This window comes from Acinonyx jubatus, chromosome C1 (genome assembly GCF_027475565.1).
Source record: "Acinonyx jubatus isolate Ajub_Pintada_27869175 chromosome C1, VMU_Ajub_asm_v1.0, whole genome shotgun sequence".
NCBI lineage: Eukaryota > Metazoa > Chordata > Mammalia > Carnivora > Felidae > Acinonyx > Acinonyx jubatus.
This window is the reverse complement of record NC_069381.1, coordinates 121793966-122038030: the sequence shown is the minus strand read 5'-3', so window position 1 is coordinate 122038030 and position 244065 is coordinate 121793966. Positions and strand designations below refer to the sequence as shown.

The following is a 244065-nucleotide window of genomic DNA, read 5'->3' as shown; positions in this document are numbered from 1 at the left end:
CAGAGGCGCAGGGCAGCCTGCGACTGACTCCTGGGCTGGGAAAGCGTGATGCAGGAGAGGACCTGGGAGGACGTACTAATAACCCGTGACTTTGAGAAAAGCTGGATGAAGATCCCCGGCCTTTGGGAGGAAAGGAGAGCAAAGATATTCCCTTCTTCACCCGATTTGCTTTCTGGTGGGAACTCGCGACAGTCGTCCCCGGGAGGCCAACCTGTCCTAGGCTAGGCTTGATGTCACTGCACCCTCCTCCAGCTGGGCGAGCTGGCAGACGGAAGGAGGGCCGCCCGGGGCGAACGGCGCCTGTCCAGGCAGGGTCCTCACCACACCCCGCCCGCTCTGCGGCCGCTGAAGCCAAGCCTGGTCTTGAACCAGGGGCCTCTAGGAGGAAGAAAAGGCGCAGCTGCGCCGGCCCCCTCACGGAGCCTGCAGGTGTGCAACTTCGTCTTACTCAGGGGAGCACGCGCCCCTCTAGCCAGCCGCCCCCTGCACTGGGCTCCCAATGCGGGCCTCCCAGCAACCCCAGCTGGGTGGACCAGCCCCGGAGGGCGCGGAGGGCTAGTGGGGCACGCGGTCCTACGACCCCACCTCGCAGGTCCCGCAGTCAGCGCCCGGCCAGTCCCCTCGGCACCTGCTGCGCCCTCCTCACGCTTCTTCAATCTCCAAGCCTCCCAACCTTGGAAAACTACACTCTGCCTCTCCTTCTGGCGTCCCTGTCCTGGGGACGTGCGGAGGCGGGAGAGGAGGGCGATAGGAAGGGGGTGGGGACCTGAAAAGACGGTCCCAGCCTTCCTCGCCCGCCACCCCCACCCCAACTCGGCAGCCGTCACGTGGTGCCTGGAGTGGGAGGTGGGGAGAAGAGACGAGAGTTTTTTGGGTGCTCCGGCTCGCCAGTAGTTCCTCCAGTCTCAGCCGCCAACTCCGGAGGCGCCGCGCTCTGCCCGGGAGCGCCCGCGGGAGGAGCAGCGACCCGCAGCCGGGAGTCCCGGCACGGGCGATGCTGGCGCCGCCGGCGGCACCTGCGGCTCCTCGTGGCGGCGGCGGTGGCCTCGGCGGCAGGAGCGCGGGCCCCAGCAGCCTCGTCAGCCACAGCCGTTGCGGCCCGGGCCGCCTCCGCCGCGGTCGCCGCCTCTGCTGCGCCTGCCCTCTCCCGGTTCCGCGGCTCCGGGAGGATGTGGGTCCTCGGCATCGCGGCAACTTTTTGCGGATTGTTCTTGCTTCAAGGTAGGGAGACGAAGAAACCACCGGCCCCGCTAGGCGAGCACACCCCATCTACCCGTCTGCCCCTTCGCCCCTCTGGCACCCACCTCCGGGCCCGGGCTGCGCAGGGGTTGCCCAGCGGGAGTTTGGCGGCGGTGACGGGTGCTGGTGCCCGGAGTCGCGATGTGGGAAAGTCTCCAGGAGGAGAGGCGGGAGCGATGGGTTTGTGGGACCCGAGCTGCAGATGCCCGGGCTGCGGGAGAAGAAGCTGATCTGGGGAGGACGGAGGGTCCGAGATGTGCTGGGGCCTTGCCGACGGAGAGGGGGTGATAAAAAGCCCCTGACCCCACCAAGTTAACAGGCGTCTCCAGCAACCCGTGGGAGTGGCGCCGCCGACAGGTGACGGGAGCGCTGGGCAGCCTGTGGCCCGGGCGCGCCGGGGCTAGGTTGCAGCGCCCGGAGCGCCGCCGTTGTGGAGCTGGGAAGAAGCCCGGGGGTCCGGGAGCAGGGGGTGTTAGGTCTAGACAGGAGCTCATTGATGCAGGCAGAGCAGCCAGGCTGGAACGCTGCGAGATGCGAAAACGTTTCGGTCCTCTGAATTATGCAAACGGCTCTCGAGCGAGCGCTGCAGAGCGGGGACCCCCACCGGACCCTAGCCAAACGGTTGCCCTGAAAGCCAAGAAGAAAAGGTTGTGGTGTCGCGGCTCGGGCGGGCGCGCGCGCGCTCACACACACACGCCCCTTGCACACGCTGCGCCTCCCCGCCCAGCGCTGCTGCGGGGACTGTCCCGAAGAAAGGCCGGGGACTCGGGGCGCAGCAGCACTTGGCGTCTGGCACTTCCTCCTGGGTTCCTGGGTGGTCGCGTAGGGAGCCTCGGAGCCACAGCACAGGAACGCTGACGACAAAAACTAAAACTAAAAAGGCGTCTGCAAATGCAACCGCGAATGGTGCCAAAACAGTAATTAAGCAATTTGTAACCAATTAACAATTAGGCAAATCCTTAGCTGTACACTGGAGCTGAAGCATGTCTCTGGAGCTACTTCGCTCTCGAGTTGTGTACCCGGCCTCTCAACTTCCGTGGCGGAAGGGCCAGGTGTGGTGTCGGACGGGCTCTCTTGTTTCTGGAGCATTGGTCTGGGGGTCGCCGGCAGAATTCATTTGTCCTGCAGGACCCTCGGTGTCCGCGCCGCCGGCTGCGGGCTTCAGCCGCATACGCCTTTCTTGGAGACCCAGGGGTGCCGAGCCCAAGGACCCCCAGAGGTCGGGATCCGTGGCTGGCTGGGGCAGAGGAGGGCCGCGGTTTCTGGGGTGGTCTCTGTGAGGGCTGGATCTAAATCCGACTGCTTCTGTCCCCACAGGCTTTGCGCTGCAAATCCAGTGTTACCAATGTGAAGAATTCCAGCTGAACAACGACTGCTCCTCCCCTGAGTTTATAGTGAATTGCACGGTGAATGTTCAAGACATGTGTCAGAAAGAAGTGATGGAGCAAAGTGCGGGTAAGAACCAAGCAGCGCTCACCGGCCTCCAGCCTGGGGTAGGGGTAGGAGTGGGAGGTGGGGGGCCGGGGGGCATTAAATTACAAGAAAGGGGACTGACTTTGATTTAATGCACACACACACTTGTTACCACAGATTTACTTTTACAATGCTGGCAAAAGGAAGAGTTCCAAGTTAATCTCATTAGAGTTAATTACCAGGGCTTCTCCCCAAGGGACTCTGGAGGGGAAGTGCATTTAAATTAGTGGCTCTCCTCTTTTTATTTACTCCTCTCATCTCTCTCTACTAAAAGCTGATCAGGAGGCTGGAAAATATATGGATAACCAGCTCGGCTTGGGCAACTAGACAGTAGCCTGTGAGCAGTGTCAGCCTGAAATATGAAGCTAGTTGAAGTTCCCAGAGGTCAGAGCTTGAAAAATGTGTTTTGTCATAGAGCCACGCCATATTTCTTAGAAGAACACTACAGGATCTTTATTTAATTTTAGAGCTACTGCATCAAATTCCAGGCACCAATTGCCAAAATGTTCAAAGGAATGTAGTTTCCAGCCCCACAAGCTTAGCTGCTAGCTGGCTGATGAAAGGTGCTGGGCTTTATGTGGAGAAGGAGGGCATCCTGTGAGAGCAAACCTCACTTACTTCAGCTGACCAGAGTTTTCTCCCTGATGTGGAACTCCCCAGCCACTCCCAATAGCCTTACCAGAAATCAAAGTCCCCTACAAGTGCACCTGGAACTTTGGGGAAAGGAATGGAACTCTACTTTGAATTCCAAGATCAAACCCATAATGCTAGACCTTGCCATTTTCAGGATATTAACAAGAGGGGAAATCGCATCATGGGGTATACGGAGTGAACCGAAGTTCTGTTCCTCTTTTGTTGGCTGAACTGCATAGCCCCCCAGAGCTTTTGGTTGAAGGGATTAAATCTGTCAAGTGATTTTCTTAACCTACTAGCAAATGAATGCAAAGGCTACAATTTTAAAGGCAGCACCTTGGAAAAGTAGTTTCTTCTCAGAGAAGGGCCTGGAAATACCTTGCTACTAACCGCACAGATATTTGATGAGCAGATAGCTAGCTCATCAATGTGTGGCGAGAGGGTATGTGTGCGCAGTTTTAAAAGCTGTTCTTTTTAGGTCATTAGGTGTGAATTCTTTCCACGGAAAGCGCTCTCTTGGGGAGTCTGATACATAATTGCTCTCAAGAATAATTTGTCCCAAGAAAAGCAGCATGCATTGTTCTGTCATTTGTCATGGGATTCGGGCTATTACAAAAGCAAAATAAAATTTAGTGACGATTCTGTAGCTAAGATTGATAACTATGATTTTGGTAAGTTGTTTCTTTTCTCCTTGTGTTTCATTCTTGAGGATTTTACCTGTAAAATCTGCCCTTTTTCCAGAGGTACTGCTGCAATTTTAGTTGGAATCACTCTGAACGCTTTACCGTTTTTTTTTGTTTGTTTGTTTTTGGGTTTTGTTTTGTTTTTTTTTTTTTGTTTTTGTTTTTTGCCAAATATTTGCAGCTTTCTTTCAAATGGTAATTTAGAGCCAGAAAAAAATAGGGATAAACTGTGGACACATTAGGAACTTCCTCTGGATCCTCTGGGCCAATGCTTACCTGGGTATCCTGTTTTATGAGCTGGGATATGGTTGAGACAAGGAAAGAAAAAGATACAACCCAAACTATAGCCAGAAGAGATGTCCTTTTTCAGAGAGATGTTTCTTCCTCTCTAGAAGTATATGTAAGATAAATACCACACACTCCATTTTCATAGTGGTGTTCTTCATCTTGCTTTATTCTGTCCTCTAAACAACATTATAAAAAAAAGGCAGAGGGGGCATTATAATGCCTGTCTTAACCTAGGGGAACCTTTAGCACAGAGAGTCTCCAGGGCTGAAATTGCTATTAGTTGGATCAAGTGGATACCTTCTCTCCAAACTAGGTTTCTCCAGCCATAGACCATAAGCCAAAGGGTACACAGAGAGTGAAATAATAAAGCAATACCAGTTGAGAAGTCTAGAAAACAGACACAGTTTGGACTCCAAAGAAAAGCCTGTTATAAGGGGGAAGAACACACATTCTAAGCCTGAATTCAGTAAAGTTAGCCAAATGCATGCTCCTGTGTCAAAAGAGCAATGTTTGGGGATCTGCTCCTTCCAAAGTACTTGGATTTTTGTCTCCATGTACTTGTTAGACCAATGAATAGACATGACGCTTAACCCTCCTGATGCTGACGGGGATGGAGAGCCAAGCTAAGACTTGGATTGTTAAGTCACCACATGGAATGCAAGCATCACAGTCCTGGGAACATGGGCTACATGGGAACATGGGAACACAGCAGCTACTTGCCTGGGTCTTACACAGAGTGTCTCATGAAATCCAGTAGTCCTCTTTTGCAGTCCTGGTTTCCCTAACCCCTAACGCACCAGTGATTAATTCTGCAGTTTCAGTCTTTCCACTCTGGAGAAAGAAGGTCATACCTGTTACGTAATAGTATTAGGTACTGAAGTTAGATTTATTATTATTTTCATTGGATCAATAACCTGTTCTGAAAATCTTAGTGTATGAAAACTGAAAAGGCCCATTGACTCAGAATTCAGGGTGCACGTCAGATTTTTCCTGGAAGTTTTGTTGAAATCCATATGTCTCCTGTCACTCTTGAAGTGGCCAGTTCAGTTAGTCTGTGATATACCCAGCCGTGGGTCTTTGCTAAGCTCCCCAAGTGACTGTGGGATCCCCTAAGTCTGAAAAAACCTGTTTGTGTTGTAGAGGAGGGAAACAACAGCCAGAAAAGTTCCGCTTCTGCTCTATGTCCACCAGCAGACTTTCCCCAAGATGCACCTGCTTTCCTGAGCCAGCACCTTCTAGCAAAATATAACACCAGGTTTGCCTGAGAAGATAATGCAAGCAAAGTGCTAAATATTTAAATGGTTTTCATGTCCACCATATTCACCTTACGGGCTTTGTGAACTGGTTGACTGGACAGGCCATGAAATTGATATTAAATGAATATGAGAACCAACCAGTAGGATTTTTAAAGTTTGAGTGCTGTATGGATTGGCATTTTTTCACAGGTCGAGGAAAAGCACAGTTTTAACAGACGAAGAGATTTTAATGAACCAAGCAAGTTTGACATTAAGCAGTGATGAAAGGCATTCTCTTTCCAAAAAATACCAGCGATGCAATATGCCTAGGTCTTTAGTTAGTCCTTTCTGGATTAAGTCTGCAAACTCAGCTTTTATGAATTTGGAGGCAGGTACATTTAATTTTCAATTGGGAAGTACATTTAAAATTAACCTTTACCTATTCCCCAGAGTGGCATTCCTATTAGGTGCAGAGATTTTCCACTGCTTTTTGTCCCCTTGGTCATTTCTGGAGTTATAAGACACCAGGCTGTGGGGAAGGAGAGCCTTCATTCATTGTCCTTACTAATTGATATTTAAATGTTTGCATAACGAATGACTTGTTCTAGCAAGCTCTGCTCTTAATGAGTTAGCTTCTACTTACCAGCACCCTTGATAATGACATTTCTTTTGCTCTTGCTTATCACTGCGTTCCGAAAAATATTTCAAATATTGATTCTCATTTCAAAATAGAAGCTCCCCCCATATGAATTTTTAAACCAGGATATAAAGAATGTGAATTTGCATTTGTTTGACAGTGCAATCTTGTAATTAGAGTTTTTCCTCTTGACTAGATACAGTGAAAGGGGCATAATTTAATTTTTATAGACTAGCCAATTTCTGCCCTAAGTAAAATATAGCTCTGTCAGTGAGCAAAATGTTACAGGTTCTCCTAAACCTTATTTAAAAGTTAAATGCAGTATATTGAGAGAAAGTTCATGGTCTGAATCAGTAACCTAATCGATCTCTTCACCCATCTTTTGCAACATGCATTAATCTATTTGTCTGTTTTGCAATACAAGAGTTACTGATTTATATGCCATGTTGCATCTACGTTATGGCTGTATAAGTAATGGCTGTTTTTCTTTTGGATTAGTTAGTCACTCATTAAGTTGGGCAGGGATGGTTGCATGTCTTGGATAGATTAATTTTATGCCTTATTTTCTTACGAGCTAAATAAGGGATAGCAAGTGAGGACCTGATGTCCCTAAAACAAGGAGTCACCCACTACAGTTTCCATTGTAGAAATGAAAAGCTAACTGTGGCCTTTGTGTTCTTATATCTATGCACTCCTTATTTCACCACAATTAAAAAAAAAAATAGGCTTTAGTTTGTCCTTGGGGTAGACTTGTCAGGAAGAAGTCTGCTAATCAATATTATATCATAATTCCTTTGCACATGGATTCATTTATTTAAGGTGCACATATGCATGTTTGTGCACCCAGATGCACACACAATGGCATATCCATGAATGTGTGTATATTTTTACAGTTTTGCCTGTATTCATTTGCATATACCTATATAATTCTTATCAGAAAAATAAAAAGTCATCCTTCTCTGCAGTCAGATCATAAATTACTTAATCTGTATTACACTGTATGCACGAAGACATTTTCTAACTTTTTTCCCAGAACGATTTTGTTAAGAGCATCCGTAGTATCTGTTAATCTTCCAGTGCCCTCTTGTCTGCCCCATATCATTTCTTCTCCTCCGTCGTCTTCACTGTCCTCTCCTGCATCCCACCTGTAGTGGTTACTTTGTCACCTTCAAATCCATTTTGAATCAATCACTTGTGCTATGGAGTATGCTCTGAGAATGAAGTGAAAAACAGAAGTCAAAAACAAATTCCCTATTTTAACTTTGCTAAGGAGAGTCCAACAGGTTGCAACACTTTAAGAAAGATTCAGATGCCAAGAAGGATCTTCTCAAACATTAACACAGCTATGCTGAAAAGGTTTCCATGTCCAACTTGATCAGGTTATGAATGACACAGGAAAAGATTCTGTGCATTGCATGTCAATATCACTACCTCCTTTCTGGCAGGCCACTAAAAGAACCTTTTTCTTCGAGGCGAGACATTCTGCTGGTCACTTTGGTCACTTAGCTCTCAAGAAGCATCCATCTTTTTCAGGTGGCAGGCATAGCTGGCTGTTAAGGAAGTATTTGGAAAGTAAATATCAAGTGTCATTAGTCCCTTGGACTCTCCAGTATGTGAAGCATTTGTTTATGTTAACTTTCCAGCTGAAGAGGCAGCCAATGCGGACCTCCCAACTCCAGAGCTAAAATGTTTGAAGATTGATCCAGCTCTCCCATAACACTAATTCCTCCCACTACAATTTCATGAAAGCTTCCATCATTGATGGTTTTCCTAATGAATTTAAACAGAGAGGCTTCAAAGCTGGGTTTTTTTCCCAAGTGAAAAATGAAACGGAGTATGAAAACAAAACACACCGTTTCCTTTGAACTTGGAAAAGGAAATCTGCTTCCCTTGTATATTCCTGAAACAGAAAGATCTAAATCTACAGCCTGCTTCCTCTATCTCCCTCTTCCCCTTCCGCCCCTGCTTTCTTCTTCTTGCCTGTCTCCTGAGTCTTTTTCTCTCCTCTTCCTCCTCTGTCCCTCTCTCCCTCCCTTCCTTTCTTTTTTCTTTCAAATTTCTAAAATGATTGAATGTCTTAGGTTCTAAGTCCCAAACATGGCATAGTATTAATCACACTATTTACAGATTCAATACCCAGCCCCTGGGGTTTTTACTAGTTGGGTGGGAAGGCCACTTAGCTCCTTTGGAAGAGAAAACACCCATGTTCCAGGCTCCCCAAGAAGATGTAACTTAATGTCCCAGGGGCTGAGCTTCCTCCCCTGTAAAATATAGGAACAGGCCAGCTGTTTTCTTGTGAGATACAAGACACTGAGGATTGCTGTCATTATAACCATCTTTAGAAATTGATCCTGAAAGTAGAAACCTGACAGAGTTGCTTCATCTCCTATCTCTACCTGTCTCTGAAGATGACCCAGAGGTCTTAGCCTAGGTTACTTGGCATATTATTTCTTCCTTTTGCAGACTGAGAGCGCCCTTGAATGTAACCTTTGATCCCTTACAATAAGATCCTTGTAATTAGCCTGAAGGTTCACAGTGAGATAACATCCTAACTAATAGCGGGTGAATCTGAGATGCAGAGAGGTTGAGCAATTTGCTCAGGGCCACACATCCAGTGGGACTAAAACTCAAGTCCTTTGCCTTCCTTAGGATTTTTGCAATCATCATAATGCTATTTTGGGGCATTCTTTAATAACAAGTTTGGTGCTATAATTTAGGTTCCATAAAATTCACCCTTTTAAAGTGGTTTTTAGTATATTCACAGAATTGTAAATATAATCTAATTCCAGATAGATATTTCATTCCAGAACATTTTCATCACCCCCAAAAAGAAACCCTGTACCCATTAGCAGTCACTAATCTGGGAACTGCTAATCTGCTTTCTGTCTCTATGGATTTGCCTCTACTGGACATTTCATATAAATGGAATGATGCAGTATGTGGCCTTTTGTGCCTGGTTTCTTTTGCTTATAGTAATACTTTTTAAATTCATCCATTTCGCCTCTCAGTTTGAGATCTCTTTCCTTCTGCTTGTACAAAGAACTGAAGAGAAAGCTCAAGTTGGGAAAATGCCTAAATTATGGAGGGGATAAGATGGGGTGGTTTGTGAACTTGAAACTCCATGGGATGATTAGCCAATTTACTGAGCTGGACTAAAAACCTGTGCCAAGAGCAAATCATTCCAGTGAACTGTAGGGCAAAGGAGTTCATGTTCATCAAGCACCTATGTGCCAAGTGCTGGGCTTTCCACCCATTGTCTATCAAAGAGTCAATCTGCTTCTTCATGAGGGGATCTTGAATTGGCTTGTGTTAACACAAGAATTCTGAGGCACTTGGATGCACTATTCCTAATGCCTGAAGCTCTTATCAGGATCCCAGCTGCCCATCCCTGATCAGCATCACTGATAGGCCAGGGTTTTCAGGAATCACGCACTTTGTAGGCTAGAAGAGATCTTAAATTTATAATTTTACAGATGAAAAGAAAGGAGTTGTTTTTTTTTTTTTTTTTTTTTTTCCTGAGGCCTTAAACATCTTGAGCAGTCCATTTCTCTTTCTTCCCTTGAGAAGGCTTGAGGGTAGAGCGGGTTGAGACGTATTCTGGGAAGGCATTTTTATTAAGGCAATGGGATTCTGGCATGATTAGGTCATCCACAATGAATACTCAGGGAACTTGTGCAAGTCTGGCTTTTTTCTCCCAAACCAAATCATTGATTATAGCTTTTATGTAGGCAGTACCATTTACTCCATTTTCCCCCTCTGTTATTCCCTCCTTAAAAACTAGGCTGGATTCTTCCTTGCCTTACTTTTTCATTGTGGTAGAAGTGATTGTATTTTGGGGAGAGGAGACTTTCTGGTAGTGGATAATACGTTTCCTTCCCTGCGCATTCTACAAAAGGTCTTGTCTATAACTTAGGAGTTTCACCCAAATCTGTGATGAATCAGCCTACAAATAAAAAGAATTATGATATATGTCATTACTTCTTTCTGTCCATGGTGAACTTCGGGTTGTGGGTACATTGTGATTCAGGAGCTGTTTTCATGGGCCAGAGCTTCGGGGCATGTTCTCTTATTAATACGTTGCTTCCAATCTTCTGATTGCCTGCAACAGTACAAAGCAAAGCAGGAGATGAACTGAATTAAGTGCTTTTTAGATAAGGTGAAACCATAGAGAGCTGCTAATAAATTGCTTTTTTAAAGGAATGCATTTAAATAGAAAAAAGCGTGATGGTTCAGGATGTCGATTTCGAGTTTTATGACTTCGCAAACCACGAAGAGGGATCCAGATGCACAAGTGATGAAGTGTTGTATTATTTTAAGGAAGTTGTGATACTTGGTCCAGTGCATTTCATTTCTCACTGGACATGGACAATAGCTTTTTATGTTTTTCTATTTCTTGGACTTGTTGGCGGGAGCAGAGGAATGACTGGAGACAGTGCCAGAGGCGGGTGGCGCCAGGCGTGCGGCACTCGGCTGCTGTACCCGTGCATGCTGTGCTCGGCATGAATACGAATGTGCATAGCAGTTTACAATGCCCTCCGCTGAGGCTTCTTCAAAGAGCGTCTGCGGAAGCAGGTATATTAAGTGACACTGGGCCGTGTGTTTTATGCACTGTTTTATTGCTTATGCAAAATCTACCAAACCACTTGGGTCTCCTGTAACTTCAGAGAATCTGTTCGGAAATAACAAGAGGCTGGGCAGGTTGGCTAGTTTTCCACCCAGTGAAGACATCCAAACTAGGAGTGCAAAGAGATCTGGGCTTCAAAGCCAATCCCGATTCTTAGGAGAATTTCCCTGCCTTCAGAGGGAGAGGCAGCTGGTGGGAGGAGCTGCCCCTACTGAGGGAAGAGCTAGCTAACTTTGTTTGAAAGGTCAAACAACTTTCTACTCAGCCTGGCACTGGCTCTTGGGAGGGAAAGAAGAATAAAGTAAGGTGGAAGCAGGCATTTTACCTAAGAGTGGGTTAAGATCTAGAGAGACTAAACCAACCCCTGTTAAAACTGGCTCTATGTGGAAAAGCCAGCCAGGGCCCCTGCTTACCTGAGCCCTTGGACAAGCATCTTAGACTTGACCTTCCTGGTGTAGGTGGAGACAGGATGTTCTGACAATTTTATCTTTGTTCCGCATTCTCCAGCCAGCAGTGTGCCTGGCAACAGAGCCTTTCAGTGTTTTTAGAGTACTTTTCCTAATCCAATTGAACCTCAGTTTCATGCACTAGAGCCCATTCATGGTTTTCATTTCTGGATACAGGGCTCCTGAAAGGATGCTGTGCTCATCCTCTCTCTCCCTCGCATACTCCCCACCGCCCCCCTCCTTCTGTCTCTCTTACACCCACACACCTAGACTCTCTCACTCATATGAAGACACACAATATATACCTGCTGAATGAGTGTACTTGAAGAAATCAAGTTTCAAGCAAAAACAGATAGATTGATTGGTATTTACAAAATAATAGACCAGAAATGAGGGAGTTTAAATTTCTAGCATAAGAAGAAAAATACAACAAAGTTAAGCTTAATATACCATTTGCTTTTCAGTTAAACCAGAAAAAACCAACTGATGCCTGTTAGTCACGGTTATCATTTAAGGAACAACTCCAAAGTAGAATAAACCCAGTTTTTCTAGTTTGTCAGCTCACTTTTGAGGCTAATCTGGCTGTGCTCTGCATAGGAGTGTTTTCTGGAAAGAAACACATATACCTCCCTCCTAAACATCCAGCTAGTTTGGTAATCAAGCCAGGTAGGGACAGGACACCACTTAGCCAATCTGGTCAGCTGGCGGTTTACGTTATTAGGAACTCTGTTGCACAGTGGAGATCCACCTTGATCGTGAACTTCCTAAGGGAGAAAGTAACCCACCCCACACATAGTCATATACTCGTTCTCCCCTGGCAGACCTCTGCCCCCGCCCATAGATCCCTCCCATACACCAATGCAAATTTGAAATACAAATGGGTATGCTCCTCAAGAGAGAAACCATCCAGACTTTGAGCTGGGGGACATACTTCTAAACCCGTGAGTGTGGACAGACTAAACCATAGAGGGAAACACGGGATGTGAAAAAAAGACCATGTTTTTGCTCTCCTACTGTCTGCCTTATACTTACACTGTGTTTCACTGAACTCTAAGAGCCAACTAATTGTTTGTGTTCTTGCTCTGTTTATTAACTATCATTAATATCATTGTCCTGAGCCCCGGGTGCCATTCTCAAGGAAGCGGCTGCAATAGCTCCCAGGCATCAGAAAGCACAGTGTTGTATGTAAGGGATGAATCATGGGGATCTACCCCCAAAACTAAGAGCACACTGTATGTTAGCCAAGTTGACAGTAAATTATATTTAAATAAATAAAGCACTGTGCTTTCCCCTCTTTAGTCTATGGGGCACAGTTTCAAAAGAATAAACCAGCCATTGCTGCAGGCAGATTTCTCTTACCTGCATCCCAGACGTCACTTTCTGGATTGCTGAAGAATGCTTTTGGTGGCAAGTAACAGGGACTTAAGCCATAAAGACATTTATTGTTTACCTAACCAGTAGTCTGGATGTAGGTGGTCCTGGAGTTGTTCCCATAGCTCAGTGATGCCATCAAAGACACGGTTCTCTTCATTTGCCCTCTCACTTCCTAAGCGTCTTGGGTTTTTGCTGTCAGACTTGTTACCTCTTGGTCACAAGGTGACTTCTCTGTTTAAGTTAAAGAGAAAGAATAGCATCGGGAGCTTTTGTCTTCAGCTTTACTCTCCCCAAGTTCCCCAAGAGAATTCTGCTTACTTTTTATTGGTCAGAACATGGTCTCATGGTCATTATTGCTATAAGGAAGATGGTAGAGGGTGGCTATTGGGTGGCCAGCTATAGTGTCTGCCAAATCACCTTTTGAGAAATCCATGCACAAAATCAGAAAAATCGGGCACAATGCCTCCAGGATCCCCTAGAGAAAGAACAGGGATAATTCCATTTCCTGAACATCACCTTCTCTTTTGCCTAAAGTGAACACTGAAATGCATTGTCATCCTAAATGATTATCACATTTTGGAAAGGGAAAGAAACACACACACTAGCAAGTGATGTCCTGAAGTTTAATTCAAGATGTCTGTGATGTTCCAGAATATTTGGGTTTACTGAATGCTGAGATATAAGAGTGTAACTACATTTTAGTGCAAGGATTTTTTTCTTTTTTCTTAGCAAGCACAAGTAGGAGAGAGGGGCAGAGAGAGAGAGCGAGAGAGAGAGAGAGAGAGAGAGAGGGAGAGAATTTTAAGCTCTTATGCAGGTTCCATGCTCAGTGAGCAGCCTGAAGTGGAGTTCAATCCCATGACCCTGGGATCATGACCTGAGACAAAATCAAGAGTTGGATACTCAACTGACTGAGCCACCCAGGTGCCCCAAACAAGGATATTTTCTATAGAAGAGAATGCCATGTTCTGGCAACAGGTGAAAGGGAAGTTAGGGTTAAAGAATAAGGTGTTCCTGGCCCACCCCATCTGGACCCATCATGCCACCAGCAACCCTGTTTTTCCTACCTTTGAGTGAATTTTTGTGCAAGAATCTGATGATTAAAGTTTGAGCCCTTAGCATTTCAGAACAACAATCAGAGGGACTTCAAGGTTAAAAATCCAAGAGCCCAGTTTCATAAATTATTGAAGGGCGCTGTTAATACTGAGATAATAAGTCATAAATATCTTCCCCCAAGCCTCCATGGCAAACAGGGAAACAAAGACACCAGCTGAGGAAAAGCAAGTGACTGTACAGAACCTTCCTGGTTCAGGAAGTTACAAATGAGCAGAGAAGTCCAACCCTAAAGTGAAGCTAAAGTAAAACTAACAATTGGCCTCATACATTATGGGTTGGTTACTTGCTTGTTATAATTAAGTTGGCATCAAGTGGTTAACAGCCTTGAAAATTAAACTCAACCAAAAAAACTTTTGAAAAGGATAATCAAAGGTTTCTGAATAATGAAGTTAACACATCCCTGTTATAAGGAAAAAGAATGTTCCTGTGGCATCTTGTTTCATGTCTATTTTCTGGTGTTGGTGGTGCTTGTTTTAACAGACATGTTTATTTTTACCCTCGGGGTCACTGCAGCTCCTTAACATTACTGTCAATTTCCAGTCCTAGCAGTATGGTTAAGATGGACTTGGCATCAGTTTGGAGGTGCAGTGTGGAACTTGGCACTTCCCTTGTTTTTGAATTTTGAGTTTTTTGGGGGTTTTTGAGGGTTTTTTGTTTTTTGGGTCTTTTGTTTTTGTTTTTGTTTTTTTGCCTTTTAAGATGGGTTGTTCGTATTCTTATTTGGTTCCTGTGGCCATCTGTAGCTCCAATGGAGGGGCTGCTTTGGCTTTTAAAATATTCACATTCATGGCAAAGGAAAAGTAATTAAGAGCCAGAACACAAAACTGTCCAGAGAAGAACTCCCTTCTGGGTTTTCCCCCTTCTTTATGCCTGATAAATGGTGTCCATCATGGCAGTAACAAGGCACAAATATAGATAAGCCTCTTCTTCCTGAGATGTTCCCATTAGAATGCAGACACTGTCAAAACTCCTCACATGGTGTTCTTTAAGAGAAAAAAAAATACTTGGGAACAGATCGAAGATCTTTTTTCTCACAGTTTCTTTCAAAGCTCAGTGAAAATGCATATAGTTCATTCCAATTACCCGTTTCCAAGCATTTTTCTTTGAGGAGCTCTTCCTAGTTCTGCATAGAATATTTATTGTGATGTAATCATAACTCTGGTGCAGTAAATGTTGGTTATTCTTTGGGTAGAGGAAGATTAGTCTCACTCCCAGACGGGCATTCACACAAGTAGCAGTTTACCATAGAAGTTGACTTTAAAACTAAATTGTACAACGTGGGGTGAAAGTAATGGACTTTTAAAGGCTCTGTTGAGAAATTTCCATCTTTATACCAGCAAAGAAGGCAGACACAAAGGAAACTGTTGGAAAAGATAAATGCACTGTGGTCCGTAAAAAGGAAGGAACACATGCTTTATGCCTCTATTTAATTGACTGTTGGGGCAGAGACTAAAGTGAGAAAACCAGGAAAATAGCTCATTTTAAAAACCTCTTTAGAGCCAGTGTGTCCTAACAGGACTGTAGTCCCATACTCTATGGGATGGGTCAAATCCCCACGTATATCTGTGTGTGTGTGGGTGGGTGGGTGTGGGTTGGGGGTATGATGGTCTTGATCCTCTTTTTGCCCCAGTGCAGCTCAACTCACCCAGCAAAAAACAATGTTAAGTCATTACTGTTTATGATTTTCAAAGTCCAGAGTCTATTTGGAATAGAAGATTAGTTGGAAAATGCTTCCCAACTTCAGAGAGAATCATGGCTACAGACTTAGGTCCTAGGATACCACGTAGACTGGGGCACATGGAACCTGGCAGGGTCTAGAGAGTGCCTACTGGTTATCAGCCTTTCTTCTTACCCGGGTTCTGAGCATACTGAGAAATAAAACAGGGAACAGGGAAGACGAGGGCAAAAATATCACCATAGTAACTGAGAAAGACTAAGTTGAAGGGAATAGCTTTGGGGTGAATGTCAAATGGGCTTCCAAATGAGCTGGTCTACCCAGTCCGTAAAGGCCAAAGAGGGGAAGTTTCTTGTCCTGAGGAGCATGGCAGAACACCTATTTGCTATAAGCCATTCACTCCCAAGAAGGAAAAGAAAGCAGATGAACAATGTGTGTCTGCTTTATTCTTCCCAAATTAACCAATCAGGTCACTCCTTTGAGGATGAGGGACTAGAGGTTGAGAGAGGCCCAGAGTACCCTTAGTTCCCTTTGTGTGGAAAGAAACAGATGGGCAAAAAAACATTCCCCCAGTAATCTTCCTTGAAGTCCACCCTTCCCCCGGCCCCAAAAAATAGTAACTTCAGGATTCTCCAAGATCTTTGAGGCAAGAGTGGAGTAGTTAAGTGGCACAGATGTTTGGGGCTGCATGGGTCACGTGTTGGTCATCAGCATGGGCAGTGACTGGGGATGTTTCACTGTAGCTTGTGTTTGGGTCGTACATAGAAAAGTGATACAGACTTGACCCTCACTCACAGTCATGTCTTTTATTTTAAAAATTTTATTTGAAATAATATGCCACAGAAAAGCTGCGAAATAGTACAGACTTTATATTTACTCTTCACCTAGTTTCCGCTAATGTTGATTAACTTGCATACCTACAGTATAATGACCAAAACCAAGAAATTAATATTGGTCCAACACTATTAACCCATGGTTTGTTTTTGGATTTCACCAGGTTTTCCTTTTTCTGTTCCAGGATCCTATCTGGGATCACACATTGCATTTCATTGTCATTCCTCCTTGGTCTCGGCTAGTCTCCCAACAATTCCTCATTCTTTCTTTGTCTTTTGTGATGCTGGCACTTTTGAAGAGGACCCGTCAGCTTTTTGTATACTGTCCCTCAATTTGGGTTGGTCTGATATTTTCTGATGGTTAGATTGTGGAAGACTACTTGGAAGTGATGTGCTATCATTTTTCAGTGCATTATATCAAGAGGTGCATGATGTCAGCATGTCTTATGACTAGTGATGTTAACTTTGATCGCTTAATTAAGATGGTGTCTGCTGGGCTTCCCCACAAATGACTGTTTTTCTCTTTGTAATTAATAGATAACTTGAAGGAAATTCTTTGAAACTATATGGATATCTTGTTTCTCCTCAAACTTTGCTCACTAATATCAGCACCTGTTGGTATATCTCTCCCTTACTGTGGAAGTTATTCCTGTGGTGTTCTAAAATTTCTATTCTTCTGCAAAATTTCTTCTGACTTTATTATTTGGAATCTTTCTGTAATATATAGCTGTCCCTGCTCCTCCAAATGTTTATTTAATCATTTATTTATTTGTATAAAGGTGAACTGGTGGGTATTTACTTCATGCTATGGGTTCTAATCCAGTACCATTGTTAATTTTGTTGCTCAGATTGCCCTAGATATCCCCTGGGAGACTGACTTCTGTGTCCTTTCAGCATGCCCCATCTTTGAAGACTTCCTTATTTTTTGGCACCACAAGATAAGATACTCCAGACTCATCTTAATTTTCCCTCTCTCAGCCTTGTTTATCACTTCTCCATGGTAGTTGTGTATTTTAAATGAAAAACAAGGGGTGCCTGGGTGTCTCAGTCAGTTGAGCATCCAACTCTTGATATGGGCTCAGGTCATGATCCCAGGGTCGTGGGATCAAGCCCTACACTGGACTCTGGTAAGCGTGGAGTCTGCTTAAGATTCTCTCCTTCTCTCTCTACCCCTTCCACCTGCTCACATGCACGCTCTCTCTCTCTCTAAAATAAAAATAAATTTTAAAAAACCACCTCAAGTCAAGGACGTTGACTTTTTAAAAAAAAATTTTAATGTTTTACATATTTTTGAGAGACAGAGCATGAGCAGCGGAGAGGCAGAGAGAGAGGGAGACGCAGAATCCAAAGTAGGCTCCAGGCTCTGAGCTGTCAGCACAGAGTCCCACATGGGGCTAGAACTCATGAACCACGAGATCATGACCTGAGCCAAAGCTGAAGTTAGACACTTAACTGACTGAGCCACCCAGGTACCCTGGAAGTTGACTTTTCTTAGGTATGTATTATGGACTGACACAGTCATAGGTGCTTTGCAGTCATTGTCACCTTAATCATCACATGTTAGTCTGTTGGGTCAGTACACCTTTCTCCCTTTTCAAAAGTGCAAACAGGCTTAGAGAAGTTTAGTGTGTTATCTCAGTGGTAAGTCTAGTCTAAGCCTGTTGGACTTCAGAGTCAATGTTTTTTTCCACCATGCAAAGAATTATTCAGAAGCAAAATGAAACATGAACATTTTACTTATTCACTTCAGCTTGCCCCACCTTGGTCTGTAAATGAGAAGATTAAGATTTCTTCAAGACCCAGAACTTAATGGAAGAAATTAATGGTAGACCCTGATCTTGCACTTAGGCTAATATTTCTTTACATCTAACACTGTAATTCTTCTAAGGTGATTTTTATTGGTAAAAAATTAAGTTTAGCAATTTCTAACAATTTCAGTTTATTATTGAAACTTCCTTTCCTTGCTTTATGAGGACATACAATTTCCCACTGGGTTTGCCAGCAACGATGAGTTGCCACTCATCTTCGAGCTTAAGTGATCATTTTGGATAGGTCAAGAAATAATACATTACAAAAAAAAAAAACAAAAACCTGAACAGGAGCCCCTTGTAAGTAAGGTGACTTCCTAGTAAGTAGTGCTGCTTCTTGAACTCCCAAGTTATCTCTTTGGCAATATAAGTTCATTTGAAAATGGTGTTTTCTGAAAGAAAAATCATTATTTTTTTCTTTCAATATATGATGATTTTAAGAAGACTTAGAAAATCATTAAATTCCTGAAAGTACATCTAGAAAAGTATAATTAAACTCATAGGGGAAACAGGTTACCGCATCAATATTTATAATGTGCTTTAAGAGGCACTCTTGGCTTCTTCAAAGCAGAAAATATGGGAGAACAATGGAGCACAGGCAGTATTTTGGATCTACCATGGCTTAAACAACGACATCACATGAACTAACTAGGCTTCTTACACAAATAAGGTGGTTTCTGGTTATCTCGCAGCCACTGTAGAAAAAAACCCCAGGACCTTGTGACAGAGCATGTCAGAAAATGTTGACTGCTAGGGACAGTTGCACAGATACACTGTGGAAAGTGGGGTCTGCCCAGGGTGGGGTCTGCTCCATTTTGGCTTACATACAACAGAACCACAAGACCTCTAAATGTGAGTTTTAATCAATCTGCATCCTGCCACACTGGAAACAGTGTTCTTGTAGTGGTTCTAACTGTGCCCTTTTTTTCCCCCTCATTTTTGCCTTCAAGCTGTGCCTATGTCTTCTGTAAGGATGTTTGTGTATGCTGTGAAGAATGTACTTTCTACAGAGACAGTTCAATTAAAAAACATAGTAAAATATGGATATAAAATTCTCCAAATAGTTTAAAGCCAGCAAAGGCCTTTGGTCGAATCTTGAACCCAGAGATCCTTTCTGACATTCTTCAAAAAGCAAATGTTCCGGGGATGCCTGGGTGGTTCAGTCAGTTAAGTGTCTGACTTAAGCTTAGGTCATGATCTCACAGTTCATGGGTTCAAGATCCACATCAGGCTCTGTGCTGACAGTGTGGAGCCTTCTCAGTATTCTCTCTTTCCCTCTCTCTCTGCCCCTCCCCTGCTTGAGTTCTCTCTCAAATAAATAAACTTAAAAAAAAAAAAAAAGGTAAATGTTCCAAACTGTGGGTTGTATTTCTTATAGAACTAGAGAGGAAAGACCAGGTGAAAGGGATAGGTGTTATTAGGTAAAGGTGATTGGATTTTGATAGAACACAGGTAAGCAAACTCTGACCCTTGGACCAAATCTAGCCCAATACTTGTGTTATGAACTGAACTGTCCTCCCAGCCCCCACCAAATTCATATATTACAGTCCTGATCCTCAGTGTGGTTGCAGTTGGAGATGGGGCCTTTGAGAATAATTAGGGTTAGATGAGGTCCAAGGGTATGGCTTCCAATGGGATTGACCTCTTTATAGGGGAGGGAGAGAGATGCACAGGAAGGTCCCTATTAGGACACAGCTGACTCTAAGCCAGGGAAGCGTTCTTACCAGAAGCTTAATTTTTGCCAGCACCTTGGTCTTAGCCTTCTAGCCTCCAGAACTCCAGCAAAATTTCTGTTGTTTAAGCCACACAACCTGGGATATTTTATTGTGACAGCCCAAGTGGACTACTGTGGCCGATTTCTATAAAGGAAACTTAATTGGAACACAGCCATCCCCATATGTTGTGCATTATCTTTGGCAGCCTCCATGATAAAATATCAGAATCAAGTAGTTGTGATGGAGACTATTTAGCCTCAAAAGCCAAAATGTTTACTATCTAGCCTGTCACAGAAGAAGTGTGCCAACCCCTGGGTAGAAACTTACCATGTACAGTGTTGCTTTTAAACAGAAAAAGCCACCCCAGTGGGACATGAATGGGCCAAAGGGAAGAAAGAAAAACCCCTACTGACAGGTACTCAAACTAGCCCTGGCCTGATCACCTCCAGGAGTGTTTTGGTCTTCTTAGCTGGTCATTTCACACCCAAGCTAAGTGGGAGCAGGCAGAGGAGCCTGTCCTCAAATGAGGCTGATAGGACAGACCTATTGTGACAGGGAGGTAGCAATGGACCAAATGGGGTCCAGGAGAAGAGTGGAAAGCAGTGAAGAAAAACTGGCTCGTCTCTCCTTCTCCATGGCCGTGGATCATCAGAGTTGTCACAGCCTTCACCGTGCAGTGCAGAGCAGGGGCTGGCCTGTAACGCCGAATGAAATCTTTGCAGGTAGTGAAAGCCTTCTCCCTGGATAAATTGTTTTGTGCATTTAGAACCTACATGTGCCCGCTCCCTCCCCAAAATGGCAGTTGGGAAGTTTCGGCCACCTGTGTCTGAATCATCCGGGGTTGGTTCTAGGAATCTGTATTTAAAGAATGCCCAGGTAACTCTTCTGCACAATGATGTCTGAGAAACACTGCTTGGGCAGTTTTTACCAGCTGGGGTTCTAGAACTTTCCAGGTCCCATCTGGAGAGCGGGTGCATGTTATAACAGGCCCCTTAGTGAAGTGCACAGGAAAGAACCTCGAGGAAGGAGAGTTTGGGCCAAACGTATCGCCACACCAGTGATTTAGCACATTAAAGATTTTTGCACTGTGTGCCACCAGCCAGGTCAGCCTAGAGACTTCCAGGTCAGAATGCCAGCCTCGGAGCCATGGTGTAACTCTCCCTGATGTTGTATTCCTAAGCCCTGACCACTTCTGGGCTGATGTCAACCAGAGTTGTTCCAGGTGCCTTTTATTCTGCCTGCTCCATCTGTGGTGACCCAGCTGTGTTAGGGGCAGGCAGAAAGAGCTGGACTCAAGCAAAGAGAAAACACCATCTTTCTTCTTCTCCCTGTATAATCAATAATTCAACCCTGTAAAGCCTGCCCGATGCCTGATGGAGCGCCTGCTGCAAAGAAGACGACAGGGGCCATCCAGCATCCACACTAATTTCTAACGCTTCTTTCTTTCGTTCTTTCTCCCTGCTGCCCCGTCTCCTGGTCTGCCTTTGGTTTTTCTTGATCTGAATGCAAACTGAGCATGTTGGCTAAAATGTGACCCAAATATAGTCCAAGAGGAATGGAGACAGAATGGAAAAAGGAGCCAGTGATTTTCAATGATGGAGCAGATCAGTAATTACTGAAGTCGCTATCCCCTCTGAGGGATGTACCATGGTGTGCATAAATTCAGTAAGTAGCCACTTCTGTGAATTAAGGGTTCAAATTAGAAAACACACCATGGACAGATAATAACAATAAAAATAGCAACAGCAAACGCTTATATAGCACCTACTTTGTGCCAGGAACTTTTTCCAAGTTCCTTAACTTGGAAAGATCGTTTCTAGTGTCTGTAAAACAGGGAGGACACGTGGTGGTACTGAAATGTGTTCATACCATCTATTTGGATGCATTTCCTCCCACTTTACATTTAATTCCAGTGTGTAGAGCACATATGATCTAATCCCTTTTCCCCTGTTTCCATGTTTTATGATTTCAGCCTAACTCTTGCAAGCTTGATTTCCTTCAAAGTCTAATTTCACTAGTCCCAGGAAATAGGTACCATTGCTACAGTGGAATGAATTTCCCTGGAAGTAACCTCAGTATTTTATTTTACCTTTCCTTCATTCCTCTCCATGGCTATCATTATCCTAAATAAGGCAGATTAATACGACTGACTTACTCCAGGAGAACAATTTGTGGTATTTTGAAAGCCAGTATAACCACCCATCTAAATCCAAGAGTTCCCCTCCCAGGAGGCCATCACCCCTCGAAAGACTTAAAGAGGATTAACGTGTTAAGTTCTGGGGCTCTTGTTCAATTTGGTGATAGTGGGTGGTATGTTCCATAAGTACACTTCTGGTCCGCAGATGGGAGCTGTGAGAAATGACTTGGCACAGGCAGGACACATCCCTGTGTCCCTGCAGGGTGGGATGGCTGGGAGCAGGCCCAAGCTGGGATTAGCCCGGCCGTGGGTGATGGACAGCACTTCCTCACCCTGCCGAGCCTGCCAGCTCTGGGTCTGAAAGCCCATTACCAAGGCATTGCCTTTCACACAGGCCTGTTTCAAGCAAGGCCTGTGGGTTTGTGCTAGCTTTCTGTAACCTCTGTTATCCAGGCCCCACCAGCCTAAGAATAAAATTTGGGGTTGCTACTAGTCAGAAAAGTATCCACTATCATGGGGCCTCTGGGCCCCCTTTAAATGATCCTTTTTCCTTCTGTGTTCTCCCCTTTTCCCCTTCATTCCCTTATTCATTCATTCAGTATTTTTTGAGCCATTTAGGTATCAAGCAGTGCTCTAATTACTAGAGCTACATTCTATTAAAAACAATTTGATAGTAAAAACATGTAGAACATTAGAAGTGATTAAAAGAAAGGTCATATGGGGAAGGAGCATCCCTCAGCTATTTGGGGAAGTGTCCAGAAGGTGACTCACTGCTGCTTTTATTTATTTTTTAATGTTTATTTATTTTTGAGAGAGAGTATAAGTGGGGGAGAGGCAGAGAGAGAGGGAGACACAGAATCTGAATCAGGCTCCCGGTTCCACGCTATCAGCACAGAGCCCGATGCGGAGCTCAAACCCACGAACCGTGAGATCGTGACCTGAACAGAAGTCAGACGTTTAACCGACTGAGCCACCCAGGTGCCCTCACTGCTGCTTTTAGACACTGCCATCTCCTGCAGTGGGTGGCTGCTGTGGGCTGTAGGGCATTCACAAAGGTGCAGGTGAACCAAACCCATGACCATCTATACCTACCACTTCTTGCCCACGGTGCTGCTGAAGCCACACAGAACCGTGGCCGTATTGATGGCACCTGCCTGAGGTTCTAGGGAAGCCCCAAGGCCATGGGGGCTGTATTGTGGTGCAGTGGTATGGACCCTTGTCTGCCCTCCTGGAGCCATGTGCTGCTGTGTACTTCAAGCTCAGGTCAGTCAAGCGGCTTACTCCGTGTATAATTTCCATGTCTATTAATTTGTCATTACTGATACAGTCTACAAACATATTCCCTCTGTACAGCATTAAAATATCACAAATGAAGCACAAGTGCTTCCTGACTGTGGCCCATTTCTAAAAGGATAACCACTTCTCAGTGTATAGCCTTATGGCCCCTTGTCTCTGACATAAACGCACACACATAGCACACACTGCAAGAGCACACGTTGTGTTACTTTTTTTTTTACATAAATCGTACATGTATATCATTTGGAAATTCATTTTTCTACTTACTGAAAACCACATCAGTATATGGAGTGATTCAGTCAGTATAATGAGCCAGATAAGTACAGAATTCTGCACATGACCTTCAACTGGTGTTTAACATCCCACAGTATAAGTGCATCCTTTTCCTCCTAAGGGTGTGCACGTGCGAAAGTGTGTTTTGTTTCGAAGGGTAAATGCTGAGAAACGCCACTGTTCGATTTGTACATTTCAAATTAGTGTAGATCCTTCCAAATTGCTGTTCTACTCCTCCAGCAGCCACGAGAGTGCACTTTCTGGTTTCCCTGCAGCCTCTAACTCTCTGGGGCCGAGACCCGAGGTCCTGGGGACTGGGTTCAAGGGAAAATGAAAAGACAGACACGAGTGAGTACCTCTGCCCAGTGACCCCGAGACTTAGGTTTGGGGCCAAGTTTTCATGGCTCTCTTCTTAAGGGTGTGTTTATTCCCAGAAGCCCTCTGGTGGACACAGACAGGAAGGGATTTGTGCCAGACACAAAGAGAAGGCATCTAATAAAATGATTCTTTGGGGCGTAATTTATTTCAGGAGGTTAAAAAATATATGTGCTTCATTTGCGTTGTTCTGATTATAAATGATTAAAACTAGCTGTACAGGGTTTTTTTTCTAACCCTATCCCATGGCCACCCAGTACCCTTCCCCAGAGCAACCAATATTAGTATATGTGCTGCAAAAGTGAGCACCAGAGACAACCACTATTGGCTTTTTCTTGTGTATTCTTCCAATAATATGAGTATGTATGCAAATTGTATATATGTGTATGTACTATTTACCATTTGTGCCCATGATAATTTTCAATATTTACTCTGGTGTCATGTTTTATTTTTCATTAAAAAAAATATCATGGAGCTTATTCCTCCTCCTCTTACAGCCGTGTAGCATTCCATCGTGTGGATGAGCTTCCGGCATTTATCAGGACTCTAGTGATGGATAGTGTGATTGTCCTTTTTTTTTCTTTTTTTGCTGTTGCAAATCCTCTGATATTAATAACCCCATATATAGTCATTTTGCATGTGTGTGAATTTGTATATGTAACTTAAACTCATAAAACTGGAATTGCTTGGTCAAATTTCATAATATTGATAGATACCATAATATTGCATTCATGGAATTTATACCTATTTACTCTCTCAACTGACAGTGTGGAAAAGGGCCTATTTCCCAAGACTCATGGCTATATGGTGATCAACTTCTCATCCTTGCCTGAGTGATAAATAATAATGGTACAGTAAAACCTCGTATTGCAAGTAACTTGTTCTGCGAGTGTTCTGCAAGACGAGCAAACATTTTTAGCAAATTTTAACTTGATAAATGAGCGATGCCTAGCAATACAAGTGGTACATGATGCCAAATGTCACATGACCACAACGAGACAATGGTTTTTTTTCTGTCTCTCTAGCACACGTGTGTGCGCTCTCTCTCTCTGTGTCTCTTGTGCGTGCTCTCTCTCTCTGTCTCTCTCTGTGTCTCTTGCTGTGGGAATGTGGGTGATTGTTTCCCATTCTCAGATGCTCAGCCTCAGGCCGCGGTGTTTGGCAGAAATCAGTGATTTTTCAGAAAGTTGGAAGGTGCCCACAACTGGCACTGGTGTATTTTTTGTCACTTCAAAGCACCTGTGGACAGTCCTTGCTTTTCCATACAAGGGTAAGCTTAGGAATGCTTTGTTTCATTCTAGGTAAAGCTGCCTGCACATATAGTCCCTTTTCTCTGCCCCATTATTGCCAGTAGCATCAAATACAGTGTATGACAACAGCTTTTTAATACTGTACTGTAGTCAGCATCCGTGCAAGTGTACACAGTGGCCCCCATGCAGAAAAAGGTTGAAAGGAAAAGCGGTAAGAGGAGATGATTACAGTGGAAGTTAAGAAAGAAATCATCGAGAAGGATGAATGAGGTATGCAAGTGGCCAAAATTGCAAGATTTTATGAGAAGTCGATGTCTGCATCTCCTATACAGAGGAGGAGGAAAAAGTGGAGGAATCCCTCTCAAATGAGATTAGGGAGATGTGGAAAACAGTGCAAAATGTTGTAGAAAAGCAACACCCAAATAAGGCTGTAGCAGTGCAAGCAATGAATTTCTTTAACGACAATCCTCAAAAGGAGGCAAAAGCAAGTGTCACTGAATAGGTTCTTTGTTGCATGAAAAGAAAAAGATTCCATTGAGCCAATAGATAGCAGTGATTCCGTTGGTGATAGTGAAAATTGTCCTACACAATAACCCTCCTCTCTTGTCTCCCTCACACCAGCCACAAAGATTTTCAACGATCAGTGCAGGTTAATTTGTTTATTTTTCTGTGTATTTTGCATTTTCTTTATTATTTTGTATTCTATTACAGTATTGTAATCATTTTTATATGAATATTTTGGGGTTGTGGAATGCATCATCTGAATTTCCATTATTCTTATGCAGGAATTCGCTTTGATATACAAGTGCTTTGGATTACAAGCATGTTCCCGGAATGAATTATGCTCGCAAACCAAGGTTTTACTGTATCTCAATGTAGCTTTAATTTGTGTTTCTTTTTATGGAGTGAGAGTAAATCTCTTTTTATTGTTTCAAAGTTCACTTTATTTTCTTTTCTGTAAACTTTTGATTTGCTTTTCCCATTGTTCTAATGGGTTCTTTTTTATTCCTTACTGATTTCTAGGACTTTTTACATATTAAGTAATTTTGCTCTTTGTGATTTGAGTTGCAATTATTTTCCCAATATTTCACTTTTTAGTGATTTTACTAGACGGAATTATTTTTTAAGCAAGACTTTTATTTTCCCTGTTCTGTATCGATAGCACTCTTTTGGATATAAGCACTCTATTTATAGACTGAAATAAAATAATAATGACAAGGAAACAACTTATATACTTTTCAAGAGAAAAATGTAGTGTCTTATGGACTCTCCTAGAACGTGAAATATCACTGAATCATGCTCTTTTTAAAATGATATGTTAAATCAAGTGCCCATAAGAACAAATTTTCCTGCAGTTTACCTCTGGTATCAGTTTATCTCCTGTACCTTTGTTATACATTTATTAATGAAAGAAATTTGTTATTTTACTTCGGGGAATTGCTCACTGATGCTATTTTCTTTTCTTCTTTTTTTCTTTTTTTTTAGTAATTTGCTTTTTACTTTTTGTATTTTTTTTAAAGTTTTTATTTAAATGCTAGTTAATTACCATGCAGTGTAAGATTAGTTTCAGGTGTATAATATAGGGATTCAGCACTTTGATAGAACACCGGATGCCCATCACAGCAAGTGCACTTCTTAATCCCCATCACCTGTTTTACTCCTCCCACCCACCCATCTCCGCTCTGGTAACCATCAGTTTGTTCTCTATCATTAAAAGTCTGGCTCTTGGTTTGCTTCCCTTTCTTTTTTTCCTCCCTGTGCTCAGTTGTTTTGTTTCTCAAATTCCACATGAGTGAAATTATATGGTATTTGTCTTTCTCTAACTGACTTATTTGGTTCAGTATAATACTCTTTAGCTCCAAACACATCATTGCAAGTGACAATGGCTAATGGCTATTATGGCTAATGGCTATTAGCTTTATGGCTAATATTCCATCACACACACACACACACACACACACACACACACACACACACCACAACTTCTTTATCCATTCATCAGTTGATGGATACTTGCACTGTTTCCATAATTTGGCTATTATAGGTAATACTGCTATAAACAAAGGGGTACGTGTATCCATTTGAACTACTATTTTTTATACTTAAGGTAAATATCTAGTAGTGCAATCGCTGGATCATAGGGTAGTTCTATTTTTAAACTTTTGAGGAACCTCCATACTGTTTTCCAGAGTGGCTACACCAGTTTGCTTTCCCACCAACAATGCAAGAGGGTTCCCCTTTCTCCACAGCCTCATCAGCACCTGTTGTTTTTTGTGTTGTTAGTTTTAGCTATTCTGACAGGTGTGAGGTGATGGTAGCTCATTGTAGTTTTGATTTGCATTTCCCTGATGATGGGTGATGTTAAACATCTTTTCATGTGTCTGTTGGCCATCTGGATATCTTCTTTGGAAAAATGTGTATTCATGTCTTCTGCCCATTTCTTAACTGGATTATTTGGCTTGGGGTGTTTTAAGTTCATTATGTATTTTGGATACTAACCCTTTATTAGATATGTCATTTACAAATATCTTCTCCCATATCGAAGGTTGCTTTTTAGTTTTGTTGATTATTTCCTTTCTGTGCAGAAGCTTTTGATTTTGATGAAGCCCCAATAGTTTATTTTTGCTTTTGTTTCCCTTGGCTCTAGAGACATGTCTAGAAAGAAGTTGCTGTGGCCATAGAAGTTACTGCCTGTGTTGTCCTCTAGGATTTTTATGATTTCAGGCCTCACATTTAGGTCTTTAATCAATTTTGAATTTATTTTTGTGTACCATGTAAGAAAGTGGTCCAGTTGCATTATTTTGCATGTAGCTGTCCAGTTTTCCATGCACCATTTGTTAGATTGTCTCTTTCCCATTGAATATTCTTTCCCACTTTGTCAAAGATTAATTGATCATATAGTTATGGATTCATTCCTGGGTTTTCTATTCTGTTCCATTGATCTATTTGTCTATTTTTTGTGCCAGTACCATACTTATAGCTTGATCACTACAGCTTTGTACTACAACTTGGAAGTCTAGAATTGTGATGTCTCCAGCTTTTCTTTTCTTTTTCAAGGTTGCTTTGGCTATTCAGGGGCCTTTTGTGGTTCCATACCAATTTTAACGATTGCTTGTTCTATCTCTGAATTTTTAAAATTTTTGCAGAGTTTAATTCATTAATCTTTTCTTTAATGGTTTCTGAATGTGCATCATAGAATAGCCTTGACTACTCTTAAATGACAAATCTCACAGGTCCCAAAGTGGTTTTTAGTACTTTTATGATTTTTTCCAACATTTACATCTTAGAGCCACTTGGAATTTATCCTGATAAGCTGTGAGTGATGGCACTGGTAAATACTTTTAGGCTGTGGTCTGACCCTCCACACTTAGCAACCTACCTATTTCCTTTCAGCCTGATTACTATTCTTTATGCCTACCCCTTGCCTCTGCAGAATTTTTCCCGTGGTTTTCTTAACCACTTCCATCATCACACGTCACCCTGACTTCCTCACATCTAAACTCAGGGACATTTACTTAAAGCTCCATAGCTGCCTTTGTGATGTCTAGTCACATACTCCTTGTAGGGAAATTCTCAGCATTCCCCAAGACCACTTCCTGTTTGTCCCCAGCCCTCTTCCCCATCCCATCCTCCCTGCTGTAGAGCCTAGAATGGAACTGGAAGCCTCCTCTTTCTCTGAGACTCTGAGGTTTGTTTTTCTCTTCTTTGCATATTATAAACCAGCACCACTTCTATCCCAGCCTCACCACACAGCTCCGTCCCCAGGTTCTCAAAGGCAGTTTTAGCCGGACATTTCTACTGCTTTGATTTTAAAAAGATGAGTAAAGTGCCTATTTTCTCAAAGTTCTTTTTAATCTTGAACTTGCCCATTCCTACTAGTATAACACCTCCTACTCCTTCCTCTACCTCTGCCAACAGTTGAGTATTAGAGCATCATTTCTTTGTTCTTCTTGAATAACTCCAAAGCCAGGGTCTTAATACCCCAATGTCAGCTGCTTGCCCGTCAGTTACTTTTGATGTCTGTTAGCTCCAAATTTCCTTTCATCTGATTAGACATCTTTTTAATCACCTCTGATTTCATCCACAGTATCTCTAGCTGTAGTCTCCAGGACTTAGACTCCACTGTGGAAGGCTCACAGTGGTCTATGAACAGGGCAGCTGCTCTGAACCTCGTGGATCATGGGCAGATCATTCCAGACTCTCTTTACTCCTGGACCTCCTCATGGTGCCCTGGCTTGGAGTGGCCACCCATTCAACTAACATGTCTTTCTTGCATCAGACCCATTTTCTGTTTTCCCTCTCTCTGTGAGGTAAATACACCTTTGAGCGGGGGGGGGGGGGGGGGGGTGGGGGGGGGGGTGGGTGGGTGGAGCTTACAACTTTTCCCTTCCTAGAGTCTTTTTTGTGGTATCTATTCATGAACTACCTTCTTAAGGGCTTTCACCTGGCCATAAATCTGCGCCCCCCCCCCCCACTACACACACACACACACACACACACACACACACACACACACACTTGCCTTACAAAGATAAATGGCTTCTAACTAAAGATGTGAGGGTATCAGCAAAAGTACAGATTGTGGTTCTGTTGGTACATCTCTTTGTAACTTCAGGCATTATTTTTCCAGGGTTTTGAAAAAATATATTTTTTATTAAGGTATAATTTATATTTAACATTATTAGTTTCAGGTGGACAACATAATGATTCAATATTTGTATATCATGAAATGATCACAATAGTAAGTCTAGTTAACATGTATCACCATATATAGTTGTAGGCTTTTGTCTTGCGATGAGGATGTTTTGGGGGGGGGGGCAGGGGTGGAGACAGCATGAGTGGGGAGAGAGGTGGAGGGAGGGAGGGTGAGAGGCAGAGGGAGAGAGAGAGAGTGAATGAATGAATATCTTAAGCAGGCTCTATGCTCAGTGCAGAGTCCAATACGGGGCTCGATCCCATGACCCTGGGATCATGACCTGAGCCTAAATTAAGAATCAGATGCTCAACCAACTGAGCCACCCAGGTGCCCCATCTTGTGATGAGAACTTTTAAGATACATTCTCTTGGCAACTACCAAACAGACAATACAGTATTATTAACTAGTCACCATGCTGTACATTACATCCCTGTGACTTATTTTATAACTAGAAGTCTATACTTTTTGACTCCCTTCACCCATCTCACCCACCTACCACATCCCATTTCTAGCCACCAGTAATTTATACTCTGTATCTATGACTTTGGTTTTCTTTTGTTTTTAGATTCCACATATAAGTAAGATCATATGGTATTTGCCTTTCTCTGTCATTTTTCATTTAGCATAACATCCTAAAGGCCCATTCATGTTGTCACAAATGGCAAGACTTTGTTCTTTTTTATGGATGAATAATATTCCATTGTAGATATGTGACATTTTATCTACTCATTTGTTGGACATTTAAGTTGTTTTCATTTATTAACTATTGTAAATAATCCTTCAATTAACATAGGGATGCATATATCTATTCAAAATAGTATTTGTGTTCTCTTCAGATAAATACAAGTAGAACTGCCTAATCATATAGTATGTCTTTTTTTTAATGTTTTTGAGGACATTCCATACTATTTCTATAGTGGCTGCACATGTTTACATTCCCACCAACACCGCACAAGAGTTTCCTTTCCCAAAATTTTCACACTTGTGATTAGTAATAACCAACCTAACAGGTATGAGATTGTATTTCATTATACTTTTGATTTGCATTTCCCTGATGATCAGTGATTTTGAACATCTTTTTATGTACCTATTGGCTACCTATAGGTCTTTGGGAAAATGTCCATTCAGAACCTTTGCATATTTTTTAGTTAGAATGTTTTTTGTACTGTTGAGTTATATATGTGTTCTTCATATATTTTGGATAGTAATCCCTTATCAGATATGATTTATAAATTTTTTTCTTCATTCAGTAGGTTGCCTTTTCATTTTGCTGATGGTTTCCTTTGTTCTGAAGTTTTTCAATTTGTTTATTTTTGGTTTTGTAGCCTTTGCTTTTGATGTCAAATATAAAAAAATCCTCATGAAGACCAATGTCAGGGAGCTTACCTCCCGTGATTTCTTCTAGTTGTATGGTTTTGGGTCTTACGTTCAAGCCTTTAATTCTTTTTGAGTTAATGTTTGTCTTTGGTGTTAGATACTTATCCAGTTACACCAGCATCATTTATTAAAGAGATTGTTTTTTCCCCATTGTATATTTTTGACTCTTATTTGGCCTGTAATTGTTCATAGTTGTCTCTTAGGATCCTTGGGGTTTCAGTTATAATGTCTCCTCTTTCACTTCTGATTTAATTTACTTGAATCCTCTTTTTTCTGGGTGTATCTAGCTAAAGGTATGTCAATTTTATCTTTTCAAAGAACCAACTCCTAGCTTATTTATTCTTTTCTATTGTTTTTCTGTTCTCTATTTCATTTATTTCTGCTTTAATCTTTATTATTTCCTTTCTTCTGCTAACTTTGAACTCAGTTCTATTTCTAGTTCCTTGAGGTGTAAGGTAAGGTTGAGACTTTCCTTATTTCTTGAAGTAGGCATTTATCACTATGAATTTCCCTTTTAGAATTGCTTTAGTTGTTTTCCAGAAGTTTTGGTGTGATGTTTCCATTTTCATTTGTGTAAAGGTATTTTTTAATTTGTCTTGATTTCTTTGTTGACCCACTGATGGTTCAGTAACTTGTTTAGCTTCTTCTAATTGATTTCTAATTTCATACCACTGTGGTCTGAAAAAAATGCTTGATATGTTTTCAATCTTAAATTTCTTAAGACTTGTTTTTGTGTCCAAACATATGATCTATCTTGAAGAATGTTCCATGTGCAGTTGAGAAGAATGTATATTCTGTTGCTTCCCCACACACACATTATTACAATATTACTGATGATATTCTCTGTGTTGTACTTCTTTTATTTCTGTGACTTATAACTGGAAGTTTGTGAGTCTTAATCCTTTTCATCTGCTTCACTCATCTCCTACCCACTTCCCCTCTAGCAGCCACAAGTTTGTTTTAAGGGTGTTTTGTTGCAAGTGATTGTTGCCTAGGCTAGGGGAGGACAGGAAAATGGTGCCCACCAGCATATTTGTTCCTGAGAAATCTCCTAAAGATCCCTGCCCCTAGAGCACAAGTTTTCTAGGATTAGTCAAGAAATCTCCTTTACATACACGCCAGGTGCTTTTCAACTACTGTTTCTGTGCTGTGTCTCAGGCCAGTTTATCTGGCCATCTCTTTCTGGGTGGGGACTTTCTTTCCTATTTCCGTCTGGTTCTCCCAGAATTTAGCCCTACTGATTTTCAAAGCCAGACATTGTGGGGACTTGTCTTCCTAGTGCAAATCCTCAGGGCTGGGGCTACCCATTGTGGGATCTGATCCCCTCACTCCTCTGTGCTTGTGATGTCTCTCTGATTTGTGGTTATTTGCTCCAGGGTTTTGCTTTTCAACTGCATCTCTCTCCCTCCTACCCTTATCCCATGTGCCCTTTTCTCTGTGAGGAGTTGTGGAAGATCTGTTCTGCTAGCCTGCAAGTAATTTTCAGTTAGTTATATAGATGTAGTTATTGCTTTGGTATAGCTGTGGAATGAGGTGAGCTCAGGAACCTCCTACTAGTAGTGCCATCCTTTCCATCTCCCTTGTTGCTTTCTGATGGATGTAAGTAACACTGAACCAGATGGAATGTTCTGTATATGTTAAGGCCTAGGTTTCCTTGTTGATTTTCTGTCTGGATGATTAATGTGAATGGGATATTAAAGTCCCCAAGTATTGTACTATTTCTCCTTTAGGTCTATTAATATTTGCTTTACATATTTAGGTGCTTCTATGGTGGGTGCACACTTCTTTACAAATGTTCTGTCCTTTTGCTGGATTGACCCCTTGATGTAATGCCCTTCTTTGTCTCTTATTACAGTCTTTGTTTTAAAGCTTATTTTGTATATGCGGATCTGCAATTAGTTGTTATAGGCGGTATATAGATGGGTCTTATTTTGTTGGTGTCGTTTAATGAAGCCACTTACATCTTTTGACTGAAGAATTTAGTATTTGTATCTAAAAATTGTTTTCTGGCAGTTTGGCAGTTTCTTCGTTCCTTCTGTGGCTCTCTTCGTTATTTGATGACTTTCTTTGGTGGTATGCTTACAGTTCGTATCTCTTGTATATCTACTTATAGTTTTTGCTAGGTTGTTACTGAAAAGCTTACATATGACAATTTATATCTGCAACAGTCTACTGTAAGTTGATGAGCTTGAAAGTGTTCTAAAGCTCTACATTTTTACTTTATCTCCTCCATTTTGTTTTTTCATTTCACGTTTACATCTTTTTTTAGCCTATGTATCCTTTAATTACTAATAATTACTAATTACTAACAACTACTACTAACTACTAACTAGTAGTTATTTTTTACTACTTTTGTCTTTTAACCTTCATACTAGCTTTATAGGTAATTAATCCACTACCTTTCCTATATATTTATCAGATTTATATCTTTCATATGTTGTCACAAATTAGCACCCTTTCTATTCAGCCTAAAGAAGTCCCTTCAACATTTCTTGTAAGGCTGGTTGAGTGGTGATTAACTCATTTACCTTTTACTTGTCTTGGACACTCTTTCACTTCCAAGTGATCATTTTGCCATGTACTCTTGGAAGTGTTTTTTTTTTTTTTTTTTCCCTTTTAGCACTTTAAATATATCATGTTTCTCGCTTCAGGCCTGGAAAGTTTCTGCTGAAAAGTCTGCTGATAGTGTAGTTGGAGGTTCCCTTGTACATAAGAAGTTGTTTTTCTCTTGGTGCTTCTAAGTCTCTCCTTGTGTTTTACTTTGACATTTTAATTATAGTGTGTCTCTTTGGGTTCACCTTATTTGTAACTCTCTGGGCTTCTTGGATGTCTCTTTCTTCCCCAGATTAGAGAAGTTTTCAGCCATTATTTTTTCAAGTAAGTTTTCTGTCCTTGTCTTGTCCTTCTGGGTTTCCTATAAATGAGAATGTTAGCCACTTGATGTGGTCTCTTAGGTCCCTTAAACTACCTCCACTTTTTACTTTTCTCTTTGCTGCTCTAATGGGGTGAGTTCCTCTGCCCTGTCTTTGGGTTTACTGATCCATTCTTCTGTTTCTGCTAGTCTGCTGTTGAAACCCTCTGGTGTTATTTTCAGTTCAGTTATGTGTTCTTCAGTTCTGTGACTTCTCCTTGATACTGAGATTTTTTCTCTTTGTTGAAGCTCTGTGTTCATCCCTTCTTCACCCAGTTTGGTGAACCTCTTGAGGAACATTACTTTGAACTCTCTCAGGTAAATTACTTACCTCTGTTTCTGTAAGGCTCTTTTTGAAGTTTTATCTTGGTCTTTTATTTGGAGCATATTCTTCATTTTGCTGGACTCTTCTTCATGTTTCTACAAGCAGCCTATGTTTACTTTAATAGTTCCCAGCAGCTGAGGATGTGCCAAGCCCACTCAGTGTCCTCAAAGGGAAGATCTCAGCACCTAGATTCAGGCTGATTGGAAGCCAGACCTTTATCCACCACCTTTAAGAAATAGAAATAGAAATATCTGTGTATACATATTAGTCCTGTGGGACCACAAGCATAAGCTCTCCTGGCCAACAGAACAGATGATCTTGAGGTATCCCCTGGGAGGCAGTCACAAAAATCAGGGCTGTCTTTGTGCATTCATTACCTAATTAACCTTCGTCATCATCACTCCTGAGCCCTATAGAGTTAGGCTTAAAAATAAATACCCAGCCATGTCACTAAGTAAAAATGCAAACTGTAAATCAGCATCTAGGATGTGACACCAGTAACAAATCTGTGTGTGTATGCACATACACACTTTATTTTTCCATGGGTATGTATATATATATGTATAGAAACAGGCCCAGAAGGAGGTCTTCCAAACTGGCAAGAGTGGTTACCTTTGAGGAGCAACTATCTGGTCAGGGGGCATTTTCACCTGATCTCCCTGGGCTTTTTTTTGTTGTTGTTTACAGTGAAAAATATATTATTTCTTTTTAAATTTTACAATTCACTTAAAGGAAGAAAGTTTATTGAAGTTGAACTAGCAAATGACAGTAAAATTTCCTAAAATGGGCAATGGATAGAAAATGTAGAAACTTAGGGAAATCCATAAATGGGCAAAGCCCCATAGCAGGTTTCTTGGAAATCATACAGCACCTCTCTCTCACACACACCCTCTGTGTGGACTTTATCTTACCTGATAACTCTTACCAAAGCAGCTACTGTCCAGGATTTTCTATCAGTGTTAGAAAATCCATCCTTTCAAATGTGCAGTTCTAGAACAAAAATGACTTAAAATTGTATGTTCCAAAGTATTTAACCTCCCACTTGGAAGTTTGAAGTAGCTCAGTTTTTTGCCATTTCTCCATAACCCAAAGCAACATTCATAAGGCAGATGAAGGAGGCACAAACCAAAGCCTTGCCTGCAAACACACATCCTCGCAGGGAGTCAGAGAATAAGGACCCCGGCTACTGGTCAAATATGCTGGAGCCCTCAGGTGCGCGGGGAAGTTCAGAAGCTAAAGCCATTCACTTCCAAGTCCAGTTTTGTAAGACATATTATTTATCTCCCCCTCCCCATCCCACCCTCCCCCCCTAAAAAACATTTTTTGTGGTTTCTTGGCTGGCTACTTTGGTATATATACTAGTAAGGATATGGATGGAATGGAGCCAGAATTCTAGGTTCAAATCCCAACTTCTCCATTTTCTAGTAGTGTGACCTCGGGCAAATTTGTAAACTTCTCTTGCCCTTATGCTTCCCATCTGTGAAATGGGGATCTCCCTTGTACGCTTGCTGTAGTGATAAATCAACTAGGACACCATAGCCCTCTGTAGAGTGTCTGGAATACAGGAAAGCCTTTAAATGAAATTAGTGTTATTTGAATTAAGGTTCCAGCTTTAATAACTTAAATGATTAGTCAAGATAACCTAACTGGTGACTGTGCTGCAATTCCTATGTGCTCCTTTATGTGCCTACACAGTACCTTGCTAAATGGTGGCTGTGGATGCTAACTAGGCAGGTGGCCATATATTCTGAGGGCAAAGCTGATTTCCTGTAACCAGTATCTTCCTGGTAAACTGTCAACATCAGGCCACCCCGTCACTCTAGTGGACCTTGAAACCTCCGAAAAATAAGGGCCCCTTCAGGAGGGATCTCATGGGAATTAGTTCAGGGAACTCTAGGATTTAACACATAGGTGACAGCCTTCTCTGTATCACTTATAATAAACATCTCATTCTCATGGCACGAGATAATTACAACAACAACAAAAGGCAAATATAAGTTGTGTGTGAATTTTTTTAAGTGCACTTTGATTTTAATAGCTCTTTGCTGATACCAATATCTAATAGCTTTTGGAACAATTTGTCAAAAGTTACTGGAGCTGTATGGTGAAGAAGCCATCGTCACTTATATTTTGGCGAAGGGGGGGGGGGTCGGTGTGCTCAGTGAAACAACCGAAAGTACCTTGCTGGTCCCACCAAGTAGCTGGGCTGTGGGAGGAAGGAGGAGGAGCTGAACCTTGGCCAACCCCAGTTAACCCCACTTCTTGGGTTGTGTTGCAGGGATCATGTACCGCAAGTCGTGTGCCTCCTCAGCAGCCTGCCTCATCGCCTCCGCTGGGTACCAATCCTTCTGCTCCCCTGGGAAACTGAACTCAGTGTGCATCAGCTGCTGCAACACCCCACTTTGCAACGGGCCCCGGCCCAAGAAACGGAGCAGTTCTGCCTTGGCCCTGCGGCCGGGGCTCCCCACCACCATCCTGCTCCTGAAACTCGCCCTCCTCTTGGCTCACTGCTGAAGTTGGAGATGCTCATCCCTCCTGCATTGTCCTTCAGGCCCTTGCTCCCCCTGCTCCCCAAGCTTCTCCTGGGTGTCCTTTTTTTGTGGGTTGGGAGGGAGCGTATTCTCTTTCTTTCAGTTCCTTTGCAAATCAAAGAGCTCGGTGTCAAACAGTTTTTGTAAGCTCTGAATAAATCCAGTCTGACTTTTCAGTGTGTACTTGAAGGGAAGAGGGGAGTCCAAGTCTGTCCCCTATTACCAGAGGCAAGGTCGGGCTGGCAGAGTCAGTCCCTAGAAGACACTTACGGAGGCATCCATTTTTTCCAAGGCCCCTCGCTTCCACTCCTGTCCCTCATAGGGGCATGGTTTATTTTGTCACTGCGTGTGTCAGATCATGTTGCTTTCATTGGGGGCGCCGGTTAGTCCTCAAGGCTTCCATAGTTGACATTCACACTTCATGTTCCTGAAAACCATTCCCTGCGGCGGAGTTGGGTGGTTTCATCTGCACGTTGGGTTCTGCTGCCTCAAGACTCAATTGCTGGGGCTTGGAGTCTGGCTCGCCCCCGTTCTGGAAAGTGCTCAAGTAAACCTTGTTAGTTCTTGCAGAGGAACTGCACCGGGAAGCGGTGAAGATGAGGGGGCGATGCGCGGAGCGAGTGCTGTCCGCAGCAGAGGTGACGCGGGCACGCAGGTGTTTGCTGTGGTTGGCGTGCGGCAGCGTCAGGCGGCAGCGGAGCACCTGCCCGAACACCCTGCGGAACTGCTGCGAGGACACATTGTACAGGAGCGGGTTGATGACCGAGCTCAGGTAGAAGAAGGTGTCTGAGAAGGGGAGGAGGATCATGTACGCCCGGAAGTAGGACTTTGTCCAGTCGTGCTTGGGTTTGGCTGCGGCCATAATCCTCCGCACCTGGTTAGGCATCCAGCAGACAGCCAAGGTCACAACAATCAGCCCTGAGCAGGCAAAAGGAGAGACCGACACAAACAGCATGAGAACAACAATCAAAGCCACAAAATATTTAGCTCCCCAGCTCTGTGCTTACTGGCCAGGAAATGCTACCAATTTTTCAGTGTTGTGCTCGACTGCTGCTTTTGCCACTAGCAAAAAAGAATCGAACAGTGTGTTTCAAGGCTGGGGGAGTTGACTGTGTTAAAGACCATTAAATGCTTTCGACTATTTATGCATACCTTTTGATGGCTGTTCATTTAAAAAAAAAGTTTTCATTGTTGTGTATCCAGAAAGCATTTTATATAGTCCAGTAAAATCTGTCATTTTGTTTTAAGGAAATAGATGTATACCCTATGTCATATCAGGTGAAACAATATTTGCATTTCAAAGCATGTCTACATAAAGACAACCCAGTGATATTTTCAAGACAAATGGAAAGGGTGTCCCTTGTAACAAAGAAGCGTATTTAGTGACACTGATTTTACATTCAATTTCAAGGGACACAAAACCGGGAATAGCCTGTCACTGAGAATGGTTTTTGAACATGTCTACTCCGTGCAGTGTGCACACATGTAATTCTCATGCTCCTATCTGCAACAGCACTCTGTTTTTAGAAATTTTTAGTTATATCGTCTATTCACCCTCATGGGGGAAAAAGACAATTACCCACAGACAACAGATCTAAAACCCCCTTAAAGTTTAGCCAGTAGTGTGCTCATTGCCTGTGGCACTGAACTACGGTAAATGATCACGCCCAAAGGGACACCACTTGGTGACCCCATGAGATCAAAAGTTGACTGAATGGGCATGCTTGCATGTCCACAAGTTTGCTTTCCAACTTACACCATCTCTATTTCTATGACCTCTGACAGAGCAAAGGAGCATTTATGTACAGTGACAGACAAAACATCCAAGAAAAGGAAGATCAGGAATCTGCACAACATTTGCTCTTTGCTCTGAAGCCAACACACCAGAAAATAAGTTCCTCTGTGGAAAGCCGGGATCTTAAAGCTGTATTTTGGATTGTCAGAAATACTTCCTCCGTTTCCTAAATTTGATTACTATAATAAGGAAAATTCATTCATGTTTTGAACTTTTGTATTTTCTAGGAAACCACAAGGAAGCGATGGATGGCAATAATCCCTTTCTGCCTCTGATCCATAGTAAATATTTCATTGATAAATGCTCCAGGAAAACCAGCCATGTCTATGCAACCAGGGTTCGCCCTCCCACACACTCACCTGAGCATGCCCTACCTGATAGCTGAGCAGCCCTAGGTATGTTCTCTGCCCCAGCAATAACCCAGTTCCCTGAACAAATCCTCCAGAAATCCCAGCTGTCAGCAAAGAAGGTTCTGGAAACTCTGCTCCCCTGATCATTTCTAAGCGTTTCTCTTGTCAACCCTCAGCCCAAGCTGGAAACACAAACTTACTTGCTTATCTCTTTCCTTTGTGTTTGCTTCCCTGAGAACATAAGTCTAAAAATACAATGAGCAAAGTAACGTATTGATCTGATGAAAAAGCAAAAAAAAAAAAAAAAAATCACCTTAAGTCAAGAGTATATTCTGAATCAGCTAGTTACAGCTGCTGGAAGGGAACAAAAATCACTATTTTTCTGTGTTTAAATACTTGCACAAGAAAGCGGGCGCTTTTTTCCTCCGACTGCTTTGAGAAGCAAGGATGCTTCCAGACGTGTACTTTTCGAAGTGGGTTCATAAGTTACTTCTCCTTGTTTTTAGCAGAAGCAGTTCTGACTGAAAGGTTCATCTCATTAACTGAAGCAGCTGGGAAGCTTCCCCTACCTAGGGAAGCTATATGTCTTCACAAAGGTTTAAGTTCTTTTCTCTGCCACTGCATTTCAGATCAGTACAACCATCTTAATCTGAAGACGTATTTCCCAGAATATGGAAATAGAGCATAGGATTTTAGGTGTGTCTTATGATCCCCTGTGGGAGGCCATACTTCAGGCAGCAAAAATCTAGCAAGGGGACAAGAACCCACTTGTACTTACTCTGGTTGAACACAGCATCACTTTTCAAGCCCAGGGAAGAAAGGCAATGAGGAAAGGGGCCAGGGCTGTGGGGCAAGTTACACAGTCGTTATTTTTGTGTCCGTTCTTTGTCCCTCTCCTATGTGCATGACCCTTATGCTGGTTACCTTCACCCCCTACACCCGGCATCAGTTGTCCTTGACTGATCTTCCTGTCTAAAGAAGCAGAGTGCAGTAAAAAGCAAGACCAGATATCTTGGGTGTGAGGAAAAGCAGAAGACCAGATGAAGAGTTGTGGCTTGATTTGTCGTTTTAGCCAGGATAAAATTTTTGCTCTGAAATCGAAATGAGCTCGTCCATAAGTGGGAGGTAACTTATTCTAAACAAGTTGCTGAAAATAGGGAACCAGACCCAAGATTCTCCAGTGATGAGGAAAGGGGAAATCTCTGCTTTCTGGGTGTAGAGTAGCAAGGTAGGATAGCAAATATGAACTTGGAGAACAAGAGAGGAGAAATTGAGTTAGAAATCCACAGAGGTTAACAATTAAGCATCAGAAAGGTCTTGACACATAACCAGGAATGTATTGAGTGTTCCCTCTGCCAGGTTCTGTGCTAAGCATTCTGTGTTTATTTCCTATGTGTTTCTTACTTCTGATAATAACCTGGTGAGATCAAAGCTGTCATTATCTTCATTGTACAGGGGAAGAAGTTGTGTCTCAGGTTAGTTGCCCACATCCTAGAGCTAGGACACAGACTAGGCTCCAAAAGCCATTATACATCTGTGTTTTTTTTTTGAACGACACAGTATTGTTTCTCCTTTTTTCCATTTGAAAAATACAGAAAATGCAGGCAAGTAAATATGAGCCATTATTCCACCCTGTAAAATGGATGTAAAACAGCACTGACCACTAGAAATACAATGTAAGCTACTGTGGTGGCTTACAACTTAAAATTTTGAGTAGTCACATTCAGAAAGTAGAAAAACAGGGTAAATCTATTTTAATATGTTTCTTAACCCTCCCACCACAACTAGAGGTGGGAAAAAGGGCTGGTGTCTTTTCTCCTTGCTTTGAAAGATAATTTTGTTATAGGAAAATAGAGGATTAGGCATACAGGCACCCACCACAGGTACTTGTGACATGTGCCTTCATGGGCCATGTAATAGAAGTTAGCCTCTGGTTGGAAGCAAGGGGGAACAAACCAGCCCCCTTGTAAAATTTGTCATTTTATAAGGTAATGGCTCACTTTTACATTTGAAAAAAAAAAGTGCATTGAGATGACATTGAGACTGTCGTGTCCCAGGTAATTTTTTATTAAGTTGTGTGCAACTAGTTCAGCTCTAGTCCCAGCTACTCTGAGACAAAGCTTTAAAATCTTACATGCATGCCTTAATAGAGTATATGAAGATTTGACTAAATTTATGTTTGGCTGCATTCGATTTGGACTTACATTTGGAAAAATCTAGAATGCTTTGGTCTGTATGGTATGTGCAGCCCACAGTTAAAAACAACTTTACTAAGAACTTGAATGAAGATCAGTGAACTGAACCCAGTCATGTTAAGTCGGCAAACTGTTTTAACTATATTATTGATAGATCTGTATTATATTGAAGACAGCCTTGCCCTCTGTGGTAAGAAATACCTTCATAGCTTATCTGTTTTTCCACATAAAGTACTTCCATTTGTCCTCCGTGATCACTACGCTAAAATGACAGGTGCCATTAGACGATGACACAGATTTATTCTCGGCAAAGTAATGTTGTTTAAAAAACAGAAGTAATAGAGATGGCCAACAATATGTCATACTAGCATTTGAGTCAGGCTGCATGGTTTCATCTGCGGAAAACGTGAAGCTATGCCACCTGGGATGTGGCAACATTCTTAACATCTGACTCTGGGCTCTGTTTTCTTCCTTCTAAACCTTTCCAGTGCAGGAAGCTGTTCCTGTGATCCTGAGTTCACCTTAGAGTCATCGGAGAATGGGAGAGCAGGTCTCCCAAGGAAACTAGGCCCAGAACCCCTCTGTCTTACAAATGATGGAATTGAGGCTGATTCACCCAAGATCTCCAAAGGCAGAGTGGCATGACTCTCTCTACCTCTTGTCTTATGGCTCAGAACATGGGATTTGACTTTTGATTGACAAACAAGCCTATCATTCCATTTTCTTTATGTTTATTTAATTATTTTGGAGAGAGGGAGAGAGAGAGATTCCCAAGCAGGCTCCACGCTGTCAGCATAGAGCCCAGTGCAGGCCTCACTCCCACAAACCGTGAGATCATGACCTGAGCCCAAATCAAGAATTACACACTCAACCAGCTGAGACACGGGGCACCCCCATCATTTTACCTAAATGTAGTTTTCTTCACTCCAGTTTTAGGCCCAAATGCTGGCCATCCCCCATCTGGAATGCAATGCAAGGCAGGCCAACCTCAGATCGTAGCTAAAGTCAGCACGACACCTGCTCTGTACATTGTCTGGACTCAGTTTTAGGACCAGGTTCCTCAAAAAACAGGCACACAACAAAGCCCTGGAGCACATATTTTCCCCATCTTAAAGGAAGGTGAAATGTAGCTTCCCCCAAAGGGAGCTGAAGCATGTTTGGAAAACAAGGTATGACTCCAGGTTACGACCTTGCGATCAAGCTGATAAGGACTCCATGTATCCATCAGACTGTCCATCTTACGTGAGTACCTGCTAGAAAAGAATACTTAGCCTGTACTAAGCCAAAAAGCTCAGGAAATTCCATCTTTATCCAGCCAAGGTAGTTTGTGTGATTTGAGTCACAAAGATTTGCTTTTCCACTTGGTGTTAGGGCCCATTTTACTGAACTATTGAAGCCTTGGGATACAGAGGGGGTTGTAGAGAATGATTTAGGTGTTCTGTGTTTAGCATAGCTTCTCCATCTCTTCTTGCCCCAGTAGTCCACTTCTCTCTAACTGTGACCACAGTGAGCAGGAGTTAGTGATCTCCCCTGCCCCCCCCCCCCAATTTAAGTTCTCTGGACTTTACTCAGCAACCATCTCCTGATTAGCTGGGGCCTATTACAGACCCTTTCTTAAGCACTAGTGATTAAAGGCTGGGGAGGAAGAGGCAGCCACAGCCAGGTGACTGCTTGCCAAGAGTCATGAGAGCTATCTGGGTACAGTTTTATGGAAGCAAAGAGCTGGTTGACCCTCCCATGGGGGGTGAACGCTCAGAAAATTAAAGGAGAGTCAGAGGTAGCCTGCAAAGGGGCACCCAGGCAAAGACACAGCATGAGCAAGGGATGGAAGACTGTAATAGCAGCTGACTCTGCCAGCTTCCAGAGCCAGAACAACATGAAGGGTGGGTAGAGACTGTGGGAAATGAGGCCCATTAGAGAACATTCCATCAGGTTTTGTGAACAATAAATCAACTAGCATATAGTAGGATGAGGAACAGCTGCCTGTGAAGAGACATTTAAATAGCAATTGTCAGTGGAAAGTAAGCATATGGTTAGTTGAATGAAGAGCTAGGGAAAGACAAATACATCCAATAAAAGGTTTTAGCACTTACTCAATTTATATCTTTGTGTTTGCCAATCTGCTTCTGCTAGCCAGTTTGAGACATTGATCTGACTTTGTCCCATCCAAGGAGCCCCAATCAGCACCAACCTTGGTTTAGTCTCTAATCTCTGAGACAGTGGCTCTCAAAACAGGGTTCCTGGAATAGCAGCCTTAGCACCTCTTTGGAACTTGTTAGAAATACACATTTTAGGCCCCAACCCAGATCTACTAAATAAGAGACTCTGAGAGTGGAGCCTAGCAGTCTGGAATTAACAAGCCCACCTGTTGATTCTGATGTTTACTCCAATTTGAGAACTTATCTAAGGCAACCCCAAGTTGAGGTGGAGCCTGGGTTGTCAGGCCTTTGTGGTTCTATCACTATCACATTGGCCACCTTTTGAAGCATCCCATTTTCCTGAGTGCAGACTGAACTCATAATAACCGAGACCCCCTTCCCTCATTCCTGAGCACTGCCCTTGCCTTGGTCCTACCTTTCTTCTTTTTCTTCTTTCTACCCTCCATCTTTTCCTAAGGTCACCATAAACCAGGCCATATACAGCCCTTGTCCACCCACACTGCCCACCCACACCTTCTCTCCTTCTCCATTACTTTCTAGGATAGCTTTGAGAAGGTGATTCCATCAGGAGCAGGCAAGTTCCTAACAGCTAACAGGTGGCTTCCTGGATGGGTGGTCATCATGCACTGCTAGGGCTTGCCAAAGGAAATCTGAGAGGCTTTAGAAGCAATGCTGATAGGATGTGAGGGACCTGGGTGTTGGCCAAGCATTGGACACACCCCCACTGGGAGCCCACTCCACGTCGCATGCCCTCTGACCCTGCCAGGGCTTGCCTGGATACTTGCAGTCACTTTTCCAGTGACTAGTCAGCTTAGTGATTATTGTTTAAACCCATCTGCCTCTTGCACCCTTTCCTATTGAAAAATTTTGTTTAGAAGAGGACTAAAAAGCTGTTAGAATTTGTTTTCAGAGAAGGGCACAGGCCACAACTTTAAAATGATGTAAAGGCCACAGATGGCCGCTCCTGTCCATGAAAACAGATGGTTTGATGTCCGTCTTTGCCCCAGCTACTTGATGGAGCCTATGAAAGGACTCTGTCCCCATTGTGGCTCCAGCCACCATGTGGAGGCCAGAGATCCAGATTCCAAAATGGCCTTCAATTTGCTAAACATTACATCCATCTCATTCTGCTCTACAAGCTTCAGGACAAGGAAAAACCTATATAAATCACTACAATCGCAAATATATATTTCTAAAACAAGCCCTGCTGTCTGGGAGCTGTAGGACAGCCACATGCACTCAAAGTAAACAGCATTTAGGGTCAGCGTTGTGGTTTAGTGCCTCTATTCATTTATGAATGCATGCTAAATGATCAACTGGAATCCACTGAATAAATATTTTTCTATGTGGATCTCAATTGTATGCAGCTGTGTGGCTTTCTATGTTAAAGAATCTATTCTGAATCTACTGATGGTTAAGTCCCCATGGGTGGTGTAGCTACAAATGCCAAAAGCTGTTCCTCAGCAAGACAGATGAAGGCAAATGCTTCTTGCCTCGTAACACACAGCACAGGAGTGGGTGGTGGGAACCAGGGCCATGATGCCCTCTAAGCCTGTGGGATGGCCAAGCCGCCCTTCAATGGATGAACTCATTCCCACTCACATACCTGGGCCATGTCACTTATAAACACTCATCAATTTTTATGGCTGAAAGCCTGCCATTTTTAATGGAATTTAGTTTCCTGCAAATGGTAGAAAAAGCCTCAGAATGCTAGCACTCAAGAAACTTAAGAGCTGAGTGTACTGGTGAACCAGCAGAATCCCCAGCAAAGTGGATGAGGAGCCTAAATTCACACAGCCTCGGAGTCCAAAACAGGGCCTCTCAGTCTGATGGTGTCTGCACTGGCCACGACCTCCCCTCAGAACCCACAAAAACCACACAGCCCTTGGGTAAAGCCGCACTCAGCGAAGAGTTCAGCAGAGGCAACACGGGCATTCTGGGAGTGTGGAGACCAGCCAAAGTGCCTGCAGATCTCCCCCTGCGTCTCTCGTTCCCTGCTCATGCCCCCTCGGTACAGCACAACAGACGGAGACCCTGGGAGAACTGGTGTTGAGTGCCTATGACTGAGGCAGGCCAAGCCCAGGTGAGGCAAGCAGCCCCTTAGTGTGTCTTTCCTAGACTCCAAGACTCTGCACATGCCTGGGCCCAGACCACATCTTCCCCACCCTCTGCTCTTTCTTCTCCTGTGTCCCTTCCTCCCTCCCCCCCTTTTCCCCCCACTCCCTATGCTTTGCCCAGCTCTTATTCTACAAGTTTCTGCTTAGTGTCACTGCCTGCAGGAAGCCTTCCTGTCTCCATAAGACTCTGTCAAGCTTCTACTACAGGTTCACCAGCATCTTTTACTCCTGTCTCTGTCATCATAACAATACAGCATAAACGAGACCATCGACTCCATGGGGGCAGGATGCCCCATCTTCACTGTTGTATCCTCAGCACACAACAGAAAACTGCTACATACTGATTGTTCCATCAACATTTGTGGGGGGCAAGCAGAGTGTTGGAGGTTCCAGGTGTTGGAGTGTATTCTGATGTACACACAATCAATCTGAAGCTACCTTCCCTGACCAGAGGGGTCAGTACTAATCCTCCTAACACAGAGCCTGGTGCCTTCATGCTTCCAATCCCCCATCCCCGGGTGAAGAGAAGTAGACAGTAGGAATTTCGTGAAGGGATCACTTTCTCATTTAAGCAAGACAAGAACCTCCAAGCCCAAGAAAGAGGGGTTGAAGAATTTTGAGTCTGACCAAGGCCTTCAGGGGTCAACAGTTTTAGTGTCCCACCCCACTGTGCTAACTAGCCAATCCCTGGATGATCTACACTAAAAATGTGTTTCTTGCCCAATCTCTTTCCAAGATGGCCTGAGGGTCAGCCCGTTAAACAGGTTATAGAAAAGCCACATTTACCAAGAGAGGAGCTAGAGGACATTCATTTGTCCCAAAATAATGTGATAAATCATGGCCCCCATGAAGATGCTACAAGTCTTTGTCAGAGAAGCTGCAGGCCAAGACTCAAAGCCTAAGGGTTGAGGTGTGCAGTCAAAGTGATAACTTGGAGATGAAGAGAAAGCACCTAGAAGAGCATTTGGTCAATGTGGTGAGACTTTCTATGTTACATGCTGTGTGGCCCCAGGGGAATGCAGTCCTGCAGTTATAACCCTCAATTTCCACTGGGACACAACTTGGTCACAGAGGCAGAGGATCTGGGGAGAGAACACAAGGAAGGTCAAACTACCTCCCCTCCTGCTCTATGCAGGAACTAATGTTCCAATAGTGTATTTCCTGGCACCTCTGCCTTTGCTTCCATCCAACCTGGGCAACTCCACCCACCAAGGAATGCCCATCTTTCCTCTCTAAAGCTCAGGCTTCTTATCTACAAAATGGATCTAAGAACAACTGCTGGGATGATGAAATGTGGCAATAAAGTGCTAAATGCAGTGCTTGCTGCCAGACAAGGGCTTTTTGTAGTTATGACCATGAGCACCTCCATCATCATCTCCACCTCTACCAACCATCCTCACCTATGCCACCACTATCTCCATCATCTCCTCTACAGTCATCATCTCCACCTCCACCCCATCACCCTCTCTGCCACCACTTCCACCATCATCACTGGCTCCATCACCTCCTCTACTGCCATCACTTCCAGATAGCTCCCAGAGATCAGAGATCCAGGGGAAGGCTGCCTAGATCCACCAGATCTCAGACACCTTCTGATCCTTAACTTATAGATAGAGCCTGGAATGATTCCATGACTTTAGCAGGGTTGTCCTGCTCATCAGTAGCAGAGAGATAACCAGGACTTACGTCTCCTCATTTCCTGGTCAAAGTTCTTTCCAGTACTTAGGTTTAAAGCTTCTGTCACTCTGCTCTGTAACTCTGAACCACTTATCCCTTCCTCAATACCTACATATGGGTATTTGTGGTTTCAAGAAGAGAGTCAATGAGTAGAGGCCATAATAAAGGAAACAACTAACAGAAGGCAAGTTTAAAGAGAGAGGACAAATTTCAAATCCCCAAAAGACAGGAGCCCTGAGCCCTTCCCCAAGTCCCTGTCTCTGCCCAATTCCTCTCCAGGAGGAATGACAAGTGGCAGGGAGGCCAAATGACTGCCTGTTCATGTGGTCACTTCAGCTAAGAATCTTTGCTTCTTTCCTCCATCCTCTACTCCACCCTCCAGCACACATCCCCACCCACACCCAATGCCCCATGGCCCTGTCACCTCAGGCTAAGCTCTAGTACAGTGGCGGGAGTGAGGGCTGGGATTTGGAGTCAGACTGACCTGGGTTTAAGTTTCAGCCTTGCTATTTACCAGCCGTGTGATCATAGACTTACATCTCTGTGATATGGGTAAAATAACAGTATCTACTTCATGGAGTTAGTGTAAGAAAAGCTCAAGGACATGCATACACGTGAAGGACTTAGCACAGCAGCACTGCATGAACCACAGCTCCTACTACTCATTACATAATCCCATCAGCTGCCCCAGGGTGAAGGCAAGACCAGCTGAAATTAATACAGTGCATATATATTTCAGACACTCTTCTGAGCACTTGACTTAAACTTGCTCAGTTAAACCTTACACTAAGCCCCACTGGATGGCCACTACTTGACTTTTGTTGCTATTATACAGATAAGGTAAGTGATGGTGTGGATAGGTTAAATTTCTTGCCCAGACTCACACAGCTGGCCAGGACAGGCCAGAAGTTAGACCCAGGCAGCCGGGTCCAGAGTTGGTGTTCTTCATCACCCGGCCCCAGCAGGCTGCCCTCAGCTGCAGGACCCCTCAGGGGGATCAGAGATCAAATGCTTTCCGAGTCCCAAACTCAAATTAAGGTATTTCAATTCAAATGGCCACAAGGTTAAAAATAAATAAGTAAAAATAAACACACCTTCCCAACACATCTCTCTGATAAGGCATGCTATCAGTTTGAAAGGGCCTTTTTTACATTTAGCATTTTCTGATTATGAAGAGAAGAGCTTGGTGGATTTCAAAGAAACAAACTAGCTTTGAACAGGAGTGTGGCAGGCTAGACTAGAGAAGGTCTGCTTTGGACTGGATTTATGTTATGGAAAGCAAGCACCTCTACCCCACCCCACTCCTATCCACACCAAGAGTTCTCGAGAAGGATACTTTCCTATGAAGACTCATTTAAATTCAGAGTTAAAGACTACTCTCACCCATCACAGGCTGCCTCTTCCCCTCCTCATAAATACAATCTAAAATTCTGTTTCAAAGTAAATTAGAAAATAAGTTCAGCTCCCCATTATCTGCTCATATCTTGTAAGTTAGTAAAGAAATTCTGGGAACAATCTATAGCAAAATGCCAGGACAGGAGGCAAAAAAAAAAAAAAAAAAAGGAATCAGCTGATGGGAGAGATACCAAAAGAGGTTCAGGAAGGAGCCGGGCTTATACTGTGGCTTATTTAGAGCTGAGGGTTCTCAACTGAAAATCAGTAAAGCTCTCGGGGAAGTTGAGGAGATGGTATCAGGCTTCTAAGATAGAGTTTTGTATCAAGAATGATCAGATAAGGATGCCTTCCTGTTAATGATTTGAAAATGAAATTACTGTTGCATGACAGGATAAGAATAAATCCCTCCTGGTAGTTTTTTTCTTTTCATAGGGGCAAAAAAAAACTTTGAGGAAATAGCCTTGTAGACTTGGGAAAACGAAGCGTGAGCTCTCCTATCCGAGCGTAGCAGTAACTGTCTAAGATGCACATTATTATACACACTAAATCCAATCCAGCCCAACAGTAACATCCTGCTTTCATGTTTAAAGCTCGTCCTTATCTGTTATCTCACTTGTCTCTTCCACCTGGCCACCAAATGGCAGAGCACCTCTAGATACTCTCCCCAGATCTCCTCCATCTAGAAGGTGGGCACTTCCTCTATGCCTCTACCCTGAAATACCATCTCTATGGATAATGTGATCCCAAGTCAATGTTGCCAGCCTTGGTAGACATCCACAGCCTACTCAACATCAAGGCTTGGATAGCTCATCTGCACCTATAATGAGACATGTTCATCCAACCTGCCCTCCCTCCACTACTCCCAACCTTAATAAACTCTTCCACCACTCACTGAGTTTTTCTAGCTGGAAACCTGAAAGTCTCCCTATTGTATTTCCTCCTCCTTATTCCCATACTCAGTCCCCAAGCCTATCAGTTATACCTCCATCATGTATTCCCTTCTCACCATCCCATTCCTAATGCGGGCTTCCATTTTCTCATGCCTGGACCAGCTCAATATCACTCCTGACCAAACCACTCTCCACACGAGCCAGGATCATCTTGTTAAATTAAAAAGTTCACATCACTCCCCTGCTGAAAACTTTGCAATGGCATATTATTGACCTTAGAATAAAGTCCCAAGTCTTTAACAAGTCCTATAGGATCTTACCTGGCTTATTCCTTCAGGCTCTCCTTACACAAGCGTCTCTGCTTGCTCTGTCTCCTTCCAACACCTGACACTTTCTCATTTCCTAGAGCCAGACAACCCCTTCTGACTCAGAGCCCTTACCCAGCCAGCCTCCCTTCCCTCATTTTGCTAATTCACATTCATTTTTTAGTCACTGCTAAAAGACTGCTTCTTCCAACAAGCTGAGACTTCCAGTTTAGACCCATGTTTTAAGCCCCCATTGCCCCATACTTCTTGATCACACTCTACATTCTGATGTATTTAACTTGGAACATGTGCCTTTTGTGTCTGTCTTCTCAGCCATGTGAGCTCCATGGGGTTAGAGCTGGCTCTGTCCTATTCTAGGTCTGCAGTGACTGGAACAGCACGTGGCACATAGGCGTGCACAATACCTGAGGGAAGACCTGCCAGAGCTTGCTGCTCCTAACCATGTAGTGAGGTAGATGGGTGGGGGCTGCCATCCCTATTTTTAACTGATAAAAATGGTGACATACATGACACTTAATCAGTTTGATACTGGTTACAAAGAAAAAGAGTAAAAGACCGGAAGCTTAAAACCTGGCATCTTCCAACCAAAGATACTCACAAATTTAAGTACATTACTCCAGCATTGTATATCCATGTCTGTAACCCTCTCTTCCAGAGATGCAGTCCCACACCCATTCCCACAGCTTAGCCCAGGAGAGGGAGGCAAGTGCAGGACCTTTCCCAGGACAGACTGAAGATCTGAATCCAACCATTGTCTGCAAGGGCCTGCATTAACTGAGCTACACAGTCAAATTTCAGAAACTTGGGCTTTTAGATCCCCCCAAAACCTCAGAGATGACAAAGCAGTTTCCTTTCCTGTAAAATACGCATGTATCTTAGATTATCTGAGGCCCTTTCCACCTTTGAGACTATAGTTTAACTTCCCTGTATGCCAGGAGTCTCATCTAAAAAAAATTATGGGTGATCTGAATCACATTTCACAGGGATGTTGTATGAATTAGACAGGATTCTTATACTTTTTAGGATTTCCAGGGATATAAATTCTAAGGATTATAATCATTTCATTATGTAAAGTCCTCAGTGATAGCCAAATGGCTTCACTCCTGCCACTCAGGCTGTGGTCCATGGCATCCCCTGAAGGCTTACTACAAATGCAGAATCTCAGGCCCCAGCACCGACCTGCTGATCAAAATCTGTGTGGCCTGTGCTAAGTGTACAAGCTTCTCAGCATCACTTAGCATCCCGATCTTTCCCCACTTTCCTGCTGCCTGTCCTCTGAGCCTTTTTACCACTCCCCTGCTTAGCCCCATACCTTTCCTAATTTCCAAGACATACCAGGTCTTTGCCCACAACAGACTCCAGGAATTTCCTACTTGACCAAGTATTCCCTCCTCTGGGAAAGGCTCCCTGTCCATTCAAAGAGAAGGAACCTCTCCGACCTTGTCCTTGTTTGCATGATAATACACCTTTTTTTAAGTTTATTTATTTATTTTGTAAAAGAGTGTTTGCACACAAGCAGGGGGAGGAGCAGAGAGGGAGGGGAGAGAGAATCCCAAGCAGGCTCCGTGCTCTCAGCTGGGTCGATCTCACAAAACAAGAGATCATGACCTGAGCCAAAATCAAGAGTTGGACATTTAACAGACTAAAACACTCAAGCACCCTATAACCACACTATTTTAATGATGAATTTCCATGCCTGGCCTACTGTAATCACTGGAGAGCAAAGGCCATACATATTCCAGACACTGACTCATGGCTAGCATAGCACAATAAGCCCTCAACACATGTTTCTTAAAAGTATGAAAATCTTTAATCCCATTAAAATGTATGCTAAGGTCCTATCCTGAATTTTTGACTAAACTGTAACCCTACTGCACTGATTTCACACACACCCAACACACACACACCATTTTATTCCTTAGGGAGTGGTACTTAGAAAAATGATTTTGGACTTATAGAAGAAAAATCAGACGCCACTTCTCCCAACCTGAGAAGATGCACTTAAAAGGCACTGGGACAGCTCCATTATTCACCAGGAAGACCACCCAACTGGTCTTGGGTGGATGAAGAACAGGAATCTTCCTCTCTCTTGCCAAAGCCCTGCTTGGGGCCATGTTAGAATCTGCAAATCTCTCAGGCTTTAAGTAGCAACAAGTCTCTGGGCATATTGTGAGTCTGGCAGAGGCTGAAGAAAGACTCAGGAGACCAAACAGCCCCTCAAGCACACCAGCCCAACCCATGAAAGGCAGGCTGGAATGCAGAGGGTGGCAGAGGCTTCTGGGCCTCAGCTCTCGAACTCCTCTGAGAACAAGTGCTTCCTAGGGCAAGGATCTACTTGAGTGTGCACTGGCAGGTCCAGACGGGTGTGGTGAGGAGAGCACATGCTGCAAGACACATCTAAGGTGTGTGTGTGTGGGGGGGGGGAACAAAGCACAAGGGGGATACTGGGAAGTGTGAGGCACTGGCATGGCCTGGAGCAAAGTCCCGATGTGTGTGGCAGGGGTGGGTACACACTGTGGGACACATCTAAGGTGAGGGAAAAATCAAAGCACCAGGGGGAGACTAGGTGGTGTGGGGCACCGGCGTGACCTGGTGCATGCTGGGACTGAGCGTGGTCAGAAGCCCCCAGTGTAAATCCACAGCCCCCTTAGGATGTGTCTTTTCAGGCCAGAGCCAGCACGGCCAGGCACCCTTCTTCACCTGATCACAGACTGGTCACACTTGGCTTTGCAGCAACCTTACAGATATGTCCAACCCCACCATACTATAGATGAGGAAAGGGAGGTCCACAGCAGGCAAGAGACTCATCTCAGGTCACAGGGCTGTCCAGCTGCTAGGAAAGGAGCAGGACCTCAGCCCGACCCCTTTCTCCTTTCCTACAGCCCAGACTCTGCCTTTCACTCTGACATTTAGGACTTTCACAGCCTGAGGCACTGAAGCCCCAGTTTAGAAGATAGCACTGTGCATTGACGGTGGTTTTAGGATTAGAACCCTTGGCTGATAACTGGGCTCCTTCACTGATGAGTGGTATGATCCTGGGGAGCAAGTAACTTAAACTTCTTGCTATCGTTTCTTTTTATTGCAAATATATATGTATATATGTATTACATATACATATGTGTGTATACATATATATATATAACATACACATATGTATATATGCATATATATGCAAATATATTCACATACATATATATCCAATGGAAATGAGATTATATGTCAATATTTTGCATATTGTTACTCAATAAATGTTATTTCCCTTCTAGGTTTCCTAGAATCCTGGGTTGGAGGGAAAGACAAAGTAATACCATTGCCACCATATTCCCTGGAACAAGGTATTCTGCATACCATTGCACTTGGATTGCATTGACTTTATGGTGAGCTGCCCAACCATTCAACTCAAGTCTCATGTTGTCTACCTGAAGATAGATCTGGTCCCACAGATTAAGGATTCAGTCCTATAAGACTGCCCCCTGCCCCTACTTCAAGATGCCAGTCCCAAGCCCAGGTTGTCACCTGTGCTTCTGACCAACTAGATTCAAGGTTCCAATGTCTCCCACCTCGGGTTACATTAATTAGCCAGGGCAGCTAACCAAACTCAGAAACATTTTACATTAGATACTAGCTTATTATAAAAAGACGTAACTCACAAACAGCCAGATGGAAGAGAAGCAGAGGACAAGGTAGAGGGAAAGGACATGGAACTTCCATGCCCTCTCCGGGGCACCACTCTCCTTTTGTTTCCATGTGTTCACCAACCAAGAAATTCTTTGAATCCCATCCTTTCCAGGTTTTATGGAGGCATGATTGATTGGATCCATCACTGATGGTAATAATTTAATCTGCAGCAGCCCCTCTCTCTTCACAGAGGTGAGAGTAGGACTGCAAGTTCCAATCCTCTAATCACAAAGTTGGTTCTGCTGGCAACCAGCCCCATCAGGAGATGCTTTCCAAAAGTCACCTCATAAACATGACAGAAGATACCTTGATTGCTCTCCTCACTTGACAAATTCCAAAGACCACGTATATTTCTTATAAATCACACTATCACAGGTGGTAAAGTACACATCAGTTTTTCTGTTTGCCTAGAATTAATCTTCCCTCCTCCCAAAAGAGAACCTTGATAGTCCTTTGGGGAACAAATGTCCATCCATGACTCAATCTCTGAAATTCATGTTGGGAGCTGACTCTGTTCTCCAACCCCAAAGGTAGAGAGATAACAAAGGAATGGACTATCAGAGTTACAGTAGCTGGTTCAGTGATGAACAGGGATCCAGATCAGGCCAATCAGAGCCAGTCTTAGGGCATTTGCTGAAACCACTAGGAAAAAAATACTCTGCCAGAATTGCTAACACAGAAAAATACAAGCTTATAAGCATGTGCATGACTACCCTAAGATGGGACAGTCTTCCCTGAAATGGATGACAACGCAAAGGAAAGCAAAGTGAAGATTTGCAAGAGAGAGGGGGATGGGTTTCTAACATTATTTGAGTCTGGATTCTACACATATTTTGCTTAAGCCGATTTAAAATGGTTTTCTCTTGTTTCCAACCATAACAATCTCAATTACATAAATGTCTTTAATTTAGTGAAGTACAGAGGAGATTCTTCAACCTCCTAAGGTAACATCACTCAGTCTCTCAAGTATAACCTGAACCCTTTCTCCTATAAACAAACATTTTCTTTGGCCTATGTGAAGTAAAAGAGAAAGTGAGAGGCAGCAGTGGCTGCTCTCCACCACTCATACCACTGGGACTTGATCTACTTGAAGCTTGATTTCTCTCTTTTCTCTTTATTGATTAAGGCAACCCAATCCTTGCCTTTCATAGGAAATCTATACTTATTTACTTGTTTCCTGTTGCGAAAAACCTTCTCTTGAATATCCCTTTTTCCTCCCTCAGGCAAAATATTTTTGGATGTAGGACTTAAAGTTGGAAGGTGTATCAGAGGACATTCCAGTAAAGTCCTATTTGACCCATGAGAAAACAGAAGGTGAATGGCAAGCCTCACACCATCGATGGCTGAGCCTCTGACTTCCAGGTCTGTGCCCTCCCTCCACCCTCCTACCGAGTATTTCAACAGATATCAATTCCTTGCAGTGACCTTGCACATGGGCTGATTTAAATATTGAGACATCAAAATGCCCTTGAAGAAAGAACTGCAACTTTGCGATCTAGTCCCAGCTCTCTAACCAACCAGCTGTGTGACCTTGGGAATGTCATTTAACCACTTAAGATTTGTTTCTTCATTAATAAAATCAGAGATTGGACTAAGAGGATCATAAAATGTCACAAGTTTAATGACCCTAAAGCACATTGTGGGCAGAGAGAAAGCTAAGTGCTGAATCAGCATCACATGGCAATAAAAATTCCCTCCAATACTGGAATCTGAAGGTAAGCATGTTCAGGAGGATACAGGAAAAGAGGGAACTGAGAGCCCTGAAAAGCCATGTACTACAAACATAACTTTTTTCTTCTTCTTTTTTATTTTTTTTCCACCTCACATGAGCCATTGGTGCCTTCCTATTTGCCTTTTAAAATCTTGTTAAAACTCAAACCCACTGTGTGTTGCTTGCTGGAGTTCCCCTGCTTTTCCTAAGATGATCCTGGCTTCCAATACTGGTCACACCTAGTTATTATTAGCTCCCCTGTTTTCCTCTCAAAATTGTCCCCAAATCAGGAGACTCAGAATGTGTAAAGTCTTCCTATAAAACAACAAGAAAAAAACAGATGATCTGGTAGGAAAAGAAAAAGGGCAAAAAACTTGAACAGACACTTCACAAAAAGAACCAAATGGCCAATAAACAAATACAAAGATGCTCCACATTATTAATCATCAGATAAACACAAATTAAAACCACAGTGTGATATTTCTATACACTGAACTAAATGGCTAAAATGAAAATACAAAGAAATATAAAACATGTGTAGGCAAGGCTATGGATAAATCATAACATTCATAAGCTGCTTATGGGACTAAAACTTCTAACTACTATGGAAAGCTATGTGACAGTCTCTCCTAAGGCTGCATGTATGCCTTCCCTATGACCCAGCAACTCTGCTCCTATGTATACGGCAACAGAAATGCATAAAATACCAACACCTGAAGACATGTATAAGAATGTTCATAGCAACTTGTCTATGACAGTCCCAAACTGGAAACTGAAGCAGCTCATCAATGGTATTCACACAGTGGGACACTATACATCAGCAACAGCATTGAGGATCAACAGAATACAAACATACCCTACAACATGGATGAAATTTACAACCATAATGTTGAGTGAAAACACAGAAGATTACATATTCTATGATTTTGTATATACCAAGTACAAAATCAGGAAAAGCTAATGTATGGTAGGAGAAGTTAGGATAATGGTTACCTTTGTGGGGGTAAGTGAAAGGGGACAAGGAGAAATTTTAGTGCAATGGTAATGCTCTATTTCTTAATCTGTTTATGTCAATGTATTCAAGCTGTAAGCTTCTAAGATGTGTACCTTTTGGTATGCATTCTATACTTCAATTAAAAACTCAAATATTTTTTTAGAAAGAATTCCAGCATGAACAATAAATGTCACAGACACTGTTATAGATTCAGTTGTGCCCTGCCCCCCACAAGTTCCTATGTTGAAGTCCTAGCCCCAGATACCTCAGAATGGGACTGTATTTAGAGATAGTCTTTAAAGATGTATTTAAGTTAAAATGGTACAATTACAGTGGGATTAGGATCCTATATGACCAGGTATCCTTAAAGGAACACAGAGGGATGACCATGTGAGGACACGGTGAGATGGTGGCCATCTGAAAGCTAAGGAGAAAAACTTCACGAAACCAAACCTGGTGACCTCTTGATCTTGGACCTCTACCATCCCAAATAGTGAGAAAAATAAATTTCTGTTGTTTAAACCACCCCAGTCTGCAGTATTTTGTTATGGCCATGCACACTGACTGAGACAGTCACCCTGGTTATTTGTGACCTCCTCTTACACACAGTATTGAGATATTACCTAGGCACTTCCCTGGGAGGTAAAAGAGGTTTGGGCAGCATGGGTGGAGGTGAAGTGGAAGGGATGGATGGGAGACTGCTCCTCTACACCAGCATCAGCTTCAGGCTGCCCCAGGCTTTTCCATCATTCCAGAGCCATCTCTGGCTGAAGAACAAGGCAGCAAGTCTCCTAAGGTAATCTTGCTGGCTTCCCATCTCAGAGCATTCACACAACTGTCAGAGCTCTGGGATTTTTGCTTGAATGGTCACAGAAAATTTTACAGCTATAAGAGACAACAGGTGCTCTCATCAAGCCTTCTGGAGGAGAATGAGTGAGGAAATGAGCAAAGAAAGGTCCAGAGAAGTTAGGAGGCTGGCCCAAAGTCACACAGCTAGTTTATGGTAGAGCAGGGGCTAAATCTGCTGCCACACTCTGATTTCCAGACCAGGGCTTGTGCACTGAATCATTTTTGCCTTCCTCTCTTTGGAGGATGGGATGAGGAGATGTAGGGAAGGAATAGTTTAGCTTCCTTCATAAGCTTTGTTTCTGTCTTTTAAAGCTGCACCTACACAAGCTTATCATCTCCATGTTTTCCCTCATTCTCCCTTCTCCCACCATCCTCTTTATTCTTCCCTCGGTCCCACTGCAGGATTTCCTCCAAGTGTCTGAGAATATAGTGTCCAGGGTGCTGGGTTCTTCCACCTGTGTGCCTTCAGGCACATCACTGAAACTCTGTACAGATGGTTCCTCATCTACCCAGTGGGCACCAGCTGCTCTCTGGGTGGCAGGGCAAGCCTCTCCGAAAACTCTCCCCAGACAGAAGTCCACTCCTCTCCCCAACCAAGGATGAGGGGGGTAAGTAAACATGAGCAGAGGTGGGTGGAGGAGTGGTCCTTTCAATGCATATTCCCTTCGTCTCCAGCCTGAGCTCTGTGATGGGGCCTCTCCGACACTGGACTCCATGGAAGGTACTAGAAACAGACAAGTAGCCTTCTTATTTAGGATGAGGGAACCAAAAGGCCATGATGGATTGACTTGTCCCAGCTCAGGGACTTTACAAATCCAACCATCAAAATAACCTTGGAAGCTGGGCATCATTCAATCCACTTAACAGACAACATAGACTTGTCCAAAAACACCAGCTAGATAGACTGGGGCCAGATTTTAATTCTGCCCCCACCATACTCACCCAATCTACTGTGTCCCCGCTGTCCCGTTTGCACCAAAAAATGGCAAATTGGCAAGTATTAGAATAGATGAGCCATGTGGCCAGGACTACAGGTGGTAAGATATCTCGCAGGCACTGCCTGTCCCACAAACATCTGGCAGTAGTGATGACAAAACAGCCTCCTTTGGATGAATCAACTGGAAACAAAGCAGTACTTATCACCATTAAGAACGTGCTGCTGACCTTATACACCCATCCTGCTCAGACCTTGGGCAATGGCCACTCCAGACACCAGCACAGGGAGCTGTAAGCTCTAAGTCACAGACATCTGCAGCAAGCCAATGACACTCTTCTTCCCCTATTAATGTGCTATTTGAGAGACACTTTGGTAATGAGCTAAGGGAATTCACTGGAGCTCAGGGACCAGCTTTCAGCTGGCCAGCTCTGGACATCAGGCAGGAACTTGGAAATCTTCCAGTGGCAGCTTGGAGAGGGGCTCTGGGGGCTGGGACTGAGGCCAGGTAACAGCTGTGGCCAAAGGAAAACCACTGAAGCAGAAGAGCTGCATAGTAGGCCTTTCCAGATTTCTCTGGAGAATGGACATATCAAAAATGCAAAGGCTGTGGTTTGATGAGTTCAATAGGACCCACTAGTGACAGAGAAATAAAGAGGAAAATATGGGGTGATGTCAAGTGTCTGGGCATAAGCAAAGTAAAGCAAACGTGGCTCCTAGAGACACAGGAGGGTGGCAGGGAAGGCTTCCTGAAGCAGGAATCCTCCCAGACCTTTCCTGTGTGTCACAGAGCAAGTGATCCTGTCCGGGGGCAGGGAAGGAGGGGCTCTGAGCTACACAGGTCCCCCAGGAAGTGAGGTATGGGCACTACAGGGCAGTGTCTGCAATGAGCCTGGGGACAGCATGGCCTCTGAGCTTCACAGTCCCAGGAAACTGCAATAGAGAGAAAAGGACTTGGGGAAGGTGGCAGGAGATGCTTGAGTGTGTTGTTAGAGGCCCCCTCCTCTCCCCAGAATGTCCTTTACATGCCTGTGTCATCAACTAAACAGTGCTGAGATGCCCTGGCACAGAGCATCAGGAGCCATCCTGAGAAAACCACCCATGCAAAGGTGATGGCCTTAGGCTGACATCTTGGCACCAAGTGCATAGGGAGAGGGGGGCCTCCTGTATCAGGGGGATCGGTGTTGAAGGGGATGGGTATTCCACAGGACACCAGACTATTTCCTCTCAGCATCTGGGAAACTCTTTGTTGAGGAATGTCTGGCTAGGCTACAGGCCCCTGGGCACCAAGTACTCAAGCATTTCTAAGGACCCAGAACAAGTGACTTAGGAGACCCAGTCCCCAGGCTCAGGCCCCCGATATCCTCTCCAAGCTAACAGCTGTACTTAAATGATAGAGTCTAAAATGAGCAGAACTCGTCCCTGCCCTAAAAGGATGTATGGCCTCAGGTAGACAGCAGGATGCGGTCAACTGATGAGAAGGGCAAAGCTCCATCAAACCTGAACAAGGGCTGAGGTGAGAGGGCATGTTCCCATCATGCATCCATCCAAGATACATCAGGGCCAGACACTGCTTGCCTGCCTCTCCCTCAGGGACTCTGCTCCTGGAGAGGTTAGGAAGGGCCCAGGGCAGCTTGTGAACAGCCAGGGGAAGCACCAGAGGGCAAGAAGGCCAAGGGAATTGTGTGATGGCAAGGGAGTCATAGAGGGGAGAGGAATTTCCCCTCCCCGCCCCTCCAGCCACAAAGACAGATATAGGACAAATATGGGTTCTCAGAAGTTCCTCTTGCTTGGACAAGGGATAGGAGACTAAAGGCTGCTATGGTCTGCAGCCAGACAGGGTCAACACAGAGGTGAATGAACATCCAGTTTATCCAAAGTGACAGATTTCTGGGGCCCACATGGAGCTCTTCTCCCTCTGGCTTGTGTGCACTGTCTGGCCTGCTTCCTTGACCTCTTTGCACCTCATCTGTAAAATGGGGCTACTATTGCCTGCCACTAGAGTTGGGCTCTTGGAAACTGGAAGCAAGGAAGTTAGTTCCCCCTTCCTGCTGGGACCCTGTGTTGGTGCCATGGCCTGGAGGCCTGCTTCACTTCATTTTGGCCAAGAGCATAAGAAGCCTGCTATAGGAACATTATTCACACATGTCAGACCTTCCACTGGCTTTGTTGGCCATCCTGCCCGAGGCCTGAGTTGCTGCCAACACTGCTGGCCCTGAGGACACATGTGTCCCAATCCGGCTGCAAAGACACCTTGAGCCTTGCACACTGTGCCTGGCAGTGATCTCATGCCAGGCCAAGTTGACCTCAAGTCCAGAAGAAAACAAGCTAGGCTGCAGGACCCACATCAGGAACCAGGTACCCTGGAAAAGCACAGGAGGGGACACCACCTCAGAGCAGAGGCAGAGGAGGCAAATGTTTGTCTGCAGGCCTGTGGGCTGGGAGCCCAAGACCCAGGCAGGACCTTAGAGATTACGGCCACCACCTACAGGGGGCTCTCCGGCTCGCAGGCAGTTGCAGCGCCCCAAGCTACGCCTTTGGCTACAGACTCCCGCAGATTCCCAGGGAGCATCACTGGTACTCCTGGCACATTTCCACCCCAAACCAAAGAAACACACAGGGCAGGGTGCCCCAACCCCCCACATAGTGCCCCTGGCCTCCTTCTCACCTTCTAAAGGCTGCAGTTCCATGAGAACTGCAGTGGTCATGGGCAGACACCCCGACGTTTAGGGAAACTGACCATTGCAAGCATTGCCACGCTGGCTATGGGTTGCACTCAAGATAAAGGTAGAAGAGGACGGGAGTGCAGTAGGGTGGGAGGTGAACAGAAAAACCAGTCTGTGCTCCCACATCCCACAAACCACTCAGCATGCTTCTCAGGTAGGGCCAGGCCTCTGTGCCATTACTCAGGGATGGTTCATGCACCCCCGGAGCACCATGGCCCAGGCCAGCCCCCATCGTCTGGCAGCCTCGATTCCCCTGGGTTCCTTGGCACCCACACAAGCAGTCACTATGTACTTAGCACTTCTTTACTCTTTGTCCCCATTTAGTCATAATAGAAGCTGTGTTCTCAATCTATTGTCACATTTGTGATCCAGAAAGGCCTCATTTCCTGCAATAATCTTAAGTGACAATTCAAGGCTAAATGTACTTTAATGTTTTGTAATGCTGCTAAAGCAACATCTCGAAATTATAATACAGCCCCTAAAATTACTAGTCGGAATGCAAGAGGGAATGAACAACTCGCAAACAAAATGAAAATCTAGCAAATTGATCTGAGGCTGAAATGATAAGGTTCAGTAAGTTTTAGCGACGTAAGTGGGAGAATGCTGGGGTGACCTCTGCCAGGTGGCCAGATGGCCTGGACAGTGGAGCAGACATTTAACTTCGGGAATGAATGCCTTCTTATTCTATCTTCCCTATTAATCAGGGAGGAGACATCCAGGATCTCCTCACCTGACTTTTCACAGGTGGGAAAATGAGGGGCACGTTTGGTGGGGAAGCAACCCCCTAGACCAAGGAGGAGAGTTTTAGGGAAGAACTACAGTAGGGCAGTAAAGGGAGGGCAGGTAGCACTGAGCCAGAGAGAGCCTACTTCCACTGTCCAGAGATGGTTCTCCGCTGATTCTGTGCATTCTTGTCAATGCTTACTCTATACCTGATTTATTTCCAGCATTATTCCTAAGTAACAGATGAGGACCCTGAGGCTCAGAGAAGTTAAAAGATTTGGGCAAGTCCACAGAGACAGCTGTGTGGCCTGTGTTTGAACTCTGATCAAAGTTCGAAGCTTATGCTTTTATTTTACAGTAAAGCAAATCGGACTCTTTAAGAAGTATTTAAGTACAAAAAAGACTTTCATTAAAAATATTAATAGTAATAACCCAGAGAATAAATAAAAACATAAACTGGGGAAAATATTTCCTGTACATATGGCAAACAAATGTCTATATAATATAAAAATATAAAATATATTTATATATATATTATATATATATAAAGAGCTCTTAGAAATCAATAGGGAAAGACTAATAGTCTAAAGGAAAATAGACAAAGGATGTGAATAGGCAGTAGTAATAGCAATAAACACATCAAAAAATAATTAACTTTACCAATATATGAAAGAAATGTAAATCAAAACGGCAATGAAGAATCATTTTCACCTTTCACCTAGGTGTTAAAGATTGGTACTATACAGTGTTAGTGAGGTTCAGGTGGAAGGAGGGAGGGGGCATTCCCATTCACCGTTTAAAGAGAAAACCTGCTTAGTCCCCTTGGAAGCAACAAAATCCAAATTCAAAGGCACATACTAGTTTCCCCAGGAACTCCATCTCTGAGACTCTAAGCCATAAAAATATTCAAATGTGCAACTATTTTAATGTTTATTTATTTTTGAAGGAAAGAGACAGAGTGTGCATGAGCAGGGGAGGGGCAGAGAGAAAGGGAGACACAGAATCCAAAGTGGGCTCCAGGCTCTGAGCTGTCAGCACAGAGTCCAACGGGGAGCTCTAATTCATGAGCCATGAGATCATGAGCTGAAGTTGGATGCTTAACTAACTGAACCCACCCAGGTGCCCCTCAGATGCACAAATATTTTAGTACAAGGAAGTTCACTGCCAGAAACATGACCACCCAAATATCCAATAACAGGGGATATTTAATAATCATGGTACATCTACACATACCTGTTGAACCAATACTGGATGCACTGAAATAGACCAAGACCGCATTACACCATTAAGTAGAAAAAAGCAATCCATAACACATGCCTAGTTTGTGCTCTTGGAAGAAATAAGAGACATGGGTCTAGATGCTAGATGTGCATCTGTGCATTTGTGCTTGTATAGGGAAACCTCTGGAAGAGGCATCCACCGTGGACACCACTGAGCAGTAGAATCAGATGAGGAAAAGGGAGTTTCAATTTCCACTTTATATAGTTTGATGCATTTTGATTCTTTAACTTTATTAAGACAAACAGGACATTCTCTAAGAAGGTGGTAAAAGAAGCCCTAGGTTTACGCATAGTACGACTGGAACACTGTAGAGAATCACTAAAACAAGCCCTGCCTCTGCCTTTAAGGAGCGCATAATGGATCAGAAGTGGACTTGCATTCAGAGGCAAACAACTCTACAACAGGAGACCCCACAAAACCAGAAGAATAAAGATTCATGGCAAGAGAGAACCATTTCCCTCTGCAGAAGGTAAGGGAGAACGTGAAAAGCTGAAGAGAGTTTCTTAGAGAGGTGATTCGCACAATGGGCCTTGAGACAGAAGTAGCATTTTACCAGTTGAAAAGGATGAGAAAGGTATCCAGGAAGGGAGGACATGAGCAAGGCACTGAGAGAATATCAAGTGACATTTTGCTAAGCAAAGCCATTCTATGCTCATTCTCTGGTCTAGGCCTAAGCTAAAAACATCGGAGTATAGCCCCAATAAGGGCAGGGCTGCCGCCAGGCAGAGGTGAGGTACAGACAGGTGGACTGAGCACAGAGGAGGCTACCCCTTGCCAAAGGAATCCACAGAGGCTCACCTTGGCCCAGCACTACCCTCTATGTCGCATGCTTAAAGCCTGCTGTGAACAATTCAAATTGGAGAGTGGGGCTTCTCTGGCCTTCCCTTTGCATCACCTCCAGAATCTCCTCCCTACACTCCTTTCTTGGGCCCCTTGCCTTCCCATACACTCAAATCCCTGCCACTGAACAACTCAACGGCTTTACCTTGTGTGGTTGCAGATGCCCTCTTGGGCATGAATGCCAGGGTGTCCAACAAACCTAGGCCTAATTCTGGTTCTTCTTCTTTCTAGAGTTAGGCAAGGAACAACCTCTTCTTGCTCATTTTCTCATCCACAAAACTGGGTAACACTACCCAGTTGCTTGGAGAGCAATAAATTATCAAGAGTGGACCTCTCACCCAGAATCCAGCATTTATCAAGCTGTCAACAAATAGCCCTCATCTGAGGGAAGAAGCAGGGCAGATATGGACTCACAAAACCTTCCAGGGTTCGACAGAAACATCACAGGGAAGGTCTTCTGCATTCACATCTATCTCACCATGATTACTTAATCTGTGTTGAAGGAACACCTGCTTATAACATTTGGATCAAAACTTAGAAATGCGGTGAGGCAAGAAAGGTGCCTATAGCAAAAAACTTAAGGAGGTGCTCACTCTCAAGGCAGTTCAAGTGCAAGGTCAGCACCTGGGAATGAGTGTCTCCTTAAATTTTCTTGCCAAGGTGCCTACCTTGCCTTACCCTAGTCCTGAGCCAGGTCACAACAGTGGCTTCTAAATGAATTTCTTGAGTTAAATAGTGAAACTTCTTTAGGTAGAAGCAAGCAACTGATGGCCCTGGATGGACAGACATCCTTATTTAGGAGTAAGAGGAGAGGTGGGTGAGTGTAGTTATAATTTGTAGTTTAGGAAGCCTGGGGCAAGAGTTTGTATTTACAAGGTCCTTGTCTCCCCTGTTCATTGGCCCTACCCCACTCTTTGCAATGCTCTAGTCAGCTGATATTAACATCCCAGGCTCCACTCTCTCCAATAAAGCACATGCTGCTGTCAGGACCTATCCTGATGCCTGGCTCATCTCAGTGGGGTGGAACTGAGTTTTTAGATGAGAAGGCAATGTGCAAGGATGCCTTCTAGAAAGGCCTGCAAGTTGAAAGTAACACCAAGAAGGGGGCAGGGCTCCAGGTGAGCCTGAAGGAAAGAAAGTCACCTGCCCTGTTGGAGATCAAGTATTCTGGGGAAGCACCCTGCAGAGCTTCATTCTGTTTTTCAAACGTCTGCAATGGAGGTCCCTGGGTTGTGAGTTTATGGTTGAGTTTCCACAGTTCCTGATGACAGATCATGAAAAATAGGTTTTTTTCTCAAGCTCTTTCCAGGTCCCTGCAGATATGATTAAATCCATGGTATCTGAAAACTTGAGAATTCACCTCTCAAGTTTTTAAGCAGCCAAGCAACAAGACTGGGGTGAAGAGAGGGGCAGATAGAACCAGGAAGGGAAGAGATGCATGGGTCCAGGGAGAGGTCCCAAGATCAAAAGCAAACTTTAATTCTGAGGAGGAAAGAATGCCAAAGGTTTTTGAAAATTATGATAAGTAGTATTGATTCTTACTGTATGAAAGTATCTAGCCTTAGTGTCCTGGAGCTCCTATTGCTTAAGATGATTTAAGAAAGTTATCAGAGCACTGTAATTCTGGATGGGTGGAGAGAAATGTGAGGAGAATTGACATCAAGAGAGGCTTCTGGGCAAAGAAAAATTCACACTGAACTCATTAGCTTTGGCTCTAGGCTTTTAATTCTGCAGCACGAGTATCATAAATTGCTACCCAAGTCATTCTGTATAGATCTCAGTTTCATAGACTGAGGGCTACTCATCCACCAATGCATTCATTTACTCCTTTACTTTCTCACACCTTTGCTAGGTGTCTAAAAAGAGGCAGGCACTGTGTGAAACACTGGAGATAGAAGCATAAAAGATTTTTGCCCTTGAGAACATCATGATCTGGTAAAAAAGAGGGATGACTCAACAATTTCCATAGACCCTGATGAGGGTCATGCTTCATTATCTAGAGGAGGAAGACAAGCATTAGGGTAGGGATAAGAATGATGATAATCTAACATATATTCAGTGTTTATCATATGCCACACAGTGCGCTAAATAATGGTGATAGAGCAATAAACAGGGTATAGTCTCTGCTTTTGAAGAATTTACAGTTCAGCAGAGGAGACAAACTCATGAGTAAGCAAATTCAGCCTAGTATCCTAAGGGCTGTGCTCTATCACCTCAGATGATGAGCAATTCCCACTCCCTACATCCAGTCTCAGAGGGATCAATGAAATCTTCCAGAAGAAGCAAGAGTTTGAGCTGAGACCTGAAGGGTGCCTGAATTTTACCTAAGCAAAATCAAAATAGGGAGGGTTTTCTGGGTGGATGTAACAGCACTTAGCATATCTTGTACAACAGAGAACTGAAAGTTTTACAGACACATTGTTACTGTTGCACAAGAGTCTATTTGGAGTGTGACAAAGCTGGAGCAGGTAGCAACAAGACAAGAAAGAAAAATGACTGAAGAGGAAGAAATAAAATTCTCATTATTCACAGACAACATGATCATATACAGAAAATCCAAAAGCTTCTACAGAGGAACTGTTCATATTAGTAAGTGAATCTCATGAAGTCCCTAGATACAAAGTTGATTTGTAAATGGTACAATAGTATTTTAAAAAATTGGAAATTTTTAAAATACAGAAATACAATTTTCAAATACTAGCAAGACCTGTACACTGAAAACCTTTAAATATTAATGAAAGCATTTAAGAAGGCCTAAATAAAGAGGTGTATACCATGCTCATGGATTAGGAAACTCAATGTTATAAAGATATAAATTCCTTCCAAATCAATTTTAGATCAGTCAAAATCCCAGCAGTTATTTTGTAGACATTTACAAGCTGATTCTAAAATTTATATAGAAATGCAAACAGCTAAGAATAGCCAAGGTAATCTTGAAGATGAGGAACAAAGATAAAGGACTTATACTACCAGATATCATGAAATGCTATAAAGTGTTAATACTTAAAAACTGTGTGGTATTAGCACAAGAATAGAGAAACTGGCCAACAAGACACAAAAGATCCAGAAGTACACTTACACATACACAGTCACCTGATTTATGACAAAGTAACATTTCAGAGCAGTAGATAAAGAATACACTTTTCAATACATGAGTCTTGATCTACTGGATCTTCAAACAGCAAAGATAAATCTTGTGACTTAGCTGAAACCATACACAAAATCAATTCCAGAACGATTGCTGATCTAAGGGTGAAAGATGTTTTGGAAGGAAGCACAGAAGCACCTCAAGTCCTGGAGTGAGCAAACATTTCCTTGCACTAACCGAATGAAACAGGACCTGATTAAAACCACAGGGTCAGAGAATTAAAAAAAATACCTCTCATGTCAGCAAAGCATAAACCAAGCAAGACTTGTTTGGTGTCAAAGGAGTAGGAATAAGGAAGGAAAGAGATGCATGGGTCTAGTGGAAGTTCCTGAGACGGAAAGAAAACTTTATTTCATTTCTAGTAAGGAATGAAAGCTGAACAAAGTGAAAAGGATGTCTGAGTTTGGTGTCTTAAAGCAAAAAAAAAAGGATCTGACCTGAGCTCCTATAGTTTAACATGGTGATTTAGGGAGGTCAATGCAGGACGCTGCAACATTGGGTGGATGGAAAAAGACACCAGAGCAATCATGAGCAGGAAGAGCTTCTGGGCAAAGGAAAATGCATACTGAACTCATGTAGCTGCTTTCCTTTAGGCTGACAATTCTGTAATATAAGTAAGTATGCAGATGAAAAGCCCAGTTTTGGTCATAAGGGCATTCAATTGCTTCAGCATGATAGAAGCTAATGCCTCCAATAAACACTTCACTAATTGCCCCTGAGGAAGGAAAATAGAAGATGTTTACTACATGTAGATGCTCACAGAAGGAAATTGCTTTTTTAAAAAATTGAGTCAAATTCAGTAATTGATACTGTATAATTTGGGTCCCACATACCAAGGTCATAGGGTGTCAAGGGTGTTCAGAGGATAGAGTGACACTATCAGATCAAGTTTCTTAGAGGAGGGGTGCTTTGAGCCATGTCTTAGAAGAAGCTCCTGTTTTGCAAATCAGTACACTAGGCCTTCGAGCAGACTTCAGAGCAATTTCCTAGAAGAAAATTGGTCATAACCACCAAATGAGATGAATGGACAAACAGAGATATGCAAATCCTGACCCAAGCAGAGATATGCAAATGACTTCATCTCTCCCCAGTGTTCTGAGGGTTACTAATTTCTCACCTAAACTTGCACTTGCTGTTGCTTGAAATAAAAACTACATCAAGTGACAGACTGCTTCTAGAAGACAGCAGAGGGGAAAGAGTGCTTTGCCTGAGTTACTCTCAACTTGCCAAACTGGCCATCCGTCTTCACCACCTGGCATTGTGGGAAATCTTTGACAGCCAAGTAAAAGAGCCCTAATAAATCTAGAAGCTAGCCCTTCTGCAGCCCTTTAGGTTGGAGAAAAGAAAAATCACAGATGCAGCTACCACTGGAGCAAGCTGGAAGTGACAGATTTTCCTGCATCATGTTCTCCCATAAGGAATTGAGAAGAGACACTTTTCCCTGACTTGGAACATAGGAAGTTGGGTCCTTCAAAATCTTGCAGACTGTGCTATGGTGAAGGAAATAGTATGGCAGAGACTAACTGGCCCACAAGGAGCTTCATCTCTCAGCCTCCCTGGAGATCAGGCAGGGCCATGTGATCTAGCCAATGAAATGAAAATACAAGTAATTGAACCCCCTCAGTCCTGGCCCCAGAAGGTTCCCACACTTAGTATTCTATGCTCTTTCCCCTTCTGTCATCCTGATTCAGTTGAGCTCAAGGACTTTGGGAGCCATGTATTGACGACAGCAGGCTCCCCAGCAAGAAAGATCATCACTTGGGAAGCCTATTAACAATCAGGAACATCCACTTTGGGTTTTACGTAAGGGAAAAATAAACCTCAATCCATGATACATTTTGGATTTGTTTGTTACAGCAGATAATGTTTTCTTAATTGATATAGAATGTTCCTGGATTATGACTATGTCTAGAACATTTGGGTGATTTTACAGCTTTGGTATTGAAGCCAAGGCCATTCTGGACCATCAGCACTGAACAAAAGAAAAGAACAAACCACAGGAGCACATAAGCATTTAGAGTCTCTGGACCTGACAGAGGATCTGGGAATCAAAAGGTGAAGTACTCCCGTTCATGCAACAGTCCAGTGCATGAGGGAGGCAGGTAACCAGATCAGATTGTTAGCATGAATGCATTCAGAGTTAGAGTAGATTACACGTGGATTTACAAGTGGATAGTCTTGCAAAATAAAGAAAGGCTTTCCACACAAGCAGTGGTTGAAATTAGTCTTGAAGAATGAACAAGCAGGGACCAGGTAGAGGTGTGAGTGGAGCAGGGGAAGGGATGGAGCTGTAGAAGAAGGAAATAGCCCTTGCGCTAAATTACAAAGGTCAGTCTGGCTAGAGTGTAGCCAGAAGTGACTCTGGAGAGGGGCTCAGCAACAAGGACACCAAAGAAGTGTCTCTGAGACCATGCTCAAAAGTGTGACCCTCCTCCTGTCAGGGTGGTGGGAAGGAAGGACTGGGACCCAGCAGAGTTGTTCCGAGTGTGTCCCTGGCAGAGAAAGAACAGAGGGTCCATTAGCAGAGAGTAGAAACAGGGCCCTAGCTAGGAGGGGGCTGCAGAGACTGACCAGGGATGAGAGGGGCAAGTAAACTTACTACTGTGAGTACAGAGCCATGGGGCATTCAATGCCCCAGAAACTCCCCCTGCTGGTGGGAGGCTACAAGGGGCAGGCTGGGACTGTGTGACAAACCATCTAGAAGAGTGATTAAGAACACCGATTGAGAAGTTAAACTGGACCCACGAATCCAGTTGCACCCCTTGGTCCCTAACTATATGACTTTGTATAAGTGATTTGACCTCTATAAGCTCGTTTCCATTCTACAACGACCAGGTGACTGCCATTGTTCTCAAAGCTTTCCATGGGCGGACATCCATGAAGCCCACAGCACAGTGCTCAGCACACAGTAAGTGCTCAGAGACGATCAGCTCTTAGTATCCTGACCAGAGAAAGTGTCTGGCCTGACTAAAGTAAGGGAGGGATGCAGCTAACAACGAGGGGGAAAAAATGAACGAATCGTTTCCCTAGAACCCCCATTCGTATACTCTGGGCAGAGTATAGCACATCTGACCTCTAAGGGTCCCATGACCCACATACCTCACATTCATGATCTGCTGTCCTATGCCCTCCCACAGATGAATTTCAAATAAGGCGACCCAGGCACCTTTGTACCATGTGACATGCTAGAAAATGTCCTCTCTCTGCTCCCTAAATAACAGCAACCCCTACCCTTACTCATTTATTTGTCTATCTACCTATTTATTTATTATGAAGGCCCATTTGGCCCCTTGATGCTGACGGGCCTCCTGAAATGCCGCTGAGATCAATCACCAAAACACACGTCTGCACTGAGGCCCTCAGTAATGAGCTACCCCATGCTGGGAAATTGCCATCTCAAGCGCCCATCGATTCCACCTGCTCCCCTCCCTCCTGACCTGCCCCAGCCTCACAGCTGGGGGAACTAATGGCTGCTTAAAGGCCAGCTGACCCCAGATGCTCCCCCGCCCCAGCAGGGGCCCAGGGGCAGCCGGTGGCTCACAAATGAATAAATGCTCTGTCTGCAGTCACACTGCTGCCTGCGTGCATGGCGGGCTTTCTGGTTGGAGGGGTTCTGAGGAGCGATGGTCATTTGTACCTGCTTAGCGGTAGCCTGTGTGCTTGACTGGCAGCCAGAGACAGGACCGCTGGGCAGGCTGGCGTTTGAACTGTAAACAGCCCTTTGACAGATGACAGGGTCTTCTAGAGCTGCCTCAAAAAGGTAACAGTAGGACTGAGACCTACAGGGGAGAGATCCCGACAGCAAGGAGCTGACAAAATTGGGCCTGGAAACGACAGAAGCTGGGGGACGTGTGTTCAGAAGACTAGCACAGGGGCTCTCTTTGTGACAGCTCGGACTTGTGTGGCTCATGCAGCGCATTTGTACAACAATTTAACAGTTCTAACTGGGGCCCCCAACAAGCCCCAACTCTGCTGCCCACTCTCAGAAAATGATGTCAAGGAGGTGTTTCGCTGTTGTCCTTATTATTATTATTAAGTGTAATCACAAATGCTGAAAAATGAAACTGGACAGATGCATCGATGTCAGTAAATGACTTGTACTTTTTCTTTTTACATGATGGGCATTATTTTTCTATTTAAATTGCTGATCTTCCTGTGGGGGTGAAGGGGAAGATTTAATTGCATGGAACTGTATATCATATTTCTCCTCTCTGGAGGTTTCATTATAGGCCTGAAACCAGAGAATTGCTCTGCCACCTCTTGCCTTCTCTTCCAGCTATTTCTGGGTTTTAATAATTATTCATTAATTGCACACTATGATAAGATCCTCACTGTTTTGAAACATTCTCCCTCTGGCCTCCATACTATTAAAGACCCCTGATTGCCTGCCAAGAGCGTAAAATTAAAAATCAAAGCACTACCTCTGAAAGGTTTAATACATGCCATATTGAAAGAGTTTTTGCAGCTTACAGCCATTTTCTTGCATCAGCAGCTCGAGGGAAAGTGCAACTCCATGTTGAAATTGTTCTCCTTTGAAACATAAGTCAACAGGACCAGCATTGGGGGAATTTTTCTCACAGCTGTTATCTCCTTTGGATGAGCGGCTTGTTTCCTGAGATAAAATTTGCCTCTTGCTGATGTCAGACCTCAAGGATAACTTTAGACTGCAGGAGAGAACCTCCCTCAAGGTTCTCTTAATTATAGACAAGCATCATTTTAAAAGGGCAGATTCCACTCAGACTGGCCCCTGAGGCCATTAGAAATAGAATCGCAGACATTTTCCTGCAAAGCCTAAAGCCATCCTGCATACTCCTCTTCCCCTGACTCGGTGTTTCTTACTCCTTCAGGGCTGAGCAAGAGATGGACTTTCTGGTCAACCCAATAAATTTTACACAGGTGTTCATTCAACATAGGATGAATGAATGAAGAATGAATGGATGAATATGGAAAGTTACCAAAGGACAGAAAAAGGATAAGCTAGAATTTTAAACAAAAGAAAACAACATCTTGCAAACTTTGCAATTACTGTCACCTACTGAAATCTACAGCCCAGAGCAAGCTAATACTTGAGATACTAAGTAAGACCCAAATCACTTTTGCATGCATATCCTCTGCTTCCTTTTCATACTCATCATGGAAGCTCTCATCCACATTGCCCTCAGCCTTTCAACAGTTTTCTCAGATAAGGAGTTAGTAGAGAAAATTATACAGGCAGATCAGAGCAAGGTCCTGCTGAATTGTTTGCCCCTCATGGTGGCAAATCATTGCCTTGGGAAGGGAGTGGAAGCATCCTATGTCCTTGGGCCCCACCCTTGTATTCACTCTCCATGGATATTCTGGGATTCCAGAAGGAAAGATAGGGCTCCAGGATCTCAGGAGTGACTTAATGGTTCAACCAGATTATTTTGGCTAACCAGAGAGGACAGGATGAGAGAACAGTGTGGATTAGGAGAACAGAAATTGGGCATCCACTAAATACCTTTTTTTTAATACTTTTTATTAAATTTGAACTGTTCCAACCTTCCATTGCCTCCTCTACTGATAGAAAACACTCAAACATCTAGCACCTGAAACTCCTTTGATCAAACACCAAACTCTCTACTGGTCAACACAAATCCTCCACTCCGATAAGAATTTATTAAACTCTGAGCAAGCTTGGCCTTGATTGGGGAATTTGCTCATAGGTCTTCTCCTACTATGAATAGCCCACTCTTTGTATTACTCAATTTATCCTAAGCAACAGAACCAAAAAGGATGTGTATGTATATGGACAGAGATTTATTTCAAGGAACTGGCTCATGTGCTTGTGGAGTGCTGGTGAATCCAAAATCTGATGATGGAGGATAGTAGGCCAGAGACTCAGGGAAGAGCTGCAGTTCATGTCCAAAAGCAATCCACTACAGCAACAGGAAGAGTGGATTTGAAGATGAGGTCTGAAGGCCCTCTGGTGCATAATTCTCTCTTGCTCAAGGAAGGTCAGCTTTATGCTATCTTCTGGCCTTTAACTGATGGGATAAGACTCACCCACACTGGGGAGAGAAATCTGGTTTACTCAAAATCCCTTTTTAAATATAAATCTCATACAAAAAGCACGCTCATGGGACCGGAGTAGAAATTTTTTCAAGAAGACATACAATGGCCAACATGAAAAGATGCTCAATATCACCAATCATAAGAGAAATGCAAATCAAAACCACAATGAGGTACCTCCTTTCACCTGTCAGAAAGGCTAGAATCAAAAAGAAAGAGCAAGAGTTGGCAAGGATGTGTAGAAAAAGGAACCCTCATGCGTTGTTGGTGGGAATGTAAATGGGTACAGACGCTGTGGAAAAAAATATGGAGGTTCCTCAAAAAATTAAAAATACAAATACCATATGATCCAATAATTCCACCACTGGAATTCCTCCCCCAAAAAGAAAATAGTCATTTGAAAAGATATGCTTACTGTGGTGTTATTTACAATAGCCAAGATATGGAAGCAACCCAAATGTCCATGGATAGATGGATAAAGAAGATGTAGTGTCAGATATGGATACACACAGATACAGATACACACACACACACACACACACACACACACACACGGGAATATTACTCATCCATAAAACAGAATGAGAGCTTTGCCATTTGCAACAACATGGATGGACCTAGACAGTATGGTGCTAAGTGAAAGAAGTCATAAAGAGAAAGACAAATACCATATGATTTCACTTACATGTGGAATCTAAAAAACAAAATCAATGAACAAAAAGCAGAATCAGACCTACAAATAACTGAGAATGGATGGTTGCAGGCAATGGGGCACGATAGAATGGGTGAAGGGGAGTGGGAGATACAGGCTTGGAATGAATAAGCAAAGGGAATAAAGAGTACAGCATAGTAAGTGTTAGTCAATATAATTTCAATAGCATTGTATGGTGATAGACAGTGGCTACACTTGTGGTGAGCACAGCATAACATATAGACTTCCTGAATCACTATGTTGTATGCCTGAAACTAACGTACATTGGTTACCAACTATACGCAAAAAAATCAAATTAAAAAGAAAAAAGACACCCTCAAAGAAACACCCAGAATAATATTTAAATAAATACCTGGACAACCAAGTTGACATATAAAATTAACCATCACATTCTTGATCTGTGAATTTGCTTATAGCTCTTTTACACTATGTATCTTCCCTTCTTTGTTCAACCACTCCAAATTTTGCCCTTCCTTCCAAGTGGGGCTCAAGTCTTCTCTAAGAGGCTTTCCTGCTCCAAGTCAGGGTAGAACTCAGCTGTCAATGGTCTGTTTCTTCAAGAAAGGGCTGTGTATCCAGCTCTTAGGAGTTCTAGGCATTCCTCACAGCGAACACCATGACAGCTGGGCTCAAAAGTAGACGCCAGCCAATAGTCCACTGTGATTTTTATCATCATGTAATGATTTTGGAATGGTAGGCACACCCTGCTGGCTCACAAAGGATGTCAAACACTTGGAAATGTGGGAGATCAAATGGATATAGACACTTTGGGACTCAATTTAGATTCTACATAGTGAAACTAAAAAGGCTCTATTTTAATTGTCTTTTGCTGCATTATCATTTTAGTGGCTTAAAATGAAAACCATTTTAACATATCCCACAATTCTGTGAATGGACTCAGCTTGGCTGGGTGGTTCTTCTGTTTCACATCATGGTAGTTGGGGTTGCATGCATGGGGCGGGGAGGCTGGAATGGGCTAGAATATTCCAGAGAGTGATGTCCCTGGGGGACATCCTGGGGGGACGCCTGGAAGGCTGAGCTCAGCGAAGGCCCTAGAACTGGGAGAATGTTCTCTATTTCCATGTAGTCCCAGGGCCTCCCTCTCTCCACAAGGCCTATATATACAACCCCTCTGTGTGGTCTCTCCAGCAGGGTGGCCAGATGTTTTATATGGCTTCTCAGAGATCCCCCTAAAAGACACAAGTGGAGGCTACCCGGCTTTCTTAAGGCCAAGTCCAAGACTGATATGGCATCATTTCTTCTACATTCATAGTTGGCTAAAGCATGTCACCGGCCCAGCCCAGGTGCGTGATGGAGAGACTTCTCCAAGGGCAGAGAAACAGTAATGGGAAATACCTGTGATTTCTACTGGTGACAGAGTGGCAGGGACTGCTACTCTGACTGTGATTTGTTACCTAGATTCCTAAGTTAGGGAGCACAGGCAGGTGCTACATCTCCATTAGGAGATGATGAAATTTAAAAAAATGTTATTTTTCTATCCTATCCAATTACATGAACCACCTAAATTCTGTCCCATGAGCCCTTATGGCTCTGAGGAGCCCAGATTAAGAACCCCTAAGTTAAGAGCTGAGGGTGCATATAGTCAGGCATTAGAATACTGACATAACAGAGCACCGAGGGACCTCAGATCATCTGATCTGGCTGGTATGCAGTCAAATTTCACGTACCTTCTGAGGTCAGATGCCTGGGTGACAGGGAGAGCTTGTGACTGAGGCTAAAAGACACAGGAGGCACCTGGCCCCTCCGGAGGCACACGTGTTCACTATGCTGCCCCAGTGACCAATGTGAGGCCCTTCTTTTGGCTCCTGCATTATACAGCAACAAAGGCCCAGGGAGCAGAAGGTACTTGTCCAAGGTCACAGGGCAAGAATCTAGAGGACCTGAGCCTTGGATTTCCTTGGCCATGAGTGTGGAAGAAAGTCCCCAGCTCTCAATTCTGCCAGCTGCCTTTCTCACTTTGACATTGTTCAAGGCATCCCTTGTGCACTATCTCCATTAACAGCAACCCTTGTAAGAGAAAGAAGCACTTACCACTAAAGACAACAGACAGAAAGCACTGCTGCCACCTTCCCCCACAGGAGCTCCCCAGACCATCACTAAACTTATCACCTCTTCCCTCAGGACCTTGAACAGCATCTTCAGTTCAAACCCTCAATGCCTTCTCCTACAGAAAACCTTGCAAACCCCAAGGGGACCACCCCCCCCAACAGCCCTTGTTCTTACCTTCCTACCCTGGCCACAACCTCCCTGTGATGCTATTACCCAGGGTTTTGTCTCCACCAAATGATGAAGTCTGTCTCACTTCCTCATCAGCACTGAGCTCTCCCACCTTACCTACCTCATGCCCCTGCCATGCTACACTAACCTGGTGCTTCCCGCCTCCTTCTTACTAGAACTGACCGATGGCTCCCTCCCAAGCAAATAAAACTTTATAAAAAAGGCAATGCCTAAGGATGAGGAACATATTGCAAAGGATGAAATTTCATCCTTGCTAGGCAGGTATCATGAAATACAAATGCCTTCCTACTTACCCATGCATACAATTTGTTTACCATACATGATTTTTTTAAATTTTTTTAATGTTTATTTTTGACAGAGAGAGAGAGAGAGAGACAGAGCATGAGCAGGGGAGGGGCAGAAAGAGAGGGAGACACAGAATCGGAAGCAGGCTCCAGGCTCTGAGCTGTCAGCACAGAGCCTGATGCAGCGCTGGAACTCACAGACTGTGAGATCATGACCTGAGCCAAAGTTGGATGCTCAACTGACTGAGCCACCCAGGCACCCCTATCATACATGATTTTTTTAAGTTACCTTTATTAAGGGCTTACTTCTGGTTAGGCATTGAATTAAGCACTTCCCAGGTATTAGTTCAGTTAGCTGTCTCCATGAGTCTAAGATCAATATGATTTTCAAGCTCATTTTATAAGGGAGGAAATGGAGGCACGGAGGGGTTCAAGGACTCTCCTATGTCCACATAGCTATTCACCCCATCTGTGGGACTAGAGTGCTTATTCTCCTGTGTCATGTTACAATTTTCATCTTGCCGTTTCTTGGCCAGGTTGTAGGGGAAGCAGCTGATAGGGGAAGTGGCAGTTGTGGATGAGACCCTCCTTTGGGCTTGTCCCTCCTTACATAATCCCCACCCCACCCAGGCTCCTAGCTCCTCAGGGGTGAGGCTTTGCATTCCCTGGCAGGGGAGGCCACTGCTAGGCCAGCCTACTAGAGTTCAGATGACAAGCCCACTAAATGAAAGTGACAGCCAATCCCATGAATATGTTTATAAAAAGACAACTCAGCATCTCAATTTAACTCCAAGAAAATTCAATTTCACTTGGGGAGCACTCTCCCTTTGGCCTCTGCTACACTGCCCTGATGTCTCTCTTGTTTAAATGTGGGCAGCTGGAACCTTCCACTGCTCTGCAGGCTGAATACCCCTCGGAGATTCATAATGGGAAGCAAGGCACTGCTGGATTCATTAAATCGCACTACCTAATAGCACCAGTCCTTACCCAGAAATACTTGGGAGAAGACACATTTTTGAAACCACATGTAACAGAGGGGAAGACTGGCCTATGGGTTTCCTGCAGCCCTCGGTCTTCCTTTGTATGCTTACATCTTCCTCAGTCAGTTTGAAGCAAAGGACCAGAGAGAAATTGAGAGTTTACTGGACCTTTCTTGAGGGCAGAGATGCTCCAGGGACTTCCAATGACATGTTAATTTCCTTTGTGCCAAAACAACTGAGCCACTGACCAGACCAATGAGCACATCCATGTCCCTGGAATGTACTCATTCCTGCATCTCAGTCTTTGATCACAACATTCCTCCTTGCCTGCAAGGTACCCCCTGCCTCCTCTTACCCCACCCCTAACCTGCCTCTTCTTCATTTACCCCTTCCTGGTGCTGCCTCCTCCCTGAAGCCATGTCTCCCCAACCCTATCCATCAAGAATCCTCAGGACTTCTGGAATATTCACAAACAGGATAGTGGTGAAGGGCACAAGGCCTGGTTTCAGGATGCCTGGGATCACATCCCAGTGCCACCATTTATTCGTTATGTCACCTTGAGAAATTTTTTTCCTAATTACTCATTTTCCCACACAATTTGTCCAAAAGTAAAATGGGGCAAACAGTACCTATAAATCATGCTTTTAACATTAAGTAAATAACATGTAAAGTGCTTAGTATGATACCCAATACATGGTAAACACTCAGTAAATGTTATATAATTTCATCTCTTGCCCTCTATAATCTACACAGCCAGGTATCATCAGTTTCAGCTACATGAAGCTGTTCCCCACTTTGCAAACACCATGCATTTTTACAGGTCCTGTCTTAATTCTCTTTGTCTAAAATTCTCTACTGCCCCTTCTCTGCCCAACAAACTTCTAGTCATCCTGTGAAGTCCAATTCAAATGCCCCTTCCTCTGACATGCCTTCTTCGAGCATGCAAACAGACTTGGTCCCTTCTTTATGTGTTCACAAAATTTATACATAACCTTATATGTAAGTGCTTAGCCTTCTGCTTTATGGTTAGTTGTTTAAAAGTCTGTATGTGCCATCAAACTGCAGATCTCAAGAGATGAGTTACATTCATCTTTACGTCTTTAGCACCAAGCTCGGAGGTATATGCTGGGTTTAATTGGATCCTTCTGTGTATAGGTTGTGTTCTCTCCCCAGGACTGTTGGCTCAGCTTCTTATGATGCCAAAGCCAGTGCCTTTTATGTCTTTAGAGCTCAGAACTCAAAGGTTTTTGTTGGTGATAATGAATGCCCTCAACAACCTTAGCATCTGATAGGTTGTTCTGAGAGCTACTGTAGTTCAAATGAAGAACGCTTCCTTTTTTCTTTTTTCTTTTTTTTTCTTAATTCAAAGTCATTATGGCAAGGGCTAATGGTCCATCTATCATGTGCCCAGGTATGGACTGCCTGCCGCGGAAGGAGAGAAGGAACGAGCACCACAGACAGTGAGGCCAGTTGCCTGGTCAAGTGATGTACACAACTCACAGCTAGAGGACAGTGCCTTGACCTGATGGTTCTCAGGTGTGGTAGGTTATTTCACACATACACGGAACAGCCTGAGACTCAGAGTAAAAGCAAGATCACACATGCTATGAAGTTCACATAGTAGGCAGAGGAAAGATGCAAACCCGGGATGTCTTGCTTAGGAAAGAGGCTCTGGAAGGCGCCAAGTCCTAGGCTGGCTTCAGAAGTAGATTCTTTCAAACCTACACACACCACAAATACACACACTGGCACACATGCACACTTACAAGTGTGCACCCATCTCTCTAGGTCTCTCTCCCTTCTCACACCCATGCTCTTCCAACACTATAATGCATCACTTAAAAATCAGGCCTAAACACCAGTGTCTTTCTGGTCGTGGGAATGAATCAGTGGCCTTTACTGCTTGGAAGTCTATGTGAACAAAAAGAGTTTGTTGAAAACAATGTCAACCTTTCCAGCTTTTGATGAATAGCTTCCAACTTCAGTGGATTTCAAGAACCCATTACACACATACATATACATGCACACCCTTTGTAATTACCTTTTGATTGGAGACTCTAGGCTAAGCAGAAGTTCTAAGTGTAGACAGGTATGGAATGGCCCCCTGTATGGGGAGACTCAGCAGTGAGACAGAAACAGACAGCATTCCCAGACAGATGTGCCCAGTATCTAAAAAGGACTCTTTTTTACCCATACTTCAAGCAGGGATAGACCTATGGTGTTATTAACAGTAAGCTTAGGGGCACCTGAGTGGCTCAGGGGCTTAGGTATCCCACTCTTGATTTCAGCTCAGCTCAGATCATGATCTCATGGTTCATGAGATTGAGCCCCACATCGGGTTCTGTACTGATAGTGTAGAGCTGGCTTAGGATTTGCTCTCCTTCTCTCTGCCCTACCCCCCCCCCCCCAAATAAATAAACTTAAAAAAAAAAGAGTAAGGCTAAATGTCACCTCCTTGGAGAGATTGCCACCAGAGCATGGTCAGCTTGGCAAGTAGAGTTGGAGCTAGATTCCAATCTAACCCCATACCCTTGACTAGGCCCCCTTGTAGGACCCAACAGTCCAGAACCCACTAGAAGTCCAGAGGAGGATGAGCAACTCACCAGTGCCCCCACTACTGCACCTTGCCCTCATGTTATCCCATTATAGAGCATAGTCTCTAGGTTTTATTACCTAGAAATAATGAGCTCATTTATATCTGAGTACAGACCACAGTTAGAAGGGATCTCTGGGACCACCTAATATAGCTCACTTGCTTCAGATGTGGACACTTGAGACCTCCACGGGGTGGAGTGATTTGCCCACAACCCTACAGTTTGGTTTGTGATGCTGTTGCCGGAATCCAAGCAGTGCAGAAATGGAGCTGCCATCCCTACAAAGAAACGTTCTCTCCCCGGCCACAGACAGCACCTCTAGCCTTGTCCACTGCTTTACAGCAGTCTTGCAAAGGCAGACCAAGGGAGAGAAGAGAATGCAAAAACCACCCAGCCATCCCTTTTCCTGAAAAACAAACAAACAAAAAAACATGCCAACACAAATGACTCACCATGTTTTCTCATGATGGGTCAGCAGAAAATTATTGCCATATGGGAAAAGCAGACTTTTTCCTCGACTTCTTAAACAAGTTTTATTTCTAAGGTCCCATGGGAGAAAAAACCCATAAGCTCCTTTGGAAGCCTGTTAAAAACAGTCTTCTGAAGACTGTCATATCTAACCCAGTGGGAGCCTCTTCCTCTGCTCTCATTACAACTTAGATCCTTAAGAGTTCTTGGTGGAGACAGGGAACTTACTGTCCTCCAGTAAGCCCTCTCACACAGTCGTGTAAATGGCATAGGCATCACCCCTCAGCTTTCCTGCCTTCTTATTAATGGACATTGAGGTTTTTCATTTTGTGACCACTTCATTTTCTACCTCCCTGTCCCTTGCTCTCTCCATGTGCCCCACCTTGGCCAACCATGTTCTAGTGCTTTAAGGACTAGGACTTTGCAAGATGTCTGGGTTCCCACACAAGCAAGGTGTCACTTTTTGAAATCAGAGGGTCCTAAACTTTCTAGCCTGTAGGGACCTCCAAGACAGTGGCTCAGCATCACCTATGGAGCCTGCTTACCCTTCCCTACCCCCTAGCAAGGGCAACCTGAGCCTTCCTAGAGCTTCCAGACTCCCTGGTGAAGTCTGATACTCACTCTAGTTTTCTATGCAGCTCACACCTCACATTACAGAGTATAGGCCTGATCGTTCCACAGTTTCACATCTATGGGTGGCAAATCTGAACTCTAGAGCCTCAGAACTCAGTTATCCTGGCCCGTCCATGTGCCTTCCACCTTACCAGTGTCCTCATCCCTGATTCACATTAGAATTAGGGGTCGTTAAAAACCACCACCACCAGTTGCTTTAAAATAAGATACCCACCCAAGACCAACCAAATAAGCAACTTCGGGGATGGATCCTGGGCACCAGCTCTGTATATTAAAACAAAGCAAACAAACAAAAAAAAGCAGAAAAAAAATGCTTGATGATTCTTAAATTTAGCTCGAGTTGAGAACCACTGGGCTTCACCAGGCCACCCTCAAGCAGAGTAATTGAATGAATACATGCAAATAAATGTCTCAAGTAATAGAAGCCTTAAACAGATCTGTATCCATCAGCCAGTACCCCCTAGATATTCACTAAAGGTAAGGTCAAATTCAGCAAGGAAAGTGAATTCCCAGCCCCAGAAGGGGCTGCCACCAACTCATCTTGCCACCTTTGAGCTGGAGGCCACGTCGCAGCCAAGGAGGCCACCCAGCCCTTGCAGAGAATGTCCTCCACTGTCTGCTGTCCCAGCTTACTGCTGCTCACTCTCAGGAACTAACTGCTACTGGTGAGTTAGCTGAGCTCGGCTGGGCTGGGCTGGGCTGGCTCAGCACCCTCACCAGAGAACAACAAAGTCAGAAGAGCCAGAGCTATTCGCTGCACTCTCTTCTGGACTCTGAGGTGGAGGACACATCTGCCTAGTTGGCCCATAGTATTTGAATCCTTGTATTCCACCCCTGTAACCTGATGGAGAAAGGTCCACGATTGTTTTCCTGTTCGCTTTTTGACTTCAGTCTCCTTATAGCTACCAGACACTTTTCAACCAATTTGTGTATGTGGTCAGTGAACACGTGTCCAGTGTGGAAAACTACACACCAAGTGCCTATCCCTTTAGAGCTTTTAGTAAGGTCCACACAGTCTGCCTCGTAAAACCCCCAGAGCATCAGCCCACTAGGTAGTGTTTCCAAGAAATCTTCTGGATCTGTTGCTTCCTCCTCTGCCTGACAAAGTGCTAGGGATCTGAGTTCACTAAGCAAATGTTTGGTTTCCTTCTGGGGTGCAACAAACGCCTTTACTCTCTTCATTTGCAGAGACTGCCAGTAATGGCATGCTCTCCGTGTCCCCTGCCCCCCCCCCCCCAACAACAGAGCAGCTGACATTCCTGCAGGGCACATATCCCATCTGATGCAGTCTGACCCGAACCCAAGCCAGCCTTCCACTCAAGTGTCTAAAACAAGGTTCCAGTCCATGGTTTTGCCTTTACTGTCTCTTTGCATTTAGGCCAGCATTAGATAAGGCCAAGAATACAGAGTTCCTTGGGCTCCATCCCAAGTCCCTGTGCTACTCCCACAGTGATCAAAGCCCAGTCTCATCTCTCTTTCAAGTCTGAACAGAGTTCTTTATGACCTTGAAAGAAGGGCAAGGACCCCAGGCCCCAACACTGGAGACCAGCACTAGAGGAAATGCATTCCACCAAATGCAAGACTGAAGCACACCAAGTACACCAACCACCCAGAGACATCTTAATAAGCCACAGCAACATAAAGCTGGCTTTGCACAACAAACATGTTCCAACCAGGAGAACAGCAATGCTTCTCAGCCTGGGCTATGCACAGGATTCAACTGGGGAGCTTTTAAAGCATACTGATGCCTGACTTTCATTCCCATAAACCTGATTTAATTGGTCTAGGGTTCAGCCTGGTCATTAGGATTTTTTAAAAAGCTTCTCCAGTGATTATAATGTTCCAAGCCAAGGTTAAGGAGCATTGTGGCAAAGGGAGACTGAAAACACAGAGGTAGAGACCACAAGGGAGGCAAAAAGAAGAGACATGGGGGGAGGAGGAGAGATTCGGACTGAGATTAAATGAAATGAAGGCGAACAGAGAAAGTCTGGAAGAGAAACCCAGGGCAGGAAGGAAAAAGGACAGGGGAAAGGGGGCCAGGCCAATAGATAGAGATAACACAGGTGTTGGGGAAGGCGGGAGGAAGAAAGAGAAAACAAACAGGCCCAGGATAGACCCAGATGGCAAGAAGGCACACTAATGGTATTTGAGAGCTTACTGGGTGTCACGCCCATTTAGCCAGGGGCCTCACCAGAGAGGGGGACAAGAGAGGGCAAAAAGAAAGGACAAGGGGACAAAGGCAACAAAGGGAAGAGAGGAAGGGAGGGAATTTTTCACAGTGAGAATGAAGAAGATTGAGCAAACACGTGTAACCTGTCCCCCCAAAGCCCAATCAACAGCACTAGGCAATCAATTTCAATAAAATCCCAGGGGACACAACAACCCCAGGGTTTTCATTAAGCACAACCTGGTCTTTTTCCTTCCCATATGCAGTTAGTTGCCAGCCTCCTAAAGATGTTCGTCCTTGCACTGTGTTGGGAACAGGCCCGCTGGGAGGGAAGCAGGGCTCCCAGGACCTGGGAGGAATTGCTTCTTCATGGGGGGTGGACGATTTGGCTGCTTTGCAAAGCCTCAAGTTCACGGAGGCCCCTGAAAATGAACTATCAACAGCAGCTCCATTTTTTTTTCCTTTTCTGAAAACAATCAAAAAGAAGAGGCTGCCAAGGGAGCCCAAAAGCACAGTTATAATTAAAGTTTCCTTAGCATTTTCATTAGAAACCTGTTTTAGCGGTTCGTACCTCGGCTGTAAAACCCGAGCTGCTGCTCTGTTTCTGAGGCTCAGGGTCTCAGTAGGAGCAGAAATGTGCTTTGATCCCAACAAAAAAATTGCACATTGTGCTAAGTGGGCCATCATGAGGGGTAAATTCTACTGATACTAGACTCGGTCCCCACTCTCCTCACACACAAATAAAGAATATTTCCTAAAAATGAAAGGAGCCACCATTTGTGTCCAGTGACCTGGAGATTCACAGGAGTCTCAGGAGTCATTTTCTGCAGGAGTGCGGTTCCTCCAGGGGAATGACTTTCACCTACGGCCAGCTGCTGATCCAGGACAGAGACCCACAGGCTGCAGCTCTGAAGAAACAGAGAGGGAACTCATCTCCCCCTTGACAAAAAACTAATTTAGGTCCTTAGGAACCTTAGCTTGGGTGAGTATGAAATATTTCCCAGTGATATGACAGTAAATAGCAGAAAGTATTCCCTGATGGCTAAGCCAGTACGAGTCCTCCATGCTAAGTGCACAAGCTCCATGCTACAGGTGTTACAGCCCATCTGGCCAGTCCTGACTCTGGACCAAAAAGAAAGTCAACTCACCATTGACCCACCACAACGACCACCACTTATACAGCCTCCACTGTGGGCCATGCCCTACTCCCAGCACGCCGAGTACTTTACAAATAGTAATTTGTTGAGTCCCAAGATCAACCCTATAAGGTAAGTATGATTGTGAGGTTCACTTTACAGATGAGGAAATCAGAGCACAGAGTGGTGAAAGTAATCCTTAAAAGAGTTTGCAGTGGTGAACTGCGGATAAAACCCAGCCAGACATGGACTCTTGCCTTTGTAGCCTATCTTTAAAAGTTTCCCTCCCTCTCTGCCTTCTTCTGCCCCTCCCCTACTTCCTTTGTGTGTATGTGTGTGTGCACATGTGTGTGTGTGTGTGCGCAAAATATTTTGAACCCAGAACCCAAAGTGTTTGGTCTGGTTTGGATGGGAGGCAGGGAAGAAATTCAAATTAAGTTTCAATTCACTACTACTAAATATTTACTGAGCATTTAATATGTACCAATTCCTATGTCTAGACAGATAGGAGAGAAATACTAGACGGGACCAAGCCAAGTCAGGTCTGTTCTGCTCTAGCATCTCTTAACTCCCCATCATAAATATGTGACTATATTTGGGAGGCAAGACACATAGGTGCAGGCATACTTAGATACGCATACAAGCAGCAGCAACACAAAAGATCATTTTAGCTAAGAGAGACCTGGGAGATCATCAAATTCAACCATTTCTATTTTACAAGTCATGTCCAACAGCCCTAATGGACTGAAGTGACTTCCCAGGGTCACGTGATCCACTGCCCCTGGCTAGGGTCAGTTTGAAGGCAGCATGTGGTGAGTATGAAGTAATTCCCAGTGATACGACAGTAAATAGCAGAAGGTCATTTCCTGATGGCTAAACTAGTATGAGTCCCCCATTCTAGTTGCCCCCAGAATCTGATCACTTGCCACAATCTCCACCCACTGCTTCCACCCTAGCCTAAGCCCTAGGTTCCCACTTGGATTACAACAATGGTTTTGTTTTGTTTTTTTAATGTTTATTTATTGTTGAGAGAGAGACAGAGTGCATAAAGGGGAGGGGCAGAGAGAGAGGGAGACACAGAATCTGAAATAGGCTCAGGCTCCGAAGCTGTCAGCACAGAGCCCGATGCAGGGCTCGAACTCATGAACCACGAGATCATTGACCTAAGCTCAAGTCAGACACTTAGCTAACTGAGCCACCCAGGTACCCCACCCCACTGGCTTTCTAATCATCTTCCTTGCTTCTTCTCTTCCCCTTTCTCTTTGCTATTCTCAACACAGCATCCAGAGTGACCCTGTTAAAACTTTAGGTCAGATCATTCCTCAGCTTACACCCTCTAATGGCTCAACATCCAACCCCAAGAAAAACACCAAGTCTTCACCACTTTCCTCCAGGATCTGGTCCCCTCACTGCTACTTTTCCTCCACCTCATTTGCTACCACCCCTCTTCCCTGACTCTACTCCACCACACTCGTCACTCAGCATCCCAGATATGCTCCCATCACAGGGCTTTTGTAGCTTCCTGCCCTCTATGTAGAATGCTCTTTCCCTAGATACCTACATGGTTCACTCACTCCCTCACCTCTTTTGGGTCTTTGCTCGATGTCACTTTCTCACTGCATCCTTGCTAACTATCCTATTTCAAAGTATATGCCCATATTTTGGTCCTCTCTTGAGCACTAATCACCTTTTAGCACTACTCTTTGTAGTGTTTTAAAATTTTATCAACCCCTCCATTAAACTATTAACTATAATGACTGGAATTTATTTGTCTATTTTACTCTCAATCTCTAGAGTACCCGTTGGCATTTAGTGAACCCTCGACAAACACTTATTGCACAATGAATCCCTGTTCAGCAAGTAAATGTATCAGTACAGTTCGGGTTCTCATTCATTGCTGGGTGAGAATACAAACCCAGTGCCACCACACTGAAAGACAGTTTGGCTGAAAACCAATCACACATTGGCATACACTGACTATACCACCCAGCAGTCCCACACCTAGTTATTTACCCATGAACTAAAAAGCTGTATCCACACAAAAGCTTGTATGTGAGTGTTTATAGCAGTTTTCTTCATAATTGCCTCAAACTGCAAATAACCAAGAGGTCTTTCAACAGGTGAGCACCAGTTAGTTTTTCCTGTACCATGCTTATCCATCATGAATGTGTGGATATGCGGATACAAACACTGGTATCTACATAACAGATGTGGTTTTCATGCTACATTTCTATTATAAATGTTCAAATTGGCACTTGTTTTGTGTGTGTGTGTTTACACCAGTCTCTCCAGGTGATGGGTATGAGTCCATCCCTAAGAGATGAAACCACTTTCACTACACTGACAGGGAGGGTGAGGGGCAATGTTTGGACTTGGGTGATGCCATCAAATCAATTTTCACTTTGCTACCATCTCTGCACTCCCGGAGAGCTCCTAACTCAGTGTCTGCCCTTGCGGTCCCAATGCAACTCCAGTCACAAGGTTTTGAATCCAAGATTGGCAGACATCAGTGGGCCCTACATCCCCTAGGTCCTGCTCCACTCCTCATTCTGGCCATGTAGGAACAGGTACTAAATGTTTGTCTAAGGTCATACAGCTAACCAGTGACAGTCTGGACTAGAACCCCAAGGCTGGTCCTCTGAGGGCCTGACAATCAATCATCCCTGTTAATATGCATGGGTGTGGGTCTATGAAGGTATGTGTATCTTAAGCCTCAGTAATTCTGTTTTCCCCCTTTGCTTAAACCTTTCCCTTTCATTTGTATTCCTTAGATTTCTCTTCCTGAAATGGTAAGCAATAGATAAACTTGCTAGCTTGCAAATGCAAGCAACAAAAACCAAAGATCCGTGTGTGCTTTGTTGAAGCACTGCCTTTCTGCATTTTGCATGTGGCCCACTATTCCTTGACACTTCAAGCTTTTGCTTGAACTCAGTACCATGTCAAAGGATAAATGAGAAACTCAGTTTGTAGCTTAGCTGTACCATATGAAAAAAAAATGGGAAGAGCTTAATTTTTACAAAGGCACATTTCTGCTTCAGATGAATTTTAACATGAGCTGGCACACACATAGGAATTACTGAGAAATGGCATCAGCCCTCTGCCTCACATAACAAAGTGCAAGGCCTTCCCCACCATCTTTTTTCTCTTAATAAAACAAAGACCCAGACCCATCACTACGATAGAGCTGCCCCTTTTTCTGCAGAAGTAGGGAGGAAAGGAAGAACTCCTTCAAGATGAATATAACTTTAATCTTTAGGAGTCTGACACTGAAAGCAACGGGGCACCTATTGTTTGGGAAATATTGATGCCTTTATCTGAAAAACAGTAAAATCAATTCAGTTTTTAGTAAAGGTCTTCAAGAAAAAAAAAAGAGAGAAGAAAGGGAGAAAGAAAGAAAGAAAGAAAGAAAGAAAGAAAGAGAAAGAAAGAAAGAAAGAAAGAAAGAAAGAAAGAAAGAAAGAAAGAGAAGGAAAGACCCCACTAGCTCCATCTGGGAAGAGAGGCCACTTCTCAAGTTTACTTCCACATGTACAATCCAAACATTCTTTGATGTGATGGAGTATGCAGGAGATCTCTGCTCTGGATAAGGCATCCAGGCTGGAACTCAAAAGGGAGCATGGTGCCTATTAGTTCCAATAAAATTAGCTTAAAGGATATGAAAATTTTATCAGATAAGCAAAATTAATTGAAATTACATCTCTGCCTAGAAGATACGCACACAGAAAAAAAGATCAGATACTACGTGACAATTAAAATCTCATTATGTATCTTGTCCCCAGTGATCCATGGGAGATTTGAGAGCTACAAGAGAAAGGCTGAGCCTCTTGGCTCTGCAGCTGATGTGGGGGGAAACCTGGTTGCCAGGTAACCTGTTAGTAACCAAGGAGGCAGAAGGGCTGGGGGAAAACACTTGCCAGAAAGGCATCTCTTAGCTTTTTGTTGCACACAAGGCCCCTATTTCCCTACTTGGACCTAACTAACACAACACAGTCACTGGAAAGGTCAAAAGCTGTCAATCCATTTTTCTTTGGCTTATGCAACCCATAGTGACAAATCTGATCAATTTTTCAAAAAAAAAAAAAAATTATCAACTTGACCCATCAGTTGCTTTGGCATTGCACAAACTGGTCTTAGAGGGGTTCTAAAGTGAGGCTGGAGCAAGAACAGCCAGATTTGCCCTTGGATCTCTTCTGCTTGGTTCCTCTATCTTCCTACCTGTGGCTGACTGTATTTTCCCAAGGCCACTGCAACAGTATCTCCCATCCCATGTGCTCTTCTGCAATGTGTTCCCATCAGGAGGTAGAGTCCAATCCTACTCTCCTTCAGCATGGGTACACATTAGGAGCACTTCTATGGATGGTATGTGATAGAAGTGACATGGTGGGACCTCCATGGCCATATATAAAACATGATGGACCATCTGCCTTGTTCAGTGGAACATTCACTGGCTTCAAGCCCTGAACCTCAATATATGAAGACTTAAGTCTGAGTCCCCAGAGGCCACCATGCTGTGAAGAAGCCAAGTGACAGGTAGTCACCTTACTGGTTCCAGCAGCCAGGTCTCACACAAGTGTGTGCAGCAGCCTCCTGATAATTCCAGCCCCACACCATCTAGTCAGTCCCCAGCCTTTGTGTTTTCTTAGCTGAGGTCTCAGACATCAAGGAGCAAAGACCAGACATTCCCGCTGTGCCCTGTCCTGACCCACAGAAACCATGATTTAAGCCAGTAAATTTTGAGGTAGTTTGTTTTACAACAACGGTAACCAAAATAAGACCCTTAACCACTACGATAATGTGATGTAATGAGAAATACGCATTCGGTCTTCTTCCAGTGCCTGGCACAGAGCTTCTAAAACCCTTAGAATTTCCTGAGTGACAAGGATGAGAAGTGTTTTGTTATTCATAATAAGCTCCTTTCCACCATGACTGAGTTTATGCTCTTGGAGGATAGGGCTGGTTGCCTGAGAAAACAACCAGGCGACCAGAGGGTTGAAACTTTCAGCCTTCTCCCCACCTCCAACCTGGGGGAAGGTTAGAAGGCCTGGCAATTCAGATAATCACCAATGGCCAGTGATTTCATCAATGATCCCTATGTAATGGGACCTCCATAAAAACCTCCAGCAATGGGGATCATAGAGTTTCTGGGTTGGTAAACACATCCACATGCCAGGAGGGTGATGCACTCCAACCCCACAGGGACAAGCTCATTTCCTCTGGATCTTCCACACCTTGCCCTATGACCACTTCACCTGGCTGTTCATTTGTATCTTTTATAATATCCTTTAAAATAAACTGGTAAATCTAAGTCAAGTGTTTCCCTGAATTCTGTGAACTGTTATAGCAAATTATCAAACCTGAGGAGGGGGTCATGAGAAACCCTGTATTTGTCCCTTACTTGAGACTGGCATCTGTAGTTGGGGGCAGTCTTTTGGGGCTGACGCTTGAATCTGTGGGGTTTGTGTTAACTCCGGTCAGTGTCAGAAGTGAATTGAATTATAGGACACCCAGTTGATGTCCACAGAGAGAACTCGACAATCATGTGGTGTGGAAAACCCACATATTTGGTGTCAGAAATGTTCAGAGTAGAGAAATAAGTCATCCTTTCCTCCCACCAGAGGATACAGAGTTGGTAGCACTTGCTGTGTAGGGAGGAAGCCACAGTGGGAGACTCCCTTACAACAGGAATTCGGACAGGAGCCACCAGTCCCCCAAAGGTCAGTAATCCTAAGACTGCTAGCCACTCTGTGCCTTTAATGAACTCCACCATTGTCCCCCATCACAGTCACCACTGCCTCTCCCCTCCTGCCCTACCTCCCATCTCCTCAGCCACCAGATCCACTCTCCTAGACTAAATCTTCAAGACTTCAATCAGATGCACACACACCATACTTGATGAGCTGTAGCAATTAAAGCCCTGGGTAAGAGACCTGGGCATCACTAGCATGAAATTCCTCGGCCTTAAGAAAGCTGCTTTTCATTTATTAGTTTTATCCCAAATCTTTATGTTCATAATAACCTTCCCTCTATTTTCCATCACCAGAAAGTGCATAGCCAGGGGAAAATAACTTATTTTAAGATTTATTCAAGACAAACCAAAACCAGAAAGGAAACTTTTTTTTTTTAACCAAGTATTTTACCAGAGCTCAAGGCCAAATGACACAAAAAATTTTTACTTGCATGAAGTACCTTAACCTAACACTGGCCCCAGCTAGGAGAGAACGATTTTCTAATAGTATCCTAGTTCTTGGTCTATTATGCAGAGAATTAACTAAAAATAACGGAAGTAATAGCCAGAGAGCCACGGATCTCCTAACGTGCTACAGAATCTTGGTTTCTATGCTTTTGTCTATCTGGAAACACTATTGAAAAAAAGAAAAGAAAAAAGAAAACAAGACCACACGACTTCACTGAAACACTTCACAGCTTCCAGTATCAGCAGGCAGAGTGCTGGCAAAATACCGCAGTAATCAACCTGGATCAGAATCGCTTTAGACCACCCTAATCCGTCCTGAACTGAAGCTTTTAAATGCAGTCCCCGCTGGAGGACTTGAAAAACCTTCTTCGCTGTGGGAACACATCTTCAATCTTTTAACGCTGCCAGCCAGAAAACCAGATTCAATGTACAAACTTGCTCTTAACACAATTTGAGAGAGTCCCAGATTTTTAAAACGTCACTCTCCACTGCAGCCAGTTAATTATGTCAGAAATCGTTCCCGTCCCCCAATAGCAGTAACTTGGAAGTCTAAAGGACCAAACTCAACCTGGTTTCCTGGAAGAAAACAAACAAACAAACAAACAACCAAAACAAACAAAAAACAAATACTGCTCAAAATCATTTTAAGCCTGGTAGAAGGAGGAAATCAAGAATCCCATACAAGGAGCACAGACCTGCAATTTCAACCAGTATCATATTAATTCCAAGACCCGGATTCTGTGCTCCATGCAATCAAGGCCTGAATTAATTCCCCTAGAATATTTCTAATTAAAAGCTCTGAGGCTCTCATTCTGTGGTGTAAGTGTGGAATGTGATGCTTTGTCAGGGCCAATTCCAGCAGCTTTGTTATGGAAACAACTTGACTGATGTCTATCCAAGAAAGCAGTAGTTGAAGTTGCTTAATTGTTTGATGCCACACAGGATTTCCAAGGAACCCCTAAAGGTGCCTCAACTGGGTGAATCCTCAGGAGTGCCACCAAACACAGCAGACAGATGGTACCTCACGTTCCTTCTAAGGAGAGGACAGGACAAGGGAAACTCTTCTGTAAGCCAGCATGCTCTTCTAACTCAGATGCCCGAGTTCACCTCCACACGGGAGGCATCTGCAATGGGGATCACTGAAGAAGGCAGGCAGCTGGGTCTGCGTACAGGCGCGGTCCGGTTGGAACCCCCAACAGGCTGCTCTCCTCTATGAACGCGGACTCTAAATGTTGCAAGTGGACGGCTTGGCTGGTTGGCGTGGCTTCCTCCCCCAACCCCTTTCTGTTTAAAATATTGGTGAAGACAGCACGCATGGTTTACTCTCTTTGAGGAACACCAAATGCTGCACATTAGTGTCATTAACGCATGCATTAGCTGAAGCTGAAGCCCAGTTGCCCTCCCAGCGGAGGCTCCAGCTTTCCGCTGGCGGCAGCGGCAGTGAATCAAAGAGCTCTAACGGGCGTGTTAATGAAGCCTCGCCCTGAAATTCATTGCTCTGAGAAGGGCATTCAAAAACCTGTATAGGAGCCCTACCGCTGGGGCTTCCTTTCTTCCTCTCTCCCCGCCCCCACGCACCGCCCCACCCCAAAATCCAAGCAACTAAGGCCCAACCCAGGGGCCCCCGCCTTGTGGGGCGCAGGAGCGCAGAGAGGCAGCGGCGCGCTCATGCCCAGCAAAGCTTTTCCAGCTCCGAAGCGCCAGGAGGTAGGTCGTTAGAAAGCATGCTGCTGGCCTGGCCTCTGAGACCCAGCGAACAGCAACCCCCCCCCCCGCCCCGCTCAGCGCCCCAAGTCCCGGCTTTCTGCTCCAGCCCTGGTCGCGCGCCCCCAAGGGCCCCGAGACTGCGCGCAAGAGCAAGTGCCATCAACGGGGGTGAGGCGTGGTGCCACACGGTGCAGCCTACAGCCTAGGCTGGGTCCTCAAGACACAGACAGCTGATCCACGCAAAGAAAAGCCACTTTGGGCCAAGTTTGTTAATGTGCATCTGGCAACTCGCTGAAATCACCCTGAAGCCCGGAGGGAAATCTAGCTTTGCGCTTTGATTAACGTGGAGGGCGGATTCTGCCTCAGCCAGATAGGGGCTGTCTGCAGGAGGGCCAGGGACCCCCTGCAAGCCAGCAGAGATCCCCCGCTGAGCGTCCAGGGCAGCCAGAAAGTTCCTGGAGGGGAAAGTGATGGGTGTTAGAACATTGCCCCAAATCAGCGCAACATCCCTCACAGGTGAGAAGGTTTATTACGCACCTAGAAGTTCCTGGTATATTAAAGAGTGCCAAGAGACCAAAGCGATACAAAAATATTAGTTTACTAGTTTAATTTTGTGTTTAGCCGGCTGAGCCGCGGGGGGGGGGGGGGGGGGAGGGAGGGGGAAGCTATGAATGGCGTTCTTGACCCACCACCCCACCCTAATGGGATAAGGTGGTACAGAGCAACCTGGCTGTGTCACTGGCCATCCCTTCCCCCATGTCCAGGTTTGTTTGACCAGGCTTTTGAGATCTGTGGAAATCAGTCTGCAGGAATTCTCTCTCCAATTGTTACAAGTCCATAAATATGATTTTGCAGATTATCCAAATGAATGCTTCTAGATTAAGAGGATTATTCAAATTTGGGAGAGCAAGGACTGTGTGGTAATCCTGTAATAGGCATCCCATTTCCGACCAAATTGTCTCTGAAAGCCTTATTTGCATGGAGCAGGTCTGCTTTTGGAAACAGGGTTTTCTTTCTTAGAAGCTTGTAGAAGTGAGTAAATCTCCCAATCCTTTTATCTTCACTTTTGAAATGAAACCATGTGTTCCTTCACAAAGAGCCAGAGACTTGGCCAGGCCTCCCCACCAAGACAGAAAGCAGACCTGGCTTTCTGAGAATAGGGCAGAGAATCCCAGGCCCAAACCTCCCCAACCCAAGCTAAGTCCCTGGGCTTTTCCTAGAATGGAGTAAAACCCTAAGTACCAAAGTGTCTTCTATACCACACCTGTTGCTTAAGTATCTTCCTCTTCCAACAGTGACTTCCTAGCAGTGGCTGTTCTTGACTGGTTTGTCTATTAGCGAAATGCTAGTCTGTTTGCTTTAGCGTGTAATGCTCGGGCCTTTGGGGGAATGCCTTTCATCTAACATTTAAACAATAAATGGTCTGACTGTAGCTCTCTGGTCCCACGGCCTCCGCTGTTATTAGCCACTACTCCCCCCTTCCCTTCTGCAAGAGGTCATGTGCCCTTGGGCCTTGGCTTGGTGGGCACTGTCCCCCCACGTTCAAGTACAGCTTTTCTTTTAAAAGTCACTAAAATCCTTCCCCCTCTCCAAAAGGACATCTCAGCTAACCTGTGGCAATTTTAAAACTTCTCACCAGTTTTCCCTGAAAATGTTCTCTCCTCCCTGAAAATAGGTGGTGTAGGTCTTCTCCTGAGGACCTGCTTGTAGCTGTTAGAATGCAACAGAATGGACCTCTGAGATTGGGTCAGAAAGGACCACATGGGTTCCACCGGCTTCTGGAATACCTGCTCCGAGCCCTGGCCAGCTGTGAAAGAAGCCGGAGGAAGCCTGGAGCACAAAGAGCCCAGGGCAGCGCTCTGGCTAACAGCCTCCGCCGAGGTTTCCCTGACCAAAAGCACAAATGTTACACCTTCGAGTGAAGACACCTCCAGCTGATTCCAGCCTCCAGGGGGGCAGATCACCTCCAGCCATCAAGATTTCCAGCCTTAGACAAGAAGGGGCAAGGTCATCCCTGACTCTTAACACATGTAATTCATCAGCATAATAGAATGGGCCTGTGCTCATTAGGCACTTAGTTACCATAGTGTTTGTTTTTCAGCAATAACAACTGAAATGTCCCCCAAGCCCTCTTCCTATAAATTCAGTCCCTCTGAATTCACAGGGGACCAGAGAAAATTAACCTTAATTGACAGGTTGACTAGTGTTCTTACAATAGTCTCTTTCTTTCAAGGCAGATTAAATGTGCCTGTCTTTGGGGGACTGGCAACACTTCCCTTACGAGGATGTGTGTCTGCTGGGGGAAGGGAGATCTGTAGAAAGAAATAATTGCAAGGGAAAAGTCCAATAGCTTTGGAATTCTTTGACTCACGGTAAGAAACACATTTTACATTATTACCCAGCAAACAAAAACACAGCATACTCGCAAATAGTATGTACTACTTGTGAATTCTGATCCTCTGTTCTCCTTTTTCCAATGTTTGTTGTAAACCACTAAATCAGTTTCCTAACCCACTAGTTGGTGGCAGCCCACAGTTGGAAGAGCACTGCTTTGAATAGTGATGGTCCAAGACAGGCATGGGAACCTGGCAGAGCTAAGCAGAGTTCCCTCGAGGCACTGTCTGCCAGCCTATAGCACTCCGTCTGCTAGGAATCCCAACCAGGGCCCCAGGCCTCAGAGATGCTCAGGCAACTTGACCTTACCCACCGCAGATAAATGCCTGGCTCTGTGAAGATCTGAGGGCAGGACTTGACCAGACCCATGGTCTACATTGCTCTCCCCCGGCTCTATCCTAAGCTGGAAAACAGAGCCAGCACCCACTCATCTGGTTTCCAGGAACAGCTCTGAGACTAGCCTGGTACATTACTGCAATAAAGCCTGCCTGAGAAGGCAAGTTGCCAAATACTGAAGAATTATATTGTGCAGTTTCTTCCTCACAGAGTCATGAAGTGAAACACCATGGCTCACTAGCATCTTTAAGAATGAAGTCTCTGTCACACAGGCAGCGACTTGGTTTTATTCTCCATCTATAAGCACAGCCTCCTCCTCCCTCCTCCTCTATAAGCACATTCCCTCCCCCAAACAGTACATGGCCCTCCGGAGGTGACCACAGGGAGGCAAACATCCTCTTCACTCATCACCTACAGCTTTGACTCACACCCAGTAGTGGCCACCTGCCATGGCGTTCAACAGGCCTGGAGGACAGCTGGCTGGCCCTGGCCCCAGCACACCTGTCACTTAATCACCTGCTTACATGGCTGCCAGGTGACCCCAGCAGCAGCAGGCAAAGCCAATCCATAGTTTTCCCCTAACCACCAGGCCTCCTGCCCAAGCTGCTTTAAACCCATTTGTTTTTATCAACACCAGCCATAAATAACACCACAGTCAGTTAAGAACTCAGTGAAACTGTAGTTCACACACATTCTTATTTGGATAAGTAGTTTAAAAAAGAAAGCAAGAAAGAACCACTCCTACAGGAAGATGGGCCCAGGGAGCATCATACTTCATTAGCCACTTAATAAAAGCTTCTCAATGGAGATAATTCCTTCCCTGAAGAGGGCGGCTGTAAAAACCAGTTTGGTTTCTTTAAGTATGTTTCCTCCCTCCAATTAGTTTTAGAGACCATCTGTTTTGCCCCTAAACCCCAGGGCTTCACTCCCCTGTGATCCACACTGCATTTTCCCATGGATATTGGGAGTCAAGCCCTGCGAGCTGTGAGGTCAGGGTCAGCCTGAAACATCTAGTTTCTTGATTCTAGTTTCTTGATTGTTGGCATGGAGAGCAATAAAGATGTGGGGGAAGGGGCATGAGAAAAGATCATGAGGTCACCATCCAGGGGACCTATTTTTGTCCCCAAGTACTGTTTTAAAATATTTTTAAGGCCTTACAAAGCCATTGCATGGCTTCTGGAACTCCTGGACCTATTAAGTGTTTTTCTAGATTTAGAAAAGATCATTCCTCCCCTTAAAAAAAAAAAAAGAAGAAGAAGAAGAAGAAAAGAAAGTCACTACTTTCCAATAACCCTAGAAAGACCCCCAACTGAGTATTGTGTCAAATGAAACAAATACATAATAGAAGATTTAAAGGTTTCCCACCAACTAGCCTCTCTTGCTCTGGTCTCTTGGTCTCCTGTGAAATCAAAATGATTTAACGAAATGAAACCCACAGGGAGAATGTCACTGTAAAACTAAGATACTCAGTCTTCGTAAAACCTGCTCTTCCTCAGAGGTTCTCCCAACCACTGTCACCCTTTTTGTTTCTTTAAACCAAACACAGAATATTTTTTCATCTTTATATCACTTCAAAGAAGCCAGTTTTACAGTTAATGCCTGATCAGAAGGAATACTTACAAAGCAGAATTTGGATGGCACACGCTGTATTTGGTTCTAATACCTGACTTGGGGGATGGCCAGATCTCTCCATGACTCAGGTGTACCCAATGAAATATGCAGAAATATTTGTGTCATAGCCCATTAGTGGGGTTAAGTATACAAGTAAACACACCTTCACTTTCAAAAGATGACGTTTCTGACCCACGATCAGAAACATGGATTGGTTAAGTGGACAGACTACTTCCTAGCCGTTTACACTTTGTGGCTCAAGGGCCCATGACCATGACGGTCAACTGAAAGGAAACCTGTTCTATGATGGGAAAACTTCTCAGGACTGGAAGTAAAGCCAATGCCAAACTCATTGGTTCAGTCCCTTTTTCTAACTGAGGCAATAAAAACAAAGAGATTGATGAAGCACTTGTCACTGGGTTACTCATCGGATTCTTAAAACAATCCTGAAAGGTTTCCACTCCCATTTCACCAATGAGCCAACTATCAGGGACTTTACCTGTGTAAGCAGGACTCCAAGCCCAGGCTTTGCCCCTAAAGCCCCCATTTTTAATCATTTTGTAACACAAATTTTCTAGCAGCCTTTTGTAACACAATTTCCAAAATCTCTGAATGAACAATAGATAGGTTAGAAAAAAAATTAACCTAAAAGGAACTAAGAAAAGATGTCAGTAGCAGACTAAAACGGGAGGCATTTTACAACCAATTATCCCAATAATGCATAATCCTTAGGTCCTGTCACAGGGAACTCAGCCTCTTCATTCCTCTCTTGGAACTCAGAATGTTAACATTTAAGAACAATTAAGAGATACAATGTGCTTCGTGCTGAACAAGACTTTATTTCAGGATAAATCAGAAGATACAAATTACATATTCTCTCAACAGCTTCTAAAAAACGTTTGCTCAGAAATCCAACAGTGGCAACTCAATTTTTTGTCAACTCAGTCTAGCAGCCTACGTTCTAATTAAAATGTCTGCCAAAGACCAGGAACTAAGAACAAAGTATGTGAAGCAAACTCTGATAGAACGGAAAGAAGAAATCTGCAAATTCCAAATTCTAGTTGGTAATCTTCAACACCCCTCTCTCAACAGAACTAAAGAGAAAATCACCATGGAAACAGAACTCAGCCCCACCATCCTTATCAACAGAATCAAGTCAAAATTTATAGAATAGTCTACCCAACTAAAGCAGAATCCACTTTCGCCCCAAGTTCCTACAAAACATATACCAAAAATAACCCAAATCCTGGGCCAAATAAAACAAACCTCAACAAATTTAAAAGAACTGAAATTCTATAGTTTCTCTGGCTGTAATGAAATCAAACTAGAAATCAGAAACATAAAGGTAACAGAAAATTCTCCATACACTTGTACACTAAAGAACATACTTCTAAAAATCTGTGGACCAAAAAGGAAGTCTCAGGAGGAATAAAAAAATTCAATGATTTGAACTGAATGAAAACGTCCCCATTTGTGAGACACAGCCAAAATAGGGCTGAGAGAAATTTTATAGCGCTCACAGCATACATTAGAGGAAAAGCCTCAAATTAATAATCTAAGCTTCTACATCAAGGATCCAAAAAAGAGCAAAATAAACCCAAAGTAAGCAGAAGGAAGGAAATAAAAGTAAGGACAGAAATCCATGAAACTGACAGCAGAAACACAATAGGGAAAATAAATTAAACAAAGAGCTAGTCCTGTGAAAATATCAACAACATTAAAGAACCTCTACCAAGACTAACAAAGAAAAAAAAAAGACACGAATTAGCAACATAAGGAATGAGACAGGATATATTACTACAGACATTAAAGAAATATTAAGAGAATACTACAACGTCTACAAAATACATTTTACACCTTCCATGAAACAGACCAAATTCTTCACTAAACCCTACCACAACTCACACAAGATAAAATTATTGGAACAAACGTGTAACTACGAAAGAAACTGAATTTTTAATTTTAAAAAATCACCCCAAAAATTCTACCAAATGTTGAAGGAATTAACGGCAGTTTTCCACCATCTCTTCTAGAGAAAAGAGGGAGGAACACTTCCCAGTTCATTTTGTCAAAAATCAAAGACAAAGCAAGCGCAAAACCTAAAGACCGAGGGGTGCCTGGGTGACTCATTGGTTCGGCATGCAACTCTTGATTTCGACTCGACTCAGGTCATGATCTCACAGTTCGCGGCTTCGAGCCCCACGTCAGCTCCATTCTGACACCATGCCGCCTGCTTGGGAGTCTCTCTCTGCCCCTCCCCCGCTCACACTCTGTCTCTTTCTGTCTCAAAAGTAAATTAACATTCTTAAATTAAAAACTAGTCAAAAAAATACTTCAATAGAAATCTAACAAACCATGCCTGAGACTTGTATGCAGCAAACTATACAACATGCAGACAAAAGAAATCAAAGAAGGTCTAAACAGAGAGACGTATGGTGTTCATGGATTGGAAGACTGAACACAGTACAGATGTCAATTCCCCTCAAACTGACATGCAGATTTAATGCAATTCTTTCCACAATCTCCACAAATGCTTGTGTTGATAGAGACAAGATTATTCCAATATTTATATGGAGAAGCAAAGGAACTAACATACTAAAAACAATTTTGACCAAGAATGTAGTAGGAGGAATCCATCTACCCAATTTCAAAACTTGGAGAGCTACGGTAATCAAGACTGTGTAGTATTGGCAGAGGCATTAGTCACCTAGATCAATGGAACGAAATTGAGGGGAAAAAAAGAGACCCATACAAATATGCCAGACTGATTTTTGGCAAAGGTACAAAAACAATTCAGTGGACAAAGACGAACTTCTCAGAAAATGGTGCTGGGGCAGTTGGACATAATAGGCCAAAAGAAAAAAAAATTACCGTCCTAAACCTTACACTTTATATAAAATTGGATCATAGGGTGCACACCTGGCTGGATCAGTTGATAGAACATGCAGCTAATTCTTGATTTCAGGGCTGCGAGTTCAAGCCCCATGTTAGGTGTGGAGCCTACTTAGAAAATAAAAATAAAATAAAAAATAAAATCGGATCATAGACTTAAATGTAAACTATAAAACTACAAAACTTGTAGAAAAAAAATTCAAGATCTAGAGCTATAGTCTCGACACCCAAAGCACAATGCATAAAAGGAAAAAAAAATGATGTATTGCACTTCATTAAAAGTTTTAAAAATTTTCTCTGTGAAAGACCATGTTACCCAACTGAAAAAGCAAGTTACAGACTGGGAGAAAATTTCAAATTATATATCCAACAAAGGACTAGAATGTAGAATATATAAAGAAATCTTAAAACTCAGCAGTTAAAAAAAAAAACCATCAAAGCAGAAGAAAGTGTGAAGACATGAAGAGGACATACAGATGGTCAATAAGCCATGAAAGAGGTTCAAGATCATTGGCCAGTGGAGAAATGCAAATTACGACCATACTGAAATATCGATGCATCACTATCAGTCTGTCTAAAACAAAATATGGTGACAATGTCAAATGCCAGTGAGGAGGCAGGAAATTCCGTCATTAGGTCTTGCTGGTTATAATGTAAAATAGTAGAGCCACTGTGGAAAACACGTTTACAGTTTTCAAAATTAAACCTACAACTACAATACAACACAGCAATTGTACTCTTGGCCATTTATCTCAGAGAAATAAAAACCTGTGTTCACACAAAAACCTGTATGTAAAGGTTTATAGCACCTTTATTTGAAATAGCCAAAAATTGGGGCACCTGGGTGGCTCAGTTGGTCAAGCGTCTGACTTCACCCAGGTCATGATCTCCCAGTTGGTGAGTTCAAGCCCCACTTTGGGCTCTGTGCTGACAGCTCAGAACCTGAAGCCTGCTTCAGATTCTTATCCCTCTCTCTCTCTGCCACTTCCCCAGTCATGCTCTGTCTCTCTCTCAAAAACAAACAAACATTAAAAAAATTTTTTTAAATAGTCAAAAATTGGGAACTCACATGTATTTCAATGAGTAAATGGTTAACCAAACTGTGATACATCCGTATCATGAAATACTGTTCAGGAATAAAAACGAACATACTATTGATATACACAGTAACCTGGATAAATCTCCAGAGAATTATGCTGAGTGAAAAAGGCAATCCCATAAGGTCACATACTATAGGATTCCATTTACACAACACTCTTGAAATGACCACATTACATAAATGGAGAACAGATTAGTGGTTGCCAGAGATTAAAGACCACAAGAAACAGTGGGCATGGCTATAGAACAGAAACATGGAAATTCTTGAGGTGACAGAAACACTCCGCCTTAACTGTATCAATATCAATATCCTAGTTGTGTTATTTTATTACAGTTCTGCAAGATGTTGCCATTGAAAGAAACTAGGTAAAAGATACAAGGAATGTCTCTGTATTACCTCTTATTATTGCATGTCAATGTACATTTACCTTAAAAGAAAAGTCTAACCAAAACCACACAGGAAGAAAACACAGAGGAGCGTTTAAATGATTGCAGGGCTGAATATAAATTTTAAATATAAAATCAATAGATACCTTTATAAAAAAAAAGATACAGATAGGATCATAAAATCTTTAAAAATTGTTGTAACTCAAAAAACTACCCTACATCATTCAATAGAATACTATGTTGCCATACCAAGAATAAGGAAGCTGTTTCTGTAATGATAGAAAATGAACTTCAAATCTCTAAGGAAAAGAGAAAGCTGTAATAGGGTACAGATATTACCTTAGCACCTGTATAAAAAGGAAAAAGGAATACAGAAATTTGTAAATGTGTACTATATAGAAGGAACTCAACGTACACATGAAATTGGTAACAAGCGATTTGAGAAGGGGAACTGACACAAAGGCAAGACTGGAGACACTTCAGTGAATACTCATAGTACCCTGTGAATATACTATTCTTCAAAAAATCATTCTTAAATAACAGTATCAGAAAAATAGAGTTATATCCTCTATGCTAGTTTTAAATACAAAGAGCAAAATGTTACTAACCAATCTTATAAAAGATAGCTATATATGAAGGATGTTACACTATGTTAAATACATTAATGTATCAATATCTTGTTAACTGTCACCAAAAATGTGCCAAGAGCATATAGATGATTTTCAGAAGTTGGAATACAAATGATTACTAAATATGGAAAACAATATCCTTATCCGGAATCAAAGATAATGTGGTTCAAAGAGAAGTCATTTTACCTATCAAATTGGCAAGAGACTTTTAACTTTTTTTTTAATTTTTCCTTTTACATCTATTTATTTTTGATAGAGAGAGACAGAGCACAGTGGGGGAGGGTCAGAGAGAGGGAGACACAGAATCCGAAGCAGGCTCCAGGCTCCGAGCTGTCAGCACAGAGCGCGACGTGGGGCTCGAACTCACAAACTGCGAGATCATGACCTGAGCCGAAGTCAGACGTTTAACAGACTGAGCCACCCAGGCGCCCCAAGACTTTTAACCTTTTTTTTTTTTTAACATTTATTTATTTAGTTTTGAGAGACAGAGCAGGAGTTGGGGAGGAGCAGAGAGAAAGAGACAGAATCTGAAGAGGGCTCTAGCTTCTGAGCTGTCAGCACAGAGCCCGATGCGGGGCTCGAAGTCACAAACTGTGAGATCATGAGCTGAGCCTAAGTCTGGCGCTCAACTGACTGAGCCATCCAGGCACCCCGGCAAGAGACTTTTAAAGTAATATTCAGGGGCACCTGGGTGGCTCAGTCAGTTAAGTGTCCAACTCCGGTTCAGGTCATGATATCACCGTTTGTGAGTTTGAACCCCATCGGGCTCTGTGCTGACAGCTCAGAGCCTGGAGCCTGCTTCACATTCTGTATCTCCCTCTCCCTCACTCCCTCCCCCCCAACCTTGCTCATTCAGGCATTCATTCTCTCTCTCTCTCTCAAAAATAAATAACCACTTAAAATAAAATAATATTCAGTGTTGGTAAAAATGAATGAACACAGCTCCATACTGCTGTAGGAATGAAGCTAGAACAATGTGTCATCAGACATCAGAAATACTCCAAATGACCAAAGAGAAAGACCTGTGGAAATGCAGTGTGGCACACCCTTATCCTAGAATGTTATATAGCCATCCATGATGGCTTTGAAAAACGGCATTAGCTTACAACGTTCATGATGTAATAAAAACATCAGCATGTAAAACTGAACATATAAAATTATGTCAATTAAAATTTTATTGCTTTCTAGCTTCCAATTTCTTGATTGCAGAAAGGCAATAAATACTTAAAATAATTAAAACCCAGTGAAAAATTGACTTTTGCTGGGGCTCCAAAGATGTCGAATGGAGGTTCGGGAGCCTTTTCTTACCACTTGGTTTCTCTCTCAGCCTTTGAAAGCTCCCTTGCTAAAGCTGGTTCTTTTCTTCCCTCTTCTATCATTGCTAGCTGACATTCACATTCAATTAGTTTCGAAGAATCCCCTTAATGCAGCTCAGATGCTTGGATATGGAATCCTCTCTAAGCCCATTGAGCTTGTCCATCAATCCATCAGATGGGAGGGACCCAGGGGGATGGCTCTTGAAGTTCAAAGGAAGAGCAAAAACCAATTTATCATCCACGCATTGCTCCCACTTTGGTTCCATGTCTCCCTGAATGGAAAGTGGCAAATGGTTCTGATTACCTTTCTGTCACTGCCTGCTGGGGGGCAGGGGAGGGGGGCACATCTACCAACCTTACAGGAAGGTTGGCATTCTGTCCTTGTACAAATGTTCTGCTTGAAAATGCCTGGCCCGCTCTCCTCCCCTCTCTCTCCACATCACTCTGAAACCTCCCTAGTTGCATTTCTTATTTGGGAATCCAAGGTGTCGCTCAACAAAGTAAGACACAACCAGTGAACTGCGTGATCGCAACAGCTTCCCTTGTCAACAACTGCCACAAAGGAGGGGAAGTAAGGAAGGCAGGAGGAAGAAATGAAGGCTTTTGAGTATCTTCCAAAATCTTTGAAAATAATCTTAGCCACATTTCCCAACATAATCTACTTCTGTGCTTTCCCTCGACTGGATTCCCAAACTGGAAGCCTCAGGCCTGCCTCTGAGCATTTCTGAGGGAGGGTAAGAGTTGGTGCAGCAGCCCTACATATGAGCAATATGGGACCCATGACTAGACATCACAGCTGCTGGCCATTGGGAGAGCCATTTTACTTCTCTACTGGACACCATTTGGGGCCTGACCAGCATTCTTTATTCTGGTAACAAACCCACATCTTCCATTTAGGGAAATACCTCATCCTGAGAATACCTCCAATGGGAATGTGACACAGTCCTAGTCAATGGCACTATCTCATTTCCTTGGCCAAAACGACTCAGGGTTGGGTCGATGATCCAAAGCAGACAATTCATGCTCAATTCAGTGATTTCTTCCATAGGACTATGGGGAAGAGGACTATTTAGGGCTAGATGTCTAGCTGGCAGAGTGGAAGCCTGTTGCTGCTGGCGGTCATTTGGGAAAAGGGACTATGCCCAAGAGAGCCCAACAACCTCCCATAGATACCTGGGATCACCTGCCTTCAGCCACACATAAACACCTGTAGATTTTGGTTTCAAGATTCAACAAATTCACGTGTCCTTTTCAAAATGCTTACAATGCATTTCCCATCTCTTCCAACCCCAAGAGTTCCACTAAAAGCTCTCAGGAAAAACAACTAACTTATACACAACATAGAGAGTGGTGGATCTGGGAAGTCAGGCCTAGGGGTCAGAAGGAAAGTAAGAGCACATCAAGCAGCTGGTGGAGACCCTCTCTGACACTCCTAGCCCTTCAGGGGCCAGTCCTAGCGTCCTTTGGAGAAGGGGCTTCTAATCATCAGGGAGTTAAGAGAGATGTGGCAATGGGTAGCCAGCATGTCTTGGGGAAGCTGGAAGGGGGGCAGAAGGGCCACTAGGAGCTTGCCTGGGTTGACAGACCTGAGAAGGTCACAAAAGTAGCCTGTAGCTGCCACCATAGAAAGCAGGTCAGGAGAGGAAGATACCCCAGGGCAGCCGCAAAGGCTGGAGGTAAGAAGCACACATGAGCACCCCACAAGGATTTGTGGACCAAGTTCTGGCCAGGAAGAGCCCAGGGATGTACAGCCTATTCAATCACTTCACTGGGAGGGCCTCACCTCACTCACCATTTATGACTGTAAGGTACCTGCCCAGCACCCCTCACTTGTCTTTTCGGCTTATCCAGCCCTGAGTCATAGGAGCCTGGCCCATTCCTCACGACTCCACTGGAAGCCTTCATCCCTACTATGGGTTTATAAGCTATTCCAGGACTCCTGGAACTTCTCATCCAGTTTCTGCTAGCAGTTAGCACTTGTGCCACGATTTAGCACTTAATTACACTGTCTCACATCAAATGCTCTGCTTTTTATGGGGTTAGTTTAATTCAAGAAGACTGCAAGTTGTGTCAAGTCCAGGCCTCTGCCCCCACTGCCCAGAACCCCCATCCCCAGACCCTGCACTGAGTAGATCTCACCAACCCCTACCACCCACTGATTAAGACCCCACCCCCTGTTTCCCAGCTGGTGTTTACAATCACTCCCAAGGACAAGGGTAATGAAATTCCAATTAAGACATCCAACTGTTTGATTTTAACTGCCCATTCGACCTACCTGCTTCTCTTTACACAGTAGTTTTCCTTCCCAGTAAAAGATCTTCAGTCTAGGACCCTGAGGGGGATTTTTCTAACCCCTGGCTTTCTATATTCACAAATAGCAGAGGAGGGCTTGGATTTTAGAATTTAAAACAGGTTTTGCCTGATCATAACCAAAAGGACCACATCTCTACTGCTGAGGGATATTAACTTAACCGTCTGAAATCAAATACCAAATCAAGATGTGACTCTTCTATGAGCAGACACTCCAAAGGCACCTCTCCTGTTCCAGTCCTAGCTTATATTCAAGTGGTCTGAGATGTCAGTTTAGAAGACAGCTCAGATTTGGCCATAAGGAAGACCTTTGTTTTATGATTTCTTAAATCAGAAAATAAACCAGGGACCTGGTGAATGGAAGGAAGATGGTTGTGGGAATATTAAGTATTATCCTTGGGCAAAACTCATTCATTCACCCAGCAAAAAGTTTTGATCTTCCACTGAAGAAGCACACAGTATCCGCAGAGTCGAAGACCTCCCCATCGCCCCTGCAGTATATATTCACCCTAATTATTCTTAGACCCTGGGAAGTCAACAGACCCGGCCTTCAAGAAAGTTCAAGTCCATTGAAAGAATTAAGCAATTTAGTGGAAAGGTCAAACCTGGACTAAGAGGTAGCCAGGATTCTAAAGAGGCCTATCCCCCTAGGCTGCACTGCCTCTGGAAAATTCGGGATTTAAACCCACGGTGATCCGTTAGCCCTGGGGAGAAAGTTTCCAAAGTAGTGTGAGGAGGCGCCACACTCCTGTGTGTGGAGAGGAGTGGAACGGGAGACAATGAGCCTGGATAACTCTTTCAGGTATGTTTATTTTCATTTTTATCTATTTATTTATTAGGGGGCAGAGAGAAAGGGAGTGAGAGACAATCCCAAGCAAGCTTGGAGCTGTCGGTGCAGAACCTGATGGAGGGCTGAATCCCACAAACTGTCAGACCATGGCCTGAGCCAAAAATCAGGGGCTAGATGCTTAACAGACCGAGCCATCCAGTCGCCCCCTGGACAACTCTTTCTGTGGAGAAAAGGAGAGGTCCAACTCGAGCGGAAATGGGAACAGTAGAGGAGGGAGAGTGTCCTGCCCTTTTTTCTAAGATAGCAGAAACCTAAATATACTTAAAAATGGATGAAAAAGAGTAAGTAGTAAGAAAGAAACGGCAAGTTCTAGAGATAAAGGATGGTTGATAGAGTGATAGAGCACGGACCCCAGAAAGGTGGGAGGAGAGAATATTCTAACTAAATATGGACCAGAGGCAGAGACATTGGAGGGAATTCAAGAATAAAACAACAGTGATGAAAACAAATAAAAGAAGCAAAGCACTGCTGCTGGCAGAGGGGAGGATGTCACCAGGGGCAGAGATCAAGCCCAGAGGAAGTATTAAGTCTGAACAGCAGAGGTGGGCAGCGGGAGGTGTAGGGACATTTAAGATTGGCGAGAAGCAGGTGCTCGTGGAAGTACCCAGAGGCAGGCTTCCTGGAAGAGACAGAAGCCCAACAGGGGGCCAAAGTGATAGAAGGGACATGGAGTAGGACAGTCAGAGCCTGCAGGAGGTGGAAATCAGAGGATGTCCCAGCCACGCTGAGGAGAAGCCCAGAGAAGGGAGGAGAACATACACATGGATCAGAGACACGGAGGAAGGAAGAAGAGGATGAGTGGGGAGAGCACTAGGTCAGTGAGCCTTCTGAGGAATCTCTGGGATGCCCTCGCAGCCGACTGGAGACACCAGTCCAATACCCACACCCCCCCGTCCTGATTGGAGGCGTGAGTTGGGGCTAACAGCTAGTCCTGAGGGAGAGAGGATGCCCCGGTGTGGACAGTGCTCTGAAGCCAAGAGGCACTGGAAGACCCAACCCTCACAGGCTAACCAGCCTCCTCTCTCTGTCACAGCTCCTGTCGCAAGCAGGGTACAGCCTCCAGGAAGGTGTGACCCCACGGCCAGCTGCTTCCTTTCCAAAACCAGCAGCAGCCAGTTATGGAATTGATTGATATCAATCAAGCCCATCAGCAGCTGGGGTGGGAACAGAGCTCAGTTACACCTGACCCAGCATCTATGCTGACTTGGCAAATCATGCTCAAATCATGTGGATAGATTCCAGGCAGAGAGAACTACCAGCACAAACTTGTTCAGTCTTTCTGAAGTATTAAAGCAGTAGTCAGGCCTATGAAAATCAACCAGCTCTCTTCTCATTCTTTTCAAGGACTTTACCTCTTGCTTATTACAGCACAGAGTCAACAGATCAAAATAGCAAAAACAAAAACTTAAGCACCTGGGTGGCTCACTTGGTTAAGCATCTGACTTCAGCTGAGGTCATGATGTCAAGATTTGTGAGTCCGAGCCCCTTATGAGGGTCTCTGCTGTCAGCACAAAGCCCGTTTCGTATCCTCTGCTCCCCCTCCCTCTACCCCTCCCACCTCACAAACTCTCTCGCAAAAATAAACATTAAAAAAAAAACCTTAATAGCAAAAAAACTGCCATTTACTAACAGTAAAGAAAAAATGCCAGGTACTGTGCTAAATCTATTAAATGACCTATAGCAACAACTCTTTGAGGTTAACTCATTGTACAGATGGTACAACTGAGGCACACAGAGTTTCACTGATTTCATTTTCACAATCAGTAACCAGGATTCAAGCCGGAATTGGCCGGACTCCACCAAGACTTCCCTTGCCTCATTCGTGGCACAGAGCTCTCCACGGCAGACATGCTTTTGCCAGTACTTCCCCAGAAAACCTGCCCAGCAAGGTGGCTGGGTCTTGGGAGGCCCCTTGGTGGTGGGTGGATGGCTTCATCAGCGTTAGGGAGCTTTACGCCCAGATGTGCTGTGCCTGTCTAGCAGGGCACACTCACAAATGCCTCTCTGGAAACCTGGAACGTGGGATCATGACCCGTTTCTAGCCCAGGCCTGCTGTGAGGCTGCGAAGAACGGGCAGGCCTTGCAAACCAAGAAGCCTGGAAAACAGGGGCTTCCCACTTTGACCAGCTGAGCAGCTCAAAGACATTGTTAAAACCTAGACTCGTTTTAACACTGCACTCTGCAATTCTCATTAGAAACATCTATGTCCTCTGGCACGGATACTCACAGGTAAAAGACAGCAGCAGTGGCTCCAAGCATCTCATCCTTCCCCCGAATAACTCCTGAGACCATGCGGGAAAAAAGAACCATCCTCTCCGAACGCCAAGGAAACCTCTTTCCAAATCCCCCCATCCCCACCCTGTATCCATGTGTTTCAACAACCCAAATGGCCTCATTGCCCAATCTTGAATCAAGCATTTGTGAGGGGAACTAAAATACCGTGACTGTCCTAGTGATCATCAATCCTGGATGCATATTTTAATCACCTGGGAGGTTTTCTACTTACCAATTAAATCAGAGTTTCGAGGAGGTGGGGCCCAAGTATCAGCATTGCTTCAACAACCCCTCGGGTGTTTTTAATAGGTAGCCAATATGGGAAACCACTGTTTGGGCTAATCAAGTTTCACCACCTGCTGCTGGGCCAGAGGCCTGATAAAATTCTAGGTTCTGCAGGCAGCAAAGAGGTGGAGGGACATGGGTGCTGAGCAGGCCATTGACTGTGGCCGTCACAGCCAGTCCCACTGGTGGCACTCAGAAGACACGGCACACAGGACAGGAAAGCATTCAGTGAAAGAAAGAGGGTTGGAGGGAAAGATGAGGGAGGGGAAAACCACAAATATGACCAGGGAATGTCCACCGGGGAGGGCAGCACAGTGTGTGTGGGCCCAGCGGTTATCCTGAGCTTCTTCAGGATCTCACACTTCACAGAGCATCCCACTCCTCCCTGCTCACCCTCAGCAGGGCATGGAGTTTCTTCTCCTGCATCCATGGTACCCGAGAAACACTGCACAAATGCTGATGGGCCATGGGGACAGAGGGGCCAGCAGGAGCCATGGGACAGCAGCCCTAGGTGAGCACTTCTAGAAGAAAAGGCCACTGAAAAGAAATACTCCAGGTTGAGATTCTGTGGCCTATTGTTGCTTCTGATCTCCTAGGAAATTCATTCAACCACCTGTGCTCATAAAGAATCTAAATGGGATAAATGCCTCTGTTGGCTCATACAGAGAATCCTTGGGAAGAGTGAGACTTGAGAGATGTTCTCTGGGTATCCTTTGGCCTCTCTCTTCTGTCTCTCCTATTGACAAATATCAGGGGTATCACCCTCTGCTAAATACTGGAATCACCTGAGAGGCCTTGAAAAAAAGAATACCATTGACCCAGCCAATCCCCACACCATTCCATCAGAATCTCTAGGAGACAGTCATAAGCATCAATAGTTTTTAAAGCTCCCCAGGTAATTACAGTGTGAAGCCAAAGTTCAAAACCGCTATCCTATGTTCAACATCCAAGTGAACCAATGAGTATCTTCATTACAAAGAAGTGGGGGGGTGGGGCACGAAGGTGGCTCAGTCAGTTAAGCGTCCACCTTCAGCTCAGGTCATAATCTCACGGACTGTGAGTTTGAGCCCCGCGTAGGGCTCTGTGCCGACAGCTCAGAGCCTGGAGCCTGCTTTGGATTGTGTCTCCCTCTCTCTCTCTCTGCCCCTCCCCCGCTCACACTTTGTCTCTCTTTCTCTAAGAAATAAACATTTTTTAAAAAAGTGTTATATGAGAATCCTCATCACTGACTTAATGGAGTTGTTTGAGAGTATACCCCCGGAGTGTTAAGATTCTAAGATTAGATGGAGAGTGGTGTCACCTGAACCTGTTTTGGGACTACAGAAGAGGATGCCTTTTTTCAAGATGAAGGGGCAAGCTACCACCTTGACACCATAAAGAAGAGATGAGGTGGAAAGGGGCAGTCTGTAGCCTGCCTACCCAAAACAGGGCACTAACTCAGGCCTCACATCCATAAATAGAGAAGGATAAGGAGAAAGATTTTGAATAAAGGATGAAAGAAGGGAGGAAAATGCCATCAGCAATGACCCAGAAATTTACAATAATTGAGTCCATTAGTAGTATCCGTTTATTATTTGTAATGCCACTCTGCATGTTTCCAGGGAGGGATGGCGGCCTGTCAAGGCAATTGAGATCACTCAGGCAGTGGGGGAACTGAAGGATGTTCAGCCGGTGGCACAGGAAGCGGGGCCCTTGGTGTCCATGAATTTAATCTGTAAACTAACTAACTCTGCTATTTTCCCTCCAGCACAGATAATAACCGTTTTTTCTGAAGGGAACTCCCACCTCAGTCACTTGAGATCAGCCAGGAGGATAAATATGTTCCTGACAGGTTGGGTTTCTCATCTTCCTATGACAATGGATTCTTTCTATCAAAGTAAAAGAGCTCTTTAGGAACTGTGGGAGGATGAACTGTGGTCATAGTTCTGACACTTTTTTGCACTTTAGAATTGCCAAAGAGCATTTATAAATCCTGATGTGGGTGCCAGGTTGCATCCTACAGCAATTACAATGGTATCTCTAGATACTACTATATACCCTGCCTACCCATGCATTGGCATGTTTGTTGAAGCCCCGTAGGTGATTCCAAAGCTCAGCCAAGTTTGATAACCAGGAAGCTAGAGGTGTGATCCCCAGACCCACAGCTGATCCTCCAGGAGCTCCTAAAACTTCCAGTGCTGGTGGCCCACTCCTAGGGCTAATGCCTAACTGGCCTGGTGTAAGACCTGCATGTTGGGATTTTTGAAAGTCCCCCAAAGATTAATGTGCAGCCAGTATTAAGAAGCACTAAGCTGGAGGGTGATGGCTGATCACAGCCCGACCATGGTCACCCTTACCATAATCGTGATGAGGATCAGAATCTGCCAGGGAATCGGGAAGAAGGTCCAGACCCTGTCCCTCACTGGTAAGCCTGCTTTATTAGCTCTCCAAGTCATTTTCATATCCATCCTTGCATGGCAGGGGAGGCATGATCCAGCAGGATCTCTTTTGTGAGTCATGTGCACCTGCCCTGCACCTTTATAAGCTGGATGCTAATTTTAAGTGCTCAAAGTAAGCTCCCGTTTGAAAGGATATTCTGGCAGATAGATCTTCAGTAAGATGAAGAATCCATTTGTAAATATCATCACCCCCTCTCCACATTTGGTCTGTTTTCAAACTATTTGTTCTGAACTAGTGAAACTTGATTGCCTTTGTACTTGAATTGCTCTGGTCCAAACTCTTCTTTTAAAATGAACTCTGTTGGGGCGCCTGGGTGGCTCAGTCGGTTAAGCGGCCGACTTCGGCTCAGGTCATGATCTTGCGGTCCATGAGTTCGAGCCCCGCGTCGGGCTCTGTGCTGACAGCTCAGAGCCTGGAGCCTGTTTCAGACTCTGTGTCTCCCTCTCTCTGACCCTCCCCCGTTCATGCTCTGTCTCTCTCTGTCTCAAAAATAAATAAACGTTAAATAAATTTAAAAAATAAAATAAAATGAACTCTGTCGTATCCAGATGGCCAACAGGCACATGAAAAGATGGTCAACGTCACTCCTCATCAGGGAAATACAAATCAAAACCACACTGAGATGCCACCTCACACCGGTCAGAATGGCTAAAATGATCAGATCAGGAGACTATAGATGCTGGAGAGGATGTGGAGAAACGGGAACCCTCTTGCACTGGTGGTGGGAATGCAAACTGGTGCAGCCGCTCTGGAAAACAGTGTGGAGGTTCTTCAAAAAATTAAAAATAGATCTACCCTAGGACCCAGCAATAACACTGCTAAGAATTTATCCAAAGGATACACAAGTGCTGATGCATAGGGGCACTTGTACCCCAATGTTTATAGCAGCACTCTCAACAATAGCCAAATTATGGAAAGAGCCTAAATGTCCATCAACTGACAAATGGATAAAGAAGATGTGGTTCATATATACAATGGAATACTACTTGGCAATGAGAAAGAATGAAATCTGGCTATTTGTGGCAACGTGGATCGAACTGGAGAGTGTTATGCTAAGTGAAATAAGTCAGGCAGAGAAAGACAGATACCATACGTTTTCACTCATATGTGGATCCTGAGAAACTCAACAGAAGACCCGGGGGAAGGGGAAGGGGGGAAAAATGTTACAGAGAGGGAAGGTGGCAAACCATAAGAGACTCTTAAATACTGAGAACAAACTGAGGGTTGATGGGGGGGGGAGGGTGGGGGAGAGGGGATAGAGGGTAATGGGCGTTGAGGAGAGCACCTGTTGGGATGAGCACTGGGTGTTGTATGGAAACCAGTTTGACAATAAATTATATATATATATACATATACACACACACACACACACACACACACACACACACACATATATATATATAAATAAAAATTAAGAGTTTGGAAAAAACGAACTTATTTGAAAAATAAAACGTGAAATTCAAATATAAAAATTAATTAATTAAAAAAATAAAATGAGCTCTGTCTTAACCTCATCTCTGGAATCAAAGCAAACATTGCACTTAATGTAGCAGGACCCATTTGATAACAGTGGGATCAGGGGACAGGACCACGCTCTGTGTGCCAGCAAACTCAGCACACTCAGCTGTGCTGGACCTCTGTGGATAGTGCTGCTGCTTTAAGGAGGGGGGGAGGGTTCACCTGTGTTAAGTGCACATTTGTGTAATGAGGAGAAAGGTCTGAACAGCCTACTGGTTTGGGTTTAAGTCTTTGCTGTAACAACTCACTGAGCTTTCAACTCTATATTTCTGTTTTGCTACATGAGCTTGTTATGAGGTTAGAGATGTGGGAAGAGATGGATGGATAAATTCACTGTACACATACTGAGTGCCTACCACGTGCTACCTTTTGGTGCTGTGTAAACAGGAGACTGCCCCTGCCATCAAGCAGCTGTGCTAGTGGTAGAGACAGAAAAAAGCTGCTGTAGTAGAAGCAGCCTCGTTTCCAGGAAGCTCAGAGAAGGAGCATTTAACCTAACATGAGGGCGTCCCAGAAGGCTTTTTAGTTTTTTTGTTGTTGTTCTCATTTTAAATGTTTATTTATTTTGAGAGAGAGAGTGTGTGTGTGAGTGGGGGAGGGGCAGGGAGAGAGGGAGAGAGAGAGAATCCCAGGCAGGCTATGTGCTGCCAGCACAAAGCCCAACATGGGACTTGAACCCACAAACCGTGAGATCATGACCTGAGCTGAAACTAAGACTCAGATGCTTAACTGACTGAGCCACCCAGGTGCACCCCCCAGAAAGCTTTTTTAACTGATGACACTTAAACAGGATATTAAAGCACAGAGAGAGTTGAGTTGGCCATATACTCCAGACCGAGGCCTGAGTCTGTGCACATGCAGAGAGCCTTGAAAAAGCCTGGGGAGGTGGATCACAATGGCCTGGGTATGGTGCCTCTGATGGACCCACAGGAGGTAGGGCTAGGGAATTAGGTAGGGCCAATCATGAAAGGTCTCATATAACAAGCCAAAAAAGGCTTGTATAACACACTAAAGAATTTTTCCAAAGGCAATGGAAAGTCATTGAAGGATTTTTGAACAGGGAACCAAACATAATCCAATTTGAGTTTTAAGAAAAACACTTTAGTGGCAGTGTGGAGGATGGATTTGAGGGAGAAGAGATGCAATGCAAGGCTCTTAACTGTGGCTACACATTGGAATCATCTGGGCCCCACCTTTGAAGATTCTAACGTAATTGGTTTGGGGTGTGACTCGGGCGTGAGGATTGTTAAAAGTTCTCCAAGTGATTTCTTTGTGGCTGGGGTAAAAAAACACAGGTATTTGCTGGAAGGTCCAGGTAGCAGCAAAGGCAGTAATCTAAGTAATGGAGTGAAGGTATCTCATGCATGAGATAGGAGTTGAAGGGGGCAGAGAACAAGACCATTACGGCTGGCTGGCAAGTCAAGGAGAGGAGTCCAGCATAACCCCCAAGCCTGGGGTTTGTGACAAGGCGTACGATTCACCTAGAGTGGGACTCAGAAGGAAGAGAAGGTTTAGGAGAGAAGAGGAGGAGCCAGGTTTATTTTTTTTAATGTGGGGCACATACACACATATGACCAGTGAGTGTCATGTGTGAGTGATATGCCTAAGAGAGGATGTTTAGGGTTGGAGGAGAATAAAGCTGAGGCTAGAATCCTGCGAAATGGTAACTGGTCAAGACCGGTCACAGAAACAAGAACCAGGAAATGAGGCTGAGAAGGGCAGAAAAGAACTCAGGATCTTGCATTTTAAACAACAACAATAACGATAAACACACAAAAACCAAAGAATAAATTTAACCAAGGAGGAGGTGAAAGATTTGTATACTGAAAACTACAACACCTGGGGCAACTGGGTGACTCAGTCGGTTAAGCATCTGACTCTTAGTTTTGGCTCAGGTCATGATTTCATGGTTCGCGTGTTTGAGCCCCACGTCGGGCTCTATGCTGGCAGCACAGAGGCTGCTTGGGATTCTCTCTCTCTCCCTCTCTCTCTGCCCCTCCCTTGCTACCTTGCTAGTGCATGCTCTCTCTCTCTCTCTCTCTTTCTCAAAAATAAATAAACTTCAAAAAAAACCCCAGAACTACAACACATTAATTGAAAGAATCAAAGAGGACACAACTAAATGGAAAGATATTCCATGTTCATGGATTAAAAGAATCAGTATTGTTAAAATGTCCATACTGCCTAAAGCAATCTGCACATTCTATGCAGTCCCTATCAGAACTCCAGTGGCATTTTACACAGAAATAGAAGAAATGTAAAATTTGTATGGAACCATAAAAGACCCCAAATAGCCAAAGCAGTCTTAAAAAGAAGCTGGAGGCATCATGCTCCCTGATTTCCAACTATACAACAAAGCTATTGTAATCAAAACAGTATGGTATTAATATACAAACAGATATATAGCTCAATGGAACAGAATAGAGAGCCCAGAAATAAATTCATGTCCATATGGTCAAGCAATTTATGACAAAGGAGGCAAGAGTGTACAAAAGAAGCAAGAAGCACAGTGTCTTCAATAAATGATGCTGGGCACCCCAGAAATATAAATACTTAGAGTATTATGAAAAATTATATGCCAACAAAGTGGGCAATCTGGAAGAAATAGACAAATTCCCAGAAATATACAAACTACCAAAACTGAGACAGGAAGAAACAGAAAATTTGAACACACCCATAAACAGCAAAGAAATTGAATCAGTAATTAAGTATCTCCCAACAAAGTCCAGAGCCAGATAGGTTTCCAGGAGAATTCTACCAGACATTTAAAGAAGAGTTAATACCTATTCTTCTCCAAATGTTCCTTAAATTAGAAATGGAAGAAAAACTTCCAAACTCATGCTATGAAGCCAGCATTACCTTGATTCCAAAACCCAACAAAGACCTCACTAAACAGGAGGATCACAGGCCAATATACCTGATGAAACTTGATGCAAAAACTCTCAACAAGATACTAGCAAATCAAATTCAACAGTACATTAAAAGAACTATTCACCATGATCAAGTGGGATTTACTCCTCTGCTGCAGGGCTGGTTCAATATTTGCAAATCAATCAACACAATACACCTCATTAATAAAAGAAAGGATAATAACCATCTTATCCTCTCAATAGAGGCAGAAAAAACTTTTGACAAAATATGGCATCCATTCTTGATAAAAACCCTCACAAAACCGGTATAGGTGGAACACACCTCAACATCATAAAAGCCGTATATGAAAGACTCTCAGCTAATGTCATCCTCAGTGGGGAAAAACTGAGAGCCTTTCCCTTACAGTCAGGAACAAAACAAGATATCCACTCTCACTGTTACTATTTAACATAGGACTGGAAGTCTTCAGCCCCTTCAATCAGACAGCAAAAATAAATAAAAAGCATCCAAATCAACAAGGAAGAAGTCAAACTTTCACTATTTACAGACAACATGATACTTTATATAGAAACCCAAAAGACCCCTCCAAAAAATTGCTAGAACTAATACATGATTTCAGCAAAGCTGCAGGATATAAAATCAATGTATGGAAATATGCTGCATTTCTAGACACCAATAATGAAGCAGCAGAAAAAGAAATCAAGGAATTGATCCCATTTACAATTGCACCCAAAACAATAAGATACCTAGGAATAAACCTAACCAAAGATATAAAAGATCTGTACTCTGAAAGCTATAGAATAGTTATGAAGGAAATTAAAGAGGACACAAAGAAATGGGGAAAAAATTCTGTTCTCATGGACTGGAAGAACAAACACTGTTAAAATGTCTATACTATCCAAAGCAGTCTACACATTTAATGCAATCCCTATCAAAATACCACCAGTATTTTTTACAGAGCTAGAACAAACAATCCTAAATTTTATATGGAATCATAAAATACTCCAAAAAGCCAAAGCAATTCTGAAAGGAAAAACAAAAAACAAAAAAATCCAAAAAAACAAAGCTGGAGGCATCACAATTCCGGACTTCAAGCTATATTACAAAGCTGTGGTTATCAAGACAGTATGCTACTGGCACAAAAACAGACACATATCATCAACAGGACAGAACAGAAAACTCAGAAATGGACCCACAACTATATGGTCAACTAAACTTTGACAAAGCAGGAAAGAATATCCAATGGAAAACAGTTTCTTCAACAAATGGTGTTGGGAAAACTAGACAGCAGCAAACAGAAGAAGGAGACTGGACCACTTTTTTTTACCCATACACAAAAATAAATCCAAACTGGAGGAAAGACCTAAATGTGAGACAGGAAACCATCAAAATCCTAGAGAAGAACACAGGCAGCAAGCTCTTTGATCTCAGCCAGAGAAACTTCTTACGAGACATGTCTCTGGAGGCAAGGGAAACAAAACCAAAAATGAACTATTGGGATTTCGTCAAGATAAAAAGCTTCTGCACAGTGAAGGAAACAATAAAACTAAAAGGCAACCAATGGAATGGGAGAAGATATTTATAAATGACATACTTGATAAAGGGCTAGTATCCAAAATCTGTAAATAACTTATCAAACTCAACACCCAAAGAACAAACAACCCAGTTGAGAAATGGGCAGAAGACATGAACAGGCATTTTTCCGAAGAAGACTTCCAGATGGCCAACAGACACATGAATAGATGCTCAACATCACTCATCATCAGGGAAATACAAATCAAAACCACCATGAGATACCACTTCACACCTGTTAGAATGTCTAAAATTAACAACACAAGAAACAACAGATGTTGGCAAGGATGCAGAGAAAGGGGAACCCTCTTGCATTGTTGGTGAGAATGCAGACTGATACAGCCACTCTGGAAAACAGTATGGAAGCTCCTCAAAAAGTTAAACATAGAACTACCCTCTATGGTCCAGCAATTGCACTCCTAGGTATTTACCCAAAGGATACAAAAATATATATCCAAAGTGGTATATTAACCTTGATGTTTATAGCAACATTATCAACAATAGTCAAAGTATGGAAAGAGCCCAAGTGTCCATTGACTGATAAATGGATAAAGATGTGAGATATATATGTGTGTGTGTGTGTGTGTGTGTGTGTGTGTGTACACACACAAGGGAATATTACTCAGCCATTCAAAAGAATGAAATCTTGCCATTTGCAAAAACATGGATATAGCTAGAGTGTATGATGCTACACTAAATACGTCAGAGAAAGACAAATATCATACTATTTTATTAATATGTGGAATATAGGAAACAAAACAGATGAACATATGGGAAGGGGGGAAAAAAGGAGAGGGAAGTAAACCATAAGACACTCTTAATAAAAGAGTACCAACTGAGGGTCAATGGAGGGAGGGAGGTAGGAGATGGGCTAAATGGGTGAAAGGTATTAAGGAGGGCACTTATTATCATGAGTACTAGGTGTTGTATATACATGATTAATCACTAAAAGCTACTCCTGAAACCAATATTAAATTATATGTTAACTAACTAGAATTTAAATAAAAATTTGGAGAAAAAAAGAAAAGCAGAGCAAAGAGAAAACATTTTTAATCCTACTTTTTTTTCCTATGCATATATGTATATACTAAATATAATACAAAGTTGCAAAATACTGTAAGAAAAAAAAATGGTGCTTCAAAAAGTGGACAGCAAGATGCAAAAGAATGGAATTGGACCACTATCTTATACCATACACAAAAATAAATGTAAAATGCGTCACAGACTTGAATATAATACCTGAAACCATAAGACTCCTAGAAAAAAACACAGAGGGTAAGCTCCTTAACATAGGTCCTGGCAATTAGTTTTTGAACGTGACACCAAAAGCAAAAGCAACAAAAGCAAAAATAAACAACTGGGACTATATCAAAGTAAAAATCTTCTGCATACTGAAGGAAACCATCACCAAAATGAAAAGGCAACCTACTGAATGGGAGAAAATATTTGCAACCATACATCCACTTAGGGGATAATATCCAAAATATATAAAGAGCTCAAAAAATTCAATAGCAAAAACAGAATCACAATCCAACTTAAAAAGGGGAAAAGGACCTGAACATTTTCCCAAAGAAAACATAGAGATGGCCAACAGGTACATGAAAAGGTGTTCAACATCACTGATCATCAGGGAAATGCAAATCAAAACCACAAAGAGATATCATCTCACATGTGTCTGAATAATTATTAATAAAAAGATAAGAAATAACAAGCGTTGGCATGGATGTAGGGGAAGAGGTACCCTCCTGCACTGTTGAAGGGAATGTAAATTGGTGCAGCCACTATGGAAAAAAGTATGAAGTTTCCTCAGAAAAACTGAAAACAGAAGTACCTTATGATCCAACAATTCCACTTCTGGGCATTTATCTGAAGGAAACAAAAACACTAATTTGAAAAGATATATGCACATTATTATTTTTACTGCAGCATTATTGACAATAGCCAAGACATGCAAACAACCTAAGTGTCCACTGATGGATGAATGAATAAAGAAATGTGGTGTGTATATGAAATGGAATACTATTCAGCCACAGAAAAGAATGAAATCTTGCCATTTGCGACAACATGGATGAACGTCGAGGACATTATGCTTAGTGAATTAAGTCAGAGAAGGACAAATACCATATTACCTCCCCTATGTGTGGAATCTGAGGGAAAAAAACAAAATAAAACAAGTTCATAGATACAGAGAACAGATTCAGATTGTGGTTGCCAGAGGCAGGGGATGGGAGGTGGGAGAAGTGGATGAACTACTTTTGTTTGTTTCTTTTCATTTAAATAAATTTAAAAAACAAACAAAAAAAACAAGAAATAGGATCTAGAGAGCACGGAAGACAATGCAGGAGAGGTCAACACTGCCAATGTGAAGGATAAATAGGGCCAGGACTGAAATTCCTTGACCGGGCAGGTGGGAGGGCATAGTTAACTTCAGATAAGCCCCATCAGTGGAGTGGGGAAGGCAAAAGTCAGATGATAGTAGTCCGCAGAGAACAGATGAGGAGAAGCAGTGTGGGCTTGGTCTCAAGAAATCAGGCTATGAGGGGAGGGTGAGAGGTCAGACTGTAGCTAGAAGGGGAGCAGAATCAAGGCCGTTTTTTCAGTGGGGGCGAGTGCAAGAAAGGAGATCTCTGAGCACATCAATGGCAGAAGAAACAGCTGGGAGAGAAGAGGTGGGACACACATGAAAAAGGAGAGTGATGGATGGATGGAGAACCACAGAAAGCCAAACAGAAGAGGAGACACCTTCCAGAATGCAGTGGAGGGTTCAGCCTGAAGCAGAGGAAAGGACAGAAGTAGACAGGTGGGGGAAGAAAAGCATGAAAGACACAGGTGGGCTTTGGGTAGGGAGAATGCATACCTGAAGAAAACGCCATCCAATAAATTATCTCTTTTCTCTGTTATTAGAAAACAGACTATTTGATGAATCCATGATGGTAGATGGTGGCAGGAGATTTGAGGAAAATAGTAAAATTCAGTATCACTGCTATTGGGACTGAGAAAGCGTGTTGGCTGAGTGTTGCACCAGGCCTACGGGAGAATGGGTACGGCACAGACGTTATCACCAGTACGGAGGTGAGGATAGCTCAGACATGCCAGGGGCAGCAATCAGCCCCAGGTGACAGGCCCTTGCCCTCACCATTCACCCCTTCCTCCATCCAGCCCCCATTTTTACCCCTACATTCCAGGCTCGACCCCCACCCTACACAACGTGTGGGCTTAAGCTAGCAGTCTGAGCATCAGCCAGGAACTTGTTAGAATTGTGGTATCTCAAATATCACCCCAGACCTCCTGTAACAAGATCCACAGGGATGTACAATACCAGGTGGGAACCACTGCTCTAGACTTTGTCATCTACAGTTCTTATTGCCTTCCAAAAACCATGAAATGTGCGTGCCATTGTTTACTCTGCTTGCAACATGGGTCTTCTCACCAATTCTACTCCTTCTTTAAGACTGTCAGTCGTAACATAACACTCTCCAGTTCCATCCACGTTGCTACAAAGGGCCATATTTCATTCTTTCTCATTGCCACATAGTTGTTAAGTGAAATAAGTCATACAGAGAAAGACAGATACCATATGTTTTCACTCTTATGTGGATCCTGAGAAATTTAACAGAAGACCATGGGGGAGGGGAAGGGAAAAAAAAAAAGTTAGAGTGGGAGGGAGCCAAAGCATAAGAGACTCTTAAAAACTGAGAACAAACTGAGGGTTGATGGGGGGTGGGAGGGAGGGGAGGGTGGGTGATGGGCATTGAGGAGGGCACCTGTTGGGATGAGCACTGGGTGTTGTATCGAAACCAATTTGACAATAAATTTCATATTAAAAAAAAAAAAAGCCTGTCAGTTTTACCTTCTCTCTGACTCTCCCCAAGACCTTGCTGGGAAGAACTATTTGCTGCCTCAAATGTGTATCCATAGATTTTATCTGGATGGTACCAAGTTGCTTTCATTTATCCTGAGCACCCAACAGGTTGCCTGGTATAAAGCCAGTCCCCTATAAGGTGCTCATGTGTTTTCTGAATGAAATCCAGACCCTTGATTCCCACTCCCGCATCCTAAGCCATACATTGTGACAATTTTATGCACATGGAAAGTTATGCCTGTTTTAAAATACTAAACAAATAAAGCCATAAATCAAACCCCAACTCTTTACCGTTCATTTGCTTGATATTACCCCAGAACTTGGGAAAGCACTGGGTTTGCTGTTTTCTATAAAAATTCAGAAAGCCATATCTCACTTTTTCAGATTACTTTGCATGCCATAAAGCTCAGGTCTCAGGTCCCAAACTTGGGCAGTCTCTTTTCCTAAGTGGCTAGAAAGAAATGTAGTGTTTCAAAATATCAGAGGTTCACCATGACTTAATTTTCCAAGTGTGAAAATCTCTACTTGTTTCTGAGTAGGAAATCTGTTTTCTAATAAAGTAAGAATGATCAACTAAACAGCAAACACGTATAGCTTTTTAATCTACCTTGTAAATTCTTGGGTAGAAAAATCAGTCCCTTTGCTGTTTTTCTATCCCTTCTGGGTCTTAGTACATAGTTGGTGCTTAGTCAATGTGTTTCTGATCAAGTGGAGAGGAACTATCTCCCGACTTTACCATTCACAGCTAAACTGGACCAAGAAGCATATTAATTGTGGGGCAATCTGCTAAGTACCCTGCTAAGTGTTTATTTCCTTCTTCCTGATCTGCCCCTGTCTTTCAGAGTTGTCCTTTCCAAACCTGTGATTCATGACTGATCATTCCTGCTTAGTATCTGCCGTACCATTAAAATAACCTGGAAACCCAGGAGCCTCAAAAAATAGACAGAAAGCAGAGAAATCCAGCCCACAGAATCTCAAACCTATCATCTTATTAATCAGGTTAGGCCCTAAAGAAATAGCTTCTTTTCTCCCTACTAAACATTTCCAGAGATGCTAATAGTCAAGATGCTTCCTTCCCCCTCCCCCCTCCCCCCCAGCTCATTAGACCTGCCAGTCATGCCGTGTGGAAAGAAGACCTTTATCACTGTCACTAATGTTGCCTTAGAAATTGAAAAAAAAAAACAAAACACCCAAACAAACAAAAACATCTTAGAAATTCACAGCAAAACAAGCATGTACCATCAAAAAAATAAGAATTTGTCAGGAGAGTCAGTCATGGGGCCCTGGATGTATTTGAAACAAGTATGTGGGATTCCCTCAAATAATGAAGTGGGGCAGGGAGCTTACCATAAGTCCACTCCCCATAAGCCTCCATTCTAGCACTTTTCACAGATTATTTCATTCCATCCTCACAAAAGACCTGCAAAGTGATTATTATCAGTCTCATTCTAGAGACCAGGTAACTGAGACTCAGAGAGTCTAAGAAAGCCACCCAGAATAGGATAGCTACTAAGGCTATTAAGGATGAGCTCCCATAGGAGTCATGATCTGCCCACCTCAAAAGCTATGCTTTTTTAATTATTATTATTGCACTAAATTGTCATGAGTCCAGTTTTCAAAGACTATGTCTGTTACATGACAAAAGGAAGCATTATGGGATACCCCGCAAGGACTTCCTAAGGAAGAACCATACTCCACTTATTTCTCATGGTAATTGAAATTCCCAAATTACTCACTCTTCGGTATTAAGGCAACTAAAGCTCTCTGTTAGGATGACAGTGTTTTCTGTAATGGAGGGAATTCCAAATTAGGACTCATTAAATGTTTATAAGGGTTTATTTTACCCAAGGCTCCATGGGAGACGCTGTGGGGAACATACAGAAATAAGCCCGTATACCCTCAAGAAGCTTACAAGTTAAACAGCCACTTCAAATCTAAAGAACAGTTCAGGGTGGTAAAGAGAAGTCTCCCGCCTCCTACAAGGTGAATTGCCAGATGAAATTTCTATGCAATTTCTATACACCTTCAGATGTTATACTCTTAACAGGCATCCTGGCAGCTCAAAATTTGAATTCACTAAAGTAGCTCCTGTCACCCACCTGAGGAAAGGCGTGTGGAGAGAGGGGAGTTTCCAAAGGGAGGGAAGGCCAGCGAGGGCTTTGATGAGGAGGAAGCTCTAAAAGGTTGAACCTGATTAGGAGAAGGCCTGGAGCAGTCATTAGAATTGACTGGACCAGGTGGGGGTGGCATGTGTCGCGGAGAATTTGAGGAGTCACATTTTGCATTCGCCTATGGCACATGGAGTTGTCTGCACAGTTATATTCTGTCACTTTAGCTTCCTCAGAAAGTCTCCCTCTAGGCAGGAAGAAAACCAAACCTGGTGCTTAACAGCCTCAGTGTACAGAGGACTCACTATTAGAATCACTGGCCAGGCACAGACCCCACCTGGGCTGCAGCTTTCCAGAATCACACATGACAAGGCAAGAGCTTGCTCAGAGCTAGGGGTGTGCTGCAGCTGGTGTTGTACCTGCTAGGGAGTCAGCTGTGAAACCTTCGGGAATCATGATAACTGGCCATGGTGGGAGCATTTACACTGCGGAAATCAGCAAAAGTTACAAATTAAAGCCCCTCCCTTTCCCTTCCTTCTCTCCCTCTTTCTTTTTTTTTTTTTTTCTTTCTTTCTTTTGGAGAATTTGCTAGTACACCATTGATTAGTGCTGCCCATATACTGTCCTTTCTCCAATGTGTACATTATCTCCATATCATTCAGCAAACCTCAGGTTTAAGATAACATGCATAATGAATTTAACCATTTGGTATTTAGCTCTAAGAGGCCAAGGTGGTATTTGCTTTGAGGCAAATATTCTTAAAAAGCCACTAGCATCTCTATACAAATTAGATTAGTGGTTCTCTAAGTGTGGTCCTGAATCAGGAGCATTAGAATTACCTGTGAACTTTTTGGAATGCAAATTCCCCCTTACCCCAGATCTACTGAACTGTGAACTTTAGGAACGGACCCAGCCATTTGTGCTTTAATAAACCCTCCAAGTAACTGCAATGCACATTCAAGTTTGAGATATTGAACTCTATCCAGAAAAATTAAAACAAACTTTTGGCCTTCACCATTTATATATTGTATGCTCTTTGTACACACTCATACCCACAGTTAAGAAATTATCATGTACTTTCTAAGCACTACTGTGTGCTATGAGATCGGTATTACAGTCAGCCTTCAAGATAGCCTCCAGGATACCTCCTGGCATTCGTGCCTTTATTTAGTCTCCTTCCATATTGAATCGCCAGTGGTCTGTGTGGCCAACAGAGTGGTCAGAAATGCTGACGACGTGTGACTTCTGAAGCTAGGTCATAAAAGCCATTGTAGCTTCCATCTTGGTCTCTTGGCTCACTTGCTCTGGTAGGACCCAGCCACCATGCTATGAGGACAGTCAAGCAGACTTATGGAGAAGCCCATGAGAATAGAACTGAGACACCACTAGCCAGCACCAATTTGCCGGCCATGTGAGTGAGACCCCTTGGAAGTCAAGCCTTCAAATGCCATAGCCCCAGCTGACATAGGACTGCAATCTCCTGAGAGACCCTGGGCTAGAACCACCCAACCAAGCCCCCCCCCCCCCCCTGAATTCCTAATGCATAGAAAATGTGAGAATTAAGACACTAAGGTTTGGGTAATTTGCTGCACAGCCATGGATAACCAGCAGCAGATAAATCGCAGGGTACTGAAATTGCTTGGAGGCAGTTGCACGTGAGGGGTTTCAACAGAATGAAGTTTCATGAAACAAGGTCTTTTCCAAAGAGAAGCTTACTGCTTATATGGGACATAAGAGGCATATGCACTAAAAGTAAACATTTTAAGTGATATTTATGAAGAGATCACAAGTCTAGGGGAGAAAAATGATCCTACAAATTCTTTGAAAAACAAATTAAGCTGCATGGTCAAGTTTTCCAGCCGCCTTGAAAACCTGGAACAGCATTTTACTCTGTCCCCTTTCTAAAGACACTATCCCCTTCCTGAGCTTTTGAAGCAGAAGAAATAGGAAGTCACTGCTGTTGATGAGGTGAGATGTTTGTTGTGAAAACCAGTCATATAGGGCACACAGATGTCATCTCTGTGACATCTGGCAGGGCACATGGCTGGGGACCCAGGGCTACATGTCAGTGACTGCCTTCAGTACACCTAGGAGGCTAACCAACAAGGCCAACTTCTGGTTTCTGGAACCTTCATAAACCCTCTCATTCATTCCTCACACAAACTTATGACTGTCCCATTTCCTGGGGAGAAAACTGCCGCCTGGAGCAGATAAGTGAGGTCACCCAGCTAATAAGTGGCAGAGCTGTGGACGGTCTGACTCAGAGCCCAAGCCCTTTGTAATCCGGCAGGTGGCCTTCAAAGAACTCTCGCTGTCTTCAGAAAAATCTCTGGTATTGGCTTGTTTAACATACTACTTCAAGGTAATACGTGTTCATTGGACGAAACCCAAAAGGTATGAAAGTCAGGGTCCCCACCAGTTCTGTTCCCTGGAGGCCACCATTGCTACCAGTTTCTCACATGTCCATCTCGAGATGGTCTATTCGGCTGGATCATTAGCCTTTCTCCCAAGGGCCTAGTAAGGCACCATAGTGTGAATGAGGGAAGCAGAGCAGAAGCAGCCTCATACCCAGAGGTTTCCTCACACTCCAGAACATTCTTGCCCTTTGCTGTGGCTGTGAGCAGTTCCACAATACCAGCGTCCTCTGTGCCCCATGTACAGCCAGCCACAAGGACCCCAGGCTCCTGATGTCGTCTGCTGCTTTCTCCCCTCTATGCCCAGTACTGTCCTCCCTCATGCAGAGTAAAGGATGCCCTCCCTGGTAACCTTTCAGAGAAGCTGTGTGCTAACACCTACTGGGTCTTCCTTATTAGAAAGTGATGCAGGAAGATAAGCCAGGGGGGCTGGGTTCTATGAACTTGAGCTAAATCAGTCCAGCTCTCTCAGTCTCACACTGGACCTACCCTAGAGGGATAATGGAGTCAGAGAGGACACTTGTACCTATCCCCACACCCATGTGCCCCGTGCTCCTCAGGGACCCACCACGTAGCACCTTGAGGGTCTTGTTCATCTCATGGATGGTGAAACAACCCCTGAGGACAGAGACTGTGTTTCTCCCCATTTCTCTCTCCTTTGCAGAGCACTCGACATGTAGTAAATGCTCCTTAAAGACTTTTCGAAAATCTTTCTACATACATTCAGGCATTCTTCCTAAGGGCACAACCCCCTTATTTTAAGTTGTAACTTACCTTGCTCTGTTTTTTACAGCATTTACTGTCTTCTAGGGTATTACAAACTTTATTTATTTATTATGCTTATTGTCTGGTTCCCTTTGATGGTTAATTTTATGTGTTAACTTGGATAGGCTATGGTACTCCAATGTTTGGTCAAATACCAGTCCCCACATTGCTGTGAAGGTATTTTTAAAATGAGACTGACATTTAAATCAGTAAACCCTGAGTAGAGCAGATGCCCCTCTCTAATGTGGGTGGGCCTCGTGTAATACGTTGAAGGCTTTAAGAACAAACAGACTGAACTTCAGTCAGAGAGGGAATTCTGCCTCCAGATCGCCTTTGGTATAGAGCTGCAACATCAAGTTGGACCTAGGACTTCAGCCTGCCAGCCTACCCTGCACATATTAGACCTGTCAAATCCCACAACTGTGTGAGCCAACTACTGAAAATAAAGTGAGTGTGTGTGTGTATGTGTGTGTGTGTGTGCGCGCGCGCACAATCGCATATACACTGCTGGTTCTGTTTCTCTGGAAAACACTAATATACTCCCCAAGACCCGCACCCCACGTGTAAACTCCACAAGGGCTGAACTTGTCTTTTTTCTTTTAAAACTTTATTTCAGGGGCGCCTGCGTGGTTCACTCGGTTAAGCATCCAACTCGGCTCAAATCATGATCTCAAGCTTGGTGAGTTCAAGCCCCTTGTTAGGCTCTGTGCTGACAGCTCAGAGCCTGCAGCCTGCTTCAGATTCTGTGTCTCCCTCTCTCTCTCTGCCTCTCCCCCGGTCATACTCTGTCTCTCTGTCAAAAATAAATAAACATTAAAAAAAATAAAACTTCATTTCACTGTGGGAGGAACACTTAATATGAGATCTGCCTCTTACTGCAGACTGCAGGAACGATGTTACACAGCAGATCTATAGAATTTACTGATCTTGCTTCACTGCAACTTTATGCCCACTAATTAGTACTTCCCCATTTCTCCTTACCCCAGCCCCCAGCAACCACCATTCCAATCTTAGATTCAGTGAATTGGTCTGTTTTAGATGCTTCATATAAGTAGAATCAAGCATATTCATCTCTCTGTGACTGCCTTGTTTTATTTAGCATAATGTTCTCAAGGTTCCTCCATATTGTGTTCATATTACAGAATTTTCCTCTTTTTAAAAGCAGAGCAGTATCCCATTGTATGTATATACCACAGTTTCTTTCTCCATTCATCTGTCCAGAATTTTTTTTTATTTGTTCACTGATATATTCCAGGTACCTACAAGAGAGCCCAGCACAACTTTGTGCTCAAATTTCTATTCAATGAGTTCTGAAAACTGTAAAGTGTCACTGGTATGCTACTGTTACATGACCTAACAGAACTCTGGCAACATTTAAAAATTATACTTTTTATATTATGAGATTTAAAGATCTGTCTAGCATTTACTCTTAATGAACTTTTCATAAAATTTCTCCTTTAACCTAGGTTTACAAGTTGAATTACAGGTGCAGGTAAAAAGTGTTCCAGACATTTATTATTTGGTTAAGCACTACAAATGTGTGGCAATGGAATTGCTTTGTTATCCTCAGATAAGCATTTGTTACTGAAATAATCTTCCACTAAAGGCATAAAACGATTACAGAATCAGACACTTAAAAAAAAAACCCACTGCCCATCTTTGCATCAAAATTGTACTCTGAAAGGATCATATCATATACACATGAGGGACCTTGACAGTTTTAGGGTGATATGGAATACTCAGCTATTTCCTCTTCTTCATTAGCATTAGAAAGCCTTGGTTATGTGTTCAGCCCCAGGGAATGGATCATGACTGGCTTAAGCCAATTTAAGGCCATCCTATTCCCCATTTTCCCAGCTTCTTTGCATCATGGCAAAATTGTGGCCATGAGATCCTAGCAGAAGCCTTCTTCGGCATTTATGGCAAAGTGTTTTCTCCCCTAGTAACAAGGAAGATGCACGGGGCTCCACCCAGTCCTCTTTTTTCCTGCATCCAATATGGACATGATGGCTGGAACTGCAGTAGTCATCTTGTGACCAGGAGGCAAAGGCCAAGAGAGAATCAGGCATCTGTTCTGACATCACTAAGCTGCTAAACTAAAACCAAAGCCTCCTACATCGAGACTTCTTGTAATGTCAGAAAAATGAACCCACATTCATTCTAGCAATTGTGGTCAGGTTATCTGTTTCACGAAGTCAAAAGCTTTCCTAAATAACAGTGATGGCAGTATATTACAGCCACCAAGCTTATTTATTGCAAGAGTAAATGCAGTCGATGCTCTTCCTCCACTTACGCTAGGGAAACTGCCACAGAGGCCCTCTAATGCTTTAACACAGCCACCTTCACAAATTAGCCTTGGTGAAATCTACGATGTGTCGGCAAAATTCACCAATATAACCCAGCTTAATCAGCATTATAAAACTGTTCTGGATGGGAGTACAGGCTTCGTATAATGGAACAATCACTGATACATGAATCAGGAACCATAAATTCAAACTCTAACCACTAGTAACATTGTTATCTCAGGTAAGTCATTGTTTATGGGCCTCATCTATACAATGAAGGAGTTAAACTGGGTAACCTGGGGATCCTCCTGGCAGGGGAGGGAGGACATTCTATGTAAATTCTATGTAAACTAAAGACTGAAATAAAAACTCTCAAAATTCTTCTGTGGCCTCCTAATTTGCTGGCTGCTTTCCAGCTTCTGGAGTTGACATTCTAATGCCTTGTGTAAGTTTGAAAGGACAAACCCACTTGCTCATAAATATGAACTATCTCTTCAAAGTGCATTGGGGCAAAGGTAGTGGCAGTTTCACACCATGCAAACTACAGATGCGACGCAGAGCCCTAACGTGTTCTCCAGGAGGAAGATACGGCCCACGGTAGGTGCTGGTCCCTTAGTATCCAGAGACCTACATCTGCCGTCTTCCAGAATACCCAAACCACGGAGAGACTGATTCAACGTTTCCCTATATTCATCCTGTCCATGTTAGCTACTTATCCATTTTCTCTTTTTCAAATTAGCACAATCATTCTGTGCTGTTGTCCTCGATCTTTCACTAAAGGAAGATTAAACCATCTACCATAGAATGCTCTCTGTACTCCACTACGTTACGCTGCTTGCATATTCATTATTGTCCAGGCTACAGTGTTTTATTATTCCAAATTTAGCTCAGTTTGTGCTGTGTGGTGAATTCTGAACTAGTCAGCTGGGTTGAATAACTTGGTGGGCTTTCAGGAGGGTACCCAGATGTCTTCCTTTTCTCTCCCTTGCCAGAGTCACACCCTGCACAGCTTCCCAAAGCCACTGTACAGAGATGCAGGCATCATGCCAGGCATATTTAAGTGCTGGGTAATCAGAGATCAAAGGGGGCACCTGCTGGATTCAGGAGCCTACAGTGAGGTAGAAGACACAGATAAGTGAATACTGTACTACAGGGTTCTAAGGGCAGCACAGAAGTACGTATGTGGCACCATGAGCCCAGAGTAGGGCTCCTTAACTGAATGGGGGAGAGGTGGGTGCATGGATGTCAGGGCAGCCCTCCACCCCTAAGGGAAGACCATTATTTGGACAGCTTGCATAGTGCAGACTGGCATGTTCCAGTGTGCTCACAGAGGGATGGCTGCTAATGTTTCAACTCCCCTCTCCAGCTCCCCCCCACCACCACCTCTCTGCTCTATGTTCTCTCCACTCTTCCACCTGCTCTCACTTCCTCAGCTTGTGTGGGGAAAGCTGGCACTCTGTAGATACCACCACCCAACCAGCTGCCCTGCTCCCACCAGGCCATCTGACCCTACATCTGGGACTCACCTTCACTCTCCTCTCAGGTCCTCTTTGACAAGGCCTCATGTTTGTGTTTATAAGTTGGATTGTTTCTGAGCCCTGTGGATTCTGGACGTGTAAGATCCAAACAACTGAGGCCTTGCTCTGCGTGCACACTTACCAAATGAGCAGAGTGGAGGGAGAGTGTTTGGGACTTCCTAGGAGGTCTATAAAAGGGTCGTGGAATCAGGAAAGGGCAAATCCAAGACAAGGGCCAGAAGACGTGGGGCCAGTGGGAGTGTACTCAGGAACTTGCACCTTGTTCTCAACACTGGCAGCCCCCACACCTCTAAGGGGACAAGGAAAGCAGGGGGTCACAGAGAAGAACCTTCCAGATGGTTGAAAGGGTGGAGAATAAACCCCAAAGAGGAGGGAGAAGAAGGAAAAGAGAAGGAAGGGAACCCAAGAGCCACGTAGTTAATGTCAGTCTTTCTGGATGTGAAGAGTTATTGCCAAGAGGCTTTTCCTCCTCTTCCCGGTTGACAGGACAAGACAGAGAGTGCCTAGTATCTCAGGAAGACTTCCCGGACAGTGAGTACTATTATATTTGGGTTATCGGGCAGGTAACATATTCGCCTTTCTGGAAGACTATCCTAGGAACATCTATTGTCCATCATTTCTGGGTGGTTTACAGTGGTCCAGCTCAGAGAAAAGGGTGATTAAATGGATGCCCAGGTTCCTTCAAGACTTCAGATACTCTGTATCTACTAAGAAAGCAGTTATGTAACCTCCAAGTTCCATGATAAAACCAAAGCTGTGTTAAATAAACATGTTATTGTAAAAATCCAACCACTCTACTAATAATAATTTCCACCTCCCCTCCCTTTTAAACTTAGAAACAAGTCTCCTAAGTTATTAAAAACAGAAGGATATAAATCAGGCAGGATCACTCACTTTGGTCATTGTGTATTAGATGCTCTGTCTTAGTAAACTGACCATGGGGTGCCTGGGTGGCTCACTCAGTTAAGTGTCTGACTATAGATTTCAGCTCAGGTCACGATCTCACAATTTGTGGGTTTGAGCCCCACATCAGGCTCTGCACTGACAGTTTGGAGCCTGCTTGGGATTCTCTCTCTCCTCCCTCTCTGCCTCTCCCCTGCTCATATGCTCTCTCTCTCTCTCTCAAAATAAATAAATGAATAAACTTAAAAAAAAGTAAACTGACCAGCTTGCTTCATTTCTTAATCTACAAAAAGCATTTTTTATTAAAAACATTTTCAAACATACTGAAATATCAGATGGCTCAACTAACCTCCATATACTAATCACCCTGATTTAAAACAAAGATTTCGAGGGGCTCCTGACTGGCTGTTGGAGGAACATGTGACTTTTTTTAAAAAAAATTTTTTAATGTTTATTTATTTTTGAGAGAGTCAGAGACAGAGTGCAAGCTGGGGAGGGGAACAGAGAGATGGAGACACAGAATCTGAAGCAGGATCCAGGCTCTGAGCCAGCAGCACAGGGCCCAACACAGGACTCGAACTCATCAACCTGGAGATCATGACCTGAGCCAAAGTCAGATGCTTAACCGACTGAGCCACCCAGGTGCCCCATGTGATTCTTGATCTCAGGTTGTAAGCTCAAGCCCCATTTTGGCTGTAAAGATTACTTAAATAAATAAATATTAAAAATACAATTAACATGTCAAACACAATTAGTAATAATTCCAAATATCCTCAACTGTCTAGTTGGCTTGCTCAAATCAGGATCCAGACAATGACCCATGTTGTACTTGGTTGCATTTGATTGTTTTGTCTCTGAAGTCTTATGCCTTTGCTATAGTGACATCTGTAGAATGCTTTGTATTCCTAATTTGTCAGCTTAGCTCTCTGTGGTGTCATTTTATATGTTCCTCAGTTCCCTCTCTATTAAATGAAATTCAGCTTTGCAGCTTGATTAAATCTAAGTTTAACTTTATTTTGCCAAGAATACTTTCTAGGTAGGGCTGAAAGGTTTGTATTTCAAGAGGCACTTGACCTGCAGTTGTCCTCTTAATGATGCTATCATTAATGACTGGGCTCAGAAGGTGACAGCTTGACTCCTCCCCATGTGAAGTTCTCCATCAAGTTTAACTAATGGTGGCATTCACTGATGATCATTGCCTGAATCAGCAATTTCACCGTAAATTACAAAATGGAAATTTTGTGAATTCTATCATTGTTTCCACATTTATTGTCAGATTGCCTCTTTACCCATATATTTTAGCTTCAAAGCAGAAGAAGAATATAAAAATATACATATGTAGAAGTGATTCCTGATTCAGCAATTCAAGAACATTTCTCAGCTAAATATACAAGTCTTGATTTGAGAAGACAATGGTAGGTGGAAATGTGGAGACAAGAAGAGCCTGAGATTGGGAAATAGGATGAGGGTTCTGAGCCTGTACACACTGGGTGACCTGAATTCTGGCTATAAGTAAGCCCAGAAAAGCATCTGGCCTTCTGGGAAATAAAAATGGAACATACATAACCAAGAATGGAGAAGACAGGGAAAGAGAGAGGAACATCCAGGATGTGAAAATCATCTTAATGAAGTTTGGAGACACCAGGACCTCACCCACGGGGATGCTAATAGAATTCAAATCCACATGATTCTGATAGAACCACCAGGTGACAGGCTTGGGTGAGACTCTGGTGAATGGAAGACTGAGTGGTGTCACTGACTCTACCCCCTGGGGGCAGTGATTGGCCACTGCTGGCATGGAAGCCCAGCACAAACCCCAACTGTCATCTGAGTCCAGGGGGAAGGGCCAGGGACCACTAGTGCTTGGAAACCAAACCTCCTGTGGCACCTGTTATAGCTATTCCTCCCCTGCCTGACTGTTCCTCAGCACTGCCTTCTTTATTTCTCCTTCCAGGGAAACATAACCATCCCCATTTGTTCTCCTGTTCCCCATACCAGCTCCCCTGGAGAGAAAATTAATACCATGTTTGCTTACACAATCATCACCCTCTTAGCAGCTGCCCTTGGAGGACAGGAGGACTATATAGATAAGCTGCTCCAGCTGCCACTGTGTGGTAATTAGAATCTCCTGCTTCCAAGATGTAATTCTGACCACACTACCACTCTTGAGTTGGGAAGAAAGGAACAGCAGGAGAGGGGCAACCTCTAAAGGAAGCAAGAAAGCTATGCAGGGTCCTCTCTGCTCAGCTCGGGTGTTTAAAAGTCAAGGGCAAAAGATGGAGAGAGACATGCAAGTCAAGATGAATCTTAAAAATATGTCAAGGTCTCGTAAGAAACATATCCAGGTAAAATCCCAAAAGTTATGGAGGCTTATGAAAAGTAAATACAACATGAGAAGATTCTAAAATATTTGGTGGGAGCAAAATTAATAGGCAACACAAAACAAAGTGTTAGAATTCCGACCAGGCTATTATGTTCTCTGGCACTGAGAAGAGTCTGCAAATTGGACAGGGCAGAGCCAGGGTCCTAGGAAACAATCCAAGTCCACATCAAGCCAGGAGATAGTAGGAAATGGTCAAGCTATGGTAATGGATAGGTGTCAGATCAGCAAATTTACATGTGGGATGTGGAGGAATATTCAAGAAAATCTTCAGAGGATCTGTTAGTAATTCCCACAGGCACCTGGAGAAGACAGGAGACAGTACTTGAGCAAATGAGACAGTACTTGAGCAAATGCCCCAGTTCCAGAAAGAAGAAAAGCTGATTTCAGAATGTATAGGCAGTTCATCCTGACCTAAGTCCTCCTTAAAAATGCAACATGGATTATTAAACAGGTTGTTTTCAAACATCACAAGAAGACATGCTGATCTCTTGGCATCCATGTAAATTAACTAAAAAGAAGTCATGTCTAGGCCATTTGTTACATGGGATTCTTAGGGCAAGTACCTTAGAATGTCATTCTAACGTCCTTAATTAAGGAAATCTTCCACAAAGTGAAATAATGTGGGGATTTGGACTTGCTGCCTTTCAGTCATATTAAATAGTAAAACAGACACTTAAGAGGAAACGTGCTTCCATGTATGGAGGGACACGGCTTGGTAAGCATATGGCCTTAATCAGTAGAGCAACCCCCACTGAACACCCACCATGTAGAGGCTCCAGGTATGACATGAATGCCCACCATGTAGAGGCTCTAGGTATGGCATGTTCTGGGCACCAAAGATGGATAAGACCTCTCCCAGAAGCAAAGATTTCACTGTCTCATAGCCCCACAGGGAGACACTGCAGCCTTCCAAGTGTCCAGTCCTGTGTGGGGTCACGCAGGCTCCACTGAAAGGGAAAGCCTTCACCCCTGCCCTTGGGGATTCCTAGCCTCACTTGGGCTATGAGGGTGTACTTGCCATGACTATTTAGGAGAAAAGAAGAGCAGGGACTCATGGAGGTGAGGGGAGGGGCCCTGACCTAGTCTGGACGGTTAGAGAAGTCTTCTTTAAGTAATTAATGTGTGCTGTTGCAAAATGAGAATGTATAGGCAGAGGACTTTGGTAAAAATCTCACCCAAACATGAGATTTAGACCACAGAATGATAAGAGGAGTAGTGACGATAATAAAAACAGTGAAAAGTCACTGCTATGTCTTACAGACTTCCTATACATTCTGCTAAATACTGTGCACCTCTATTTGGTCCTCACAACAAGCCTAGAGAGATCTTGCTTTCCCTAGTTTGCAGGAAACTGAGACTCAGCAAGGTTGAGTAACACATGCAAGGTCATAGAGCTGGTAAATTGAGCTGACACCTGGCAAGATAGTGTAAGAAATGAGAAAAATTACATTTGCTGGCTTAGCAGAGTTAAATTCCTTGCACTTGACTATTTTCTAAATGATGCACTTACAAATACATATTTATTCACTAAGTCTATCCATTAAACATCTAATACAGGGCACCACTCTGAGCTCAGAGAAGATGGTCTAACTCTGAAGGCAGATGGACCTTTAGCTAAATTTATAGCCAATTAGCGCTGGGAGCCAATAGCATTTCCTCCTATGGAAAGTTGGGTTAGTTTTCCATCAAAATATTATTTAATGGCAAGACCCCAAGTGGAATGTTCCAGAAGACCTTTAGTAATTGTGCACTGCATGTTATTTAAACTAAAAACAATGCTGTGAAAAATTGCACTTCAGCACAAGCCGCAGAGAACACACCAAATGGAATTGGCCGGCTGAAAAGGAGACATGATGATTGAAATATTTTCCAGACTATTACATCCTTGAAGGGTTTAAACAGTGAGGAGGAAGACAACGAAGGGGAGGAGGATGATTTAGGGTGTTTCATTTAAGAACAACAGGATTAAATTAACCTTGGGGAGGGGGGATAATGGTAGAGGATGGTGGGGAGAAATATTATACAAAATGCAAGAAGCTTCCCAAAGGAAAAGTATGCCAGGCTGCAGAATTTTCCAGCCCAGCAAAGCAGGCAAAGCCATCTATCATTAAAGTCATTTACAAGCAAACTTGACAAATTGCTGAGAAAATATATTAAGGGCCACATATCCTAGACTTAGGAATGGACAAACGAATAGGTCTTTTCTATCCCTAAATGGGGGAAAACGGACTGTTCTTTGAGATTTCTTCTCTTGCACTCTGCCAGTCTCATTTCCTCAACTTTAAAATGGATATCAACAAATAAGTTCCCCAGCTGGGTGTGTGGGTGTCATATCAATTATAGCACTAATAAAATTTCAACCCAGAGAAGGAGATGAGTTGCATGACAATTTTTAAATGTCTATTATATGAACTATCATATTAATAAAGCCGACTTCTTAATCCTAGTTTACTTATAATTTTCAGTCAGGCTGCAGAAATTCTAAATTACACAAAGCAGCCAAAAGATAAAAAGAAAATTTCTAGAATTAAAACTCAGCCGACCTAAACATTTAATGACTTCTCAGCATACGGAGAAAAAACAAAGGTTTGGTTGTCGGGGAAAGGGCGGTGTGACAGGCCCAGCTTGGCTAGTTCTGGAGATCTTCTGTAAGAGGCCTCAGCCATCCTCATGGCTTTGTGATTTCGGAGACAACGCCAAGCTTGGATTCACATGACCGGATATAATGTTTGAGCATTGCTGCCCCCTGCTGGACGTGCGGAACCCATTCTGTCTAGGGCCCAAGGAAATGTCCTTTGCAAATTCCAATTACTTATCAATTCTGTTTTCTTCCATCCTCCACCTGAAAGAGCACCCTTCCCCAAAGGACTCTGTTAGGAGACAATTCCATCCAAGCTAATGCACAAACATCCCATGTAATATCATTAGTGAGATTCCTCATACTGCAACCCTGGTGACCATCCATCAGCATGGTTTGCCAGGGGCTGGAGAAAATATGAAACACATCGTCTTGCTGCTCCAAGGACAACTTTATGAAAATATTCCATTGAATTAACATTAATCCAAGCACTAATGGTTTTTCTTCTTAGAAGATCCAGGAACAGCCAAAATGTCAGCCAGTCCCCCCCTCCCTTCTTTTCCTTTCATAGTTGTATAAGATGCCTCTTCCTTCCCATTGAGGCTCCTCTAAAGATGGAGGCTCTGTCAAGCTCTAGAGCCCCCTGACCTCGTGCCAATGTCCCCATGATGCCAATGTCCACTGAGGCCTGGTGGGACTGGACTGGATCTTCATTTCTATAGCCAGCCTCTGGAAGTCAGCATGCTTCCGAAAGAGCAGAGGGAAGGAGGAAGAGTCATTTTGGTTGGGATGACCGGGTCTTCTCAGTGCAGGGTGGTAGCAAAATAAGAGTAGATGAGCAGTCTCGACCACAGTTCACAACTCAGCATCTTGTTCTCACAAACTGTACTGGACCAAGTCTTAGCAAAATCCCTGCCAGCAACCACTCCTGATATACTTGTCTCTCTTTCTCTGCCCACCCCTTGATATGCCCAGTAATCACTCCCACCACAGCATTCTCTGCTGCCCGCATCACAGCCTGTGGGCAGTGTGGTGAGGGGGGCTCTTACTATAAACCAGTGGTTCTCAAAACTCACTGGGGACTTGTCAAACATGCAAATTCCTGGGTCCCAGCCTCAGCCCACTAAATGAGAAACTCTGGGGTGGGGTCCAAGCAATGTGTGTTGGACAAGCCATCCAGAGATTCTGATGCATACTTGGGTTTCAGAACCGTTACTACAAATGTCTTCCATTTTTCTCCACATGCCAAATTCCCAAACAAAGCTGACTCTTGGCTATGTGTCATTAATGCAGATTGGAAAAAAAAAAATGTAAGAAGTCTGAAAAACTGTTCTTCATGCCAATCGGATTACTGATGCTGATGGCCTATTCATCTGGGGGAGGCCTGGATAAACACGAAACCTCCCGGGAAACCTTCCCCAATCCTCCAACCACTGGCCTGGAAAACTCCCTCCCTCTCTCCTGTGTGAGCCTTCTGCTCACTGGGCAGCTATAATTACCACAGGGTCTCACTGTCCCTTGTTATGCAGTGTCGTATATCTGCATCCCATGGGAGCTTGTTAGAAACCAGGATTCCGGGGCACCTGGGTGGCTCAGTCTGTTAAGTGTCTGACTTTGGCTCAGGTCATGATCTCAAGGTTCATGAGTTTGAGGCTTGCGTCGGGCTTGCGTCCAGCTCAGAGCCTGGAGCCTGCTTCTGGTTCTGTGTCTCCCGCTCTCTCTGCCTTGTCCCCATTTGTGCTCCGTCTCTCTCTCTCTCAAAAATAAATAAACATTAAAAAAAATTAAGAAACCAAAATTCAGGCCCTACCACAGACATGCTCATCTGAACCTGCATTTAGTAAGGTCTCCGCTGGACTCAGAGGCACACTGAAGGTGGAGAATTGTCACAGTCGCGTGCTCTCTGCACATTCACAGACACACACACATGCACACGTGCTGTGGATGTGAGGCAGTTTTAGGGCACTCTGGGCTCTATTCAATGCTGGGTCTCTGGTATCTAGAGTCCAGCCAGCTGTATCAGCTTCAGCATGAATACGTGTCTGGTGAGTGAATGCTAACAGTGAATGAAGGACTTCTTTTTGAATCCTTGTTTTTGAACCCTTACGAAGCCTGGAATAACTCAATCCAGGAATAAACTCTACTAGTGGGTTTGCAAGCCCTGTGGTGCACAGTGGATCTGAGGGAATTTATGGAGAACAACTCTCCAATCCCACCACATGCCCAATCACAAAGGACTGGCTATGCAGAGTGTGTAAAGCATCTGCCTCCCACGTACCGCCTGGCTGATTCCCCAACCTCTCCAGGAGAGGAAGTGAACGGCTGTCAGTTTCAAAGTGACTGACGTGGAGTCATCTATAATGATCCAAAGTTAGAAGATCAGAGAATGCTGGTCCTGGAGGTCAGGCCCTACCAAGTCACAGATGAGAGGTGAAATGACCACGACCCCAGCCTCCAACCCAGGCTTCCTGGGCTGGCGGATCAGGGGCTAGAGCCCAGGCTTCAGATGGGGCAATATTTTAAATACCGTCACTGTCTCAAGACCCAACACAAATTACTCTTCACTACTGTCTCTCCATCCCCACTCCCATGGCACCCCTATTTGGCTGCTAAGACCTAACCTAAGACCAAGTAACAGGGACTTAAAACAGAAGTTTTATATTTGTCTCATGAAAAAGTCCAAGAAGATAGGGGACCCAGAGGTTAAAGTGCCTCTGCTCCACATGGCCACCCAGGTGTGCCATCCCTCCTACAATGCCATTTCATGCTCTAAGTGAAAACGGGACCTCCAACCCCCTGCTGGGGTTCCCGTGGGAAGGTAGAATGGTGTGGAGGAAGGCAATTTCCTTTTGAAGAGGGGGGCCCTTCACTGCACACATCACTTCTGCCCACATCCCCCTGGCTTTGGTTCGGTCACTGGCCTTATTGAGCAAGGGAGGCTGGAAGATGCAGACTCTACCTGCATGGCCTGTGACCAATTCAAACAGGGGATCCTATTAATAAGGGAAGGAGGGAGAATGGATGTTGAGGGACACTGTCTACCCACAAATCATACTTCTCTATTATATGAGGCCACCTAGAAGCTTGGTGTTGCTGGGTGTTTGTGTGATTCTTTAATGGAGAGGAGAGGCTGGACAGGGGTCAGGGAGAGCAGGACAGGGATGCAGAAGAGGGGACATCAGACCACCCTGCATATATAATTCATTATTCCTTGTATTACAAAATACCAAACTTTGTTGTTTCTATGCCCAAAAGGCCTTACACATACATAACCCTCAGAACATGCATATTTATGCACCTTCTCCACACTTGGGGTTCAGTTTTCCCATGTGGGTGACAAGACAGTTGGGCTGGGGAAATGTAAGTTCCTCCAGCTATGAAGCTCCCTCTGCTTCTCTCCCATGGACCCTGTCTGAGCTAAGCTGAGCATCAATGACTTCTCTTACTGGAGAATTCCCATTCCAGCCTCTTCCTCCTCCTTGGACTCTGGATATCCAGTATTTCCATCACCTTTTGCTGCGGGGGCCATCTCTCAATCTAGTTGCGGGGTCTCAGAAGTACAATTTTCACAATGAATAAATGCATCAGCCCATTCCTTCAGGATGTCAACAGAAGGACTTGACCCCACAAAGCACTCAGTGTTCAACCAGGAGGAGACAAGCTGACCCAATGAATCAAGGTCATTTCAAAAGCATCCCAGAACAACTGCAGGGGCTGTAATGACAGTTGTTACTTGAGGACATTTCCTAAGCAGCCATCCTGTCCCCCATCCCCCCAACACACACACCCTGCTAAAACCACCACCAGCTCTATCCACTCCCACACAGGGCCACATCGCCCCAGACCATTTACGCAAAACTCTAGAAGTGGCACAGATGCTTCTGGAATCCCATGCCCACCCCCAGCTCCCACATCCCCCCTTCCATCCCACCCTCATTTCTTCCTCCCCCTTTTAGGTCTATAATGGGAAGCCCTAATTGATGTTGAATTCTTCAGAGAAGGTTCATGACATTTCTAGTAGGAGGGACTTAGAAACCAGCCACTTCAATCTTCTTACTTTTCAGGAGGTGAAAGTTAGGCTCAAAGAGGTTAAAGAATTTACCAAAGTCATATGATTTGGGATTATGACCTGTAGGGATTCAGAACAAGTTGCCCCAAGAGGTACCCCTTTGGCATGCAGATTACTTCAGGCTAAAAACATCAAGGCCCAAAAGACCTTGAGTCTGACCTTACCTTTGACCCTTTCCCTAACTGCCTAGAAAAATTTAGGCAGAAGGCCAGCTCCAGGAAGACAGCAGTCACCATAGATAACTATATTATAATATAAACTAGGGAGGAATTTAGCAAAGTCTGTTTATTAAAATTCTTCTCTGTTTCCTACTGTTCTGTATGGTCCAGAAAATATTTGTTTACCAAACAGTTCATCTTTTTCATCTTCTTGTGAGTTGTCTTCCTTCCCTTTGAAGTCCCAGATGCCCACCTCCTTCTCCTTAGTTCAGGACAACATGTATCCATCATTTTGCTTAACTATCTTTGGAATCTTGTGTTTACGTGGATTCCCCGTATGTACATAATTAAATTTGATTTCCTCTTGTTAATCTGTCTCATGTCAATTTAATTCTTAGATAAGCTAGTAGAATCTTGATTTACAGAGAAAATTTTTCCTCCCCAACAGACCCAAGGGTTGCCCATGTGCATCTGGCACAGCAGACTTTCTTTCCTACGTGCTCCTTCTTTCATTCATTTCCTTGTGCCTTCATTTAGTCTTCTATCAAATAGTAACAGTAGCAATGACAGTGAAGCTTTATTATTTCCTTTGTTCCAGGCACTATTCTTGGCATTCACACATATTGTCTCACTGAATCTTCCAATCTACCCAATGAGAAAGATATTCCTATTATCTCCATTTTTCCATTGAGAACACCAAAGCCCAGATTGGTAAAATAAACTGGTCCAACTGCCTCTGCCTCCTTCACAAATGGTGTGACAACAAGTGAGCTAAAAAGTTCAAGCCCTCTGCCCACACCCCACCCCAAAACACCCTGCACAAACCCTGCCTATTTTCCTTCTGGGATTTCCCTCACTCCTGCTCCTTTCCCTGGTCCCGCCACCCTGGTTCTTCACCCCACAGAACTGGCCTGCCACATCATTTTCCTTAGCTTTTCAGTGAGGAAAATGTTGTCAATGATGAAGGAGAGAGTTAGTGGCATAGATCATAGAAAACTATGGAATACTGAAAATGTGCTTCTTTATCTCCCAAAATTCAGGATATGATTTGAATATTCCAGAAGGTCTGTTATTCCAGCTAGCTGACCCCAGTTCAGAGAGAAAAATGAGGGGCAGGAGAAGCTGAACGCAGGGCAGCCAGAGCAGGATTGTCACCTCAGAAATGCCACCAAGCACATAATCCAACATGGAGGCCTGGGATTGCCTGCCAGTGTGGGAGCTTCCTCAGTCAGATTGATCCCTGGTTTTATAGGGATTCTCTTCCTTTCAGAGGCTCATCTGGAGGAAAGAATCCAGTCCCAACTCAATTTCGATGTCACACCACACTCTGGAGTGAAAGGATATGGAAGCCCCAGTCACCGGTCAGCCAGGAAACTGGCAGCTCTCAGCTGGCATTTCACAGCAGTGGCAGCAAGATTGCCTTTAATAGCACACTTGCAGTGATGGGCAGCAGCTGAGATAAAATTACAAACCCCACAGGCCCAGGTGGCCAGATGAGGACTGTTTTAACACGCTGAAATAAAAGTGCTCCTTGGTGGGTTTCTCCCCTGCCTGTCAATCTAGCCAAATTTCTGAAACATGATGCTCTCGCCTCCAGCTCACAAGATCCTGACACCCATGTGGCACATGGGGGGGCGGTCCCCTGAAGGAATCAGGTGATGATACTTTGGCAAGAAGAGGGGAAGCTGAGGCAGGCACCAGGCCCAGCAGTACCCCTTCGGTGTCCCTGTGAGATGAGGACAGCTGGATCTTCCTTCCTGACCACTTCCCTCCACCAGGAGTGCGTCCCCCCTTCCGTAATTCTCCAGGGCCTTGGGGCTCATACTGCCTTCCTGAGCTCACACCTAACTCTCTGGGGAGTGTTCATTATAAGCTTTAGCAGGCCTTAATACTAAATTCTAACTTTTATATTTTGTAGCATTAACCTTTATATCCTAATTTGTACATTCTGCAGACATTGGAGATGCTTTCTGCACCTTGTGGATGGGGGAATAGGAATGGGAGGGTGGGGTGGGTAGGATTTGGGTGAGAGGGAGGCACATGGAATTTCTTCACCCTCCTAACACTGACTACCTACTTTTCTCATCACACATATATAAAGAAGAACAATCATATTTCCGCTTCTCTGCACCACAAGTTGTCTCCATCATAATTCTTTGGACTAGAATTTCAGATTCCTCCACATAGGCATATGATCTGCCTAGAAGCCCCCTTTGGGGACTGTATTTTCCAAAACCAGTAGTGTATTCCCCATCCCATGTCCTCCTGTCATGCAATCCTGTAATGCAATCCTGCTGTGCCCATCAGAAGGCGGGGTCTATTTTCCTCCCTTCTCGAATCTGTTCAGACCTTGTAAGCACTTTGTCAAACAGAACATGACAGAAGTACATGCTCCAGCCATCCCAGCTAAGTTCATATGGTTCAGACAGAAACCATCCAGCCAAGTGCCCCCCAAATTCTTTGGATTTATTCTGCAGGTGGCTTGGGAAGGGACCATTTTGATTGGAAGCATGACTCAGTCAAAGTTGTTCATTGGGTCAAAGATTCTGAGAGTGTCCTATAGAACCTGAGTTGAGCAGAGAGATTGTATAGACAGGGACACCAGCCACAGCACCTACCTATAAGCTTCATCCAGTGGAAATGAGAGACATATCTAGAAAAGCTAGCCAACCACAAAGTGCAGGGTGTAGCTTGCCCTAGCTCCTGGCATATGGAAGTCAGAGACAGCTAGATGGGTGGAGGGACCCCCATTCTGTAGAGCGCTGCCCCACTGCCAGACTAGAAGGTGGCCACTAGTGCTCTGAGCTTACCCATGAGGAATCTGACAGAGACAGGCCAGCAGATGATCTATGATTAACACATCCAGGAAAAGCCTCATTCCAGGAGGGATGGATTGGAGAAGAAAGTGCAGCTTGAGATGGATAATTATCAGGAATAGCAGCGCCTTCTCACTGCCCCTCTTCGCAGGTGCTCTTGGAGCTCTGTCAGAGTTCAAACACCAGCCACTGCTGCTGCCGCCCTTGCAAAGATGGCCGTGTTCTCCTCAGCACTGGCTCTCACACCGGAGCATGCGTCAGAATCACCTGGAGGGCTGTTTAAAACACTGATCGCTGGGCTCCACCTCCAGAGTTTCTGACACAGCAGGTCTGGGGTGGGGCCTGATAATCTGGATAATCTGCATTTGGAGAAAGTTCCCAGGTGACATTGATGCTTCCTGCCAGGGACCACTGTTTGATAATCACTGCTCTAAAATCTCTAAGCATGAACTGAACTCCCAGGTAATGGATCCTCAACAGGCATCTCATTTGAGCTTCCCAGAGCCCCTAGAAAGCAGCCCCCAATTCATAGAGGAGAAAATCGAAGCTCGGGTGTGCTACATAGATTGCCTGAGGTTACACAAATAGTGGACAGCAGGTCCCTTCGTTTTTCCTACATTAGTTGTTCCCATAAACCGGTCCTCAGTGATGGCTGACAGCATCTTCACAGGCCCAAGTTGCACTGAACGAAACAAAAAGTCTTGAGTTTTTCATGACATTAACCATCTGAGCTCAGTTTAATGAATTGTTCCTTTTTCTCTAAGATAATCCCACTTATATTTTAGGGAGTTAAAGTGCTTTTATCAAATGATGGTGGCAAGAGATCTTTTTTCTTTTTCCCTTTTTAATGTTACGTGGAAAAATAAATAGATGAAGACCTAATTTCTGTCCCTTCTCCGTTTAAAAAAAATTTCTGGTCTGGAAAATTCCTAGTGACAGCACTCTGCCACTCTGCCTCCCAGCACCTAGAGAACACCTGTATTTTATAAAGTGGCTCAGAGTGACGTGTCACATGCATAGGTGGCAGCAGAGTCACTTACTCCGTAGGCCAGTCCTCTACCCTTTAGCCTTATTGCAGGTTCTTCGAGGGCTCTGTCCCATATGAAGGTGACCCTCCTTTTCTCAGGGCTGCTGGTAGCCACAGACACAGGCCTAGGGAAAGTGTGAGGAGCCTTATCTGGTAGGGAGTCCCCAGGCATTAAGGAAGGTCCACATCAATTCAGCTTCCTGCCATCTGCACTAATTTCTATTCTCAGATAGTTGTTGGAGTCAGGTGAGGGAAGTGCATGGGGATCCCCACTGGGAGACCTCTGAATCAGAGGAAAGCTCTGCTTCCCACCCCTCATGCCACATATGTAAGTGGTGGTTTCCATGCACACCAGAAGACCTGGTGGTGCAGGGTAGAAGCAGGTGGGCCCTAGTGTCACATGGCTGGGGCCAAATCCTGCTCTCCTCTGTATCAGTCATGTAATCTTGGGCATGCTATTCAATGACTCCCTCTGGTAGCTCCCTCATTGATTAAATCAAAGCAACAGGACCTGCCTGATAGGGTAATTGTAAAGATTAAATGCATGAATGTATTTAAAGCAACCAAGAACAGCACCTGTCATACAGAATACATTCGGAAGTGGGCTTTTATTATTATTCAGTTCTTCACACTCATTTATCGATGTCTACCAACCCTTGAGGGACTAGGGAGATATAGATGGATAGGGTATAGTTCCTCCCCCGCCAAAACCTCTGCTGAACAAATAAAGGAGCAATCTAATAACAAAGGAAGAACTGTTTGTAGAAGCGCAGGTTAACATGGGAGCCAGAAGGGTGGGCACAGTGAGGGACTTCTAAGAGGGAGATATGAAGGTGTTGACCATTTACATGACAGTACAGGGCTGACCAAAAGGTTAAGGATGTCCTACGTCTAGGAGGACAAAGACTCTAAAATCTCCAGCATGCAGGGCCACAGGAAAGGTTCTAGAAGTATCAAACGCCACTACATTTTGAGCCACACTTACACAAGTGACTATTACCTTGGCTCAAAGGGAAGGAGAGAAAAGGCCATAAATATTCTCAGCTCAAATTATAAGATGACTGAATAATTTGACCAACACATTAATGTTCATAATTACTTGAGGGGGAAGAATGCGTTGTTCCACTAAGGACATACTCAGAAGAGGAAACCTCTCATATGAATGAAGACGCAGTACGTTAAAAATGTAAATTAAGAATTAAAGAGAAAAACAATGGAATTCTGCCAATTTTTTTTAAAAAACTGCTATACAAATTGCTAATTACTGTCCAGTGTCACATTGGCTAATTTGTTCACTAGGAGGGAAAAAAGTAAATAAAGGTCCCAGAGATGGAGACAAGGCAACAAGCCTGGTGAAACGAATCATGTGAAAAATGTCAGAAAGACCCTGACCCTTTGGGAGATGCTTCCAAATATCCCACTGGGGAATCGAGTTAAGGATTTCTATTCTGGGTCTGGAGGCATGGGAAGTACAGGAGACCCTCTATGGTGTGACAGGCAAAATGGGCAGGACCGAACAAGAGTGACAAGGCCCTCCTCCTCATGGAGCATATATTCTAGGGGTGGACCAGTCAACAGGTAAATAAATAATTCTAGAGAGTGTTGGGTGCTACAAGGAAAATAAAATGACCTCACAGGAAGATGGTGGAAAACCAGTGGTAAGGCTGGTTGCCCACCCAATATTCATTCATTCCTTCTTAACAGAACCCCTTTTTTTGTGGGGGGGACAAAATGTCCTAGGCTCCTCATAGCTCGCAATGTCCATGGAATAGTGTCCATGGGTTACAAGCCAGACAATGAGCTGCCACCAGAGGTCACTGGGTGGCCATCCAGGAAAGAGACTTGGCAGCTTTTCTCTTGGCTCTTTGAACTTAACCTCTCCCCCTTGTTCCTGCTTGAAAGGGGAAACCATCCTATGACCTTAAGGACAAAGTCCACTGTACTCAGAACAGCAAAGAAACACTGACACTGATGACACTGTGGTCCCTGCACCAGCCCTGAATGGCCCATTTCCAGGCTTCAGGTCATGTGAGAGAAACATAACCCCCTATCTTGCACCCATAACATAACGCAGCTGTTAACTGATATAAGTCTGATACCTCTGGCCTCGTCTTCTGCACTCCCCTGATCAGAGACTAACAGAGACATATGTGCAGTGGAAGGTGGGCTCTACATCCTCCCCACTCCCTGCTAAAAATGCTCCCATTGTCATCTAGATGGAGATTAAACTCCCAACGTCCCAGGCATCACCTCTCTATCCTTCCTCCCCTCCTCTCCATTTCCAAACCCTACTTTCTTGGTGGGGTTCTGAGACCTCATCACACCGAACCAAAGCAATCCATTTTCACTGCCATGCAATGTGTGTGGTCAGGCCTCCATGGAAAGCAGGCTTTGGATGGCTCAGCCTTGAAGGAGAATGGCTGACCCTCCCCTGGAGCTCACGGAGACATCACGCCTCATCTGCCAACAGAGAGGAAAGGCCCAGAAACCTCTGTCTCAGAGAACTGGTCCAACCCATCAGCAGACACCCACGAAACATCTGCATCCGGCACTGAACTTGGCATAAGGAATTCAAAAAACAAGTGAGGCAAGGCCTTATTCAGACGGGAGACGGTGCACAGGCATTATGATTGATGCATGTATAATTTGCTTAAAGTATTATAGTATGGAATGTAGCGCAGGCATTTAACCTGACTGGAGTGGAATTGGGAAGGCTTAGACGTGGCTTCCTGGAGGAGGTGGAGCCTAGAGTCCTATAAAGGAGATGCACTAAAGTTCTCAGTGAGGAAGGGGCCCGAGGAGAGCAGTGGGGGAAGCATCTGGTTAGCGCATCATGGAGCTTCGGAGAAGGAGGGGCATAAATTAAAGGTTAGAGGGAGGCAAGCAGGCAGGGAGAGAGAGGAAGGGAAGTGAGCAGGGGCCAGATCACAGGGCAGCCCATGAACCACTCTCAAGAAATAGTCTTTGCCCCAAGGGCAATGTAGAGGCATTGAAGTACGCTTAGCAGTGAGGTGTGGGCTCCCACTGGCACATGACAGATCTCCCTGGAAGCTTTGTGGATGATAAATTTGAGGACAACAAGACAAGACATGGTGACCAGGAATGTGGCACACCTACTCACTTAAGAGAAAGGAGGGGAGGAATAAGTGTTGAGATGAGATGTGCCAGGTTGAAGCCTGTCAGGGAGGCATCCGAGGGCCTTCTGCACTGGCAAGCAGCAGCCTCATTTGAGGCAACAGACATCCACTGGAGCATCAGGGTGGCTTCCCTGACTCCTCCACCTTCCCCAGCGTCCATGCATTAGAGTATGGAGGTCTCCAAGTGACAAAATCGCCAGAGCTCCAGGCTCACATCACATGTCTCCTGGTTTGCAGTAATCAAGTTCAGTGACAAATGGTGTCCTTGCATTACGCCTTGGAATGCCTATTAAACTTTTATAATATTAAACAATTAAAATCTTTCCTAGATTTAAGTCTGTGCTTTCTTCAGGAACATTGCCAGTGAGATAAAATACTCAGCAGCTCCTTATTCCCCAAACATATATTTGCCAATATGCTTCATGCTCTGTTTGATGTCAAAGCAAAAGCACCAGAGTCAGGCATCAAAAAAAATGTGCATTTTTCATAGCAACAAATAATACTAATATCTTTTCAAAACCTTAATTTTTATGAGACCACAATGGGTGAAGCCAAGCTCTGATAATGAGGAAACAGGATGTTTATGAGGATCTATTCTGCCTTTATTAGCGTAGAAGGTAGATGGTGACAGGAGCTGTAAGCCAATTCACAGAGATTGTAAATTTGCCAATGACTTGCAAGACTAAGAGTAAAAATGAAAATGTAGTATCTTCTCGTGCTTGTGTGTTTTTTGTGTGTGTGTGTGTGTTCTTTATTGCCACTGAGCACCCAAGGCATGCCCGCCCCCAACCCGCAAACCCTAATGAGGAGAGTAATCTTTGTTACAAATGAAGAAATTCACTCAGACTGGCCCTGTCTAGTGTGGCAGCCACCAGCCACACGTAGCGATCTCTCACCTGAACTGAGGCCAGGCTGAACTGAGAAATACTGCAAATGGGAATTACACATCAAATATTGAAGACCTGGCACAGGAAATAACGTGAGCTAGCTCATGAATATTTTTATATTTTTGGCACATTAAAATAATATTTTGGATCTGCTGAATGAAATAAAATATATCAAAACTAATGTCACCTGTTTTTCCAACCTTTTTTAAAGCATGGCTACTGGAAAATTTTAAGTTAGAAATTTGGCCTGAATTCTATTTACATTGGATGACAGTCTAGACCACAGAATTCACTCAAAAGGCAGCCGGGAAGGCTGAGTGTGTAAAAGCAGCCCATCTCTGTGGACCCCTAACAACTCATTAGGTGTTGGTCCTCTAGGGGACCAAGCTGTCAGGAAGCCCACGGACAGAACAGGTGAGACAACCCCAAGGTCCCTAACCCCCAGACCTCAAGCCGGCATTACCTCCCAGTGCACTGAGGTGCATCAAGTTGAAGGAAATAAAATTCAATAACAATTTTTATAGTGAGCTGATTTTGCTGTTGCTCATTAGTAGCTGAGAGCTAAATTAATTTGAGCTTGATTGTCCCCTAATTGGAGAGGGACATAAATTCAGCTGAATGTGCTATTACAGATGACACCTTGATCCCGCACAATCACGTACTTCTACATTCACAATCTTCTGCACAAGAGGGGAAACGAGCTTTCAATAATTACAATAAAAATTATGATTATTGACCAAGAACACTGTAATGGATGGAAATGTGCTGGGTCATAACATATTTTTTCAATAAAGACATTGATCAAGTCTTCACTGAGTTAATATGTTAAAGCCTGATTATAATGGCTCAGGAAATTACCAATTGTTATTAAAGAATATCAGCCACTTATTATGCCAATACATTTATAGTGCAGTAATTTACCATTCTTTCCCAAACATAGAGAGAGAAAGAGGGAAAGGGAGAAAGGAAGGGCAGACTCTTATGGACGTATCAGTGGTTTCTACACACCCACACATGTATCTGACTTTCTTCATCTAAAGTCACACCCATGAAAGATGTTGAACAGATAGGTTTTCAAAGAAAGCTCGAGGTGCAAAGGACAGAGAGAGAAAAGGTATTAAAACAAACTGGTTTCTGACTAGGCATCTTTGCAGAAAGTATGGCAAGTGGTATCCACACTTGAATTTTACCAATTTTTTTGACAGCTAAAACCATTTACTTGTAAAACTGAATGGTTTTGAAGGTGAAAACTGTCCACAAATTTGAAGATCAATAGTATAATTCACCCCAGCTGAGAAATGAAAAGATGTATCGGTAACTAAGCATGTCCTTCAAGCCAGGCCATCTTCTTTTTCTCTCTTGTAAGTGGAGAGCAACAATTCAGATGAGGTAGATTTGGCTAGAATGAGAAGGATCAGATTCTATTAGGAAATCAATTTTGTCATGATTGAGGGAGAGCTCCAGTCACGTGCTATGCTGGGCACCAGATAACGAAAATTCAACTAGAATGTACTCTTGACTTAAGGAACTTACATTTTTTGAAAGAGAAATACGTTTTCCAAGCACATCAATTATAAAAGGCATAACATGCATATATGATAAAAAGTCTCCTCTCCTCTCCCTATCAGACTCTCCAGACACCACCCCCCCCAAAACTAACTACTTTTATTATGCCTTATGTAGTTTTTCAGAGTTTCTTTTGCTTCTATGACATATGTAAACATATAGGTCTTATTTTTCTGTCCCCCCTACCATTTTTTTTCATAAAAGTAGTTTACACACATACACACACACATACCAAAGTGACTTTGCTTTTTGCATTTAATATCTGGAAGTTTCTTTATAGCAGTACATAGAGAACGTCTGCATTTTTTTAACTGCTTCATTGTACTGCATTATACAATTACTTAATCAGGCCCCCAAGGTTGACACTTGGGTTCTTTTTAATATTTTGCTATTATAAAATTTTAGGGGATTTTAAACTAGCACTGACATCATCCATATGAAATAATTCTCCACTCCTCTCTCCCTCCCTTCACTTTTTGTCATTCACTCATTTGCCCCATAAGCATTCACTGTGTGTCCACCTGTACCAGGTGCCACACTAAGATGTCCCAGCAGAGGGTGACGGTTATGTCACATTGGCCCATCACAGCTCATTGAAGGAGGATAGACTTACATTTGGAGGCAGAAAGCAGATCATCCACAACCCACACTGGATTTTTTTTCTACGAAGTATTTGTGCATAATGGTAGAACACCCAGCTTGGAGGTTCTCAAAGTGTGGCCAGCTAAAAAATTTGGAGAACTGCTGACCTACTTGTCTGTGGACAAGCCCCCAGCACCGACATTCTATGTCCTGTGCTTGTAGTGGGAGAACATTCAGAATAGGAACTATCAGTCATCTGCACTCCCCTTCCCCCAAACACTCTCTTACCATTTGTAGGTACTTTTCTGCCCCATATTGAACACCCAGGCTGTTCCTCCTCAGGCTGACCAGCAGCCCGAGGTAGTGCTCTCCACTCTGGTATAGAGTACAGGTGTCCTTCTGCTACCAAAGACTGAGCAGAGCCCGCTACTCAGACCCCAGCAATAAGCTGTATGCTGAGGAGCTGAGTTAGCCAGAAATGTATAACCCTCCTCAACTCACAGCTCTCTAAGGAGGCCTGTGAAAAATTACCAATGATAATGACACTGAGAATTTCACTCCCCCCAAAAGCCTGGTAAGCAAGACAGGGCACAGAAGTGAGCCTCTGTGGGCTGGCCTGGCCCCAGGAAGTGGAAACAAAGGCATTCGTGAGACAGGTGCTTGGGGAGGACCAGTGGGAGTGAGTCAACACTTACTCAGTATTCAACAAACATTTAGTGAGTGTCCGCTATGTGCCAAGCATTGTTTCAGCTGCTGGGGATACAGCAGTGAGTCCCAGCTCTTGCGAGGTCACATTCTAGTTGGAGAGATGGTCATTCAATAAATAAATAAGAGTTTTGCTAAGTGTCAGTTGGTCAGCAGCTCACACCTGCTCACCCACTGCCCTCAGGCAATTACTGTGGCCAGATGACAGAGAATGAGGGACAGCAGGCTGGAAGGGGCCTTGAGGATGTGGTGGAGACATCAGCAGAATCCCACCTGCCACTGGTGGTTTGCGAAAGTCACAGGGCAGGCCATTATCAGGGTAACCAGAGCTGGTACTTGCCACTAAGAAGTGAGCAAATGGGGCGCCTGGTTTGGTCAGTTGGTTAAGCATCCGACTTCAGCTCAGGTCATGATCTCATGGTTTGTGAGTTCAAGCCCCGCATCGGGCTCTGTGCTGACAGTGCAGAGCCTGGAGCCTGCTTCAGTTTCTGCGTCTCCTTCTCTCTCTGCCCCTCCCCCACTTGTGCTCTCTGTCTCTCAAAAATAAATAAATGTAATAATTTTTTTTTTAAAAAACTGAGCAAATGATCTTGATGGGAGACAATGACCACTACAATTATAGCTACTACAGTGGACCCTTGAACAACTTGAATTTGAACTGGACAGATCCATTATATGAGGATTTTTTCCAATAAATACAGCCTAATCTTGTAAATGTATTTTCTCTTCCTTAAAATTTTCTTAATATTGTCTTTGCTACAGTTTACTTTATTGTAAGAATACAGTACATAATACATATACCATACCAAATATGTGTTGGCTGACTGTTTACATTATCAGTAACACTTCTGGTCTGCAGTAGGCTATAAGCAGTCAAGTTTTTGTAATAAAGATATTAATCGGTAAGTCTAAGATTCCTAGGCACCCAGGGGGATAAAAAAGAAGAAATACATGTATGCATCCTACATACAAATACGGACACGTTATAGTATAAGGATGTGTTGTAGTATAGGTATAGATACGTTGTTGACAACAAATAACTAAGTGCAATGAACACAAGTATGTGACAGCACTTTTTGTAATTACTTTGGGCCAGGTATTTCACAAGCATAATCTTCACAATAACCCTGTTAAGTAAAAATTATCTTAACCCAAGAATACAGGTGAGATCACAAAGGCTCAGAGAGGTCACCTCAAGTCACACAGTTGATAAAGAGGAGAACACACATTCCAGCCTGATTTCTAAGCTGGGGTCCCCAACCTCTGCTCTGCCTGAGGTAGTTCCACAAAGACAAACCAAAACCATCAAGGACAACCAGAATATATCTATATGGAGAGGACTAGAGCTATTAAGAGGTCTTGAGAGAATGCCAAGAAAGAGGGGCCATGCCCTACTCTCATCCTTTGGGTGCCCTTGTCTCTGCATGAATATCTCTTCTAGAATCCCTCCAATCTTCCCCACTGCTGGGCTGGGGTGGTGTGCTATGCCAGTCCCAGTTACACTAGGCCTCTTCTCCCAGGAAATGGTATAGTACTTATGCCAGTATCTATATGCTTTGTATTTGTTACAGCTCAGTAACAGCTCCTGAAAAGTGCAGAACTGTAGAGGCAAGCATGAAGAAATATAATTATTCTTGACTCACACACTTATCCCCAGACACATTTGGTCAAGAAACAGCTTAATTCCCTCACGAGAGGACAGAGCCCCGGCTAACACAGGACGAACTTCATATCCCTGGCAAGGGCATTGGATTTCGGGCTGAGGGCTTGGGGTTGAAGGTGAGGAAAAATGACAAGCCACACACCATGAGAGGTCAACCATGAGTCTGTGGGCTTTATGACAAGCATGTGGCACAGTGGTTCTTTGTATGGAGTCTGCAGCCAGACAGCCTGGGTTTCAGTCATCACCTGGCTTGGACTGCTGTGTCTCAGTTTCCTTGTCTATAAAATGAGGATGACATTAGGAATGGTGCCTGCCTCAGACAATGGCTGAGAGAGTTAAATAGCTAATACTAAGAAGTGCGTGGTTAATGATGCCTGGCACATAGTAGCACTAAATAAGTGTTTGCTGTTATTTGCCAAGACAGTAAATGGCCCCCAACCCTAACATGCCTACTTGAGGAAACATTAATCACCACCACTGCCTACCTATAACACTACTCTGGATGTTCAATCCACAGGCTTGTCAGGAGAGTTCCAGAACCCCCTCTCAGCATTTCATGCCCTGACTCATGAATGCTGCCTGCAGTAATATATAATCTTAACCAACTGCCTCCAGCATTTTAAAAGCCATTTAGTCATTTGTGTTTAGAATATCATACAGAACTGATTTTAAGTTTAAAATATCTCATTGAGATCAGTATACTATTAAAGAATTCATTATAAATTTTACTTTCAATCGTATTTAATAATATTCATAATATGTAGTCAAATTTGTACATATTTGCATTTACCAAGTGATGCACAAAGTTTAATTTACTCTAGATTAATTATGTAAGAAAAACGTGATTTGTTGACAATAAATTTTAAAGTGTTGTAATATATCAAGTTTGATTTGGGGACTGAATATATATTAAAATTCATGGCCACATCTGAACCAAACCCTGTTTCATGATGTGATGCAGAGAATTCTTGCAATGTGCACTTTAAAAGTAAACTCATTAATTTTTATAATTCTTGTGTTTTCCTTTTAGATAATGAGATAAAGGAGGCTTATTTCTTTTCAGAGTTTCTTTTTAAGCATATCTGCAAATAACATATTTTGGGTAAAGATACTCTTTATTCTGAATAAATGAAAAGCCCAACTGAATATAATCATGGCTTTACTTTCTCTTTTTAAACAATGGCTCTTGGAGTTGGAGAGCTACCCTGATGCACGACGCATGAGTGACAATCCAATGACTGCAATGTGCAATCAGATAAAGATCATCTCAAAGCACATTTGAAGAATTATCATCATGTTTATGCTCTTCATTCATTTCACATATTTCAACATCAATGTGCCTTATCCATGTTACCAGATCTATTATGGTGGTAAACAAAGTAAAATCAAGAACAAAAAGAATTTAATACTGGAGAGCAGTCTAAGTCACCATCATGGCTAATTTTCAAGGAGTCAAAATTCAAATAACCTGTTACACTTACTTGACTGCGTATACTAGGACTGTGTGTACAGCCGTCATGACCAACCGACTTGACCGTGAGCCCATTCATTTGATCCACAGCAATGGTGACGAGGGGCCTCTCAGTCACAATTGGGGGATACACAGATTTTTAAAAATTAAAGTTACTGGTTGGGAAATACTTCTTTCCTACCCATCCTGGATGACACTCCTTGCACCCATGGCCAACAACCTCCTGAGAGCCTCCCTCCTCTATCCTTTCTTGTCATTTTCCATCTAGATGCTTCAGCACCTGGACAGGTGTCTGCAGACAGGTGAGCCAAAATGGGGTTAGGATAAAACTGTCAGAGACAATGGTGACAGAGTCAGACACGGAACTAACGGTGACAAACTAATGGTGGTGTGTCATCTGTTGACCACCTGCACAGTGTCAGTGCCTCCTCACCTCCCATCTCATCAAGACCTCCTATCACCTGGTCTGTAAGGCGGGGATCCCTATGCCTATTTACAAACCAAAAACCTGAGAGTCAAAGCAATTAAGAGATTTGCTCAAGGCCACAACTATCCAAAATTTTATTTTTTAAAGAATTAAGAGGAATGCAAACATAGTTACAATATAATGTAAGTAAAATTCTTGAAATATGATTATAAGCACGTCTCCATTTCTGAATGTATTTGGTTCCCATGTTCAGACAATGAGTAATCAAATAGGAGACATGTGTGAGTGTATGAGTGTACGTGTGCACACAAGAACACATATGGAAGTGTGTGCATGTATAAATGCATGTGCATGTGAGTGTGTGTACACATATGGGGGTATATGTGTGGGCATATACATGTAGGTGTGCATGCATTCTTGTAAGCATGCATGTTCACACATGTGTGGATGTGTGTGAGCCTGTGTGTACATGTGTGTGTGAGTTATGTGTGGTGTTTGAGGTTAGCTTGGCATTGGTTTTAGATGGGAAAATAGCAAATTTATCAAGTGGTTCTCTTTGAGTTATAGAATGGGCAGCATTTAGGAATTTTATTCTGCTCTGCACATCTTTCCACTTTCTCTCTAATGCTCATATATTATTTTAACAATCAGAAAGGTTTGGGACTTTTTTTTCTCCATATCCAGGCAACAAATATTAAGCTGCTCATTCCCCAACCCCCATCACAGCAGGATGAGAGTCGGTCTGCCTCAGGGCTGTCAGGAAGAAGCCTGGAGGTGAGAGGGGATAAATCATGCTGGGGAGAAGATAGAGTGATCAGGGAAGATTCTGAAAACAGTTATTTCTGGTTTCCCATCTTTGGACCCTCCCCAGCAGTTTCTGATTCCTCCCTCTCTCCTGCACTACACAGTCACTCTAAATTTCTAGAAGGCTCTCCCTCCCTATCTGTCTTCCCTCTCCTGGGAAGCTGAGAAGCCTGTGGATTCAAGGGCTAATCCAAGCACCCAGAGTGCTGTACCTAGGAGCTGAGTCCCATGGTACAAGGCATCTGGGCTGGTAACAGTGGACACAAAGTGTCAATGGGCATTTCTCTGCCCCAGGCAGTCTGTGGCCCCACCCCCTTCACCAACATTTCTGTCTGCAAAATGGTAGACCAGGGGCTCCGGGGCTCCCAGCTGCTGATAGCAGATAACAGCCCAGCACTGCCCTCTGTGGCATATAAATATGGTTTTTCTTGCACCTAAGAATGTGGTGCATTTGGTCTCTGGGAAAAGCTTTTGCAGCTTGTTCCATTTAAAGGTAGAAAATGTTTGTTGTCCAAATGGGTGGCTTCCTGTCTTTGTAGGGGAAATCTACATCTTTCATTAGGAAACTTGATCCAATCCTGAGCATTCAGCATCTGATTCTCAGAGGGTAGCCCTTCTCCTTACCCACCTGGCCAGGGCTCAGAAACAGAAGTCTTTGTTCAGCCAGGAGGCACACTGCAGAGGCTTGATACAGGGCCCAGGGAAAGAAAGGAGCAGAGAGGCTTCTGTAGGCTATAATGTGTCTCTGCAGTTAGGCTGTGTTCTATAATAAAAAAATTGGCTGGCCTTTGTCCTGGCCCCTGGGAGACAGCCTCTAAACCTTTGGAATTCCCCTAAGTGACAGACCTGTCCATTATTCAAGGTGGGTACCTCAGACCACACTTGAGTTTCTGCTAATGAAGTGGCTCTCAGCAAGGTTCCTGGATAGTTTCAGGATGGGGGCTGGTTGTGCCAAAGACCAGCCTTGGGATTAGAGGATTGGGGTTTAGAACCCAGTGGTATGGCCTAGCCTCCTTACTGGGAAGAAGAGGTGGGGTGGCAGTGGGGCGAGATTGAATTCAATCATTTGTCCAATGATTCAACCAACTGTCTGCATAAGGAAACCCCAATAAAAACTCTGGAACCAAAGCTCAGTGGAGATTCCTGGTTACTGTGCCAGGAGACTGCCACATTCTGAGTACATGGAAGATTTGTATTTGTGACCCTCCCAGACCTCACCCTATATGCATCTCTTTTGTCTAGTTCTGATTAGTATCCTTTATAATAATAAAACTATTATCGTAGTCTATAACTTTCCTGAGTTCCAGGAGTTACTCTAGTGAGTTATCAAACCTAAGAGAGGCACAGGAACACCAGAATTTGTAGTTAATTGGTCAGAGATGTGGGTGACCAGGGAGCCTCCAGGTTGTGTCTGCAGTGAAAGCAGGTTCGTGGGGATCATGTCTTTAAGCTGTGAAATGTGATGCAACTCCAGATAGATAGAGTCAGAATTTCAGTGCAGATTTTGGCAGTGGCGGGGGGGGGGGGGGTGGTCCTAACCTTGACCCTAGGACTTTCTAGCTGTGTCATTGCCATTTACTGTGCCATTATCTTTTCAATTCTCAGTGCCTACATCTGAATCATTCAAGGGAGAAAACACATGTAAAATGTTCAGAGCAGTTCTGGTATCTGTAGGCATTCATAAATGTTACCTATCATTATTGAGACCTACACCCTGCCAAGCAGCATGATAGGGACTTCTGTCTTTACCTTTCCTTATCTTTAGACTCCCAGTTGTTAAAGACCTCATTGTCTGTGTTAAGGTCTTACCCAATAGAGAATATTCTGGTCTGCCCCACCCCTTTTCACATCTTGCTGAGCACTGCATATTATTCTAGTAACTAATTTAGATATCATACATGCATATAAATAAAGTTTGGTCCTTTTTACATACCTACTTATTAGCATATAACAGAGAATTAGTTGGATGATATTTCAGCAAATCTGAAGAGGTATATGGAGGTGATTTCACCACAAATACAGGCTAAGCAGTACACAGAAAGTTCTTTTGGGGAACCCATGAAGCACTTCAATTGTTTTTCTTTTGTTTATAATTTTAAAATATATATATATATATATATATAGAGAGAGAGAGAGAGAGAGAGAGAGAGAGAGAGAGAGAGAGAGAGAGCGCACACAGGGGAGTGGGGCAGGGGAGGAGGGACAAAGGGAGAGAGAGAAACTTAAGCAGGCTCCATGCTCAGTGCTGAGCCCAGCCCAGGGCTTGATCCCATAACCCTGGGATCATGACCCAAGCTGAAATCAAGAGTCGGACACTCAACCAACTGAGCCACCCAAGCGCCACAATTGTTTTTCTTTCATACCAAAAACAATTATTTTACACAGTTCAACAAATGAGTTCAACAACTGGATATGTATTTTTCCATTGTGCTAGAACTTTACGGGTATGACAACGACTCACCAAATGTTCATTAATTCTTTTAAGTGGTTGCTTTAATTCTAGGTAATGTGGAAACACAAGCAAAATATGTCACACAAAATGCCATTATCACAGCTAAAATTGACGAGGACCAGAGTCCTACAGTCATCTGAGGGGAAACTTCTGTGTGAGAGCATATTGGGAAAGGCAGACTCTTCTAAGGGTGAATAAGGGACACCTGCAGGAAGAACATTTTGAAGCTGGTAGAGATGGATGGTCTCTCTTCAGGGCTTCAAGCCCAAGGAGTATTTGAGTGTCCAAAAAATAGGCAGTCACCACTCAGAGTCTCTGGAACCAGGGCCCAAGCTAGAATCAACTGACACCAGTTGGAAGTGGCTTGTTCTTTCTTTCACAGGTAATGGAAACCAAAGTTCTACTGAGGGACGTTTTGTTGCCAGTCAAGAGACACACGAAATGCATATTTCGATGTCGTGCAAAAGGAAATAATGATGCTTTTAGACTCTTAGTAGCTGAAGACTCCTGCACCAGTTTAATGTTAAAAATTGGACACAATTGTCATCTGTAATTGACCACTGAGCCTAAGTGATGTCTTTCTAATGGTAATGTCAGGGTGGGGCCTATTTCAGGCACCCAGAGTACAGATCCTTTTCCAGCTAACAGCTATGCATTTCAACAGGGTGTGGTTTAGAGAAATCTTTATGAACATATTCCCCGGGTTCTGCTGAGCCCTTCAAACCATTCACTTCTCTTTCAGACATTTGCAGAGATTATGTTTCTCAAGAACCATTAGTGAGTCCTTAGGGCACACACTCCAAATGCAGGGGGTTAAGGTGTGTTTGAGCTATTTCTTACTTGGACAGCTTCAGGGTGGGGAGCAACAGGAATTTATTCATATGCATTCCAGACGTGGCATACTAAGTAGAGTGTTACAAAGTGCTTTGTTCCGAAGTGGGAAATAATTATGACTCTTAATTAGTTATGACAATTACATAAAAGTCCCAAAGGAGTCCAACATTCATCTTTTTACTGTTTGCACAGTGATGTATACGCAAGAAAGGTAAGACTGCAGATTCCACTAAGGATCCCCTGCTCTCGAGCAGGGCTGGTTTAAGAAGAGGTGTGTTTGAAGATGATGGTAGTCACGTGAGTACCTACACCTGCAGGTAGGTACTCACTAGTTACCTGCAACTAGTTACCTGCAACTTTTCCTCTGGCCCCCACCTAACCAGAACCCATTCTTCCTCCCACCTCCAGCTACAAAGAACAGGCAATCAAGGTGAGTGAGGAGGGGAGGGAAAGACCTCAGCAAAAGGAGAGGAGGATGGCCCATGACGACCTCAAGAAAATAGAGAAAAATTTCCAGTTGCTTGAGGATGTCCATATTTGGAGCCACATAATGGTTATTTGGAATTCATATGCAAGTGAGATGTTGACCTTGTCATGATGGCACTCTTAATGTGTATCTATACATGGTATCTCTGCATCCAGTCACTCACACGTCAGCATGACTGCCTCTGGATAGTCTCAGCAGTGATCACTGGCTTGTTAGACCAGCTCTGAAAGAGACACACGAATAAGGATGTCATCAAAAAATTGTTCCTGTCAGAATAGCAAATTTCCACGATGGCTGCATAAAAATGAAAGTAAGACTCAGAAACCAAGCAGATATTGTAAATATCAGTGAAAGTCAGCTCTTTCCCTCCTGCCTTTGACATCACCTTGTGCCATTCCACACCCTAAGAGCCCGGTATAACACCCAGAGACCGTGGACCCATCAGAGCTCCTTAATCCGACTCATCAAGGCTGCTAATGGCCCCTGGCATGGGGTGCATGGGCCATATTGCTGTGATTCCAGGAGGCCAGCCGCCCAATGCTGCAAAAGCAGCCCAGCCAAACTGGGCAAAGTGGAGTTGACAAGAACTCACATCGAATTTGCATATATTTGCACAGCATGTCAGAAATACTTCTAATCTCAAACAGAGGCAGAGCTAGGGAAAAGTGGAAAGAAAGCAAAAGGGTTTGGTGGAGGGGCAGACTGAGCCCAGTGAGGGCCCACAATCTCCTCCCTAGATGACAGCTACATTTCTGTTTTAATGGTCTTGTTGGTGATCAGTGATAAAATTATCACCAGGTTCTTTTCCAGCTCTGCCTTCGGTTTCAGGTAACGGATGTTCTTGGACTGTGTGCTTCCTGCAGCAGCAAAGGGAGTTCTGATTAACATGTTTTCCTGCTGGAGGCTAACATGTATCTTCATATGCCTGGGTAAATAAGTAATTATAGGTTCCGTATAGGAAATTTATTACACTGTACTCTGATATTAACCTGTCCAGCAGGAGAGATTGGTAAACACACTGAGCCAGGCCTTACCCTTGTTTTCTGAAATAAAGGGGCATAAACCAAAATGTTTCAGTGAGGGAAAAAGGCAAGCCAAACAGCATCAGGCCTCTGCACACCATCTGCACTTTCACAGAGCACTAATGGGGAATAATTATATCGCTCCTGTGGCCCAGTAGCTGCAAGTGTCTGGAAGTGAGACTGGTTTTCCAGGCCTTCCCAGCGGCTGTTGTCTGGCAGGGGTGAAAATTGGAAGTCCGATGCTGAAATGGTTCATTAAAAGAACCTTGAAAAAGAGAGTTGCTTTTTGAATCTTAAAGACGGTAATGAGTAACTCAGCAGGCTGTGCAGAGAAAGCCTTCTCTTGTCCCTAAATTAATTTTCAGTAACTAGGGACCCAAGAGGAGCAGAATCTTTAAAGGTAAAAGGGACAAGGGGAGGGAAGGGGAGAAGCAGGGAGGGGAGGGGAGGGGAGGGGAGGGGAGGGGAAGGAAGGGGAGGGGAGAGATGGAAAAGGGAGGAGACAGAAAAAATACATTCTCTAGCTAGATGCTGATAAAACTTCCCCAAGACTGCTTTTCTGGAGGAACACTGACCAGCTGCTCCTGGCAGGAAATTTAAAACTGTCAAGAAGTTCCATTTATTGCTGACTGATGAATCGGCAAGGAAGGTGTGCTCTCTGAGCCTTAAGTAGAATTTCAATCCAGCCTGCCCTCTCTACTGACACTGAGGTCAGCGTAGACAGGAGATCAGAATGGGCAGGAATGAGTATGCTTATCCAAAAACCTTGGCCAGGAAAGGCAGGTCAAGCAGTCAAGCAAGAGAGAACTGGTCTTGTCCTGTTCTGACCTTGACAGAGACACCCACCTCTGGGCTTCCAAATGGAGGTCCACAAATTGACCCCTACAACTCATAGTCCTAATTCCAGTGGGTGCCTCTTTCCCAGCATGGGTTGATCCAGATGCCCAGCCACCTGGTTCACTAGCTACTGCCATTCACAATCCTTTCTCAGGGAACATAAGGTTTATCTGCACTATTTAGATTTCATTTCTTCTTGTCCTATGTCTTCCAAGAAGCCTTCTAGAACATGCCAATCACATAGGATGATCTTTCCTGATACCCATATACCTCCTCACCTGAACCATTTATGGTGACGTATGCTCGTATGGCCTTGTTATATTATTATTCTCTTTCTTGTGTCTCTGATTTGTCTCCAACAAGGCTGAAATCACTTGGAAACCCAATGGAGCTGTGGATCACATCCCCTCCCATTACCTATTATCTCAGCCCCTTCCCCACTTCATTTCTCTTAAGCCTCCAAAGTGAATTCCTCACAGCTTCTTCTAGTTACCACCCTATCTTTCCCATTATTGATGTATACACACACTTTGTTTCAGAAAGTATTTGACGAAACTTGGAAAGATGCGTTCAGGCTAAGAAAATAAATATTAGGAAATGAGGAAACCAGGGAAATGAAAAAATAAAGTGACAAAAAAATAAAACTGAAGCTAGGGATGTGTTGAATGAATTCACACAAAAACATGTGCCTGAATGTCCTATCATCTGCTAAAATGGGATGCAAATTTGACTCAGTTCCTCAAAGAGAGGAACATAATCAGAGGGAAACATGAAACGAGGCACAATGTCCATGTAATGAAAACATTTCCACTGCTCAGGGAAAATCATGCCTGGAATAAAATCCTGAGGGAAATTTCTGTCCTGGATCCCACAATGGGAGCCCTGTGTGATAAAGTGAATAACAGGAATTAATGCCAACTTAATGCCAGACATTAGTTAGTGAGGGGAAAACAGAAGGGAACAGACAAGAAAGATGTCTGCCTTTGTGGACCTTGTATTTTACAAAAGGAAGGAAGGAAGGAAGGAAGGAAGGAAGGAAGGAAGGAAGGAAGGAAGGAAGGAAGGAAGGAAGGAAGGAAGGAAGGAAGAAGAGAGGGAGGGAGGGAGGAAAAGAGAGAGAGGGAGGGAGGATGGGAGACAACATGTTCCTGCCATACTGGTTCAACAGAGAGACTGGGAGAGGGGTACGTCTTCCTCAGAGGATGCAGAGACATCAGCCAGGTGAAGATTTGGACCATTTCTATAACATCCCCCAGTTTGGCCAGAACATCCAAACCCTAATTCAGGGAAAGCAACTCTGAGAATCTGTATCTGCTCCCACATCTTTATGACCAAGATTCTTGAAAGAGTTGCCTACCCATGCCCTCTCCACCCCTCCCCTCCCAGCTGTTCTTCAGCCCCTTGGAATCTGCCTACTCCCTCCAGAGAAACCATCTTAGTGGGGGCCAATGAAGCCATGTCACCACTGAAATCTGGTATTGATGATCATGACCTACTTGGAATTCCCTCCTTGGGCTCTGTAACTCCCCTTCGTTCCTGGTTTGCCTCCTACCTCTTCAGGGGCTCTCTCAACCTCTGTTCTATAGCTTCACCTTCTTTAATTTGCTTCTAAGTATCAGCCTTCCCCTGAATGTTAGCCTTCTCACTCTGTATCCTCTCCCTGGGGAGTTCAACACACCCAGGGGCTCTGCAAATGACTCGCATGTCTGTACCCAGTTACAGCCTCTGCTGCTCTGTTAATACTCAGATATATGAGACCAAGGCACCTTTGTCTCAGTACACTCAAGCACTGCCTTTCCAACCTGGGTCCTTTCCCAAATTCCCTACACTCTTGTGGCCACCATCTACTTAGCTGCCTAAATCAGAAACTTGACTCATCCTTAACTCTTTTTCACTCTTCCCTATATACAAACCCATTGATTCTACTATCTACATGTGCCTGCTATTTATTACTTTTTCTCCATTGCCCACTAATACAAATTAATTGGGTGCCAATTACTGTCGGGCACTGTTTTTAAGCTCTCCACACCGTACGCGTGATGTGTCGTGTAAACCACGAACACATGCTGGAGTGAGCACGATTAGCTTCCACACTCCACAAGAGAGGGGACTGAGGCACGGACAAGTATGACTTGTGCCAGGGCAAAGAAATATGAAGCCAGGATTCCAATCCAGATGACCACAATCACTTCCTGACCTGCCTTCCTGCCTCCCCTCCGGCCCGGCCCCTTTTCAACACAGTTGCCCTACAGTGTGATCTTTCTGAAACTCAGATCTGGGCACACTGCCCCCTGCTTAAAACCCTCCCCTGGCTTCCTCTGACTTGAAAAATAAATTTCAATCTCTTGGTGGCTTCATGCCACTGGCCCACCCTTCCTACTCCCCACCCCCCCACACACACCTATACACACCCACACACCTATCATGTACCAGAATTGTGCTGAGATCACAGGGCAATAAAAAATGGGGCTCCTGTTGCCAAGAACATGTTGAAAAAGCAGGGAAATAAAATGCACAAATGAAAAAATTAAATGTAAGAATTAAACCCAAGATTACAATTTAAAAGAGGTCACGGGCAGTGGACTCTCAAGCCAGACATTTAATATACGCAAAATTGCCTCTCCAAAAAGTTTTTTTTTTTTCCCATCTCAAGCTGAGCACTTGTGAATGATCAGTTCAATTCTGGTTTAGTTTGAAAGATACTTTAATATTCCCATATTGTTCCAGTTCAATACTTTTAGAAAATGAATAGGCTTGGTTCTGGTTCAGACTGGCTTACTAGGCGTTGCTGTTTTGAAAAATCCTTGGTTGAATGCTCAGCTCAGTGGAAAAAAAATTAATTTGGGGCTCAGCTTGGTTCAAGGTTCGCAAATTATAGCAGTTCCTTGTGCCGTGGTTCACACTTGAGCTGGCACCCAGTTATGGATTCAGCTCGAGGGCCTGGTTTCCATGGTTGTCCCCCCCTACCCCAGCTTTTGCAGCCAGCCAGCCTTCAAGAGTGTCTCTCCACTCTCTCCAACCTGGGGCGATGTTTGGGATATCCCCGGCTCAGCAGTGCCTGCCTGGAGCTGGGGACCCACCATCAGGGCATGCTGACGTCTCCATGCCACGGAGGGGCTGTATGGGCTTCCGTCCAATATGAAGCAAGCCTGCCCATCACCTTGGGACCGGCACTCCACCACCTCTTGCAGAGCTCTGCTCCTGTCACCTTGCCTCTGGGGCCTCCCATGAACATCCCGAAAAGAGCCACTCTTTGCTCCCCAGCCCCTCCTTCGTCTTCCCCACTTTCTTCATCTCTGCAGCCTTTACCAGCTACAAGGAACTATTGGCTTGCCCTCTGGCTCCCCCGCTAGGCTGTCAGCTCTGTGAGGTCAGGATTTTTGTCTATCTTTTTCACTATTATATTCCCCACTGTTTAGAATAGTGCCTGGGATATAAAGAAGTCCATTAAATATATGATAAATATTGAATAACCCCCCTTGGTCTAAATATAGAGCTTATGATTAGAGATTTCCATGAAGGAGGATTTGGACTGAAAGCTGTATTTCTTTACACTACGAACAATGTCTCATTCTTAGGTGTTTTCCTTTGGAATATCCCCTTCCCCCTCTTTCCTCTCCATCTCCCAGCTGTCTCCAACACCACAATGAAGAGAAGTATATGTGCATCAACAAGCTACTTCGTGCACCCCCAGTCTTCCATCTCCTTCTCATCCCCTCCTTTCTTAAAAAGGAGGTGTTCCTTTGGATCTTCCTAAAGGGAAGGCCTTTGCACCCCCGGTGAGCTGGGCTTCAGAGAACAGCGTGGCTTGCTGACTGGGCTGTACGCAAAGCAAGAGAGGGTACAGGGAAGCAGGCAGCTATAAGCCAGGCGCCCTGGGGACCACGTGCTGAGAGACACACAGCTCCCCTCAGACTCTCCCAGGGGTCTCGCCAGAGCTAACCCTTGGCCTTCCAGCTCCTGGGTCTGTATCCAAACAAACTGGGCTCTGAGCCTCTTCTACCCTTTAAAGTAGTTTGTCAGCTTTCAGTTACAGATTAGGTTTACAATGTATTAAAAATTGACAAAATACACAGCACTCCTAACACAGCAAAATTCCTTGGATGGTGGTGCACATATACAAGAAAAGGATATGAAAAGAATTGGAACAAAGGTCTGATCCATGCAGTAATAACACTCTTATTTAGGGATGCCTGAGTGGCTTAGTCAGTTAAGCATCAGACTCAATTTCTACTGAGGTCATGATCTCGCAGCTTGTGAGATTGAGCCCCATGTGGGACTCTGCACTCACACTGCAGACCCTGCTTGGGACTCTATTCTTATTTAATGACCATTGATCAAGTAAAGGTGTCCCTCTTCCTCTTTCTGTCCCCCCCCCATGCCCCACCCTCACACACACAACTGTTTTCTCACCCAGGACTTGCAAGTCACTGTGATTATCCTAACTGAAGTCTGCAGAGCTCTCTAAAATGTTCACCAGAAATTCCTCTGGGAAAATTAAGACCACTACACAAAATCAAGAAGGTCCAGAAAAGGGTAGCAATTTGCCTACTTACATTCAGTTTCTCTGTTGACCAGTATGGAAAGCAAATAGGACCTAGAAATGGGCTGATGTTTAGAAAATTATGTACATTTTTTTCCTCTAGCTATTTTAATTATATTTTCTTTGATATCACATTTGCACTAGGGTGTGTCTAAGCATGTTTTTTTTTGTTTTTGTTTTTGTTTTTAATCTGTACTGACAGTGCAGAGCCTGCTTGGGATTCTCTCTCTCTGTCCCTCCCCCACTTGCACTCTCTCTCTCTCAAAATAAATAAATAAACTTAAAAAAATAATTTGATCGCCTTAAGATTTAATGGGTTTCCTGAATCTGTTTAGTTTCATCAGTTTTGGAAAAATCTCAGCCATTATCTCTTTCAGTATCGTCTGTTTCCAGTATTCTCTTTTCTCCTTCTGCAATTCTATCCTTCATAACTGCTAATTCTCATGTTCCCATCTCTTTGCCTCTCTAGACTGCATTAGTGGATAATTTCTTTAAATTTATTCCAGTTGACTAATCTTTTCAGCTATGTCTAATCAGCTATTAAATCTGTTAAATAGAATTGCTGAATTTTGACTATTATAATTTTCACCTTGAAAATTTGTATTTGGTCTTTGTCAAATCTGTGTGATTATTTAAAATCTCATGCCCCTGTCTTATTTTTGAAGTCACTTTGTTTATCACCCTAGACTTACTATTTTATAATTTGTGCCTTATAGCTCTGATGTCTGAAACTACTACAGCTATGCTTCAGCTGTCTTGGTTTTTCAGGCTTTTGCTCTTAGTGCTTTGATTCCATGTGTGGTTTTGTAATTTTCTTCTCAAAGTAGAAGCTCATTTTTTTTTCCTAGAATGCTATCTGTAAGGATTCCTTGAGGCCTAGGTTACAGGCGAGTTCCTCCAGAGAAGATTTGTTTCCTTCTGCCAGGTGCCAAAGGTACAACCAACACTGACTTCAACTTAAAACTCCATTTTCCACGTGAGGTTTTTCAAAGCACCCATATAGTGAGAGTTCGGGCTACAAACCTATGAGAGGGCATTCATGTGTAGGAACACTTGTGGGAGAATATTTCCCTTCCATTCAGTCAAGGGCGTAGACAATGTTTCTTACTGTCCCCTTGGATTATTCATCCTTACCCTGAGGCTGTAACCATTTGCAGTCCTAACTTAGGATACTCAGAGTCTCCAAGTGGACTTCCCACTTTGGAAAGACGAAGTGAGCTTCTCCTTTGGGGCTTTTTTGGGGGTCTGTGTCCCATGCCTATACACATCAAGGGTACAGTTCATCTAACCTGGCAAATGCCCACATGGGTCCACAGTACCTCTCGAATACCTACTTCCATTTAGTCTGTGACCTCTAAGTGTCTTTGCTTCTTGCTAGCTCACCAATACCTTTTAAAATATTTTTCAATGGTTTAGCCAGCATTTTTCACTTCTTTTAAGCAGGAAAGTTGTCGTCAAGGTTTCTAGTCAGCTAAGCAGCTGGATAAGGAAGACACAGGGATGTCTTTACCATGCAGCCCCAGGGATATGTTAACATCCTGCAATTGGCCACAGGCATGTTCACTGAATATTGGCCTCTGGAGCTAGCCACCAGCCTGTAGCTAATGCAACACACCAGTGATCATGAGTGAAGGTGAAACTGCACTAAAAAGTACACTTTTACCTTTACTGAGTTATCTAAGGGACTGAAGATGGGTCATTAACCTGAACAGGATCCAGGGCCTGCGTTATGTATTCAGTTCCTTGGGGTTAAGTGTATGAGGCTGAGCAGAGATATTCCTATCAAGGTCAGGAAAAGCTCCTACATCTGATCCACCTACTAACGAGAGGGCAGCTAGTGTACCATAGGGATTCCCAGGACTGCTACTCGCAGCCTTCTCTAATCTAAGAATTTTACAGCAGCTTCTATCCAAAGTATCCAGGAAGGCTATAATTACTGCTCCAAGAGGCAGCTCTCCAGACACCAAAAGGCCTTCTTGGGGCTTGGAAGAGCATAAGCCTTGGAAGAGAATACAAAGCTAGAATTCTCAGTGGTGAATTTGAATGCAGTGCAGAGTCTGTGATCTCCACTGAGGGAAAACTAAAGAGTAACCAGGTCCTGGAGTCAAACAACGTCAACAGGGGCTGAGGGTTAGATACCTTTTTGAGAGACACATACCACCTGGTACTGTGCTCTGGTGTAACACCAAAAAGACTGGCGTTAGCCATATAACCATGAGACTAGAATTGTGAATCACAGCCTGAGTGACAGAGATATACTTCTAGCACAACGTCGAAGGACTACAGAAGCTCTCCATCTTATGTGGAAGTGAAACCAACATCAAGGGTTGCCCAGACTGCTGGCATCTGTGCCATGTACCCACCAGTGAGCTGGATGAGGCAAAAAGGATGGGACACAGTTGTGGGCTAGAACCCACAAGATTCTACTGATGGATGAGAGCTGACCTTGTACCTTGGTCGTTCCAATTGTCTCACGCACATCCTGCCCTAAAGGGCTGGTCCTGGTCAATAACAATAGTTGACATATCCTGTATGTTACTAATATGTCTACAATGGCTCTGACCACATTTAATCTTTATAACAATGCTATATGCTTGTGTCTTACTTATAAAGACTTTATTTTATAAAGAAATGGAGTCACAAAGAGCTTAAGAAACTTATTCAAGGTTATAGAGCTCATATATGACAAAGTTCATATTCAAACTCAGGCAACTGGTTCCTGAGGCTTTGTTTCCCACTGCTACACTACAATGCCATATACCATGTAGGAATATTCTTGCAGAGCTAAATGCTGTACATAAGATAACTCTGTAGGTCAGTTGTGATAGTCACTAAACACTTAGACTGTAAGTATTTCTTTTTAGAGGATGTGTGGATGAGTTTCAATTCTGTTAAAGGAAGATAAAGCACTGAGGGAGAAATTGGCATTGCTATAATTTGACTCCATCTGATTTGTAAATTACTATTAGTCAGGAACCCAGGTAATGATATCCAAAGCCTTAAAAAATATTGGTTCAATGGAACCCAAAAGGTATTAACAGTTTGGTATCACAATATTGGTGCTTACAAAGAAATCAATATGTAGTATAATTGTCTCCAAACATGGCCACAATTCCTCATCTTCAGCGACTCTCCTCCTCAGACCTGGAGCCTATTTCTCTCCCTTTGAATCTGACCTGGCCTTTCACTTGCTTTGGCTAACGTAGTGTGGTAGAAGTGATGCTGTGCCTGTTCCAGGCATAAGCCTAAAGAAAGACTGGCAACTTCTACTTCTGTGCTCTTGGAAGCTGGAAATCCTCTAAGAAACCCAGTGATACTGAGACCATCAGACTGTGAGGAAGGCTAAGCTAGCTGCATTTAAGGAGACATATGGAGGAGCCATGAGGCACCAGATACATGAGTGAAACCTTCTTGGCCCCCACCCTAGCCCAGCCACTAGCTAACTGCAGCTGAATGGTGCCATGATGGCATAGAAACATCGCCAGCCAAGCCTTGCCCAACTTGTAGAATCATGAGAAATAAAAATCATGGTTGTTTTAAGGCCCTAAGTTTTAAGGGGTTTTATTACACAGAAAAAGATAACTAAGATAGATACATAGATTACTATGATAATACATAATATAGTTTGTCAAATCTGCAATAATATGCAATAATATGAGGAAGTTAGCTCAAATAAAAGTAGGAGACTAAAACCTGAGATGCTCTTGATTTAGACCTAGACAGGTAACTTAGCAAAGTGATTATTATATTAAAAACATAGAAATGCATGAACGCCCAAGCATAAAAAATCCTATCCCATTCTGGAACTAAGGCCTGCCATTACTGAAGCTACCTGCCTGCCCCCAATAGCTACTGTGTAGCTGTGCAACCCCTGGCCTGGGCCCCAGTCTCTCTCTCTCTCACCCACAAAAACCCAGTAACTCCTAAAAAAAAAAAAAAAAAAAAAAAGACTGATCCATAATTCTGCATCGTGAAGAGGGAAAGGCAGGCCAGAAATGTCTTGTTAATGAGGAGCTTAGGGACAACAATCAGAGACACTTTGGGTATAAAGACCTGCCAATATCGGGACAAGACCAGTGAACAAAATATCTGTGAGTCCATAAAGCTGGGAGGGAAAAGAGAACATAGGTCAAATATTAAACTTTGGACCTAATCAGTTCATTGCTAGGATGCAAACAGAGGTATAAGAGAAGGAAAAGGGGAAAATCACTGATCCACTCTGGACAACAGCCCAAGATCAATGTAGACCCATTGTTTAGGGAAAATCAACAACACAGAGAAGGACCCACAAGTCACTGTCCAGCCTAGAGAGGTTCAGCTTCCCTTGGCTGTGTCAATAAGATGGGTTTAAATGAGGCAGCTTCCCTGGGCCCAGATTCTGTACAGCTTTCATCTGTAGGAAAGCACTTTCCAACAATGTCATGAGGAGGGATGGGGAGGGCAGCCATGGCTGGGACATTGCTATGAGTGTCATATTCTTATCCAGTGTTGAGCAGCAACATTGAAGGTCATTGGCTAGGAGCCGCATCTAAAGATAACATGACTTTCATTTTAGAGTTCCCCTTCAACTCTGTCCCATTTCAGGGTCCCATTTCAACCATTTTCTGTACATGATAACTCAGTGGCTCCTTTTTAACACAATATTTAACTTGATAATGACTGTAAATGGAGGATAATTTTCCACGGGAAATATTCCATCAAAATGCAATGAAATAAGTCAAAGTTGGATTACTCCACACATAAATCTATTTCTATTGCCTAATTGATGCCCTAGTTCAAAATCTTCAACCTGTTGTTAAGTGTGAGTCTAACAAACGCTTGCTTGTGATTGTATCTGATTTTTAAAAAATTTCGATGACATCTGTTCTGTCTGTTCTACAATTATTTTCTAATATTCTGATTCTCAAAGCAACAGAGACTCTCAGTTTGTCTTCTAATAAGTGAAAAACTCAACTATTTAATGAAGACCGCCAAACAATGACCTCAGCACTTTCCCATCATCTTGCCTCTTTGTTACACTATTGAATTAACAAGAAAATTGTTCTATTTGAGCAATCCATAAGGAAAATCAGGTAGCCCTTAAAGTGAAGTGGATTTCTTGAGTTTGCTTAGACATAACCATGGATAAGCAACTTTTTAGCACAGGGGATTTGGACAACGGGCTCCCATTATCAACCTCTCTTCTTGTCCATCTTTAATGTCTGATGGCAAAAAATGAGGACATCCAGAAGATAAGGCAGATCAGAGAATCAAGGGAGGAAGCTTGGCCAAGCAGAAAGAAACTAGGTATTGGAAATGGATACACTGGGTTCAGATTCCAGCTCTGCATCTTACTAGTTGTATATACTTATTCAACATGTCTGTACCTCCATTCTTTCTTCAGGAACATAACATTTATTTGCAGAGTTGCTTTGAGAAGTAAATAGTTTATTGCAGATATTCAGCCTACCATAAATGGAACCGCCACTATTATGATAATGATTACTGACATCATCATTACCACCAAGTACCTGTAGGATTATAACTGTGCTACTCTCCAATTACCTCCAACATATTCTACACTATCTCCCCTTCCCTCCACTCCTTAACACCTCCTACTCTATAATATCTATGCTTATTTTCCTACTAACTAAAGATCAAAATGACTTTGAACTAAGTCAACAGAAGTACATATTTAAATACATACATATATATTTAGCAGGGTGATTAGTACTGGCCAAAGTTATAGTCTCCTTATAACATTTCTAAAGGGCAACTTGTTCTCATGCATCAAGTGCCTTTGACAGCATATGCTGTTTACCATAGACATTCTATTCTTAAGAGGTTTACATCAAGGACATACTAACAGACATGCACAAAAATTAAATAGTATCCATTTCCACCATTTTTCTTAATAATTAGGGTAGCTATTATTCTTTGCCGCCCAAATGGGGACACTTCTGATTTGAAAAGGAAATGCTAGTAATCAATAAGCCAGGAGATAACAGGTATAAACCATAGTGCAAGATAGAAGCAATCTAAGTGTCCAGAAGGGAGAATTTGTAAAATAAAAACTATGTGACCTTTACAAAAGATGTTAAAAGAGAAAACTGTCATATGAAAAGACACACCTGATATATTAAAAGAAAAAATCAGATTGCAAACTAATATGCACAATATGGTCACACTCAAAATATACATATGCTCACACCACAGACACACCCCCGTAATACTGGGACAGGGGACACCATACTAACAGGAGTCTGTTACGGGGGTGGCAATTTAGGTCATTTGTATTCATCTACATTTTCTAAAAATTCTATGATGGAAATCTGAAATTTCCAAAATAAAAGTTATTTACAGTTTCTCAGAGTCAGATATGGTCATTAAAATTCCTATCTCAGAATATAAGCTGTTCTCCAAAGCCTGAGGTGAATTTTCTAAGAATTTGAATCTTCCAGGACTGAAATATTTATGTTAAGGCATTAAGCAAAGCTCAACCTCACTTCAGCATGAGTAACCATTTGTCCCCAAATATCAGTAATAAAATTCTTTCTGATATAGGTGACACACTGAAGCCCATAAAAGTGCACTCCATTACAATCCCAGATTCCGGCCTCTGCAAATACCCCAAATGTTTCCTATACCTCTTGGTATATGAAAAACACACCTTGCAGGGAGCACCTGGGTGGTTCAGTTGGTTAAGCACCTGATTCTTGGTCTCAGCTCAGGTCTTGATCTCAGGGGCCGTGAGTTCAAACCCTGTGTTGGGCTCCATGCTGGATGTGGAGCCTACTTAAAAAAAAAAAAAAAGAAAGAAAGGACACTTTGCAGGACTCAAATGGGTAATTATTTCTGTACACCAATCCACATGGGGGTGAAATCAGGCTATTTCAGTGCTCTCTTTTTCCATCCTCAACACAATTCTCTGTGAACACACAGATTTGGAATTTCAAATCGGCCACTGCCACCACACCAGGAATCTGGAGGAGGCGACCTTCTAGCACACAACACAAATACCTCTGTAAACCTCTGGTCACCATGAAATGCCTTAAGTAAAAAAAAATAATAATAAAAAATAATGAGCTCATACCTCCGAGGCTCCTTCCAGCTTAGATGAATAAGACACCACAGAACAAAAGGTAAGGGTATTGTGTCCATTTGACCAGCTTAGAAATACAGTTTCTAATGAAAGAGATGAGGGAAAAAAATTTAAGGGCAAAAAGGGTCTTTTTTAGTAAAGGAAGCTTCACAGCTCCCTAGACTGTATGGCTCCTACAGAACATTCAGCCTCACATTGAGGGACTGGGGAAAAGAATTCCTCGAGATCCATATTCTGCAATGTGCAACCCACCCTTAACCTGAAGAGTGAGCAAAAAACCACCGAGCAAGGCCAACAGTGAAGGTGAAGGTCAGGCCAACAGTGAAGGTGAAGGTCAAACACATGGAAAAATGAGAGAAAATATAAAACAAACAAAAAAAATAGCTTCCAACAGCTCTTAAAACACAGTATAATCAGACCAGATCTCATACAACCCACCAGAGGCTGCAGTCAGAATTCATCTCAAACCAAATTCCTTCTCTCCCCACATAAGTAACTCTTGTTGGGAAAGATTCCATCATTTTCTCCTTATCTCAAGTTGGGAACCTCCAAGGCACCTCTGACCTTGTGCCCTCATTCTAGCTTCCGGAAGGAGCCAACTCTTGCTAACTCAACCTTGATAACTCCTTTCGCCCATCCTACCCCTGTCCCTGCCCTAGTTACTTCTCACTAAGGGAACAAGTGCAAGACAATGACCCCTAAACTAATTTCGCATTTCCTCTCCCAACCCACAAGCCAACTCACACCACCCTACTACATCTGTATTCTTTTTTTAATTGGGGTAAAAACTACAAAAATAAGATTTGCCACCTTAACCGTTCGTAAGTGTACAGTTCAGTAGTGTTAAGTATGTTCACAGGATCATGAAACACATCTCCACAATTTTTTCACCTTGCAATCCTGAAACTCCGTACGCATTAAACAACAACTCCCCTTTTGCTTCTCCCGTACAATCCCTGGAAACCCGCATTGTGCTTCTGTGAGGTTGACTACTTTAGATATGTCATATAAGCAAAATCACATGATGCTTACCTTTTTGTGACTGGCTTACTTGGCTTAGCATAATGTCCTCAAGGTTCATCCATATTGTAGCATGTGATAGGCTTTCCTTCCCTTTTAAGGCTGAATAATATTCCACTGTATGTGTATACCACAATGTGTTTACCCACTCACCATCAGTGGACATTGGGTTACTTTTACTTCTTGGCTATTGTGAATAGAGATGTGATGAACATGGGTGTACACATATCTGTTCCAGGCCTGCTTTCAACTCTTTTGGCCATCTACCCAGAAGTGGGGGTTGCTGGCCCATATGGTAATTCTGTTTTGAACTTTCTGAGGAAGCTCCATAGTGTTTTTCTTAGTGCTTCCACTATCTTACATTCCCACCAACAGTGTACAAGGTTTCTAGATTTCTCCTCATCCACATCCTCGCCAACACTTGTCTTTTTCTGGGGTTTTTGACAGTAGCCATCCTAATGGGTGTGAGGTGGTATCTACTGTGGTTTTTAAATTGCATTGCTCTGATAGATGAATGATATTGAGCATTACATCTATCTTTTTGTTCCCTATCTCTGGTCAAACTCTTTCCCCTCATAGAGGCTGCCTAATGAATAAGGTACAAATCCATTCAAGGCTTTGCATAATTGCACCACATATATCTTATTTCATAATGTTTCATTCCACATCAGCCCCATTAAATGCCTCATCATACTCCAAACAGGGCCCATACTTTCTTTTCCTCCTACAAATATGTACACCCCAGACAGCATCTGCCCTAAGAGGAGGGCTACGTTTGCACAGTCAGAAAACTATTCCTTCAGCACTCCATGCTTGCTCTTATGGTATGTGTCACATTTACCTTTTCTACACTAATGTATTCCTGGGTCCCCTCTTACACCCTGAACAGAAAGTTCCTTAAGGCCCTAGATTGAGTCCTGTTCAATCATCAGTCTTCTAAGTGCCTAAAACACTGCAGGCCTTCAATAGTTCCGAATAAAGGACTCAACATTTTAATGTGCAATCAGCTGGCTAAGCACATCAAAACATCTACAATTTCAAATCAACAGTGGCATTCTCTTTTTTGTATGTGTTGAGAAGAGGGGAAGATGGGACTGGGGAAAGATTTTACTTTTTGGTTTTCAGTCATCTAGACTCATCCTAATTCTCCTGATCACATTATTTAGCTTCCAATTAAAAAAAAAAAAAGATCTTTCTGAATGCCAAACAGAGCCCACGTTGAGTAACTGAACAGCTGGCTATTTCATTTACCCTCCTAGTGGCTACAAGCTGACATTTCAATACTCCTTCTTCCTTTCCAAATATTAACCACGTGCAGCTGGTCATTTGGGTTCTGAAACATTTGATGGAGCACACATTTCAAATACAATTCTGGAAAAATATTCAATTACTTCATTTTCATTTTACTCACTAAATAGTAGCTTCTCTCTCAAGTTCAATTAAACTCACTTGAAATTAGAATTCACAAGAATACATTTCATTTAGATTTACTGGAAGATGTCAGGCACTAGCTAATTGGCCTTAAAGCAGCATAGCCATGAGGTCTCACCCAACTGAGCTCTCCATCTTTGCCATCTAGCTGTTCCTGTTAGACAACATTGATTGGATAGCTCTTTGAGTATTTGGGCCAACCAGTGGTGATACAACACTCTGAAAAATAAATTAGATGTAGATTTTAAATGATTTGTGTGTACCTTACAGAGAGCTTCAGTCCGGGTCTATCAATGGTCTATGTTCCGTAGCCTAAAAATTCTCATTTGAATGAATGGAGAATTTTGCGAGATAATTCAACAAACGTTTACCAAGAACTGTGCCAGGCACTGTTCCAGACACTTCCTTTGGTCAGCAAGCCTATTAAATTCCTTCTATTTGTCAGGCATTTTGCTAGGCACTGGAGATTCCAAGTCACGTAAGAGATGATTCCTCCCCTCAAGGAGTCTAGGAAATGGTTCAAATTTGTGCTTGGTGACTGTGGAAACTTAGTCTTTGTATTCCATTGTTTGTTTGTTTGTTTGTTTGTTTATTTGAAATTTAAATCCAGGTTAGTTAACATATAGTGTAATAATGATTTCAGGAGTAGAATTTAATAATTCATCACTTTCATATAACAGCAGTACTGATCCTAACAAGTATCCTCCTTAATGCCCATCACCCATTTAGCCCATCCCCCCAGCCAACATCCCACCAGCAATCCTCAATTTGTTCTCTGTATTTACGAGCCTCTTATGGTTTGTCTCCCTCTCTGTTTTTTATTTTATTTGTTTCCCTTCCCTTATGTTTGTTTTGCTTCTTTAAAAAAAAAAAATTTAATGCTTATTTTTTGAGAGAGAGACAGACAGAGACAGAGGCAGAGTGCAAGATGTGGGAGGGGCAGAGAGAGAGAGAGACACAGAATCAGAAGCAGGCTCCAGGCTCTGAGCTGCCAGCACCGAGTCCGATGCGGGGCTTGAACTCACGAACTGCAAGATCATGACCTGAGCCGCAGTCAGACACTTTACCAACTGAGCCACCCAGGCGCCCCTCATCTGTTTTGTTTCTTAAATTTCACATATGAGTAAAATTATATTTGTCTCTCTCTGACTTATTTCACTTAGCATAACACATTCTAGTTCCATCCACATTGTTGTAAATGGCAATATTTCATTCTTTTTTATTGAAAAGACATTGACAGCACCGCTATAAACATTGGGGTGCATGTGCCCCTTCAAATCATCACTCCTACATCCTTTGGATAAATACCTAGTAGTGCAATTGCTGGGTCATAGGGTAGTTCTAGTTTTAATTTTTTGAGGAAACTCCATACTGTTTTCCAGAGTGGCTGTACCAGTTTGCATTCCCACCAGCAGTATAAAAGGGTTCCCCTTTCTCCACATCCTTGCCAACATCTGTTATTGTCTGAGTTATTCATTTTAGCCATTCTGACAGGTGTGAGGTGGTCTCTCATTGTGGTTTTGATTTGTATGTCCCTGATCACAGTTTATAGTTTTTAAAGAGTCATTGTAAAGCTGAATCAAAATTAATCCAGATTTCCTACAACAGTCCAATTTCAAATAGTTGGTCCTAGACCCAATTAACAGATGAGATCACAGCGTCTCAGCTGTTACTATGGTTAGAGCAAAGGAGATAAAATAAACTGCCTCCCATTTTTTTCAGGCTATGGTCATAATGTTAAATTTGTAAATGTGTTGGGATTAACTCTTTATTTGGTAGAAATCGTGGTATCAAATATCTTTATAAAGAGTGAAACTTCTAATCACTATTTATTATTTATTAAAGAAGAAACGTAAAAGGAGGAAGGCAATTCATATTTATTAATAACCTACAATGTATTATACTTGGCATTTTCTCTTACATCAGGGGTTTGTAAAGGATCAGATGGTAAATATTTTAGGCTTTATGGGCCATGTGATTTCTGTCTCAACTACCAAATTCTACCATCATACTATAAAAACAGCCAAAGGTGAATAACAAATGGGTGTGACTACATTCCAATAGAACTGTATTACAAAAAGATGTGAAAAGCCAGGTTTGGCCTTTGGCCCTGTTTGCCAACCCCAGTTTTACATCATCTCCCCTCTCTGTCCCTTGCTTCTACAGAATGCTCCACCTGAGAAACCCTTCCCTGTGCCTCCATCTAGGTATCTTCTACCTATGCTCCCAAGCACTGTTCAAGTCCTCCTTCTTCCTCTACAGATGCAAGTTTAAGAAATCTTTGGAAAGTAAATAGCTTTTCTACAGCACTTTTCCAAAATGTTTTCTTTCCTGCAATAATCTTTCAACATAAGCAGTGCAGGCATTCTTATTCTTGCTGAACGAGAAATGGAAGCAGACCATTTTGAGAATCAGAGGCAGAAGAACAGGAAGAGAGACCACAGAGGCTGGGCTTCTTCCCACCATGCCCAGAATGAGATGTGGGCACCAGATCTCGCTTCCCCAGGGGCTGCCCAAGAGGCAGGCAGCACCGGGAAGAACAGGCTGGTGAGTGCCTCCACAGACAGGAGTCTGCAGGTTCACCCTCCCCCTTCCTGCTCGAGAATGACTGCTCTGATGCACAACAGTTTGGCCTACACAATGGGAAAAATGACTACTTTACATTGGTTTGTTCTTGGTTGTGATACTGAGGCCAGCTTGGCAAGGTGGCATCTGCCTTTCCTCCAGCCTGACCTCACCTCCTCTCCCCTACATTCTCAGTGCCCTGTGAATTATATTCCTCAATTACATGAAGGCATAAACCTGGCCTTAGGCTTTGTTTTCCAGGGATGCTGAGTGAGAAAACTTGGGAACAGGAGACCCTCAGTCTAAGACTTTGGAGCTGGAATGCCCACTGCTGGCAGACAACTCTCCATGAGTCTCTGTTACAGACAACATGGCCCTGCTGAGCAAGAGATCAAGGATTTTGTCTTCTGTCCGCATCCATGAAACTGTCAGGCTAAGTGGTTGGCTTGTGACTCGAGTCCAGTCTTACTCTTCAGAGTTCCTGACACCCACCTGTCTGGTGACCACAGGATGGTAGTAATCCCTGGCACACAGTCACATCACAATTAGTAAAGCTTTCACCTGATTGAGATGAGGTTCAGGTAAAGCACTACCTTGAAAGGTCAAACAGCTGCATCACTTGATGGATGGGGATAATGATAACTAAAAACGTAGTAGTATAAAATGGTTATTTCGAAGGCATTGGAGGCTCTGCAAAAAGAAAATTAAATGGGGCATCTAATTGCCAATTTCAGGCATGTTTTAAAAGAGTTTAGACTCTATGTCATTTTAAAAGACACTGCAATTTCAGGCAGACTGTGCAGAAAATCAAGCCCAGGATATGATTTTTACATATGGCAGATCTGCAAAGGAAATTAAATGTGCAGCCTCAGCATGTCTCCTATGTCAGCATCAGAGTCCCAGTTGGTAAGAGTGGGATTGTGAAACCTGGAATGGGGACATTTTTGTGTTTAAGCCTGAGAATCCTGGACCCCCTGGGCCAGTAGAGGAAGCCTCTCCCCACTGCCAGAGGGAAAAAAGCCCTCTCCCTCCTCCTCAACCTGCCTGGAGACCATGTACCAAGCATACCTAAAAGAAAAGATGCCTGGCAAATGGCATTTATTCTTCTCTAGATCTGTCTTCCTACTACCACTCATGAACTCTAGGTTAATAACCAGTTCCAGGACTTACCACAGTGTGAGCAGGGATATACAGGCCTTATTCCAGGAAGTAACAGACTACACACCAAAGGATCTACAGGACTTTGCATGTGTGCAGAAGTGAATCTTGAGGGTGACAGATCACATACAGGGCAGAGTAAAAGGACAGATAAGGGACAGGTGAGGGGCACCATCTCAGACTGGGGATCCAATGAGCTGACCAGGACACCAGAAGCTAATCCTAACATCATGCTGGGAAAATTCCTAGAAACACTGGAATTCTGGTGGCCTAAACAGATGAGGTGAAGACATTGGACCTTCGTTGGCATAGCTCTGAAGAAGGGGTCAGAAGGTTCAGAGAGGTGAACTGTTAGAAGGGATTTACTACATAAAATCTGAGTCTCCACCATGTGATTAAATTCTCTGGGAGAGCTCACTTCTTCAATTTGGCAGTAGGAAATGTACCAATGAAGGGGCCCAAGAATTGTTCAGATGTTTTATGGTGGTGCCCCCTGTCAACAGGAGTTGCCATGAATATACGACCATGGAACAGAGTTCCCTGATATAAAGAGGACGTTGGGATCCCAGAATGGTGAAGTACATAAAGCAGTACTTGACAAGGAGAGGAAAGTTTGACACAATTACTATAATGTGCAGCAAGGCTGGAGTAGCATTTGAAGTCCCTTGACCAACAGCGGTCTATGGTGTTAGGTGATAGAGCATGGTGTTCCAAGAGGCAAGTTGGGAAGCTTGACTAGGATGTTGTTTGATTTCTATAATAAAAAATATACACACACACAGATACACACAAGAGCTGGTGAGCAGCAGAAGACTAACATCAACCACAATGGAGAATTAGAAACAGTTCTCTTATCTCTTTTCCAGATTTAAGCCAGTTCACAGATGCAAAGCTCTATACTCAATGTATACATTAGCCAAACCCTAGAATCCCTTTGCTGTATTGTCTATTACTTCCTAGAATAGGGCCCATTCAGCCCTGCTCACACTGTAGTAAATCCTGCCCATGGTTATTGGTCTGGCAGACATGAGGGTAGTGGAGGCAGACAGAAAAGGAGGCTAACTTTCCTTGAGGAAGAATTCTACACACTAGCATAAGTATATGCAGAAAATATACCTCTCCTTCCTCCTAGCAAGAGACTTGTGACCATTTGCCTGGGTAACATAGCCTTTGAGAAAAGGGAACATCCAGAAATTTAAAGAACTGTTAAATATAGGGTCTGAGCCAACACGAATACAAAAGGACCTAAAACATGCCACCATGATATTTTGGTTAGAGGACTTACTTAGCCTAAGTCACAGTGGTCCTAATGAGGCCAATGACTCACACTGTGGTTAGTTCCCCAGTCACTAAATATGTAATTGGGTTAGATACACTCACTAGCTAGCTGCACCTCACATTTACTTGCTGACTTGTGGAATAGGAGCCATTGTAGTAATAAGGGCCAAATGTATCCCCTGTCAGTGCCCCCTTTTCTACCAAGATAATAAATTGGAAGCTATATTACATTCCTGAAGGAACCAAAGAGATTAATGCCACAACCCAAGACTTGAAAGAGACAGGGATATTGGTCTGCATCATATCTCCCAATTTACCTGACTGGCCTCTGCAGGATCCAGATGTATTGTGTTTGATAACCACAGGCTACTGTAAAATTAACCAAGCAGTAGCCTCAATACTAACTGGTGGACTAGATGTAATATCGTCATTAAAGCAGGCCAATATGGACTCTGGTACTTAGTATGTTGCTACTGAGTTGATGAGTGCTTTTTGCCTTTCAATACCCATTAGAGATAGAATCAAAATGAATTTTGACTTATAGTATACCTTCACCATAATAGCTTTAGGGCTTGTTAATTCTTTTGTTACGATCTAGTCTTCCGGGAACTTGACATTCTCTAGAATAACACATTGGTCTATTATTTTGATGATTATCACACTAATTGCTTTGGGGAGCAGGAAGTGGCAATATCTTAGATATTTTAATAATAAGATACATGGGGAATGCAAGCTGGTGCAGCCACTCTGGAAGACAGTATGGAGGTTCCTCAAAAAACTAAAAATAGAACTACCCTATGACCCAGCGATTACACTACTAGGCATAGGGATACAGGTGTGATGTTTTGAAGGGACACATGAACCCCCATGTTTATAGCAGCACTATCAACAGTAGCCAAAGTATGGAAAGAGCCCAAATGTCCATCGATGGATGAATGGATAAAGAAGATGTGGTGTATATATATACAATGGAGTATTACTCGGCAATCAAGAAGAATGAAATCTTGCCATTTGCAACTATGTGAATAGAACTGGAGGGTATTATGCTAAGTGAAATCAGTCAGTCAGAGAAAGACAAAAATCCTATGATTTCACTCATATGAGGACTTTAAGAGACAAAACAGATGAACGTAAGGGAAGGGAAACAAAAATAATATAAAAACAGGGAGGGGGACAAAACAGGAGACTCATAAATATGGAGAACAAACTGAGGGTTACAGGAGGGGTTGTGGGAGCGGGGAATGGGCTAAATGGGTAAGGGGCACTAAGGAATCTACTCCTTAAATCATTGTTGCATTATATGCTAACTAATTTGGATGTAAATTTTAAAAAATAAAAAATAAAACAAGTTAAAAAAAAAGATTTGTGTTCCCTAAGCTCAGGGTTCCTCTCCTTTAATGCACCCCCATGTGTGCAGGTATTACCTGACTCTGTGTCACCCTGCAGGAATTAGTCTTTGGCAAACTGGTATAAGAAAAAACAGCGATACTCTGGCAGTTGCTATTGCTGTGAATAATAAACTGTTCTTTGTCCCTGAAAAAAAATAATAATAAGATTCACACATGTTGGAAAATGAGATATAAACCCCAAAGATACTTGGGGACTACCAAATCAGTGACATTTCTAGAGCTTCCAGTGCCTTGGGGCATTCCTGGACGTGCCTTGGGGCATTCCTGGACATGCGTCTCAGGAAGAAATCGGTATATCCTGTATAGCTACTACTACAAAAGCAGCAGAGTACCTGTTAGAATTCTTGAATTTTGATGCAGCACTTAGCACAATTGGAAAAACTCAGGTTTATTTATCTGGTGACTAACAAGGCTGCCAGAAGAAGAGAAGACCCCATAGCATGTTCAGACTGTGGTACAAGCTGCCTGCCACTTGAATAGCATGTTATAGCAAACTGGGATAACATGTGGGATCCATGTGGATCAGGATACAGGGCTAATTCCAATATGAGATCTACAGTACAGACTTGTAGAGTTCTGAAACAAGACCACCTCCTTTGCAGCAAAGAACTACTTTGTTTTTAAATAGCTCCTTGTGTGTAACTGAGTCCTAGCTGAAACGAACAATGACCTTGGAACACCCGGTAACCATGTGACCTGAGCTGTCCATCATGAGCTAAGCATGACTATATCTACAGTGTTCTAAGGCCAAGATGGAATAGTAGTATTTCTTAGCTCATGATGTTGCCAAGAAATTAATTCCTTTCCCTTCCACTTTAACTCTGATGGACTATTCCAGTGGTTCTGTATGGCCTGTCCAGAGATGTCTTATGTGACCAAGGAAGTAGCTCTATCTTCATGTGATGGTGTGGCCAGCTTGGTAATAGACACTCTTGTTTCTACTTTGCCTTCTTCCCTTCTTCATGTCCTTTCTCTCCAACACTCTGTTCTGAGATTGCAGCCCTTAAGAATGTATTAGCAGGTAGGTTTCTGCTAGGTGAGACTGCTACATGGGTCCTGATCTCCAGGAGGCAGTGGGTAGGAACTGGATTCCCAGCCAGAGTTAGGGTCCTAAGCATCATGTGTGGACTGAGCCCTACACAAACAGCTTGGACACAGACTCCAGACAAATCACAGGCAAGAAGGACCACCATAGCAGTCCAAAAATCCAGAAAAGAGAAACCCATCCTCTGCTGTCTCAGTAAGAGGTACACAAAGGAAGTCAGGTGTTGGGGGAGCAAGGAAGTCATGGGTCAGCTATCATTTAAGACCCAGGCCAAATGCTGGCACCTCCCCTAAGAAGACTTTCCTTGCCCTCTCCGTCTCCTCCTCTTAGGCTGGAAGAGATGTCAGTTCTTTGTGATTCCTTCATGTAGCTGGATCCACACATTTGCCTCATGCAGGATTGTCTATTTTCATGTCTGCCTCATATCATTCCACTGCTCAACCATAATGGTTACCAATTTTACCCAAAGAGAAGCTGAAGTTCTTACAGAGGCCAACAGAGCAATTTGTACTCTGTTCCCAAGCCCACCTCTGACCTCTCCTCCTTGTCCACTCTGTTCCACTCACATTTCCTATTCCTCCATCAATGAGGCACATTCTTGCTTTAGGATTCCATGCCAGTACCCTCTGTCTGAAGGAGACTCCCACTGGACATCTAACTCTCTCTCCTCCTCAAAATTTTGTTTCCATGTTACTTTCTCAGGGAGGTTACCCTAACTACACAACTTAATGTGAATGCCTACCTACCTTCATGCCCTCCTTCCATAGCAATCCCAATCCCCACTGCAAACAAGATGGCAGCCCCACACCTCTCCTCTGTAGAAATGGCTCACCAACACTAAGGATGTTATAGGGCACAAAGGTATTAACACCCAGTCCCTCAACCTCAGGAGCAAATGCATCCTAAGACTGGAGGCAGCCATATCCACTCATGATGATAGTCCTTGCCCACATGAAGAGGAGGGTTCTAAGAAGCTATGTCTTATTTGGTCACAACATGCCTTCAGCCCATACCCTACCCCACCATACTGCAATGACTTCTCAGTACTTAAAGGCTTTGCATTCTTTGAATTTGCCAGACTTTTGCCATCTGCTCTGGCAGGGAGCACCTTTGCTATAACAGTGTTCACCTGTTTGTCCTTCCCTCATGCACAAGAACTTTGGGAGTTGCAATCTTCCTCTGGAGAGGAAGATTGGAAACGGAAAGTTTCATCAACTGCATTTCCTCCAGTCAGCATGTAAGTGGGGCTTATCTCTAGTGGTGCTCGTAGGAGACTCCCATTAACAGTAATGGACCCTCTGGATGTTTCAAAGGCAGAACCAGCTACTGGATTCAAGCTCCCCCGGTGGGAGGGAAGGCATCTGAGCTCACTGTCTGGGGTGCAGAAATCATTCCCCTTCATTCTGTAACTCTGCCTCCTCCACGTTGCCTGCATAACCAGAGAGTCATTTACATACACATGCTTACTGTCTTATTAAAGCCAAAGGAAGCTAAGGCCTCAGTCTCTCCGCCTGTTTCCAAAATGTGTTATTTGTGATTCAATTTCACACGGCCTGCAGAGGCAATAAAGGGCAAAGGGAATTACCCTGTAATGTATTCCAAAAGCACTCCCTGCACACCCACACTCCCAAGGATAACAATTTGCCAATATAACCTTTAATTAAATGAACAGAAATCATGCAGACCCATGGTGTAGGAAGTCACTAAATAGAAGGAAATTATGTATGAGTTGCCCCCAGCCACTCATTTTAGCTTGAATAGGATCTGTCAGTAGAGGCGTAAAGTGCTGTAAGGTAAAAATGGGAGCCTAGCCTTTCCCTTGCATCTGCACAGGCTGTCTGCCCAATGAATGGAGTGGGCCTCCAGCCACATGCACTGGGGCAAGGGAGTGGTCCCATCTAGGGGAGGTGCACAGGAAGAATGGAGCAGCTCCCAGGAAGGTGAGACACCCAAAGTCCCAGAGATGCTCCTCCAAGGCCTCCGAATCAATGAAACAACTTCCCAGCCAGATAGACTCTTGCTCTCATTGTCAAATCTCAAGGGCAGCACTCCCTTTGTGGTCAAAAGCATCAGATTCCTGCAATCCTGAAATGACTGCCTATGTGACAGTGTCACCTTAGCTGGGGAGGAGAAAAGACAAGCACAGCATCCCCCGGCCTGTCTCTCTCACCTGTCCCCTCCTTCCAGGCCCACCACCACTGCCCTACTTTCAGCCTGCATTACCATCAGTGTAGGTGATTGCCAGATAGAACGTTTACCAGTCCTTCCAGTGCAGTTCACCTCCCACTCTCAATTCACAGCCTTCTGCTCCACACACATGCCAGAAAAACCAGCTTAAAGTTCATGTCCCTTGCCTGCTCAAAATTCTTCCAGCATCTTCCCTGCCTCAAGGATAGGGCCCAACCTTTCAGCGTCATGTTCCAAGTGCCATTCGTGGCTCCAATCTAACTGCCTTGACCCCCATGTATATCCCTGGCCCCAGCCAAACCTGGACTCTTTCCTGTTTCTGTCAGTTCTGTGGCTCTGTTCACAATGTGCCCTCTACAGCGGCTCAGTCAGTTGGGCATCCAACTTTGACTCAGGTCATGATCTCGCAGTTCATGAGTTTGAGCCTCACATCGGGCTCTGTGCTGACAGATCGGAGCCTGGAGCCTGCTTCGATTTCTGTGTCTCCCTCTCTATCTACCCCTCCCCTGCTCACACTCAGTCTCTCTTTCTCTCTGTCTCTGTCTCTAAAAAATAAACATCAAAAAAAAAGTGCCCTATGGATGTAATGTCCAACCACCCCTGTGCTCACTATGAATTTCTATACTTGTAAATCTCACAAGCTCCTTATGGACTTAGCCCAATCCCTCCACCTCCATGAAGCCTTTCCCCTCTGGGGTTAATCTCATCCTTCTTTGTTATGCTTCTCTCACACTCTATCCTGAAATATAGTTATTTTCTTCTCCTAGTCTGGAAGGTAAAGTCTTATGAGGTCAAGAAACTATTCACTGTTTCATCTGAGTTATATACACAGAGAAAAACCACAAGGACTTGATGAATATTGGGTATAATTTAATTTTGAAGAGCGTTTATTTTGTGGGGCTTTCACAAGGGTTGGCTTTTTTTTAGCTGAGAAAAGAATCCCCTATCAAGCATCAGGCAGAGTGTTAGGGGCAAGAATTCTAAGGAGAGGAGACCAGGACTGAGGCTTTGAGGAATGGAAAGCATACAAGATATTCAAGAGAGGGTGAAAAGGGGATGGAAATTAACTACATTTTATCAGCTCAGGGCTACTTGGTCAATCATCTAAATTCTGGGAGATTCTCTGAAGCTTAAGAGAAATGGAAGGAGATTCACTCTAAATGGGTATGAAAAGGTAATCAATGTAGATGCCACCTGACCCTGATATTCCAGTTTCACTCGGGCCTCCTGTAACAAGCTGGGCCACTATGTTCCCTGGTTTCACGGACTTTAGGACCACACAGCTCAAAGTTTCATAGGAAGCACCCCTATCTCACCAACCTGACCACAGAGAGATTATATTTGAAGCTTCTGAATGCTCCCCAGTGGCCAATGGCCTGCAAGGTAGGAGTTGTGCTCACAACCCACCTCTGGACTGATTCACTCCTCATGGGCTTCCCATAGAGACTGAGATGCTATAGTGTCTCCACTTAGCTCCAGAAGAGGTTGGAGGAAATTTATTTTGATGTTTCCTGTTGCCTAACATTTTTCCAACTCCTACAATTCCCACTAGGTCTTCACTGCCAATTAGTAAACATATATAAGCTCCGTTTTTTGACAGGTGCTTTTCAAGACATCAAAAATTACAAAACATGCAGAAAGTGAGCAGCCATGCCATGCAGGGTGAGTGAGTTTATAGTCCAGGCTGGGAGAAACAACTCCATGTACCCAATAGTAAGTCAGGGTGTGCTCAGCTCAAGTAGGCTGTTGAAAAAACAAGCGCTATCTGAGTGCAAATACCATTCTCTACATCCTGGAAGTTACCCATGAAAAAACAGCCTTGAAATCCTCCACCGGTCCTTCTCCATCTAAAGTTTTATAGACCTGGAGAGAATAACAGAGGAGACTCAACAACTAATTTACACACAGTAGGAGTTCTCACTCAGCTCACTCTGCCTATGTGTTGAGTTTCTTAAAAAGGGCCCAGACCTATCAGGTTGGGGGTTATACTGCCCTCTTTGTACTTACCCTAAAAGAGAAGAGCAACCCAGAAGCCTGGCACCCCAGAGGTTTTCATAGCAGACTCCGCAGAACTCAGTTGACCCTGGCCCTGTGAACCGTCCTCAGAGCTGCAAAGCTTGCAGGAGCCCTCCCTGACCTTTCCTGCAAAGTGCATCTCATTACTTGCTGGAAGAGAAACAAAAACTAAAACACAAGGAAAATACATTTGGAAAAAAGGACAATCGCATGAAAGGAAAAGGCTTTTCTCCCCTCTTTTTTTAACATCCAGGTAGTGACCCTGCTAAGAGAAAATGATTCTGGATGAAAAAAATCAAGTCAAATTGTAATTACTGAAAAATTGAGAAAATATTTGAAGTACTCTACCCATGTCAGTGACAAATAGTTCTTCACTCACTCAGTTAAATAATGGACCCTTCTAAGCCCCTATTGATGTTAATGTACTATGACTGCTCAGAAAGACCCAAGGTCAAGAATATGTTAAGCATGGGTGACCCAGGAAAGACTCAGCCCAAGAGACAACATGTGAGGCATGGCAAGGAGATGGCTTTTAAACTTTTAAGTTTCAAATCTTCTTTTTCTCATTATAAAGTAAATACGTATTCATTACAGAAAATTCGGCCAATATTACATATATAAACAAAAAGAAAAACATATCATTTAGATTTCCATCACCTAGGACTCAAATTTAAGTATTTACATTATGCTAGGCACCAACTTACATGGATGATGCACACTGTCTCATTCTTCTTGCACTACTGCTCTGAGTTTATGACATTAAGGATCAGAGAGATTAATTAATCTACTAAAGGTCACACAGCTACGAAGTGCAGGGTAAAAGAATGAGCCCATCTCAGTTAAATTCTATGTCCTCTACTCCTCTTTTTATACAACCTTCTTCTTCTTAAACATTAAGTAGTGCTCATTCAAAAACTCTGACTACTCTAGCATGTTGGACAAACCTGCTTAAACCTGCTGAGGGAGACCCAGATGCCTCTTCCTTGGCTACCAGGTTCTTTGCCACCAGAGACTCCCCAGGAAACACCAATGGTTGCAGCAAAGGACCAGTGATAGCCCACAGCGCAACTGCTCTCACAGCCAACTGCACTGGGGCGACAGGCTAGGGACAGGGTGTGAGGAAGCAGAGCAAAGAGTTCCAGGGCTGACCTTCCCTCTATCGTAGTTCCACACGCCAGCAGCCACTGGGTTCCCAAGACTGGGAGATGGTGGCCACCTGGTTTAAAAACTGAGGACACAGAGACATGCAGATTACTGGAGGCAGGTCCAGTAATCTGTTCCTACAGATTTGTTCCAGGTAACTGTCCAGTTCTGGGCAGAGCAAATGGGCTTCTTTTGTGTTTGTTTTTGGTTTTGTCTCAATCCATTTCTTCCCACTTAGAGGAAGATGCTGGGCAGAGGGAACCAATCACTTCCACGTATTCAAATTACCACCTTCTTGTTGCCAGTCAAATAAATTACACTCACAAATCCAAACATATCCCGCAAATAAGCAAATCAAATCATCATTTCAAAACGGTGGCTATAGCTAAGCCTACTGGGACCTGCTGGCTCCCAGGAAACGTGACATGAGGCACAAAGAGGGGAAGTAATTTGCCTAGGCCACCCAGCTAGCACATGGCCAAGCCTGGCCGTGAGCCCAGGTTGCCTGTCTTGGAGTGTATACTGTTAACCACCACATCATACAGCCTCTTAAAGATAAGTCAGCCAAATTCAGAGTTAAAAAAAAAAAAAAAAAGTATATATGAGGGAAGAGTTGGAGAAAATGGCAGGGCCAGTAGGAAGGAAAAGCAGTTTTTGTGCCTAGGGTGTAAGATCTAAAATTAAAGCTCAATATTAGGTGCTTTCTCTAACCAATCTACCTTCTTTATCAATCAGACCACAGTCAGTTCCTGTTTATCACTGACTGGTAGGTTTCACTTTTGTGCCAGCCCACAAATTATCCAAATGGGTAAAATGCATCCTCCCAAAAGAGCCAGGGGCACCCCACCTTCTGATACAATAAAGTCTGTGTCCCCCAGCCCTGGTTGCTCCCTCTGTTCCTAACTGCAACCCCTGTGTGGCCCTGAGTGGCATGCAGGGTCCTCCTTACCAAGCTGTCAGTACATGTGACTGTGAAATGTTGACCTCATTTATCTAGTGTCAGATATTGTGTGTTTGGCCATCCTCATAACCCTAGGCAGGGAATCCCTCCCTCACCACAGGCCTGAAGAGGAGGTGATTACAACAGTCATGAGGATGAATTCACTAGATCTATGATGGTCTTAGCGCATCTTGGCCCCAGATAGCCTGAATGTGGTTTGTGCCATCAGGCGGCCTGTTAATGTAGGAAAGACCAGAAAATAAAGTCTGGAGCTCTCAGTAACTCATATGAGGATCCCACTAATATGGTTCCAAATGTCCAAACCCTTTGGCACACCAAGGTAACAGTCACCAGGTTGATGGCTGCCAGTGGAGCCTGGGCACAAGACGCTTCACAGACACTTCTTGAATTAATACAATAAAACACTTTAATACTATGGTTAGTAACTGCTTTATGATTAAGTTCTTTGCAAATATCCCACAGTCATTAAAGTGGTTATGGGGGAAATTACTTATAACAAAAGGCTGTGTGAAAACAACAAGAAGTGAAATTGTACGTGCAATAGAGTTTCTACTAGAATTTTTAAAAAGCTAAATGCATGACGAAAATGACCAGAAGGCCATAGACCAAAATAATTATAGCAGTTGTGTTAGCAGGCTGAGGTTATTTTAAATGTTTCTTGTTCTTGCTATTTCCCAAAATTTCCAAAATGTGGTATGTCACTTTCAAAATAGAAAATGTAGTCAATAATATTTTAAAGTAAGTTCCTCTTAGGCTGGAATTGTTGTAACAACTTTTTACATCACATTACCCTAGTGTAATGTTAGCCTTTAGCAAGTACTTAGGAGATGTCTACTAGGGGTAACAGGCAGAGAGAGAAAGAGCACTGTGAAATACTGTGGAAAGGATGGTGAGGTAAGAGCGCAGAGTTAAGGACTGTAACTGAGCTGTCAGCAGCTACTTCTGTAACTAGAGGCAAGCACCACATTTATCAGCACCTTGTTTTCTTCATTTACAGAATGAGAATAATATCCACAAGGGTCCCACATCATTATTCTAGGGCAAGAGTCATCAAAGGAGCCAGATGGTTTTGGAATTTACTTGGCAGGGTCAGCAGCCACTCTGTTCCTCATCCATCCCAGCTCCGCATCTCAAAACCCAATGCAGGCCAAATGTCTTAGATACTCCATCCCTCCCCCCCAAGCCTGTTCCTCTGCCAGGTATGCACAGGCTGTGCCAATGAGTTCCAGGATGTCTCTGGCAGCATGTTACTGACTCTGCTGACCCATACATCCAAAGCCTTAACCCAGAACAAGCCCCTGTCCAGAACTGGATGTGTTCCGTAGTTATGCATCTCTTTCCCATCTGGGGTTACGATAGGAGTTGCCTTACTGACATTAAACGAAATTTAAAAGACTAGTATCTCAGCAATAGTAAAGTTAAAGGTAAGGGGAAAAAAGACAGAGAAAGAGAAACTGTTGGCAGAGGTTTCAAATCTGTCGTGTTTTAGGTATACCTTCCCAGAAATTGGAAATTAACCTTTTCCTCCTCTTTTTTTTTTTTTTTTCTTTTTGGAGAAGCAATGGTTTATTCCATTGAGTCTCCAACTGGCTGAGGTCAAAGAGGCTGCTCTGGCTTGAATTACCATTTTAGCTTCTCTAGTCCTTTATCATATTTGAAAATCTCAGTTTGAACACAGGTTCATTGATTGGTGTCAAATGTACATTTTCCATTCTGCTCTACTGGCTCCTTTTTTCCTAAAATAGTGTCTTCTTCCTCCACTCAACCTATCCCAGACACCAAGACTGACTTTAGCATTCATTGACCTTCAGATGCATCAGATCCATCTATCAGAGAAATTGTCCGTCTGTGGTTTGTAGATTATCATATGAAGGGCAAGAACAGCAAACCAGGTTGGGAGAAATGCCCAGGTCAAATGTTACCTTGAAGCACAGGCAGGAGACTGAATCATTTATCTTTAGGAGTCTGGAGGCGGAGATAGGGACACAGGTCCCTAGGAGTTTTATCAGGATTACATGGAATATTTGTGTTTGTTTTTCAAACTATCTACCCTTCAATCCTAAGTTTTGAAATGCATCTCCTTAAGCAGGGCTGAGAGCCTTATGAGGAACATTGGCCTAGTGATTCCCTTTTACTTTCAGGTGTGACACCTGGAATGTGACTAACATTTATAGGATATAGTCTATAAGGAACATCACCACATGATGACAAAGGCTCTACCTAGGGAGAGTGGTTTTAAAAGGAGCACTCACCTATATAATCCTTAAGACAACTAAAAGCTAAAGTGATTTCTAATGACATTGACCAACATCATTTAAATTCAAGAAGGGTGCTTACCCACAGTTCATTATCAGAGGCAGTATATGTGTTATAAAATCTTCATGACTGTATATCATATATAATAATGCCAAATACACAGATATTTAATTCCATAAGAACAATGCCCAGGAAGAAAATACACAAACTCAGAATTAATGAGACACGATAAAAGTATTTCAAAAATCAATGCAAACCATAATAGTAAGGGAATAGTCCATAAGCATAAATGTAGCACCTACTGCACAGAATGACTTGTGCTAGTCTAGAAAGGACGCAGAGCACTCATGCTCCAGACTATGCCCCCAAATGCCCTATCATGTTTTTAAAGAAGTGTACACACATGTAAAAAAAAAATACAGAGCAATGTAAGGCAGTATTTGCTACACTCAGCATAGACTATAAGTATAATGGGGATCCAGAGGGAGATGGTCAAGGTAAAGCCTTCTGGGGACAAAGAATCTGACCTCACTTGAAAACCTGAAGAGGGCCAGAAAGGGACAAGAAAACAGCTGCTCCTTGGGAGAACCAGAAGTGTGGAAAATCAGACTTTATGATAGAGAAGAAAGAGATAGATAGCTCAGAAAGGGCTGAGGTCCTCCATTTTGAATGTGGTAGCACACAGCACTCATTCTCCTCTTTCAGCAATAACTCTGAATCAAGACACAAACACAAATTCCACTCTTGATGAATCCAGAAGACAAGAAAATACGAACGCACAATGAGAAGGAAGACCAGAAAAAGAGAGAAGATGCACTTGGGCTGCCATTTCAGAATAAGAAAGGCACATTCTAAGGTGAGGAGCACATCAAGAAGTAAAGAATCAAACTCCCTTACTTTGAATAATACAATGGATATAGGCTGCACAATGCTGTCAGCTTGACCCTCTCCAGACCCAGCTTTGTTCTAAGAAGCAGACGAGATTGGGTTGAATAAGGAGCCACACAGACATGTCATGTGAGCAAAATGAGTCTTTCCACATGATGGGAGAGGAAAGGAATTTAGCGTGTGAAGGGCTCTGCAGTTGCTGGCTTCATTGGCTGACAGAGGTGAGGGTGAAAAGGCCTCACGCAACACACTGGAGTGAAGGAAAAATCCCTCCTTGAATACTGATCTCTTTCCTTATACAAACCTCCTATGAATTATAAATAGTTGGTCTGGAACAACAACAACAAAAAAAAATCATGGAAGTCAAAACTAAGTCATCAAAAAGAAACTAGCATAGGCTGTATTAAAAAATATTTCATGAAAAATAAGGAAAAGAACAAGAAAAATAATGGCAAAGGGTACTTGCTAGAAAAATATTAACGTGGGGCAGAAACAAAAAAAAACCCACATGATTAAATATTTTGCCATAGATTTTTAAAAAGTTAATGAAGCAATCAAACACACACATGCACACGCACACACACACACAATACAGCAGATACATAAGAGCTCACGAAAAATGTGGTAAGACACATAATTTAAAGCATAAATTAGCTGAAATATAGAAAGTGGAGTTTTTTTTTAAATAACAGAAATAAAGGCAAAATTGAAAGCAGCACAAGGAAAACAAGACACTCCTAAAAACACAGAAGGAATAGAAAAGGAAGGATAATAATAGGAAATATGAGGGGAAAAAATGAAATAAAAATATATGAAGAATTAAAGGGATTAAAGAGAAAATGATAAAAAAGGAAGATTGGTAGAGTACAGAAAAGAGTATTTAAAATAAGATTCAATAAATCTTCCCAGACACAGAAGACTTGGATACACTGAAGGTCACAGAATATTCAGGGAAGAAACTGACAAAGTCATCTGGTACATTTATAAGACTTCAAAGAAAGAATCTTTGGGCATCCAGGCACCCCTCATTGATGATGGGGGTAATAAGACACTGGCCTCAGACTTTAACACTGCATCATTTACTGTCAGAAGATGGCAGGTTGACAGCTTTGTAGTTAGTCCTCAAGAACACAAAGTGTGACAAGAGTTTTATACCCAGATAAACTATCATTCATTACAATGATAACAAACCAACATTTTTGAACGTGCATGAATTTAAGGCATTTTGTACCCATGAGCCTATCCTGAAGAAACTATTAAAGAACTTTCCAGCTCTCTAAGAGATGAGTGGAAAATAATAGCAAAAGCCTGGGGGAGAACACTGAATCTATTTAAATATAGGAGTAGGACTCAAATAAGTTGGGATTTATGATTAAGGAATGGGTTATAAATGCTATAATTCCTGACAGCATAGATCTGATCTCACAGAAGAGGAAGGAGGAAGAACCTATAGTACTCATTGTCTTTTATAGCAGGAAGGTAAAGATATTAAAACCTAATAAACATATTTATTTAACAGCAGAAAGGGAAATACTAAGAAAACTAGTATAACCATAAAATAGAGTGAAAGATGAGAGGAAAAGAAAGAAGAATGTACTAGCAGAAGACCAATCTGATAGCTTTCCTTCCCATTTTCTGTCAAGTCTATGTCATATAATAACCTCTCACCTTTCTGCCTGCTGCCCCAGACACTCTAACATTTACCTACCCACTCACTCATTCAACAAATATTCATTAAGTGCCTAGCATGTGCCAGTGCTGAGGATAAGGAAATGAGCCAAATGGACAAGATTCCTGCCCTCATGAAGTTTACAGACATTTAATGGGGAGAGACATAATATAAACAAATAGCTGTGCAATAAAATGCCAAGTCGTGGTGAGTACTATGAAGAAAAATTAAGCAGAGTGAGGACTGAGAGTAAGGAGATGCTAGTGGAGAGAAGCTATTGGAGGTCAGAAATAAAGGACAGGTGAGCTTGCCATGAAGATGAACCATCAAGGGCAAACATCTAGGGGCAGATAAAGACCTAGCAAATGCCTCAGCCAGTTAGGCCTACAATTTAGGTAGCTGGGTTTTCCTCCCCAAAATTAGGCAGTTTACCTCTGTAGATGTGAGTCCTCCACCCCCTCCACACACATGCATGCACACATGTACACACTCACGCACCCCCCCACACACACACGCACACACATGCCCTCCACAGTAGAAATGTGCTCTTGCTTCCAACAGCTTCTGGGTCCCCTTGCCTCCTGTCTTCATCATCTCTGTTCAAGCTCTCTGGGGCAGCTCACAGACTCACCAGCCCTTTTCCTTGGGCCTCCACCTGTGAGCACTGGAAAAGCTAGAATCTGGGCTGAAAATCAGATAAAATCAAGCTCACATGGCAAACAGAGTCAGACTGCTACGGAAAACGTGGGGACCTTTCACCAAATTAGCTGCAGAGTATTTTCTAAGCAAACTAAAAACTAAACCCTGCAGTCTGCTGGAGCTGTTTGAAGCCTCAGAATTGGAGATACCAATTAAAAGGAAATGGTTGGCTGTTATTGATCTTATGTTAGCTAGCTGGCAGAGGGAAGGGAAGAAGTTCAAACACAATACAGAAAACTTTCTTGTCCATTCTCCAGTGGCACTCAATTTGGTGCCTATTCCCTAGGCACCTACTAGCACCCAGCTGCCTGGCTGGAGCTTCAGACAGTGTAAGTGAAAGAAGCAGGGAGGGAGGAATCAACAGTTATGGAGAGGCCGCCAAATGTCCAGCTCTGTGCCAGGTATTTAATGTATGCTTTCCTGCCGAGCTTTTACAAATCCCAGGCATAGGTAATAACAATAATGCGGGTAAGAAAATGGAAGTTCAGAAGATTAATGTCAAAAAATGTACAAACCTCTCAGCCAAGCTCCCATAATAAAATGTCTATTACAAAGTGGGTGCCAGCAACAAAAAGAATAAAATATTTAGGAATAAACTTAACCATAGAGGTGAAAGACCTATACTCTGAAAACTATAAATCACTGATGAGAGAAATCGAAGATGACACCAACAAATGGAAACATATTCCACCCTCATGAATTAAAAGAACAAATATTATTAAAATGTCCATAATACCCAAAGCAATCTACAGGCTTAATGCAATTCTTATCAAAATACCAAGAATATTTTTCACAGAGCTAGAATACTAAAATTTGTATGGAACCACAAAAGACCCTGAACAGCCAAAGCAATCTTGGGAAGAACAAGGCTGGAGGTATCACAATCCCAGATTTTAAGATTTCCTACAAAGTTGTCATGACCAAAACAGAATACTACCAACACAAAAACAGACACATAACATCAATGGAACAGAACAGAGAGCCCAGAAATAAACCAATGCTTATATGGCCAATTAATCTACAACAAAGAGGACAAGAATATACGATGGGGAAAAGACTGTCTCTTCGACAAATGGTGTTGGGAAAACTGGGCAGCTACACACAAAAGAATGAAATTGGACCACTTCCTTACACAATACATATAAATAAACTCAAAATGGCTGAAAGACCTAATATGAGACCTGAAGCTGTAAAACTCCTAAAAGAAAACAGAGGCAATCATTTCTTTGACATTGGGTATAGAAACATTTTTCTAGATATATCTTTTCAGGCAAGGGAAATACAAGCAAAAATAAACTACTGGGACTACATCAAAGTAAAAAGCTTTTAAACAATGAAGGAAACAATCAACAAAACAACAGGGCAATACACTAAATGGGAGAAGATATTTGCAAATGATATATTCGAGGAGTTAACACTGTATATATATATATATATATATATATATATATATATATATATACACACACACACACACACACACACACACACACACACACACACACACTTATACCACTCAACTCCCAAAAAAAACAAAAATAAACAACCCAGTTACAAAATGGGCAGAGGATGTGAATAGACATTTTTCCAAAGAAGACATCCAGATGGCCAACAGACACATGAGAAGATTCTCAACATCACTCATCATCAGGAAAAGGCAAATCACCACCACAGTGAGATACCACCTTACAAGTATCAGAATGGCTAGAATCACAAACACAAGAAATAAGAAGTGTTGGTGAGGATCTGGAGAAAAAGAAATCCTTGTACACTGTTGGCAGGAATGCAAAATGTGGAAAACAGTATGAAGTTTCCTCAAAAAATTAAAAATAGAAATACCATACAATCCAGTAATTACACTACTGGGTATTTGCCCAAAGAATACAAAAACACTATTTCAAAAAGATATATGCATTATATGTTTACTATGTTTACTATAGTATATTTACTATAGCATCATTTAGAATAACCAAGATATGGAAGCAACCTAAGTGTCCATCAAAAGATGAATGAATAAAGAAGATGTGGTTTATATATGTAATGGAATATTACTCAACCATAAAAAATAATGAAATTTTGCCATTTGCAACAGCATAGATGGACCTAGAAGGTATAATGCTAAGTGAAGTAAGTCAGAGAAAAGACAAACACAATATGATTTCACTCATACATGGAATTTAAGAAATAAACAAACAAAAAAGGGACAAACAACAACAACAACAGATTCTTCAATACATATAACAGATGGTTGCCAGAAGGGAGGTGGGTGGGGAGATGGGTAAAACAGACAGAGGGGATTAAGAGTACACTTACCATGATAAGCAGTGAGTAATATATAGACTTGCTAAAGCATTATATTGTACACCCAAAACTAATAAAACACTATATGCTAATTATACTCTAATCCAAAAAAGAAAAAAAAAACGGTTTTCTCATTTAAAAAACAAAAAAAACCAAAGTGGGTGTCAGCAGAAAGATGGAGGTCAACTCCCCTTACTTTGAAATTCTGCAAAGCACAACCAGGGAAGGATGACAGCAGAAAACACACTGCTGGTGGCCATCTGCTTTGCATGAATTCTGTGATCAGCGGTGGAGATCGCTGAAGGCACAGTTGCAATATCGGGATTAAAGAGCTCCGTCCAGACTCCTATCAGGCAATTTTGATTCCAGCACACTGCTACAAACCTCAGTCCCAGGGACTGTAATTTCAGGCCTTCTTTAACCGTGCTGGGGCCTGGGTCATGACCAAAGGATGTTGACATTGACAGAGGGCAATGGGAGCCCTGATAGGTCCGTGCCATAAGCTACCAGCAGCAAGCTGACAGACCAGATTCTGCCATGGATCCTCTCTGCCTGGACCTTCTTTCTTTTTCAACTGAGTCAGCCCAGCTACTTTCACCCTACAGATTAGGAAGAGCCTCCATATCAGGAGGTGCTCCGTATCAGGAGGTGCTGAGAGGTTTAGGGAAAGAAGACAAGCAGAGGAAATGGCGGGGGGTGGGGGGTAAGCAGGGAAGAAGTGACATCACACTGGGCCCCTAGTAAAGGTGAGAAAATAATTCCAAAGATCCTCTACATTTTACACAGAAGGTGGACAGAAAATGATAATAAATGCCAATCATGTAGGCCTGGTGAAAAGCACTTAGAAAAAAAAAAAAACAGATCAGTGCTTCATTAAAAACACACTTGTTCTCAGGAACTGAGGAACAAAGATGATGAGAACTGAAATAGAATGGTTTTGAAAAGTAAAAATAACAGAAAAAGGCTGGTGAGAAGCCCTCATATCCAAGATAAACATGTGGAATTTCAAACAGCTCCATTAAGAAAGGGAGGGGCCACATGTTTTGTTGGGGAGGAAGGACGTTTGCCGGAACCTTGTGCGTCACTGCCCACCTGTTATTACTCAGAAATTCAATCACTTATTTTGACTACTACTTGACTTGGACTGCAAGAAGAGGGTTGAATACCATCTAAGGTGGTATGTGAAAAGCTGCCATCAGCAAACTGCCTGGAGGTGGGGGGCGTTGCAGAGAACAGGCTGGGAGAGGTAAAGTTGTTTTGTTTTGTTTTTCCCTGAAATTTGGATCAGCCCAGATGACAAGGGGCTGACCTCCCATTTCACCACAAGGGGACCAAAAAGGTGTCTGGAGCTGCACCGTCTGGACAGAAAGGATGAGAAATCAATTTCAGATTCCTTGGGTGAGATTTTGCCACATGATTAAAGGAAGGAATGATTCTCTCACAGTGCATTTAGAGGTGAGTTGGTTCTAGTAGGCATGAAATGGAAGAGCCATGGCAGTTTTTTGACTTAATGAAATACGAAATACAGTATCCGGAGGTTGTTAGACGTTTTCATCTGGTGAGTGCCTGCATTAGCAGACATCCTCTAGATGTCATGAGAAAGATAAATGTCATGAGAAAGATGTGACACAAGAACAAGGTATGACAGAGACTTGCCATGTCGCTGGATTGCAGCAGGCCTGGTATTTGCTATGAGTTAGGACAGAAAGTCAGGATGCCGGGTGCATGTGACAAGCCCCCAAGGGTCAGCACCCAGCCACTTGTCAACAAATCTGATCTCTCCCGTGGAGCACATCTTCATGGACAGAAGGCCCCCTTTGCTTCTGTATGTGCCTAAGCAAAACCCCAGATCCCAAACAAAACTTTAGAGAAAGACTTCCCTGCCTTTTGCTTCCTGCCATCAATTACCTCCTGCTTGGCTAAGATCCAAAGCCATCCACCCTGCACACAGCTTACTGTCTACGTTAGCATGACTGCACTATTTCACTGTCATAGTTATGATTTGACTATTCCAGGAGACTCCTGCTCAGGCACATAATGATCGTTCATCACAGGAATTTCCAGAAGGACCCATCAACTTTTCCACAGAAAGCATTCATCAACAGCTTACATCCTAAAATTCTTGGGATCCCTTGCTTCCAATATCCTTGCCTTGCTGTTTCCACCAATCCTGAATGGTTACATGGGGATCCTTAGCCATCCCTATTAAATCTTCCCATTGACGGGTGCCTGGGTGGCTTAGTCAGTTAAGCGTCAGACTTCAACTCAGGTCATGATCTCGCGGTTTGTGAGTTTGAGCCCTGTGTCAGGCTCTGTGGTGACAGCTCAAAGCCTGGAGCCTGCTTCAGATTCTGTATCTCCCCCTCTCTCTGCCCCTCCCCCACTCACACTCTGTCTCTCAATAATAAATAAACGTTTAAAAATTTTTTTTTTAATCTTCCCATTGAAAGATCTAGATCTGCTTTAGGCCAAACTTCCAACTCTTAGCAAATTTCAACCATGCCTTTCTGTTCTTAGATGCCACCAAAGCTATGAAGGCTTTGTTCTCCCATACGGCACAAATAGTAAACATAGCTTTGTCTTATCAACAGATTGCATTCTGTTGGTGATATTTGGAGAGCTGGCACTCAACAAAAGGAATCAAAGAGGGCACCTGGGTAGCTCAGTCAGTTAAGCATCCAATTCTTGATTGTGGCTCAGGTCATGATCTCATGGTTGGTGAGATCAAGCCCCACATCAGCCTCTGCACTGACAGCATGGACCCTGCTTGGGATTCTCTCTCTACCTCTCTTTCTGCCCCTCCCTGGTTCATTCTCCCTGTCTCTCTCACTCTCTCCCTCTCCCTGTCTCTCTCTCAGAATAAATAAGCATTTTTAAAAGGAATCAAAGGACTAATAGCTTTATCAAAAAGCCACACTCTTTTTACTCTTACATTCTAAAGATTTTTTTCATGAATTCTTCCCAGTGACTCCAAGTGTGGGAAAATATTTTGGAACACCTGCACCAGTGCCCAGAGAAGGCTCTGAAAGAAGTCTCCTATCCTCAAGCCACTTGCAGTTCTAACTGGGACCTGTATTCAGTCAATTATTATAATACTAGCCTTTGGAGAAATTCATGAACATGGACTGTGGTCAGACCACAGCTGAGCATCTCCATAAGCAAGAGCGTGGGGAGAGCAGGCTTCAGCAAAATGACAGACAAGAATGAGGCATTAAGAAATTAAAACCACATGTTGTTGGCCACAAAGCCCTACTGAAAATGTCAGCCAGACCCTCTACGTTCCATTCAGATTTCAGATGAAACAATGCTCTTTTCTCCTGGGTATTGCATACATTTACCTTCATCTTCTAATAGCTACGAGGCCCTAGAAGGACAGACTCCTTTTAAATTATTACTACCTTCGTATGGGCAGAATCTACTGTGCCCAGGACTCAGGAGCTGCTGGGAAATATTTCACAACTGACTAGAGGGATGGGCTGGGTGAGGACTTAGTTATGGAGACCAGATCAAGGGTTGCTGCAACAGGCTGGCTACTCGGATTCTGCTGCTGAGCAATCTGCACCCGGGGCTGCAAAATTCAGCACCTTCTTCCACCAGGCCATACAAGGACTTTATCTGTTTCACGCATTTCCCTTGTCTGCCCAACATCGTTCATATAGCCCGTGGCACCAGGATCTCTCCTCACAAATGGAACGTATATTCAGGCCTAAACAAGTTGCTTTGAATCTTGGTGCCATTATATTCACTGTGCTAGAAAAACATCTGCTCCTCCCACATGCCACTGCCCTCCCTGCCTCCACACCACACCATCAGCACCCCCCATTCTGCCCCCACCCCAACCCTCCACTCCACTCTATCCCACCTCTGCCCCCATCCCAAGGCCCTGTGTTAGCACTTTTTGTTCAGTCTTCACAGTCCGTTCCGAATTGCAGCATCTGGTTTATGTGTGTGTCTGTCCCATTGAACCAGAAGAAGATAGAAGGTAGAGGCCATGTCTTAGTGAACGTGCGCCTCTGAGGCCCCACACATTTCTGGCACAAATAGCATGCTCAACAACAGCTGAGCGAATGAAACGCTGAGCACAGTGTGTCAGCACGGGGCCAGGCACCTGATACAGATTTCAGCCTAGGGTTTCCCATGCCAATTAAGAAAATCTTGAAAACGTGATTTAAAAATCGGTTTTAATCCACTAACCCTTCCCTATTATTTCAAGACTTGCCCACATGTTTCTCTCATGAGTCCTATCTCTGCACTCCCTTGCTTTCCTAAAGCAGCCCCCACCACTCCTGGCTTGCCTTGCCTCCCCCACACTTTCCTGAATGATGCCTACAGCTACATAAATGTTTGTGGGAGAGACTATGCCACACAATTCTGAGGCTCCTCTTGACCAGTGACCATCACTTCTCATCAGTACAGGCGGCCGTCCTCAACTGGTATCTATCTGGTACAAACACAGCAGTGGCTACTTTTTAACCCAGAAGTGTCTAGAAGGCAGACCATTAGAGTGGAGACCTCATTTCCCCATAGGATGAGTGTTGCATTGAAGAGTTACATTTCAAGGTTGTTCATTCTGAGAATGAATTAGTAAAAAATAAATCACAGGTATGACCAACAATTTGTCATAGAAGCAAAGACACAACAATAAATCTCTGTATTGCGTTTAAAAGCCTCATAAAACAATGAAAGAAAAGACCTAGAAAACAGGCTTAAATGTCCAATGCACGTCAATTATATGGGGGTTCATACACCAAGGTTAAGACCATTATATCATAAAATTTGACCTAAAAGAAATATGACAACTCTGATACGTACCTTTATTAGTGAACCTTGATTGCCAAATCAGTTTCCTGGCCAAGTTGAAATCAGCAGGGCTTTTTGTTTTGTTTAAAAAAATTCTTTTTAATGCTTATTTATTTTTGAGAGAGAGAGACAGAGGGAAAGTGGGGGAAGGGTAGAGAGAGGGGGAGACACAGAATCGGAAGTAGACACCAGGTTCTGAGCTGTCAGCTCAGGGCCGGATGTGGGGCTCAAACTCACAAACCGAGAGATCATGACCTGAGTTGAAGTCGGGAGTTTAACCAACTGAGCCACCCAGGTGCCCCAAATCAGCAGGGGTTTTAAGGAGTGACTGGGAAGCCACAGGGCTAATAAAAACTCAAAGCTCTATAAGGGATATGAACTAGTCCCCTCTTTTACTCTCACATTTCCATCTAACAAAAAAGAGATCTAAAATCATCCCACCGTATTATGCAGATTCTAAAAATGGAAATTGTGGGGACCACAGGAACACAGTAAAAATATATGATAACATATAACATAAACAAAGAAAATATAAATAACATGCACATGCTGATTGGAATAATGCAATCATGTGTGTGTGTGTGTGTGTGTGTGTGTGTGTGTGTGCGTGTTAATACGTCACAATGAAACCAGTGTGTCAGGATGATGAATCAAGAATGATTTTCAAATGACAGTTTTATCATTTATCTTTTTAGGATTTTTTAATGTTTATTTGTTTTTTAGAGAGAGAGAGACAGAGTGTGAGTGGAGGAGGGGCAGAGAGAGAGGAAGAGACAGAATCCAAAGCAGGCTCCAGGCTCAGCGCTGTCAGCACAGAGCCCGATGTGGGGCTCGAACCCACGGACTGCGAGATCATGACCTGAGCTGAAGTCAGACGCTTAACTGACTGAGCCACCCAGGTGCCCCGACAGTTTTGTCATTTAAAAAAAATGCAGTAGTGTCATCCAATTTCAAAAAGGGACTGAGAAGTGGATTGCTGGCATCATTAAACGGACCTGAGAGTTGTAACCCATGAGCTGAGGGCAAGTTATCTGGTTCCCAGTAAGGGAGACATGCCACCCAGTGATTTTGTCCTTCTTTAATGAAGACTGACTCAACATTTGTTCACTGGACGCGTCGCGATGTTCCATGTTGCTTCTAATCTGGAAGGGCCCCTGCTACTCTGAACTAAATTACAAGGACGGCAAAAGAAACTGGAGATACAAAGCCATTCTCTCCTCCTTCATGACACTCCCAGCTGATAGCTCTGGGCACTTCATCAATGTACATCTTTGAAACAATTACCAGGCCTAACAAGTTTTCTAAAGCAACTGCAAAATGCCCTCTCTCTCCATTCCACAAGTAGGCATAATCCAGACTCTAGCAAATGGACGGTTTTTAGCAGCCTCACTAGATCACAGTGTTAGAGGAGCATCTCATAGCCCTACCCACTAGGAACTAACAGAATTGAACTATTTGCCACGAGATGAGAGAATAATTGAATAGTTTGAGTGATTCTGGCTTGGCGTCAGTCCAAGAGTACAAATGGAAGCCCACATAAATATTTAAGTTACGAGTCAAGCTGCCAAATTATTCAATAAAATGTGTTCTCTCTTCCTTCCTTGACCAATACACCTTCATAAAGATGGTATTTTAAATGTGTTTAAGGTTTTTTTTACAGGGCTGCAAGTTGCAAAATATCAAAGATGAACAAATTTACTGATCATTACACATGTCTGTGTGTTCTGTTAATACTTCAGCAATGCTGAATGAGCATAAATAATTCATAAATTATACATTTGTTTCATACAACTTATGTTCCCTCATTTCAGCAAAAATGCTAATTATGTTGTTAAAAATCAAGTGTTTTACAGAAGAAATGACAGGTGCTGGCAAGGATGTGGAGAAAGGGGAACCCTCTCATAGTGCTGGTGGGAATGCAAACTGGTGCAGCCACTCTGAAAAACAGTGTGGAGGTTCCTCAAAAAGTTAAAAACAGAACTACTTTACGATCCAGTAATCGCACTGCTAGGTATTCGCTTATGCAAAGGGATGCATGCACGCTGATGTTTATAGCAGCATTACTTACCATAGCCTCTTGGAAGCAGCCCCGTGTTCATCAATAAATGAATGGATAAGGGAGAGGTCAAGAAAATACACATAATATTAAAACACTTAATTTTTTTAAGTTTTTCTTTTAATTCCAGCTAGTCAACACAGTGTTTTATTAGTTTCAGGTGTAGTGACTCAACAATTCCACACAACACCTGATGCTCATCACAAGTGCCTTCCTTAATCCCCATCCCCCACCCACCTACCTCCCCTCTGGTAACCATCAGTTTGTTCTCTATAGTTAAGAGTCTATTTCTTGTTTTGCCTCTCTCTTTCCTTTCTTCCTCTTTGCTCATTTGTTTTGTTTCCTAAATTCCACATATGAGTGAAATCACATGGTATTTGTCTTTCTCTGGCTTATTTTGGTTAGCATTATACTCTCTAGCCCCATCCATAATGTTGCAGTTAGCAAGATTTCACTTTTTATGGATGAATAATATTCCGTTACATATATCTCACATCTTTACCCATGCATCTAACGATGGACACTTGGGCTGCTTCCATAATTCAGATGTTGTAGATAATGCTGCTATAAATATCAGGGTGCATGTATCCCTTTGAATTAGTCTTTTTGTATTCTTTGGGTAAACACCTAGTAGTGTGATTGCTGGATCATGGAGCTGGGTGTTCTATTTTTAACTTTTTGAGGAACCTCCGTACTGTTCCCCGGAATGGCTACACCAGTTTGCATTCCCATCATTGTATGCAAGATGGTTCATTTTTCTCCACATCCTCACCAACACTTGGTTCTTCTGTTTTTGATTTTAGCCATTTTGACAGGTGTAAGAGGGATATCTCATTGCAGTTTTGATCTGCATTTTCCTGATGATGAGTAATGCTGGGCATGTTTTCATGTGTCTGGCCATCTGTATGTCTTCTTTGGCATATTGATGATTTTAAATAAAAGTTACTTAAGAAACAGTCAGCACAAGGACACCCAAACCCTCCTCTGTCCCCCTGAAAGCAGGAAACAAACCTCCCATATGAAAAATACGTTCCCTACACTGACAAGTAAAAAGACAGAGATAGGGACTCTAAAGCTAACAAATCTGTAAAACACCAAACCTTGTCACTTTTTCACTAATCTACTACCTCAGCCCAAATTCCACTTAGAATTCCTTACTAACTAAATTTCCCAAACACCTGTTTTCCTTCTCTTGTAAATTATCCATAAATTTCTTATCTCTTTATGTAAAACATATAAAAGCTGCCTGCCTTGGTCATTTCTTTTGGTCTCATTTCACTATTAGGGCTCTGTGTGCAAGTGATAAATCTCTGGGGGGGGGGGGGGGTTCCTCCCATTTACCTGTCTCATGTGAATTTAGTTCTAAGTCCAGCTAGAAGACCCTAAAGGTAGAGGAAGATTTCTCCCTCCCCTACAGTTCTTTTTTTTTTAAATGTTTATTTATTTATTTTGAAAGAGAGAGCACACACACAGGTGAGGGGCAAAGAGAGAGGGGGAGAGAGGCAGAGCCTGACGTGGGGCTGGATCTCATGAACCATGACATCATGACCTGAGCAGAAATCAACAGTCAGATGTTTAACTGCCTGAGCCACCCAGGCACCCTCCCCTGCCTTTCTTAGTTACCATGTGCAACCGTTGGGGATCCAGGAGTACCTCTGCTACCACAAATTGGAAGAGAAAGAGAAGCAAGAAAATGGGCGGTCAGCACTACTAGAAAACCAGTATTCATCACGCAAAAATCCACTGCATCTGTTCTATATGAGAGGAGAAATTTGACAAGATAATTAATTTGTTTTTTCCTCTTACTTAAACACTTCTGCCACTCAAATCTTCCCTGCACTCCAAAGCAGCGTCTGACTCTTGAAGTGGTAAAACCCAAAAACCTTCACAGCACTCACACAGGCTCACCTGCTTTCAAGGACACAGGGCAAGAGCTGAGGGAAAGCATTTCCCTGGGACCTGAGCAGTGGTAATCGTGGTCAAGAGAGCACATGTTTAAAGTGATGGGTCATGAAACAGGTTCTAAGTGGCAGAGTGTCTTTGTTTACTGAGTTTGTGTGTATATTTGTGATTCTAAAGCACAGCCCAGGGCTGGAGCCCCTCAGACCCACACACAAAGAGCAAAGTGCAGAATTTCCATGCCCCTGAGACATGGAGTGAGTTTGACATGACATCTGGGAATCAACACTGGTCTCGATGGGCTCCTGTCACCAAGGGCCTCCAAGGGCCCACACTGAGCGCAATTTTAGTGTTTTCACAATTTGTAGTTTTCTGTTTATTTCTTCTACCCACCCATTTTGCCTGATTTCTGAATGAACAATCACAAGATCTGTTCCTGCAGGAAGGGAAACGTGGTTGCACTTACTGAAAGAAGGTAATTTGATTTCCAGTGTGGGACCTTTGTGACTTCAAGAGCAATTGGGGCCACACTGGCTTTTTGCCTTTACACTGATTTTAGGGCCTAGTCTCCAAATAAGAGGTAACTCCACCACGAAGGAGAAACACCCCGGTAGCAGGTATGATGGGGACTGAAGCAAAATACTATCAAGAGCAGGTACAAATTCATTCATGAGCTTGAGTCAGAGCAAAGGGTAAATGATCCTCTCTGCCTGAAGAGTCTCTTTCCAGGGCCAGACCTTGGAGAATCTGAGTCTTAGCTCATTAAGACACAGAAAATTCCCTTTGGCAGGGAGGGTACTGACATCCCCCTAAAGTCATAGTCACATGTAAATTCAAATGAAATGAATTGATTTCCTTCCAACATCTAGCACAATGGATGAACTGAAGAAATGGAAGCTTGGAGCTGATGAAGAAGAGGAAGAAAATGAGGCAATTCAGGTGTATTAACACCTCCATGTATCAGAGCCCACCCTGGTACCCCTACACAGCTCCCTCAGTGTAAAGCACCAACCCCAGCATTTCACCACATTGGTTTCTTAAGGACAGTTATCTCCCCCACTTGAAGGACATTGCAAGGCTTATTCTTCCTGGTATTCTCAGTTCCTTCTGTGGTAGGTATTCAATAAATATCTTCTGTCTAAAAAAAGTACTTTCATGCACGAAAAGAAGGTCTCAACTGGCAAATGAGTCCAGTTTTTAAACCAAGGCTTTATAAACTAACTTGTGGAATGCCACATATTTGCAAGGAGGGAACTGCCTGCCTGACCACCATACCACACAGGGTCTAGCTTCCAAGTCACTTATATACACTTCTCATTTCTAGTACTGGAAGCTGCTGGGTAGAACTGGGGGTGGGGGTGGGGGTTGGAGGGCAGGTGGTATTCCCGTCACTTTGAGGTCCAGAGTAGAGGTTATCAAGAAATGGGAACACTGTACTTATTTTTGGAAAGAATCAAGAAATGAAGAATAGTGATAATCACTCAAGACAGGCTTATTACAAGCTAAAGATGAGCCTGCCTGGGCTTTTAATTGAAATAGTAATGGCTGTTTGCTGAGGCCTTCACTCACATAGACAAAAGGCAGAGAGCAGAGTGTCCTTCAGGGGGACAAAGAGGGCAGAGCCAGACGGACCATCAGTTCTGAGCACTCCCATGCCCTATGGTTGCTGAAAACCCACCCTATCCAGGGCGTGAGTGCCTCTCATCTCCATTCTGGTCCCAGCCAGACACTTTCATCTCTGTCTCTCTAATGACAGACCTACGATTATTTCTTTTAAACCCCAATGACTGAAAAGGTTTCAAACCCAAATATGCTCTAAAGTACTTCAGCTGTGTTCACTATTAATCCCTTCCTCACCATTGACCTGACATCAGTCACCATTAAACTCTGTTAACTGGTAGATCTCTTTCTTGTGCCCATCAAGCCATTAATCCAAGTACCGGGCTGGCATTTACTTGCCTACTTCCAGAACTCACATTAATGTCAAGGGCATCTCCACTTGCTATTCCCCTTCCCTCTACCAATCTCTCACCCAGCTCACCACGCTCCTCCCCTGAGAAGCCAGGCAGGCCTCTCAGCTCACACCCCCAGCGAGGGGCAGAAAGAAAACTGGAGCCCAGAAACCCACGCTCCTCACTCAGCAACCCCTTGGCCCTGTCTAGCCAAGAACCACAGCTCAGCCTATTGTGGAGCAGGTGGAAGCGGCTTTACAGAACTTTCTGTTACAATACTACTTGCTGTAATTAGCCACTGCCAGAAAACAATCACCGGCCCTTCACCTCACATTTCTTCCAGGGATGGCAGCAGCAATAGAACTCTGTCCTTTGGAGAAGGCTGGGGTTTGTGACTTGCCATCAGCACAGTGGGTCTCGGAGCTGTTTCCCTACAAGTAAGCCTGAGCCTCAGGGACCTGCCTGCTGGGGTTCTATAGTCACAAGCTGCTGGGGTGGGAAGGTGCCATGTTTTGGTGCAGCCCCCAAACCTTGACCATGCATCCTGAGCTCCCATTCCTTCCTAGACAAACGTGTGAAACAGCCTGATGCAGCCGAACAGGGCTGCCCGCGGCAAGCTGGAGGCAGCTCGTGCTATCTGGTGGTAGTCAAGTTCTTTAACAAATGCACAGATAAACACTGGGCCCAACAAACAAAGCTTATCCTGGCCACCTCTCGTCTCTACACTGTGTTTTGTGAGATGTGCTTCAGGACTCGGAAAAATGGATGAACACTCTGTGTTCCCTGGAATTAAAAAAAAAAAAAATCACTTCTCTCTTCAGAGCCATCTAAGCCTGTATCAGAATGAAACCACTTCAGGAATGAGCCCCCAAACAATCATCAGAAGCAAATTGAAGTGTTTCTCCCAAAAGCATCCCTTTTATGAAAGGCGTTCAATCAGGATGTTTCTTCAACTTTCTGTTCTAAGTGGTGGCGTTTTTCTATATAGAAAAGACAAGGACAATCTCAGACCCATCCAAAGGTATCTAATCTTCCTGTAACAAAAGTCCCACCATTGTCAAGTATAGCCATGTCTGAGCCACCTGCACAGGACAACTCTCTATTTTCAACAGAGCTGTTAAAGTAATCTGTCCTCCTTCACCACCATTTGCTAAAAGCCCCTTGGCATATTGTCTCAGTGTGTCTGAAAGGCCATTTCTATCCACAATACTTTTATTTTGAGCCACACATTAGCTTGTCATCAGGATGCCATTAGTAAAACACACACACACACTCACACCAAGTAGCCACTCACCTTTGGTTTTCTCTTGATTTTTAAAACAAATGATGGACCTGACTACATTATTATTTTCCAGGTTGAACTTCTTGTTTAAGATCAAATTTCACATTGCCTTCTTATTACAAATGGCCAGGTGAAGCATGAAGAGAAATCATGTTTGCAATTTGGCCTCCCAGGTTATTTATGTTGGAAACCTGGAAAGTTGTATCACGGGGGAATATTCTTATGAATGTTATTATAAATGGCATCACGGCTGTAGCCCAGCATTTTGGCATTTGGCACTAATCACTGATGTGCCACACGTCAAAAGAACTAAATATATACATGCTCAGTGCTACATATTAATGTGCCATGAGACAAAAGCAGGGGAATTCCTGACAGCCGTGCTGTGAGAAAATGAGCAATTACGTGCATATTTTCCCCTTCTCTCCAGTGCCCTTAGGTTGTGACAGAAGGACAGGAAGAATGAGTAAACGGTGATTCAGAACTAAGTAAGGCCTTCAACATAAAACAACGATCATGCACTTTGGGGCCTAAGGCACAAGTTGGCCAACTTCTTTAAAGGGCCAGGTGGTACATATTTTAGCCTTTATAGGGCCACATAGTTGCTGTCACACATTCCTCCTTATTTTTCCCTACAGTTCTTTAAAAATGTAAAATTCAGGCTTATATTATAGGTCATGAACTACAAAAAACAGATCTTGCCCATGGGTTCGCTGAACCCTGGCCTCAGCAAATTACGTGGTTGTGTGCTAGTGACCTCGGGCCAAGAGGGCACGTAGAACTCCAGAAGGAGCCCAGGATCCTCTTGCTTGAGTCGGAGTTATGATCTGATTAGACATAAGCATGAATCAAACACGACTGGTCGGACCTGGCGTATCTCTGTCCACCCCTCGAGTGCAGCCACGATCCTTCTGGCCAGAAACTGAAAATGCTCCTTCAGATTCAGCTCAAATGCTGCCTCCTCCAAGAAGCCTTCACGGACTATTACAGCATGCCCATTCCCTACTCCTGCCACATACCAGGTTCTCAGTATGTGGCAATACCGCTTGTGACAAAGGCTGCTCCCCTCCTCCTAACACTTTATGCGCTACCAAACACTTCCCTGTTCTCTCACTCAAATTTCGATTGTAGCCAGAGGAGAGAGGCTCTGAAAAGGCAAGCGTGTCATCCAAGGTCTCATTACTAGGAGAAGCCAAGCAGGACTTGAATCCGAGGCTCTCTGGCTCCCCTCACCTCTCAGCTGCCTCTGGTTCTCCCTTCCCCTGTCTGTCTGCCTTCCTGAGGGCTTGCAATTTCCTTTCAAGTCAGGACCCCTCCCAGACAGAGCCTGAGAAGTACGGGCCCAGCACATACTGGCTCTCCGTGAAGACCTCGGTTTAATTTCGAGCTGAAGCCCAGGCACACAGGCTGAGAAGACACTAAAGACCCTTACAGTGCAAGGCAGGAGACGACAGTGAGGTGGCCCCTGCTCACGCCCACCCACCCACAGGCCCAGGTACACTCCTGCAGACACAAAACGGTCATCCCCGGAGGCGATGCTGTGGGAGCAGCGCTGGGGCCACCCCTCATGCTTTCTGGCCTTCTCTGAGCCCCCACGCCCCCTACCACACACCACACGTCTCCCTTCCCGAGCTTGTTTCCACGAGCATGCACCAGGTGTAGGGTATAGTGCAAAGCTTTTCGAAGTGTGGCTCAAGTCTTACCCGTGACCATAAAATCAGTTTAGTGGCTCAGGCTGGCATTTTTATTAACGAAATGAATAGAAAATACCAAACTGTGTTTCACATTGTCAAAGGTGGGTGAATACTGTCCGGTGAAAGTTCCATTTGCTGTGTGTGCAAGTGTACCCATGTGCAACTGTGTACTGTTTGCAGTATAAAAGCCCATGCAACTTTGTTTTACAGTCTGTTTGTTTGTTTGTTTTGAGAGAGAGAGAGAACATGAGCAGGGGAGGGGCAGAGAGAGGAGAGAGAGAATCCCAAGCAGACTCCGTGCTGTCAGCACAGAGCCCCATGCGGGGTTCCATCCCACCAACTGCGAGATCATGACCTGAGCCAAAATCAAGAGTCTGATGCTTAACAGGCTAAGCCACCCAGCCGCTCCCAAAGAACTCTTAAGGAAGTGGGAACACCACAGGCTCTGGGGCCTGTCTCCCAGGGTCAAACCCACCTCTGCCCCTTAATTGCTGTGTGACCTTAGGCAGGTTCCTTAACCTCCCTGCATTTCAAGTTGCTTTTTCTGTAGAGTAAATTATTATAGCCACCTCACAGGGTCTTTGTGAAAATTCAATGAGTATACAAAGGGCTCTTACAAAACCTGGCACATAGCGGCTCCTGGGTGATAGTTAGTTGAGTGTCAGTCTCTTGAACTTTGCTCAGGTCGTGATCGCAGGGTTATGAGTTTAAGACCCTCATTGACCATCACATTGGGCCTGAAGACTTCTTTAAAAAAAAAAAAAAAAAAAAAAAAGGAACACCTGGTACAAAGCGAGTACTCAAAAGACCACAAAGTTAGCTAACAGGATTAGCACACACAAGCATCCACATCACACTGCTGAGGGATGTGGGGTATTATCCCATTTGACAGATAGAAGTGAGGCCAGGAGAGATGTGTAAAGCAGAGAGCCAAACCTGCACTCAGAGTTTCCACCTCTTCTCTACCCACAAGGCAGCATTATCCCCTATCACCAGAATTCCTTCCAGCCCAGGGGGCTCTTTACTAAGTTGAATATAATTGTAAATGTTACCTGCTACCAACATCCCACCATTTTGTGATAAGGATTGATGAGACACTGTCTGGAAAGTGCTCAGAGCGCCATGCAGACAAGTGCAATATAAATTCAAAATGTCATTTTAACGTTCTCATTATTATTATTAGAATGGGCGAAATGGAGAGAACATGATTTCAGTGCTGCGAGTTTTAATGGGTGTCGGGAATGTGGATTCTGGGAACAATTGGTTACCACACAGCCTACATCTCAGATCAAGTAGCGCGACGTAAGTAATGTCTAAGCCATCAACTTTGTTTATTTCACAATGAAAGTCATCTTTCCCTCCCCAGGGCAGAGTTTTTTTTCATGTTTTTGGAAATAAAGCTCAGCTTGATGACACTCTTCCAAAAATTCATTTTGATATATTGATTGCCACGGCCAATAATGCCCTGGCCTTACAGGTGCGTGAAGAAAACATCAGCACATTCATTCATCAACAGCTCCCACCCAGAATGGGCTGCCAGGGCCTGAAGCTGCTCGTGTTCTTCCAGTAACTTACCATGGAGTAAAGGTCAAAGGCAAACAATTTCTTAAGTGTAGGGAGCTTCTGAGCCTAAACCTCTCCAGCTGGGATGAACACACAGCTAGGGCCACCTGAGAATGTTCCAGAAGCTCCTCAAAGCCATCAAGAGTCACTTTTCCTTGGCTGCCACATTTATTCTGTGGAAGGGAACTGAAAACATTTTTACATTGCATCCGGCAATGCTCTATAGTGGAATGAAACGCAAATGTCCACGCATCTTTACAGTGAAGAGGTGACTTCACAGATTTTCTACTCCATGGAGTGAAGACTAGAACCCAGATCCCCCTTTTGGGTTATTTCTGTGGAGACTCTTCAGACAAACTCCTCAAGTTCACCCCTTTCACCCCCTTCAGGCTTCCTCAAAGAGAAAAGCTGAGATGCACTGAAGAAGATAACACCAGCAGGCTAGCAAGAACTAAAAGAAAGTTCTTTCACGTCCTCAACCAGAATTCTTTCTGCACTACAACAAGGTCACTCTATTTTACTGAGGACCTACCTCATGCCAGGCTATGCCCTGGAGGCCTCCACATGCTTCCCACTGAAACTCAAATCAACCTTTGAGGTCAGAGTCTGTCCAACCTATGGATGATGCAATTGAAGTTCTGAGCCACTTTGCCTAAGGTCACACCCACTTGTAAGTGATGGAAAGGGGATCGGAACATAGTTCTTTTGTCATGTCCCACAGCATTTCTTCATGGCTCAGGAGACTATGATCACATACCACGTTCAATTTACACTTTCTGCAACCCTTTGCCTCCTGTAGTAGACTGAGAAAGGTCCCCCAGAAAGCCACATCCTAATCCCTAGAGTCTGTGTTACCTGATAAAGAAAAACATCTTCACACATGTGATTAAGCTAAGGATCTTGAGCCAGAGAGATTATCCTGAATTAAGAGCATGGGCCATAATTCCTCAGATGTACCCATGGGAGAAGGAAAGAAAGAGAGAGAGACGACCCATGCAGAGGAGAAAACAACGTGAAGATTCTGGCCCTGAAGACTGGAGTGAGGCGGCCACAGACAAGGAGGTCAGCAACAACCAAACACTTGGAGGGCCAAGGGAGGGTCTCTCCCTCCCAGTCTCCAGAGGTCGAACGGCCTGTAGGCACCTTTGTTTTAGCCTGGTAAAACAGATTTCAGACTTCTGGCATCCAGAACTGTGAGAGCACACATTTCTGCTGTTTTAAGCCACCAGGTTTGTGGCACTTGGTCACAGGAGCCATGGGAAACCAACACACCACTCTTGCCATCATCACACAACTCAAGATAGAGTACTTGAGCACTTACGGCCCCATCCTCTGACTGTGAGGGCCACGGGCGCCTTCCTCCTGCCACCTGCTCTCTCTATACAGCACATGTCCGACTCCCCAGAGAGGGCTCAGGGTGCTCGCCCACCCTGGAACCACCACCACAGGGACAGACCGTGAGACTGTGCCTGGGAGGGCAGCCTCCTTGCTTCTCAACTTGCTGGGATAGAAAACAGCAACTGGCCTGGTAATGGAATCTAGCTGATCTAAAAATCAAAGAATAATCAGCATTACAACCTGAAACTAAAACATTTTCTAAACCAAATTCCTCACAAGTGGCTTTTTTCTTTCTTACATACTGCTTTGAATTTCCAGAAGGCAATGAATGCGCCTGTCTTACTCCCTACTTTGCATGGGAAATACACTTGACATCAAAGGTGGGATTTTACATCTGAAACAAGGAGCCTGGCTTAAGGCTGGCCTGGTATTCAGACATAATTGGGAAATTCCCCGAGGAAGCAGAGGGCACAGGTGACCTGGAGACACCACCAGAGACCTTTGTTTTCCAGGTCGAGGTTCAGATAGAAACTGATTTTGTGGTGACGACAAACCACAATCTAATACCTGGTCAGCAACCTGGGTGAATGAGTCAGGTTCCCAGGCAGGAAGCATGCCGCATGGATTTGGTATTAACCAGCCTCCCAGCAGCCACATTTAGGAACACAGAGGCTCTGCTGCTAGTCTCTGGGCTGTCCCTCCAGCTGGCTCACACACTAAGATGACCTGGGCCTTGGGAAACATCCCTAAAGACTCAACAAGGGGCAAGAGGAGGTACAGAGAGATAACCCACAAGAACAGAGTTCAGGAAGTCTATAGGGAGTGAAGAAACGCCACTATGATGATGCTAATCACCGAGCTTCATGAGGCCCTGCAGAGGGGGTCTGTTTTCTGCACCTGTCTCTGTCACTGGCTTTCCTGTGGGGACCACGCCTCTCATCGCATGCAGTCTTGCTGGCACTGCCCACCACGCTGTTCTCCAGGGAGCACAGCGAAACCCTGGCCAGTCTAGGAAGAGTCACCTGTGGGAATCTGACCTTGGATGCAGCGACAAGACACAGGAGGATGCCTGAAGCTAGTCTCTCTGTGATGGTGGAGCCTGAGCAGGCTGTCCACGAACTTCTTTCCCCTGGATCCCTGAACAGTCTGGTTCTTTACCCCTTCTTCTGGCTCTGTGAACTACTCCTTACACTTCCACAAAACTCCTTTTTCCTTCAAGAAGAATCAGAATCAGGTTTTGTGGCTTGCAGCCAAAGAACCTTAGTGCAGCCACCAAAGTGGAGGTCTCTAGGCCCAGCCTGCTTTTCCAAACCCCTCATCCCCAGCTCTCAGTCCTGGCCCCACACGGGAATCACCTACAGAGCTGATATAATACAAATGCCCGGGGACCCATCCCCAAAGGTTTTGAGGGACATGGTTTAACACCACACGTGATTCTAATGTGTAGCACAGTTCACAACTACCACCCCTCATAATGCTTCAGGGGCAAACCTGTCCATTCACCATCATTAGAACACACAGCACAAGGACCACTTCCATACCCACACCCCTCACATCGCCTCCCCTGCCTGCAACACACACCATGGCTGCGTCAGTCTTCTTGTACCTCCTCCTGCCACTCCTCTTCTCTAAAGCCTTCTGTGGCTCCCCACTGCTTCTACTACGTAGCATGAATCCTTTTCACTAGCTATCAACTTCCTTCCTATTTGACCCCACCTACTTTCCAATCTAGATTCACTATTCACTGCTCCCCTTTGGGCCCCCCACTGCGATCCAATTGTTCTATTACCTATAATCTGGACATGCAGAGTTCTTAGTGCAAACAACAAAGCTCATTCCAGTTTAAACTGGAAATGAAGTCATTGGGGTTTTTTGTTGTTCTTGTTGTTATTATTGTTATTGTTGTTGTTGTTGTTTGTTGTTGTTGTTGTTGTTGTTTTACATAAGCCCTGGGAGGGCCAGAGAATTGGGTATGCAACCAACAATCACATCAGGCTATCCCACCAAGATGCCAGTGGAGACCTTTCCACAGAGACACTGCCAACTCCTGGCCTGGGATGCTACCCTTATTTCTTTTGTCTTTGCTCTCTCTAAAAGCAACCTTGCTCTCAATATCACTTTGTCACACACTGGCCCTGTCCCCAAGGAGACTCCATATGGTTGCTGCTCCTTCCCATCACTCTCTTACAAAGGAGCATCTCATGCCAGGGCAGCTGACCGATGTGGCCCAGGCCACGTGCTGCACCCTAGCTGCAAGGGATGCTGGGAAAGCAAGTTTCTGACCACCACCTTTGGGAAGCAGGACTCAAAGAGAGGGAAATCCTCCAAACACAAGAAGGATATTCAAAAGCTGCCGGCTAGCCTAAAAGCAAGACAAATGTACCTCAGACTTGGCATTGTGGTTTCTTTCTTCCCATCCCTCACTGCCCATAAAAAGTCCCCCAGCTGGAATACATCTTCTTTTAAGAGCCCATCTTTCTGCTCAGGGAAACAGCATGCACTTTGGAGTGAGATCCCAGCTCAAATCTCAATGGGTGATGACCTTCAGCAATTCTGAAAAGTGCATATAGTTCTACCCTTATGATGGTGATGTGATATACAGGCTGGCCAGTCCCCGTACTTGGTGCAGCCTTGGAAGCAGAATCCTTGAATCTTCATAGCCCATGAGGAAGGGGAAGCCTTCCCCACACTTTCCTGAGATTGAATTTTCACTATTCTACAATGGAGGCTAGGAGCCAGATTTAACTTTCCTTTTTTTTTTTTTAAATTTTTTATGTTTATTTATTGTTGAGAGAGAGACAGACAGAGAGAGAGCGTGAGCAGGGGAAGGGCAGAGAGAGAAGAAGACACAGAATCTGAAGCAGGCTCCAGGATCTGAGCTGTCAGCACAGAGCCCCGCAGACTCGAACACATGAACCGTGAGATTATGACCTGAGCCGAAGTCTGATGCTTAACCGACTGAGCCACCCAGGCACCCCATTAAGTTTCTTTTTAAAAACAATGTGAAGTTTCTGGCAGCCAAGTGTCCTGCAGCAAATTCCTACCAGTCACAACTACACTGCAAATTGTTCATAGTTGTTATTACAAATGGTGAGGTTAGCCATTCTCAGCTCATCCTTCTCTGTTCCTTTTGAGTTAAAGAATCCCCTTCAAGCATCATAGACGAGGGCCTCTCATACTTTCAATGTGCGGAGCAATCACAGGGTCCTGCTTACAATACAGATTGAAATTCAATCGGTATGGGGTGGGCCCAAAACTCAGTTTATTCTACAATTTCCCAGGTGATGTTGATGCTGCAAATCCATACACCATGCTGTGAATATCAGAATCATAGACAATATCTCTGGAGTGAGTGAAGTCCAATTAATTACCCTATTAAAAATTCCGGAACCAGCTTACTTGATAAATAGCCACTACCCACCCCCCTTCACCAAGGGTATTTTTAGGCTTCCTTCTATAAGGCTCTACCTCTACACCCTGATGCTCCAACTACAGAAATACTAAGTTCCTTGAAGGGGGTAATCAGTACCTTGATCTCTGCGGTCCAAAGGATATCATGCACATCTTAGGCTTTCATAAATACTTGAATAAACCACCAAAATGAAATTCAGAGACCTGATAGGGGCAAGTCAGTCCAGGAAGGCTTCCCAGAGGAAGTAGGTCTTTCAATTGATTCGGTAGTGAGGAAACCCCAAGTCCAAGAAGGAAAACAGCCTGCTTCTGTGTACGTTTCCTTTATCCTCTGGAAAACAACCTTCAATCACCAAGGCCTCCCATTTGCCTCCCCTGTAGAGACAACTTGAACTTGAGAAACAGTGACAACCCATCAGCTATCCTTTAAATAAACAAAATACGCAGCTGTCATTTCCACACGATATTTAATCCTTCAGAATTGCAGCATATAAAAAGTAAACCCATAAATTTCCCAGAAAGCTTTGTTTCTGCTGAGTTTATCGTGTCCTCCAAAGAATAATAATACATAAACTCAACGACCAAATGACTTCAGCTCTGCCCAAACATCCCATGGATAGTGTTTTATTTCTAAGGTAATTTGGATGTTTTTCCCCCCTTACTAGAAAAAGAAGATGGCTTTTCTCTACAAGTTCAATGAAACTCATTGCTCCCAACTGGGCCTGACTCCCATTTCTGCATGCCTCGGGTTTCATAGCCAGTTAGACATTTAACAAGTACAACAGCAATCTGACACTGTACCCTTGCCTCCTGATCCCCATCTGTCAGATTCTGGTAACGCCACTGCTCTCCAAGTACCCAGCCACCCTTGAGATGTGTAAAGCAGTGTGATGAGGTATCTAAAAAGCCTCTGGCTACTAGAATGGCTCTTTAACACAGGAAATACAAACAGGAAATGTTGTCAAGTTTTTCAATTGGCAGTAACTCTAATGTCAGAAAATGGTAAAGTTTGTCAGCCTGAGACATCTCTCTTATTCAGACTTGCCTTCAACAATGGGGTTGGCTTTCTCCCCCAAAACCCATTTGGAGCTAAATGACCAAGTATGTAGGCATTCTCTCCTCCAGTGAGGAAGGCTCCAGGAAGCAGCAAAGCTGCCCAGAAACTCATTGATTCACCAAACATTTATTCAGCACCTACTAAGTGCCAGCCTAGGGGGAAAAAGAGCTACCCAAAGGATGGTAATTAGATCAATCCACTACAGTCTTCCTCTTTGAGAACCAAGGTATCCAAGATTCCAAAAATCTAGCTGGTGGGACTCAAACCTATACATTCTCAATTCCCCAAATAAGAATCTAAAAGCCTAGTGAAAATTCTATGGTGCCCTGGAGCTTGGTAAACTTCCATTCACAGAGTGCTTCACAGAGGGTCTATCAATGGGAAGTGAATCAATGAATGCTTGGGCCAAGGGTGCAGTTCTTGGAAGGTGAGACTTATCAAACATAAGCTTCTAGAGACTGGGCCTTTCTAGAAAGAAATAACTAAGGCAGGACATATGTTTACCTTGGAGCCCCTCTATCAGAGTTCAGGGAATGTGTTGTTTGTTGACTGTTACATAATACATTAATACAAATTTAGTGGCTTAAAACAAATCTATTATCTCAGAGTTCTGTAGATCAGAACTCCAGACATGGTATGCCTGGGATCTCTGCTCAGGGTCTCAAGTTACTGGCCAGGCTAGTTCTTTTCTAGAGGCTCTTGGGGGAAATCCACCTGAGCTCATTCAGGTCCCCATTGCCATGCTGGCTCTCAGATCCTCTGGGCCACCTACATTCCCTGCCAGGGGTCCCCTCAAACTCCAAAGCCAGTGTGGAGAATTTCTTGCTCATCAAACCCTTCCTCTGCTTTAAATCTCTGACTTTTCCTGTCTCTGATCTCTAGACCCAGATTTAAAGGGTCACGTGACTTGACTAAGCCCATAAGGAAAATCTCCCTACTTTAAGGTGAACCAATCTGAGACCTCCTTTACTTCTGCAAAATCCCTTCATGGTGCCACCTCAACTGAGTAAGTGGGGCAAGTGTGTGTACTCCAGGTCTAGGAACTTCTGGAGCCATCTGCGATTTCTGCCCACCCCAGGGAAGGAGAGGGAAAAGGCAGATAAAGTCAAAGCGCCTCCCTGAGTATCACAGTTTACGTGGCTTCCCTCTTCTCCGGAGCAGCAGCCAGTGTCCGGGGATTTCATTCTCTAAACCTACAAAACAATGTATAGCCACCGTGTCCCCAGCCTCAGCCTCATAGGGAAGGTTGAAAAAATAGGAGTGTGCAACATCCCTGGTCTCATGGAGCTCCAAGGAGAGTCGGGTGACCACATCTATGCCCCACTCTGAGAAATGTCTAACATGGCTCATCATTTGTAGGAAGATCAGCGCAGGAGGCTTCACGGAAGAAGCGAGGACTTGAGATTGTTGGTGAAGAACAGGCAGGCCACCCACCATAGAGATAGTTGGAGCTTCCGTGGCCTTGCTCAGCAGCCTGGAGCTGCCTCCCAACTGGAGCCGAAGCAATGCTGAGCAGTAGGGGCCTCTGTGCCAGGACGATGTGAGGAGCCGGGCAGAAGGAGAGTGGGTCTCTGGCTGTGGAGGTCTGCGACAGCAGCAAGACTGGCCAACACCAAGAGCCAGAGGTCTGGCTGCCAGCAGGAAGAACTCACTGGTGACAGCGGCTCTACCAGGACTGTGGCCCAACGAAAGGGTTTCCTCTTTTTCAATCTGGGAACATGTCTGGGCCTACGTGTTGACTCGAAGTGCCGTGCAAGACATGCTGTCACCCCACCAGCGGCACCACAGATTTCACTCTACTGCCTTACTCCTTAATATTCTCCAATGGCTTCCAAGGAGGAATTTCGAGCCCTTAGCTAAGGTCTTCCCTGGCAGTGGCTGTGTGGTGGCTAATCAGCACACCAGGCCAAGCTGATGATACATTAAAGGAAGAGCTACATATTTCAGCAGCCCCTTTGCACCCGTTGCAAAGGGTGAAAGAGGTCAAGCAATCCGGCTTCCAGACTGAACGCTGATCAACAATACCTCTGTACCAGGCAGTTCCTGCTTTTTGTCCCCCTTGGGGGAGAAGGCTCATGGCTCAGACAGGGGGCGGATGGCTACAAGTGCATGCAATTTAAGAGTAAAGAGAAAACATATGGGTTGAATTATTTTTAAAATATTACCCCCACTGCACCCTCTTCCCCTTTATCCTGAGAACCCCCTTCTGAACAGGTGGTGAAAGGGCCTGCCAAGAGATAATTTTGAGAGCTGTCTCACTGCATTAACATCTTGTTAAACAGGGTTTAACAAGGACTGTTAAACATCACCCTAATCACTTTCATTTCATGGTTACTTCTGGCAGGTACATATGGTGAAAGCTGATACTCAGGGGCTGATTAACAGACTATTTCTTTGCTCAGGGGAGAGAAAATTTTACGTGTCCTCCATGATGGCCTGACTTTCTGGAAGCCTGGGAGGAATTGTATTCCTTTCAAAGAGAGTATCTTTCACTTCAGACTGACCAAATGTATTGTGCAGTGTGATACACTTCTATAGGAGCACCTGCCCAAGGGAAAACAGGACACTGTTTCCCAATTCCAAGGCGAGGCTTGCTCATTTATGTATTCAGTCAACCAACACCCATTGAACATGTGCTGTGGGGGGGGGAGGGGGGGGAGACGGGGAATGGGCACTATGCTGGGATGGAGGTGCAGTGTTGAGCAAAATTAGGAAGCGCTCATATGCCCTCAAGAAATGAGAAGGCAGACAGACGTCAAATGAATAATCTCATAGAGCAAATTGTAAAAGAAAAATTAGAAAAAAAGAAAGTGAAGAAGAAAAATAAAAGTAACACTATGACTATGAGTCTTATTTGAAGGGTTAGTCAAGTCAGGGAGGATGGGCCAAGCTTCCTGGGGGCCGGTCTAAAGACATTAACTTTGAGGCCAGGTGGTAGGAAAGAGCATGACTGTGATCTGTCTGAGGAACTGAAGAGAGCCCACTGGGGTGGAGCGATTAAGGGATGTTATGGACTGAAACATGTACCCCCTAAAATACATATGTGGAATCCCTAACCCCCACTGTGACTGTATATGGAAATGAGGCCTTCAGGGAGGTAATCAAGCTCAATGAGGTCATAAGGGTGGACCCCTAATCCAAGACAACTGGTGCCTTTATAAGAAGAGAAACCAGAGGACTCTCTCTTTCTCTCTCTTTGCATGCACACAGGAAAAGCCAAGTGAGGACACAGTGAGAAGGTGGCTATTTGCAAACCAAAGAAGTCTCACCAGAAAGCAACCCTACCAGCACCTTGATCTCAGATTTCTAAGCTTCCAGAGCTGTGACAAAATAAATATCTACTGCTTAAGCCACTCAGCCTGTTGTATTTTGTCACAACACCCACACCTACAAATATAAGGGGAAAACTGTCCTCTGTAAAGGTGGAGAGGCGGCTGCCCATGAGGGGCCTCATGTTAAGGATTCTGATCCTTGGCATAAGAGCCATGGGAAGCCGTTCAGAGGTCTGAATTTAATGGGGTTGGGGAGGGGGGTGTCAGCGAGATCCCAGTGGCTGTGCAATGAATAACAGCCGCTCGGACAAGGGCCAGAGTCGATGCAGATATTCTTCCAGCCATGACGCACCAATTCTAGGTCTCTCATCTGGAAAGCACATGTGCTGGAAACAAGATAGGAGAGGCATTCCAGAAGCTCATGCCTCTCGAAGGCACTTGCCAAGGAAGGTGCTCACCAAACAGGGGGCCCAGGTGAGGCTGAACACTTGTCTATTTGCAGGAACTTTCAGCAGCAATGATGAGCACTCTTCCTTCCAGGGCAAAGAAAGCAAGGAGTAGGGGTGGGGAGTTCGTTGCATTGGCCCAGGGTTGCAGCACGGCAGGGGAGGTGGACAGAAGGAAAAGGCAGTGAGAGATGACAGTGTCATCCACGTGATCGGGGGACCTGGTCTATTGGGGCAGAATGGGGATCCTTGATTCCTAATTCAATATTCTTCCTCTGTGCTGTTTCCACTCACAAATGGCTTTTATTCTGAGTGGTTTTAGCATTAATAAGCTGAACACTTTGCTCAGTTGAGGCTTCTGCTGCCTTATTACACTGTGGCAGCCCCCATGAGGCGTGCAACTAAGACGGATGAACCGGCACGCTAATGAATAAGGACTGAGATTCCAATGTCCCCTTCCATGGGAACTATGCATCTCTCCAACGGAGAAATGAAATCTTTGAGACAGCCTGATTATAAAAATAAAGGAGCATTATTATATTTGTCTGCCAGGATGATCACAGGACACTTGCAATTTATGACAGATATCACAAATAGAAAAACACACATGAAATACTATTTATTACAGTCACATCTACACCAATAAATTCCCTTCTAGAATAGAGGGGGTAACCTGAACACTTGAGGCAAAACGTTTTCCTGAAATATCCAAATATTGGAGCCAAAATAATATCTCACATCTGAAAAGTCACTAAGTTAATTTTCGTGATATTTCCCTGCGAGACTGCACTGGCACAGGGCTTCACAGCAAAGAAATAGCCTTTGATAAGAAAATTAATGATATAAACGTGATTGTAAGATCAGTTTTTAAACTAGTCAAGAAAAAGCAACTACAGTTGACTCCTGTACAGTACAGAGGTTAGGGGCACCAACCCCCACCCAGTCAGAAATCTGCATTTAACTTTTGACTGCCCAGAAACTGAATTAATAGCCTACTTTTGACCAGAAGCCTTACCAATAACAAACACTTGATTGACACATATCTTGTATGTTATATGTATTACATACTATATTCTTACAATAAAGTAAGCTAGAGAAAAGAAAACACTATTAAGAAAATCATGGGGCACCTGGGTGGCTTAGTTGGTTAAGCGTCCAACTTCAGCTCAGGTCATGATCTCACAGTTCATGAGTTCCAGTCCCACATCGGACTCTGAGCTGACAGCTCAGAGCCTGGAGCCTGCTTCAGATTCTGTGTCTCCCTCTCTCTCTGCCCCTCCCCTGCTCACGCTCTGTCCTTCTCTCTCTCTCTCTCTCTCTCTCTCTCTCTCTCTCTCAAAAATAAACATTAAAAAAATTTTTTAAAAGAAAAGAAAATCATAAGATGGAGGGGAGGGCACCTGGGTGTCTCAATTGGTTGAGCATCTGACTCTTGATTTCAACTCAGGTCATGATCCCAGGGTTGTGGGATCAAGCCCTGAGTCGGGCTCTGTGCTGATCATGGAGCCTGCTTGGGATTCTCTCTCTCCCCTGCTGCCCCTCCCCCCACCTCTCTCTAAACTAACAAATAAAATCATAAGGAAGAGAAAATACACTTACAGTACTGTACCGTAATTACTGAAAAAAATCCACATAGAAATAGACCCTCTCAGTTCATGCCTGTGTTATTCAAGGGACAGCTGTAGTTAAAATTTGTTTGGGGCCACACCTGTGTGGCTCAGTCGGTTAAGCATCTGACTTCGGCTCAGGCCATGATCTCATAAATAAATAAATAAATAAATAAAATTTGTTTCGCATCTCAGAAACATTTTCCATGTAATCAGTTGATACACATTGGTGTATAGGGGTTGATTTTTCAATTATATTTTGGGGTATGGTCTGCACACGAGGTGCAAAATTTCATGAAGTCAGTGACAAAGGAGCTGAAGAAACACATGAATCACATGGTGAGTCAATGACAAAGGAAGGTCTGGCCACATAGACCAGTTAGTCCTGACAGAATGGAAAACTGACAAGAAAGATGCCAAGGAGAGGTGCTTCAGTGAGGGTGATTTAAATAGCAAAGAATTAGGAGACGCCCTTGGGAGAAAGCCCTCTTTACCATCTTGCTGAGAAAATCAAACACAAAGGCTATCACAGAACTTTGTCAGGAAAATCAGGCCCTCAAAAAAGCCACATTCTGGCAAATTATTCTGAGAATTAACATATAATTATAAGCTATGTTTTATAAAATAGGAGACAAATTTCTTTTCATGATTTTCGCCTTTGTTTTTCACGATGGAAGTCCCAATCAAACCTGTTTCCACATGAAATTTTGGACTCAGTTTTAAGGAGCTAATTTTGGGGTGCCTGGGTGGCTCAGTCGGTTAAGTGGCCGACTTCGGCTCAGGTCATGATCTCGTGGTCCGTGAGTTCGAGCCCTGCGTCGGGCTCTGTGCTGACAGCTCAGAGCCTGGAGCCTGTTTCAGATTCTGTGTCTCCCTCTCTCTGCCCCTTCCCCATTCATGCTCTGTTTCTCCCTGTCTCAAAAATAAATAAAATGTTAAAAATATATATATTAAAAAAAAAGGAGCTAATTTTAATAGTTCTTTTTAGGTCCTCACCGTCCTCAGATGAAGAGGACCCACTGCCACCATCTCAGCTCCCACCCCTGCCCCACTTTCTGACTTGCACACACAGGAGACATGACTTGACCTCCAAATCTGGGGTCTAAAACCCAGAGGACATGATTCTTACCTCCTTCTCTCAACCCACACATATCTAAATACACATCAACCTTCTTTTTAGAGCACTCCATTACAACAGCAACGCTTTTTCTTTCTAATGTTTACTTACTTTTGAAAGAGAGAGAGAGAGGCACGAGCAGGGTAGGGACAGAGAGGGAGACACAGAATCCGAAGCAGGCTTCAGGCTCTGAGCTGTCAGCACAGAGCCTGACGTGGGGCTCGAACTCACGGACCGGGACATCATGATCTGAGCTGACGTCGGAAGCTTAACCAACTGAGCCACTCAGGCGCCCCTACAGCAGCAACTCTTAATCTTTTTTCCGCCCAGATGCACTTGACTGGGTGATGTCCATATTCAAGATAGTCTCCTATAAGCTACCCACGTTGGTATTGCAGTTCCTGCCCCTACATTTAACTCCCCTTTCTGTCACTCAGAAGAAATCGGAATGCAAAGAAGTATAATCATTTCAGAGTTCTGAATTTTGTATGAGGTTTCCTGAATTTTGTAATTTCCTGATTCTCTGTAAAGCTTTTTGGTTTCATGATCACAGTTGAAAGCCAATCACTGCCTACAGATCTCTCAGAGGTAACTATAACCTAGTCTCTACCACTTAACGCTCTTGAAAGTTACTAATTAAGACTATACTTCTTTTAAACTACTCTGTGGTTCCACTTTGAGCAGGTGACATTTGGACAGCAAGCCTCATGTGCCACAGACACAAACATGGGTGTCTGTGGACCCAGATGCCACATGTGGTGCGGATAACTCCAAGTGAGAGTTCAGAAAGATAAAATGGAAGGTCTGGGAAAATGTTTTGAAAGGAAGGTTTATTTTGCATATCCTTAACATCCAAGGAATAAATAACGCAGCAGTTTCTCTTCTCCAGGCCAACAACGTCTGTTCTGGCATCACCAAGTATTACCATGGCCATATCAGCCATACCCTTGCAAATGGAAATTTATCTGGTACTGATTTCTCGCTGGGCTGACAAGAGGCAAGAGACACGCACGTTTCCCGGAATGTTCACTTTCAGATTACTATTGTTTTCTCCTGCTAACTGCTTGAGAGCCAGGAGGCGGCCCTGCATCTCTTTCTTTCCCTGATTTCCCAATTTGTTTTCATGATTCACCCAGCTGAGAACCTCAACCAGAATGAGGCACAATAGCAAAAGAGGCAGAAAGGAAAATTAATATTTTCTACATAGACTTCCTCATCTCGGGTAGATTTATGAATTTCGCTTCCGTTATGCAGAAGTTAGCATTTTTAACAATGAGGGGGGAAAATCTTTAATTGTTTTTTTTATTGCCTCAAGAGCTCCAAAGACATCTTGTGCTATGTCGTCATTTACATTTCACATTAAATGCAAAATATGTTTGAAATGAGCAAATATTTGTTTTAATTTGATACATCTGTTAACTGAAATGCTAAAAAGACAGCTAAATCACTATACTAAATTCAGCGATTTGTAAACAACTTATATATTCAGTTGTTCTGGGTTAAAAATGCCCCAAAGCCTAAGTTTTATGACACCCACAAAGTAAATTGCATTGTATTAATCTGATGGAGGCAGGCCGTGATTTCTTCCTCTTCACTCCATTAATTTATTTCCTAACTTGAGTTCATTAGCGAGGTTCCTATTTTTAAAAGCTCTTTGAAATTCATTGGGAGAGAGGGACATTTGCAAGAACTGCTTTGAAAACCCACTGCAAAGGAAATGAGCTAATACAAACGGTAAATTCCCCCAAGACATGATCGCACATTGAGCACCTGATTGCCAGTCAACAATCTTTCTGCCTGGGAAAGCAGTGGGCGATGAATACATAGTTGTTTTAAGAAAGAAAGAGAGAAGTGGAAGGAAAGAATGAGAGCAGCAGTGAGAACAAAGTCATCACAGGCAATTGCTAACTGGAGGAGAGGATCCCCAAGGTCCTATTCATCTCCAAGTATAAGTCTGTGGTATTCCAATTTGATGCTACAAAATGAAGACTGACTTCAACTTGGAACAATACCCATTGGGATAAATACAAAAATTACCCACTATTCAGAGAAATGATAACAAAAAAAAATACAGAGATTGGCCCAACAGAGAACAAAGATAAATAAATTATTTTTCCTTGGTCAAATGAAGCCTTAATTCCTAAATTAGACCAGGAGGTAGTGCACTTTACTCAGAAAAAAAAGGGGGGGAGGGATTCATTCACACTATAGTATAAATTACTGCTAAAAGTTTAAGATATGCCTAAGGGTACACCAGGGAAGAGAGAACTAGCCTTTCAATGGATATTCAAGCCAATCTAATATCCATTCCTTCCTGGAATACTCTGGGAAGCAGGAGGTGGGTGAGAGATTGAGTTGGGTTGGGTGTCCTTCCCAAGTCCCCAGATGTCAACACCTGCCACAGACTCCTTACTCCAACTTCCAGAGGCTGGCCCTAGGAGGCAGCAACACCACCAACCTAATCTAGGTAGCACCTTCCTTTTCAAAGTCCTTTTTTGTTTCATTTTCACTTCAACATGAGCCTGTGTAAGCCACTGGGAACCACTCATTTCCCAGCCCTGGGAAGCAAGGTCACAATGTAGGAGCTATGCTTATTTGAATTAGATCTTCTCTCTCCTAGACTCAAATTCCTCCTCTAGGAAATGGAAATATAAACCACCTAGCACAGCCCCTGATGCAGAGTAGGCATCCAAAAATTGCAAGTTCTTCCTCTCATTTTACACAGAACAGAAAAGTCAAGTCTGCTGTACAGACACAGCAGAAGCCAGAGGCAGGGCTGGGACAAGACCAGGTTCTTTCCATCCCTTCTCAAGTGCCTTCACATTTTCTTCCATGTCAACCCCCTGGCCCTTGAACCTGTTACTCAGGTTTCCCACACCAAAACAAACAGTGCCATGATTTATTCCTTTTCCTCATGCCACATTAGAAAGGGCTCCTTCCTTCTTTCCTGACACACAGAAGGACCTGGCTTTAAATATTTGCACCACAACAAAAGTTTGGAAAGCAAACAGCTTTCTCTGCAATGGAATTGAGTATTTGGGATGATCAATCAAGTCCCAGGAACCTGTGACACCAGATTTTCTGGATCAAACAGGCTGGCCATACCTGCCACGTTTCTCTGTTCTGATAAAGGTATAGAGCCAACACAACGGAAACTTGAGAAGTACCCTGAGGACCGTGTGTCTGAAAGCTCCAGTTTCTTAAGACTTGGGTAGATCTCTCCAGGGGAATGTAACTGCAGCCTGGAGAGTGTGTGTTTCTGGCAGCCTGCTTCTCCCAAGGAGGAGAAAAATGGGAACAAAATCCAATTGCCTGAGGAAGGTTCTCCAGGGTAAAGAAAGCTAGATAAGAATGCCCCCTTTTATCTCCACAGACCTTGATCCTTCTCAGAGGACTTTCACCTCTCCCACATTACCTAATTTGACCATCACACTTCTCAGTATGTTTAACTCCGCTTTACTCCAGGTATTCTGTGACTTGCCAGAGTCACAGAGCTGCTGTCCTGAAACATACGCAGACTCCGGCTCCTGGTCTAGGGTTCTTTTCTCCGTTACCCAAGTCCCCAAAACACAGGAAAGAAGCATGCAGAGGTTCAGAGCAATGCCTCTTCAGCCCCAGCAAAGGGAGGTGTACACCCTCAAGGCAGGACGACCGGCTAAGAGGAGCACAGGGAATGGGGGGTGGGGAGGGGGAGGCCAGCTCCCTGGTTATCCCCTCCCCCTCCCCCCCAGGACTCACTCAGGAAGATAATGGTCTGCCTCCTGGCTGTCTTGCTCTCCTCGCTCTCCGACTTGTTCAACTGCGGCCGCCGTCCCTTCCCGGCCAGCGTGCCCTGGCTGCTCCTCAGAAGCACCTGCATCATGTTCCAGCACATGAACGCCACAGAGACCAGGACCAAGAGGTAGATGATGAAGGCGCCGAAGATGCTGGACTGGAAGACAGTCCAGCGGTTGGAAAGGTTGGTACAGATGGACATGTTGGAGGTCTCCGGCCGCTCGTGGTGCCGCGTGCGGGAGACGTTGCACGAGAGACCCCGGTGATTGGGCACGGTCACCAGGGGGTACTCGACTCCCATGGCAAAAAGCAGAGGCAACGCCACCAGGGCGGAGGTGACCCAGACGAAGCCAATCAGCAGCTTCACCTGGCAGGGCCCCGACACGGCCTTGTACCTGAAGGGGTGGCAGATGGCAACGTAGCGCTCAAAGCTGAGCGTCAGCACGTGCAGCAGCGTGGCATAGCTGCAGGCCTCGAAGAGGAAAGTGTGAATCTTACAGGACGCGGCGTAGCTGGGCGTGGTCAGGGGGTTCCAGATGATGCTGTAGAACTCCATGGGCATGCCGACGAGGAAGACCAAGATGTCCGAGCAAGCCAGGCTCACCATGTGATCCGTCACCTCCTTCTGCAAGTAACCTTTCTTCTGCAGCACCTGGGTGACCCGAATGGTGACACTATTCCCCAGAATGCCCACCACGAAGATGGCCAGGTACACCAGGATGAGGGTGATTTTGATCCAGGTGGCCACCTCGAACTCGGGGACGTGGGTGTGATCGATGACATAGGAGCAGTCACTGCTGGGGCCCCTGTGCGAAGCCATGAGGGTGAAAGCCACGCCACCGGGTCCAAAGACCTCCTCAGCTTGCCTTCTTCCTGCCAGCAGAGCCCAGAGCTCTGGGCTGCAAGTCACCAGGGCCGGCCCAGCGCTTTCTCATCCGCGCTCACCTGGAAAGAGTAACTTAGTACTTCTGGTGCTTTCATGGAAACTTCCTGGAGCAGCCCAACCTAGCAGGGGCCCGGGAGGCGCCTGGGGGTGGAGTTTGGTGTGTGTGTGTGTGTGTGTGTGTGTGTGTGTACGAGCCAGGCGGGGAGAGAGGAGGAAGGAGGTCGTACTCTCCCCGCGGGGAGTGACTTCCGCGGCACCCCCAGCGCCCGCCCTTCCCCTCGCTGCCCCCGCTCGGCGCGCCCCGCCAGGGAGTCCCCTGCCCCGGCTCCGGGCTCCCTGCCGTTGCGGGCCCCAACCCACCCCCCTGCAGCACCCTCTCCAGAGCTGCGGGGGGAGGAGTGGTCAGCGATTAATCATTAACTTTCGCGCACTGTGCTCCGGGGCCCCGCTGCAGACCCAGCCCGGCAGCGGGGTTTGACTCAGCACGCAGTCGTGGTCCCCAAACCAGATCTTGGCCCCGGAGCACAGGGCAACGAGTGGCCCCACCGCCCACGCGGCCACCGCCGGGGCAGCGGTCGCTTCCTGTCCCGAAGCGCATTCCGGAGAGGCGCGGCCGCGGGGAAGCTGGAGTGCGTTCCCGGACTTGCAGTCCAGGGCTGAGGCTGGCGACGACGAACTTCCCCTCCCTGCCCTAATGTCCCTTCAGACTCTGTGCCACCGCCAGCTTGGGAGCGGCGGGACCCAGGTGCCCGCGTCCCTGGCCTGCCGCCCTGGGGGAGCCAGCAAGCAGTTGCCTCCTTGGTGCCCTATCTTCCGACGCCCGGGGTGTTCCCAGCTGCCTCACGAAGTGAGCCCCAAGGAAGCTACCAGGACCTCCCTAAAAGCCCTGCCTTTCTCCAGAGCCTCCCTTGCTGCGGAGAGACCGGAGGAACGCGACCCCCGCCCCTCAGTTGTGCTCCTCCGCACTGCGGGGCCCTCGCGAAGTCTTTAACTGGGAGCAGGTGTATGTGAGAATGTCACACTCCTCCAGGATGCCCCACATGGGAGGCGCGTCCTTTTGAGGGACCTGCGACCAAGACACCAAGGCCACCCCAACAGAGACACAGTGTAAAAATGGCATTAAGGATCAGGACATTTTCCCTCTCTTCAGAGAGAGGAAAACCTCTAATGGACCCATTTCAGCTCTTAATTCCAAAATCATAGGTAAATCATAGGTAATGGATGCGGAGGAGGAGAAGGCTGTCCTGTGAACTGTGGGGTGTTTAGCTCCTACATGCCCGCCCCCCAACAGTGATAGCCAAAATGCCTCCAGACGTCACCAAATGTCCTTTAGGGGGACAAAATCCTCCCAGGTGGAGAACCACTGCCTGGAAGGAAGAAAATAGATCCCATTTATGTGTCCATCCCAAGGGACTAGCTGAGGCCCTGTGCTAAAAACAGCCTTGAAGAATCTCAGGAACCACCCTGCGGTGTGATGATTTTAAAGATGAAGAAACTGCAGTGGCCACATAGATACTTCCCCAAAAAGATAAAAGAGTGAGTGAGAAACTTGAAAATTAGCCCGGATCTATCAAACCCTGGGCCTGCACTCCTAACAGGGAGGAAATTCTGGGAGCACAATGGGTGCTATAGAAAGAACTCCTGAATAATGCACATAGAGACACGGGGTTGGTGTTTTCTCAACCCAAACCTGGGCACATGGTGTGAGGGTCACAGGGAATATTTGATTTTGACCCTGTCTCAGGGAGTTAAAAAAAAAAAATGCTAACTCATCTCCTTATTAGTGCACTGCGCTTAGCTAAATGACCTCCGTGGCCTTAAAGCTGCCCCCACAAAATGCACAGGGCAAGCATGGACTCTTGGGGCTTCATAACTACACATCAGAGTCCTGAATGGACTTCTTTGCAAAAGGCGCTGGTTGTTTGCTGTCCCAGAGAAACTGAGAAGGAGGTCTAGGAAGAACCTTGCCTCCACCACCACCACCAGCAGCATAAGGTGCCGCATCCCCAGCCCTGCCCACTTCTTTCTTCTCAATAGAAAACAGTTGGGAACCCCACAAGTATTCAGCCCAGCCACAGACCCTTCCTTTGAAATGCTCCTCTTGGTTATGCTCTGAGCCCCTATTGCATGCCAGGCATTTTCACACTATTCATTTCTTTCCATTCTGTGAGGCTACAAGGAGGATGTTATTATCCTGTTTAACAGATGAAGCAATTGAGGATCAGGGGAATTAAGTGACCTACTATAAAGGGTCAGAGGCAGGATTTGAACCCAAAACTGCCTGGCACTAAAGCACTTTCCACTCTAAAACGTGCTGTCCCTGTGCAGGGCAAAACTGTGCCGGGCTGGACAGGCGCATGTTAGGGAAAGGCATTTTTTTTCTTCTCTCCCCAGATGCAGCGTGCCAGTCATCCTGCAACGTAATTGATAATTTCAATTTGTTCTGCTCAGACAAGATTTCCAGTATTGTCTAATTTCTTTCATCAAAATGTTCGTTCCCAAAGTGTGAACAAAGATCACAAATGCATGGCCAAACAGTGAAAATCAAGCTAATTAAAATGTGTTCCTTACAATGCAGATGGAAAAATGCCTTTTGAACAAAGGGCTGGGGGAATTAAATTTTCACTTCACCTTTGCTTTTCCTAAGACCAATTAAAAACTGTTTAATGTGCTCTCACTTGTTGATAACAGACTGGTGTAATATTTGGCTTGGGTCTGTGTAATCTAGATTTTTTTAATTAGCAAATTGTATAGAGGGGAAAAACGAACAGGAATGGAAAGTGAGACAAAGATATTTTAAGTACCCTTTGATATCATCTCCACTCAGGGGTCAACTAAGGTCTTCAGAAATTTATGTTCACGTTTCACACATTCTAGATGACCTTTGAGGTCATCTAGGCTAGTGGCTTTCACACCCTTCTTTGCACTAAATCTCATTTTAAGATGAAATCTTACACTGGCATCCAAAATAAACACACACACACACATATGCACTTATGCATACACATACATTGCATTTTTATAAATTTAAATTTATTTTGAACGCTCAAATTGTTAACATTTACTCAAAATCAATCAACAATTTATACTCTAAAAAGTGAGTAACACCTTGTTTACAGAAGTTAATGGTATAACCACAGTGACTTTATTAGGCTACAAAGAACACTTCAATAATTTTCAAAAAGTATAGTATAAATAACTTTATTTATAATGCAATGTAACTAAAAAGTAATAATAGAACCAGAAAACTGAAAGATAAAATTCCAAAACTCCACCATCTCAAAATTTTAAAAAATCTCTGAAACAATTGGTCAAAGAGAAAACCCAAGCCAAAATTGCAAAATATGTAAAGAATAATAAACACAAAAATGCCTCATATCAGTAAGCCAAACAATTCCCAAAGTCACACCGAGCTAAAAGATGCTGAAGTTCCAACCAATGAATGAAGATGTCTCATTGAACCGAACCTAGAAGGGCCAGACCTTATGAGGAGGACTAAATTAGCCAAAAAGCTAAGGCTACATTAAACCTGCCTGAACAAAAATATTGACGTCAGCTGTCTAACAAGGTAGCCACTAGCCACATGTGGCTCCATACACTTGAAATATGGCTAATCCCACCTGACAGGTGTTGTAAGAATAAAATATACACCACATGTTGAAGACTTTATATGAAAAAAAAGAATGTAAATGTAATTGCTTTTATATATTGATTTCATGTTGAAATAATACAATGGCTATAGTAGATTAAATAAAATATATTACTAAAAATAATTTCACATCTTTTTTTTTTACGTTTTTTAATGAGGCTACTAGGATATTTTAAATTAAATGTGGCTTGCATTTGTGGCTAACATGATATTCCTATGGAACAATGATATTATAAACAGCTAATGAAACAAAAGAGACATTCCAAGAAAAGAACAAATACTTACAGGAATTTTATTTATGATAATGGTGGCATTTAATATCAGTAGGTAAAGACATATTGTTCAATCATTGTTACTGCGATCATAGGTTAGCCGTCTTGAAAAAAAAGAAAGTTCGATGCCTACATCCATACTTTATTATAATATAAATTCCAGGTGGATCAAAAATTAAAATTTTTGGATTTTAATCAATAAGGAAATCATTAAATGATAGAACAGAGAATTTTAGGGGCACCTGGGTGGCTCAGTCGTTTGAGCATCTGACTTCAGCTCAGGTCATGATCTCATGATCCATGAGATCAAGCCACACATCAGGCTCTGTGCTGACAGCTCAGAGCCTGGAGCCTGCTTTGGATTCTGTATCTCCCTCTCTCTCTGCCCCTCCCCCACTCTCTCCCTCTCTCAAGAATGAATAAAACATTAAAAAATTAAAAAAAAAAGAATAGAGAATTTTAAAACCTAAACTGGAATTTTAATCTTATGACATAAATCCTAGAATCTGTAAAGAAAAAGGTTGATAAACTTCTTTGATAAAAATAAAGTCCTGCAAGGCAAGTAACCCTGTAGCCATAGGTAAATGACAGATTTCAACAGATTTTTCTTTAAAAACTAAGTAAGCTGGTTCCAAAATTTTAAATGTTAAGCGCCAAGAATGAGCAAGATACTCTTAGCAGGTAAGAGAACTTGCTCTACCAGATATCAAGACTTATTATAAACCTATAGTTTATAAGGCAGTATGGTATTGACAAAGGAAAGGATGATACAAAAGACATAGCACGAAAATAAATCCACATGTATATGGACAGGATTTATGATAGAGATGAAACTGTGGCAGTGCAGAAGAGATGGTATTTTCTGTTGGTGTAGCAGTTGACTGACTCTCTACGGACTGAAGGTGAGGGAATGCCCTGATAAGTAGCATCTGTCAATATCCAGAGCGCAAATACTCCCAGTATGGCTTATTTCTAGCTATCCACATGTTAAAAATCTTCTCACAAAACTCCTGAAATTTTAAGAATCAACTCTTGTGAGTTCCAGGACACCAGTCAATAAATGCTATTTGAGACGATAAAGTATCCATTTGGATAAAATTCATTAAGAAAGAAGACAGACAACCCATTTTAAAAAATGAGCCAGAGAGATAAACAGGCACTTCACAAAAGAGGAATCCAGATGGACAATAAACAATGAAAAGCTCTCCAACCTCCTTAGTAGTTGGGGAAATGCAAACTAAAACCACAATTAAATACAACTGCACACCTAACAGATTGACTAACATTCAGAGATGACCAATACCATCTGTCCATGAAGCTGTGAAGTAATGGTGATTTGTACGTTGTGGATGAGGGAGTATGTTGGTGCAACCACTTAGGAAAAAAGTTGGGCAAGGCCTACTAAAGTTAAATACATACATATCTTGTGACCCAGGAATGCCTGTACCCTACAGCTCATGTCACCAAAATGCATATACAAGAATGTGTATAGCAACATTGTCAGTAATTACCCCAACCTAAAAAACACCTAAATATCTATCTGTAGAAGAATAGATAGTAAAATGAAACATATTCATATTCTATATAGCCACAAAAATAGATACATCACTGCTACTAAAATAATGTGTTTGAATCTAACAACTATAATGATGCATAAAAGAAGCAAGACACAAAAGAATAAATATGTCCACTTATATAACTTAAACATAGACAAAAGAATAATATTGGGGGAATAGTATATATTATATAGGGATATGTATAATAAAGCAATTAATTAATTAAGCAAAAATGTCATTTCCATGAATAGATAGAAGTCACCTCATGTGAGGTGGGGAGGTGCATGACCTGGAAAGGACCTATCTAACACAGGTGAGAACTTCTGAGTGCTGACAATGTCTATTTCTTAACCTGGGTAGGAATTACATGATAGTAATTGCACCATGCTTTGCTTTATGATTTTTATTATGCATTTATTTATATCTTATATACTCTGTGAATGCTATATTTCATAATATTGCAAAATGAATTTTGTTAAAAAGTAAGAATACCCACACAGCTAATTGGATAAGTTCAGTTAACCATGTTTTTCATCCTATGGTATGAAAGTGTTGCAGCCAGAACACTCTCAAGTGATAACAACAGTAACAACTTCCATGATTAAACACCTACTATGACCAGACACCATGCTTATTCAATGATCGAAATAGTCCTGCAAGTTGAGGGTCATTATTTCTATGTACATATCTGGTACATGTACAAATAATCCATCAAGTGCCTTCTCTCCAGTCTACACAGGACTTGGTCTATATCCATAGCTTGCAGGTCTACAGTAGCCTGAATGTCCACATTTCTTGCAGCATTCAATATCTAGATGAGTATAGGAGCAATGACAAGTTGGACCCTCAGGAGCCATTATCATGTAACCTGGAGACTTTCTCCTTCCTTCACCCCTGGAATGCCAACAGGCAAACAGGATCCAGCTTCCTGGACCATGGGAACAAAGCTGAGGTAGGTTCTGTGAAACATGGTATGTCTTCATGGAGGCTTCCAGCTTCACAAATTCGGAGGGTTAAGGTCCTGCCCATGGAACTTATGGAATGTTGTGCCACATTGATACTTAGGTGAGCCCTTGCCAGGAGGCTCTGGATTTCTGAGAAATTATGTTCTCTCTCTTAGAAATGTTTTATGTGTTACGTTCTGTGACAGTACTGACAATACTGACTCTATCTTTGGCCCTCCATCTTGTTCATGTCCTTCTTTGGGGCTATGTGTTTGCAGCTCCTTGGAGATTAATATACATACCTTAGAAATGCCTACCAAGGCCAGAATGCAAAGAGTCTGGCTTTGGCCCTCTGTAAATTTGTTAAAGATAACATAGTATCTCCCCTTCCTGATGCACAGATGGCACCACAAGATCTAACTAAAGGGTAGCTGCCAGTTTGGTGCATGCAAGCCCTTTGAGGTGTGCACAAATCCTTTGATCTCACTACACTGCCCTTCTGTGTATCCCTTCGCTCTATAAATTTCACAAAGGTCCAGACCTTGTGAAAAATAGCTTCCTAGGTGCCTGGATGGTCACCCGCCCAATCCCCCTGTCAGTAAGTTACCCTAAATAAAACTTTGTGTAGGGACACCTGGGTGGCTCAGTCGGTTAAGTTTCCAACCCTTGATTTCAGCTCAGGTCATGATCTCACAATTCATGAGTTTGAGCCCTGCATAAGGCTCTGTGCTGACAATGTGGAGCCTGCTTGGGATTTTCTCTCCCTCCCCCCATGCCCCTCCCTAGTTTGCTCACTCTCCCTCTCTCCTCTCTCAAAAAATAAACATAAAATTTGAAGAAAAAAAAAACTTTGTGTAAACCGTACATAGTCACCTGCTCCATTTTCTGACCTCAAAGTGCCTCTCAATTTGAGGACTACTTACTTTACTGCCCCTCCCTCCCCTTTTACCAGGTTCCCTCTCTATTCCCATCTAGAAAAAGTGATGAAGAATAGAAAAATTGTCTCATTGGTTTGGGTAAGCTGATGAGTTATGGTTTTAGTTCAGCACATATCTTTTTTCTTCCTTTAACATGGATCTTTTGAGCTCATTAAAATGGGCTCCTCCCCTGTAAGGGAGTCTCCCTGTTACTTGTTAGGCTTTTCATTCCTGGGAAGTCGGAGAGAGTGGCCATTCAGGCCCAGGCCATCCAGCGGGAGACAAGTGCCTGGGTAGTCACCCCTGTTTCTCCCTGTTTGTCTTTGCACAGCTGCCGCCGGCTGGCGCACACCAGAGGACACCTACCTCCTGGGCTGCTCCTAGCTGTGTCCTCTTCACAGGGCATGCCCAGAGCCCAGGGAAATAGCAGTGCCACAGCTTCCCGTGCTTCTCCCATATCCAAGCCCTTACGAAGAAACCAAGGCCTCCAGGCCTTGATATTTTTTATTTTAAAATCCTCCAAACAAAGATCAAACTATCTTTTCTTGACTGGCACTATTTTTCCAGCCCACTGAAGCAGAATCCTTGCATGTCCCCAGCCCAGTGGTTGTTCAGGGATATGGTGGTTCTCAGCCTTGATGAAAATTTCAGTGATGTCTTTTAATAAAGTAGTCTATGATCCACCACCTCTTGCTAGGTAAACCTATACAAATCGATTCGGGATTGACATTCTATTCACTGATGGACTCCTCTGAGCATGCTATAGCATGGTGAGTACAATAGACTCAGAAGCCAGAACCCTTAGGTTTACATCTGGGCCCTTCCATGCAGCTTCTTTATGCCTTAGTTTCCTCATCTGTAAAATGCAAATAATAATAGAACTTATCTCCTGGGTTTGCTGTGAGGATTAATGGAGTTTACATAAAGAGTGCCTGGCATATAATATGAACCCGTATATATAATAGGCACTTGTCAAAGGAGCAGTATAATGCAGTGCAAAAAAGTGCAGACCTTGCAGCCTACTGCCTGGGTTTGCATCTGCTACTCCCTAGTTGCATAACCTTGGCACTTTTCTTACCTCTGTGTCTCAGGTTCCTCATCTGTCGACTTGAGGATAAGTAACAGCACCCACCCGAAAGTGTTGTTTGCAGGACCAAATGGTGAAACATAGGTAAAGCACTTAGAACAAAGCACTTAGACACAGGGAAAGTGGTAGGTGAGAGTTATCATTAATGCCGTGTCCACGGTCCATTAGTGGTTGCTGCTCATATTGTTGTACCTAGGGTCCACAAGCGTCCTGAGGCACATTCTAAATACTCCAGGTGTCATTATAGGTGAGCTAGAATTATTTGCCTGCTAAGTACATCTTACTGAATTCCACTCGAACTAAATCAACAGATCACGAGTTCAGCATATCCTTTCTGGAAAGCACTGTGGAGAATTTTAGGCAGGAAGACAGTCACTTCTCTAAAGGGGTTTATCTGGAAGTCAAGCCACGAGCATGTAAATTGTTAGCTATCATAAGACAGCAGTTGCCAGTTTAATGGTGGTGGCAGGAAATGCTACAGATACTTAAATGAGGCATCTGTCCCCACCAGAGACACAAGATTCCTAGTCTCTGAAAATTGGAACACATGTATGACACATAGGGCATCTTTGTAATAGCCAGATATTTCATCCGGCAGAACTCCCTATTTTGAAACAGATCACACAACCCACAGAACTTACAGAACAACAGGGACTCTACATTGTCCAGCTTTATCTTCACTAAGTATGAGCTTCATGTGGTTTGCAGAGCGGTAGCAATTGAGTGGCAACAGATCGCATCAACACGAATTTTTGTAGCCTTACAATGCTTTTTCTAAGTTCAAAATGAACCAGCCACTCTAAGAGTGATTGCAAGCATGGCCTTAGTCACCAGGGCATCCGTGTATACTGGTGGAGTTAGCCAGCCTACTGGACAGGCTTCAGGACAGGCAGCACCGTCCTGGTGACTTCCTTCTATGTGTAGGCTTCACTGTAAAACCTTTTGGTGCATTAAAAAAACAACCAACCAACCAACCAACCAAAGGAAAAACACACCAGTTTCCTGAACTGACATCAGCTACTCAAAGCCATAGTTGCTCATTTTCAAAAATGCTGACAGCCATTGTCCTACGAGTGACTATGCTTAGCAATGGCCACCCCCGTGCTCCCTGCTGTCAGACCCTCATTGTCTCTGCCCTTAGCGCTCACACCTCATGAGGAAAGTGATGGTTGGAATCAAATGTACAGAAAGGAAAAAAGGGCTGGCGTAAGATAGCTGCCTCAAGCATTTTGGCTGAACTAACCTGCCTGCTGGTCGATGTCTACCTTCCTCCCTCAGCTTACACTATGGATGAAATGTGCATTTGTGGGCCTGTCCAGCACTGTTATTCTTGGGATGTGGTTTGTTCTGAGCTTCCAACTTTTGAACTCAACCCATTTTGAGTTGGGAACAAAAGGAAAGACTTTATTATTTATAATATTGTCCCTGTTCTTACAACCATCTTCTCTCCACTGGGGAACATCTGCCGTTTGACAAATATGAGGAAGAACAAACTCTGTCATGATTCCTTTCAACAGCTGCCTTACAGCAATAAACAAATTTCCCACTGTTGCAAAGGGAAAGTCAAAGTGAATGGAGAACAGAGGACACTAATCTGAAACTCAAATAGCAGCTCTTCCCCATCTCTGTCTCAGAAAAAAACAAATTATGTTTTATGAGAATTATGTCCTTGTCTCTCACTTTTCAAGCAGACTGGATGGAGACCCTTTAGAAGGAGACACCAGAGTTTTGAATGGAAGCAACTAGTGGACTGGGATCCATGACTATGAAAATTGCATTTGCTCTAGATCCAGCATTCTCTGGTAGATGGAATAAATACTAGGTGTTACATGTTCTGAAGGAATCGACACTAGAATTGGACACTTCTTTGAGCAGGTGGGCAGTAAACCCAGAGTCAATCTCGATGTACTCTGACAGTTTGATACTCAGTGCTGTCACCAGTGTATCCCATCATGGGCCACCTCAATATCACCAGCTCTAGCATGCTAGAACATGTGGGTTTGTGCCACTTGAGGGTAGGCAAGAAACCCATCTGGTCTGATTTGCCATCATTGCTTGCTTGAGCAGACAGGCACTTGTGTTTCATGTACTGAGGAGGAATCAAATGCAAAGCCTTGACAAGTTAGGAAGTTTAAAAAAATACATGAGGTGCAATTGCTTCTCCCTGTCAGTCTTGCAGGCCTTCTGGGGATGATGAACCTACACAGATGAAACCCTGGAGGATAGTCAGCAACCAGTAAGTGAATTGCCCCCAAAAAGGAAAAGAACAAACACTTCAGTATGACATTCAATACCTGTTCCAATCTTCCCTCACCCAACTTTTGAACCTTACATAAACCATGTGTGGCAGCTTTTATTTTCCAGAAGTACCCATCAACCACTCCAACATATATATATATATATATATATATATATATATATATATATATATATAATGGGAATATATATATAATGGGAATATATATATATAATGGGAATATATATATAATGGGAATATATATATAATGGGAATATATATATAATGGGAATATATATATATATATATATATATATATATATATATATATATAATGTGAATGTCACTTTACTCCCTGAGAGGTGGGGTCTAGGTTTCCTTTTCATGAATCTGAGTAGAAACCTGTAATTGCTTTGACCAATAAAGTATGGCATAGTGATACTACATTACTTCCAAGGCTTGGTCAGCCAGAGGCTACAGTTTCTTGCCTGGCTCATTCTCTTTAGGATACACATCTTGGAAGCCCTGATCTAGGATGAAGAAATGCAGTCACTCCATGGCTGCCACTCTGGAAGACCTCACAAAGAGACCTCATAGAATTAGAGAGATGTCCACAGAATTCCAGCTACTTCAAACCCCAGATATTTGAGTCAGCCCAGCCCAACAGCCAGTTAAGTGAGGGATCCTTCAAATGATTACAGTCCCCTTCAAGCCATTCTGGTTGATGCCAAGTACAGCAGAGATGAGCTGACCTTACTGAGTCCTGTTTGAATTCTACACTCATGATCAAAATAAATATGTTGATGTTTTAAGGTATTAAGATTTACAGTGGTTTGTTATGTAGCCATAGTAACTAGAATACCTCACTTCCCAACACTGTACTTTAGCAAGAATGGATTGCTGACTGAACCCCAAACCCAGTAAGTGCTTAACAATGAGGTCTGCCCACAGCACACAGCAGTTGTAACAGATAGAGCTGAGGAAGGAAGAGGAAAGAAATCTTCTATATTTATTTCAGGTGTATTCAGTCCAGGAAGACTTCCCAGAGACACTATAAGTTATGGTTGGCATTGAAGACTGAAGGAGAAAGAGCTGAGGGAACTCACATTACAGATGATGCTAGATGCTCGTGTACTTGTATGTATTCCCATTTCCAATTCCCCTTTTCAATAACTTTCTAGGTTCTACAATATTATCCCCCCTGCAGGGCACATGAATGATTGACGTAGGGCTAGATATTGGTTAAATGAATTTTCCTGACTGGTCCAGCTTTCCTGTCTATGAAACCATTACAACAAAGTACTTTAAGTTCTACCTCTAAAAGGACTTACTTTTTATCTTACAGATGTTGGGAGGTTTTATTTGGAGGATCCTGCTAGCTATAATTGTCTGTGAAATGGTTTTGGACAAACAAAGCAAGGAACTCATGGGGAGTGCCCACCTTGGGCTGTGTAAAGTTAGTTTCTCTTCATTACTCAGGAGCGACACCCCACTGCTTGATGACAAGGCTATTTTCTGGCCATCGGAAGGGCCAGCTGTCAAAAAAGACTGCATTTCTTCAGCAGCCTCGGCTCAGCATGTGAACATCTCTTTCTCCAGTCCTTCATCTTTATTCTTACTTTATTCTACTTACTTTTCAACTGTTCCCTAGTAGAAAAGTCCCTAATTGGTAATTTTCTTCAAAGAGTCATTGATAACTAAGACAGGAATGTCTTGGCATTGTCATGAATGTGTCAACAGAGGTGTCCTGGGGTAGAAGAAAAAACACGGGTTTGGAGCAAGATGATTCTGGATTTGATATGCAGCTCTACCATCTTATTCTGGGTTCATAAGCACTGTCATCCTCAATTTCATCATATATAAAATAGGAGTAAAACCTACTTCAGACAAATGATGTAAGAATTCGATAAAGTATGTAATACATAACAGGCACAAAACCTAACATCTATTAACCAATAGTTCTTTTGCTACCTAAAAAGCGAAAAATACTTCCTAAGAACTGGGTGGCAACTAGGGTCATACTCAGAGAAACTGGAAACATGTCAGACATGGTACCTGGCATACCTAACATCCCATTATAATTGAGATGTTTAAGAAAGTAGTTGTAGTGATTCTGTATGCATGGATGAGTGGTCATTGGATAAACAGGGTGGGAATCAGACTCATTCCTTAACCTGGCCAAAGATCCACGAGGCCCTGTCCATTGGAGGAAAATAATGAGTGAAATCAAAGTTATTACTTCCTCCAGAATCTGAACCAGATCTCTGAAGGAGGGAATAAGCCAAGACAGGGAAGAAGTAGGGATGCCAAGTGACAGAGACCATGGGAGTCACAAGAGAAAGATGACTCCACTCTGGAAGACAGAAGCCATGGATGGTTTCTTGCCTGTCTTTCCAGATCCAGTAGCATCATTGCATCCTAGCACTAGGCCCCTTTTTGCCTGAGTTGACTTGAATAAGTCTGTTTCTTGGAACCAAGCAATGTTTCACATATATTTGATAGCATACATTAATGCAGGGGAATAAAGTTTGCTCTTCTTTTTGAGAGAAATGGGTCTGCATTTCAGACTAGGCAGTCACTATTTGTAGAGATACATGAGTAAAAAGACCTGGGACCTCCTAGAATACCACCCTTAGAAAAAACACACATGAATAGAGCAAGAGTATGATTCATGTGGTACAGAAGATTGGGCACTGGATGCTTATCAAATTCTGTTATGACCCAGCACATGAACCTCCTTTCTAATTCTTGGATTCCCACACAGTGTGAATCTTGGTGGTAGGCAGGGCACAGCCAGTTATAACAGAAAGATTACCTTTCTTCCCATGCCCTGGCATTGAGGGTGGGGGCACATGGCCTCAGCCCAGACAATTGAGGGCTCACAGAAGGATTCTAAATCTCCAATGAGCAGATACATAAAGCCATACCATTGCATTAGATGTGCAGTGGCAGTCATATAACAGAAGTGATAACTGGATTGAATGCTACAAGGGAGGTTACAGTGGGAGCTGTGTTCAGGAGCAGTGTGTGTATAGTGGGACGGTGGGTTGAGGATCGGGAGGGTATTCAATTGCACAATTTCTCATCAGTATTATTTCTGCTATCCTTCTTAATTCCTTTTATGCCTACATTACCCACGGTTGGTTTCTATTGTTTGCAACCAAGATCTTTTGGCTGGTACTTATTGCAAGGAAAACAAACAGTCTGGATAGGTATTACAGAAGGCATGAGGGGAGGGGAGATTTTAGCTGGGTTTGTGCTCTAAAGTTTTAGACCTAATAAATGAAAATGACGGACTGGCTGATTATTAAGGCCTGGCTTACCATGCAGGAGGGATCAATCAGAGAAGCACCATGGGAAACTCTATCCCAAACCCACCATAGTGGATGCTGTGATGCGCAACCCAGGTCTCTTCCAGACCCAAGGCACTCATTTCCCCAGAAATGAGAGCTACGGAGAATGTTCACTGTCGGTGGATGGATCACAGCTGAGTCCTCTCAGGGCTTCACCTCAGCCAAAGGCAAAGGCAAGGCAATGCCTCCTCCCCAGGGACAGTTCGCATCCAATAATCAGTCCTTGAACAACTCTAAAGGACGCCCCCAGCTTCAGATTCCTCTTTGGGATCAGTTGAGTGTTGGATGTCACAGCGTCATAGTTCAGCTGCTTCCCCTACCTGTTGGGCTTCCTTCTCCCTCTCATAGGTCTTGTTCCTCATACAAATATCTATTACAGTGAGTTTTCCAGGAAACCCACAATAAGACCCCTACCTACCCCATTTCAGAAACCACTTCCCCCTCTTCTTTGGCAGAGCCATGACTCTTGCCCAGCATTGAAACCAGTGATATTATGACACCTTGCCTCTCTTTCAGACAGGTGATCTGGCCAGCTTGTTCACTGCACCTGGAGACTAAATCTAATACGTAGCTCTTCAGCATTACTCCCAGTGGTAGAAGTAGAATGTTCTGGATAACAGAAGGCTAACCCACAAAAGAACTAGACTAATTTTGTTTCAAACTTTTGGAACGCAGCTCTAACACCTATCACACACACACGTCTGTCCTGGGAAATCACATGCATTTGTATTGTAACTTTTTGGTTGCCTTGGGGATTATTACACCACTATATATATAACAAGAAATAGCCACCATCTGTTAAGTTCTATTATTTGTAGCAAGCACATTAATGGGTGCTTTAGACATATCATCTCTAATGGTTTTAATGATTCTGCAAAATTTTATTTTTATCAGTGGGGTGCTGCTAAACCAACTCTCAAAAAAAAAAATCCCTGATTTGTATCTTTTGCCAAATTCTATGGTGAAAATATTCCCACCCAGACTTATTCCAAGTCACCAACATGATGTCACAGAAACTAACACTGTGATGTTATTGAATGTAAAGTGGGAAAGAGATGCCCACAATTGGCTGGTATGAGTCAGTTCCAATACACCATTGTTATTTCCCTTTAGCAGATGATGGGTCAGAGGTTCAGAGAGTCTCCTTGGGATGCTTTCATTGACATAACATAAAACTCTGACTGCATTGCCTTTAAAAATAAGGAAAGATTAATACCTCACATAAAAAGAAATCTGTAAGCATCTCACTTCCAAGAATAGTTAACGTCTCTCCTAATATTCATCTCTGAAACCTGGAATCTATCCATCCTTCTCTGCTGCCATCCTACAGTGCTGGTTCGGCACCCCTAATGGCCATGAAAGGCTTTTCCATGCACTTCGCACAGACATGACAATATCTGATAAGCAAAAGAAACAGAACAGTTTCTGCTTTTGTATCTTTTTATGTATTTTTTATCAGAAAAAAAATCATATTTTAATCTGATTAAATCAGGTTTTAATATCTGTGTATTTCACCAGGCTCAGAACACACATACTCGTTCATAAACAGAAAAATTAGAATTTTCTTTCCTTGCACAAGAAGGAAAAGTTTTATCTTTTGCACACTTATTTCCACCAACGTCCCCTGACCTTTTGGCAGCATCCTAAATGCCCCCTGGGTCTCACAGACAGGAAGACTGGTGTGAGGGAGGCAAGAGGGCCCGGTGCTTGTCCTTTTTCTAATAACTGACCAGTCATGTGGCTTCTCTCATTTGTAGAAGGAAAAGATTGGATCAGCTGAGGTA

General features: G+C 43.6%; 2 protein-coding genes across 2 annotated transcripts; one reads left to right on the top strand and one right to left on the bottom strand.

The window, feature by feature from the left end:
- The first annotated feature begins 883 nt into the window (after positions 1-883).
- Positions 884-38093, top strand: LYPD1 (LY6/PLAUR domain containing 1). Its single transcript, XM_027055927.2, has 3 exons — positions 884-1221; positions 2557-2694; positions 36698-38093. The coding sequence occupies exons 1-3, from the start codon at positions 1170-1172 to the stop codon at positions 36931-36933; spliced, it is 426 nt and encodes a 141-aa protein (XP_026911728.1). The 5' UTR covers positions 884-1169; the 3' UTR covers positions 36934-38093.
- On the bottom strand, positions 36418-228887 carry GPR39 (G protein-coupled receptor 39). The gene is made up of 2 exons (XM_015072071.3): positions 227346-228887; positions 36418-37868 (listed from the first exon to the last, which is right to left on the bottom strand). Exons 1-2 carry the CDS (start codon positions 228199-228201, stop codon positions 37363-37365), a joined length of 1362 nt encoding a protein of 453 aa, XP_014927557.3. The 5' UTR covers positions 228202-228887; the 3' UTR covers positions 36418-37362.
- Positions 228888-244065: the final 15178 nt, after the last annotated feature.

What these genes read in the sequence shown, in the direction of transcription:
- LYPD1 (XM_027055927.2), top strand. Translation starts at nt 1,170, where the DNA reads ATGTGGGTCCTCGGCATCGCGGCAACTTTTTGCGGATTGTTCTTGCTT. An exon ending in CGGATTGTTCTTGCTTCAAG is followed by an intron (nt 1,222 to 2,556) that starts GTAGGGAGACGA and finishes CTGTCCCCACAG; the next exon opens with GCTTTGCGCTGCAAATCCAG. An exon ending in AGTGATGGAGCAAAGTGCGG is followed by an intron (nt 2,695 to 36,697) that starts GTAAGAACCAAG and finishes GTTGTGTTGCAG; the next exon opens with GGATCATGTACCGCAAGTCG.
- GPR39 (XM_015072071.3), bottom strand. Translation starts at nt 228,201, where the DNA reads ATGGCTTCGCACAGGGGCCCCAGCAGTGACTGCTCCTATGTCATCGAT. An exon ending in GCAGACCATTATCTTCCTGA is followed by an intron (nt 37,869 to 227,345) that starts GTGAGTCCTGGG and finishes TTGCCTGCTCAG; the next exon opens with GGCTGATTGTTGTGACCTTG.